This window comes from Myodes glareolus, chromosome 11 (assembly GCF_982192425.1).
Source record: "Myodes glareolus chromosome 11, mMyoGla1.1, whole genome shotgun sequence".
NCBI lineage: Eukaryota > Metazoa > Chordata > Mammalia > Rodentia > Cricetidae > Myodes > Myodes glareolus.
The window spans coordinates 35,084,796-35,351,966 of record NC_142036.1 but is presented as its reverse complement, the minus strand read 5'-3'; the positions used below and the strand labels follow the sequence as shown (position 1 = coordinate 35,351,966).

At 44.2% G+C, this 267,171-nt stretch overlaps 2 protein-coding genes and 2 long non-coding RNA genes across 7 annotated transcripts; 2 read left to right on the top strand and 2 right to left on the bottom strand.

Moving 5' to 3' along the window:
• Window positions 1-40,022: 40,022 nt before the first annotated feature.
• Window positions 40,023-194,925, bottom strand: Ston2 (stonin 2). Of its 4 annotated transcripts, none has more exons than XM_048449362.3 (7): window positions 194,788-194,925; window positions 159,908-160,184; window positions 155,575-155,850; window positions 135,264-135,461; window positions 55,008-56,840; window positions 48,944-49,146; window positions 40,023-46,958 (listed from the first exon to the last, which is right to left on the bottom strand). In XM_048449362.3, exons 2-7 carry the CDS (start codon window positions 159,993-159,995, stop codon window positions 46,875-46,877), a joined length of 2,682 nt encoding a protein of 893 aa, XP_048305319.3. In that variant the 5' UTR covers window positions 159,996-160,184; window positions 194,788-194,925; the 3' UTR covers window positions 40,023-46,874. The 4 variants fall into 4 exon arrangements, with proteins under 4 accessions (XP_048305319.3, XP_048305321.3, XP_085553925.2 ...); XM_048449364.3 differs by lacking the exon at window positions 194,788-194,925 and adding an exon at window positions 162,179-162,201; XM_085697799.2 differs by lacking the exons at window positions 135,264-135,461; window positions 155,575-155,850; window positions 159,908-160,184; window positions 194,788-194,925 and adding an exon at window positions 97,804-98,088.
• LOC146892457 (uncharacterized) lies at window positions 163,488-177,220 on the top strand. Its single transcript, XR_015004502.2, has 3 exons — window positions 163,488-163,530; window positions 172,817-172,981; window positions 176,000-177,220. It is a non-coding gene; the product is annotated as an uncharacterized LOC146892457 (long non-coding RNA).
• A 22,267-nt stretch (window positions 194,926-217,192) lies between the features above and the next one.
• LOC125410054 (uncharacterized) lies at window positions 217,193-220,349 on the top strand. Its single transcript, XR_007234959.3, has 4 exons — window positions 217,193-217,500; window positions 218,209-218,296; window positions 218,860-218,962; window positions 219,196-220,349. It is a non-coding gene; the product is annotated as an uncharacterized LOC125410054 (long non-coding RNA).
• Window positions 219,254-263,286, bottom strand: Sel1l (SEL1L adaptor subunit of SYVN1 ubiquitin ligase). The gene is made up of 21 exons (XM_048449366.3): window positions 263,119-263,286; window positions 257,692-257,729; window positions 256,460-256,691; window positions 246,519-246,686; window positions 244,826-244,931; window positions 244,012-244,174; window positions 240,634-240,687; window positions 240,487-240,546; window positions 238,815-238,896; window positions 238,328-238,482; window positions 236,910-236,966; window positions 233,351-233,419; window positions 231,925-232,002; window positions 230,833-230,895; window positions 229,609-229,696; window positions 229,131-229,279; window positions 228,304-228,469; window positions 227,927-228,001; window positions 227,131-227,303; window positions 225,303-225,431; window positions 219,254-223,258 (listed from the first exon to the last, which is right to left on the bottom strand). The coding sequence occupies exons 1-21, from the start codon at window positions 263,186-263,188 to the stop codon at window positions 223,049-223,051; spliced, it is 2,385 nt and encodes a 794-aa protein (XP_048305323.3). The 5' UTR covers window positions 263,189-263,286; the 3' UTR covers window positions 219,254-223,048.
• Window positions 263,287-267,171: the final 3,885 nt, after the last annotated feature.

Below are 267,171 nucleotides of genomic sequence, written 5' to 3'. Positions count from 1 at the left end.
AAACAACATAATAGGGTCTCTCTCTTGAGAGCTTTCTTTGGGATTTGTTTGTTGTTGGTTTGGGGGTTTTTTGTTTTGTTTTTTGAGACAAGGTTTTTCAAGGCTGTTCTGAACTAACTTTGTAGATCAGGCTAGCCTCAAAACTCAAGGTTTGTCTGCCTCTGCTGGAATTAAAGGCCTGTGCCACCCTACCCGACTCTGGGATTTCTTCAACACCAGTTCTATACTCTGCTTTAATTTTTTGAGTCAGAGTCTACATAGCAGGTTTCAGGACAGCCAGGATTGCTTAGAGAGCTTGTAAACCTTGACCCCACAGAGATCCTCCTCAGGCTGGGCTGCTTCCGTTGTGCTGGGATGAAAGGCATGGATCACTCATCCATCCACTAAATACTTAGTGGCTCAGCAGTTTCCTGCACAAGCACTTTAAAATAATTAACAGGACACAAGTGTTCTTGGTATATGAAACTGCGATCCTGTCAACATTCTGAACATGTTTCACATTTAGGTAACATGTGGAAAACTGAGGAGGCCCATTCCTGATGAGCCTCCATGTTACTACGCATACATAGTAGTAACTTTTTTCACCTAGTTTTTTCCCCTCAACTTGGTTATAACTATGTAACAAGTGTTTTCCCATCAGTTAGGACTGCTGAAGACAGACTATAGAAGAGAGTCTATAAATGGCCTGCTCTACAGAGTTAACCTTCATAAAGGATTGATGAGATCTATGTTGTTGGTCTGCTCTGTGAAATCAATGTTGATTGGATTTTTTTTTTTTAAGGATTCCTTTAAGGTCTTGAGAGATGGCTCAGCAGTTAAGAGTACTTGCTACTCTTCCAGAGAACTGAGTTTGTTTCCCAGCACCCATATCAGGAGACGCACACGCACCGCTGCTGCAGTTCATTTCGTGCCTGCACACAAGGGACACACATGTATATACATAAATAAAAATAGTCCTGTAGAAACAGACCGTGCCGTCAGACTACATGAGGCTCTAAGTTTCCCTAACTGTACAGTCTCGATTGCAGTATGCCTGGCACTTGATTAATGTTTTCCTAACACTTGTTCCCTCTCCAATACCCATGTATCTGACTTCTAAAGTCACCGTGGATTCCATTACAATGTAGTTTCTAATTCTTCGTTTAGCTGTAATACCCCTTCAGTCACAATGTGTGTGTGTGTCAACAAGTTTCAGTTATTTTCTGATCTTATATCAAAATTCTGGAACTTGGGTTGGGCAGTGATGGCCCATACCTTTCATCACAGCACTCAGGAGGCAGAGGCAGGCAGATCTCTTGAGTTCTGAGGCCAGCCTGGTCTACAGAGCAAGTTGAGCAAGTCCAGGACAGCCCAGGTTATCCAAAGAAACCCTGTCTCAAGAAAATCAATAAAATAAAAATTCTGAAACTTAATGTTTGGAACATTCTAGTGCTTTAACTTATAAAACAAAGACTAGCCAGAAAACACTCAAGCAAAACTGCATCATGTTTATTTTTACCTGACCCTCCCTTTTTCGCATAAAGCTTGAAAACTTCTAATTTCAGTAGCTTTGTATGAAACATTCCAGATTTCTAAATTTTGAGTTCATATTTTTAATGTACGCAGACACATAATAGTGCCCTTTTTCTGTAATGGGTATCTTTCTCTAACTTCAAAATGTTTTATGATGTGGGAGGTGATGTATGTTCTGGATATGTTTTATTGCCATCGATTAATGAATAAAGAAACTGCCTTGGCCTGTGATAGGGTAGAAGAGAGCTAGGTGGGGAAAACTAAACTGAATGCTGGGAGAAAGAAAGCAGATCAGGGAGATGCCATGTAGCTGGGAACAGACATGCTGAAACCTTGCTGGTAAGCCACAGCCATGGCAATACCTGGTGATACACAGATTAATAGAAATGGGTTAAATTAAGATGTAAGAGTTAGCCAATAAGAAGCTAGAGCTAATGGGCCAAGCAATGATTTAGTTAATACAGTTTCTGTGTGGAAAGGAGGGATGAATACTAGGGTCAGGTAGAAACCTGGTGCAAGGGAAACTCCCAGAAATCTACAGGGATGACCCCAGCTAAGACTCCTAGCAATGGTGGATGAGTAACCTGTACTGGCCATCTTCTGTGACTGGGCAGGTCTTCCAGTAGAGGGATTGGGACACCTGCCCAGCCGCACAATCTTCACATGCCAAGGGTGGCTCAGAGATGTGGGAGTGACCAACCAATGACTGGTCTAACCTCAGACCCATACTAGGAGAGTGAGCCCACCCCTGACATGGCTTAGAGTGCCAGTACCCAGAGGCTGGATGGCCCAGAGATTTAGGATAGAACCAAACACGATTGGAGGAGGGGGATCTCAATATAATGATGCCTAAGGATATTCTGCTATACCCATAGATTTGTGACTGCCCCAGTTGTCATCAGAGAGCCTTCATCCAGTAACTGATAGAAACAGATGCAGAGACCCACAACCAAGCATTGGACTGAGCTAAGGGAACCCTGCTGAAGAAAGGGAGGAAGGATGGGATGAGCCAGGAGGGTCAAGGACATCACAAGGGAACCCATAGAAACAAGAGTCATGGAATCATAGCAGCTCCCAAAGTCTGAACTGACAACCAGTTAGATTGAATTGCCGCATTGCCTGGATAGTACCTCAATCTAACAAGAACTATCCTTCAAAGAGACACATCGTGGGGCAGGAGAAAAGGCTGAGCAGTTAAGAGCAGTAGCTGCTCTTCCAGACGACCCAAGATCAGATTCCTGCACACATGTCGGACAGCTCACAACCTACAGCTCCAGGGACTCTGACATGCACTTCTTGCCCCATGGTGTCTGTCCATCTCTGTCTCTCTCTCCACACACACACCTACACATAAATAAAAGTAAAAAACAGAGAACAAACAGAAGAGAAGGGGGAAAATATGATCACATGGTAGAATGATATAGCATTGACCATTGTTGAACACAGTTTAAAGTAAATTCAGGGTATAATGGATTTCAGTACACTATTTTATTTATTGTTTATTTTTAGTTTATATTTTGGGGCCTGGAACAGGGTTTTGAGACAGGGTTTCTCTGTGTAGCCCTGGCTGTCCTGGAACTGACACTGTAGACCGGGCTGGCCTGAACTAACAGAGATCCACCTGACTCTGCCTCCCAAGTGCTGGGATAAAAGTCATGTGCCACCACCCGACCTACTGTTTTAAGCATCCCTTTTTTGTGGGGGGGTGAGTTGGGGGTTGTCTCTATTATATAGTCTTGGCTGTCCTGGAACTCGCTATGTAGATCAAACTGGCCTCAGACTTGCAGAGTTTCCTGCCGCTGCCTCTCAAGTGCTGGGATAAAGGCACATACCACCACATATGGCTCTTGTTCTTATTTATTTGAAACATTCCATTAAAGGGTTTTAATAATAAAGGGCTGTCTGAATATCATGGTGCATGCCTTTAATCCCAGAACTTAGGAGGCAGAGACAGGAGGAGCTCTTTGAGTCTGAGGCCAGCCTGGTCTACATAGCAAGTTCCAGGATAGCCAAGGCTACATAAAGAGACCGAATAAATAAATAATAAAGGGCTAGAGAAATGACTCAGTGGGTAAAGTTCTTACTTTGCAAGAACCTGAGTTTGGACTCCCAGATCCACATAAATGCCAGGCACAGTAGAAGGCATAGTGAAACATATCTATAAGCCCAGTGCAAGGAAACAGAGACGGGATCCTCCAGGTCCAGCTGGCCAGCTGGGCTAGCCAAAATAGCTCCGTGTTCAATGCAAGACACTCTTTCAGAGAAGAAGGTGAAGAGCAGTAGATAAAGAAACATACCATTGGCTCTGTGTGGGCAGCCACACAGACAGGCACACTCACACAACATGTGCACAGACATGAAAATTGTAAGTTTAGGGAGCTAGAGAGAGTTCAACAGTTAAGAGCACTTGCCACTTTTGAAGGGGACTGGGGTTCAGTTCTTAGTACCCACATGTCTACTCACAACTGTGTGTAACTCCAGTTCCAAGGGATTCTTCTGGCCTCTGAGGGCACTGCATGAGGTGATACACTCACAAACACTCATTCGCATGAACGAAAAGTAAATCTTTTTTTAAAGTAAAACTTTTACAAATAAGCCCAATGAGACATTATTTTACCATTGATAATAGTCACATATTTTACAAGGTTTATTTTCCAGACATGGTGGAAATTCTCAAGAAAGCCTGGTATTATAGTATAAATGTAACCACCACTAAATACCAGATTTAATTACATTGGTTTCCTCTATATCTGATTCTTGGGTCTCAGCTTTCTAGGCCCACTGGAATCACAAGTGCAGTGGTTTAGGAGAGGTAAAACAGGTAAAAATTAGGGTGCTTGTGCTGCTGCCTTAGAGATTTACTCATTATTACGACTTGAGCATCCCTTATCAAGGATGCTTGGGGCCAGAAGTGTTTCAGATTTTTCCAGTTTATAGAATGAACCATCTTGAGGATGGGACCCAAGTCTAAACACAAAATTCATTAATGCTTCACACAGCCCTGATTCACACAGCCTGCACAGTATTTCTAGTGTGCCTGTACTTTGAGGGTGGTCCTTCAGGGGAGGCCAGGCATGGAGTTCTCCCCCAGCAGCATCATTTCAACACTCAAAAAGTTTTTAATTTTGGATCATTTCCATTTTTAATTCATCAATCACTTGATATATAGTCATGATCTTGCTATGTAGCCCAAGCTGGTATAAAACTCAGACTCTTCCTACTTCATTCAGATTTACGTGTTTCAGTATTACAGATATTTCCCAGTAGGCCCAGAGAGTCTTCAGGTTTGTACATTCGGGGTGCTAAAGCTGTATGAGAGCTGGAGATGGTACATATTAGTTATTTCTCTCACTGCAAAATACCTGACAGATGCAGCAAACATTGTAACGAAGGTGCGGCGGTCTGATAAGGATGGCCCCCATAGGTCCATATATTTAAATGCTTAGGGAGAGGCACTTTTTTAAAGGATTAGAAGGTGTGGCCTTGTTGGAGGAAATGTGTCACTGGGGTTGGGTTTGAGGTTTCAAAATCCCAAGCCAGGCCCAGGGGCTCAAGATCTCATTGAAGACGTTTCCTGCCTGGGACGTTTCCAAGGTGATTCTGAATCTAGTTCAGGTGACTTAGCTATCACATGTAGGTAATTGTTCCCCAAAGCTTTCTTCCCTGTGGAAGTTACAGTTCTAAGTAAAGGTTGTGAAGAGTTTAAAGACAGACAGAAAGACCATTATCATAGACCCCATCTAGAAGAAAGTATTACCTAGGGGGCTGGAGAGACAGCTCAGTAGTTAAGAACACTGACTGCTCTTCCAGACATCCTGAGTTCCATTCCCAGCAATCACATGGTGACTCACAGTCATCTGTAATGAGATCTTGTGCCCTCTTCTGGCCTGTATTCACATATGCAGGCAGAACACTACACATAATAGGTAAATATATATTTAAAAAGAAAAAGGAAATATTACCCCAGCATCTAGGAGGCAGAGACAGGTGGATCTTTTCAAATTAGACACCAGCTTGGTCTACATAGGGAGTCCCAAGACAGACAGGTACATAGTGATGATGTGGGAAGTCCTTCTGTATATGTATTGATTTTATCGGTTAATGAATAAAGAAGCTGTTTTGGCCACTGGCTTAGCAGAATAGAGCTAGGAGGGGAAAACTAAAATGAATGCTGGGAGAAAGAAGGCAGAGTCAGTGAGCTGCCATGAAGCCACCAGAGGAGAAAGATGCAAGTTGTTAGCTGGAACCTTGCTAGTAGGCCACTGTTTTGTGTGTGTGTGTAATTTTATATATTATTATATAAAATATAAAATAATGGAAATGGGTTAATTCTAGATATAAGAGCTAGCTAGCAATATGCTGAAGTGACTGGCTAAGCAGTGATTTAAATGATATAGTTTCTGTGTGGATATTTCACGAGTCAGAGCAGCTGGGAAACGAACAAGCAGCCTCCTACAACATAGTGAGACAACAATTGAAATTAAGACTAAATTATTAAAAAAAATAAAAGTAGGGGCTGGAGAGATGGTTCAGTGGTTAAGAACACTGGCTGCTCTTCCAGGGGTTCAGGGTTCAATTCCCAGCACCTACATGGCAGCTCACAACTGTCTGTGATTCCAGTCCTAAAGGATCCAACACCTTCACACAGCCATGCATGCAAAGAAAACACCAATGCACATAAAATAAATAAAAATAATTAAACAAGTAAAGGAAAGTAATAAATCTGCATAAATACTTAAGACTCATCTTTTTATAACAAAATCAATTAGGGGAACCACACAAAAACTAACAGATGTCATTCAAATGTTTCAAATGTTTTTTTTTTTTTTTTTGAGAACCAAGACCTAATGTGTAAGTAAGGTTGTTTTAGTAGGCCAACAGAATAAATATTTTAACACCAAAAAGGACATTTAAAGTAAGAATGAGTAGTCAACTTGGCAATCAATTTAGTGGGAGTTTATATGACTGTGTTTAGCATTTTAAAAACTTCTTTAAAGACTTTTTTCCTTTTTTAATTTTTTTTATTTTATGTGTGAATGTTTTATCTGAATAGATGTGTATGGCTTGTGTGTTTGGTGTCCCTGATACTTAGAAAAAGGCACTGGATCCCCCTTCAAACTAGAGTTATGGGTGTTTGTAAACCATCATGTGGATGCTGGAGATTGAACCGGAGTCCTCTATAAGAGCAGCAAGTGCTCCTAGCTGCTGAGCCATCTCTCCAGCCCCATTTTAAAAACTTTAATCATATACTATCTACTTTAGATCTATTGCAGTATTGCTGTTGGACATGAAATGGCTCCCCAAGGACCTCTAATGGGTTGAGCACTTGGTCCTCAGGTGGTATGCTATGAAGAGATGAGTGGTTCGTGCATTAGTCCACTCTAGAGCTCATAGCTGAACAGCCTCGCTGGCAGAGGTGGGTCCCTGTCTTCAAAGGGTCTGTTGTCCTGAACCCTAACCACTCCCCTTCTCTGTTTTCTGTACATTATAAGGGATGCAGCCTCCCAACCCTAAGTTACCAACACCATGATGTCCTGTTTCATCTTAGGTCCAAAGTGAAGGAAACAGCCCACCATGGATGAAACATGTAAAAAACTTGAGCCAAAATAAATATTCTCTCTTTTTAAGTTGTTTTTCTCAGGTGCTTTGCCCTAAAAGCAGAAAGGTAAGTCAGGCTATTTCTGTATTGTGGGCAGGAAGCTGAAACTCAGATTAAACAATAACTATCCAAGGTCATATTGTTATTTGTGAAATTTTACAGGTACAAATTCAAGGTTCTTTGCACCTGTCTTAGCAAATGGATTTGCCTAGGAGCACGTGAGAGTTTTGCATTGGAACATCTTGTTCTCCAAAATTGTCAGATTTCTTAATTATATAAAATACTTTTATAAATTATATGTTTGGGATAAGAAAAATTTATGTAGTAAATAAAATAAGACTTCACTCCAATTAAATATAGTTGACCTAGTCATCAAAAAATATTTGCAATTGCCGAGCATGATGATGCACACCTTTGATCTCAGCAGCTGGATCTCTGTGAGTTCAAGGCCAGCCTGGTCTACATAATGAGTTCCAGGTCAACCCAGGCTACATAGTGAGTGAGACGCCATCTCCAAAAACAAACAAAATGTCTTTGTAAAATCATTTGAATAACTGATTTTTCTCAGCTTCTACATCAGGTTGCAAATGTAATTTCTCAGTTACTGAATTTGGCAAAAAATAGTCATGGTCTAGTGAGATTCTTTCTAATGGAAAACATTGCTATCTAGTTCCACTATGAATTGTAAATGCTTCCATAAAACAAGAAAAACGAAGGATGGTAGGATAGTCATATTTAATGGTAGAAAATTGGGAAGGAGAATTCTGTTTATTTTTCTTAATATGCCAATGGCATACCTCCCATTATGGAAACAGAAAAATAAATTGTGCCTGCACCAGTGCCACTCAGTAATCAGATGAGAAAGTGTATGTTGGAAAAGATCCTGCTATCTCAAGTTCCTGGGAGCCTGTGTCCCAGAGTCAAATGGTTTCAAACTCGGACCTCCCTACTGGCAAATTACTTCATCTGTAAAACAGCATCCACCACTACCATCCTTCTCATCCCCCACTCCTCTACCCTTACCCCTCCTGCCTGTGGCAGGTGGGAGAGCTGGCCCTGAGGTTACTAGAGCGGGAGAGCTGTCCTTGACTCTCCCCAGCTGCAGCACTCGGGATAGTGGCCCCTGCACCTCGCCTGGAAAACACGGCAGAGCTGACCCTGAAGGTGCAGGTGTAGGAGAGCCTAACCTGAGGATGTGAAAGCAGAACTGGCCCCACCCCATGTTCGTGGCAGCAAAGGGTGAACTATGGGGGGGGGGGGGACTTGAGTACCAACCTCAGTACCCCCTCAGGGTTCAGAATAGAATGTCTATAGCAGGTGAGGATCTGAGGGAAAAAAAATAACTCAAATACATCACCTCTGCATGTTCTTTTATTTTCTAGCCTTCGGGTATATTGTGCTGTAATATGTGAGGTAAATGACATTCCGTACTGTCAGTTGGCCATGGGATGGCAAAATATGCCTGAGCCCAGAAAAAACCACACCAGGTCCTGAAAGCATAATGTCTGGAAACATTTCACAGTTCCAGGCTCCGTGGTGAGATGTGTTCGTAACAATGGCTTCATTTTTAAAGAGAATTCCGCACATATTTGCTTCTAAATTCTCTCTAATTTCAGGCAAAGACTGGCAGGTCTAAATCCCTCCTTCCTAGCTCTCCTTCTCTCCCCCTCCACTGGCTTTCCCCTTGCCTCACTCTTTTCTCTCCAACCCCCGTGTTCTTGGCTTTAAACATTTGGAAAGTGATGGTATTTGGCATAATTGCTATATGTTTTGCTTAGACACATACATCCAAAAGACAATTATGGTGAATGTGCTCATGGTATTTTTTTAGATCCTTGTGTTTGTTTTCTTCTGTCCCAAGAAGAAAACTAAAGTTGTCCCTACTTCAGAAATATCTGGAAATATTCTAGTCTTTGTATGTATTCCTGTTTTAAAATATATCTTACGACTACATTTTATGTCTGACTGTCATTAACTTATTTTTGTATTCATTCAATAAAACAGAACATGCATTTTGAGGCAGGTCTCATGAACCTCAGGCTGACTTTGAAGTCACCAAGTAGCCATAGGTGACCTTGAACTCTGATCCTTTTGCCTCTGCCTCTTCAGAGTGCCAGGATTCCAGGCACTGTGTCCAGTTTTTCATCCTACAAATGTTTTTGGAGCCTCATAGAGTGTTCTAGGCCACAGCGTATTAAACTGTGGGTGGTGAACCTGTTTGGGGTTGCATGACTGAAGGTGAGTATCATGAAGCATTTAGCAAAAATAAAAAGATTCTGAATGCACATTGACCAACACCTAATTTAAAATCCAATGGGTAAGACTCTGGTATCTCTAGCAGCGCTTGCATTTGTGACATGGTATGATTTTTGCCCCAGGCTTAGTTCTGAGCACACAGTGTGTGCTTTGCACTGTGCATATTGTCACATCATGCATGGTCAGGCAATGCTGCCTGAAATACTTCAGCTCAAGGCTGCCCTTGAATTCCCTATATAATTGAGGATAAACTTCTGAATTTCCTGCCTCCACCTCCAGATTGCCTGGATTATGTACGGGCTGCTAGGCCAGTTTATGTGATACCTGGATGCAAACCCAAGGCTTTGCACAGGCTAGGCAAGCACTCTACCACCTGAGCTACATGCCCAGCCTGCTATACCTATTTTGTATGCGTATATACCTGAGGATACATGAAAAATGCTCAGGTGTGGGACTGGACAGATAGCTCAGCAGTTAAGAGTTGCTACTCTTCCAAAGGACCAGAGTTCAATTTTCAACACCCACATTGGCAGCTTCCAACCATGACTGCTATCCTAGAGGATCGACACTCTCTTCTGCCTTCCCTGGACCCTGCACTCTGTGCATAAACATATACATAATTATAACATTAAAATAAAATACTTTTTTTTAAAAAAAAAATTCTTGCTGAGTGTAGTGGCTTATGTCTTCAATCCCAGCACTTGGGAGGCAGAGGCGGCTGGATCCTTATAAATTGGAGGCCAGCCTGGACTACAGAGCAAGGTCCAGCGAGAGCTACACAATGAGACCTTGTCTCAAAAACAAAACCTCAACAAAATTACACACACACACACACACACACACACACACACCCCGCCCACTCAAATGAAAGGGTCACAGGTAGGAAAGGTTTTGTGCGATTCTGTTTATTCAAGCCTCTATGTGGCCAGAATTTCAGGTGCACTGATCTCTCTGCTGAAAACTAGAAGAAGAAGAACACAGGATGTATTTACAGTTTTGTCTAGAACTGAGGAAGTAAAATTCTCAGCTTCTCTCTGCCTTGCAGCAGTGTTAGAATTCACAGAAAAGACGAGACAAATGCCAGGAAATGTGCATGTATTGACTTCGCTACGAGATAAGTCATCAAAACTGTGAGAGGAACCTTTCTGTGAGCCAGGGTTTAGGCCTATTCTTTCCCCAGGGCAGAACTTCTTGAAGAAATTCTAATTATGGCTCCCATTACTGAAGCAGTACAGAAAGCCAGGGGAATTTTGAAGGTTTGAATAGGAAAAGGATGCCCCTCACTCTGGAATCTGGGTAAAGGCGTTTTCAGTGTGAAGCAAGAACCCCTTTTCTCTTCCCAGCCATAAGCCTGCAGTTTCTAGTAACTGCACCAGAAACCCCTTTCTAAGGAAAGGACATGTACTAACCAACCCCTTGTACAAACAACCCTTGTGGCTTCCAGTACTACCTTGTAATCATAATTCTGTTCAAGGCATCGAGAGAGAGAGAGAGAGAGAGGAGAGAGAGAGAATTTTGAAAACCTTCAAGGACCTGTCTTGAAATCTTTCACTCAGGGCTCAAAAACAGAAGCCACAATAAGCTTAGGAACTAAAGTCTGATGGCTGTAGGAAAAGAATCTTCTCTCACACATTCTTTCTATTCAGGTGTTCTTTGTTTCCCTCTCCTAATTGTTTATAATTCCTTTGCTCTGTTTCTCTGTCTCAATTCTGATTTCAACTCTCTGCTACAATATCTGTTCCAATTCATTCTTGTTCTAATTACACATTACACCTTCCTTCCTTCCTTCCTTTCCTACTCCTCCTCCTCCTCCTCCTCCTCCTCCTCTCCTCCTCCTCCTCCTCCTCCTCCTCCTCCTCCTCCTCCTCCTCCTCTTCTTCTTCTTCTTCTTCTTCTTCTTCTTCTTCTTCTTTCTTCTCTGTCTTTTCTTCTGCTGTAACAAATTCCCAAACACACACACACACACACACACACACACACACACACACACACACACACATATATCCAATCATTAGCAATTTGTTAGTAATTAAAAAAAGCTACAAGGAAAATTCTCAGGGACACAGACATCCTTTGAAGATATGTAGCAAAACTTATCAGCTAGTTTGTAGCTAACCTCAGCTGCAGCTGTGAGGAGGTCCAGCCTTCTTTTAAAAGGGACCACTACTGATTACAAAGGGAGAAAACTAAACCATTGAGAGATCTAAGAAAAGGCAAAGAATATGTGCATTATTTTACATTTCTAAAGTGTGTGGACATGGTTAGTCAGGTGCTTTGGTCTCTTGAAGGGCTGAGATAGAACAAGGACAAACATGTGCAACACCGCCCTAATTTATCATAAATCCTCTGAAGGCTTACGTCTTACAAGTCCAGACACCTGCAATTTCATAAGCAAAATCTGTGAAAGTTGCATTTGTGATCTGTCCAGAAGGACATATGTCTGGCCAATCTGCTCTGTCAGTAAGGCTAATGATAGAGAACAGGCTTCTAAGTGTCTCACCATAACGTGGAGAACATAGTTTAGAGAGAAGTCATCCTTTTGACCCTCCACAAATATGTGTGCCCATAAGATTGAGATGTAATCATGAGATTCCATGTATACATTACATGAAAATGCATGGTAATGGGGAGCTATCATAGCTGCTCCTGCACAAGCGAAATTACAGATGAAAGCAGCAGTTTTCAGAGTTGGTGGCCCTGCCGGCTTTGCCAGGCAGGGTTCCTTCACCTGAGAATAATTTCTCAAGTGGGTTGACATCTGAATTATCAATTGCTATAAGCTGTAATTGCATCATGACCCACAATAGCTTGTGTTAAAGGCTCCCGACAAGAGAGAGAGGATGCTTAGTGACCTTTAGATGCAACCTCAGAGCTGCCATGCTAATGCTAAGAAAATTAATGACTTCCTCTCCCTTGAGGGGCCCATACCCCTAGTTTCACTTGGGAACTGCATGTCCCCACTTGAGTGTGCCTCATCTTCGTCTGATTGCATCTCCTTCTCTTAACCCGTGAGCCCAAGCAAAGTAAAAATATATTTAACACAGTTTCTAAGTTCTGCTTCCCTGCATCAGCTGAAATTCTGGGTATGCTAAATAACTGAATTCTCTGTATTCTAAATAGCTGACATTCTCTCTTCAGCATTGAAGTCTAAATCAAGGTCCCTGAAAACAGAGGGGAACTCTTCAGGCTAGGGAGGGTAGCAGCTAAACAGGTAACTAGCCAACAAAAGGTGTGTGTGCGTGAATGAGCATTCCCCTTCAAAGGGTGGTACTCTGGCTTCCATTGTTATTTCAGCTGTGGTGTCTCCCATGTGAGGTGGTCTGACGTGTTGTCAGAACTGTGTGAAATCCCTTTCCCTGGGGACTGGCTCTTCCTCTGGCTGGTATCTAGGCTCCGACCTTTTCCTTCTCCCAGCAGGAGACTCCCAGAGAAATTCCAATTCCTTGGAAGATTATCTCGCTAATCCGACAGCCAAAGGGAGGGGCCTGAGCATCTTTACAGCCAGATCACTAGAGAAGTTGCAGGGAGAAAGCAGAGGCGGTCTCATACTTAGATGATGAACCCCAGAGGAGAAAAGGCCCCCTCAAACGGAAAGATGGGAAAGTAACTGTGAAGGATGTCAGTCAAGAGGAGGGTGGGAAGCAGGGGGAAGACAACAAAGAAAGAGAAACAGAGAAACGTGTCAGGAAGAGAACCATGAAATGTGTCAAATGCTGCTGAGAGGCATATAAGGTGGCGACAGATAGAACCTTAAATCTGTCACATTAACGGACTATGACAAAAGTGTGTCTTAGCATGATAGTAGAGATGCACCATAAATCGGAGTGAATTCAGAGGGAAGTGAGAACACGGTGAACATTTTGAGAAACTTTACTGTGAGAGCCCCCACCCCCAGATGGGGTTGTATTTGGTAGGGCTAAGGGACATGGTATCAAATGATTTTTCTCTATTTTCATCGTAGTAAGGTACACACAAGGTGAAATTTACTGTCACGTCCACCTTAAATGTAGCGTGTAATCATGTCGAATATATTTATATTGTTGGGCAGTCAGTACCAGCAACTACCTCTAGAACTCTGTGTTTTGCATATCCTGGTGCGGGAGAATTGTCTGTATTCTGTCAGTCATATTTTAAATAAATGCTGATTGGCCAGGCAGGTAGTATAGGTGGGAAAACCAGACAGGAAGTAGAGGTGGAGCAAAGAGAACAGGAGAGTTCTAGGAAGGAGGAAGCCCATTCCTCACAGTTCTGCCCAGACCACCGGAGAGGAAAGGTGTAAGCTGCCCTGCTGAGAAAGGTACTGAGCTGTGTGGCTAACATAGATAAAAATAATGGGCTAATGTAAGTTATATAAGAGCTAATAAGTAGCCTGAGCTAATGGACCAATCAGTTTATAATCTTATGGAGTCCTCTGTGTGATTTTCTTTGGGGCTTGCCAGCTGTGGGGTGCTGGGCGGGAGAGAAACCCCAACAAGCTGGCCCTCATGTTACAATATCCTATACCTAGTAAACAATGAATCACCATTCTTCTCAGTCTACTTTCTGCCTGTATGACTTTGACTAATTACCTTGTATAACAAGAACCATATCGACCAGGCAGTAGTGGCGCATGCCTTTAATCTTAGCTCTCAGGAGGCAGAGGCAGGTGGAGATCTGTGATTTCGAGGCCAGCCTGGTCTACAAGAGCTAGTTTCAGGACAGGCTCCAAAGTGACCGATGAAACCCTGTCTCAAAAAAAGAAAAAAAAGAAAAAGAAAAGGAGGAGGAGGAAAAGGAAGAGGAGGGAGGAGGAGAGAAGGAGGAGGAGGAGGAGAAGGCCATTGGCATCTTGGGGAGAATCTCTTCTCCAGTCTTCTGTTGCTTTTTGAATTGGGTTGTTCTGTTGAAATGTAAAAGTTCTCTCTATGTTATGGATATTAAAGCCTTGTCAAATACATTATTTACAAATTCATTTCCCATTATATGGGTTGCCATTTTCCTCTTTAATTTCCCAACAGTATCTTCTACACACACCTTTTTTGGGGGGTGGGTGTTGGGTGCTAGGGATTGAACCTGGGTTCCCAGGCATGCTAAAATTACATTCAGCTGCACTTAAATTTATTGTTCATTAAATACAATTTGTCTATTTTTTTCTTTTGCTGCCTGTTCCTTTAGAAACATATAAAAATCACTACCAAATCTAACTGCGAAGTTTCTGTTCTGTACTTTCTTCTGAGAGTTTTAGATATTTAGGTATCTGGTTTATTCTGGATTACTTTGAAGTATTTATTTTATGCATATTTGTGTTTGTTTTGCCAGCTTGTGTGCTGTGCATCACTGACATACATGGTACCAGTAGAGGCCAGAAGGGTGCATTGGATGCCCAGTCTCCGGAAACTGAAGTTAGAGATGGTTTTGAGTTTCTGTGTGGGTGCTGGGAATCAATCAAACCTCAGTCTTCTAGAAGAGAAGCCAATTTAAAAAAAAAAAAACTTTATTTAACTTTATTTCATGTGCATTGGTATAATGATGTCAGATTCTCTTGAACTGGAGCTACAGACAGCTGTGAGCTGCCATGTGGTTGCTGGGAATTGAGCCCAGGTCGACTGGAGGAGCAGTCAGTGCTTTTAACCACTGAGCCATCTCACCAGCCCCGAGAAGCCAAATTTTTAAAAACCTCTTTGTCCAAATTAATTCCTTAGCATTTTATTATTTTGTTGCTATTATGAATGGAATTTCTTTGCCAATTTCCTTTTCTGATTGAATGCTGATACGAAGAAGTTCTAACTAGTTTTTGTGTGTTGATGTGATCTCAACTTTACTAAATCTGGATTTTTTTAGATTTTATGTATTTATTTATTCATTTATTCATTCATTTTTGGTCTTTTGAGATGGGGTTTCTCTGTATAACAGCTCAGTCTTATCCTGGAACTCACTCTATAGACCAGGCTGAGACTGTAGACCACCACTGAGATCCTCCTGCCTCTGTCTCCCAAGTGCTGGGATTAAAGGCATGTGCCACCACCACCCAGCTATTTTTAATATTTAACTGTGTGTGTGTGTGTGTGTGTGTGTGTGTGTGTGTGTGTGTGTGTGTGGTCCGTGTGGGGTATGTACCCATGAGTACAGGTGCCCACCCCGGTCAGAGGTGTTTGAAACTTCCACCCATTGGGATGCTGACAGCTGAACTGGGGTCCTCTGCAAAAGCACCATGTACTCTCGACCTCTGGGCAGACTCTCCAGAGCTAAATTTGCTTTTTTAATGTTGACAAGTTTTTACAGGGTTTTATACACACACGATCATACCATCTGGGCAAGAGGTCAATTCCCTTTTTTTTCCTTACCAATTGGGATGCCTTTTATTTCTTTTCCTTCTCTAATTGCTTTTAGTCAAGAAATGTGATGGGCAGGAATCCTGAAAGTGGGCAGTTTTGCTTGTGCATCTCAAAGGAAAAACTTTCAGCCTTTTACTGCTGAACATAATGCTCACGGTTCTCACACTCATGTGGAGAGTCTATGGGACATCTCTGAGAGCCCAAAAGTGTTCTAAAAATACAATCTGTCCGAACTGCAATTGACCACTGGGACACAGATCCAAATACTTCAATGGCAGGGTCTTTTGTACCCACTGTGGCTCTCACAAGCTATACGAGCTGCTTTTAGAATGATGGTCTGGCTCTCTGCCAAAAGGTTGAGTGGTAGTGGGGTAACTGTTAATGGGCCAAGAGCTGGAAATGACCAAAATTAACAGCCATTTGTTCTCTATGGCTTCCCTGTGAAGTAGCAAGCCTTCACTGTGCTTCAAAACTTGAGGTTATTGTCTATCAATGTTATTGCTTAAAGATGGGCGTGAGCAAAAAAGGAGGGGTTTGTTCACCTGTGCTCCTCTTCCCAGTCCCATTGTTGGGGCTCCATGTACTATAAAAGAAGAGAAGAATGAGAAAAACTGTGTTGCCGTAGAGACTATGTAACTAGATTGGTAGATTTGGTGGTGGCTGCTCTCGATTTTTATTTGCTTGTTTGTTTAAAGAAAAAGCAAACAGTTGTAATGGAAAATTCCACTAAAGAGTGGCAAAGGCTCGCTGGAGGTCTGGAAATAGACAAAGCACAGCAATGACTGCTGTGTGCAGACTTGGTCATTGTCTTTAAGGGAATCACCACATCTGCGAGCTTCCCACTGCTTTAGGCTGTTGTGGGATGACTCAGAGTGGGGGAGCATTTGGGCTTAACGAATGCAGGGCACATAACTGACTGTCTTGAAATATTTATATTTCCTTTTAATAATAGCATGCCTTGAGTATGAATTAGCTGTTTTAATCCATTTTTGATTTTTTCGCAAGGCTGGGAAATTTATAAAGAATCTACAATTTTGGAGTTAGAGTGATGGCTCAGAGGTCAAGAGTACTTGTTGCTCTTACAGAGAAGACCTGGTTTGATTCCCAGAACATACATGATGGCTGAAGGAAAAGCCCCCTTCCCCCTCATAGTCTCATATGTGTAGTAAGAGAAGCAGCAGACCCTCTGCCTGGCTCCCGGCTGCCCGGCTAGCTTAGCCCCTGAAACAACCACACAGAAATTGTATTAATTGGATTACTGCCTGGTCCATTATTTCTAGCCTCATATTGGCTAACTCTCACATCTTAATTAACCCATTTCTATTAAATCTGTGTATCACCACGTGACTGTGGCTTACAGGGAAAGATCCTAACCTACGTCAGTCTCTGGCTGGAGATTCATGGCGTCTGCAACACTGCCCTTTTTCCTCCCAGCATCCAGTTCTCTTTTCCCCCACCTATCTAAGTGTTGCCCTATCCAAAGGTCAAGGCAGTTTTCTTTATTCAACCAATGAAAGCAACACATAGAAAGAAGACCCTCCTACACCACCTATGTTTGCATGCTCATTCCTCACTTGAAAAACTGTTTGGGAAGGATCAGGAGGTGTGACCATGGAGGAGGTGTGTTGCTGGGGGTGGGGCTTTGAGGTTCAAAAAGTCCACACCAGGCTCAGTCTCTCTCTCTCTCTCTCTCTCTCTTTCTGTCTCAATCTATCTTCCTCTCTCTCTCTCTCTCTCTCTCTCTCTCTCTCTCTCTCTCTCTCTCTCCTTGCTTCCTATGGATCAGGACATAAAGCTCTCAGCTACTGCTCCAGCACCCAGACATGAGTAGGCCTTCCTGCATGCCATCATGTTCCCTGCCATGATGATAATGGACTAATCCTTTGAAACTATAATCAAGCCCTCGATTAAATGCTTTCTTTTTATAAGAGTTGCCTTGTCATGGTGTCTCTTTACAGCCATAGAAAGTAACTAAGACAGTGGCTCAAACCATCTGCAACTCCAGTTCCTAGGGATCCAGAAGTCACCTGACTTCTGTGAGCACCAGGCATGCATATAGTACACACATATAGATACAGGCAAAACACTCATATACATAAGATAAATGTTTTTTAACAGAATATAAATGTATATCTTACAGCGCTGATGGCTAGGAGTCCAGGAGCAAGGCACCAGCTGGTTTGGCAATGGTGAGAGTCCAGTCTTCACTTCCAAGATAGTACCTTGCTACTTCAGTCTCCAGAGGGGAAGTTGTGTCCTCTTGTGGTACAAGAAACAGATAGGGCTGAAAGAAGTAAACTCTGTTGGTCAGGGGGTCCAGAGATGCTCAAAACAAGACAGATTATTGTCATTGCTCTTGGTTGATTGCCAGGATATGGTAGTGAAAGGTTTCTGTACCCCGATATTAAGTCCCCACCAACACAGTAATCCAAATCAAACTAAATTAAAAAGACCAGGTTTAATGAGCAAAGCACCCCCAGGTGATTCTTGGGGAGAGGGAGGGAGAGAGAGAGAGAGAGAGAGAGAGAGAGAGAGAGAGGGAAAGCAGAGCATCCACCTAAAGAGTAGTAAAAGCACCACCCACTTTGGACACAGGATGTGAGGAATCAAGGTGATACTGGTCAGGCAGCCTCCTCTGCATTGGCTAGCTCTTGAAGTCTGTGTAGGTTGTGCCGAAGTTGAAAAACTAACAGTCATATCCAGCTGTCAATCCTGAGAGCTAAAATCATGTCCAGACTGGCAAGATATGTCCATTGATACAATAGTGACTTACCTAGGAAACCAAACACGTTTTGATTGGATTTAAGGTTCAAGTCACAGGAGGGAACTTAAGCTTGTCAATGTGGCCAGAAACCCATGCTGGGGAGGTATAAGCCTTAGGGGAGAAGTAACTACTGTTATCTTGCTAAAAGGACAATAGGATTAATCTACCTTTTTCTTTTGCTATCCTTATTTTTTTTTTTTACTGATTTTTATTGAGTTCTACATTTTTCTCTGCTCCTGTCCCTGCCTCTCCTTCTAAATGCTTACCTTTTAAACTTAAAAATAATCACAACAGGGAGTTGGGGGTGGGGGCACAGTGCGTGCCCTCTGAGCCCAGCAGAGGCAGGCAGATCTCTGAGTTCAAGGTCAGCCTGGTCTACAGAGTGAGTTCCACGACAGCCAGGGTAGTTACACAGAGAAACCCTATCTCGAAAGAAAGAAAGAAAGAAAGAAAGAAAGAAAGAAAGAAAGAAAGAAAGAAAGAAAGAAAGAGAAAAAGAAAAAGAGGAAGAAAGGAAGGAAGGAAAAACACAATTGTTTATTCTTATGAGAGAGCCTGTGAATGGCAGTTAGAGGACAGGTTGCAGGAGTCCTTTTTGCTTTTGTCCCAGCAGTCACACTGAGGTCACATCAGGCATGGTCCTGACATTTATCCGAAGGGAGCAGGCAAAAGCACCTTGGCCTGAGTACTGCCATGTTGGCTTCAGACTCCAGACTCCATTTTATCTGCAGGGTGAAATAAAGTTCAGGTCCCCAAGCCCTAGCGGAGCTGAGGACTTCCCAATGGCTGACCACCCTCCTCCCTAAACCACAGAAATAGTCATCTCTAGTTCTCTAGAAAAGTTACTGCTGTTCCTAACCACAGCAGGAACAAATGAATCTGATTGGCTGGCCTAAAAGGCTTGCATTGTATGTCAGTTGACATTGATAGAACACAAGGAAAGCCCCTTGTTTGATTTCTGATTGGGGAAAATTGTAACTGTAACCTGGCTCAAATGTTCAATGATTTTTGTGCTTATAAACCCCACTTCTGCCCTGCTGGGGCTGTCAGGAGAAACAAGACTGCTGAGTCCTTGTCCTGAAGCAATGATCGATCAGTGACCTGCTTATGTGGTGGATTATTGAAGTCTGAATTCTTTGGAACCCATGGTGTTGTCTCTCTCCTTCCTCGTGGTGCCAATATCCTTATATCCATAGGGAAGTAAAGTTCTCAGGCCTCATCATTGTGGTTCGTTATTAACACTCAGTTCCCTGGGGAATACTAAGCCTTAAATGAATATCCACGTGACTCACCCCAGACCCACAAGGCCCAGGGAACGTTTTGGAAGAGGTGGAGAAAAGTTTGTAAGAGCCAGAGGCCAGGAGGCTGAAAAAAAAATTACTGTTTTCCGGAAGTGTCAGGATCACGCACCCACAAACTCACAACAGATGTGGGTTCCAGGAAAACACCTGCAAGGTCAAACCAGAGACTTTCTGGCACGGAAGGGGTGGGGGCAGGGACGGGCCATTCCTACTCCTAGCTGAGGGGAGATTGGTAGTTGAGGGCTCCTGCCCCACTGGATGACCTTACCCTTGTAGGTATATGGGCAGCACTAGTTAGATTTAGTAGATTAACAAAACAAAACAAAGCAAAAAACAAAACAAAAAAACCCTGGGAGGTGTTAGGGGTGGGGATTGTGGATATGATCAAATAAATTATGCATACCCATGATATTCTCAAAGAATAAGTTTAAAATAAAATATAAGTATATATATATATATATAGTCCTTTTGTTAATTCCTCATAACTTAAACACCCCAAAGTCTGACTTCCCAGCATTGTTACTATGGTGATTTCTTTCTTTTCCTTCCTTCCTTCCTTCCTTCCTTCCTTCCTTCCTTCCTTCCTTCCTTCCTTCTTTCTTTCTTTGACCAGGATAGCCTCAAGCACACAGAGATTCACCTGCTTCTGGCTCCTTAGAGCTGGGGATTAAAGATGTGCACTACAACTGCCCAGCAGTGATTGAATTTCAACACACAGATTTCAGGAGTCATTTTCAGATCACAGTGCTAGTCTTGCCTAGTAAGAAAGTATTTGGGATTCTTGGTTTTATTTATTTGTTTGTTTGTTTTGAGATGGGGAGGGAGGATCTCATCACGTAGCTTAGATTTGCCTCAAACTTGATCCCCCTGCCTTAGCCTCCTACCTTTTGGGGTTACAGGTGTATAGCGCCACACCCAGTTTAAGAGGCTATGTGTGAACTTCCCATGCCCTTGTGATTAAGCTTCATCCAGTGGGATGTGAGCTGTGAGGCTTGCAATTCCTGAGTCATTCCCTTCAAGAAGACACTTGCCTGACCTCAGGAACTATGATAATGAACAATTTAGCTTCAGGGGAGGGATGGGAAGTTTTAATTCTCCCAGATTGATGGGAAATAAAATAATAGCCTCTTAGAGTTGTGTTGCAGGAGAGCTGCTTGTTTGTCCCGGCCTCCTAGAACCAAAATAGACACACAGAAACTGTATTAATTAAATCACTGCTTGGCCCATTAGCTCTAACTTCTTTTTGGCTAACTCTTCCATATTAATTTAACCAATTTCTATTAATCTAAATACCACCACGTGGCAGTGGCTTACTGGCAAAGATTTTACATGTCTGACTCTGGTGGCGGATCCATAGCATCTCCCTGACTCTGTCTTCTTCCTCTCAGCATTCAGTCCTGTTTTCCTGCTTACCTAAGTTCTGCCCTAGCAACAGGCCAAGGCAGTTTCTTTATTCATCAGTGGTAATCACAGCACACAGAGGGACTCCCACATCACCTCCCCATTTCTGTTTAAATAAAAGGAAGGCTTTAACTCTAGCATAGTAAAATTACATATAATAAAATAGGTAACAAGCAACAAATTGGTGCCCACATGGCCAACTAAATCCACATAAAACCTGAGAGGGCTTGAAAAGGAATTCTAGACAAAATAAATAAATAAATATAGAGTTTAACACAGCTTCTTGCTGTTTGCTTGTGGCTTGCTCTAGTTTCTTTGAGATTTTCCTGACTCAGCTGCAGCAAAAAAGTGGTGGTTTTGAAATGCTGGCTTTCTGGGTTGTGCTGCCTGTGTGACCCCTGGCTCTTCCAGCAGGAGGTCTGGCTACAGAGCATTTTAGTAGGGTTTGTGAGCAGCATGCTGCAACTTGCTTGATGGCAGCATGGACCACGTTTGTGCCTGCAACTGGGGTGGTGTGTGCAGCTCAGAGGCGCAAGGGCTCTGCCATGCTGGACTGTGCAGAGCAAGCAGGAAGTTCTATATATATCATAATAATGGTGCAACTTAAGTTTTAAACTGGGCCAGCAAGCAGAAAGTACCCTATATACCCTATTAATGGCACACCTTAAATTTTAAGAAGTACTTACCACTTTAAAAGTACTTCTGGACAGTAAAGAATTACAGATATGCAATAAAGACAAATCCAGATGAGTTACAGTGTTGGATAAATGTACGTAGGCTTGGAAGAGAGAAGAAAGAGAGTATAGAGTCATAAAGTTAATGCTTTTTTTAAAAAAAAAAGGTAAAGTCTTTAAAGAGACAGAGTACAGATAGTCATAGATTAAAAGGAATAAAGAAAAATAAGCCACATAAAAATGGAAAATTTGCAGAGAGTCTGGATTTGTATATTATTGTATTTTCTTTGAATTTTTTGACTGTGAAGGAGCTAAGTACAGAGAAATATTTCATTGTATGGACTGTTAAACTAAACCAGTATGCATATTATAAAGGTGCCATGACTTTCAAATTTGGGTCTAAGGATATGTTGCTTTGGAAAAGAGGTTCTTCTTTTGTTTTCACAGAAGATGCAAACTTGTGGATTGCTTCCAGACCAATATAGTTTTATGGAACAAGACCCCCTGAAAGGTTGTTATTAACACCCCCACAAAGAAACTACTTTGTCCAACTGCTGACTGAGATGAACCTAGCACACAGGATACACCATGGAAGACCTGATTAACAGTGCCCCCAAAAAGCAGGAAGCAGTATGAACAAAACTATGCTCATATTCCCAAATATTGTTTATAAATGTTCTTTTACATTTAAAGGGGGATATGCTATAGAGATTTGCATTAGTATGGATCTTAGTTGGTTGATACAAACTTACAATCAATTTTGTTATACTGTGTATGTATGTTTCTGCTCTTGATTTGGGTATTGTGATTGTGTAGCTCATTTGAAAATGTATTGTATAATTAGGAAATATAGCTTAATAGATAGTCATCTATAATAATCAAGATTGTAGTCATGTTAGTTAGATTTTCTAGATGTACAGAAAATGTAGTTCAGATTGATAGATGTTCTTCAAATCTTTCAGAGACCTTCAAAATATGGCATTTAAATGATTTAAAAATTTAGGACTTTTCATGACAGTGAGACACATCTGCTCCTGGCACCACCAATCTACTTCAAGAGGATGATGGGCATCAAAGAGGCTCCTTATGGAGTTTGTTAGATGAACTAGATATGCAGGATCCACAGAGAAATGACTGCTGAACTTGCCTAAAGGTAAGACAATCCTTTGGGGTTCCTGCTTCATGAAAGAGTCTGTTAGACATTCTGCAGGATACAGAAGAAAGTGACTGACAAACTGCCAATATAAATAGACTAGACTTGTCTTTAAAATTTTCTGCTTCATGGAAAAGTCTGTTGGTATCTTAAAGGCTATTGGCTGAAGGAGCAGAATGTGCTCCCACAGCAGAGTTGTGAGCTGTAATCAAATAAAAAATATTTTGAAAGGAGATTTTTTTTTGTGTGTGGAAGATAGGGATGCTGATTGCTGAGTGGTGCTTGGATCAAGGACAGTACTTATCCCAAGTCTGATGGCCCACACCTGCACTCTTAGTTCAGGAGGCTGAGACAAGTGCTATCAAATTAAAGCTAAATTTGGGCTATATAGTGGGTTCCTGTCTCAAAAAATTATACACACACACACACACACACACATTTGTCAAGAAGGAGCACCTGAAGTAAAACCTGGCAAGAATGTCAAGGTAACAAACATCCTCTGCAGGAGCTTGACTGATATCACAATAGTGGGTAGGGGCCAGAAAGATGGCTCAGTGGTTAAGAGCACTCATTGTTCTTGCAGAGGGCCAGGGTTTGGTTCCCAGTATCTACAAGATGGTTCACAACCATCCAGTTCTAGGGGGCCCAGTGCCCTCTTCTGGCCCCTGTGGGTACTACAGGCAAATGGTGTCCATTTTTATTGTATATGTAGGCAAAAATACTCATAAATGTAAAATAAAATAATCTAAAGAAATATGGGTGGGTGAAATGGCTCATCAGTAAATTCACACCTTCACCAGCAAGGCTGACAACCTGAGTTTGATCCCTGGAACCTATAAGATAGGAGGGGAGAACTGACTCCCATAAGATGCCCTCCAAACTCCACAGGCACACAGGCAGAAGTGGTGCTGGAAAAGGAGTTGAGAGTTCTACATCTGAACTGGCAGGCAGCAAGGAGAGAGAGAGAGAGAGAGAGAGAGAGAGAGAGAGAGAGAGAGAGAGAGAGAGAGAAACAGGACCTGTCTTGAACATTTGAAATCCCAAAGCCCACTGCCAAAGACATACTTCCTCCAAAAAGGCCACATTTTGGACATTTCCTCCAACTAGGCCACATGCCCTAATCGTTTCGAATAGTACCACTCCCTATGAGCCTGTGAGGACCACCACACTGATAGGCGGTTTTCAAAAGGAGAAATAAAATGATCAGTAAATACTTGGAAAGATGATCAACAACCTTAGCTATCAAGGAAATCCAAACAACAGCAACAAAGTCTAAAATTACTTTATGACTTACCTATACCTGTCCAGGGAAGCAACCCAAAGGACTCTAATGCTATGTACCACAGAGATAACAGCATCTTATTGGGGAGGCTTTACTAGCCAGCAGAAATCATTCAGGGAAGTCGATGCAGTAAGCTACAGTTCCCAGCTGAGCCTTCACCCCACACACCTGGCCTTCTGTTGCCTCTGCCGGCTTTATTATATCATGAGATAAAGAATGGCAACATCTGTTAGAAATGGTTTACATTCTCACTGTCCTCAAGGCCGCGGTGTTTTTAACACCTTATCTCCCTGTGATAGACTTCAGTGGCCAGTCTGCCCCAGGACAGGGAGCTTGGGAGGGCCATTAAGACAAACATGCCTGAATCTGAGATGGAGGTGGAAGGACAGCCCCCCTTCCAGAGCCAGCTTCTCGGTGATCACACACAGTACGTGACAGTTACCTGTGTAGTTTACATTAGTGGGTATGCCTGTACTGAGAGTCAAGCAGAGCAAGGTCAGGGATCAGTTAGGGAGACCGCGTGTTCCAGCATGCCTGTAGTCCACTGTCGGCTGGAAAACCGAAGAATGAACAAAAACATCTTCTTAAAGTTTGGGTTGGTTTCCTAGGTAGTTTTCAGTGAATGCAGGCATGGAAAGTCCCAAGAATGGCGTCATTCATCAGACTGTCCCCAAACTTCAGAAAGCTCATGTTTCCAAGGATACCGAGCCTTGGTTTGTCAGTGAAACGGATGAAATTGGAACAGAGATCCTGACCTGGTGATTATGAAGGGGACGTGCGTGACAGAGCAAACCACTGCCTCCAGTCTGTTCCCTGCCCACAGGAGCATGTTTTATGCCGATAATTTTGTAGTTCACTAAATAGGCGAAGTATGTTTTCTTACTTCTCTAATTTAGGTCTGGCCATATGACTTGATTTGACCTCTAGGAGGTCACAGAAGTAGTGTTGGGTCATTTTTCAGCAGAGCTGTCAAGAAGCCCTATGGGTTTCCAGCCTCATTCTTGTGCTTCTGCTTTCCCCCCAAAATAACATATTCCACACGGACCATTGGGTCCGAAAATCGACATACCAAGTTTGTCTATATTAGTTAACATGCCCAGTCAAACTCAGCTTACAGCAGAATTCCCAGTCAACTTAGGCACATGAGGGAGAACAATGCCTGGAGGACCATGGACATGTGGACTATTAAGAAGGAAGGAAGGAAGGAAGGAAGGAAGGGAGGAAGGAAGGGAGGGAGGGAGGGAGAGAGGGAGGGAGGGAGGGAAGAAAGGAGAAGGGGGGAAAGAGGAAGTGAGAGAGAAAGAAGAAGGAAGGAGGAAAGAAGGAAAGAGAAAGGGAAGCAGGGAGGGAGGAAAGAAGGAGAAGGAAGGAAGGAAAGAAGGAAAGAAAGATTTATTTATTTATTAAGTATACATGGTCTGTCTGGCCTGCAGGCCAGAAGAGGGCACCAGATCTCATTACAGGTGGCTATGGACCACCATGTGGTTGCTGGGAATTGAACTCAGGACTTTTGGAAGAGTAAGCAGTGCTCTTAGCCACTGAGCCATCTCTCCAGCCCAAGAAAGGTCTTTCTAAAGTTTGTCTTAATTGGGGCTACTATTGCTATGATTAAATATGACCAAAGCAACTTGGGGAGGAAAGAGTTCATTTGGCTCACACTCCCACTTTGTAGTCCATTCCTGAAGGAAATCAAGACAGGAATTCAAACAGTGTAGAACCTGGAGGCAGGAGCTAATGCTGAGGCCATGGCAGGGTGCTGCTAACTGGCTTGCTCCTCACGGCTTACTCAGCCTGCTTTTTTATAGAACCTAAGACCATTGGTCCAAGTATGGCACCACTCACAATGGGCTGGGGCCTCATCAATCAATTACTAAATAAGAAAATGCCCTGCAGCCAGATGTTATGGAGAAATTTTTTTAATTGAAGATTTCTCTTTTCAGATAACTAACTTGTATCAAATTGACATAAAACTAGCTTGCATAAAGCCTTTGATATTTAGGGTCAGTTGCTACTCAGAAATAATTTACTGATGGAAAACAAAAGGAATCAAATGATAATATCAATGTTCTGTTTACTACGTGAGTGAAATGAATGAAGTGTGGAAATCATACTTTCTAATTTGAAGACTAACTCCATGATAGTGAGCTGATGACGCTAGTCTGTTGCCCTTTGCCTGAGAGTATAGAAATAAGGAACGGCGGGCTGCGTTCCCGTCCAGATCCTGGCTAGTTTACCCCCGAAATAATTACACGGAAACTGTATTCATTTTAAACTCTGCCTGGCCCATTGTCTTCAGCCCCTTATTAGCTAACTCTCACATATTAATTAACCTATTTCTAATAATCTGTATATCACCACGAGGTCGTGGCTTACCGGGAAGATTCTAACCTGGGTCTGTCTCGGAGAGGAGAGTCATGGCGACTAACTCACTTCCCTTCTTCCCAGCATTCTGTTCTGTCTACTCTGCCTACCTATGTTCTGACCTATCAGGCCAAGCAGTTTCTTTATTAATTAACCAATGAAAGCAACACATAGAAACAAGGCTCACCTACATCATGAGAGCAGTTTGTTTTACTATCATTTCCTAATATACTTAAGTAGGTGAAATATGTTTACTTACCTCTTTGATCTGAGTCTGGCTACAGGACTTGATTTCCCCTCTAGAAGGTGGCACAAAGTGTTGGGGTGGGGTTTGGGTAGAGTTTAATGGGGATGGTTTCCCTTGGTTTTGTGACATCTGGTACCTCAGCCAAGAAGACTCAAAGTCTGAGGCCTGTTACATCTGTAGGTTCGTGTATTCGCCTGTAGAGGTGGGTTCTTCTGTTGGCCAACGCTCTTGCTGGGCTGTCAACTGCAGCAGCTATGTGTGGCCTACCCATGGGCCTTGGGCTCTCTGAGACATGGCAGCAGGGTTCCATAGGGGGATGTCACAGGGAGCGGGAAGATGTATCTTTTCATGGTCCTGTCTTGGAAGTCACATGGCAGTGTTTTCTCTGTTCCCATGGCTGGTGCAGTCATAACCCACCCAGACTGAAGGACTAGAGAAGTCATCGTTTGATGTAGTGTAGGAGGTTGAGGAAGAGCACGACATGGAAATACTGCTGTTTATTGCATGTGTTTTGGGGAAACATAGTTTGTCGTTTACATCTTCTATTCTCCTGAAATGAACAGATTTTCTCTAAATCCATGATGGATACCTAATCCTGCCTGTGTCGCTTACACCACGGTATCCTCGATTTGCAGGACTTAGAGCATGCTCGCTCCCCTCACTCTGTTGTGCTTTACTTTTCGAAGTGTCTTTTCTTTTGCAAGCTGGCTCAAAACAATCTTTTTCTAAATACTTCCTTTCATTATAATAGGTCGTCTGGTTTTCTCCTTGAATCTCTAAAATCCATATCCCAATGTCGTACAAATCACATAAAGTTTGCCTTATCTTCTTTTTTTGTTGTTTTGCTTGTTATTTTTATTTTATGCATATTGATGTTTGCCTATGTCTATATGCCACATGCATACAGTGTGCACCAAGAGAAGATACGAGGTCCCCTTGGAACTGGAGTTACAGATGGGTGTTAGCCACCATGGAGGTGCTGGAAATCGAACCCAGATCCTTTGAAAGAACAGTCAGTGCTCTTAACCACTGAACCATCTCTCCAGCTCAGTCTATACATTACTTCTTAACCATAATCCATTTTGAGAGTGATAAGGATCACATTTTCAAGATTTAGCATTTCTAAAAATTAAGACAAATTATTTTGGCCTGGAAATACAAGTCAGTGGTAGAGCATTTGCCCTATATTGCAAAGCCCTAGGTTTGATTTAAAAAAAAAAAAAAACTCTTTTTCTATTCTTAATATTTGAAAAAAAAGTTTTAAAAGTGAAAATAAAAAGACAGAATCACATAAAAAAAGAAGATTGCAGGGCCAGCCAAGATAGATCCACAGATAAAGGCATTTGCTCTCAAGCCTGAGTTAGAGTCCCCAAACACACATGGCAGAAGGAGAGAGGCAACTTCTGAAACTTGTCCTCCCCATACACAAAAATAAATAAACAAATAAATACATTCAAAAGAGGAGAAGAGCAGGCCCTGGTGGCTCATGCCTTTAATCCCAGCACTCAGAAAGCAGAGGCAGAAGCATCTCTGAGTTCCAGGCCAGCCTGGTCTATAGAGAGTTCCAGGACATCCAGGGCTGTTACACAGAGAACCCTGTCTTGAAAAACAAAAACCAACAAACAAACAAAAAGGAGGAGGGAGGGAGGAGAGAAAGGCCTTAAGTGTTCATGGTTGCTGATGGTGATCTACCAATCGGACAATAGTAGCCCAAGAGTTCATGGCAAATACATGTGAAATGGTCATGATGCGACTATGTAGGACACATGCTTCTCCAAACTATCTTCAGGAACATTTCTGAATGTGTTTGTTTTCTGTATGCCTATCACATTTCTCCAGAGTTTCAAAATTAAAGATATGTTTATTCCTTTGTGAGCTTTCAACCATCCCTCTCCACTGGCTTTATTTTTCATTGACTGCTATTTTCTGCTTTCAAATCCTTCGATGTTTCCAACAAACACATCTTTTTCCTACCTTCATTTATACGGAGATGAAAACAAGGCACTGGTCAGAGAGATGGTGCGGTGGGGTTGCATTTACTGTGGCTCACAGCCATCCCCAGCTCTAGTTCCAGGGGATCTGATGATCTCTTCTGGCTTCCATGGGACTAGACAGGCAGGCAAAATGCTCATATGCATAAAAGGAAACAAATAAGTCTAAGTATTAAGACATTCAGTTGCAATTCTTCTATGTGGATTTATCTTGTCATTGATTCCAAACTTCTGATAATATTGTGCCTATCCTTAAAAAAAATACATTTGGAAGTTGAAGGTGTGGTTCAGATCCCTGCACTACCACATAGCATGCATGCGTGTGCGCGAGCACACACACATACACACACACACACACACCTGTACACCATACACCTGTAGATTCCCACAGGTCATAATTTGGGTACAAGTTATAGGATTGACAGTGTGTTGTGGTCTTCATACTGCAGAGGAAGGCTCATCTGAGGAAGTGGGGTGAAGCCCAGCTCTTTACTTACATGCAGTATTCTGAACCTTCTGGGTAGGGCTGTTACGTCAGAAAGGTCCCTTCAAACATGCTGCTCTGGCTCCTGGGGGTGCTGTAAGTGTGTCTTGTGAACTGGATGTTTCTAGAACCATGTCTATAAATGTCTTACCATTTTCCTCAGCCACTAACACCCAAGGCACTTTCTCCCTGAAAACCTGCTGGCCACAGCAGCCTGGGAGTCATGGAGGTGATTCTTCACTCTCCCTCCCATCCTCCAATTCCAATTCCCCAGTCTCATTCCCAGCCTCAGAGCAGACCACCCGCAGGGGTCCATCTTCCCTCTCTTCCTTTCATTCCTGGGGACTCCATAGATCCCCACGGCAGATCCAACTTTCCTCCCTCCTGTAGACCCTCTCAGCCCCCGACCCTTCTAGCGCATCCCCATTCCTTTGTGTCAGCTCCCATTACCTACAAACAAGTTCTATCCAGGACCCCCAGTGGCCACAGTGGGCAGGGATTTAGAAGCTCTCACTCCTTACCATGCAACCTGCAGCCATTACACCCTCCTAAGACCCAGAGTCAGCAACAGAAATCATGGAAGGGAAAACCCACCCAACAGAGACAAGGCCAGAGCATGCCTTTAATCTCAGCATTCGGGAGGCTGTGGCAGGCAGATCTGTGTGAATCTGAAGCTATCCTGGCCTACGGAGTGAGTTCTAGCATAGCAACAGATACATAGTGAGACCCTGGTTTTTGTTTGTTTGTTTGTTTTGTTTTGTTTTGTTTTTTAAAAGCAAACAGGAAGGAAAGAAGCCAAGGTATATTTATTTGCAGATGAGGTGATCATATACATAAATTGTAATGGTTTAGATAAAATGTTGCAGCTTCCACAAGGGGCAGCTGGGTACCACCATTCGAGGCCTCTGTAGGTGGGTGGGAGGCAGAGGGTAAGAGACCTTGGAAGGTCGTTGGCAGGGCAGCTGGTACCACAAGGAGCTGTGGTGGGTGAGAGACAGAAGACAGATAGCCACACCATGTGGAGAGAGGGTTTGGGTATGGTTTATTCAGTGGGTTATGGGAGGAAATGGAATGAGGGAAAGAGAGAGAAAGAGAGGAGAGAGAGAGAGAGAGAGAGAGAGAGAGAGAGAGAGAGAGAGAGGAGGGGGAGAAGAGAAAAGGGGAGAGAGAGAGAAGAGAGAGAGAGAAAAAGGGGGGAGAAGAGAAGAGGGGAGAGAGAGGAGAGAGAGAGAGAGGAGGGGGAAGAAGGGGGGGGAAGAGAGAGAGTAGGCTGAAGGAGGCAGGATTTTTGCTTCCCTAGGTGGAAGTGGAGGGGTTGGGAGAGGGTGGGGCTTGTCTCTTAAAGGGACAGAGTATGCAGGTGACAGACCAGGCCAGCAAATCATAACATAAGTGACTTTAAATTTTTACCAGGAAACTCCTAGCTGATAAACACTTTCAGTAAAGGAGCAGGATACAAAATTAACACAGAAAACTCAGTAGCCTTCTGATATACAAAAGACCAGTAGTCTGAAAAAGAAATCAAGAAAAGAACACCTCAAAAAAAAAATCTTCCGGTAACTCTAAACAAGCAAGTGAAAGATTTGTATAATAAGATTTAAAGACAACAAAGAAAGAAATTGAAGATATCAAAAGATGGAAAGATTCCCCCATGTTCATGGACTTGTAGGATTAATATAGCAATATAATAATTAATATAGTAAATGGTCATCCTACCAAAAGCAATCTACAGATTTAGTGTAATTCCCATAAAAATTCTAATACAATAACTCACAGAATTGAAAGGGCATTTTTCATCTGCATATGGAAACACAAAAATCCCAGGATGACTAAAACAATCTGTTATACTGAGATCATGGAGTCCCCCAAAAGCCTACAAGGAGACTGAGTCCCATATGTAAAAGCAAAGAGCCTTTTCTCTTACACAAGCTTACAAACTCGGACTCTCTATGTGCCCAACGTTTTGGTGTGATAAGAGAGCCCTGAGCACAGTTGGGGTGGGGTTTTTATAATAGCAGAAGGATTTCTAAGATTCAGGACCCCTGATTGACATTTGTCTAAAGGTGCCCTGGCTAAAAGGGGGTGGGTGTGTACTGGGCAAAGGGACATCAAGTGATTCTATTTACAATAGTTGGAATGTTAGGAATTTCCTTTGGATGGTTTGATGGGTGAAGAATGGGCAGATTTAGTTTGTGGTCTTTCTTGGAACCAGGTATTGCCTTAGGGTAAACTGAGACTCAGGCCAACCTTTCTGTTGGTCTAAAGAGTCTATGGACCAAGCTGTCTGGGTCTTGGTACACAATCCCGTGTAACAGGAGGAGTGGGCTGTTTGTTGTCCTGGCCGCCTAGCTAACTTACACCCAAAATAATCACACATAAACTGTATTAATTAAAACACTGCCTGGCCCATTAGCTCTAGTTTCTTATTGGCTAATTCTTACATCTTAATTTAACCCATTTCTATTAATCTGTGTATCACCACGAGGTTGTGGCTTACTGGGAAAGATTCAGCATGTCTGACCTGGAGGCTCCATGGTGTCTCTCTGTTTGCCCCTCTTCTCAGCATTCAGTTCTGTCTTATCCATGCCTTCCTAAGTTCTGCCCTATCAAAAGGCCAAGGCAGTTTCTTTATTCAACCAATGAAAGCAACACATAAACAGAAGGACCTCCTACACCAATCCTGAATAATAAATGAACCGCTGGAGGATTCTCCATCCCTGACTTCAAATTTTACTACAGAGCAATAAAAAAAACCCCACAAAAACAAGCAATAAACAAACAAACAAAAACATGACATACCTGCAATACCGGAAGGCAGAGGCAGGTGTATGTCAGTGAGTTTGAGGCCAGCTTGATCTACAAAGCAAATTCCAGGACAGCCAGAACTGTTTCACAGAAAAGCTCTATCTAAAACAAATTTTAAAAAAACAAAACAAAACAAAACCCCTTCCCCCAAAACACAAAACAACAATGACAACAAACCAAACAACACCACCAAAAACCTCAAAAAACAAAAATAAAAGCCAGCTTGGCATTGGCATTAAAAACAGACTCATTGAGCTGGGCAGTGGTAGCTCATGCCGTTCATACTAGCACTTGGGAGGCAGAGGCAGGAGAATCTCTAGGAGTTCAAGGCCAGCCTAGTCTACAATTCCAGAACAGGCTTCAAAGCTTCAGCTAGACCCTGTCTCGAAAAACAAAACAAAAAACATTTAATTGGAGTGACTTGCTTACAGTTTCAGGGGTTCAGTCCATTATCATCATGACGGGAAGCGTGGAGCGGGGCAGGTAGATGTGATGCTGGAGTTGAGAGTGCTACATCTTATAGGCAACAGGAAGTCGCTGTGTCAGGGACCAGCCTCTACAAAAGTACCTCTTGCCAGGGTAGAGCCATGGGGATTTAGGAATATAGTAAAGAATATGAAGATGCGAATGAAAATAATAAAACAAAGAAACATAGAATAGTATCGGGAGGGAGTTCCAGTGAGTACTAAAATTAGCCTGCGCTTGATTTCCAATTGCTTAAGGTACCCTGACCACAAAAATTAGGAGTAAGTCAAAAAACTGCATTAACATGATACAAGGAAATGAACAGACCAGTTGAAGGTCGCAGGCTACATCCATCGTTAAACATTCTGTTACTAGAACAAAACAAGTCATGCTCACACCACAGACCAAAACATTCTGTCGGCAAACCACTCCTGGGGTGAAATGCAATGTTACCTCCATAAAGGAACTGGACCCTTAGTTGGATCCTTAAACTTTTGTTTGCGGTAGAAACATATCTGCTTCTGTATTACTGAAATACAAGGTCTGGCTATTAGCACACCTGTTGACAATAACCTTGAGAAAGCAGAACTCTCTGATCTGAATCTAGGTGGACCGTTTGTTTGAGAAACACAATAACCTTGAAAGAATAGAGGTAAATCCCAACTCTCTGACCTTTGGTTAATGTGGAAATAGGCTCACATTTTTGGGCCTCTACATTGCTGGAGCTGAGAGTGCTACATCTTTTTTTTCCCCCCTCATTTTTGTTTTTTCAAGACAGGGTTTACAGTAGCTACGGAGCCTGTCCTAGAATTCATTCTGTAGACCAGGCTGGCCTTGAACTCACAGAGAGCCTCCTGCCTCTGCCTCTGCCTCCTGAGTGCTGGGATTAAAGGCGTGTGCCACTACTGCCCAGCTTTATGTTTTTTAACTTTATAGTAAAACTTTGCATATATATATTATGGTTTCTGGTTTTATGTTTTTATGGGATTTCTGTGTGTGCGAACATGTTTGTCTCTTTATCTATATGTGTTTCTTGAGCTTTTTCTTTGACTTTTTTCTTCTGTTTGTTTTGTCCTATTCTGGTTTGTTTGTTTTATTTTATAGTAATAATAATTAATAATTATCATTATTTTTAATAATTCATGGTGAAGTGCAGAGAATCTGGGAGGAGTTGGGGGGAGAAGAAACTACAACCAGAACATGTTGTAAGAAAAAAAAACTATTTTCAATGAAGAAAAATATTACTTGGGTAAACAGTGTATAGGTTAGCAAATGTTTGGTTTTGTTTTTTGTTTTTCCTGAGAGGTCAGACTGTCCTGTAGGTGGCAGACTAACACAGATGGGAGCCCAACCTCCTCAGATAAGCTCTCTGCCGCTCTACTTTTTACTCTTCCTGGGAAATCAGTTAACCTTCCTCTGGCTCTGGTTTCCTTCTTTTAATCCGTGAAATAAGGGCATCAACAGTGTCTGCTTCCTAGGTTTGTAAGAGGTAAATATTGCATGCAAAGGCAGTAGAGTGCTAAAAACTACAGGACTTTTGAGATTGTTTATTTGTTGGCAGTCTTGTACATGTGTATGATTTATTCCGATTAAATACACATACAACAATTACCGCCTGTTATTTCACTCCACTGACCCCTCTTTTCCTCCCAATAAATCCCCTCTTGCTTCCATGTCTCTTTCTGTGTGTGTGTGTGTGAATGCATATTTGTGTGTGTGTGTGTGTGTGTGTGAGAGTGTATATTGTGTCTGTGTGTGTGAGAGAGTGCATATTTGTGTGTCTGTGTGTGTGTCTGTGGTGAATATGTCTGTGTGTGTGTGTGTGTGTGTGTGTGAGAGAGAGAGAGAGAGAGAGAGAGAGAGAGAGAGAAGAGTATGTCAGTCGTCAGTCAGAGAATAAATTGTGGGAGTCAGTTCTATGTGGGAACCATATGGATCCTGAGAACTGAACTAAGAATTCTCCTTTCCACTGAGCCATCTCTCTTGCTCTGGAGTACCAAATGGTTTATAAAGGTTCTAGAATCTGGTTGAGAGAGAGAGATAAAAGGAACAAAGAATTTCACATTTCACTCCCCATTTAAGCTTGCCCTTTTACACAGAATATTCTTACCCAAAGTAATCCCATCACTAGAATTATGAAAAAGGGGTCAACAACGTTGGGTTGAAACAAGGTCATTTCATTCAGTCAGAAGTTGAGTGTTCACCATTGTGGGAGTTCCTGAGATCCAGTGCTGATTTTCCCTTGGTTATACAACTTTTCATTATCTTTATGTTGTTCTTGGCAAGCATATTTTGTTGGCTCATTTCCAAAGACAGCGAACTGATGCCTTGGATATAGGTTAAGCTAATAATTTCAAAATCTCAGGAAAGAATAAAAGGAAAGAATAGCTTATATTTGGTCAATCATTGAGTTTCTGTTAGACTACTTATAAGGTAAACATAGCCAGGTTCAGTGGAGTCTGGTACTATCTCCAGATAGTGATGGAATTAAATGGAATCAGAGGACATCCCTATGTAGAATCTGCTGAAGTGTTTGAAATATGTGGGTGTCTTAGTTAGGGTTACTATTATTGTTTTAAAACATGATGACTGAAACAACTTGGGGAGGAAAGTGTTTATCTGGCTTACACTTCTATATATTCATCATGGTAGGAAGTCAGGGCAGAAGGTCAAACAGGGGAAGAACCTGGAGACAGGAGCTGAAGCAGAGGCCATGGAGGGATGCTGCTTGCTGGCTTCCTCCTCATCGCTTGCTCAGCCTGGGACACCAGCCCAGAGGTGTTCCACCCACAACGGACTTGGGCTGACTCACATCAATCACTAAATATGAAAATGCCTCACAAGCTTTTCTACAGAATGATTGTATGAAGGTATTTTCTTAATTGAGGTTCCCTCCTCTAAAATGGCCTTAGCCTGTGTCAAGTTGACACAAAGCTATCCAGAACAGTGGGGAAGCCCCCACACAGCTAGTGTCAGAAATACTAAGTGACTGTGTGATGGTTTGAATGATAATGACTCCTGCAGGCTCATCTGTTTGAATGCTTGGTTCCCAGTTAGTGGAACTGTTGGGGAAGGATTAGGAGGTGTGGCTGTGTTGGAGAAGGTGTGGCTTTGTTGGAGGAGGTCTGTCACTGAGGGTGGGCTTGGAGGTTTCAAAAGCCCATAGCAGACCCCATCTCTCTCTCTCTCTCTCTCTCTCTCTCTCTCTCTCTCTCTCTCTCTCTCTCTCTCTCTCTGCCTACAACTTGTGGATCCAGGATCTTCAGAAAGAGCAACCAGTGCTTTAAACTACTGAACCATCTTTCCAGCCCCCAGCAAACAAGTATTAAAAGTAGCAGAGGAAGGGCTGAGTTACTGAGAGTCTTTACTGCTTTTTCAGAGGACCCGGGTTTGGTTCCCAGCACCCTCATATCCTCACAATAGCTCACAATTCCCTGTAACTCTTTTCTGGCCTCTGTGGGATCCTGCATACACAGTGTTCATAAAACTCATGACCACACACACACACACACACACACACACACACACTTTTTAAAAAAAGCAGCTGAGGACATACACAAACAGAAACAGAACAAAACGGAGTCAAAGTAGGCAGCGATAATCAGAGTGTTTTAGATCACTCGAGGTGCCCCATTTCTCTACCACTGCCACTAGATTCTTCAGGATTAACTAGATTCATCATGTTATCTTTACCTGTTTAGTAGAGTATAGAGGAGAGGCGAAGGAGGTGAGAGGAGAGGAGGAGGTGTTGGGGAAGAAGAGGGGGGACGTTGAAATCCCTGGTCCTTGGATTTTGCTCTATTGACCTACACTTGTTGCTCAGAAGGAAAGTAGTATTTTTTTTTAAAGATTGATTAGGAATTGATTTTGTGTGTATACATGCTACGTGCACATATGGAAATCAGAGGACAGCATCTGGCAGCCAGTACTCCTTTCCATCTGGTCTTGGAGGCCGGATCTCTCTTGCTATTTCCGCTGCTCTTCTGCTGTGGAGTTTAGCTTCTCATCTCTGCCTCCCACCTTGCAGTACTGTTGGGGCTGTAAATTCAGATGTGCACCGATGCCTCCATCTTTTCCATGCGGATTCTGGCTTTGAACTCTAGAACTTGGGTCATCAGGATTGCCCAGAAAGCATTTTTGCTTGTCGAGCCAAGTCTCAGCCCCTGGGTCAGGCATTTTGACTTTAACTTTTCCTGATCATTTTATCTGTAATGTTTGAGCAACTTTGTATTTTTTGGCAATGCAAGATGAACTCATTTTGTTTGGAAAGATCCTTCACTGGGTTCAGGGCGGGAAGGGACAGGATGGAACTAAAACCTTTGTATCATAGAGTGAATGAAGTAGAAAGCAAAGTGATTTTTTACTCACCTTCAGGTTGTCTGGCCAGCTATCCTGTTTGCTGTGCAGCAGACAAAAGATGCTGTCAAGTCTGGAAGTTCATTTATGCCAGTAGATTTCATTTTAATGACTTCCTCCCACTGTTCACAATCTTGGCTAGTGATGACTGTTGGGTATCCACATGGGAGAAATCAAAGAGTGAGTTGAGGGTCATAGAGCAACTGTCATTAAAAATTGTCCCTTATCTGCTCTTTGGCCTCCGGTGTGAGCATTTATATGAGGTTTGAGAGCATTCACTTAAGAATATTACCGCCACGGGGACAGGATGTTCAGTTTTTAGTCTTCATTGGCAGAGAATGGCTTGGGAACTTGAGCAGTTGGTCTCCTCAGGTTGGGGCTTAAGAAGATAGTGTTTTATAGGGAACTCCGTCAGTAGGCTGTGGCCAGTGCCATTTCGGAGCAGGAGTGTCTGTTTCTGTGCCATAGCTCTTACAGTTCCTTTTCTATTGCTGTGAAGAGACGCCGCAACCAAGGCAACTTGTCAATGAGAGCATTTAACTGAGGGCTTGCGAACAGTGTCTGAGGGTGAGCCTGTGACCATCACAGTGGGGAGCACGGCAGCAGGCAGACATGGCTCTGGAGCAATGCTGAGAGCATACAGAGAGACAGAGCAAGCTAAGTGGGAATGGTGTGGGCCTTTTAAACCTCAAAGTCCAGGGACGCACCTCCTCCAGAGAGGCCACACCTCTTAGTTCTTCCGGAGCAGTTCACCAACTGCAGAAACGAGCATTCAAGTATAGGAGCCAATGTGAGCCGTTCTCATTCAAACTACCATGCCATCACTTCCTAACTTTTGGTGAAGTTTGTTATAGCCACCAACCAGCCACCAGTCAGAGAAAGGTGATTACTTACATTAAGTGAGAAAACATACTGCAAATCTTTGTACTGGTGGTCACAGAGTATAATCAGTAGATAATTGTGTGAAAATACTGTGTTTTTTTCTTGTTTGTTTTGTTTTGAGACAGGGTCTCACTATGTAGCTCTGGCTGTCCAGGAACTAGGTAGAACTGGCTACCTAGAGATCCACCTGCCTCTGCTTCCTGAGTGCTGGGATTGTGGGATTAAAGACATGCACATGAGGGCTGGAGAGATGGCTCAGAGGTTAAGAGCATTGCCTGCTCTTTCAAAGGTCCTGAGTTCAATTCCCAGCAACCACATGGTGGCTCACAACCATCTGTAATGGGGTCTGGTGCCCTCTTCTGGCCTGCAGCATCCACACAGACAGAATATTGTATACATAATAAATAAATAAATAAAAATATAAAAAAAGACATGCACATGACTCTAATGTTTTTAGAGGATTAAAAAAATGTGTTACGTAGGTATATGTAGGCATGCGTATGTATGAATGTAGGGAGCCACAGAGGCCAGAGTATTGATCTCCCTGGAGCTGGAGTTACAGGATGTTTTTCATGTACGTCCTTTTGGAAGAGCAGCAAGCACTTCTAACTGTTAAGCCATCTCTCTAGCCCCTAACACTACGTTTGGAGAAGAAAACTACCCCAACATGGAGAAACAGAAGAGAGCTGGAGGTGACCAAGTAGCTGAGAAGATACTAGAGCAAATGACAAATGGCACTGAAGATACTTCAGCTGTCATCACTCTCTCCTCCTCAACTCCCCTGCCCAGATTCTGTAGAACAGGGGCAAGCATGTGGGTCTCAGGTACTTTTCTACTGGGAAGTTAGAAAAAGAAGGACCTAGAAGGCTAAACCTAAACCTGTGACAATGTGGAACCTACACAGTTATGTCTCAAATTTATTAAAGGGCTAGAATAGTGGAAAGATTTCTTTCCAGAATCCTCAATTAAAGGAAATGCTATGCTCCCATTTATAACTTAACAGCCCTGGCCATCCTGGAACTCCCTTTGTAGACTAGGTTGGCCTTGAACTCACAGAAATTCACCTGTCTCTGCCTCCTGAGTGCTGGGGTTAAAGACATGCGCCACCACTGCCGAGCTATTAACTCTTTGACACCAGTTCCTAGCCCATTTTGTACTGAATAGACTACGGAATTCTGTGTTCAGTTCAGGACAGACATCCCTTGATAGTAAGAGCCACTGAACTAGTCTGAGCTCTCCCACAGTACATTTGTGTTCTGTAATAAAATGTGAACTAAACAAAACACTATGCTGCCTATTTCTTTATGCTATGTTTACTTCAAAACAAAACAACCAAACCATGACATCATCTTCTTTGCTTTTAATCTTCCCAATAGTCTAAAACACTCAATGAGCTTTTGACACACTAGTCTTTTTTACGAGGAGGCCTCTCCCAAAAGCTCTTTCCTGTGAAAATTTTCTAAATATTGTAGTCCATGCTGATTTTTTTCTAACTGGGTTTATTTATTTTTTTAAAATTATTTATTTGTTATGTACACAGCTTGTTTGCCTGTACACCAGGAAAGGGCATCAGATCTCATTACAGATAGTTGTGAGCCACCATGTGGTTGCTGGGAATTGAACTCAGGACCTCTGGAAAAGCAGTCAGTGCTATTAACCTCTGAGCCATCTCTCCAGCCCTCTAACTGGGTTTATGTTGACATTGGTAACTAGTCCGTCAATTCATTACTGGTTGAGTGCGGGCAACAAGCCAGGACTTGTTCTGGACTTGTATACAAACTCAGTATCTCTGGGCTTTCCATACTCACCTCCAAGACAACCTGGGGACCACACATGCTCCATTTGTTTTCTCATAGCATTCAGCCCCCAGATGGATGTGATGTAATCTCCCCTCCCTCCTATAGCCATCCGCATAAAGGAATGAACCTATAAACCATGGACCATCTTATATCCTATGTGATCACTGTATTTAGAACTGACTTAAATTGTAAATTTATCTAGATTAATTTAAGCAAATTACTCGTCACCTTATGACCAAAAAAACCGTATCGGCTGGGTAATGGCCCTCATAGCAAACATGTACGTACTCTTGTTCTTTTATTAAAGACATGCGCCACCATAGCTGGCAAATGTACTCTTTATCACACCTGCATTCATTAAATGCTGCAATGACACTTTGCTTAAAATTTTTTTATTGATACTTCCTTTTCATTGCTCGAAAAAGATATTACAGATTATTCAGCAAAACATCGAAAACAAAACCTCACCTCTACAGGAATAGCCAGTGTGTAGACTTTGTTACGTAGGCACATTCTTTTAAAAGTTAACTGGTTTTACATAAAATTAGCCACAATAGTGCAAGAAGTTACACTGAGTAAGGATAAGTAACACATTAAGCGAAATACAAGCCTCAGATCAGTGAAGCCATTCACTGGATCTTGGGTCCAACCACCCTGACACACTGAAATTCACACAGACATCACAAGGGGGAAGGTGAGAAGGGATATTCCTGCCTTGCCTTTTCTCAAACACTGATCCCCTTTAGCCTTCTGAACATGGCAAAGGGTTCTCCAGTTTCTGTTGGCAAGAGAACGTAAAAGATAAACTGACGCTGGCAGAAGGGGAAAGAGGCTCACGTCGTCCTTCTCACACGCCATTCTTGAAAACCCTTAGATCCAATAAGGAGTTAAGTGTACATCTGCGTTCATAGAACTTGCTGCTGGGAGTTGCGCTGGGATGGTCCACTGGAAAGCACGTGGAGTGGGCAATGGTGGCCCTTAAGGCGTCAGTCACAGTGTGGCTAGTGTCCACAGTGAGAACTGGGGTTCGGTCTGAGGCAGAACATGGGAACGAAGGAGAGGGACTCCACCTGACCAGTTAGCACTGACTCATTGTCCCTGACTAAGTCTAACCAGAGGAGAAACTAAAGTCATGCTCAAATATACCCCACAGAAAGTTATTTTATAATGATCCGCACTTTTAAAACATTAAATACGTTTTAATGTGTGGTTTTCTCTCTTTGTTGACTTTGTTATAAGTACAGATGGCTCCAGATTAGTTTCTGTTCTCCCTTCCCTTCTATGGCCATCCACATAAAAGGATTTACCTATAAATCCTAGACCATCTTACACCCTAACATCGTCAGTACTTGGAGGGTTAGATCTACTTAAGTTTCGCCTGGTATTCACATCCCAATATCCACTGGGGAAACTGCCCTTTTGACCTTTGTATTGAGCTGGTATTTTGAAGTCAACTGCAACACAGAGAATTGGGGGCTTTTCTGCAGTTCTGTCAGCTAAGCGTAAGGAAGGAAAGGGGTCTGAGCAGAAAAAGATAAAACTAGCTGGCCTCTCCAGCTTACATGTTTTAAACTTCTTGGTTCGTAAGCATGGATAAAGAACCTCGCAGACAAGGGATATCAACAAAACGTGGCAAGAAAGGACATTTTGTGAAACAACCCATAAAACCACAGCTGGAAAAAAAAATAACCCAAGAAGCGAAAGTCCAGCCCTCTCTCTTTTGTCTCTGGAAACTGACATCAAGTTGGGGAAATAACAGGTGAGTTAGCAATAGTGATCGTCCCCATGCTTATGCACAGCCAGAGAGCCCAACTTTCCCTTCCTAAAGCCATCCCTGCATGGCTACCAACAACGATTTTCAGCATCCTATTGTACAGCCTCTCCTCCCTTCGAGTCTCTTAGCCAGGGCACTTGTCCCTTAGCAAGAGCACTTGATGCAAGCTGAGCTGGGCTGAAGAGTTCTGCTGTCTAGTCCTGCTAGGCGCCCCTCTTTCCCATAGCTTCTTACTTTAAGAGACAGCCTCCAGCTCAGGTTACGTTGAATCTTGGTGGCCAATGCTGTAAATGCTTCAACTCTTTTCATTATTGTTTTCTTTAGTCTGTTCTTTAGTAGCTTTTCATTACATCTAGCTTTTATTTGCATTGTCCCAGGTTCTGCAGAACATAGTACTATAGAAACTTTCTTACCTTCGTGGGCTTGGAATTGCAACACACACACACACACATACTTTAAGAACTGAAAGGGTGAAATATATGTACACACATGTATACACACACACACACATAGTCCCCCTTTCAATTCTTAAAGTATAAAACTGAACTTTCATTGGCAAATTGTCTAAGGCACACTAGAAGAAAAATAAAACTTCCATGTTCTTGCTTGGGTGACCATGGGACTATTACTAATACATGCATTTGTTCCTCCTCTTAAGACTGCTTTCTGTATTTCCTTCAGTTATAAATGATAATATCTGAAACCAATCTCATTTACAAAGAGCATAAATAAAACATGGTCATGTATAGGGAACTGGTAAATCGACACTGGTCATGTTTAGAAAACATCAATTAGAATCATAGTGAGAATACACTGACTAACTCTATAGAAAATGCTATCACAGTTTGGTAGAAGTATTAATGCAAGATTCATTTACTAGATGGTATATTTTTAATTTTGTTAGCTCTGTTCATGAATCCTCTATTAAAGTCTAATCTAATCATAGTCTCAACTTCAGACAAGCTAGGATTGATTAATTTAAATCAACCGTTCTTAGAAGAATTAAATTTGTGGTGGTGGCACATATCTTTAATCCCAGCACTCAGGAGGCAGAGGCAGGTGGCACTCTGAGTTCAAGGCCGGCCCGATCTACATAGGGAACTTCAGGACAGCCAGAGCTACACAGGGAAACCCTGTCTTGAAACACTTTAAAAATATATACCAGTTTTTACCAGAAGAAATTATACAAGTGGATTGGATGGTATCACTTCCTACTCATAACAGTTAATTCCTTGAACTTTTAAGAAAAATAGAAAAAGGTCAGCTCAATCTCTCTCTCTCTCTTTCTCAACCCCTAAACTGATTATAAAACAGAAATTTTGAAATCATGATTTCACCTGGTGAGCCTCAGCCTTCCCATCTCAGATCTCCACCCCATGTGGGGACGTGGTGTGCACAGTAGCACTGGCCAGTGGTTACAGTTGGGAAGATGACGACCTGGTAGAGCAGGGCCGGCTGTGGGCTCCATCAGACGCGTGCATCTTCCACTGGTTACTCTTGCGGGCAAGGCCGAGGCTCACAGGTCTGTTTGAACGGCAGCAATAAAACTGGATCAATAGCCTAACTGTGGACAACGCCTGCGCTCCTCCATATCTGAGCGCAGAAATGGGTCTCAATATGAATAAGGTCCACTGTGGGTCAGATTCAGCCACACAGTAAGTGCCTCTGTCCTGACGCTTGGTTCCCACTGGTGGCAGGAATAAAAGCCAAATAAATGTGTTTAAGTCCTCCGGAAAATAAATGCTGCTTGTTAGCTGTAACGTGAGTACTGGGCGCTAACTAAACAAAGGATAAGCGGTCTCAGAGCCAAAGCGCCGATACTTTCCACTCATTTAATGAGTGTATTTGACTTAGCAGTAAGGAGGTAAGGTGGCTGGGCTCACACTCTGTGACAGGCCTTTAAATCACAAGGATAGTGGTTCAGTAATAACCACAATAATCTGTCTTCATGTATCACATTTCTCAGGAGTAGACCTTCTAGGGACCTACATTCCTGATCCCAACCAGGTTTCTACACAGAAATTAGTCTGATTTCAAATAAGGACTCTTTTAAATGAAGGAATACTCTTGAGGACAAGCCTGGACAGCAAATGTGGGAAGGTAGTGAAGTGGGGAAGCAAACAGGAAACAAAACAAAACAACAACGAAAGAAAAAGTCTTCTAGGATCAAAGGGTTGGCTTTTGAAAAGAAATAACTAACCAGCACTATGTCTACAAGAGAGGTGTCCTGGTCTGTCCTCCAACCCCCCCCCCATTCTTTTTGTTGCTTATTTATTTGGTACTGGGGGTTGAACCCGGGGTCTTGTGCATGCTAGGCAAGTTCTCTACCACTGAGCTACACGGCCAGCCCTCTTGTTTGATATAGTAGAATGAGTATCTTTTTTGTCCTATTTGACTGTAAAGTTGAAAAATAAGCTCTTGACTCAAAAATAAAGTTTTTGAAACCATGTGACACCAAGCGTGTTCTAACTGCATTGGTAAAATCCATCCTCTTTTTATATTTTTTTCATTATTGAGAACACTGACTAGGATTTTTTTTTTTTTTTGGTAACCACAGGAAAAATAAAAACTGAGGGCCCATGTGGCAAGCACACATTCTGCATATCAAAAGGGTAATCTGCCCAACTGAGGTTTTTTATATAGGTTATTCAAAAGTCCTCAAATACATTTTATCATACCCCTTAGCTCCCTACATTGTTATCCATAAGGACCCTAAGCACAGGGGAGGCAAAACAAATTTGGTGACCCAGGTAGTAGATTTTTAAAGATAATTTGCTTACTAGATACAAATAGCACAGAGGGGAGTAGTTTTTTTTTTCAACCAATGTTTGATTAATGGTAAAACAACAAAATTCCAACCAGTCCAGGAGAAGCACCAAAGCAAGAAGAATTAACCGAGGGGGTGGGAGAGAGGAGAGCACGGGTGCCGAGCACACTATGCTTCCTCCGAGGCATGGCCCCTAACAGCGCCGGGCTAGGGATGACCTTCTTGCCTACGCTTCAAGCCCTTGGACATCTGAGAACTCTTGAAGGTCTTTAGCTCAACAGCAGAAACGAGATGGGATTCTTTCACCAAGTTCTTTTTGAGGATCCCACTGTCCTCCAACAGGACAAAAACAGAGAAAGGCTGTCACGAGCTAGAGCGTCTCATTCCTATCGAGACTATTTGGAAAAGAGCATTCCTGTCATCTTGCCCCAAACCAACGTGACCGTCCCTTTCACAGCACCTGGGATAGGCGTGGCTCAGTTAACCCATGGACATTTGCTACAGCCGGAAATCTTACTTGACCTTTTTTCTTCTTTAGAACACTCCTTACTAGAAGATGCTTATCTTGAGCAAACATCTGTCATCTGTAAAGTTCTCTTCGGTTTCTATTCTGTTTGCCTTTGAAGTTATGCAAAGCAAATCTAACTCCTCTTCCTTTTTATAGTTTAGTTGAAACTTGGTGGCAGCCATTACATCATTTCCAAACTGTCCTCCGTTCGCAGCTACACCCTCTGTTCTGGAGGACACTCCCACCCCTCCCCGTTCCTTATAGAGTCACGATCTTCGCAACTTTGCTTACCTGCCTGTGGACACGTTCAACTTATTAATGCTTCCCTTAAAATATAGTAGCTATAATGGGGTGCAACCCCTCCATTCAGGCATGTGTGGGCCAATGCACCAAGCAGAGTTGTTTAAACACCTACCACCACAGGTGGAATGCATTAGCTTTGTGAATAGTCATGATATATACCTGGTTCAAAACCAACCTCCCATTTCCTTAAGAAAACATTTCTATATGAACTGCTATAAAACCCAGCCTCCTGGGTTCTACGCACACCCGCACTTCCCAACTGAAAGGGTGGCATTTTAAAAACTCAAAACACAGGTCTATGCCTCTGCAGCTTGTCCTTCACATTTCAATCTAATGCTTAGATAGTTAAAAACATAGTTCAAGCTGGGGAAGGTGCTGGCGCATGCCTTTAATCCCTGCATTCTGGAGACAGGCAGATGAATCTCTGCGTTCAAAGCCAATCTGGTCTACAGAGAAAATTCTAGGACAGCCAAGGCTACACAGAGAAACCCTGTCTTGAAAACAAAACAACTCAGTTTAAAACACTGCAATGATTTCTAATGTCTAAGGCCAGTACATAGATCAATCTCACTAAATATGAGCTCAATAGATAAATCTTGAATCAGTCAGTCCCAAACTGCAGGTATATTTCCTTATATTTCCCAAGTCTGATAAAATATGCATTCTGTCCCCTCACTTTATCCTTCAAGAGAGAAAACACCAAGGTACAAATAAGCAGGGAGTGGGGAGCAGTGGGTGGACTGGGAACATGGGACAGAAAGGGAAGTTCTGGTTCTCAGAATCAGGTTTTCATGTTCCTGACACCGGGAACCCGGCTTTCTCCAGCCCCACCCCGGAGGCTTCTGCCTGTTTGTACTTTCACAACACTGACCACCAACACCAAGCTTGTTATTTGAGGCAGAGCTCATTCCAATTGAGCTTTTACTCCTTAAGTTTTCTCTAAATTTTGAGTTAAAGGGACATGTAACAGTCCTTGCCTATGAGGTATAAAAAGAACTCCCAAGTGCCTTTCTCACAGGCCTCTCCCATAGCCATGCCTGTATTTCAGGAATTAGAAGTGATCGGTGAGAATCTGGCAATCCATCATGACTGAAGCTGTCTTCTGAACTGAATATAATTCCATGTAATGTCCCCTTTCCTTCGAGTTCTTTTCAACAGATCATGAATCCAATCCAGTTCATTGGTAGAATTAAGCTCCAACTCCTGGATTTGAAAAAAAGAAATCTGATTGGCCTCTCCCGCTGGGTATCATGACTTAGGATAGCAAATGGGAAAGTAAGAGTTGAAGAAAAATATTTTGACCTTGAACAATCCAGAATAGAAAGGAAACATCTGGAAAACCTCTGTGGAGTAAAATCAGCATTTAAAGAAAGGAGAGTTCTAGAAAAGGCCTAGTAGACCCAAAGGGAAATGGTTTTGAAAGTCTTCTCACTCTTTTATAGAGGGATCCCTGTAGATAGAGTCTTGATTTAACTTTCCAGACTGCTTTTTCCAGAAACCTACAAGGGACAGATGGAGACCGGGAGCAAACTGTGCCAAGATTGACGTTGGATGTTCTCTTCAGGTCGCTAATCGTCACCATAAACCACACCCCAGTGTCATGATATAAGCAGAAAGGAGACAAGGAGGCTCAATATACAATACACTCCAAAAGCTGGGTGCACCCATGCTTCAGGCATGCTCAGCGTCAAGGAGTCTACTGAAAGTGACCCCCTCAAGATTTCCTGTTGCACACGGGTGACTGCACACAGGGAACTGTGGTAGACTGCTCCCACCGGGAAGCAGCCACAGCAGGTGTTGACTTAAACTTGACGTATTCAGGAAGACACCCGATCGTGAGTCAGCGTTCCTCAGGTCCTTACACAGTAGGCCACTGTCATTGTACCCCACACTCCTTTGGGTTGTCCAACTCCTCTCCCTCAAAGTCTGGCTTCAAACTCTTTTTTTGTTCAATTTCCACCTGAAAAAAAAGAAAAAAGATCAAACCGGATTCTCTGAATGAGGCTGGAGGGGGCTGTCTGAGAAGTCATTGATAATGGCACTGGGACTTGTTTACTCTGTATGTTCTGGATTTTTGGGATCCTAGTCTGTTTGGATGCTCACCTTCCTAGATCTGGAGGGAGGGGGGAGGAGTTTGAACTTCCCACAGGGCAGGAAACACTGACTGCTCTTAGGACTGGAGAGGGAGAAGGAGAGGGAGTTGGGGGAGTGGGAGGGTATTGGGAGGAGGCACGGAAGTGGAAACTTTTATAAATTAATAATAAAAAAACCTCACCAAATAAAAAAAATTGGAATTAAAAAAAAAGCGAAAACATCAGGAACGAGAGGGAGGGAGAGGGAAAGCATGAAAACCAAGGAACCCAAAGAACCTCAGAAGGTTATTTTGTGGCTGTTCTAGGCTGCTGCCCTAATGGAATCACTAGTCCTGCATATACCACGATGCCCTTTAAGGTGTGGAATCCCCTCTTCGTGGCCCTTCTGGGAAATTCTTATTCTTTGTCTTGTAAGATTGCTCCTCATCTAGTGGGGTGACCGACTTCCGTCTGAATAGTTCTGGTGTCCCTGGCTCCACTATTCAGAGGCCCCACGGGACAGGAGCAAGATCTAGCTCGTTTTATCCAAGGTGTAGAAATCCAGTAGGCAACTGCTGAGTTTACAGCCTCTCCTGCTACTTCATTTAAGACGCTAAGCTAATAAGTATTGGAGCATTTTTGAGTCTAGCCTATCTTCTGCTAAATACGGCCAATACTGCTAAATACTGTGCCCTTTGAAAGTAACACAGCTTGCGCTAGAGAGACAGCTCAGTGGTTAACAATACTGGCTGCTCTTCTGGAGGGCCTGGGTTCACTTCTCAGCACCTACATGGTCTCCACTGTCTGTGACTTCAGTCCCAGGTTCTCGTCAGGCGCTACAAGCATGGGGTGCACAGACATGCATGTAGACAAAGTGCCCATACACATCAAATACATACATCTTTTTAAAGTGTAATAGGCCTTAACTAAAGGCTCTGATAAGTCAGGAAGGGACTGTTTGAGCTGAGGAATCTCATCATCCCCACTGCTCCTCAGCCCTGCACTGGATATTAGCCTTCTCCACTTGGAGGCAACAACTGAAGATAGATTACAGTCCATGGTTGGGGGCGGGGAATGCTAGCTTTTTTCCTGGCCATAAGAGGGGGCATTTGTTCTTTTTGGTTGTTAAAAGGCGTAAGTGATACAACTAGGAATATTTAAAGGAATAGCAAATTATATAAATCTGTGATAATTGTTTAATGCCTCTTTCCCTTCCGTCTTTGGAAGTCAATCTTCTACCCAAGTCTACCTCTTTGTGCTAAAAGTCCTTGCTTTTGCAGTCACTGACCTATCATCTGAGCACTCAGAGGCAAGGCAACAGAATTTGAAGCCGACTGGGCTACAGAGGGGACCCTGTCTCCAACTCCACCCCCCACCAGAAAATCAGTTCTCCAGCACTGATCGCAGACTTCTCCCACAGCCTCAATCCTATTATCACAGTAAAGGGTTTGGCTTCTAAGTGTTACACTCTCACTGCCCTGTGAGTGCCTTTGTTTTGTTCTGATACACAGTTCCTACAGATGAAATACTTGCTTCAGCTATTCACGTTCGCAATGCTCCTCCCCAGTTCCAAAACCCAAATTATGTCACAGACGAGTAACAATTATTGCTTGGTCCCGCTGTTCTTTCTGTTATTCTGCATGGTGTCAGACATTATATTCTTCATTTCTGTCATCAGCCCCTTAATTCTTTTTTTTCTCCAATCCTTTCTCTTACCCAGGAGAGATTATTTCATTAAAGTCGGAGCAGATTCACCCACAGCTATGAGTGTAAAGTTCCTTGATATGAGAAGAATTTGCCGAAAGGAAGAGGGGGAGGGGTTGAATGAACAAACGGACTTGGGGAACATTAGCCCAGAGCCCCCTGAGGCTACCTTGTAGCTGTAGTGGGCAGAGTAATTGACCCACTTCCTGACACCAGGCTTGTCTTCCACAGAGATAGATCTCACAGCTGCTTTGGAGGCAGAAGTCGTGGGCATGCTGAACTCGACATTTACATAATTGGCAAATCTGGAAGGCACTTCCCGGTCAGAGCCAAGTTCGAGGTGGCAAAAGAAACAGTGTGGGTGACCAGAAGCTATAACAGAAAAAAAAGAAATCAGAGGTCAAGTACTTTGAGGATGAAATTAAAAAGGACAAGAAGCCAGAGGGCCACTTTGATAATAATGGCAGGCTGCAGGCTGTGTACCTGGCACTTTGGGGGGGTCCAAAGCTGAGCAAGGGGGCTTCCGTACGCAGACTTCAGTGTGCCTGAGAGCCATTGATTCAGTGCCTCTTGATTACATGCTAGAGATAGCTCAGTGGTTAAGAGCACTGGCTGCTCTTCCAGAGGACCTAAGTTCAATCCTCAGTGCCCACATGGCAGTTCACAACTATCTATAACTCCTGTTCCAGGGGATCTGACACCCTCACACAGACATACAGGCAGAGAAAACATCAATGCAAAAAAATAAATATCAAAGTGACCAAACACCATTTGCAAACAAAACCAAAACCCCACAGTCTGAGAAACTGGGGCCCTTGTGCCTGTTTAGGTCAAAGAGCTACGCAGACACAGCACAAACACTAAGGAAGGGGGGCTTAGAAGTGGGAGAACGGAGAGATGAGATTGAGAAATTGAGTAGCACTTGGCACCTAATACAGCAACCGTGATGGCCACCTGGAGCAAACCACTTTCCTTTACAAGATGAATTTTCTTAATAGCATTTTCTATTTTCAGAGATGCCCCAGGCATGTGTCTGTGGGTGGATGATCTATGAAAAGGACAGACTTCTAGAAGCACACATGACATCGGGGAATACAGTGCCACGGACAGACGGTCTGGTCTGTAGTCATAACGCCTCGGTCGACTTGCAGTTCTCCAAGCGGAAAAGTCCTTTGTTCTCTTCTGACCTGAACTCCTCATCTGGAAAGTGAAGTGGTCAGGAGGGTACGAAAAAGCGGGCTGGACAGTAAATGCAGAATTAAAGAGCGGCGGCTGACTCTGTATCTACGGGTTGACTGTACTTACAGGTAAAATTAGGTTCAACTTTTCGCTTGACAAGCTAGATTTGAGGGGGAAAAAGAGTTTAGTTGTGCGACTCTGACATCTGAGCATCACTTTCCTTCATCATTCAGGGGGGATGGCTGGGTGCCCTGTGCTAGATGCTCCACACAGATCTGCTGGCTGAATCTCATCACAAGTCTTCAAAGCAGCAGTTCTCGACCTGTGGGGTCACGACCCCTTGGGGGGGGGGTGTCACATATCAGATATCCTGCATCTCAGATATTTACATTATGATTTATAACAGTACAGTTATGAAGTAGGAATGAAATAATTTTATGGTTGGGGATTACCACAACATGGGAACTGTATTAAAAGATCACAGCATTAGGGAGGTTGAGAACCACCGCCTTAAGGTCACTGAGGTCTCTGGAGGCAAAGTCAGCTGTCACAGGTCATAGCTAGAAATTGGCAGAGCTATCTATGACTGTGGGCTGTCACCCCTTTGTCTGAGTCATAACTCAAGATCCCCAAACATGGAGGTCAGGTTGTGGGACAACAGCATAGAGATGGAGAACAGCGAGCGGCTACAGGCGAACCGTGTGACAGGGCTCTGACTGAATTGTCTAACTCCCCCTTGCTTCTCCAAATAAATAACTCCAATTTTCTTTATTGCTCCGGGCAGGATTTTTCAATCTCGGAAGTCAGGAGAGACACACCCTCTCTCCAAGGAGACCGCTACAGAGTGAATTATTTGTTTTTCTCTGCTTCACAAATGTAAAATACTTGGAGGGTTATTTCTAAACAGTAAGGCTGGGAAATTCAACTGAAAATTTCGCACTGGTTTTTAGGAAATAGACTGAAACAAGATACACATAACAATAAGAAAACACAATGGTATCTGGCAATGAATCTGCTCATTCGATCCCCCTGTGCCACAGCCTAATTATAGAGCCACCATTTTATCAGCATCACTAATATTCGGCGTCACACTTAAAAGCACCATCCAATCTCATTCTGAATGAGCTGGGTATTAATAATCCTACTTTGTAGATGAGAAAAAAATAGATTTCTCTCAAAGGGTTAAGGAAATGGCCTGAGGTCACATCACCATTAAGCAGTGTAGCTGAGAATAAAATTTTCAGACCGCGCTGACTGCAAACCAGGTTCCAAATACTAGGCACGCTGTTATGGATTTGCTCACTACCGAGCAGAAGGCCTCTGATCTCAAACAGCAACTTGAAACAATTGTTTTGCTCTAATTAGCTTTAATGGACATTGCTGGGATACTGAGAAATTACTCCTCAGCTTGTCTCTAAGTGGAAGTGAATACAGGAAAACTCTGCAAGCCACATCTTGTTCTGGTTTCCTCGTCTCAACTATTGAATGTGTAAGGGGAGCCAGGTGGTGGTGCTTGAGGCAGGTGGATCTCTGTGAGTTCAAGGCCAGCCTGGTCTACAACGTTAGTTGCAAGACAGCTAGGGCTGTTACACAGAGAAACCCTGTCTTGAAAAACCAAATATATCCAAATATGTGTGTGTGTGTTAATTTGTCTTTCTTGATGAAATTCAGCATTAAAATTCATATTATTTCCAAAAAAGGGCCTTCACATTGGATGTGTTCTCTTTACCTAGACCAGTAAGAACCAGCTTACAAAAAAAGAGGTTCTTGTGCAGGACTGAATGTTTCATTTATTAGTGTGATCTGTGGGCCATGCACGTCCCCATGTATGACCAGGGGACAGTGTATAAGGAGAGGCTTGGCTCTGTACATTTGCTGGAATCAGACACTTTCACGGTAATGGAGGTTGTAGTTACGAAAAAACAATCTGTAAAAAGCAATTTACCAGCTGGGATATGGTGGTGCACACCTTTAATTCCAGCACTTAGGAGGCAGAGGTTAGCAGATCTCTGTGGGTTCGAGGTCAGCCTGGTCTACAAGGCAAGTTCCAGGATAGTCAAGCCGACAAAGAAACCCTGTCTCAAAAAATCCAAAAACCAGCTCCCCTCAAAAAAAAAGGGGGGGGGTGGACTGGAGAGATGGCTCAGCAGTTAAGAGCACTGACTGCTCTTCCAGAGGTCCTGAGTTCAATTCCCAGCAACTACGTGGTGGCTCACAACCACCTATAATGAGATCGAGTGCCCTCTTCTGGCCTACAGGCAGGATTCTGTATAAAAAAAAAAGGGGGGGGGGGCAATTTGCCAAGATAACTTGTTCGTAAGACAATACTTTACAAACAACTCAGAAAATGGGTTGCAATCAACAGGTCATCACCAGCCTTTGGTTTTGTGACTAGCAAGGCAGAAGCTGGGCAATCCTTGCCAGCTGTACTGGTTAGTTTTATGACAACTTGACACAAGCCGGAGTCATCAGAGAAGAAGGAGCCTCAACTGAGAAAACGCTTCCATAAGACTGGGCTATAGGCAAGCCTACAGGGCATTTTCTTCGTGCTGGATCGGGGAGGGCCCAGCTCATTGTGGGTGGTGCCATCCCTAGGCTGGTGATCCTGGGCTCAGCAAGTCAGTAAGCAGCACTCTGCCGTGGTCTCCGCATCTTGATTGTTCTGGTCACTTGTCAACTTGAGCCAAGTGGCGCAAGGTCCAAAAACGATGATAAAAATTTGTCTCCATGGCTGTACCGAGACAACCCTTAGTTTCTGTGACGAGTGCTGTTCCGGAACTCTCTTTTCTGATGTGTGTGGTTTAACCTTTCCTCAGTTCAGAGACCTACTCACACCCCCCGCCATTCCCATTTAAGGCCAGCCCTTGTTGCCTATAACTATAATCCTTCACACGGCACTTTACAAGTACTTTGAGAAACTACAAAGTTTTGTTCCCATGGTGGACATGATTTGAGGCACACACCGACTAGGCGTCGTCTATAAGGGGACCTGCGGTATTGAGAAGAGAACCCTGTGCGCATTCTCGTGACTTCAGGTGAGTATTGTCATCTCTCAGCTGTTACTCTCTCATCTAAGGCCCCAGCTTGAAGGCCCAGCCCTTTCACAGCTTTCTCTTCCCCAGGGCTTCCCATTGACAGTACACGGGATGCCTTTCCAGCCACACCTCTCTAGGAAAAATTCCTCACACTCATTTCCACTGTGGAGTGTGGTGGGCCCTGATGGCCGACTGAGGCAGCCAGCACAGAAGCAGCAGGAGAATGCAGTGCTGAGCAAGGAGTAAGCAGGCGCGGTGAGGGAGCCTGTTCTCCAAATCCTGTCAGTGTGGTAGCAGAGGGCGGCTGCCCGGGCCCTCAGCACAGAGGTCTGATTGTCTCTGGCTGGCACTGCTAGAGTCAGTGTCAGACACAGAATGCCCGGTGTTTGCCTACTCCCCAGGCAGCCTCGGGACTTGATTAGACTGCGTGGCCTCTTGCTATCTCATCGAATTCCATTTTAGATATGATAATGCGGCCACTCCACACTGGCGGCAGAACACCCTGAATGCAGGGTAACGATTCAAGAGTGGGAATGTGAGCCAGCAGGGGCAAGGCGCTTCGACCAGGATTTCAAGCCAGTATTTTTTTTTCTTTCCACTCTTTTTGCCTTCCACTTTTCCTTAACAGATGGGCATGGTTTCTTACAGACAAGATGAGAAGTGGTTTAAAGGCTTGTGGGATCACAGGCTCTTCACGGGCCACTGAGGTCACTTAGACACACTTCAGAAAATAAAGCCATTAGAGCTGGCTGTTGCTGCCTTGTTCTGTCACTCCCGAAGTCATGCTAGCAGCTGCCTTCTGCATGCACACACAGCACAGCCCCTGGCTGGGAGCAGGGCAGTGAGGCTGGAAAGTTTGTTTAAATCAAACACTCCCTTCTTTATTTTCTGTCTGGTGGAACTCTGGCCCTTTGGACCTTGATATCCTGGATATTTAGTCTCTTTTCCATTAAGAATCCCAAAACCAGACTCTGGGTCTGAGATATTATGACTGACCACAGCTAGTTGCAGAGGCTCGCTTCTCCCACGTACTGTGTATGTGGTTGGATACGAATTGGCTCTTTCACACTCATTAAGGAAAGAGAGATTCCTCTTCAGAACCCACAAGACTTTCAGAATCAGGGAATAAATTGCTTTTAGTACCACACCTAATAATGAGTTCCAGAAGAACAAAACTTCAAGGTGCTGGAGAGAGGGCTCAATAAGTAAAATGCTAATATTAAGGTCCTATAAATATAAAATATAATTCAATCCTAGGAACTAATGTAAAAGAGCCAGGTGTGGTGGTGTTTGTGTATGATTCCAAAGCTGGGGACGGGCTGGAGAGATGGCTCAGAGGTTAAGGGCACCGGCTGTTCTTAAGGAGGACCTGGGTTCTAGTCCTACCATGCACATGCTAAGTCACAATCCACTGGGACTTCAGTTCCATGGGATCTGAAAGCCTCTCTTGACCTCTGCAATGTGTACACATGGCGCACAGACATGTATGCAGCCCAAACACTCACACACACAAAATAGTAAAATAATTAAGCCAACAACAAAACAAACCATAACTGGGGAAATAAAGACAGGTGGATCACTTGGGCTCACTGGTCAGCCAATCTAGCTGACCTGGCAGATTGAGTTCCAGGCCAGTGAGACCCTAGCAATGCCATCTGATGACATTCTCTGGTTTCTATACATATGTGCATACACGCACACACGCACTTGCACACACACATACTCATATGTAGACAATTCAGAAGATGCCCTGGCAAGCTGTTAGCTGCTCAGCTGAGCAGTGTAATACATCTTATGGGAGCTAAAAGAATGGTAAGGTGAGGAATGCAAATACTGGTTCATCGTGGTTGTTACCACACGCAGATTTTTTTTTTTCAGTCTCCTAGTCTCCCCTCCCTGTTACCACCATTTCCACCACACAACGTAATCAGATGCTACAAATATAGGCTATGGCTATAGAAGGTATAGGCTATAGTTTTTAGCTGTCTCAGTGGTTGCCTCCAGAGAATCCCTACCTACCTGAGTTCTTATCTGGCAGTCGGTTTATCCTCCACACAATGGCATTGAAGGCATGCTCATACTTGGCAGTTCCCAGAGTTACTCTCATGACAGGCTCAGAGCCAGAGACACCAGCCGAGCCAAAACTTGCCCCCCGGTTCACTTTGGCTTTCAAAGACTTTTCCCCTAGAACACTTTCCCTGCGGAAGTTTTTCACCCATTCACTGGGCACTGGGTAGCGCACCATCACGTTCTCACAGGGCACCTGAGTGAGGGGGTCACGGTTCCACGAGAAGCCAGGTGACATCCTCAGCCAGCTCTGCACCTCTACCTCTGCCCCGTTGATGCTCGCTGCCGTCCTGAGCGTGAAGGGCAAGGTCTTCTCGGCAAATACTGTCCTAAACCTCATTAGCTCAAACCGGCATGCGTCCAAAGGGTTGAAAAGAATAACCCGAGAACTGGTAAACATGTCCTCGTCCACACACCCGTGGAAGCGGCACTCGTGGAGCTTGATCCACTTTGTGGTGGTGGTGGGCATGATGTCCTGACGGGAAACGATCTCGTTTCCCTTGATAAGGATGTCGTTGAGGCCCAGGCGGCACTCGGCGAGCCCAGACAGGAAACTCAGGACGTGGATCCGTGTCAGGACATGGTGCTGGAGGATCTGGTTGTCTCCCTTGCTTACGGTGCCGGAGAATTCATCTCTCACATCCACCGTAATCTCCTCTTCGAGGTAGTTTAAGCCAACCGTGCTCAAGTCCATGGAGAGCACGGGTAAATCCATGAGACAGTCCTGAACCGCGTGGATGAAGCTCAGGAAGTCATCGTAATTGGTGGTACCCAGTTTAATCACCTGCTCCCTCTCGGCTGTGTGGGCCACAGCGGGTTTGGGCTGGTATTTCTTCTTCTCTTTGTAAGTGACTCGGTCTATCCTCAGGCTGTGAATCCTCCCGCTCTCATCATAGTTTTGGAGCCGGGGTTCGGAAACCTCATGGCAGATCTCCAGCTTGAATTCACGGAACGGTTTCTCCAGGCCCTGCTCGTAATACAGCTGCAGGTAGCCGCTGTCTGTCAGTTTGATGTAGATTGGTCCCCAGTGCCTAGAGGACATGATGTTTTTCTTCTCGGGGATTCTCAGCATCATCGGCCACCCATCCCTGGGTTGAGACAGGGCTGAGGCAGGTGAGTGAGCATTTAGGTCAACCCAGGCTACGGGGTCGTCATCAGGCAGGGCGGCACTGCCGACGTGATCGGGGTCATCGATTTGGAGCTGTTTGAGCTTTTCAATAGCGTCGGGGTGGGACTGGCTTTTGCCCGAATCATCAAAGCTGATGGCATCCTGGTAGATGACAATGAGAGAATCTCTTTGGCTTTTGCCCGTGGAAACAGAACTGCTTTGGGAGCGCCGCTCCTGCTCTTCGAAGAAAGCACTGAACGGGTTGATAGGGGAGGGCTGTACGTCCTGCAGAGTCTCATTCAGAAAAGGATTGGTGGCCCTCCAGGGCGGTGCCTCGATTACCGAAGGCGGACGGTTTAAGGAGGAAATGTCCAGCTTCTGAACTTTGGAGAAGTTCATCAGGGCGCTCTTGGGACGGTCCCTCTTAAATGACCCAGTTGAGTTGTAGGGTGCATCTGGGGCGGCAGCTGCCACCGGCGGCGTATTTGGTTTCATGGGGGAGGTGACCGGTGGCAAAGGGCAGCTAACTTCATTGTCATCAAATGTGACCCAGCTGGGGAAACGGGCAGTGGTCACTGGGGGAACAGCAGGGTGCCCGTTCATGGCTGGACTGCCGGCCCGCCAGCTGACAGCCTCCATCTCTACTTCTTCATCTTCCTGGAGGGAGGAGGAGTTGTCTGAAACGGAAAGGAAAAGGCATGAGGAGCCGACACGCAGGACCTGAAAGGAAACTGAAGCCAGCAGGTGTAACATGAGGGCCGGCTTGTTGGGGTTTCTGTCCCGCCCAGTACCCCACAACTGGCATATCCCAAAGAAAATCACACATAGGACTCTACAAGGTTATAAACTGATTGGCCCTTAGCTCTGACTACTTATTAGCTCTTATAACATATATTACCCCATTATCCTTATCTACGTTAGCCATATGGCTTGGTACCTTTTTCAGCTGTCAGCTCACATGTTGCTTCTTTAGTGACCTGGGCAGGAATGGAGGAATGTGCTTCCTCCTTCCTAGCCTTTTCCTGTTTTTTATCGCCCCGCCTCTACTTCCTGTCTGGCCAACCAGCGTTTTATTAAAATACATGATTGACAGAATACAGACAACTCTGTAAAAGGAATGGCGGGCTGTGTCCCGCCACCTGGCTCCTGGCTAGCTTTATTTGAAATAATTACATGGAAACTGTATTTATTTAAACATCGCTTGGCCCATTATCTGTAGCCTCTTATTGGCTAACTCTTACATATTCATCTAACCCATTTTTAATAATCTGTGTAGCACCACGAGGCAGTGGCTTACCAGGAGGATTTTAACCTGTGGCTGTCTCAGAGAGGAGAGTCATAGCGTCTGTCTGCCTCTGCTTTCTTTTTCCCACAATTTTGTTTTGTTTACTCCGCCTACCTAATCTTCTGTCCTATCAAAGGGCCAAGGCAGTTTCTTTATTAACCAATGAAAGTAACACAATAGACAGATGACCCTCCTCCATCATTTCCCCTTTTTCTGTTTAAACAAAAAAGAAGCAGGGAAAAGATTACTAGGATTATCTAGAACCCAGAGAATGTTCAAGCAGCTTAGTACATGACTCGAGTGTGCACAGTGGATGCTCTGAGCACAAGTCTCATGGTTTCGTGGTGGCATTCCGGAGCTGCCACCACCTTAAATGCAAAAAGAACATGACGACTTTGTCAAAACAGATGCACTAATGTGTGACACAGACCTTTTCTGCACTTAGCTCTAAGGTGAGTGTTCTTAATTAAACATCAAAATGACTCTATGTGAAAAGACACAAACTGACTTTTGAAAAATAAACTATAGTCTATCAGTCATAATGACAGTACATTGCCTTAAAATAATTATGACCCAAATACGATCAATGAGAATGAATGACAAAATGTGAGTACCCTCAACGTGCATGTGACAAATTCAAGCACACGAACAATTCCGTCACGGGCCAGAACACGGTCCAAAAAATGAACTTTGTGAGGAGAATTCTTAGTGCTTGTGAGAAAACCTCAAGAACACAAGACAAGAATCTTGTGAGCTCAGCTTCTCCAACTGTGTTTTTGTGTTCCTTCCAGGTGTGCTGGATAGGCGTGAGCTTATTTCAGCTGTTGTTAATTTATACTGCCTCGATGAAATAAAAACCCACGTGTGGCTCGTTCTTGTGACTGTATTCAACTTGACCTCATGAGAACTCTGCTCACGTGACCTTTCTTAGCCCTCAGAGTGCAAATTGTCTGATGCTCTGAATAAAGTTGGCTATTGCATGAGACGTTAGCCAGCTTCACTTTTAGGCTCCATTCTTCCAGGCCCCACTGTCTTCAGAGCGATAGACAGGCAACTGTGAAGAAATTTACGCCCACAGTGGAGTAACACCTAGCCACCACAGTGTTGATAAGTTTGTAGCAACACAGGAAATGATCATGATATATAGTCTTCTTCCTCTAAAATTCCTATCTCTAGGTTTATATACTTTATAATTTAAAAGGTTATTACAAATAAAATTCTGCCCTAACAGGGTCTTCAAGGAAGGAAATAAGGGATTTGGGTTTTAATAAGAAAATGGTCCAAAGCTGTTGTGTAGCATTAAGTCCCTAAGTGTATGAGGAAGTTGTGAGGAGGGACCACAGGCTTTTAGCAAGGAGGGATGGATTTAGATAAAGATACATAACAGATAAAAAATGTCAGGCATTTAGAAAATACTCAGAGGTTTACTGACTAGATGAGGAGGAAGTTTTGCTATGGCATAGATCAATATTTGTGTGTGTGTGTGTGTGTGCGCGCGCGCACATGTGTGATACCACCCACTATTTCTCTTGCCGGTCATTCGGGGTCAACTGGAAATAGAAATTGAGTTTTATGACTGTCTCACTAATCCTTCATGTATATCACATCCAACTACACTGAATCAGCAATGCTACACACAATGGCACACATAATTACACATGGAAGAGATAGCTGGCTTGTTATCCATTCTTCCAAGAAATTCCTTCAAAGAGATAGCAATTTTCTTCATTAAAAGGGTCATTTTAAAAGCCAGGCATGGTGACATTCACCTGGAGTCACAGTACTCCAGGGACTGAGGCAGGACAAGTGACATAAATTTGAGGTTTGCATGAACTAGACAGAATCAGACCAGTCAGAACACACAGCAAAGTTTTGTCTCAAAGGGGGAAATAAAAAAGCAAGATAAACGGAATGAACGCAAACCCATCCAGAGCAGCCCCAGAACACAACAAGCATAGCGTGCTTTCTGCATGTGTAGCCCTGAAGAGGTCTTACCCTCAGATGTGCTTTTGTAGATGAAGAATTTTACTCACATTTACTTATTTACTGTAGGAAAAGGGAGAGGGGGAAAGAAACAACCCAAGCCTATAGTATTTATACCTTATGTATTTATTAATTATTATTGTGTTTGTAATGAGAGATAAGGGGAACATTGTGGGTCCATGTAAAATACAGTAACTTCTTTGAAGCAGTCATACATCTGACAGACCACAGGAGTCTCAATGTGAGAGCTCCCCGTAAGGCAGTGTCTCCACCCATACAGTCCCTTGGTGCCATCGCTGTCCCGGGGACATCCCTTCTGCCTTGAGCTCATCCTCACTCACTGGCTTGAGACAAGCTGAGCCCTGTTCCTTTGGAGAGTGGCTTTCTGCCAAAGCTGCTTATACTCTTGCCAAGGGATTCCCTTCTGTTGGAAACCTTGTCCACAAAACAGCCCTCTTCATTCTCTTCTGAGACAAAAATTTAAAAAAAAAAATTAAAAAAAAAAGAAAAAGAAGAAAGGGCTTGTGTCTCTACTAAAGATTATTTTCTTATAATAAATTCATTTCAAAACCAAGTTGTTTAAAGTTCTAGACATTAGAGACTGAAGCATTAGACTCAATGTTCAATTCATTAATTTCAGTGTTGAGAATTTAACTCAGGTTGTCATTCATGTTAACTGCTACCACTGGGCTACATCATCAGCCATCAACACACACACACACACACACACATACTTATTCATTTTTCTTTTAAAGGTGACTCAAGAATTCTTACATGAATTTGCCTGAGGAAATAACAAGTTTGTCACAATGTACAGAGGGGATGTTTATCATAACAATGCTTAGATCACTGCAAAGCTATAATCAGCAAACACTTCAACAACAGACAAACATTCTCCAAACTGCTGTGCCGGTAAAATGGGACCCCGTGTCACCTTTTAGATGACGATCTTGCTACAGGTTTGTCGAGGGCCAATCAAGACCTTACAAGCTAAATTCGAATTACTCATGTTTTAATTATGTATCAGGGCCTTACTAAAGCTACTTAACTCTGGGTACATCTTTAACTTCTGTGTCTCAGTTTTCTATCTATGTACTTAAGAAAATTATTAAATCCTACCTGACAGGTCAAGGACATAATGTTTAGTGACTGCGCTTCCCATTACTACTAGAAGAATATATTTCATTTACAACGTAACTATATATTAGGGCATAGTATTTCATAAGCCTTTGAAGACTAATGTCTCATGGAGTAAAAGCAGGATTAGAAAATTTCAAATCCACATTCGTTCTTGTGCAAAACAAAAACAATGTGATATTGCTCACACAAAAAGCATAACTCGGCGGGTCGATGGCTCAGTGGGTAAAGTGTCTGTCACACAAGGGTGGACTTGAGTCCAAATTCTGCAAGTTCAAGGCTCAGTAGCACAGGTCTGTAACCCCAGTGCTCCCAAGGCAAGATGGGAGTGGGAGGCAGAGACAGTTAAAAGCTTTGGACCTCACAGAAAGGAGACAGCTTTGCTACAGTCTGTGTTAAATCTGCCAGTTAGGTTTTTTTTATTTCAATCTGAAATTGGCAAAAGATAATTATCTTGAATATGAATTTAACTATCACCCACAATTCAGTTTACTTAAAAAAATCCAATATTTGGTTTAATTTCTCTCCCTTCCACTAGGTACTCAAAAGCATTTGTTATGGTCTGAGCGACTGCTGACCAAGAGCCACATTTAAAGATCAGGTTCCCAGTCCATACTATAAGAAGATTGCTAAGGCCCAGGAGCTTCCCAGCATCATTATTGATATAAACTAAACATAATATTCACAGTAGTGAATTCTTAAAGATAAGCTTATACAGAATTTAGTGACCACAAAGGTAATCAAGCTGAAGTCTCCACACTTGGGACACAGTAGATCCCGGCCACCCCCGGCTGTTAACCTGCTTTGTTAATGTAATGCCACCATACAGAAAACGTATTTGCAAAAGGCAGATTTCTCACCATGAGAAAAAGAGTGTAGTTACATAAGAAGATACACTTCGGCTTGTAGTTAGCCTCTGATAAATGGCAGTGGTCTGTTCTGTGAGAAGAGGTGCACAGTACTTCTTCAGAGACAGTAAAACTTAACCCCTCATTCTGCTGAGAAGACCATGGTTTGGGGGTCTTAAGAAGACTGCCCAGGGGCTAAAGAGATGGCACAGTGGTTAAAGGTTTGTTTCCGGCCAGCCACATGGCAGCTCACAACCATATGTAATTCCAGGTTCAGGGGTTCTAACACCCTCTGCTGGCTGTAAGTATTGCACTCGTGGGGTGCATATATCTGTGCTGGCAAAACATGTATATATGTAAAATAAAAATAAATAAATCTTAAAAAAAAAGAAAGAAAAAGAAAACTGCTTCTCCAATGAGATCAGGAGCCCTCTCACTTTAAATTTCATTAACCATTATTCCCTTATTGTATGTTCACCACTGTAAAATCTGATCAATATTTTCCATTTGAGACTGGCAGAGTCACGCCGATATAAACTTCTTAGAGGTTTCAACCAATTTGGGGGGAAAGATGGAAATTATTCAAAGGCTGACATCTTTGCGTACACATAAGCTTCTGGGCAAAAAGTCACACTCTGTTACCCTGAATGTGTGTATGTGGAAGGGCATCTAACTTTATACAGTAACAGTGAGATGATTCAACTCCATGATAAAAACACAGCCAGAGATGAGGCTCTACCTGTCCTAAGCTCTGTCCGGGACTGAGGATACTTCCATGCTGGTAAAGTTACCTGGCCAGAAGTTTCTGGGAAGCAGGAAGCAAATTCATCAAACTGTCACTCAATACATTCAACAGACTGGGCATCAGGATGCTCCTCAGTATCTATACAAATAGTGGGCACAGGTTTCCTGCCGATTCGCCTCTCTGCTTATCTAGACTGGCCGACCCGCCATGCAGGAAAAAGTCGGTGTCAAATGGTTCAGGAAAATTCCATTTCCTTGAAAGTTGCCAGTGTGTATCCTTCCGTATGGTCAGGGATCCGTCTTCTGTCTGGAGCTGCAGACTTTGGCCCCTGTTTGATCACGGACCTCTTTTCCATAACTACCCAATACTCAGTTTCTGTATCTTTCATTCTGTCCTGTCCTCTAAGTAACCTCCATCAATCTGGGCATCCTAGTTCCCCAGCTCAAGATGTATTTTCTTTATCTACGTTTCTCTTAATGTCTTAAGACAAAAGCTCTGTTCTCCAGCTCAGAGACATGCCATAACTTCTCACCATGGTTGGGAGGAAGAACTTCAGTTGCAGGAGGTCGCCAGAGGGACTCAAAGACAGATCCTGAAGAAGTGGGAAGGGTTCTGTGGCTTGAGAACTTCAGAGAAGTCACTGTAAGGGGTAATGCAGGTAGCAGGGGAGGGAAGGAGCTTCCTCCATCTTGGCTGACTGAATACAGTTCTTCTGCCCAGAAGCAGCTACCAGGTCTGGGATCCAGGAAAACCACTTCCTGGCAGAGCATTGGCAAATCCCCAGAAACAGCTGCCTGCTATGGTGCCAATGCTCTGACTAGAGCAGGTGACTCATCAGAGCTGCATGTGCCACCTCCACACAAGCCTCACTCGTGTGCTTCCATGTCCCCATGTCCCCTCCCCTTCACCATGTGGAGCTCTATGCCAGTAACAGCCCAGGGCATCTATAGGAATCTCTAGCTACCTGAGGCAAGCTTCAGGAGGCTAGTGACGGCCTAGGGTGAATCAGAACACTGAAAACTGTGGCTAAGGGAACTGGGCCCTGATCTTACGTTGTTCAGTGACATCAGTTCCTAACAGCATCTTCTCTCGAGTGAGCAGGTAAAATCAAGTTCGATGCAATCATAAGACAATCTCAGATCCTGGGATTGCTCAGGAAGTTAAAGACACCACACTATCACCTTCACAACCCTTTAATTGCACTAGTTAGGTTAAAAAAAAGGACAAATCTATAGAGGATCAGAGCATCCAACAGTGAGGGCTTCATTAGTCTCCTGGTTATGTTAATAAGTAATAAAAACCAAGCTAAGCTGCAGGGAGGATGTCACAGTGACCAAAAGTCAGTAGGAACATGAGCTTGAATTGAAGGCAGACTGGGTTATGAGTGAGATCCTGTTCCCCAAAACCCAAATGAAATGAAGATTTCAAGTCTCATCAGGGCCTCGTCCATAACACTCACAGTACTCTACCCTTAGCTCATTAATGTTCTATCACCAGTTTATGCCCTGCGCCAAGCTGGTACTTAACTTCTTTCTCACAGATAGTACTTCTTGTGTGTATGCACATACACGCCCATGATTGAGTGTGGGCACGTGAAGGGCAGAGGTCAATCTCAGGTGTCACCCCATAAGTGCCACCCACTTTGTTTTCTGAAATAGTGTCTCACTGGCCCGGAGTCCACCAAGTGGACAAGGCTGGCTGGCCAGCAAGCCCCAGGGATCTGCCTTTCTCCAGCTCCCCAGCACTGGGATTACAAGTATGCATCACCATGCCTGGCTTGCATTTACTTACTCATTTACCTGTTTGTCTATTTATTATTTATTTATAAAGTGTGAGCTTTGGGAATTGAACTCAGGTCCTCGTGCTTGCATGACAAGCACCTCACCACTTGAGCTATCTCCCCAGCCCTCACATGTAGTACTTCTGTGTGTATTTTTATTGTGTAAGCCTGAGTGATGGGAATGTCCGATTCATCAAAGTGAATTCTGTTCATTTGTTTGGGGCTGTGGTGGGGAGGACAATAAGCAAGGCTGGGAGTTCTTGCACAGTGTCAAATATGCATGTGCACACATGTACAGGGATGCTAGGAACGGACATTCTGCGTCTCTGTACTAGTCTGGATAACTACTACCTATTGACCTTGTTAAACTATAATATAGTTTCTTGAAGAAATTCCAGAAATTTTTCTGGGAGAAACAACATCCCCAATGAGAATGTGAGCTGCACATCTTACAAGCTGCAAGGACCTCTACTGATCCAGCCTCCTGTGCTACCCCAAATTCACTTCTCTTCATGTTGGTTTTCTAACACCGACAACAATAAAATGAGCAAGCATCATGTACGCAATGGGCCATTGCTTTTCAAATGGGTTTGAACTGCACAATTTATTTTTATTTATTATTTTCGTAGATCAAAGGAGACAATCTTATAGACCGCGATGAGTAACAGTAACAGAGGCTTGAGAGATGATTCCGTGATAAAGGAGCACTTGCCCCTCCAGTAGAAAACCTGGGTCTATTTCTTAGCACCCACGTGGCAGCTCACAATGGACATAACTCCAGTTCCAGGGTGTCTGCTGCCCACTTCTGACCTCTGCAGGCATCAGCACACATGTGGCTCACATACACACGTGCAGGCAAAACACTCACACAGAAAATAATAAATCAATCTTTAAAAACATTTTAAGAAACTATGCACATATCAAGACAGTATCTTAGACAAATAAGAAAAAAAAACTAATTTCTAATAATTCAGAGGATTCATTTAGCAGGTAGAGATTTAGGTGTGCTTCTGAATCTCTTAAAACTTCTGAGCAACTGCGTTAAGATAATCCATGGGAGAACAGTTATAAACTATCTCTAGATGGTTCCTTTGCTCAATGCTTTTCCTGACTTGTTAGCAAACTATAGACAAGTGTTTCCTGGGTGTACAAGGTTACACAAGGCTCCTGAGTAAAAGGCTGCCTTAAAGGGGGTTGTACTAATGCCCGACTGACTTCCTGAGCCCATGCCTGGCTTGACTGCCAATTCAGAGTCATCAGGAGGCAGAAAAGGACAAAAGTTAGATTCTTGAGTCAAACTGACCTTGTCTAAACCTTTCCCTACTACACACTGAGTTCCTGGGAAGGCTCCTTGGTCCCCCATAATTTTCATTTTTATTAAGGACAGTGAATTTAAGAATGTCTGGCCCAGCTGGATGTGGTGGTGCATGCAAGAGACAGATACAGGTGGATCTCTGTGAGTTTGAGGCCAGCCTGGTCTACAAGAGTGAGTCCCAGAGCTACACAGAAACCCCGTCTTAGAAAAACAAAAACAAACAAACAAACAAGGATGCGTGGCCTATGGGGCTGAGGAGATGGTGTAGCTGGTAAAACACTTGCCATGCATGCATGAGGATCTGAGATTGGATGTCCAGTACCCACAGAAAATGTGAGGTTCAGAAGCATGTGCCTGCAATTTCAGTATTGAAGAGGCAGAGACAAGAGGATTCTGGAGCTCAGTCGACTGCCAGTCTGGTCGAATCAGTGAGCTCCAGCGTCATGTGACCTTGTCTCCAAACAAGAAAGTAGATGGGGACTGTAGAGATGATGGTTCACTGAGGACCCAAGGTAAGTTCCCAGCATCCATGTGCCTGTAAAATCAGTTTGCGGGGAAGGAGGGAGGCAAAGTGGGGGAGAGGGAGAGGAAAAAGAAGAGGGAGGAGCAAGTACCTGGCCCATAGTCAATAAATGTTATTGTAATAGGAAATCTGTGTATAATTACTTCAGAATTGCTAAAGAAGGGCTGAAAGTTATCTTTTCAATTATATTGCTATTAATCTAAGAGAAAAAAAAGTGAGAAGAATGGAAGGAAGGGAAAGAGAAATAGGTAAAGATTTCACATGCCTAATGATTGGAAACCCCAGGCCTGGGAGTTGTCCCGGTCCAGACTCCAACTCCCAGTCTTCCAAGAGCTGACCTCTCCCCCAGGGAGGGTCAGGACCACTCCCCCAGGCTATGTAAGCTTGCACCAGAAAAAAGAAACGTGTGGTTTTGGGTTTGCGGGGGCTCCACTTCCCGCCATGTTGTCTTGGTCCACCCAAGGGTGCCACATTTATTAAACATGGGCATTTTAATTTGGTCTAATCTGGTTTGATTGGAGTTCATTTGCCTCTGCAGAGAGGCTTTTATTAAGATTAAACCAAACAGATGGAGGTTCCCACCGAAAAGGGTCTGTTTTTTCCCGTGGGCCCCATTCATTTCTCATGCACTCCTGTTTTGGACTCAAGAGCACTGTTCAGTGGATGCATTGCAACAGGCTTCAGTCACACAGACATGCACTTAAAATGGGTTTCTTGCGATTCCAAGCCCATTCCAAATTGCCCTTAGACGGCCTTTTACAAAAATCCTTTTAAATTGGGGTTATCTAACCTAAATTAACAACGCTCCAAAAGCCTGCGGTTTCTAAATGCGTGCTCTCATCTCGCTCCAACTTCTCTCTCTGTTTATTCGTGGACAGCGGAGGCCATCACCCATCCCTTCAGAACGATGTTTGCCCATCAGCTGTTTCCCTGGCCTCTGCCCCCGCCCCCTCCCTGCTGTTTGCTGCTTGGGCAGACTTTTACAAAAAAATCCTTTTAAATTGGCACCAACACCTAACTTAAACAAGGCTCTAAAAGCCCCCGGTTTATGCCACACACTCTGCCCTTCCTCCCTCCCCCTCTAGCTGGTTGCTGTGCTTCACAGGCAGGACTAACTATGCTGGGATTTTTAAGTTGGTCAGCTAACATAGGTTTCTAAAAATGTTTTGTCTGTCTGTCAGAATGATGTGGCCACACCATGTCTGTGTAAATGTGTTTTTGTGATGTGCTCAAAATATTCCTTTTAATCTTCTTGCACCTACTAGCATTGGTAAACTGTAACTAACTGGATAAAAGGCATGCCTAAATTTATCTTATATGCCCAGTTTAAATTACAGGTAATGGTACCTAGTTCTCAAGTGTCTTTACAGATCTGAGGACATGGCATTTTAACAAGAGCTTCTAACACAGATAGCACCCTTCTAACCTTCTGCAGTACCCTTTATCTCCTGCAGCACCCTTTAGCTCCTCCAAAAACCCAGAAGACTGGGGGGCTGGAGAGATGGCTCAGAGGTTAAGAGCACTGACTGCTCTTCCAGAAGTCCTGAGTTCAATTCCCAGCAACCACATGGTGGCTCACAGCAATCTAAAGTGAGATCTGGTGCCCTCTTCTGGCATGTAAGAATACATGGAAGGAATGTTGTATACATAATAAATAAATCTAAAGACAGAAGACCTTTTGCCCCCAGGTCTTGCCTCTGGTTTGTTAAAGCAAGCCACACAGCAGGATCGATCTCATCCTGCCACGACAGTTAGACTAATCTTTCCCAGTACAGGAAAAATCTTTGGGCCTCTTGTACTCAGCAGCTAACAGCAAACACTGCTTCTAAGACTGGTGCTCTCCAAGGACTAAGGTAGCTAAAAAGGCTGTCTCATTTTTTGCTCATTTATCCCTCCCAGATCTGTCTAATGGCATTTGACAACTTAAGGTACTGTTAACGTATTACTTCATCCATGACATTTAATGAAGTTTCCTACTAAAATACAGACAGGTATGCCTCTTTAACAGGCTTCATCGTCCAGGATTAACAGGTTGCAGGTGTGTCTTCAGAGGTTCAGAGTTTCCAATTTTCTTTAACTGTCTTCTAAAATCTGTTCCAGTTCTCTTAAAGCTCTGCTACACTAACTCTAGCCAGCATATTTTACAGGTCACTCCCACTGCCTGGGCCAAGACCAACTCACAAAGTAATTCCAAACATCTACAATAGCTCCTGGGACTTCACCTTTGGTACCAACTCTCCTGGATCAAGGACACCTGTCAACTAAACTCTGGTTCTATCTGCTATTGTGTCCCATCCCATGGCTAGCCCTATTTCATAGGGCCAATAACAACAATAACAATATTTTTTTTATCCTAGCCACCTGTCTTCTCATCTCCCTCAAAAAGCAACTGCCTAAGGACTCCAGGACGACAGCAAACCAGATGCCATTCTAGCCACTCCATTCGCTGAGCATGCACGCACTAACTCTCAACTCTCCCCTCTCCCACATTGCCCCATGTCCACAGGAAGTAGCCAGACTTGAGCCAACGCCCCTTTATCCAAAGAGAGCCTAAAATATTGGTCATAAATATCACCTCAGCTCATTGTCAGACCCCTATATCCAAAGAGTCTGGAATGTAATATTAAGTTGGGGGCATCACCCCAGCCCTCTAACACCCCTAGATCCAAGAAGTCTGGGATGACTGGAAGCCCCTGGCCTGGGAGTTGCCTTGGTCCAGACTCCAACTCCAAGCCTGCCAAGCGCTGACCCTTCCCCCAGGGAGGGTCAGGACCACTCCCACAGGCTATTTAGGCTTGTGATGGAAAAAGGAACACAGTTGTTTCGGGTTTGCATGGGCTCCTCTTCCTGCCATGCTGTTTTAGTCCACCCAACAGTGCCACATTTATTAAACATGGGCATCTTAATCCAGCCTAATGTGGTTTGATTGGAGTTCATTTGCCTCGGCAGAGAGGCTTTTATTAAGATTAAACCAAACACCTACATCTTTCTATAATTGTTAAAGATGAACCCTTAAAAAATGATGCGCATTATGAGGTGCGTAAGTGCCTGTGTTTTATATGTGCAGACAGTGGCATTCACAAAGCCACTGGTAACATAACAAGGAATGACAAGAATTCAGTCACAAACACACCTCGGACATGACAACGCCCCTGATTGCCCATTATCTCTGAGGTATGAGGAGGCTGCAAAGGAGTATGGGTAAGTGGTCCAGATGAGAAGTCCCTAAACTAGAAGTACAGAGAGGAAGGATACCGCCTGACTCACTGTGGTGTGCCAGGAAGGTATTTTAAAACCTTCATTTTGTTCCCTTTCTTTTAAAAATTGTTTTTTTTATGTAATAAAAAATAAAATAAAACATCTATAAGCTTGACATTTATAGGCAAAATACAGCCTATTTGTTAATAAATATATAAGCATATTAGAAGCACATAATTAAGCCTTTAAAGAAACATGATCAAACACTTGGAGAAAGCTAACTTGGAGCACTAGGCATGCGTGGTTCACATACTTGGCATGGGTTCACACAGACACACACAGACAGCACCTCCTCCTCCTGTCCTTTTGTAAGAAATGGCCATTATAGTCAGAAAAATGGGCTTGGCTGTCGGTCCAAAAGAAGAAGCATTCACCACAAATAAGATCTATTATTCCCTTAAACGCTTCAATTTATTTGGGCATTAATTCAATCAAACAACTTCATTCCCTGGTGACAATGCTAACACCCCGTTCAGGCTTTCTCTGGTGCCCGGAATCTAACAAAGCTGTCTCCACCACTCCCCTTCTCTGCTTCCTATGAAGTTTCCCAGCTAGCCTTCCAGTTCTGTGGAAACTAGGAAAGTGACCCAAATAAGTAATTGCTGCAGTTGCTGCCAGGGTCGTGGGTTATGTAACCTCACAGAATGGTTTTTTTTCTTGGCTAGTTACCTGCTGCCTAATGAATATACAGCAATGTCAGGAAGGGGAAGCCTATGGGATTACAGCCCATGCTGGGACATCGCTAGCTTTACAGCAAGTGTGTTTTGAGTTAAATGTTTAAATCGGATGCTCAAGGGGCAGGTTTTTACTGTTGATTTCAGTAAAGGCCCACAGTGCCTGCAAGGTCCAGAGAAAGGCCACACGAGCATAATGAGCAAGGCAGATGTGGGTCCTCTCCACCTTGACCTTTAGGCCAGAGAGTTTGAGCCAACTCTTGCTCTTTCAAAGTCATTGGCAACAATCATGACAAGCTCTCATGACCTTGGGTGTCAGTACTAGGTGTTTAGAGTATTAAGACGGCACAGGTGAATCCACTCCACCTTGTGCAAAGATCAGAGAATTCAAGCCTATTCCCGCTCCTTTCAAGGAGATCCTAGGAGGTTTGGCCCAGGGAGTGGTTGCCTACAGGATGCTTTGTCTAAGGTGTGGTCTTTATCTGTCCTGTCTAAACAACAGAGTACTTAATTAAGGATATAGTTGTTTGATGCTTCAAGTATTTAAACAGGTAGTTGCTGTTTATTCCCTGTATCATGCTAAAGCAGTCCTGGCGCGCGCGCACACACACACACACACACACACACACACACACACACACACCGCCACCCCTTTCGGATTAGGGTCCGGAAAATAAACATAGGCGATTTTCACTACTCACTGAATTTCCCTCCCAATGCTATCCCATGTTTCTGTCTTTTCTTTTGTACTTCTGATTTTTCTACCTGCCATTTCTTAATCCTCAGCTTCCCTCCCAGCACGGACAAATAAGTCAGGTGAGAAACCAGGCTGATGCTGTTGTCTGGACACAGATGACAGCAGATGTGTGTGTTGGGAGCGTTGCTTTGTGTGCTCTGCACCCTCCCATACTCCTCTGGATTACAGCTTCATAACTGTTCATCCCTGTTAGGGAACTTTTCTCCTTCCAGATAAGTCTTTACAGATTGCGAAACAAGGGCCTCCATCCACAATATGGATGACTCCAATAAAGATTCCTTTTGGAAATCTTGAATGGCTTTGCTCAAAGATGTGCAAATGCTAGGGGCTAAGTTAGTCAGATGGAGGGTCCCTAAAAAGCTGGTAGCACTTGGGGTAACATTGTCTTGAAAGGGAGTTTGGTGTCACACATGTTTGTAATGCTAGCGCTTAGAACATGTGGTAGGTTCAGTTGAGGTAAACTGTCAGAACCTGCCTCATAGAGCCAGGGGCAGGGGGATATATAGTTCAGTGGTGGAGTGCTTGCTAACTCACTTGCACAGGGGCCAAGGTTTAATGCCCAGCACCACAAATAAATAAATAAATAAATAAATAAATAAATAAATAAAATAATAAAGTAACAAAACTGACAAAATTCGTGACCATATCTGGGGGACACCAAAAAGGGCCAGGTATTTTTCCCATCTCTATCCTTGCTCTGGGTCTATCCTGTCCCCCAATGACTGTGAGTATGGTCCTGCGTGTGCTTCATTAAGAATTCAATTATGTACTACAAGTAGAAATTCATGGGTTCTGCAAGGTTGCGCAGTAGATCAGCTGACATTTGGAAGGCCAACCCGCCAGAGATTTACACAACTGATGTAGGCTCAATTCACGTAGGCACAGACTGTGAAAAACGCTGCTGTTTGAAAGGCTGGCTGGCTCTAAGAGCAGATTCTCTCGTATGACAGCATGCTCCGCTGCGGTGTAGCAGGGGGTTCCTCGTATGTTGGGCACAGTTTCCCTGTGTTCTATTAGTAGGACGATGTTTTTCCAGAAACTGTGTATTCCGGCATATAAAAAAAAAAGACAATTAAACCTTCTGTCCCACACTGCAATAGGAAAAAAAAAAAAAAAAAAAAAACCTTAGATGATGTGGCCAGACGGAAGTGCTTGGGGAGAGATCTCTTTGATCACTTGAGGAGGAACTTTCACAGAGCGGAATAGCAGGTATTTGGCCTTGCTAAGATCTAAGTCCTTCAAAGAGTTATGATGAATTAGGGCAATACGGCAGGTGTCTGTCCTTGTTATATCTTAGTCCTTCAAGAGACCAGTAGCACCTAGCTGACTAACGATGTCAGATATTATCAATCACACTTAAGAAGTACAAAATAATGCACGCATTCTTTGCCTTTTCCTTAGATCTCTCAATGGTTTAGTTTTCTCCCTTTGTAATCTGTAGCGGCTCCTTTAAAAGCAGGCCAGGACCTCCTCACAGCTGCAGCTGTGGCTAGCTACAAACTAGCTGAAAAGTTTGTTGCACATCTTCAAAGAATGCCTGTGTTCCTGAGAATTTTCCCTGTAGTTGTTTTAATTACTAACAAGTTGCTAATGGATGGATATGGATAAGTACACTTGGGAATTTGTAACAGCAGGAGAAGTAAGATGGAGGAGAAATAAGATTGAACTAGTAAAAACTATAGAAGCATAAAGAATGTAGGAAAAGGAAGAAGAAGAAGACGGAGGAGAAGGAGAAGAAGGAAAAGAAGAAGAAGAAATATAGAGTAATTAGAACAAGAATGAATTGGAACAGAGATTTGTAACAGAGAATTGCAATTAGAATTGAGACAGAGAATTAGAGCTAAGAAATTATCAAAAATTAGGGCAAGAAAATTAGAATTACAGCAAAACAATAAAGAGACTTGGCCAGAACTGCAAGCAGATGTGAGTCTTATCTCTCAGATCAGAGCTATCCTAAGACCCCCTTCACTACACTGAGGCAACTGACCTGAACCCTGGCGGGAAGTCAGTAGAGCTGGACTCTTCTGGCTCCTGAAAAGAAATCAGAAAAATGCTTTTCCAATTTACTTTTATCCAGCTCTTGAGACCCTGAGACCATCGAGTGAGTGACCTTCCAGGGGACGGGTAACCATACGGAAGAGAACTGTACTGTGCTTAGCTAGTCAACTGACTGCACACTCCGTGAGCAAGTAAGTCTCCAGGGAGACCAGCAGAGCCTCACACAATCTGGGATGTTCAAGCCCTGCCCAGACGGCTGAGTTACAAGAAATATGAGTGAAACAAAGGATGGTTCTGAGCCACTAAATTTGAAGATGTTTTGTGACGAAGCAGAAGTCGACACGACAATTTCCTAAAGCCCGAGCGTCTGGCTTTTCTGTTCTTCTACACACCATTAAGTCCTTAGAACAAATAATTTTTGCTTAGTTGTGTTGGCTTCTGTTAGTTGCCATGTGAGCTTTTTAGCGACCAAGTAACACAGATGGAGGAAAAGATCCTTGTGGGGTCTGTAGGTAGACAGATATTCCTAGCCAGGGTCCTTCAGACTTCTATGGCTACTGGGCAAAAAATATTTCACCTTCATTATTCTCCTCTATGAGTGCTTACATTTTCTACAAGGCGATACAACAGTTAGTTCTATTTTATTGTTTGAGCAATATAAAAGACATACCTGAAATTCTTAAGTTTGAAAGCAATGAGTTTTGCTATTTGTACAAGAGATTTGTACAAATATTTGTTCTGGGGTAATAAAAAAAAATCAACCTTTGGCCTGGCTGAACCTGTGAACCTAGCCCGATGTGTGTCAAGTGGTGAAGAAGATGTGATTGGTGCTCACTCACCTCCTGGCTCCTTTCTTAAACACAAGAGGCCTTAACTCCCTAAATGCAGAATGGAGATTCTTTTACGCTGATGTGAGGACGGAGTTGGTGTAAATGTTATAGAAATATTTGGTATTATATTTTTTTTCTTTGAGGCTGTGAGCTCTTGGGGGAAGATCTTGAAGAGTTTTAGCATTGTGGGGCCTTTGATAAAGCTATGCAACAGGAGGAGGCTTTGTTTCTACTCTCAGCTCTACTGAGAGCTGTTGTGCCAAACTGCTCACTATAACACGGAACAGTCATCTCTGGTCTAGTCCACGGGGTTGTTTGGAAATAAACAGGAAATAACACGCATGAACTTGCTTCTCATTGTTCACAGTAAGCAAGCATTGCCTGGCTATGATTCAGATTACGATTTGGTTATCAAAGTATTTTTGGGTTACTAGCGAGTTTTCTTCTATCTTGTTTGAATAGGTCAGTTCCAGGTGGGCAGTCATTGCAACCTAACAGAAAACCAGAAAATTTAGAAAGTACACCTGTTGAAAAGAATGGTAATTTGAAAGCATTGTTGGCATAAGGATTCATTTGAAAATATATTATTACACTTGTCTACAGCTATGGATCTGGGGTAATAAGCTGTGTTATATATCAAATCAATGGCACTATAGCCTTTTCAAGACTCTTCGAGACTGTGACTATTTCAGGGGAAGGAAGTGCAGTCGGGTAGCTGGGGACCAGAGGAGAGCAGGGAAGGTAAGATCACTTCCGTGTGCCTTAGACATCCTGAACCAACAGGGTCTGGCCCTCTTGTACAACACAAAGGTTTTTTTTTTTATTTTTTGTTTTTTTAAATATTTATTTTATTTATTATGACAATATCCTGTCTGTATGTCTTCAGGCCAGAAGAGGGCACCAAACCTCATTACAGATGGTTGTGAGCCACCATGTGGTGGCCGGGAATTGAACTCAGGACCTTTGGAAGAGCAGGCAATGCTCTTAATCAACCACTGAGCCATCTCTCCAGCCCAACACAAAGGTTTTTAGGAAGCCACTAGTGAGCACCAAGGAAATTGGGGTGCTGTGTCGGCAGCAGAGACCAGGATCCTCTTGGATACTGAACCTGCTGGCACCTTCATTATGGACTTCTCAGCCTCCAGAACTATGAAAAGTAAATTTTGACCCTTAATATTAAAAGCAACCATTCAACGAACTCCGGACTAATGCTAACTCAACATCTGTCCCTAGAGCCATAGGGTGAGTGCCCTTGTGCCTCTGTTGAGAATGGTTCAGGATTCCAGGGTATTGAGTCTAGTGTAACTCACATTTGAAATCAGTCCAAAGCAGATTCGTTGCATACATGTTCTAAGTCATTATGTTCTAAATCAACAATATTTTGTTCCTATAAATATAAAAAAATATTACATTCCTTGGCTTTTAAGGAACAAACTACATGTCTTTTGTTTGTTTGTTTTTGTTTTTTTGAGACAGGGTTTCTCTGTGTAGCTTTGGAGTCTGTCCTGGAATTTGCTCTGTAGACCAGATTGGCCTCGAACCTGAGTCCTACCTCCCCAGTACAGGAATGAAAGGTGTACGTCAATGCCGCCCAGCTTCAAACTGTATGACTTAGTTGGGCTTCCTGTTGCTGTGATGAAATACCATGACCAAAAAGCAAGTTGAGGAGGAAAGAGTTTACTTAATTTCCGTATCAATATTCATCATCAAAGGAAGTCAAGACGGGAACTCAAACAGGAAAGGAACCAGGAAGCAGAAGTTGATGCATACTGGCACTACATGTCTTTTGTTTGTTTGTTTTTGTTTTTTTGAGACAGGGTTTCTCTGTGTAGCTTTGGAGTCTGTCCTGGAATTTGCTCTGTAGACCAGATTGGCCTCGAACCTGAGTCCTACCTCCCCAGTACTGGAATGAAAGGTGTACGTCATCGCCGCCCAGCTTCAAACTGTATGACTTAGTTGGGCTTCCTGTTGCTGTGATGAAATACCATGACCAAAAAGCAAGTTGAGGAGAAAAGAGTTTACTTAATTTCCGTATCAATATTCATCATCAAAGGAAGTCAAGACGGGAACTCAAACAGGAAAGGAACCAGGAAGCAGGAGTTGATGCATACTGGCTTGCTCTCATGGCTTGCTCTATCTGCTTTCGCTTTCTCTCTCTCTTCTTTCTTTCTCTCTCCCTTGTTTGTTTCCTTCCTTCCTTTTGTTTTTTTTCAAGATAGGGTTTCTCTGGGTAGCCCTAGCTATCCTGGAACTCACTCTGTTATAGATCAGTCTGGCCTCAAACTCAGAGATCCACCTGCCTTTACCTCCAGACTGCTTAGATCACAGGCATGTGCCACCACTGCCCGATTAGGCTGCTTTCTTATAGAATCCAGGACCACCAGACCAGGAATGGAAACACTCACAATTGGCTGGGCCCCCTCCTATTGATAATTAATTAAGAAATTGTCTTAGGGCTGGATCTTATGGGGACATTTTTCTCAGTTAAGTTTCCCTCTTTCAGATAACGTTAGTTTGTGTGTCAAGTAGGCATAAGACCAATCAGCACACCATAAAGTATTTGGAAGGCACAGAGAAACATTCAGATAATGACGAATACCCAAATCTTGCTGCTGCCCGTGATGCTCAACATCAATACTGGAGCGTGCTATATTCAAGCTGTGTATTTTGTGCACGAACATCCATAGGCACACGTATGGATGTTATTCTGCAAGTGCAATTTTATAGCCTGTTTTCCAGGCATGGTGGCAGCATACCTATTACCCCACTATTTAGGAAACAAGAGGCAGCAGTTTAAGGCCAGCTTTGGCTCCAGGTCGAGTTCAGGGCCAGCCTGGGTTACATGAGATCCCGTCTCAAAATTCAAGATGAAATAAACATTGGCTGAGAATTTTCATGGAGTAACAGAAAAACAGAAACAAGAAAGAAGAAGAAGAAGAAGAAGAAGAAGAGGAGGAGGAGGAGGAGGAGGAGGAGGAGGAGGAGGAGGAGGAGGAGGAGAAGAAGAAGAAGAAGAAGAAGAAGAAGAAGAAGAAGAAGAAGAAGAAGAAGAAGAAGAAGAAGAAAAACCAAGCAGTGCAAAGATAAAGAAAGAAAAGGAGCTGTTGGAAGTACCTGCTTAGGCTATTAACAGACACATCTGGTACACCGACTGAGGACAGAGGGCAGATCATTAAAATCCCAATTCTGGTATGTAAATGCAGTATTTGGCCACCTCTGTGATAATACAGGTTATATGAAAAGTCATAAAGGATGATACTGGAGAAAGGATGAGTGATACTGCTGGGTTGATTTAATAGAGTAAATCTGATCCCAGCTGACATTTAGAGAGCAGGACTTGAATCGCCCCAGATTAGGTAATGTGATCAGGCTAAAGCTTCTTGCTCAGCTGGGACACACTGTGACAGTTTGGCCAGCAGTAGCCCTGTGCCCCATACTTAGGGCATTTCTTAGTGATCAGCTGGAATCTCCTTTGCAGTTAAACACGTAGCAGAGTGGTATGTGGGTACCTGCCACCCCATCTTTGCATATATGACAGAAGAGATCAAGCTAACTCCCCTACTGCACGCTAGGCATTCCTCGCAGGCGAGGAACCAAATGGTTTTGTTTAACCCTAAGATACCCATTTACCTACCCAGGACAGGCCCTACTGTAACCATATTTTAGGGATGGGGGACAGTAAGACATAGAGTTACAGTGATCAGTGAAAGCCACATAAGTGGAGAAGCTAAGATCCAAGTCACAGAAGTGAATTTACAGGCAGCCTAAGACCAGAGTAACCTCTATACACAGCATTGGGGCCACAGCTTAGTGTCGCCAGGGCTAGTCAATCTCAAGCAATTTCCTCATTTTGGGGGGGGAGGGTAAAGGGGATGAGACAGGCTCTCAGGCAGCCCAGGATAGCCTTAAGCTCCCTTGGTAGGTGAACCTGTAAACTCCTGATTTTCCTATCGCTACTTGCTGAGTGCTGGGACTACAGGTGTGCACGGCCACAGCTGGCGTCTTCCTTGATTTCTGAGTCTCAGTCTCCTCCTTTTAAAGATAACATACCTTACACACTGAAGCGTGGATGTGAGGCCCATGGGGGACACATGGATACATTTGAATGTCATTTTTAAATTTTCATGTTATATAATTTTGGTGTTTTTTAATTAAAGATTTATTTTATATGTAGTAGTGTGTGGGTGGTACATGTGTATTAGACACTGCATACATGCCTGGTACCCACAGAGGCAAGGTGTGGGCAATTGCAAGCAGCAGGCAGTGCTCTTAAGTGTTGAACCATCTCTCCAGTGTCCTCTGGCCCCCCGGGACGAGATCTCATTATGTAGGCTAGATTTAAACTGGAGAATCTCCCGTCTTAGTCTCCAAAGTGCCGGGAGAGCAGGCGTGCATCCACACAGGAAGCTGGATGGCCTTTCAGCTCAAGAATATGTTCTAAGCAAGGTAGTGGTGGCACACGCCTTTAATCCCAGCGCTTATGAGACAGAGGCAGGTAGGTGGATGTCTATGAGTTCGAGGCCAACCTGGTCTTCAAAGCAAGTGCCAGGACAGCCAGGGCTACACCGATAAACCCTGTCTTGAAACACCAAAAGTTTCTAACCTTAGTAATTAGTACAAGATGATAAAAATAGCAACATTCATTGACATGTATATTCAATATTGAGACCATCTCCATATATGCAGAAAGTGATCCTTCTATCCAGGAACCTGTCATTAGAAAGGAAAACGTAATAACGTTTATTTGGACAAGACAGTGACTTTGAATGGGCCCATAGTGGGAATACTGGAGCCATGGAACAGCTAGCAAGCAAGAGACACGTCCTTCTGGGGAAGAGGAAATGAACAATAAAGGATTTGCGGCTCTCTAGAGAATGACTTCCTAGCCTACAAAAACAAAGCACGCAGCTGGAAATAAGAGCTTAACCCCTGTCTCCATTCCTCATGCCGCCCAAAGCCCAGCATGAGACAGGTGTCCGCTCTTGAGCACAAGTGTCTCAACTGCATCAGATGGCTTAAACTGCCGGATCTGAAAGGTAGCCTTAGAAAGTCCTCACTGGGAAAGTCACTGTGAATGCCCCAGTCCGCTTGTTAGAGGTTGCTATCCCTGCAAGCAGAGCTAAGCTGTGACCTACGCTTGGTCCCACTACACACTGGCATACTCTGCCATGCTCTTCTTTTCCCCCTCTGGCTAGTGAGTAGCCAGAGAGGAGAAGTTAGAGAAAAGACCATTGTATGTCACAGTTATGGGAGTATCGTCCAGGAAACCAAGAGCGATTTGCTAGCTTTGAGATGCCCTGCTCACTTGAGTATGGCTTGAGCCCTCACCTATGGCATGACCCTGCGGACCCAACAGCAGCTGTCTCAGTCTGAATGCTTTATGAGAAAGCTAGAGAGCAGAACAGAATAAGAGAGAGAGAGAGAGAGAGAGAGAGAGAGAGAGAGAGAGAGAGAGAGAGAGAACAGCAGGTGCCTCCGTAAGTATCCATTAAGATCATTTATCTATGAGCTGCCAGCTTTGTGCCCATCTCACAGCAATACGCGTCTTAACCAGCATGGGATGCCTGTCTGCAAGTGTCGAGAACAGAAGCTGGCAATAGGTAATACGTCTTTCAGATAGAGCCAGCCTAGTGAGGTTGGACCAAGATAGCAGAGCTTTCTCAATACAGGAGGGGCTCTTCCTGCAGAGACTAGAAGGCTCAGGTGCATCTAAGATTTTAATACAGATAACAGCATAGGTGTGGTGGCCCTATGATGGCAGAGCAGGCTATGTGTTTCTAAAATAGGAGCTCAGAATCTGTATGCAAGGCTCACCTGGCTCCTACTGACATCCCAGTCAAACTAGTACCAGGAAAGGAAGAACATATTCATGATGCCAAAGACCACAGTGCCAACCTCTGCCAACCACGTAACTTTGCATGCGTGTAACCGGCAAACTGGAGGGAGATGGGAGTTAGCATGATTGAATCAGAAGAGCAAACACCTCACGCACTTCTACATTGACATGAGACACCCAAGAGGATGGGGGATGGTACTCTACCATGAATCGGTTGTGGGTGGGGAAAGTTGGTGCCACTTCTACCAAATCTTAGACCTTTGCTTATAAAACAACACCCCGTAGCCATGCGGTAACAGCCAAAGATAACGAGAACCAGTGCCGGGTAAGCGCCTTGTACAGAACAGCTAGCTCTTTCCGAAATTATCATTAACATAATGCACTGCCAGCAAGGTCTAGGAGCAGTGGGAGCAGGAAGATATGGGCTAAGAATGGATGGCTTCTGTTGGAGAGAGATCGGGTCAAATGGCTTTTAGCCTGCTTATATGGAACGTTACTCTGAGGAAATGTAAATGGGCCAAGAATGTGAAAAAATGTACCTACTAGAGGCTGAGAAAGAAGGAAAAGGAACTGCCGTTTTCAGGAGAAGCACATGCTATTTCATTGCCGGCCCATAAAACAATTGGAAGGTAAAGGCTCCAGCATTTCATTTTATCTTTTGCGCTGCTTTTATTCATTATTAAATGCTCTATTAGAATCTGAGATACTGTGTGGTACCCAGCAGGTGTGTCTGTGAGTAAACACAGGAAAAGGAAGCCAATGGCATGGTGTGGGAACAAGCAGCAAGCCATAGTCCTGATAAGCAGGGATGCCCTTTGCCCCAGTGGGTGAGTCATCGCACCACCAAACTAACACACCGTGACAGGTCCATTCACAATGACACGAGGTCATTCCACGAACAAAACAAAGCTCCGGGAGAGGCCTCAAATCTCAACACAGGAAGAATCTGTCCCGATTTGTTACTGTCCCCAGTGAGCTGATGAGGTAACATGAAACACTATAGTACTCTGACTTAACTCATACTCAAGACAAGGAGAGGTTTCACAGTCTACAGTAAGAAAAAATTAGCTTAGGTAATTCATCTTTGAGCCAAAAAACTTCCAGCTTCAAAACCATCCTCTTCCTCAGGCCGAAGTAGAACACACAGAGAGGAAGGGATACACAGATAGTCACGACTGTACGAATTCATGTCTCTAGAACCTTCACAAGAAACAAGAGCCCTTGTATGTCCTTCAGCCAGCCCCTGAAGGGTGAACACTAACCTACTTCTTTCTACAACCACTCCATGCGTTTCACTCAGGGCAGTGTAACCTGTAGTAATCATTCCTTGTGTTTTCTTTCTTTCTCACTGTGTCCCTGTCTCCACTCCCTCTTTTTCATTTCTGTTTTCTTAGACGCATTCTCACCGTTTAGCTCAGGTAGGCCTGGAACTCACCACCCAGTCCTGGCTCGTCCCGTATTGACAGAGTTCTTCCTGCCTTCACCTCCCAAGTGCTGGGATTATGGACCTACAGCACCAGGCTCACTTTCTCCTTTGCTGTTTGCGAACAGTTTATTAGAACGTCAAGCACAGGGGAAAAGAACATAAATTCTAACTATGTTTACAGCTTAATGCGGTTTGTGAAGACATTAATGGACCCAAAGCCAGAACACAGCCAGCACTCGGGAAGACATCACTTCGCCCCATCCCTTCCACCAGCTGTCCCGTCTCATCATGCCTATTGTGAGTGTTCATATCGTATAGTTGCTTGCATGATTCTGAATTTTACACAGGTAAGACCAGACAGTATAGTGTCCTTATGTTCATGAGATTCATTCACAGTGTTGCATGTGCTAGATGAACATTTCCGTACTGTATCCCAGTGCATGAATACGGTTTATCCCGTGGTGTGTTTATAGATATTTGTAGTTTCCATACATGGGCGATTATAGGTGGTGCCTCAGTGCATGGTCTTGTACATACTCCGGTACAGTTTACGAAGGGATATAGACCGTCTCAGTGGGAAAGGTACCACGACCGAGCGTGAGGTCACATTGCCCTGGGAGTCAGGAAACAGACAGCTGACAGACAGGAAGCAGGATGAGAGTTACAAAACCTGAAAGCTTGTGCCTCGCCCTCAGCGACCCATCTCCTCCTGCAAGGCTCCCCAGCCTTCTCAGACAGGTGAGGGAGGGATCCAATACACGAACCTGTAAGAGGAATTTTGCACTCCAACCACAATGATAGCAAACACAGCCTGCATGATCGCACTATATGAACGGAAAGTTCACCTTCAAGGAACTCAGTCTTCATCCATCCATGATTACTGCAGGGTGACTTTAAAGAACAGGCTTCGTTCGAGTATGCCCAGGAGAAGCGATAGCACGCTCCTCTCACTAGCCTTTAGGGCAAGGATGAGAGGGAAAACCTAGCTAACATTGGGCATCAATGGAGTACAATATGAAAACTCGCCCTCTAATGAGTAGCAGCAAAGACACCCAGCCCCGTAGCTGCCTGAGTATCAGAGTTATTACTATCTTTTCAGCTGGTGGCTTCACAACAAACACTGATTTACTGAACGAAAGGGCAAACAGTAATCGGGTAGTTTAAGGAAGCCATGCTGATACCAGCTAGCAGGCATGGGGAAGACACGCTGATGAAACACCATTTCTCCTGGAAAGGTGTTTAGGAGTGACTCTTTCCAGTCCTCTAGGGCCAATGCTAACATGACTGACAAGCAGCACAAGCCGCACCTCCAAATGCATCTAAGCTAGCGAACCATGCAAACACTGACAGGGGCAGCTAGGATAGGAGGCATGCCTTGACTGCATCTCTCTGCAAGTACTTTCAGAACACCTATGTGGTCTTCAGCCTGCCTAAGCGGTGGCAAAACTTCATCTCTTGGCATTGACTGGGTGTAGTATTTGAAAACAGAATTAAAGCTAAAGAGTAAACATCTGTTTTTAAAGGGGCACCAGAGTGCAGTTTAGAAATCTGGATCTGACCGTCTTTGGCCCGTGTCTGACAGCGAAGCGTGGCTTCAATTTCCTAAAGCATCACAAAGGATTAATACCTCATGGCCTGGGTGCGGCTGATAAATTGGATAATATATCTAGAGCTATTATAGCTTTTATTTTATTATTGTAAGGAAGAAGAATGACCTTTGCCTGCTGAATATAAATTGGTTTGGAAAAGATTTCCCGAGCAGAATTTTATGAGTTTTAACCATTATTATGGTCATTAGTCACCGTCAAGACAAATTTTCTCTGGATTTGTGCAATCCAGCTCAGACCCAGCATTATTTTCAGTGCTCTGAGCTGAGAAAGCATAACCACAGGGACCATGTGCTAACAGCAGGGCACTCAGTCATGGTTCTTCTTGGTGCCAAACATCTTCTGAGCCTAGTGTCTCACGGACTGTAGGGGGAGCCAGAAAAAGGGCAGTTTTTCAGACCAGGAAATATACAAGAATGAATGGCGGAAACAGACATTCTCAAGGAATAGAATGTGCCCAGAAGAGACGGGGTTGTTAGGGAGAGTACAGACAGGCGCCTTTTTTAACCTAGGAAGCTTTATATGTGCCATGTCTTCAAAACTCCAGACAGCGGGCTGCTGTGCAGTGCTGGCCAGGTAGAACCGGCTGACTTAATAAGAGAACCAGCTGTACAGCCTATCCATGGCATCTGCCTGCCCTGATTTCATGGACCTAGAAATAAACTGTCAAATGCTTACCCCCCACCCCATCAAGTAATTTTGACTCTGGGCCTCAGTATCTGTATCAGTAAAATGAGAAAAATCATATTTACTTCCCAGTACTATGAAAATTAAATGAGATCTCAGGAGAAATATTTATCATGCTGTCTGGCACATACCGCTGCCTGACTAAGATGTTGTTACAGTAATTATTATCGGTTTTACACAAAGAATTAAATACCAAATATCGGGTCTAAATTACAAATTGAGAACCATTTAGTCTAGTCTGGGATAGCCTAGGATGTGCTGAGTCTCGATCAATTGCTATATCTGGAAAGGGTGTGCCTCTCCCGATGCTTCTTCATGCCTTTTTATCTTAAACGTTTATGTGTACGGGTGTTTAGCCTGTATGTATGTCTGTGTCCCCTGTGCTTATTGATGCCCATAGAGGCCAGGCTGTGCTGGGGCCCCTGGAACTGCAGTTACAGTCCGCTGTGAGCCATCACGTGGATGCTGGCACTGAACCTAGGTCCTCTAGAAGAGCAGCCTGTGCTCTTAAGAGCTGAACCATCTCTCCAGCCCGTTACTTTCTCTTTAAAGTCTGTATAAAATTTGGAACTTGATTTAGTTAAGAGAATTTTTTGAAGTTGCTTAGTAGATTGCCTAGGGTTTGTGCTCGCAGAGTTGATAGCTCCTTGGAGAGACCGGGCTGAAGGTCTATCTGTAGCAATGTCACAATGCCAATCTCTGGGCCATAAAGGAGAGCAGAAATTGTACCACTGTAACCATGGCTGTGCAGGCAGGAGCGCACAATCTTGGGAATCAGCGGGGAAAACAGGAACTATTAATTTTCTCATCACTGTTCTTTTTGAAAACAGAGGGATGGGTTTTCTGATGGATAGGCAGAGGTAAGTGCCAAAGACAGGAAGAGACTCAGCCAGAGGTGGTGGTAGCTGAAAGTCCTTCACACAGGTCATCTTCCTTACATTTCGAACAATGGCTCCAGAATTGTTTTATGACCTGTTAATGATGGGGAAGGAATAGGCCAAGAGACTCTGTCTGTCTGTGGGTCCCTAAAGTTCTGCCCTTTGGCTACAGAATTCATTTAATACCCTAAACCCTCAACTCTCCTTTTGAAAGTAAGGAAGATGATCTTGTATTAATGCGAGAAAGAATTCATATTCATATTTCCTATTCACTCTTCTTTTTATTATGAAACGCAACCATGCAAGCCACCTAATTTTTTATCAGAAAGCATTTTTAAAAATTCACAGCTTTGGGCTGGAGAGATGGCTCAGTGGTTAAGAGCACTGGCTGCTCTTCCAGAGGTCCTGAGTTCAATTCCCAGCAACCACATGGTGGCTCACAACCATCTGTAATGAGATCTGGCGCCCTCTTCTGGCGTGCGGTCATACATGGAGGAAGAATGCTATACACATAATAAATGAATCTTTAAAAAAAATTCACAGCTTTGGTGAAGCACAAATGATGAACAAATAAGAATAAAACAAGAGTTCATATTAGTGTGTATATATGGCGCTATCCTGCCGTCACTATGAAGACACTGACTGGCCTACCCATCATTACATCAGCCTGCTTATAACATTCCATCTCTTTTACCATCTGTGGCAATGAGAGACACAATATCCAAGGGTCATTTAATTCTAACCTATGAACAGCTAAGACTCCGTGGAGCGGCAGATAGATTGGCCAGCGTGAACAGCTTCTACCATCTCCTTGTGGCCAACACAGGAGCAGTGGCAACAGCAGCAACAGCAAGAAAGTTTGAGCTACACAGAGCCAAGAAGTCTTGTTGGCCTCCGGGAGTTAGGCATGCGTTAATCATGGCTAACATCTATTGTGAACTTATTACACGCCAGGCCCTCAGGTCATGGGCTTTATAAATGTTAAGATCAGTAAAACTTCTATCTCCAGACGATGGCAGCTCTGGAAAAATACAAACACGTGGGTAGCTGCCATTTTAACCTCACTGCCATCTTTGGTAAGGGTAACCATGTGTGCTAGTCCGCCATCTTTGGTAAAAGTACCCACATATGCTAGTATTTTTTTGACTTATTAAAATATTTCTTTTAATCTTACATCTACTAGCATTGATAAACTGTAACTAATTGGATACAATACGTGCCTAAATTTAGCTTATATGCCCAGTCTAAATAACAGGTAACGGTACCTAGTTCTCAAGTGCCTTTCCAGAGCTGAGATTATGGCATTTATCAAAAGAGCTTCTAACACAGAGGCATGCGGCTCCCGCAGCACCCTAAGAAGATGCGTGGTTACAGAAGGACCTTCTGCCTCCAGGCTTGACCTTGGCCTTGGCAAAGCCACTCACACAGCAAAAAGCGGCTTTTCTTAAGATTAAGCCAAACAATATACAGCCCTGTAGTGATGCTCAGTTGGTGCTCCTGTTCTGGGGGTTAGAAAACGAGTGATGGAGCAGGTCCCTGAGCATCTGCAGTGTGTTGTCACCTCTACCACAGCAGAGACGACAGGAAAGCTCCGGCTTCCTCTTCCCGTGTTCTCTTTCCAGGGCCTTTGCAGAGATGGTTCCCATCCCTTTCGCACAAGCCTGAACGTCCTTTGAGGTTAGATGCCTGCGAAAGTTCCATCCTGGGTCTGTCTGCTCTTTGACTTTTTTAAAAAAGCATTTCCTCTAAGTGGTTGTAGGACTGCCGATCTGTGGCTAGCACGACATCCTCTGGCAACAGTGATCCGCCTTGCTTCTTCACCTGAGCTAGACATTTGTTCCATGTGGCAGGTTTGGGACATAATCTGAGCTAAAGAGCAAGCACAGGAGGACTTAGAGAAGGGAGGTTAGACTAGAACCTAAATTCACTTCCTGGAAGACGGAGTAGAATTCCTATTCCTTTTGCACCTCGTATTTAGAAGGCCACCACGGATATTCAAGCTGTATAGCACAATGCAAGAGTAGCGATACATAGGGATTAGAGAGCTGGCTCAGAGGTTAAGAGCACGGACTGCTCTTCCAGAGGTCCTGAGTTCAATTCCCAGCAACCACGCTGTGGCTCACAACCATCTGTAATGAGATCTGGTGCCGTCTCGGGCAAGTGAATATATAATAAATAAATAAATTTTAAAAAATGTTTAAAAAAAAGAGTAACAGCACAGGAGGGAGAATATGGGGCTTAGGTTTCCAACACCCCATTCCTGCCTGGACAGCACAGGAGGGAGAATACGGGGCTTAGGTTTCCAACACCCCATTCCTGCCTGGACAGCCTCGGTTCTGCTCAGCTCCTTCTTCTTCTTGCCGCATTCCAATACAATCTGTATATAAAGAATGTCAAATATTAAGAGATGTTTCCAACTGGAAATGGCCAGAAGAGAAGAGGCTGTCGCTCACAAATATCTATTAAAAGAAATTAACTGCCAGGCTGGGCAGTGGTGGTGCACACCTTTAATCCCAGTGTTCGGGAGGCATACGCAGGTAGATCTCAGTGAGTTCGAGGCCAGCCTGGTCTGCAAAAAGCAAGTTCCAGGACAGCCAGAAATGTTACACACAGAAACCCTGTCTCAACAAAACAAGACAAAACACAAAAAAGCATGTAAAAAAAAATCAACAGCCGGGCATGGAGGCACACACCTTTACTCCCAGCACTCCAGAGGCAGAGGCAGGTAATCTCTGAGTTCGAGGCCAGCCTAGTCTATGGAGTGAGTTTCAGGACAGCCGGGGCCACACAGAGAAAGCCTGTCTTGAAAAACCAAAACTAACCAAACAGAAAATGAACACAATGGGCCAGTTATTGTAGAGGGGAAAAAAAGTTGTTAGATAGTTGCGTCTCCTAAGAATTCTAGGAGATATATTGCCATGCGTTCAAAGTAAGATAGATATGATGAGGTGAAGAAGTCAAGCGACACAGCTGCTGGCTGGACAGTTAGAAAGCGGCACAGCCGCGATGTAAAGGGAAGGAACTGGATTTGCCTTATTACATGTTCTCCTGAATAAGTCCACCACCGGGCCGATTGCTAGGAGAGCCGGAGTGTTTGTAGCAGACCTTCTCTGGAACACTTGCCAAGGGGCATCAGATGGGAAGGCACCATGACCTCCCGTGTTACTTGGTGTGCTTTTGTACAAGGAAGGAGCAGCCAGCCATACTACTTGGGAAGACATATGTGCCTTCAGACTTGGCTGCTTATCAACTCAATTATTTCCTGGTCTCTGGCCAACATGACACACCATACTGCCTGTACCCAAGTAAATAAGCCATGTGCATGTGCGTAGCAGCTGTGCAGCTGGGGATAAAGGCCACCAGGCACACCTTGCATTCTTGGCTTAAATCCTTCCTGTCTATGAGGAAGAGGGATTGTGTGTTTGTTTTTGTCATTCTTCTCCTCCTGACGTGGCTCAGGGAAGACCAGAACCTGGCTAGGGTTCAATCTGTTTGGTGTGGGTGGGACCAAGCTTAGAGGCAGGCAGGCTACGGACATTTCTGTGCCAGGAGAAATGCTGGTGTGCCAGCAGGTGCTGGTCCAAGGGACACTAGCACCATCCATTCAGACAGCCAACTAACTCTGTCCTTAGACCCCCTTTAAGGAGAGGACCACTGAAAAATAACCAGTTTTACCTGCCCTAACTCTTATTGAGGCTTGTTCTGAAGATAAATAGAGGGTGCCTGGGTTTCCTGAGCCTGGAGATTCCAGCCTTTTGACTGAAACCTAATTTGCTTAGGCAACACCCCCACCCCAGGCTACTTCCTCTGAAATGACAGACTCTCTGAGAAACAAAGGACTTGCATCTTCCAAAGCCATCAAATCCCCTCCCCAAGCTTCCTCTCCCAGGTGATAACAGTCCATCACACCTTAAACTTGAGAAATTCTCACCCTTCAGGCATCTAGATAAGCCTTGGGGGCTTAGAATCAAATGATCTCTTGTTTTTTTGCCAATCCTTTCAAAACCGGAAATCCCTCTCTGGTTGTTTGTACATTTTTTTTTTTTTGGTTTGCTCGTTTTGTTTTAAATATAATCATCCTTTCGGAAACTCCTGTGTGATCTTCCAAGTCCTCACCTCATCTCGTAGATTCTGCCCCCAAAGGCCTCGCAGTCCAGCCAGGGAAAGTGAAAACCTGCCTAACAAGCGGATCAGTGATGAGAATTCAGGCTTTAGGTCCGAGGGAAGGCCAGGGGGTAAAAGACGAGGAAAGCAGAGAAAGCAAATCGGAAGACCCTTAAGGCTGTGGCTGACAGATTCTGGACTTCCATAAAGCCTGGTGCACCCAGCGATTCACCTTGCTTCCACTGCCCAGCCTAGACATCACTTTCAAGTCTCTCATGTTTATACATAAGATGTGACTATGTTAAATCCCCACATCAACAGCCAGGGTCACTACTGATTAGGCTAAGCACAGTGCCCTTATAATCACATGACTTATTTGAGGGAATTTGAGGTTGCAATGATGAGATCTGGAAACCTACAAAAGATGAAGAGTTTGGACTGTGTGGTTTAAGTATAAAAAACAACTCAACTGATATTTCAGGTGGTGAGGGGTTCTGAGAATTAAACCCAGGGCCTTGCTCATGCTATGTAAGTGATCCATCACTAAGCTCCTCCCCTACCCTAAAAGTACATTTTAAATAAAACTCGGCGCTCTTTCTGAATAAAGGCTCAAAAAAAGAAAAAAGTCAGCACACAGCACACATTTGCAAGCCAGATACAGATAATGAACCAAGTAGATTTCTCTGTAGAATAGCACTGTGTAAGAAGATCAGTGAATTCAAATGACTGCTAAAGTTCATACTTGGCTGCTCTTCAGAAGACCTGGGTTCGATTCCCAGCTCATAACCATCTGGAACTCCAGTCCAACGGAATCTGATGCCCACCTCTGGCCTGCACGGGCCCCAGGCACACACGTGGTATACAGACATATATAAAGGCAAATCACAAACACACGGAACAATTTTTTTTTTAGATTAAGCTTTACTAATTTCATTCATTATCCCAGAAGGAACTACGATTAGCTCCAAACTCTGATTATTCCCACACCTCAGGTTTCCTTGCCCCAGTAGAGACCCTACGCTGCAGTCTAGAGTAACAGGTTGGGCATTTTTGTTTGTGAAACCTCTGAAGTCAAAACTAATCACTGACTTTCCTCCCCAACGTTCCCATCACAACACCCCCCCATCCAGAAAAAAAGAACTCCTCCATTTCTCATTCTCAGTTAGCTCTTGTCAATAAACAAGAAAGGCAGCATACCAGTCAGAAGGCCTGATAGCTGTGGAGGGACACCCCACACCCTGGCACACCCTGGCATCTCCAAACTCCACAGTCCTTCAGGAGCTTTGCCTATCTATACCTGTGTGCTGACAGAGAGAATAAAAGAAAGTGTCCTGAATGTGGCCACGAGGTGTCTCTCCAAAGAAATGCCTCACTGAAAATGGAGGAGAGGGTCTGCTGGCTACAAATTAAACCTCCACTCTTCCCCCGCCTCACACCTCTTCAAGAGACAAAGGATTGGAAAAGACCCTCCAATCAAAATAAGATCTCCTTCTGCCTGTCCATGATTCTTAGCTCTAGACTTGCATTGATGGTTTGGCTTCTTCCAAGAGTTGTTTCATTGAAACGTCACAGAGAGAGTGCAGCTGTCCCCAGACAATGAAGTGGCCCCGCCACTCAGGCATTTTCAGTGGGCAGGCAGGCGACAATGCTGGCAGAATTTCTCAACCTGTTGCTATAGTAGCAGGGAGAATGTGATTCAGGCAGCTCTGCTGAGATCCAGATCCAAATCCCTCCCGCTCTGGGAGAGAACATTAACCCTTCCCAGCCCTTGCCAGGGGCAGAAATACCCGGGAAGAACCCTCTTTTCCTTGGTGCTGGAGGCAGTTCTCTTGGCATATAACCATTCTGCCACCCACTGAATGCCCGCTGATTTACATATCATTATGTGAATCCTGAGTTTTCATGGAAAACAAGCCAGGCATGGTATTAACCATGAAGGAGGAGGTGGATGTTAAGTTATTGTGAAAACCACAGCACACAGTGTAGTATCAGCCTATTTGAGAGGCATGAAGTTTCAGCAAAGACATCACCAGAAAACCATCTCTCCAAGATAATCAGAGTATTCTGTAGTTACAGTACATTCTGCGTGTTCTGGGCCAGGGCAATGATCCGATAATTTGGGGGTGCTAATTTAAGAAACCACATCACTAGAAGAGCCTGCCCTAATGCCCTCAATGCCTCCCACAAATTGGTTTAAATAAGTTGTTTAATTAAATCAAGTCCCTCCCCCCAACATAAAATAGAAATAGGATATTCTGTTAGAGAAGCATGGTACATGAATGTTGAACATGAGGCCACGGGCCCTCATTCACAGTCACTTGGCAACAGAAAAGCCAGGTCCTACTTAGAAAATACACAAAGAAACAGTGTTCAGGCGCTCTAAAACAGCTCCCACTTCCTATTCATATCTGTGATTAAGATGTCAATGAAATGTTTTGGGAAATACACTGTAGAAATGACCTATGTTTAATCCAGACGTCTTTCCTTACACTGTGGAGTGGAAATCTCATGGTGTCAAACACAACTCCTTGCTCAACTTCCTTATTTCCCACGGAGCACAGACAGAAGGAAGGAGGAGCTTCTTAGGAGCTAATAGCAGTAAGTAGGTAATATCATCCCATAAGCTTTCTGTGAAACAAGGCCGCAGCAGATTGCCAGGCAAGAGCCAAAAGGGCGGGGAGAGGGTGCACTGTGGGTAAGGCTGCTTTCTGGACAAGCAAAAGGACCTGGGTTTGAACCCCCAGCAACCACACACACACACACACACACACACACACACACGCCAGGCACTGTCACACATTCCTGCAATACGTGCATGGGGTAAGGGAACGTTCTGATTTCTGGAGCTCCCTGGCTGGTCAGCCCAGTCAAAATGAAGGGTTTTTGTTTCAATGAGAGACTTCGTCTCAAAATAAGATAGAGCGTGGGTCGAGTGATGCAAACTAGCACTTGGGAGGCAGAGGCAGGCAGATGTCTGTGAGTTCAATACCAGCTAGGCCTACACAGTGAGACCCTGTCTCTAAACAAATGCTCCTCTGAGCTGGTCACTAGGTGTGATCCTTTGCACCTCAGTTGTGCTGAGCTATGAGGTGGCTCTGATGCAACACATGGATGCAAAGCCTGTGTTTTGTTTTTTAGGCCATCAACTAGTGGCCTGAAAGAAAAACGCTATCAGGGTTCTTAGTAACAGTGTACAATGTGGTCTCCACCCTGGACAATATTTGTGGACCACAATCCTATATTAAAACACTGATTTCCTATCTCAACAGGAGGCTCAGGCCACAGTTAAAGAAGGAAAGATGAACTCTCAGAAATAGACATTCACCCCAACATCTGAACCACAGCAACGCTGTGTAATAATTAATTAATTACAAGGTGTAATAAGAGCCCAACAACAGGACCAGATAGAAACTGGTTACTTCTGCCCACCTCCCCCCCCCCGCCCCACCCCTCACACATTCTGACCAGTTTCCCCTCCCCCTACTCCTCCTAGCCCCGCCCCAGCCACTCCTCTCCCCCAGATCCACTCCTCCTCTGCTTCCCTTCAGAAAAGAGCAGGCCTCCCAAGGATATCAAGCAAACACAGCATAACAAATTACAATAAGACTGGGCACAAACCCTCTTCTCAGAGCTGGGTGAGGCAACCCCAGTAGGAGGAAAGGGGTCTCAAGGGTAGGTAAAAAAGTCAGAGACACCCCTACTCCCATTGTTAGGTGTCCCACTGAAATACCAAGCTAACAACCATAATATATTTGCAGAGGACCTAGCTCAGACCCATGACATCTCTGTGACCGCTGTTTCAGTCTCTGTGAGCCCCTATGAGCCCTGCTTAGTTGATTCTGTGGGCCACGCTCTCCTTAAACTGGGTGGTAGCGGTGTACACCTTTAATTCCAGCATTTGGGAGGCAGAGGCAGGGGTATTTCTGAGTTCAAAGCCAGCCTGGTCTACAGAGTGAACTGGTTATTTTTCACCAGAGAACATAAATGATAACTAAGGGATGTAATAGGACCTGGAGTAACGATGTCACCTGATGTCTCCAGCAGTTGGAGAGGAGACAGGTCACCGAGTGACCTGCATGGTTTACAGGCCAAGGTGGAAATAAAGACATGCCATAGAGATTTCAGTCAATTCTCTGCAACATTCCTTTCTTTTGAAATCTCACTCAATAGATCCTAACGAGGTCGGATGCTACTTCCACATTACTAGGAGCAAACAGATTGGCTCCAAAGGTGGACACTTCCCTGCCTCTTGGCCACTCGGGGACCCAACTATAACTCCATGATCCTTTCCAAAGGAAATGGTATGATTCCTTCACACACCCTACTACCTACTTAGTAGGTAGTAATCCTACTACCATTTCCCACACTAAGAAAGCAGATCTATTTCCCTGACCTTTGACACTAGACTTGGTCATGTGAGATGCTTTGAGTACTAGAATGGTATGAGATTGAGGACACAATTAGAAGCTGGAAATAGAACACAATAGATGGCTTATGTGCTTGTCTTTGCCATCACCATAAGTGAGCGCACGCGCGCGCGCGCGCACACACACACACACACACACACACACACACACACACGCATGCTATCACTAGCAGTGAGAATAGACTGAGGGGCATGGGTGGTAAAGCTACTCCCATCTGAGCTCAGCCTAGAATTAGCTGGTTCCCTGGTCCAGCCTGCAGAGGGGTGAGGAAACGGACAGTATTGTATGCCACAGGGATGCTGTAGTTGTATTGATTTTTTTTTTTTTTTGAGATAGGGTTCCTCCTCTATGTAGCCATGGCTGGCTTATAACTCATTATGTAGACCAGACTCACAGATATCTGCCAGCCCCAGGACTGGGATTAAAGGATGCCCAGCCTGTACATGTTTGTGGCAACAACCGAATTACCCAACACAATACTAGTTTACCTGTAGTCTAAGAGTTAAAATAGTTTTTTGCATTTCCTTAACATGTAATAAAAAAAGAGACATCTCTGATAGTTTCCTTTATTACCCCATAAATTTGGAGTCCCATTGCCTTCCTAATGTCCAAGCCTCTTGAGTTCACGTCATGTTCTAAGCCCCAGAGAACACGAAGTCAAGATTACATAATTGTAATTATCAACTGCACCTGTGATTTTTTTCCAGCTAGCATCAGGGCCAATGTGCTTTTTTCTAAAGATAATAATAAAATGTATTTCTGCAGCTAAAAGTAGAGACGGTAACAAATTCTGAAAGACCAAATGTTACGTGCTTAAGTACTAGAAAAACTGCAATCATTGCATTTGCAGTAATGACAATTCTGTGGATTGGCAAAACCCACCAGTTACTAGCCTTTTTTTTCAGTTACTAGCTTTTAATCTTGGCCAGAGCTTTGCACATTACAGATTCTAAATCTCCATCAATACTTATATATCAGATCAAAACAAATATCAAACAATATTTGATGGAATACTGGCACACGACACAAGCCTGTTGTTAAAAACCATCCCGGCGGTGGTAACAATCCTAAGAATTGAGGACGTCTCACCCAACATCAATTTAACAGAACTCCATGTGCTGACCAAATCAAGTCTGTGATGACATTAGTTGATTCAAAAATGTGCTCAGGAACCAAGTCCAGGTAGACGAAATGTATCAGTTAGTTGTGGGTGGCATAATAAACCCATCTGCACTCTAGCTGAAATCAACAAGCATTTGTCATCAGTCTGTGGCTTGACTGATCTTGGCTGGGCCATACAAGTGTCTGGACAGCTGGCTGGTACAATCGTTATCCGCTGGTGGATGTGGGTCTCTGGGCCACTAAAAGCCATCCAAGGAGCATCTATTTCAAGAGAGCAAGCACAGGTATACGAGGTCTCCCAGGATCTGGAGTAAGGGCCACACACCTTTACTTCTGTATGTTACTGGCCAGCGCAAGCAAGGAAGGCAAGCCTAGGTGGGAAGTCCGGGAAAAGAAACAGCACCACTTGGTAAAAGGAGTCCCAAATCATGCTGCAATGGAAGAGATTCAAAGAGAACGACAGAACCCATTTTTTGGGTTTTTTTTTTTTTTTGCAATCAATTTATTACACAGAATGGGGTGGGGTGGGGGGAATGTCAGCTGCAGCCATGTGTGAATCTAAGCAAGGGCTGTATCATTATGACTTTTATCTAGAAAAGATACAAGGTTCTCACATTAAAGCTTCATTCCTATTTCTACTTCTGCCCATGCTTGCACACATATGCATGTACCGCTTAAAATCCTTCTGACCTCCGCTTTGCTTGCACCAGAGCAGAAGCAATCTGGCTGCTTCCAGCACCATGTGTAACATGGTTTGGGGCATCTGAAGATGTGGATGACATGAGTGTCTGGTCAGGGCAAACCTGTCTTTCCTTGGCTCGGGATGTGACATTGCTACATCCTCGGAGAACATGCACAACCTTCCAACCTTCACATGAGGAGCACCCAAGCATGAGAAGAAACGTTACATGGCAAAGGTAACACGTAAGAATTGCAAAGAGCCCAGAGAAGCAGGAACCCGGAACTTGCTAGAGATTACAGGCTGATGGCTACTCTACTTGAGCTAAGGGCTCAGCTAGTTCTCTGTCTCCCTAGGTCACTCACCCTTGCCCTTTGTCACCACTTAGGAAGCATGCAAAAACTATGTCGACTACATCTACAACTGTTTTTCCAGATCTGGGTTCCAACACGTATGCATGCTGCCTGAGACTTAGAAGCAGTTCTTAGACAGTAAGGGATGGCTTCTGTTTTGTTTTTTAGAAAAATCACCACGACCTTTTGGAGAGTGCCATTCACCACTGCCACTTGAATGCCTTAAACACCTACTTGTGAGGTCTGGTCAGCATGAGGTGGAAGAAGAAAGAATTCCAGCAAGCAGAACAAAGCTTAACGGGTGAGTAGGATCAACTAGGAAGTTCCTAAGGGCTCTTTGGAGGGAATTCTTCAAGCGGGAAGGGGAAAGTATACCTTTCTCAAAAGCAAAACTGTCTAGAGGAGTACATACATAGCTTAGCTCTGGCTTATTAATGTAAATTTAAAAAAAAAAACAAAGAAAGAAAGGAAAGGAAAGGCTATGAGTTCTTTTAGGTATGGTAGAGGAGAAAGTTTGTTGAAGGCCAAAAGGAAAGCATAGCCAGAGGCAGGGACATCAGGGAAAGTTCAGAGTGCACAGGACTCTGAGCTGGGCCACGTGGGGTGAGGGGGAGGAGAAGAGAGAGGTGAGAGAGGAGAACCAGGTGCAGTAACCAAGAGAGCAAAGGTATAAAAAGGGCTGGTAACCAAAATGGCTGGATTATATAAGGAAGAACCTCTCTCTCAGGAAAGACAGTCCAGCCCCTAGGCTGGAGAGTTGGGGTAGAGGGGGTCGAGGGTAGGTATGCCAGTCATACCTGTAATAGGTAGGGGCTGAGGGATGCTGGAAAAACCTGGTGGCTGTGGGGGCGAGCCATGATAAGCTAAGTATGGACAGGTCACCCAAAGGAAGTTCTTTATTTCCAACCATTATCATCTGCCAGAGTAGAACTCGGGCCCTGATAAGTTTAATAAGAGGCCTGAGTCTCAGTAGTCTACCCTGAGGCAATACTTGGTTGCAGGACCAGACCACTGCCCAAGAACAGACCATTCAAAGGAAATGCCTAACATTCCAACCGCTGTAGATAGGATCACCTGCCAGCATAATTTCACCAGGACACCCCTAGACAAATGTCAGCCAATCATGGGTCCTGAACCTCAGAAACCCCTCACCCCCGCCTTTACTACTATAAAAACCCAATTCTAATTGAGCTCAGGGCTCTCCGGTTATTCCAATACGTTGGGCATGTGGAGAGACCGAGTTTGCAAACTTGATTGAAACAAAGGCTCTTTGCTTTTACATACCAGACTGGTCTCCTTGTTGGCTTTTGCGGGGACTTTGAATATTTGGCTAGGTTGGGTTTGATATGTTAAATAGGCACCTCAACTATTTATCTAGGGTTTGTAAGTCTAGTTTTCAACCTGCTGGGTAGGACCGCTGCTTACAATACCAAGCACCAAGAGGACCAAACCCAAGAGAATAAGAGATGCTCTAAGTTTGCCATGAAGATGCCTCAGAAAAGCCCAATTAAGCAAGCACTGCATTCAATTTGTTTCAAGACAAAAGCCTAGGATGTTCGGGCACCAATGGGAGAAATAATCAACCACTCTCTTCCCGAGGTATTCTGTCCCAGAGTTCCAGATCTGGGAGTGTGATAGGTTTGGTAGGGAGAGTAATATCATCTTATCATGCAAAACACTCAGTGTGCAAACGCCTGCAAAGTCAGAACAGAACAGTTCTCGGTGTTCTGCATGGCACGGGACGGCTCGGTACGTCCACTTGCTCTCTGTCACAAATGAACAGTCATAGATTTAAACTAGGAATTGCCAGGTAAAGCCACCCCAGCACAATGTTTCTCCCTTCCACTTCTCAAGAGCTGACTGGTTGGGAGGCCTTCAGTTAGTTTCAGCTTTTAATTAGCCAAGGGAAGCCACTTGGATAAGGAAGCAAACATCTGGCATTATCACCCCGGGAACACCGATAATGACGCTGAAGACAAGCCAACGACTCTCTTCAGCAGGAGGCTCGCGGGGATTCCTACAGACTGGAGCAGGAGCGCGAACCCTCTCAAGAGGCTTTTCATCCAGCGCCCCACCCCCTCTGCTCTCACAAACCAACTTTATGCTCAAGTGCTCTCCTGCCTTCATATTTCTTTTTCCAAAGCTATTCATGGCTGCTTGAAAACCCAGGTTTGCTCGGTATAGGCAGCTCCTTACACAGAATCCTGGTGCTGTCCGCTCTAAGGTGCCAAAGAAGCATGCATGTAAGAGGGCCCTGGGCATGAGCCAGCTATCCACGTGCATCATGCGGGGAAACTCTGCTTAGGGCAGTTTCTATCACAGTTTCTATTCTGCCTGCCTCTTAGCTCCGCAGCTTCCCACTCTAATGTAATCATGAGATAATTCCTCGGGGCTGTGAAGAGAATAGCGCATCTCAAATACACAGTACTAGTGTGATTGAATTAACTTTACCCGTCGCTCTTTATCATGCCTGTCATTCATTTTTTTGGTTTTTTGTTTCTTTTTCCCTCTCCCATGTATTCAGGTTTAGGTGGGGCTGGGAAACAGAGGCAGTGGTTGTATGCAGCCACACGCCAGTGCGCTCTGTGGCTTGTTTTCAGGAGATCTGAAGTACAGCAGATGCTAACAATGCGCAACTTGCTTGCTCTAAATGACTCTCTCACCCACAGCATTGAGAGAGAAGCTCTTGGCCCGAATTCCGCACAAGAAACCTGCTTCCCAGCTTCCTCCATCTGTCTGGCGACCCTCCTTTCTCAGAGTCCTCAGCACATGGTACAAAGATCTCAGTTTTCTCCCTTACACGAGGTTCACATCAAACGCCAGCCCTTTCTCTTCTTGGACTGCTGCCACCTTAATACTTCCGTGCTCACATAAATTTAATTAAACTCACTTATCTCTTAAGACCTTTTCCACTCCCGAACACTACCTCAGGTCACCTCTCTGCAATAAAACCTTTTAAAATAGATTTTTCTCTTTGCTTTTCGGACAAAATGTCATACTGGTTTTCTTTAAAGCTATAGTAATAATCAGGTGTACACTTCAATCAGCCAGAAGGGCCCACACATTAAAATGACCACAAGCCCTTAGCACAGTTTCTCAAAACCTATTTGGTTACTTGGTGAGCAATTTGGAAGCGGAGGTGGGAGGATGAGGGGGTGAGGTGTAGGGGAGTGGGTAGGTTGGGGGGGGGGTGAGGTTTGGCATGGATAGTCTCTACAAGGCCAAAAGGCTAAGTTATACTAATCAGAAGTCCTGAGTATGTTAAGTTTTGCTTTAAGCCAGGCTATCAGGTTACAAGTTCTAATAAACTAGGCCAGAGAAAGACATTTCTTTGTCTCAGGACCACTGAAAACTAACCAAACAGAACACCTCTCAAAAACATGCCCACCTCATCACAATTGAACGGGAAAGCCAACACGATGGAAAACAAGGTCCGCGGAGAGATCCGGTTGCAGGTAGCCCTTACCACTGTGAGCAGAATCCCTCTGGGAACCCTGGCCCGGGCTCTGGGTCCTCCCGGTTCAAGGAGGTGGTGGTGACGAGGGGTCCTGGGAAGGGGTGCGGGTAGAAGTGTACTCCGTGCATGCTTCAACAGGACTCCGGCTGTCTGCCGGCCCGTCTGCCTGTCTGCCCCTCAGTCCTCTTGTCTGGGTGGGAAGGGCCAAGACAAGGGGGAACAAAGTGCAGGTTACTCACTGCCTTCCCAGGCAGACACACCCAGGAGGAGGGAGAGGCAAGGCCGACTGGGAGATTCTTCTGAGGCGCTGCCTGAGAGCTCAGTCGGATTCCTTTTGTTATTACTTCCTGAACTCTGAGTTAAGTCGGCTTGAGCCTGGGTGCTGAAGGGAGGTAAATAACACTTGGTGGCTGGATTGCAAGAATGTAATGCAAAGGTTGCTTTGAAAGGAAGATACCTAAGCATACACCTTCAGACGGAACCCCCCCACATTTGATTCTGCTGGATTTAGGTCATCAACATTGAATCAACAGACAGGTGAACGGTTACCTGGGACAGAAGCTGGGAGAGCCTGGAGACTCCATTCTAGGAAAATGGGATGCTCGGCTGCCTCCTACAGCAGCCTATGGGCTGCATTTTGTATAAGATGCACATTATTGAGACAGAACTCTGTAAATGGAGATGGAAACGGAGCCATAGCAATAGCAAGAACTATCACCTGATAGCCTGGTGGCGGGCAGATACGGAAAGGATCTTCGTCTGATAAAGGGACCATATTGTGACTTGTCTGTCAGGGTATTTGTGGGTGTGCAGAAACAAAAACAGCTTTGGTAACTCATTGAAGATCACGGTGCAAACAAGGGAACCGGCCTTGGTACTTTCTACGCCCAGACGCCTATCTCATTTAACCCTAAAACATGCTTAGGAGGGGGCTGTGCTTCTATCTTCAGATTTGAGCACACTGAGAGTTTGCGCTCAGCCAGCTGAGAAGAAAGCCCAGATTTTGGACCCAGCTTTGTCAGAATTCAAGACCTCATACTGTCCCAGTACATCAGCAGGCACGTCTGCAATACATTAAGTAAAGTATTCCTTCAGTTTACCAAAGACCAAGACAACTTTTCTCAAATTGGCATAAGCTCTCCCCAAAACCGGTATTTCATAAGACAGAAGTCTACGGAATACAAGAAAAAAAATTCTTTATTGTAGCATCTCACAGCCTTTAATAAGCTTGTAGCACCATAAGGTAAAGTCTAATGGGAGTAACTCAACTCACAGCACTCTCTGAGGCAGGAGGATGGCCACCAAATTGATGCTTACCTAGTGAGATCCTGTCTTAACAAATAAATAGACCAGATTGGTGTGGTGATACAAACCTTTAATCCCTAGCAGAGGCAGGAGAATCACAAGGCCAGTCTGGTCTACATATGGAGATCCAGATGAGCCAGGGCTACAGAGTGAGACCAGGACTCAAAAAAGGGAGAAGAAAGTTTAAAGAACGTGCGAAGGTAGGGCTGGGTGGATGACTCAGCAGTTCACAGAGTGCTGCTCTCAGGAGGAGTTAGCTCCCAGCACCCCTGACACCAGAACTCCAGCTCAAGGGACCTAACAACTTCAGTCGTTCAAGGATCCCTGCACACATAGGTGTCTATTCACACTGACACACATGGAACTAAAAATAAACCTTGAAATGTTATTTCTAAAAGCAGTAGCAGCCTGGCAGTGGTGGCGCGTATCTCTGTGAGTTCAAGGCCAGCCTGGTCATCAGAGTGAGTTCCAGGACACCAAGACTACAGAGAGAGAGGGAGAGGGAGAGGGAGAGGGAGAGGGAGAGAGAGAGAGAGAGAGAGAGAGAGAGAGAGAGAGAGAAGTCTATTTTGAAACACTCCTCTCTTCCCTCCCACAAAAAAATTACAAAGCTAAAACAAATTGTGAATCTACAAGCCTGGGGGCCCATGCTTACCTTTCTCAAAGAGATTTGGGTTTTGTTTTGCTTGATGAGAGGGGAATGGTTTGAATTCAGCCAACACTAGTATGGAAACAGCCATTGCATTTTTCTCTTCCTCTCATAAATTATTTTTAAACTTATAAAAAAAATCCATTGTGAAAACTTTCAAGGGGTGCATGAATATAAAATAAAAAGTAACCTCCCCATTACCCCCCGTCCAGCCCTAGTCGTCAGAGGAAAGACAGTACCACTAACATTCCTTATGCTTCTGGCCACGATGAGTGCACTTTTTAAAATAACACACCCAGGCTAAAGTATAAGCCTGGTGTGCTATTCGGCACATTTTAAAACTTAATGATATAGGAGAGTATTTTCCATATCAGCATATTGAACTGCTATTAGCACGTCAGAGTCAAGAAAAGTAAAGGTGGGTGAAGGCTAGGGAGGCTGTTCTGCAGAAGAGCTCTTGCCTGGTATATGCGCCAGCCCGGAGTTTGATCCCCAGCACTGGGAAGAAGGAAGTAAAAGTATAAGGGGGAGTGTAAAATATGAGGTTACTCCATTACAAAACTGTTCTCTTGGGCAGGGCAGTAGTGGCACATGCTTTTAATCTCAGCACTCCGTAAGACGTGGCAGGCAGGAACTCTGAGTTCGAGGTTCACTCTGATCTACAGAAGGAGTTCCGGGACAGTCAGAGCTATACCCAGAGAGAAACCCTGTCTCAGAAAAAGAAACAACAAGACAAACAAATAAAGAAACAAAAAACTGTCCTCTAGGGGCCGGAGAGATGGCTCAGTGGTTAACAGTGCCCAGCACCCACTTGTAGGCTCACAACTGTATGTACCTCTGGTTCCAGGAGATCAGACACAGTCTTCTGGCTTCTGAGGGCACCAGGCATGCAAGTGGTATATAGACACACATGCAGGTCAAACAGCCATATACATACATGTCTTTTTAATTAATTTAATTTAATACATACATACTTTTTAATTAAAAATATCTTCTATGTGTGTCATGGTAAGCTTCCTGTCTGGCTTCCCACTCCAGCCCTGGTTTAACCTGCAGCTGGGGCTCAGGTGTAGAATGGGGAGACTCTAGCACCTACCTCACCATAAAGACCTAGCAATGGTGGCAACAAAACTGATAAATAGGGGCTGAAGAGATGGCTCAGCAGTTAAGAGCACTGTCTGCTCTTCCAGAGGACCTGGGTTCAATTCTCAGCACCCACATAGCAGCTCACAACTGTCAGGGGATCTGACACCTTCACACCAAGGCACATAAAATAATTTAAATTATTTTTAAAGAAATGATAAATAAATAAATAGTGCCCAATGAGCACTTAGCATGTCCTCAGTGCTTTTAAAAATTCCTATCGTGCACTGACTCCACCCTTTCTCTCCAGAAGCCTGTAATGCGAAGGCTGTTGGCAGGAAGAAGCCCATCACTGTGCAGTGAGCGCGTGGGAAGAGCACAGAATGCTTAAAGCTGCTGCACTAACACGGCAGACAGTCACGCTTGGCGTCCCTGATTTTGCCGCCAGGCAGTCTTCTCGCAGGCTGATGGTGCTATTTGCCTGGAGGAACACTGTTGTAAAAGCTCTGTTCAAGGATCTCAGCCTGGCATCCTATAAATTCCAGATGTGATCAATAAACTCCGTTTTGGCCTTTAAAATTTTTTTTTTGATTTTTTTTTTTGAGACTAGGTTTCTCTGTGTAACAGTCCTAGCTGTTCTGGAACTCACTCTGTAGACCAGACCAGGCTCACCTTGAACTCACAGAGATCCACCTGTCTCTGTCTCTCAAGTGCTGGAATTAAAGGCATGTGCTACCATGCCCCCTCCCTCTTGGCTCTGTTTTGGCATCATCATCATCATCATCATTATATTTGGGGGCTAGAGAGATGGCTCAGCGGTTAAGAGTGAATCCTGCTCTTCCAAATACCCCTAGTTCAGTTCCCAGAATTTGTTATCAGGCAGCTCACAGCTGATGACAGGCCACAGCTCTGTCCCCAGGAACACCTGACATCTCTTTAGGCCCCGGCACTCATGTGCACACACCCTATATCCACTCCCAGTACACAATTAAAAATAAAGTAAATCCTTTAAGTTATATTTTATTTAGTGTGTGTGTGTGTGTGTGTGTGTGTGTGTGTGTGTGTGTGTGTGTGGTGGGGCTGTATGCACATGCATGTCGTAGCTCATGTGGAGAAGTCAAAGGACAATTTATGGCAGCCAGTGGGTCCCAGGAATCCAATTCAGATCAAGCAGCAAGTGCCTTTACCTGCTGAGCCATCTTGATAAATGATATCCTATGACAGAAATTGAGAGCACCTCAAATAGTCTCGCCTTTTTAAAAATTATTTTTGATTCTTTTCTTTCACACTTTTTGTATGTATTCACTTGCATGGCCATCCCTTATCTCTCTCCCACCAAACTTTTCTTATTCCCAGCAAGTCTCCTTTCCTTTCATGCTTTGTGTGAATGTGTATATGTGTGTGAGTGTGTTTATGTGTATGTGAGTATGTATGTATGTGTGCATGAGTGCGTATATGTGTGTGTGTATATGTGTTATATGTGTGTGCGTTTGAGTGTGTGTATGTATGTGTGTGTGTCCCGCTGAATATAATTATATTCACTTGCATGAGCATTGGCAGGGGTTATTTATTGGAGCAAGGGTGACTACACTTCTGAGAAGGATGACTTCCTTTTCCCATTGACCATTAACTGTCTATAGTGGCTCAGGGAGGGGCCACATTTCATCTGCCATGTTGGTTGGCCGGCCCAGCTTGAGCAGGTAACCACCGCTGCTGTGAGTTCCTGCGGGCATGGTGGACGCAACGGCCAAGTCACATCCAGAAGACAGCATCTGATGGCACTCCTTCCCGTTTGCTGCCTCTCACATTCTTTCCACCCTCTCTTTGGGGATTTTCCAGAGCCTTGGAGAAATGATATAGACGCCATCTTTAGACAGCCCCTCCTTTATTACTGGAAGAAATAATGTTTAATAGGTTGTATAAGTCTTCTCTCGGCATACATACTTTCTTACACTGAGCAATGAAGCAATTTTTAATGCCTATCTATCTATCTATCTATCTATCTATCTATCTATCTATCTATTTATATTTTCGAGACAGGGTTTCTTCGTGTTAACAGTACTAGCTGTTCTGAAACTCACTCTGTAGACTAGGCTGGCCTTGAACTCATAGAGATTCCCCTGCCCCCACTCCTGAGTCCTGGGACTGAAGGTGTGGGCTACTGTGCTCCGTTTACCTATTACAATTTTAAAATCATTTGAGGAATGATTTTACTGACTCATTCGTAGAATAAAAAAATTGTCCAGGAATAATATGAATCAACATCTTATCTTCTCAACAGATACTTCAGTTCAAAACATAACAAAACAGAGCCCTTCAAAAATAGCTCATTGGGTTTTAATCCTCTCGATGCGACTCTGGAAACTCAGTTTTCAGCTCTTGCCTTGTTGCATTTCCCTACAGATCTTCCCAAGCAAGGGAAGCCTTGAGATGAAGTGACAGATGTCAGACTGGCAGCAGTGACTCACAATCCTGTAAGGTGGCTACAACTCAGTGAATGACACACAGGTCACTTGAAGATGGAAAGAAGACCGAGAAATTGACCCCTTGTCCACCCTCCCTTTGGCTCCCACTATAATAGACTGTAACTTTCAGTAGAGCTAGAACGCACAGGAGTTTAGCAGCTGTCGAAGTATTTGTTCCCTCCTTCGACACCCTCTCCTCTAATTTAGAGGACTCCTCGTGTCCAATGGGATCACTGTTAACAAGTGTATTTGTTCTCATTCTCAATTATACTGAACAGTCACTGCCCATCTGGAAAGACAGCGACATTAGGAATAGGCAATACATATGTCAGGATGGCCGAGCAGTCTAAGGCGCTGCCTTCAGGAATAGGCAATACAGTTGTTCCCTGAAACAGGCACCGTCAAAAAGATAGAAATGTGGGCTGGAGAGATGGCTCAGCGGTGAAGAGCATTGCCTGTTCTTCCAAAGGTCCTGAGTTCAATTCCCAGCAACCACATGATGGCTCACAATTTGTAATGAGGTCTGGTGCCCTCTTCTGGCCTTCAGGCATACACGCAGACAGAATATAGTATACATAATAAATAAATATTTTTTTTAAAAAAAATTAGAAATGTTTGCTTATATCTTTAGCTGCTCTAGACTCAACGGGAAGGAAGAAACAGCCCCTGTACTTTGGTGTTGAAGACTACATTTGCTCCCTGCTACCTATGTCTGATGAGTCATCGCTGGGAGTTCCAGACGAGGTGCTTGATGGGCTATGATGGAAGATTAGCTAAAAGACATTTGTACCCTGCAGAACACCATGCAAATGCTGAACACCAGCAATCACTGCTGCCAGGGGTCCGAACAGTGATGATGGAGTATTGTCTATTGTCACTACTGCCAGAGAGGAACTGAGTGACTTCTACTGTTCTCGACCCTTCTCCTCCTAACATGGTCTGCTTTGCTGATGTTTAGAACAGGGGGTTCCATCAAACCACTAGGAGTTGAGAAGACGTCAAGAGAAAAATGGGACCAGATTATTTCCATGTGGACACAGACCTTTTCCCCCATTCCTCTTCCGTTATCAGACCTTCAAATCACTTTTTAAAAGCGTACACCTTTAATACTAGCACTCTGGAGGCAGAGGCAGGCGGATCTCTGTGAGTTCGAGGACAGCCTGGTCTACAAGAGTTAGTTCCAGGACAGGCTCCAAAGCTTCAGAGAAACCCTGTCTGAAGAAAAAAAAAGAAAAAGAAAAGAAAGAAAGAATATTTGCCAAGTAATTTTTTTCATTTTGATTATGGAAAATTTCAAACATACATGAAAGTGGAGAGAAAGGTGTAGCAAAGATTTAAACATCAAGGTACATTAGGGCTCACCTAGTGCTATGGTTTGGCAAAGTGTCCTTATGTTCATGAATTGAAGGCTCAGTCCTAGGGACTGAGCTGGGACATAGTAGAGTCTTTAGTGGGTGGGACCTACTAGAAGGTCATAAGTTCACTTGAGGAAGACTGTGGGACCCTTACTCCTTACCCCCTTTCTTTTCCTTTTGTACTTCGCAGCCATGCGGTTATAAAATGTTACTCTGCCATGACCTCTTACTAGGGGTACGGATGGAGGGGAGTAGTAGGCGATTTCAAGAAATGCACCCTATAGGCTCATGTGTTTGAAAACTTGGTCCCTACATGGTAGTGCTGCTTTGGGAAGTTCTAGAACTTTTGGCACCCACATTCTTGCTGGAGGAAGGATGTCACTGGGTGGGGGTGGCAGGTGCTTTTAGAGTTTAGAGCTTTGCTCCATTTCCAGTTGGCTCTCTGTTTCCTCTGTGTGGTTGAGACATGATTTCTCAGCTTCTTGTTCCTGCCATCTGTTGCCAGAATTCGCCTGTCATGAATTCTTCCCCCATCACAGCGAAAAGTAAGACAAACAAGGACTTCTAAAGCTGAGTAAACGTTTTCTCATTAGAAGCTGATTATCACAGGAATTTCACTATCGTAACTGAACGCTTACTAGCCCACCTTCCACAGTGGGTTGAGCTGTGCCCGCTAAACCACAGGCTGACATCTTGGCCTTCCAGAACCTGCGAATGTGATCTTAGTTGGGAATGGGAATGTTACCGAGGTGACTCAAGATGAGTCACGATGGATTAGGGTGGGTCCCCTAAATTTAATCAGTGTTTTCCTTGTAAGAAATGCAATGCTATGTGGACAGGAAGGGGGCATAAAATGGAGGAAGAGACGCGTTATGTTTCTACAAGCCAAGGAATGTTGGGGATCGCTGGAAGTTACTCGATACCCTAAAAACATGCGGAGTTTGGACTTCTTATCTCTAGAGCTGCAGAAGGATACAGTTCTACTGTGTCAGGACACCCAGTTTGTGTTCATTCGCTGCAGCACCTCTGAGAAACAAAGCAGCCAGAGAACTCGGATCCCAAGTGTAGCTCAGTCAGTCTACCGTGGATTTAAACTGCTCAGCGAGATCGGTGGCGTGCGGGGTGTGGGGTGTGGGATGTGGGGTGCGGGGTGTGGGATGTGGGGTGTGGGATGCGGGGTGTGGGATGTGGGGTGCGGGGTGTGGGGTGCGGGGTGTGGGATGTGGGGTGTGGGTGGAGATCCCAGATGGGAGAACGTGAATCAGCGAATCAGCTCGAACGGGCCTCGCATCAGCAAGGCGCACAGCCGACTCTTCAAAGCTACACAAGTACCAACAGGTGAGGCCGCCTTTCCTGGCAGGCAAGTGGGCAGAAGCTACACAACCTGCTGGCACAGGCACGTCCTGATGAGAATGCTTTCTGCCGGTTAGGCAGCTTTCATCTTCTCAGGTGGGGAAGGGGAAATGCGAATAGGACTCAGGCATGGTGGGAGGGAGGGCCTATCCCAGGCATCCTTCACTCTGCCCTAAAACAATGTCCATCTGCAGTTTGCTTCGACTGCCAAGCGCTGACTACTGGGAAAAACTGCCTTTCATCTAAACTGAAGATCTCCAGACAGAGGACAGAATCGCTGGAATTGACAGCCTGCTGCTCAGGTCAGGGTAGGCTTGTCTTCCTACATCTTGCTTCCTCTGTGTCTGAATGATGACAACAGACTCAGCCTTTTCTCTTCCCAGAATTCTCCTGTTCTGGTCGCTCCGTCTATACTTCCTGCCTGGCTACTGGCCAATCAGCATTTTATTAAACCAGTACAACTTACAAAACTTTACAGGGTATAGGAGCATTGTTCCACAGCATGTATGGGTGTTCGTGCTTGTGTGTGTATGCATGTGTATGTACATGCTTGTGTGTATATACATATGTATGTACATGCTTGTGTGTGTATGCATGTGTATGTACATGCTTGTGTGTGTATGAATGTGTGTGTACATGCTTGTGTGTGTATGCATGTGCGTGCCAGGCTAAAACAGTATCTTGTTCTACAGATATTAAAAGCTAGCCTTTCTCAGTGACTTCTGGAACCGACTTGCTCTGGGACTGCCACTGATACTTCGGGTTCTTGTCAGTAGCAGCTGCTAGTCCTGTGTATCTTTGGAAATGTGGACAAGGCTGTCATGTGTTACACTGTGCTGAGGGATGTGTGTATGTGTGTGTGTGTGTGTGTGTATGTTATTCCATTTTTTTTTTCCTGCTTTTTAAAGCCGAAGTTCCATTATGTAACCAAGGCTGGTTTGGAACTTGCTGTACAGGCAAAGCTGGCTTCAAACTTGGAATTCTCCTCCCTGGCCTCGTGAATTCGGAGTCTCAGGAGAAAGCCACCACGCCAAGCCAGTGCTAACATCTTTACTCTCTGCTCTCTTAATTTTGTCTACTTAGCCTCTCACAGCAGTCTTAAGCCTGTGCCACTGGCTGGGGAACTGCCTCAAAAAGGCAGAGCCAGGGCCGATGCCATGTTTGAGTGCCAGGTTTGATGCCATTTAGCTCCACGGGACCACAGAACTATTAGGAGGGAGGGGAGAGAGCCACAGACAGTGACAAGCATAAGTGAGGTTCCTAGCCATTCTTCTCCCGTACCCTCACGCACACTGCCTACAATGTAAGCACTGAACTCTGATCTACAAACCTCAAAGTCAGAGCTGGAAAGATGGCTCAGTGGTAAGAGCACTGGCTGTTCTTCCAGGCAACCCGGGGTTAATTCCCAGCACCCACATGGCAGCTCACAATTGTCTGTAACTCCAGTTCCAGGGGATTTCATACCTTTACATCAATGCACATAAAATAACGTTAGAAAACAAACAAACAAAAAAACCCAAAGCCACACCACAAGGGTAGTCGCTGTACTTAAATCCAACCATGGGGCAGAGGGAACGAAGGGAGCCATTAGGAAACTACTCGACCAGAGTTACCAGCCATTTTCCTTCCTCTTCACACAGAACAGCTCGTTGAAGTCAGAACCATAGAAACAAAACAAAAGGCTACCAGAATCCCACACATTGTAGCCTACCTTCTGCCAGCCAGGGAGGGCAAGTGCCCCAACCCCACAAGTGTTCAATAGTTTAATGAAGACCTGGCCTGATGTCTTTGCAGGGAACCAAGCCCACGGAGAGACACTAGATTTTCTTCTCTAACAAAATAGTAGAATTTCCTTTCAGGCCAGTAGTCAGCATGAAACAGAGCAGACATGGTTTTAACTCCTCATTGTGGGCAACTGGATTTGTCCCAAGCCCCTGATCTGGCAAAGCAAAGATTCTCAGGATGCTGAGAATCATCAGTGGGAGGCATGTGGAGGGCATGGCCTGCAGCCGGCTGCTGATACAGGCTTGAGGCACATTTTAGGACAAGTTTCTCTCCCCAGGCATTGCGAAGGATGGGCCTTCTCACCCAGTACCACTCAGAAGCAAACAGGGGCATCCAGCTAGCTTTGCTGGTTTGGGTCGATCCACATTCACCCTCAAAAATAACCACGAATCTATAAGTAAATAACACTAAAAACTCTGTGGCTTTATATACATCAAAAGCGAATTCTATCTTTGAATATAGAAATGAAAAATTGTCATTTTTGCTTGGTTAACACTCTAAGATCTCTCTTTTGAGGATAAAAATCTCAAGGGAAAGTCACTGTTACTAAAATATTAAACACATTTTACTGTTGAGTTCTCTAGATCGCAGGGCATCATATAAAACCTAAGGCACACAGGTCCTTTACTCTTTTGTCTTTATAGTTTGCAAGTAGACTGTGGGCCTGAAGACTTTTAGCTATTTTCAAATACAGTGTAAGCTGACATATTGGAAAAAGACAGGATGTATTCTTCAGTGATTTCAGACAGAGTGATAATGATGCTGATGGCAAAGAGGCGAGTATTATTTTACTGGATGAGATTTCCTCTAAGCACATTTATTCTATCAATCATTATCTAATCTGAGAGTTTTAAACACACTTTTCTGTCAGTCTCCATGTGATGGATAGCCTTTACTATCATGTTGATGGGATTTAGAATCACCATGGAAACATGCATCTGGACTTTTCTAGGAAGTATTAAAAGGAGGTTGGGCGGTGGTGGCACACACCTTTAATCCCAGCACTTGGGAGGCAGAGGCAGGCGGATCTCTGTGAGTTCGAGACCAGCCTGGTCTATAAAAGCTAGTTCCAGGACAGGCCTCAAAGCTACAGAGAAACCCTGTCTTAAAAAAACAAAAAACAAAACAAATAAAAATAAAATAAAAGGGCAAGGAGTGCCCATCTGGCATGTAGGTAGTGCCATCCCTCCCTCTGGGGTCCAATACTGAATACGGAAATGGCAACAATCCAAGCCCCAGCATTCATTGCTCTCCTGACTACAGAGACTGTAGATACAATGCGACCAGTTCCTTCATGCTTCCCCAGTGTGACTTCTCCACTAGGACTAGGTCCTCAAACTGAGTCAAAATAAGCCCTCCTCCTCTTCCTCCTTCCCCTCTTTGTTTTTTGAGACAGATTTCTCTAATGGTCCTGGCTATCCTGGCACTCATTCTGAAGACCAGGCTGGCCTCGAACTAAGAAATCTCCCTGCCTCTGCTTCCTGAGTATTGGGAAGGCATGCGCTATGCCCCCCCCCACTGGCCCCAGTAGCCTTTTTACTGTTTTTTTTTCCAGTTATTTTATCAATGAAACAAGAAAAGCGACACACTTCACAGCAACTTCTTGCCATTTTTATTTTTCCTGTTTTAATTTTGCAGATGAAAGAAACTCTAAACCTCAGAGATGTATGTTTCATGAGGTCAAACAACACCAGAAAAGCAAAGGAAGTATTCCAGTTGATGGCTGTAGGACACGTAGCTCACCACAGTGTTGTGTGAACTTGGAATGTGGTACTCCTCAGAGAGTAAGTCTTACAGGCATGGACCACTGAAGTGAGAACTCGGGGTACACTTGTAATATTGGCCGGTCACCCCTTCCTGTCTCGGTGATGACTTCATATTTTATGACATGGAGCCACTTAGCATAGCCATGGTTGTCTAAGTTTTAACAGGTTCTACAGTTATATTTTCATTTATGTCGGGAAGTGATATGTCATTCAAAAATCTGAAGGAGAAATAACTGTCATTATAGTGACATTCAGATTTCTGTCTGAAGACAAAGCTTGGTTCTGAATATCTGTTCTGAAACTCCTTTCTGCCTTCTTGGGAGTGGGTGGTTAGAGGTGTCTTCCCCAGTGTTTCTGTTCCAAACCGAAGAAGTTCTTCAGTCAGGCTGTTGCTACACGGCACCTATGTCTCTTACGATCCTTAGTTAGAAAGCGAGTCAAGACTCCAGTGTGTCAGTGGGACCAGAGGGGACCATGACCCTGCAAATCCTAGTGAGACGCTATATGTTCCTGAGCCACCTCAGGGGCCTCAGCAATGTGCCTCTCCAATACCCTATTCCTCTGTGCTGGAGTCCAGAGGCTCTGAAGTGTGTGTTAAGAAGTGATATTAGGTTCTTTGAAAGACTGTTCATTTGTTCTTTCTTGATTATTTTCCTTCATTTACTTAAATATGAGGACACAATTTGAGCCCCACCACACAAGATAAACCTTCCAAACAGAGAAGGAGATAATGTACTAAGTTCACTCGCCAGCTTTGAACTGTTGAAATGGGACCCTTGACCAAGTTTCTAGACATTCTCGAATAATGGCTGCAACTTCCCCTTCTAGTATGCTGGGGGAGGCAACATCAGAACGCTCGGCCTCAGAGATGCCTTCAATTGTCGCTCTCTCTCCCTTTCTACTTCCATATCTTAGTTCTCAGACAAGCGTTCATCATGACCCAATCACACCGCCCAAATCTCACACATCCCAGTCTGTGGTTTCCACTTCATGAGACGTGCAGGGTGAGCTGGACCTGGAGGGATGCACATAACAGAACAGTTTCTTCTTCCCAAGAAGACAGAGGTTCTAGGGGTACAAGGGATCTGCCGGCTAACACAGTCAGATGGGGAATGTATATATATCTAGCAGGATGACGGAGAAGGGGCCTAAAGGAAAAGAACACCAGATTGTGACTATGGACCCCAGGAATGTCAAAATATTTTAAACGATTTATTTTTAATTGTATGCATCTGTGTGCGGGGATGTGCAAGAGTGCTGGTATGCAAGAGCAAAGGCAAGGATGGGTGAGTGCAATGGAGGAAAGGGAGAGCAAAGAGGTCAAGATTAAGTACAGCAAGGAGACCCTGCCTAAATGGACCGGTCTGGGAAGACTATCTTCAGGAACAAATTGGGTAAGCAGTGATCTGATGGAAGTCGCCAGGTGTAGGCCTCAGACAAAGAACAGCAAGGATGGCAGGCATGAACAGGAGAACACAGAGCATTCTAAGCAACACGGTGGGGATGCGGTGGTTGGCTGTGACAGAACTGAGTCCCGCCTTGGGGCACTAGCGTGCGTGTGTGTGAAAGGAGGCTGTTATGGCATACATTTATATACAGCCTTTGCCCCGCTTCCCCAGGCAGAACTCCTAGAACCCTTGGAGGGAAAAATCTTTTTGTTCTAAGGATTGGTCCTTGAGCCCACTTCTTGACACTGCACTTCTAAATTCCTTGGATTCCTCGGAGTGAGTAAAATTTTTGTTTTAGTGACTTGACTCTGGGTAGACTCCTGGAGAGCCTCAGGATGGGGAACTGACCACGTGATCAGAGTCAGCCTCTTTAGCTCCCTCTCCCGGAACTCTGGAAAGGTAAGGACTGAAGCCAGGGTTGATCACCAATAGCCACCGGTGTTATCAACACATCCACTTAATGAAGCCTCCACAAATCCCCCAAAGGTGATTTCACATGAAGAAGTTTCTGGGAGGTGGCATGCCCAGAGAGGGCGCAAAGGCTCTGTGCCACTTTCCGTGTTAGCCTATCATTTCTTCCACCTGGTTTTTAACCTTTATACTGAACTAGCCAGGGTCACAGAGTGTTTCCCTAAGTTCCATGACAGGATGGAGCTAATTAATCAAACTCAAAGTAGAAGGTCACGGGAATCCCCAATTTCTGCCCAGCCACACAGACATCCAGCTGGCACCCTAGTGACTGGCATCTGATGGGAGCGTGATCATGGGTCTTAGTAACACCTTTGGGTCATTATACTATTTCCCGAGCCAGAATGGAGTTAAATCATAGACCGTTCAGGCATCTGGTGGACATCTGGGTGCTGGTAGCCAGACATCCACATAGCTCAACTCTCAGAGGTGAAGTATTCCATGCTGAGAATAAAATTGGGTTATCTATCACTTACGAGAGCACTTAATAAATCTAGGCAGACGTCCCGGGGGTGCTTGTCAGGGGTGGTATTTGGGCCCATTGTAAAGGGAAACCACAAGCCAAGTTCAACAGCAGTTGCAAGAGGTGTGGATGCAGGAATAAAGAAGGAACAAAGAAACGCAAAGCAGAGGCAAAACCAACCCACAAAGCAAAAAACCTGAAGTTTTAAATATGTAAAAAAGACCTCAATTTTTTTATTCAATAAAGTCATTCCACTGAAGCTAATTCACAAACGAAAGCATCACCCAGATTGAGGACACCGCTCAAGCACACATTTGCCCAGTCCCAAACCCCGTACACCACAGGTTAGAACGGCTGTTCTGAAGTTACGCAGCTTCACTTCAGGGTGTTTTTTGTTTGTTGTTTGTTATTTTGTCTTGTTTTCCTGTCTTTTCTTTTCTGAGACAGGGTTTCACTGGGTAGCCCTGGCTGTCCTGGAACTCACTATGTAGGCCAGGCTGGCCTCGAACTCACAGAGATCCTCCTGCCTCTGCCTTCCAGAGCGTAGGAACTAAAGGTGTGCGCCACTACTGCCGGCGTACTTCAGGTTTTCTACTTTGACTGTCAATTACATTTTTATATACTTACGCACCAACAAAATAAGGAAACCATGAGAGTTGAAACTAGAAAACAAAAACAAAACAAACAAAAAACAAAACAAACAAACAACAAAAAAACCAAAGGTTTGTGTCCTCTTCCATGGTTCACGTGTCCCTTTCCCGGCGTTCTGTCTTTGGTCATCACCTAACGTTACCTTTTCTTGGTCTCTGAATGTTACCCTTACCCGTGTAGCTCTTTACATATACGGCTGCACACACTATAGGCTGGCACCCACCTATGAGAGGCAGAACGTGCAGTTTGTTTTGAGTTTGGATCACTCACTCTATAGACTTGCCCAGCTCACCCATTTCTCCTATAGATGTCATCTTTCTCTACAGACGAGTAACGTTCCATTTTGTGAATATGCAGGGCATTTTTGTTCCCCATTAATTTGTTGGTGGACATCTGGGTTGGTCCCATCTCTTTGCCACGATGAATGGAATGGTGATAAGCGTGGATCTATAAAAGTCATTATGATAGAATATGGGGTTGTCTAGATATATGCCCAGTAGTGGAACCGCTGTGTTCTATGGCAGTTTGATTTTTTTTTAAGCTAAACATTTATTACTTAAAGAAGAGGCAGAGAGACAGAGAGACAGAGATAGAGAGACATAGAGACATAAAAACATAGAGACAGAGAGAGACACATGTGCACACGTGGAGAGACAGGGACAGAAGAAGTCGGCAGTTTGATTTTGAATTCCTTTGAGGAACCTTCAAAGTGATGCCCACAATGGCTCTATTAGTTTGGACTCCCACGAAGAATCAAGGTTCCTCTTTCCTCACATCTTTTCCAGCACATTTTTAATTAGATTTCTGGATGATAACCATTCTCAATGGGGTAAGGTTGTATGTCAAAGTAGCTATAATTTGCATTTCTCTTATAATTTAGGGGTGCTGAACACTTTTCAAAACAGTTACTGACCATTTGTGTTTCTTCTTTTGAAAACTGTCTGTTCATTCTATTAGCCCACTTGGAATTTTGATAGGTATTGCATTAAATCTAAAAACTAAAAACCAGGCAGGAAAAATAAAGGGAAAGAGAGGGTGAAGAAAGAAAGTGATGGAGGAGGGTCATCTGTCTATGTGACATTGGGTCATTGGTTAATAAAGAGACTGCCTTGGCCTTTTTGATAGGCCAGCCCTTAGGTGGGTGAAGTAGACAGAACAGAATTCTGGGAGGAAGAGGGCAGTGAGGCAGTCGCCATGACTCTCCTCTCCGAGACAGATGCAGGTTAGGATCTTTCCAGGTAAGCCACGAGCTTGTGGTGCTACACAGATTCTTAGAAATGGGTTAGATCAATATGTAAGAGTTAGCCAATAAGAGTCTACAGATAACAAGCCAGGCAGTGTTTAAATGAATACAATTTCTGTGTAATTAATTCGGGTAAAGCTAGCCAGGAGCCGGGTGGCGGGATACAGCCCACCGTTCCTTTTAACAAGAAAGGAAATCTTAGTTGAGTACTGTGGTTTGTGCCCGTTAACCCAATACCTGGAAAGCTGAGACAGGAAGATTGCCTTAAGTTTGAGGTCAGCCTGGGTTACACAGCTTGGTTACATAGTTACAGGCCAACCTGGGCTACAGTGTGACAGAGTGACATTCCAGGCTAAAGAGTCAGAGCTTAGGCCTGGGGAATCATGGAAGGCTTATGAGCTCAGGTGGAACAGAGTCAGGTTGTGCTGCTCTGAGTTAGTCAGGCATGTAACACGCACCAGCAAATGACAGTGAAGATCTCTGGGTCTCCAGGGAAGATCCCAGATGAGCTGTTTCATTTCCTTTGAATTCTGAAGGCCCTGGGATATGACGCCAGGCCAACGTCAGATAGAAGCACTTGACAGCCTATCTAGTTTCAACTTCGGAGCCAAAGAAAATGCAGCATCTGCCCACCTCAGTCATTTTCCTATTGTTGTTTGTGGGTTGGGTTTGGGATTATTATTATTATTATTATTATTATTATTATTATTATTATTGAGACAGGGTCTTACTATAGCCCTGGCTGGCCTGGAATTTAACTGTGTAGCCTAGGCTGGACTCTGACTTACAGAGATCTGCCTGCCTTTGCCTCCCAAGCACTGGGACTATGGAGTGCATGGCCACACCTGGCTTAGCCCTTTTCTTGTAACTATGGTTATACACCAGATGTTCAGGGCTGCTCATTTTGGCCTGTCCAGTGGTGAGGATTTTGTTCTTAGCTGTCATAAGCCAAGAGAAAAATATCAAAAGCAATGACTTGGGTCCTTAAGCATCATAAATTTACTTTCGTGTACAAGGAAGATACCAACAGACACGCTAACATGGAAAGGGGAAAGTTCACCAACCCTCAACGATAGACAAAGAACTACAGGTAACTAAGGATTACTGAAATCAGAGAGAAATTGTTCTCTCTAGGGAAGAACACGGCCATCGGCTATGCAACACGAAATAGTCAGCCCTGAAAATACACACATGCAAGTAACAACATTATATGGACTGAACAGGTTGTATTTATGTATTTAAAAGTATGTATGACTGTAGGTATGTATGAACCAAACAAAGAAAACAAGGCTATGATGTGGGATTCCCCTTTGTATGCTCTGAGTATGTTTTATTACCACTGGTTAATAAAGAAGCTGCTTTGGCTCATAGCAGGGCAGAATATAGTCGGGCTGGTAGAGATACATAGAGAGAGTAGGCAGAGTTGGAGAGACACCATGTAGTTTCTGAAGGAGGCAGATGCCAGATCCTTACCAGTAAGCCACGGCCTCGTGCTGATAAACAGATTAATAGAAATGGGTTAATTTAAGATGTAAGAGTTAGTTCGAAGCCTGAGGTAATAGACCAAACGGTGTTGTAATTAATATAGTTTCTATGTGATTATTCATGCCTGTGCAGTCAGGAAACAAGCAAGCAGTCTCCAACTACAAGGTCATGAATTTGAAAGACAGCATCGGGTGGGGGGTGCATGGGAGGCTCTGGAGGGAGAGAAGGAAGGAGGAAATCAAATACTTGTATTAAAATCTCAAAAAAATAATTTAAAACATCTTAACTTTGTTTTTGTCTATCAATAAAATGAAACATTATAACAATACAGAATACTACTCATTAGCCGGGCAGTGGTAATGCATGTGCATGCCTTTTGTCCCAGCACTCAGGAGGCAGAGACAGGCAGATCTCTGAGTTCAAGGCCAGTCTGGCTTACAGAGCTAGTTCCAGGACAGCCAAGCTACACAGAGAAACTCTGTTTCAAAAAACTAGTGGGGTGGGGGCATGGTGGAGAATACTACGAACACAAAGGACGAGAACATTGACATGCTCAAAATGATTATGCTAAGTGAAGTGTTAGAGCCCATGTGGCTCCAACGCAGATAATTATTTTCCCTAACTGGACTCATACGGAGGCGCAAGGAGTAACCAGATGTAGCTTACACCATTATTACCGAAAAGGGCATCTCAGGCTTCTTCCTCCTGAAGATCTCCCGTTGGAGACACATGGGCTCTAACAGTGAAGGAACCAGGCACAGTGGAAAACCTATTTACGAGTGTGTTCATACAAGAGCCACACAGTGTGAATTCGTAGTGAGAGCCAGCAAAGCAGTGGGTCTCAGAGAAAGGGACTGGGGACAAAGAGTAGGGAAAGGATCACAAGGGAAAGGATCACCGTGACAACGCTCACGACTGTGGGGGTCCACAGGGGATGCTCATTATCCTCATTATGAAAATGACTTCAACGGCTGCACATGTGTCAAAATGCATCAGATTGCACTTTGAGCCTGGGGGAAGACCATAAATAGCCAAAGTCCTTAAAGAAAGTCCCTTTAAGCAGGGAGGTGTGGAACACAAACTTCAATAATATCTGAGACACAGATGTCTCATGACTATCTGTAGCTTCTATTTGAGCACAGCGTTAGATACCGCCTTGTAGACTTTCTGGTAGTAAGGAGTGACTCTGCTCAGAGTTCCACCTTTACTTTCCAGCCACCACTGGATGCAGAAACCCTGAAGAGTTAGAGCAGCTCCCTGCATTCTGGAGCTCAACCCTGCTTCCAACTGCACTAATGGTCCTGTGAAGGCAAGGTGGCCTTGAACTATATTGAGTCCTCATGGGGAAAGTCCTAGTTACTGGTATCAGGGCCCCGTCCACATGTCCACTGGGACAATCTAGTCCTATCCTCCAAAGTCTAAAGGTAACACATGGCAGTATGGGTAAACAGATCCTGCAAGAGGCCCTGGGGCTGTTGGCAAAGAGGATTCTGAAAGGCCCTCCCTATACACAAGCCAGGGTCTACAGTAGGTGTGGGCACATGTGAAGGCAGGGAATAGAACAGAGCCACAAGCCCTTCTGAAGAAAGGAATTATATACAGAGAAACCCTGTCTTAAAAAACAAAAAAGGAAAGAAATTATATGTTATTTATATATTATTAAAACTCAGCATATAATTCATAGCATATTATAGGTTCATCAGTAATGAATGACATGTATTAATATATCAATTGATATGATAATATTCTGAATATCAATATTAATTTTGATAGTACAGATCAATGAAATTAGTAACCCTTAGTTGCTTCATTGGTTTAAAAAAGGAGAGAGAGAGAGAGAGAGATTTTTTGATTTTTCTGCTTTTCTCACAGGCTACAACAAAGAATAAATACAATCATCATGCATTTGAAAGCTTTTAAGAAACGAAACCCTCACAACACACAGTGATGACCATAATCACAGTCTTGTGACGCCTGATCTGAGTCCTAAGCTAAATTCCTGGTTTCACTTTGAACGAGGTGTGGACAACTTGTTCCCTGACAGAAAAGTCATGTCCCACCAGCATTCTCCACAGTCATGATCTGAAAACTGAAAACCCTTCCTTATAAAATTCTGTTTAACACAAGGTGAGAATATAGAACTGTGTGTTCATTCGAAATAAGAATATAGATAAGGGATAGATTTGGAAGATTAAAAAATACTAAGTGCTATTCATATTTAAGGCTTCTATCCTGCTTCAAAAGTCTGGCCCTGAGTCCTATTCTCAGAAAATCAAATATTGCTCATCTCAAAGTGAATTTGAGTTCTTGCAATTGAGATGCAGCAAATACAGCAACTGAGTGGGTTTGCTGTTGACTTCCAGAGCTCCAGAAAGCCCTTGAGATTTCTTCTAGACTCTTCTAGGTAATATAATTATGCATACATGACAAAAGTTCTGCTAAAATCATATAGTAACATTATGTAAAGCCAAGACACCTTTCTTTTCCTTTTTTTGCATGTGTGTGAACATCTTCGTGTATGTTCACATATGTGCAGATGCATGTGCATACACACATGTGTGCATGAATACGGAATGCTAAAGATCTTATTTGCTTGTATGTGGCCCCCCTCTACATCTCTGCTGTGTAACAGTTACCTCTGACACTGAAACATTCCATTCTGCAGGGAAGCTCCTTAGGCAGGACGGCAAATAACTCAAAATAACTTCAGGAAGTCCCTGAAACAGACCAAATTCACTAGGCCCTTCCCTGGCAGAATAAACAATAAAGGTGAGAGTCCCTCTCAGATGAAGTGAAGCTGACTCAGAGGAGAAAAGCTGCAAGGAAGACTTGAAACCAGACCAGCTGCCTGGAAGAGGTTTAGACCAACCGAGGCACCTGGAAAGAACACCCTTTAACCTCTTGAGCTGCCTGTAGGCTATGTTTCAGGTCCCCAGCCTTGTGAGCTGTCACCCAAGCTGGGGTGGGTGTTGGTGATGCTGCTGTTATCTTTGAGTCATTTCTGTTCCTGTAAGAAACCCCTAACCCATACTCCTGTAAAAAAAACCCAGTAAACCTGAGGCTCACCAAGCTAGAATCTGATATCTGTACTCCTGTCTGTCATGGGCTCCCTACCTAGGGTAAGTAAACGTGTGTGTTGCGACTCCCCAGGAAAAGTTTTGTCATACAACATTGTCCATGGTGTGGTCCTCGCCTTCAAAGTCTGACCACTAACACTGTGGTCTATACGTAGATTCACAGATCCTGGAAGAGGGGAGAGGCTGTCTACAAGGAGGATTCTGGAGGCTGGCATACAGGAGACACTATCTAACGTAGGCACAAGTACATGTAAAGGTAGGGGTGGAACAGAAGCCAAGCCAGGGTGTGAGAGTGGCGGGTATGGAGGGCAGGAATGCTTGGCTCTGACAGGACAAAGAGAGCACATGGCTCTTGCTGCTGGCAGCAACCCATACAGCTGTTCTTCTGTAGCCCCAAAGCAAGTCACATGGTAAAGCCTGGCACTCACAGGGTGAGAACAATATCCTGTTGCATGGGCAGTGGGTGGTGGTGTTGCGGGGGATGGTGGGGATACAATTATTAGGTCACTGGGAGGCAAAGTGAATGTGTTCACCAGAAATGATATCTTTCTTAGTCACCAGGACTGAAGGATTAAAAAAAGAAAGCAAAGTCCAATAGTTGAAAGTAAAGATTAACTAGTTGTGTTGGAAAGAGCAGAGACATGAAACAGCCTTTCCCACAGTAGATACCCGGCGCCAAGAGGAGTCCAGGACTGTGGCCTACCAAAGTGGGAAAGGTCCCTTCCCTCCCACTTCTGCAGCGAAGGATAGAAGCGAAGTATTAAGTCTCCAGGGAGACACACACACACACACACGTGCAAACTAAGGTAATGCTTGAGTCAACCCATCCTGTGGAGGGGACCTGGTTCCTCTCTGAAGGGACTCTCATAACTCGAGTGTAGTAAGCATGGTTCTGGCAGGTCTTGCCCCTCTCCCCCATTCCTGTTGCCTTGGTAAAAACCATTAGATTACATTCCTAAAGCTAGTCCCCAAGGTCTAATCCCTTATTCATCCACTTCTTCCTCCTGATGCTGACTACCAAGGTTCAGCTATTAAAGTATTGAAGTCTGGCAATCAAAAGTCCCCTTTGGCTCACTTAGCTCACATGCCCAATTAAAATTAAATACCTCATCCTAACACAGGGTTTCCCCTTGTACCTGTACAAACTGGCATTTGTCTATGGGCCACATCTGTCTCCTCTCCATCCAGATGGAGTCCTTCGTCCTCCAGGACCAATATCCCTTCCCCACTCCCTTGCTCCCTTCCCCTTCTCCCTCTTCCTCTATCTCCTGTATTTGTCTCATATTCCCTGCCCTTTGTCCTTCTGGGGAAATAAGTCTCCTTCATGCTGAGAACTTGGTCATGGGGGTCCTGAGTGAATACAAATCCCTTTCCTTTCATTCTTTCTCCCAGCTCTCTCAGGAGAGCTTCTGATCCCAGTCCTGTAGTGTAATGCCAGTCACCAATTGGGTGAGTCCTCCCCTTAGTTATGTTAACTGAAAGAATAAGAGAGACCACCCGTCTATGTGACCTGGGGCTTATTATTTATCATGGGGTGGCCTGAACCTGCTATATAGTCCAGGCTGCCTTCAAACTAATGACCTGCCCGCCTTAAACACCCCAACTAGAATTACAAGAGTGTAACAATACTGGACAGTAACCTTCCTTTTCTGTAAACAATGTAATTAGGATACTTGTCATGCCTACACAGCATTTCATTTGATACTTGGCATCTGGACTGTAATTGTTTGCTTTTGTTAATATAAACAGCACTGCTTGCCAGGCAGCCTGGTTCACACACTTAATCACAGCACTTGGGAGGCAGAGGTAGGTAGATCTCTGTGAGTTTAAGACCAGCCTGGTCTACATAGTGAGTTCCAGGAGAGCTAGAGCTATACAGTGGTACTATGTTTTGAAAAACAAAACAAAACAAACAACAACAACAACAAAATGCCATGTTTTAATCCTAGCACTTGGGAGGCAGAGGCAAGCTGATGTCTGTGAGTTCAAGGCCAGCCTGGTCTACAAGAGCTAGTTCCAGGACAGTTAGGACTGTCACACAGAGAAACCCTGTCTTTTTTTGTTCGTTTTGTTTTTGTTTTTCGAGACAGGGCTTTTCTGTAGGTTTCGAGCCTGGGATTAAAGGCATGCACCACCACCGCACAGCTGAGAAACCCTGTGTGAGCGTAACTTGTTTCGATCTAGCAACAGAATGTTTAACTATGACTGTAGCCCGCAACCTCCAACTAGTCTGTTCATTTCCTTGTATCATGTTAATGCAATTTTTAAAAATCTGGGTATTTTAAGCAAACCGGAAATTAAACGTGGGCAATTTCAGTATTCACTGGAACTCCCTCCCAGTACTATTCTACATTTTTCTGTCTTACTATTTTCATGTCTTTGTATTTTTTATTACTATGTCTAAATTCCAATGCCTCTTCCCTGGCAAGAGGTATATTTGTCTAGGTTGGTCTCCAACATACACCAATAAAGTCACACCTATACCAACAAGATCACACCCACTCCAGCAAGACCATACCTCCTAATGCCACTCCTTAAGCAATAAAATATATGAACCCTTTTATTCATATTATGGGGCTATTCCTCTATTCAAACCACCACAGGGACCAAGTTTTAAAAAACTCAAACCTTTAGGGAACATTGCTCACCCAAGCCATCAGAGGGGCACACACAAGGAGAACAATATACATACACAGGGGAGGATGGGTACCTGCAAGTCAAGAAGTTGGACCTCAGGAAAAATGAAAAAAAAAAACAACTTTACTGGCACCTTGATTTTGGAGAACTGTGAGAAAATACTTTTCTGTTGCTTAAGCCAGCCAGCTGGTAGTATTTTGTTACAGCAACCCTGCTCAACAAATACACACTGTATTCCACAAATGACTAAGAAAAAGTCAACTATCAAGTTCACAGAAAAGACAAGAGGAATAATGATCACTTTAGGTGCTGCTACCAGAGAGGGAAAATATGTTAACGCCCACTATTCTGTCTGTGGTGGTTATCTGTGTTGCCAGATGTGCCACAAGGCGACAGCATCAATTTGTCTTTTAGTCTCATGACAACTCAAGTCAAGAGCAATGAATTCTAACTCTTCTGGAATCTTTGTCTCCTGGGCTGCTTGCCATGTTTGTCACTTGACCAAGGTTAAGCTATGAACTCATGCATTCCCTTGAAGGAAAATGAAAACCAACTGTCATTTTATTGTTGTGCATGTGTGGGGGATCTGTGTTCATATATAATTCACAAGGAGCTTTTTGAAAATGTGAGTCATTTGAGAATGGAAGAGAGGGCTGAAAGTTGTAGCCAGGAGGCTGAGAAAGGTTCTCCCGTGTAGAGTTTCAACTCACCTCCAACAGGAAGAGGGACTGCAGGTCTCCACACAAGAGGCCCCAGAGACAGTTAGAAAAACCAAGACTCACCCCCACAGTGCATCAGTATCAGCAGAAGTGGTGCAGAATCTACCATACATTAACTTGGAAGTCAAAAAACTTCCTATGACCAAATATTCATGATGTCAAACTTGCTATTAAGGGCAAATAATGTATTCTTGGAGGGTTTTCACAGTCATTGGCCCACCTTTTGTCTTTTGTATGAGTGAATTAAAACCTCAAGAAAGGTAATCTAGGGGGCTGGAGAGATGGGTCAGCAGTTAAGAGCAGGGGGACCCTGGTTCAGTTCCCAGTACCCACATGGCAGCTCACAAATGTCTATTCTGCCAGTTCCAGGGGATCTGGAACCTTCATACCAACACACATAAAATAATAAAGTTAAGTAAATTATTTTAACAAAAGAAAGGTAATCGATTTTTCTGAGGGGTTTGGAGGGCAACTTTTAGAGAGTAATGAAATGAAGGGCAGCTATGGTGGATTGAAGGAAAATGGCCTCCAAAGGGAGTGGTACTATTAGGAGGCATGGCCTTTTTTTTGAGGAAGTGTGACACTGCTGGGGCAGGCTTTGAGGTTTCTTTTGTTCAAGCTAGTGTGACAGTCAGCTAACTTCCTGTTGCCTTTGAGTAAAGATGTAGGACTCTCAGCTCCAGCACTGTGTCTGCTTGCAAGCTACCAAGCGCCCTACAATGATGATAATGGATTGAACCTTTGAAACTGTAAGCAAGCCTCCCTCAGTTAAATGTTCTCATTTATAAGAGTTGCTGTGGTCTTCGTGACTTTCCACAGCAATAGAAACCATAAGACAGCAGCTTACCCATGTTCCCTTGACCAGTCTCTCAGGTTGTAACATGATTCACCAAATGGATGAGTTATAAAGTGGGGTTCTGCTCATGATACATCCTAGGCATTGGTGCTTTTGTTTGTGAAATGCAGAAATTCTACTAGATAATCACTTTTAAGTTCTTGGCTACCTTGGATCTAGCCATGTAGACCAGGCTGGTTTTTTAAAAATTATTTATTTATATTTTATGTACATTAGTGTTTTGCCATGGGTGTTAGATCCCTAAAACTGGAGTATAGATAGTTGTGAGCTGCCATGTGGGTGCTAGGAATTGATCCCAGGTCCTCTGGAAGAGCAGTCAGTGCTCTTAACCACTGAGTCATCTCTCTAGGCCTGATCAGGCTGGCTTTTAACTCATGGTGAACCTCCTGCCTCTGCCTCTGGAATGTTGGAAGTAAAGTCATGCACCATTGTACTTGGCCAAACTTTTAAGTCTGTTTTTACTTTAAAGGGATATGATACCCAAAGAGTCCAAATGGGAGACAGAAATGATAGCATACACCTATATCCCAGCCTCTGGGAGAACCGCCTTGAGGTTGAAGTCAGCCTGGGCTATACACAAAGACGCTGTTTCAAATAACTTTTTAAAAAGAAACTAAATGGGTTGGGGTATAATACAGCATGTGTTTAGCATATGTGAACTCCTGGATTAAATTCCAGCATCAAATAAAACAAAACAAAACACTACCAATCACTATGATTCCGTGTCCAAATAAAAAGACGCTTATTTAGAAAAGCTTTGATGCTATTTAAATAAGATAATAATAAAAATTTGGTAAAAGAATTATGGCTTCAGAACTTTATATCTATGACTATTTTATTAAATATAACACTTTGTTATTTAAGAATAGCATAGCTTATAATTCTTTCTGATGTCTGAATTTTCTGGATGTTGAATGGTTTATATGAAAATTTTAGTAAGCAAATTGTAATTTCATTTAAATCAATTTTCTTATTGTTTGTCGGAAAAACTATTTAACAAGCCAAACACTATCCTTCTCAGGTATATTTGGTCACTTATTTAAAAGGTATCTACATTTAAAACTCCCAATAAAATAATTCAGAATTGTTGGGCTGTGGTGGCTCATGCCTTTAATCACAGCACTTGAGAGGCAGAAGCAGGTAGGCAGATATCTGTGAGTTCAAGGTCAGCGTGGTCTACACAGTGACTTCCAGGATAACTACGGCTACACAGAGAAACCCTGTCTCGAAAAGCAATAATAGTAATGATAATGATAATAATAATTGTTGTGGGAACTCCTTCAGCTAATAGCCTTTAAGATACCGGTCCAGTTGGGGCATGGTCTCATACACTATAAGTGCAGACAAAAAGCAGTCGCAGCCCCTTTTTCTGCTGGATTTGGTTCCAGTTCCCAGCGCATGAAGAGAACTATGGATCATTACCCTTACTGTGAGTTTATTCCCAAATAAACAAACCTTTGTTATACTCCATTCTGGGCTATTGTGGAGGAACTCATTGATACTACCACAAATAATAATAATAGTAGTAATTTTTTTTAAGAATTACCTCTCCTTTAGTTTCTCAGGCTGGAGGCAGGAGTATAATGCTGTCAGTATAACAGAAAGGAAGTAAGGAAGTGTCTCCGCAAAAACATCTGAGGGACAGCTTCTTAGATCCTGGAATATGACAGGAAGATGATGTCCAAGTAAAGAGCCCTCTTTGTCCCAAGGTAGGAACCGGTACAGCACCCATGACATGGGACAAAACACAGAGATCTGGGGCCAACTAGATGCTGTCTCTGACCTGAGACATGTTCTGTGCCAAGCACGTCCTTCTCACATCTCTCTCTCTCTCACACACACAGACACACACACACACACACACACAGACACACACACACACATACACACACACACACACACGTAAAATAAAGAATGAAAGGAACTGCAGTCTGTAGGACCATGCTTCTCACAGAGAATGAACTATATGGGAGGAAACAGCTCTTGAATTCCATCTTAATACAACACAGTCATGTGTGTATTGGGAGGGAAGATTATTCAGGATAAGAACAAGAGCAGACACACAGAAATGGACATTTCTGTTCCTCTAAAGTGCTTTTGATTCCAGTTTTCTTTAACCTTGTCAGTCTCTGGTCCAGACCACCATCTATTGTTGTGAGGAGGCTGCTCATTTGTTTCCTGGCTGCCCAGACTCCCAAAATAACCACACAGAAACTTTATTAATTAAATCACTGCTTGGCCTATTAGCTTTTTTTTATTGGCTAGCTCTTATATCTTAATTTAATCCATTTTTATTAATCTGTGTATTGCCACGTAGCTGTGGCTTACCAGCAAGGTTTCGGCTCATCTATCCCCAGTGGCGGCTACATGGCATCTCCCTGACTCCGCCTTCTTTCTCCTAGCACTTAGTTTAGTTTTCCCCACCAATCTCTATTCTGTCCTGCTGGGCTTAAGACAGCTCCTTTATTAACCAACGGTATTCACAGCATATGGAGGGGAATCCCACATCACCTGCATCCTGTCCTGGTGGCTAATATAATCCTAGCTCTGCACACATCATTCATTCACAGTTTTCAAACCTTTAATGGACGCCGCTCTTAGACACATTTCACTCTTTCCCCCACCCCAGACAGGTTTCTTTATATAGCTCTGGTTGTCCTGGAACTCACTCTGTAGCCCAGACTGGTCTCAAACTCAGAGATCTGCTGGCCTCTGCCTCCTAAGTGCTAGGTTTAAAGGTGTGTGCCATTTAATCAGAGGAACCGAGTTCCTGAACTCACTATGCTTTCTCTGATTTTAAGGTCTTCCTTCAAGCTCAGTAAGCTGTCCGCATTGAAATGGCTCTCTGGAGAACCTTCCCGTCTCACAGCTTTGGAGGCAGCCCCCTTTGCTACTTCCTTGTGATTCTCCTAACCTTTCCTAATGAGAAGCTCTCTCATTATAGTTATCTCGACTTACTTCCAGATACATCCACGGCTGTTTGGACACCAAAGCTACTGTTTATGTTGTTCATCCTTATAGAGCCAGGTCCTAGGCCAGTGGCTAGCACATGGATAGCCCCATTTGTGGGGTGATTGAATCGGCTAATGTAAAATTACACCTGGGTTTCACTGAAAAGTACCAGAGTATCAACAGAACAGGATTTATAATTATTTTTTTGTTCCATAGACCCTCTGTCAGTCTGGTAAGACCCACTGGGGGCCAGGTGTAGTAGCGCACACCTTTAATCCCAGAATTCTGAAGGCAGAGGCAAACAGATCTCTGGGAGGTGCAGGCCAGCCAGGGCTACACAATCAGACCCTGTCTAAAATAAACAAACAAACAAATAATAAATAAGACCTACTGACTCCTTTTCAGGGCAATGCACTGATTTTAAGAATATAAGACTTAAAAAAACTATACTGAAATAATAAACATTAAAAATAGATTTCAAAAACTTCTGAAGTAGCATGAACATAACTGTGATAATGTGTTAATACTATCAACAATACAATCGTATTGATGAAGTCTGTAACCATCCTTGGTTAAATATCAATGACACATGGTATTTTGAGGTACCCATTGCTACTAAGAAGTGCTATGGAAACAAACATCTTGTTCTGTTGGTGTGAGATTTAGTATTGTCTACTTGGCAGGATCTGTAGTCACCTTGGAGACAAACCTCTGGGCATGCTTGTAAGGGAGTTAATAGATTAGGTTATCTGAGGTGAGAAAACCTACCTTTAGTGTGGGTAACATCAATCCATGGCTGGGGTTTGGGGTAGTTTGAATGAACTGACTTCCATAATCTCACTGGGAGTGGCATTATATAGAAGGTGAGACTTTGCTGGAGTGGATATGGCCTTGTTGGAGGAAGTGTGTCACTGTGTGGACATGTTTTGAGGTTTCCTATGCTCAGGATACTCCCCAGTGTCTTAGTCAATTTCCTGTTGCCTGCAAGGTATAAGACTCTCAGCTACTACTCCAGCACCATGTCTGCCTGAATACTTTCCATTTTTCCTGCCAATATGATAATGGACTGAACCTCTGAAACTGTAAGCAAGCCACCTCAATTAAATGTTTTCTTTATAAGAGTTGATGTGGTCATGGCATTTCTTCACAGTAATGGAGACCCTAACCAAGACAGCGTTCTAGACTGAGGACAAAGAGAAAAGCAAGCTGAACAGTGGCAATCACTGTTCTCTGCATCCTCAGTGCACGTGCAGCATCCTCACCACACATGCAACATCCTCACTGCACATGCAACATCCTCACCACACATGCAACATTCACACTACACGTGCAACATTCTCACTGCATGTGCAGCATCCTCAGTGCATGTGTAGCATCCTTACTGCATCTTCACTGTGCATACAACATCCTCACTGCACATGCAGCATTCTTACTACATGTAGCATGACCAAATGCCTCACATGCCTACTCCCAAGACTTCCTTATCATGATGTACCACACCCACAAACTGTGAGCCAAAAGAAATCCTTTCTTCCCCAAGCTGCCCTTGTTGGTGGGTTCGTCACAGCAATGAGAAAGGACTAATACAGGTGGTGACTATACAAGATGCACTGTCAATAATAATTTGGTTTGTTGACCACATCCATTATCAAGGGAACTGCTCCTTTTACCTCCCTAGAGATGAGGGGCAATGCAGATTACAGGCACCCAAGTTCATGAACTGTCTGGATGCTCAGTGATTCCAGATAGCTATGTCTGATGACCACCTGAGGAAGGAGGAAACACAGCATCTTCAAATGCTGCCTTGTAGGGTGGGGACAGAGGCGATCTCCTTCCAGAAGACCAGTCTTCAGACAGGCAGAGCCACATGGTACTGACAGGCCTAGATGGAAATCCTAATTTTGTTTCTTAACTAACACATGACTGTGGACACTGGTGTCTTCATTTACACTAAGAGCAAGTACCACAGAAGGTAATCACTGCAAAGTATTGCAGGCACCCCATCTCTCTCTCTCTCTCTCTCTCTCTCTCTCTCTCTCTCTCTCTCTCTCTCACTTTCTCTCTCTCTCCAGGATCAGTACCTAAACTATTTTAGAACAGAATTTAAAAAAAAGAATCTTGATTGGGGAACCACAGGTACTTTATTCAGATGTTCCAGATGCCATTTTGATAATATTGGAAATCCCATACCTTAGCTTTGGTATTCTTAGATTTTGCCCAAGACAGATGACTCCTCAATCCTAAGAACAAAATGTAATATCATCAATAAGCTTTCTCCCACCCAGCTTCTTCACAGTCTAAAGTGAATAAATGAGGGTGGGGTGAAATGTGGCTGCTTTGGCCAAAGACTGTGTAGGGCAGTCAGATTTGGAGACATCCGACCTCAGGGCATACCCTCCCTGCATACCCTCTAACTGTTTTTTCCTTTCTTTCTTTCTTTCTTTCTTTCTTTCTTTCTTTCTTTTTTTTTATTTTGGCAGTGGAGAGAAGTGGGGTTGGTAGAGACAGGGTTTCTCTGTATAATAGTCTTGGTTGTCCTAGAACTAGCTCTGTAGACTAGGCTGGCCTCGAACTCACTGAGATCTGCCTGCCTCTGCCTCCCCAGTGCTGGGATTAAAGGTGTGTACCACCACCACGTGGCTAACTTTTCTTTTTAATTAAAAGAGTATGGTCAAAGCAAACTAGATAATCTCAGGTCCAAAAGAGATTTCAATTTCCCAAACTCCAAAAGTCAGTACAAATATCCAGAATGAGTTCAACCTGGACTTTAGGAGGATTTTTATTGGTTTAATTAAAAATCAGCATTCCTCAGGAACTTGTGAAACTTGTCCCCAAAAGGAGTTTTTCCCTTACCTCTGGCAGAAGGGACATATTAACATATACTTGTGGCACCTATCAGTATATCAAGGTCCATGCTAGCCTCCAGGCTCCTTCAGTCCCTGGTGTTACACATTTCAAAGCCCCCACCAGTGGCCCTTCCTTCCTCTCAGCTGATCACCCTCCTTATAACCCTTGCTATTCTCCCTATGCTTGCTCTAGTCTCTGCTCTTGCTATTCTATGTTATTTCTAGTCCCTACCCTCTGCTATGCTCTCCTCTCTCGCAGATAGCCCTGACCATGCCTAGTCTGCTGGTCATGTTCAATCTACTTTCTCTGCCCTGGACTCTTCTAGGCACCTCTGGATAGGTTCTCTCTCTTATCTACAATAAAAGCCTTCCTTCCCCTTAACCATTCCACAGACCATTGGTGTTGGCGTTCTCTCTCTCTCTCTCTCTCTCTCTCTCTCTCTCTCAGAAGGGTTTCTCTAGCTTTTGTAGCTTTGGAACCTGTCCTGAAACTTGCTCTGTAGACCAGGCTGGCCTCCAACTCACAGCTCAAAACAACTCGCCTGTCTCTGCCTCCAAGTGCTGGGATTAAAGGCGTGCGTCACCACCGCCCAGCGGAAGTTTCTTTGGAACCCCACCATCACACACAGGTAACAACTCAATGTTTGAAAACATGGAAAGAGACTCTTCTTATCCCACTAGTCCCAACTATGCATCCTTTTAATTCTCCCTAGTCCTGTAATTGTGCTTCAATGAGCAAAGACACTTAAAGTTACATACCTGGAAAAATACGCTTGCAAATGAGGGCCTTTCAGCCCTGTATTAAAATAATTACTTTATTCCACAAAATTCCGCTGTGGAATGTCAACGTGCCAGACATAGTGCTGGAGAAGTAAGCACAGTTCTTTCTTCCAAGATGGCCCCTGTGTGGCGGGGGACTCCTAAGTCTCTCTCCTCCACTGAATTAGCTGCATGAGAGAGGTTTACACGAGGCTCCTGGGAGATGCAGAGAAGGCAGCGTCAAGGCCGTGGAAGGCTCTGTCAGGGCTCCTTCCCACAGCTCACGGTATTCCCGAAAGCTGGCTTTAACAGCATGCCAGGCACAGGGCCGGTGAGCAGCGGAGAGGGAGGGGTTGAATCGCAGGGCTCCCCTCTGTGAGACTAGGGGCAAACCCCTATAGGCATTATGTCTGTATTGATAACATGGGATAGTACCGAGGACTTTTAAGATTGTGAAGGCTGGATAATGTGTGTATAAAGTGTGCAGCACATTCCTGCCTGGGACATAACAGGTGTTCTATAAAGAGGAGTATTCTTAAATTATATGTAAAACTCTCCTTAATGACAAGAACGAAGATCTGTTTTCAGACCACCGGTTCTCTGTGGGAAAATATCACCTAATTCTCTCCTTTGTTCTCTATGACTGGTAAATGTAAGGACTGTGTTAATACCTGTGCTCTAGGGAACTCGAGCTTCTCCAGAGAGCCTTTCAGACAAAGCAGACACGGGAGCAGGAGCATTTCCTTAACACTCATGAGAAAATAAAACACATAATGTGTCAGGTGGTGGTGGCACATAGCCTTTAATCCCAGCATCCGGGAGGCACAGGCAGGTGGATCTCTGTGAGTAGGACCAGCCAGCCTGTTCTACAGACTGAGTTCCAGGACAGCCAAGGCTATGCACAGAGAAACCCTGTCTTGACAAACCAAAAAAAAAAAAAAAAAAAAAAAAAAAAAAAAACCTAAAACAAAGACAGAAACAAAAAACCACCACAAAATGTACAACTAACGAACACACAGAAACAAATGTCAGGTTAAATTTGTGTCTTTTCATGAATGAGAAAACATATGTAATTTTCTCAAAAAACTACTCTGCTACTCCTGAATTTGGAGGAAGGAAACTATCATCCACAAGATTATAATCTCAGGTAGGAACTGGCTCAGCAGGTAAAAGTGCTGGCTGCCAAACCTAATAGCCTGGATTGACCTGAGTTCAATCCTTACTGCTTATGCACATACACAGAGACACACACAGACAGCTACAATATAAATAAATAAATAAATAAATAAATAAATAAATGTCATTAATTTTTTTAACAATTACAATTGTCTCTGAAATACAAAGGGAGAAGTTTGAAAAGAAAACAGTGAAGTTTTATTTTTCACACAAGTATAGTATATACTGCGATGCGTATTACATGAAAGAATTTAGAAGCTATATACTTGTGCCTTGTGAATAACAAAAACTGCTGCAGGCCCCTCATGCACGCAGCAATCACCGTTTATCTGGGACTCTGGTCCCCATTCTGATGTATGCTGTACTGGCTGCAGTAGTTTTAGGACAAGACAGAGAAGCAAGTTCTACCATGTAAAGAGACATGCACCTAAGGGTGAGTAAGACTGCCACACAAGAGAATCTTCTGATTCACTAAAACATTGTCACAAAATGTGGGGCTTCTGTGGCCTGGGGGGGATGGTACAGTAGGAAAAAGCACTTGCCAGGCAAGCATGAGGCAATTTGGGTGCCCAGAGCCGTGGTATGTGTCAGGCAAGTGTGGTGGCTATCTGTAATGCCAGCCGAAGCAGAGGATCCTCTGGGCACTGCTTAGCTAGACCAGCTGGGATTCACAGGCTCCATATCCAGCGAGACACTCTGCTTCCATAAATAGACAGCAACTGAGGAAGACACCTACCTGAACTTCTCAGCCCTACACACCCATGAACCTGCATACGTAACACACACAAGCATATGCCAAGATGAGGAGGAGGAGGAAGAGGGGGAAAAGGAAGATGAGGCAAACAAACAAAAAACTTCAAAGACCTCCATCCATAACTCTTTATAAAACATAAACATTTGTTTCTGAGCAAGGCGAAAGAATCCACGTCTGGGGATAGCCTCTGGCAAAACTCCACTGCAGTCAGATGCAAATGAGTCACGATCATCTGGGCTACATCTGCTTTACAGTCCGTGACTTTACGTACAAAAGTATGGATTTAGTTTACATACAAAGGTATGCATAGCTTACATACAAAGGAAGCATAGCAAAGTATACTTTTTGCGGGGGAGGTTTCAAGACAGGGTGTCTCTGAGTAGCCCCGGCTGTCCTGGAGCTAGCTCTGTAGTCCAGACTGGCCTCGAACTCAGAGATCCACCTGCCTCTGCTCCCGAGTACTGGGATTAAAGGCGTGCGCCACCACCGCCTGGCGAAAAGTGCACTTTTCCACCTACCGGGTCTAGAACTTAAAGCAGCAACAGCTCTTTTTAAAAAGGCCAAGAGGTTTAGCAGTGCACGGGACTATAAAGTAGGGCTAACTTCATAAAGTTAACTCATCTGGGAGTTTATCATATACATTTTTCCGAGTTCTATTCTTTGCCAATATGCTATTCCAAATAAAACTTGCTAACTGATGTGTTTTGGGTTTCCAAAGATTGACATCTGACCCAGACAGGTAGGATAATTCAACGGAAAACTGAATGTGTGTGTATAAGCACACGTATGCTCACGTATGTATATTTACACATTACATACATATGTTTCAGAACTTTGCACATCACGGATCTACAGCAGAGGTACCACAGCATGTCCTAACCCAAGAGCTCCCAGCATCCTGGGAGTTATATTCCTGTTGCTGTATGGAATACGGATTGGGAAATGCTGGATTATTAAATATGAACGACACACAGGCATCTAGGATGGTGATAACTCTCACCTCCATTTGACAGACCTTCCAGTCCGACATTCTTAGTTTGTCTAGAGCTGTACATTCTAATCTCACACTGAAATCTATACCTTCCCTATGCACACGCAAATACCAGAGCCTAAGCGTACCACTGCAAACATAAATACATGCTTTTTCTTCCCTGCTTAGAATAGAGTTCAAAGGAAGAGGCTTGCTCCCATTCCCTTGATCCTCTGGCTCTTTAAGAACTAGTGTAAACGTGGTGGCATTATCTGCCTGGTGAAGGTGACGGGTGTGCCATTCTTGTCTAGGCAAAGGAGACCTTGGGGACACAGGGGTGCCAGAGAAGGGAGAGATCTCGAGGTGGTGCTTCCTCCTAATTTTCCTGTCATTTGCCCAGCAATGGGGTCTCTAGAGGATTTGTCATCTCCACTCCCCAGCACCCCATTCCTGTAATCTACCAACTCCAGGACATTTGTTTGCTTTCCTCCTCTAATTATCCCCTTGGTGAGAAACTGAGAAGACAGTGTGGGCAGGTGACAGAATCCTTTCCTCCACAACTACACGGCAATCCCCACAGAACTCCTGAACAGACGTCAGGGAGGAGACCGACTCACTCCCTGCAGTCTACAGTCCCGCAGGCTGACCTGAGCGCCACCATCCATCTTCACCCAAAGGTGACGACACACAGAGCGCCTGTCCTGGCTGCTGTCATCACACTTGCTCAGGGAGAACCTGAACGAGCTCTCCTATGATTTCAGCTTTTGCTTCCTCAAGGAATTCTCTCCAAATAAGCCAGCCCTTTCTCGTGTACCACCTGCTTCCTTCCAGGACCCAACAAAGAAGGAAGAAGGAAGTCTCCCCCCCCCACTCTTGGTACTTTTTTGAGATAGGGTTTCTCTGTGTAACAGTCCTGGCTGTTCTGGCACCTCTCTGTTGACTACACTGGCTTCGAATTCACAGAGATATGCTTACCTCTACATTCCAAGTGCTGAGAGAAGGAGTTTTTCTTGATGATGAACTGTAACAATATTACTGAGAAAAGTAAGATGCTAAAAATTATAATTGCTGCGTGTGGTGGTGCCGCACACCTTTGATCCGAGCACTCAGGAGGCAGAGGCAGGTGGATCTCTGTGATTTTGAGGCCAGCCTGGTCTACAGAGTGAGTTCCAAGACAGCCAGGGCTACACAGTGAAACATTCCCCAAAAAAGAAAATATATATATATAATTATAAACTTTGGGGTCAGATGTGGCTCAGTGGTAGAGCATTTGCCTAGCATATACAAGGCTCTGGGTTTGACCTTCACATCTTCTTTAGTAAAGGGCCAGATTTGCACCTCTCTAGAGTCATGAGACCTATTTGGCAGTTTATCCCTGGTATCAGTTCTTCCAAGGCAGAAATCGTGTAAGTTGTTCTATATAAACTGTCTCGCCTGGTAAGGTACACACTGCTATTATTTCTATTTGTCAGATGATGAAATTGGGTCATAAAGATAGCAAGGGTCCTGGGGCTGGAGATGTGCCAGGTGTAGCTCAGGGCAGAACATTTGGTCTGTCATGCCTGTGACCCTCCGTCTGATCCTGAGAGTCGCAGACACACAGTCTCTCTTCTTCTCTCTCCCCTCCTGCCCCCACTCAGGGCTGTAGTGTTTTAATAAATGTTCCCCATGGTCCCATGTGATTATCCCCTAGGTTCTCAGCAGGTGGACAGCATGAAGTCACCCACTACTACTATGCCGGGCCTACTGGGACGGACTGCGTCCTCTCAAACCACGAGCCCTAAAAACTTCTTCCCCCTTAAGTTGTTTCGTGTCAGGTATTTGGTCAAAACGATGTGAAAAAATAAGAACACATTTATACACACATGTCGTTATACATATATGCATGTATACAGTGTAAGGATTGCTGAAGGCATGTGGCTGGTATTTGGCAGAATCAGGATTTGCATGGATGACTGTGGAATCTGAGCATCCATAAACAGTACAAAGAGTGTGTGCTTCCTCCCTGTGAAGGCTTGGGGAGGAAGTGGAAGGCAATGAGAGATGAAGGGACACTCAGCCTCTCTCCCTAACAGGTCCAGCTGCTACAGGTACCTCCTTCCCACGAGATTGTCCCATGGTGGACACGGAATTGTGGGGCACATACCAGCCACATGAGCCACAGAGACTAACGCATGCTGAAGGAATGGTTATGAAACAAAATGCCATAAGGAAGAACGGTTGGTAAAGATGAAGTCTTTGGTGAACTATGCTGGTGGGCAATTTTATCAAATCCCAAAGCAAATCCTGCCTGAACCTTTGACATTCCATGCAGGATCACAGAAAAAAAAATGTATCTAAACTTTAAAAATGACCTAGAGACAATCTTCACAATATTTTTGAGAAGGAAAACAAAACACTATTGACACCGTGGGGTGTGTATGAGAATCATTTCCCCCATAGACCAACTAGCAGTGAACACCAAGAACATACATCTTTCCAATACCATCCCAAAGAGCCTGTGATAGTGCTTGTTGGCAGACCCATCTTCTACCTGGGGTGAAGACCAGACTTGCACCCTATGCCTACTGCGAAGTTTGACAAATGAGACCATGGGACATTACAGGCTGTCACATAGCTCAGTGAAGGCACAATGCTTCAGGCACTTGGCTGCAAAATCCTTAGCAGTCTGGACGCCACGGCTGAACCCAGATTCTCATTCTGTTTCGCTTAACAATTAATTTCTCCCTGTTGAGATTCACCTTCCTCCTGTTGAGGAGGAAAGGTGCGTGGGCGGTAGGATGAGAGATTCAGCCTTGTGAATATTAGACACAGCTCAGCAGCAACTGGAAGAGGATGCATTGATGGGGAAACGGTACTTGTGCTAAACAGTCAGAGAGCAAGGCTATGAGACACACCATCAAATGGTTTCCCAAAGTGAAGCCTTGGTCAAGTAGCCAGTCAGTCTGTTTATCCATTTTCCCGATGCCATTACAAACCACTGAGGATGCTAGCTTTTGAACCGGACAACCACATATGTATTTGTTTTGCAGACAAAGCTGGCTGTGGAGGAAAGAGGAGCTCAAGGAGGACCTGCGTACACCAAAAGTGATCTGCAGAGAGCTCTAGCTTGGAACTCTGACTTACCCGTGGAGTCGGTCCTGGAAGCCCGGCTGCTTGCCTGCTCCTCAGCACTGAGGAGCTGCAGGTCCGTGCATGAAGGAGCAACACTAGGACTGCTGGTATCCTCAGAATGGGTCGTCCAGCTGCTCTCGGAGGTCAAAGGGCACCTTCTTAAAGAGTCGAAGGAAGGGCAGGTCCAGCAAGGCATGGTCAACGTGAGGGCTGAGAACAGATGGAAATCCAAGAGGATATGATGTAAATAGTTATCTTTTGCTTACATCTAGCACACTCATCTTACGTTGATGTCACTCAGATCCTATGCAACGGCAGCCATCATAGAAAGCAAGGAGACACTTGGGATGAGGAGAGAGGAAACAGATTGATCGAAGTCTCATGGAGAGTCACTCTCAAAAGCATATCAAGGAGCTGGAGAGATGGCTTAGTTGGTATGGAGGTTTGACTAAAAGTGGCCCCTGTAGTTTCATATGTTTGAATGCTTGGTCCTGAGTTAGAGGAAAGAACTATTTAGGAAGGGTTGGGAGGCATGGCTTGTTGGAGTGGGTGTGACCTTGTTGAAGGAGGTGTGTCAGTGGGGGTGGGCTTTGAGATTTGAAAAGGCCAAGCCAGGCCCAGAATCAATCTCTTTCTCTCTCTCCTTTCTTTACCCTTGCAACTTGCAGGTAAGATGTGAGCTCTCATCTATTGCTCCCGTGTCATGTCTGCCTCCTTCCCACCATGATGATCATGTATCTCTGAAACTGTAAGCGATCCCCAATTGCATGTTTTCTTTTATAAGTATTGTCTTTGCCTGGTGTCTCTTCACAGCAATAGAACAGTAACTAAGACAGTAAGGTGCTTGCTGCTTAAGAACAAGAACCAGAGTTGGATCCTAGCACCCACATAAGGAAGCAGGTGTGTGTGTGGGGTGCTTGCAATCCCAGCATATGGAGGCAGAGATGGGATCTCTAGGGCTTGCCAGCCAGAATGCCTACACTAATTAGAATGCTGGGTCCCAGTGAGAGGTCCTGTAGCTTCATAAAAGCAAGAGGCTCTGTTAACCCATGGCTTCCTCACATGGAAAAATACACATGTGTACATACTGTATACATATATACTCACATGAACACACACATATATGTGTATATACACACATATGCATATATATGATATATATATATCATATGTGTGATATATATGCATATGAACACACACACACAGAAACTGCCTGAAACTTGGGTCTCAGGACCCGCAAATTAAAAAAAAAATCTAATTAAGGGAGTACAAATAACTTTAAGGCCCAATATAATTTCTAAATTTAGATTTTAGTTTCTTTCGGGCCCAAACTACAGAATCCTTGCAGCTTCACTCTGATCCAGGCTTCTCCTCCATTTTCAGTAGCACATCAACAAACTCGAAAGAAACTTACCAATTTCCCTTACAAAACCAGAGGCAGAGCAAGTTCGGAGCACGCACGCACACGTGCACACACACATACACACACGTGCGTGCACACACACACATACACGTACACACACACGTACACACACACACACACACACACACACACGAAGCCTCTAATTAGCTCAGGTCTGACAAAAACTGAAAGTTCTGCACACTGCTACATACACAGTGGAGACTTCCTGGAGTGTTGGCTTGCACAGAACACAAGAAAATATCTTCTGAAGGGAAATGCACAGGGCGTGGTTTTATCTCCTTGGCTTAGAGCAACAATCAGCTTTGTGTGCTTGCGTGTATATGTGTGTGTGTGTGTTTCTTTTTTCTTTTTAACTACAACTTCTTATAACTGCCCACCACACGTGTTCTCCACAGTGTTGCAAGATGATTGTACCATTGCACTTTTACCATCAAGACACTAGAAAGAGAGTGAACAGAGAATGAGGGACAAATAAACAGCATTTATTGAGTAGCCACTCAAAGGCCAGGCACCTTTACAAATGTTTTTGCATTTGATATTAGGAGGGCAAACCAGCACAGAGATTAAGGAATCTACAAGATCATGCAGGTCAGTTATCCCAGCTGAAGCACCAAAGCTATAGTTGGGGTAAGAGGCAGAAAGGGAAAATCAAGATTTCAGAGGGAATGCTTGTGGCAGTATAAAAATGAAACAAAAGAGAATCTGCATTCCTTATTGTCTTGGGCATGTATGAAACTCCTGGATCTTTGCACTGAGGGCTCATAGCTTCTTTTCCTTGAAACTATCATCCCTTGGCAAATCACCTGTGAGCTATTCTCTCCACAAATGCAAGGCTCCCTTCTACTTATTTATTTAATTTATAGCATCATTGCCATGTGACCTATGGCAACCTATATCCCTGTCTTCAGCCAGAATTCAAGATCGCCAGGGAGGAAGACTTTTTGTCTGTTTTTCTCACTTCCTACAATGCTGCCTGACATAAGGCAGACCCTCATCTCTTGCTGGTTATGTCAGATGAACTACCACTAACCATTCCCTAACAGTCTATATTAAACATAGACTGTCAAAACCAGACTATTACCTGGAAGGCCCCTAGAAAGCGAAAGGACACATGTACAATTAAGACAACTAGAGAGTAAAGATGAGCTTGTAATAGGTTTGTTGTAGAACTGCCGTTCCCTGCCGTAGGATCAGGGACTTTGAACTACTACGGAAAAGAGCTCTTAGGTAAAGAATATTAACGTTGACATATATACACAACATAGAGCTATCACGTGGCCAAGTGAAATCTCAAAACTAGAAATGTAAGCGAAGCTTAGCTGACTTCCATATCCTGAGGACCACTGAACAAATCAGAGACCCCCTGCTGAGTCTGAGTACGTATGGTCCATGTGATGATAAAGGAGAATGAACGTTCAGTCAACCCAAGATGGACAAACTAACAAAAAAATCAGATGCCTAAATGAGAATTCTCCAGAGGGATACCTTTATCTTCAGATGGAGACACAAAAAAAAACCAATGTCTGCCTTAGATTTGGGTCCAAGGGACAGGGAAAAAGAAAAGGCTCCTGATATAAGGTCCCATATAGGGATTTGTGTGTTGTGTGATATTTTGATTGCATGGTAACAGTAAAGTTTGTTTTGAATCAGAGGGTGGAGATAGCCACTACTTGACCAAAATTAACCATAGAGGTTTTGGAGGACTGAGGAAGTAGTAAGGCAGGGCTTAGAGAGGATCTTGGCCCTTTTGGAGGAAGGAATGGAAGAGGTAGGAAGTCATTGGTGGCTAATCCGTTGCTTCTCTGATCTCTCAGGTCCTTACCCCAATATCTGACTCCTGATTTTTTTATTGATAAAGAATAATTGGATAAATGCATCATTTGTGTGTATTGGAAAAACTTTCAGTCTAAATTTCAGTTGAAATATTTCCACAGAGCCTCATAAAATACTAGCCCTTTCTGGAAGAAAGTGCCTGCAAACTAGCCATCTCAGGCAGAATGTCCCAAGAAGGTGGTAAAAACATAACAGTAGTAAACCACAAAGTACATAGAAAATCAAGTTACCATGAACAAGAGCAAGGAAGATATTGGAAGGCTGAGCAAATAGAGTCAGCTGGGCAAAGAATTCAGACAGCGGGTTTAGAAAGCAGGATATGCAACTAGGTACAGTATATGTAAGGAAATAAGAAACTGAAAATATGAGAAATGAACACGCAGTCATGAGAAACAGCTAAATGGATTTCTTAAGAAGAGAAAAATAAACTACCTCAAATACAAAAGTGAGTGGACAGTGTGAAGGGCAAAGAAATAAGGTGAAAGACACTGAGAAAGAACGCCCACGGTGGACAAGGAGACACTGAGAAGGAACACCCACGATGGACAAGGAGACACTAAGGAGAAGGAACGCCCACAGTGGACAGGGAGACACTGAGAAGAAGCAATGCCCACGGTGGACAAGGAGACGCTCTCATCCATATTTCTGGATATATTCTGGATATATATCCGGATATATGGATATCCATATATTCTCCTAAGAATGTGAGAACGGGAGGAAGGCAGTATCTGAAAAAATGCCACTGGCTGAGAACTTCCAAGGATTTGTGAAAGACTTTTTTTTTTTTCCAGATTAGAAATCCCCAGGAATGTCAATCAGAGTAACTAAAAGTAGACCTCAGAATCGTGTAAGACTAAAGACAAAGGGAAACTCTTAACAGCTATCGGAAAAACTACATATTTCTTCCAAAAATGGGTCTACCACTGTCTCAACAGGAAGAGATGGACACCAATGAACATGTCAGCATGCGGATACAGGCTGAGATCAGGATAGGATCTTACCCAGGGTGCTCTGCTTTCCTTCCTATTGCTATGATAAAACACAATAATCCAAAGCAAGTAGGGGGTAAAAAGGCTTTATGTCAGCTTCCAGTGTACCACTCAAGGGAGTCACGTGGTTTCTGGGACCTGTAGCTATGTTTCTAATAACCGTGAGAGGAAGTGATCCAGTACCTACGGAGTTTCCATGAGCAATGTTTCTGGCCAGATATATTTGCTGAAAAGGTCAAACCTTCCAGTAATTATTCCAGAGAGTAGAAAGAGTCCCACTCATCAGTTTTATGAGGTTAGAATTTTCTTGTACTAACCTGACAATACAGACCCAACACATAGCCAATTAAATGACAATTACAGGCTAATTTTTATGGATAAAACATGGATTTAAGACTCCCAAACATTATTTTAGAGACTCTTAAGATTTATTGAAGGGAGTATTACGTCAGTACTAAATTGGACTCACTCCCCTTATACAAGGTTGGCTGATTCCAGTGTTTCTCAACCCCTTTCCATCACTGTTTCTAAGAAGTTTTGTCATTTCTTTTCTACAGGCTCTCCTTCCCTCCCTCCCCCCTCCCATCCCTTCTCTTTTAAGTTTTACTTATTTTTATGTGTTTGTTTTGCCTGCATGTATATTTGTGTACCCAATGGGTGCCTAGTGCCCACCCAGGCCAGAACGGGCATCGGATCCCCTGGGACTGGAGTTACTGACAGTTGTGAACTTCCATGAAGGTACTGGGAATATCACCTGGAAACTCACGGAGAATAGCCAGTGCTCTTAACCACTGAGCCGTTTCTCCAGCCCTTCTCTGTCTCCTTTTTTAGAAAAGATTAATTTATCTGTGTGCATATGTTCACGTATGTGTGCAGGTTCCCACACAGGCCAGAAGAGGGTGGCAGCTCCCTTGGAACTGGAGTTGTGGGTGTGTATGAGCCACCTGATGTGGTGCTGGGAACTGAACTCCAGTCCTCTGATAGAGTTGTGACTGCTCTTAACCTCTGAGCCAACTCTCCAGCCCCGACATAATCACTCTCTTTCCTGGAGTGTAGTAAACCACAACAAAGAAATGCAACTATACAATTTTAGTCAGATTTTCTTAGTCTTACATATTCATTTAGTTTTAACGTGAAGATTTAATTTCCATAACCACAGTTAAAGTAAACAATAATTCCATTACTAGAAAGATCTGCCATGTTATCCTTGAGACAGGGTTTCTCTGTGTAGCCCTGGCTGTCCTGAAACTCACTCTGTAGACAATGACCTCACACTTACACACATCCACTTGCCTCTGCTGGGAATAAAGACGTGAACCTCCCAGCTTGCTATGTTATCCGTTAACAGTTATGCCTTGATGACACCAACTCTCTGCAGCCTCTATCTGTTCCTAACACCTAGCAAATACTAATTTGGTTTTGATGTCCATAGTTTTGCTCCGTCAAGAATGATATGTAAGGGGCGGGAGAGATGGCTCAGCAGTTAAGAGCACTGACTGCTCTTCCAGAGGACCTGGGTTCAGTTCCTAGCATCTACATAGCAGCTCATGACTGTCTGTAAATCCAGTTCCAGGGGATCTGACACCTTCACACCAATGTACATAAAATAAAATTTAAAAAAATCATAAAAATATCTTTAAAAAAAGAATGATATGTAAACGGGTTCATGCAATCTGGAATTTTTAGAATTGGCTTTCATTAGTCCACATGAGGTCTTTGAGATATAACCAAATTGTTTCAGATATTAATAAGACATTCCTTTTCATTGATGAGTAGTATTCTGTGTCATGGACAATACCATAGTTATTTTAACTGTCCATCATCAAATATATCCATCCACCAAAGAATATCCAAGTTACTTCCAATTATGAGTATGATATCAAAGCTGTTAGGTTTGTATGGAGGTAACCTTCCATTTGCTTGGAGTAGTTTTTGTGGGATATGGTAATTGCATGTCTAGTTTTATATGATATTATCAAACTGTTTTCAAGGTGATTATCACATTTTATTCCACTAGTAATATATATGATGCATATGAACGCTCCAATTTCTAAGCATTAATACTGCCATTACTTCTTAATTTAGTCTTTTAAAAAATATGGGTGTGTGTGTGTATGAGTACACACACATTTATGTGTGGGATTGTGGGTGCACACATGCTATTGGCATTTGATGGCTGCTTGGAGGAGAGTTGGTTTTCTTTAACGGTGTGACCCCAGTAGTAGTTGGGGTGGCACAAATTGTATCACACTGGTTTTGTTTGCTTCTATAGAGAGAAGGAGGAAGAGAACACTCAAAATTGGGTGGGTAGGAATTGAGGGTAGAAAGGTTGAGTCTAAGAAGGGGTGGGGGAAGGAGGATGAATTTGACCAAAATTCATTGCATGAAATTCTCAAAGAACTCATAAAAATATTATTTTTTAAAAGTCCAGTGACATCTTTGGTCACATAAGGAATCTGAGGCTTACCTTTACAAGAGCATGTCCCAGTGCAAAGATTAAAAACCAGGAGGGAAAAAAAAACAAAGAAAGAAAAGGCATTAAAAGAATGTTCACAGAAGCACTTTGTTAACTGCCTGATAAATGACCTCATGTATAATACTCTAATCATGACGGAAAACACAGCATAGAAACAACAGGGATTGCAGTCACAGGGAAGAAGATGGGCAAGTCTCACAAACCACAAAGTCACAAAATACTAGCTAGAACACTGCTCCATTTTTGCAAAGTTCAGAACCAGACTAATTTAAAGCACATCCTCCTTGACAAATGTGTAGGTTGTAAAGCTGTCAAAAAGAAAAGGTACAAAGACAAGTTATTGCCATGAGCCTAGGGGGTGGGGTGAGGAGCAGCTGAGGGAGGGGCTGTGATGGAGGAGGTTGTGATTGGGAGGAAATCAAAGCCCCTCCAGATGGACGACGGCAATACTCCATTTATTAACGGGGCAATGGTTTGTATGTTGTTCTTCTGACTTTAATATATTTTAAAGAACAATCCGTTTGTATTTACTCAATTACAAATAAAACTTATTAAACCCACATATCAAAAAAGCTGATTTCAATACTGATCTTTACCTTTATGGGTGAAAACACCCATATTTCCTTTGAAAGATAAATTAAGGCTAGCCAGTGGAGGGTGGGGAGGTTAATAAGGCCTTGTAGCTAACACACTGTTCTCATTTGGTCCCTACCCACTTATTCATTTACCAGCTTCAGATTCTGGAATGAGCTATTTTACGCAGGCTTGACTGAATGAATGTCCTGAGGCCACAGGCTTCTCTGAAATGAGAGAAGGTCCCGTGCTGGGCTAGATGGCTCTTCTCCCAGGGCCGGACCTTTGATGCCTGAGCCAGTCCGAAGTGGGCTGCCATGATGATGTTTCTCAGACACAGCCATCCAGCAAAGAATAAAAGGAAGGACCCAACTCTGCCCCTGCTCTACCCCAAGTTCGAGAACAAGGGCTCTGAACCCAGATGCCTCATTCATAGGCTGGGAGATATGAATTAATGCATCCATGACTCCACTTTCTCCCTGGAAAATGGAACCAGAGAGAGTAAAACCCTCACTAGGGTATGGAGTCGATGGCAAACCACTGTGTACCTGAAACAGATCACCCAGTGGCAGCTGTCATACGAATCCTTAGGCTCCAAACCAACTTGACACCGCCACCAGATCTCTCACTTTACATATCCTATACTAAATCACTGCTATCCCTTTCAAACAGCCCCTTCATCCTTTCGGCTACCCAGGATAAAATTCATGTCACCCTACAGTCTCCTCCTATTTGGTCCATCATGAGTTCTGTTCAAGACCTACTTTCAAAAACTGTGGGATCTGGTTATTTCTGGCTACCATGCTGATGTCCTCGATCCAGCCACCACACGCTTGTCTGGATAAATTTGGGGGCCACTTGGTGGGTCTCTCTAGCATGTCCAACCACACCCTTCTCAGCAGTCACACTATGGCAAGCCACAGAGGGTTTGTTTTAATCAGCATATATTAATTACACATTATAATGGGCTTCATTATAACATTTCAAGCATATACATAATGTATTTAGATCATATTCACCCTCCCTACTCTCTCTTGCTCCCCTCCCACACAGGCTCATTCCCTTCTTCTTTTCTACTAGTCCCTCATCTGTTCTACTCATATGACTCTCCCCACCCCCTGTATATGCAAACGTGGATCAATGAGTTTCATTAGTGCTTCACAGGAGTATGGATGAGGGCTTGTTTGCAGGAGCACGGGCACCTTACCAGTGGCTACACCACTGGAAAACACACACACACACACACACATTCACACACACAGTTAACTGTGTACATCCTCAGCAAAGGTGGGGCCTCCCCTCCCGCCATGCCAGGGTGTTGAGGGGCCCAAGGTTATGCAGATCTTATATGGGTAATTATAGCTACCGAAGCCTCAGCATTTTAATAGTAATTTTTTGAATCGTGCCTCTTTGGATAGCTGCTATCGCACCCATAATAAAAGTCAAAATCCTCATCACCCTGTCCACGGATCTACATGCCGGAAGCTCCAGGACTCCCCTGCCGCACCGCTGGCTCTTCTCTCGTCCATTCTGCTCCTGTCAGAGCGCAGCTGCCCTTCTGAGCTGTCGCTCCTGCTAGGTCAGTCTTCCACCACTTCAGCAGCGCTCAATCCTTCACTTCCCTAGGTCATATCTTCCTCTCAAAAAGTAACTCCTTGGCCTCATGAGAACTGCACAGCCTGCCTACCACATGGCCTTCTTCGGCCTCATTCTTCCCTCCTTCCAACTTCAACATTGCTTACTACACTTTCTATCTCCTCCTCTGTCCTGGTTTTGGTGTGGCTCCTTAGCAGACTGTGTGGTCCATGGGGGCAGGAACACCAGTACCAGAATCTACAGAGGAAGCTGAAAGCAACACTGGTTAGATATTAATAAATGTATACGTTGTCAGATAATACACTTGATATAATATTTGTTTTTCCCTCCTTTGGGGTCCTGGGTGGATTAAAAGGTTAAATATTTGCATATGCTTTGATATTGTGTTATTTATTTCTTATATCTAATGACAAGGGCTACATGTAATTTTTTTCAATGCTGAGAATTCAGCTATGGATATAAAACAGCTATTAATGCATTGTGACTCCCCTGTTACTTCAGAGTGGCCATATGAAGCATCTGTTCCCAACACTGACTCAGGGGAGCCCTTCTTCATTTTCAGAAGGCCCATTAGGAACAGATCGCCCAATTGTTAGTTAGCACAACTGAGGAAACAGGGACTCCTGTGTCCAGCTGTCTCATAACGGTATTCCCAACACCTAAATACGTTTGTGCATGAACGCACTAGTTAATTAATGCATGTTCAGGTAGTTTATTATGTTTTGTGTTCCACAGAAGGTAAGAGAGGCCACAAATTCTGCTGCATGTTCTCTGAAACAGAATATTGGAATTGAAATTTTAATGTTTAAAGATAGAGAAAAAAATCACTTTTAAAACCTTTTTCCTTTTCCCACGGCATGACAGTAGTACCTTTCAGTACAATAAATAAAACTTACAGAGGATAATTTTAAATATACTTCCTTTTAAAGGCAATCCCCAGGAAAATAATATGTTCATGTATATCCATGGATATATCTGTATATATGTACACACATGTGTGTTATGTTGTTATGTGCACATGTTAAGTATGTGTGTACGTGTGTTACATATATACATGCCTAAGTATATAATATATACATATATATACATACACATACACATATATATATAGAGAGAGAGAATATGATGATGGAAAATTATGAACCAATGATAGTAGTTAATCAAGGCATGATGACAACAGGTTGGCATAATTTCCTATCTATTTTGTTGAAGAAGAAGGAGAGGAGGAGGAGAAGGAAGAAGAGCAGGAGGTGGGGAGGAAGGGGGGAAGATTGACAACTATGACGATGATGGTGGTGGTAACGATAACAGTGATTAACAATAACAACAATAATGACTGACTTCACCAAGGATGCTATCTCTTTGATCTAACTAAGGGTAGACCCGCTATATGCCTATCACTAGCGTCATTCAGGTAGTCCATGGTGGGTTTCATACCCACCTCTCCTATCTTCATTTACTAATCAAATAGACACTCAGTAAGCACCTAAATCCACATACCACATTCTAGGACAGAGGATGGATTAGAGAGATGAAGTTCTTTGTTCAAGTGGATAGAGAGACAATAACTAAGACAATGAAACCAGTCTTATTCTTGTGAAACCTGCTACCCATGTCTTGGGTTGTATACTGTCTCTTACCTAAGCGCCACCTCCTCCCAAAACGGGATTTCTTTGTGTAGCCTTGGCTATCCTGGAACTAGGGCCTAGAACTCAGAGATCCACCTGCTTCTATCTCTTGAGAGCTGGGATTAAAGGGGTGTGCTACTACCACCTGCCTCAGCACCGCTCTCTCGCTATCTTTGCTTAAAGCTATATCAAAGCTATTTATCAGGCTGGGGTATATCTCTATTGGTAGGGTACTTGCCTAACATGTACAAAGTTCTGGGTTCAATCCCCAGTGCCACATACACCATGTAATCCCAGCACTGGGGAAGTAGAGGCAGGGCTACATGTGACCTGTCACAAAACAAAACAAAACAAGGCACACACCCTGTTTCTTAATAGCTATACTTCATCAAGAAACTGACTAAAGAAAAAGAAAGTAAAGGAATAAATATAGGACCGCATTCAGCTGGTAAATTTCCAAGGGAAAGCTAGCCTGAGGGTGGGGTGTGGAATGCTCTCAGCCTCCCTAAGGAGGCCACATGTATGTAGGGTTTTGAGTGAGAAACAGGAGGGAGAGCCTCTAGGCAGAGGAAACAGTACTAGCATCAGTCAATGTGGCTGAGCGCTGAGGGGGGCGGGACCCACTCTGTTAGAAATTTATTCCTGGGTATGTCCTCCGGAAAGGTCATCAATTATATCTAGAAGCAAAGAACAATTCAAGGTACTAAGAAAATAAGACTGCCTCTATTGAGGAGGGAAATACATATGCATGTCTCCATATTCACCCTACCCACCACCCACCCCCAGCAGCCAGAATGAACCACTGGGCGAGCTTAGAAGATGAAATCTCTCTTGCCTCTTTCTACATGGCTGACATCATTTCTGATCCTCCTCCCAAACAAATGGCTCTTTCTCTGGCCCCAAATAATTAGCTTCCCCCAGACACAATGGGAAGGCCTCAGTCCAAGCTCATAGGGAGGACATATGAAGGATAAGGGAATATTAGTGTTTCGCTTGGGATGTGGGACAAATGTTCCGGAAATGAAAAGGTTTTGGAAAATGTTTTTTAAATATTCATATCCTGCAGTATCTGCATAATAGGTTCAATTCAGCCCCGGTTCCAGCAGAAATTGTCATGTCCGTGGAGGAAGGTCAGCACACAGGATAATGAGGGACAGGAAGTCGCTGCTGATAACAGTGACTTCATATCCGTCTTCTAAAACTTTGTGGGTGAACTTTCTTCTCTTCGTCAATCTGTCAGCGTTTTTAAACACAGTCAGTAACGTGCAATGCACTTTGCGCATGGGTGAGATTGGTTTTGGTCGGAAAGAATCTTTGTGAAGATTGTAGGGGATAGGTTAAGTTGACTGCTTCGCTCTTTGCATGGAACTTTAAAGCCAAATGTCAGTCACATTTGTGGCTACAGAAGGCTGGGAACACTAGAGCCCATTAGGGCTCAACATGAACAAAACAGCAGCTGAGTTTTGCTTAGTTCTCAAAATTTTTCTCCTAAAAAAAAAATACGAAGACTCGATTTTAGTTTGGACGAACTTTCTAGAAGTTTATTTATTTATTGCATCCCTTGGTTCTACTCATAACTCAGTAGATAGTCTGAGCAGCAAGCATAGGGCTTAGCAAACACGTTTTCAGTTAAACGCTTTTAATTTTTTAAATTTTACTTTATGTGTATATGCCTGTATGTAATATGTACTCCACAAGTGTGCCCAGTGCCCACGTCAGAAGATGGCATTAGACACCCTGGAACTGGAGCTACAGGTGGTTGTAAGCCTCCATGCAGTTGCTGGGACTTGAACCCGGGTCCTCTGGAAGAGAAGCCAGTGCTTTTAACTGCTGAGCCATCTCTCCAGCCCCATATAATGTTGTACCATGGCACGCACACAAACTGAGATGTGGACAGTGTTCTGTGACAATACGGTCTTAAGTCTTTGGCAGTCTAAAGTTCTGACACCAAACATTTATTAAGATGGCCCAACCGAAAATAGTCTCATTAAGTCAGAGATGTATCCTATATCTGACTTCCATCACATTTCAGGGGTTTTCACGGGGTAAAATCAAGGGGAATCGTCTGATTGGTCCTCTCCCTGCCAGTATCTTCAGATCAGATCTCACATCCAAAGAATTGAACACTAGCTCGCTTACTTTCTTCAACACATGGTAATAAAAGGGCTTTTTTCATTTGTATTCATTTATTGCAGTGTTGGGAATGGAGCCTAGGGCCACTAGGCTAGGCAAGCTCCATCATGTTTTTCTAGAGGAAATCATGTGCCTCTTTTTCCTAGGCCAGCCACGACAGGATTTTATTCACTTCAATTCCTGCCCTAGTTAAAAGTCCAAGAGCCGGTTGTGCTGCTGATGTATCTTAGCATTTCTGGAACTGTTTCCGGATCAGGTGCCGGTCCTGGCTCTCCAGTCACCCGCGGGACACTTCAGTGCGCAATAAAATAAGTGACCAGGTCATCAAGGTGAGCTAACAATTCCCTGGCTTCTCTAAACTCCCCAGGGCAAGGCTCTGGCCATGTCAACGTCCTAAAAATAAAAGATCTATCATTAAGGGCAACATCTTTGTCCCTAACTCCACTGTGCCTACAGGCTCCTTGCATTTTAATTAGGGCAATCATTCATTCCCTTTCCAGGCTGGAGTCCAAAGCCTCCTGGCTTCACTCTTAGGTGAAGAGATCTTTTGTTTTTGCCTCTCTTTTGCCAGAAGGACTTCAAAGAATGGAGGGAAGGAAAGGAATCGTCCAGATAGCATTTCTCCTTGCTGTGTCTGCTCCCATTGCTTTCCCAGTTCCTCTTGGCAAGCCAGCATCTTCAGATACTGAGCAGCTGGCTAGAATAGGCTTCACTTCTCTTGTAGAAATGACTGCTAGGAATGACTCTATCAGGACAACTTCTTTTCCTCATTCTCCCACCCAATTCTCTTAGGCCAAGACCACAGAATTCAGTGACCACAGGGAAGCAATGTGGCGTAGGCACTAATATGAACATTTTTCTCTTAGCTCAAAGACATCTTATTCTACAGTCATAGGGATTTAATACCAACACCAGAAATGGTGAATAAATTAACTACACATTACTGATCTGACTGGAAAGAAGGTTAAATCAATCAAAAATTCCTTTCCCTAGTCCTTCTCTATGGCTGGACTTGACCACATACCTGAATGATGAGACAGACCTACATATTCATCTCATCAGAAATCCAAATTTATTTCCATGTTTAACATACACATCATACACTGCCCTTTTCTCAGTTCCTGTATGCGTTTTTCCTGCATGTATATCTGTATGTTACTTGCATGCAGTGTTCATGGGGAGCAGAAGTGGGCACTGGATTGCCCTGGAACTGGAGTTACGAACAGCTGTGAGTCCCCCTGTGGGTACTGGGAATTGAACCTGGGTCCTCAGGAAGAGCAGCCTGGGCTTTTGATCACTGAGCCATCTCTATTACTCCTCCACTTCATTTATACATCACCTAGTCTGAGAGAAGGGGACAGCAAGACAGCTCAGTAGGTAAAAGCAGTTGCCATGCAAGTCTCATAACCAGAGTTCAACACCCATAAGCCATAGAAGGACAGAATGCATGCTACTCCGGAAAGATGCTCCTAAAGTACACATGGGTGTGGTGCTTACGTGTCCACCCATACACACACACACAAACCACTACCACTAACAATAATCTTGATCATGAATAAACTTTCTAAAAAGTTTTCTTGGAATCTACAGTTGAATGAAAACATTCGGAATTTGAATAAATAGACTTAAGGAAAACATTTTTTAAAAAAGTAGATAAGTGAGAAATAGGTAAAGAAACTTTTTTATGTTGTCAGATGCCCCCGAGAATCATAAGCTAACCACTGATTTTCTGGAAGCTGAAAACCTACCTACCTGTGAACTCTCTAAGTAGTCACCAGTGGTCCAGGGCAAATTGAGTAAGAACTTCGAAGAAGGCACGTGGTGGTGGCGCATGTGTTTAATCCCAGTACTCGGGAGGCAGAGGCAGGCGGATCTCTGTGAGTTCAAGTCCTGCTTAGTCTACTGAGAAAGTTCCAGGACAGGTTTCAAAGCCACAGAAAAACTCTGTCTCGGAAAAAAAACAAAAAAACTTCAAAGATGTCCTGGAAGTAACTGATAACTGACAAGGGAGAGTGCTTTGAATTTTAGTTTTTATTCTTCACAAGAGATAATAGCTGGACCTGGCTATAAAATGAAGCTCTTGAATAGAACAACAACAACAAAAAAGCATAACAAAAACAAAACAAATAAAAAACTTCTCCCGATATCTACTTTTTCTACTTCTTCCTTTACTTCATCAGAGACAAGTCCAAGTTTTCAGCTACCATGAAATGTAAAACATTAACGACAATAACAAAAAGGCACGAAGTTGCTGAAAGACATGCATGGAAAAACAGGTGGTTGATTATCAACAGGAAATGGACAGGAGAAATCACACGGCACAGGCTGGCTCTGGGTTCCTACTAGAAGGCTTGCGAAGAAGCTGAGTGGGTGTCTGTTAAATTCTGAGCACCACACTCTGTCTTTGGATGTCCACACCTGGCAGAACTGCAGAAAGGAAGTGCTTGCCCGGGTCTTATCTCCAAATAAAGAAACATTGGCAGGTTCAAGGATGTAGAAGCTGCTGCCTTTGGGTGCCATTATTCATCCTACTGAATAGTGAATTTCAGTATTACCAAAAGAATGGAGCGGGCTGCAGCGAGTGGGAGCATCGAGCCATGAGCAGTTTCAAGTGCGCCCAGCATGATGAAGGAGGATGCTGTACAGATCCGGGCTGCTTCTGTGTGGTGCTTACAGGTCCAGCCATAGTCTTGATAACACAACACATGATCCACACATTTTCCACTTAAGTTAAAATCTGAGCTATCCACCAACGTCCAAAGTGATCAAAGTTCTAACCTGCGGACTGTCTATGTTGGCCACACTGAGTGGACTGACAGCCAGTTTCTCTTCCTTTTCCTTTGCTGTGAACTCTACCAGCCATCCTTCTTGTGGTTAAATACAGCCCAAGAGAGGAAGCCCAGGGGGAGCAGGCCCACAAGGAAAAGGATGGTTTCGATGGTAAGAATGCATTCTGTAGCCTTTTATTTAGCCTGCTTTCTCAAAGGTCAAGTGGTACACTGGCAGGTTTAGAATCTGGCTCTTGAATTTCTTAATCCTCTGTTCTTAAACCAGTCCAATGCTCTGTATGGAGCCTTAGAGGACCAGACAGCCCTATGCATAGTTCAGTCTAGCTTCTTCCTAGGCTCCTCTTGAGGCATTAGTTCCATCTTCACAGAGCTAGTGAGTTCATCAGACACAGAAATGCATGGGATTATTGACATATAATCAATTTTCAAGACAAAATTAGTCTTTCATAGTTGTAACTCTTTGCTTTGTCTTCTACGGACACTGAGACACTTTCAGTTCAATCAAAGGCTAGGGTTAGGGTACAGCAGATGATTATAATTGTCTTGGGTGCACAATTTACGATGTACCAAAAAATCTCAGCTGTCAAAATAATACTTTGCAACATGTTATAAATGTGATACCTTAAAAATATCAAACCAAACCAACAAACTAAGGCCCAGACATTAGCCTTTTGCTGCTGTCAATAAAGCTTTATTGCCAGGACTAAGGTGAGCTGTAGTCTTACATGTCTGAGCTGGATTTTGTCTTTAAAGTGCAATATTTTGTTCACCAAGGATATTTTTATATTATTAAATTTTTAGAGATGGTGTCTCAAGTATCCCAGAATGACCTTGATCTTGCTACAAAGCTGACACTGACCTTGAATCTCTGGTCCCACCTCCCGACTGCTGGGATTAGAGGTGTGAATTAGCACAGCCATTTTATACAGTGCTGGTGACCAAACCCATCTACCATGCATGCTAGACACTCATTCTACCAATTGAGCTATTATCGTTGCTTCAGGTAATAAAGTCTTAACTCTATATCAAAATTATTGTCAATAACCATTCAGGATCTTTAGCTGGATGGAAACATCATAATTAAGACTAACTCCGAAATCAGCTTCACCAAAGGAAGTGGTAACAAGTTGAGGCAAGTTGCCCCATCTCTCACCCTAATTGTTTTGAGCAATTAGAGGCTAAACGTAAAGTCTGAACAAGAAGCGAAAGGATCTGGATACTTTGAATATTATCAAGGCTCTGAAGTCATGGACACTCAGAAGAGAGTTCTTTCTGCCCTCCCATCACCTCCCACCCCTTACTCCCCTCGCCTCTGGTGTATTTCAGGAGAAGAGGGCCCTAGAGCACTGGCAGTGAGAGGAAGTGCGAGGCATGAGGCAAATACCATAGCACAGCTCTGGCTGTTCCAAGGCCTTGAGGCCGGGTGTTAAAGCTCCTTTCTGTCCCTTCTTAGCCTCTAACCTGGAGCAAATTCTCAAACCACGACCTGCCTCGGTGTCCTCACAGAGAAAGGGAAAGTGCTGAGAGTCGGCATTCCACAGAGGTAACTGACCAAAAGTAAAGACCAGCCAGGCTTGTGGTGCCTGTCTGTAATCTCACTATAATGGAGGTGGAGGCAGGAGGATCAGAAGTTCAAGGCTAGCCAGTCTGTGCTAGAGAGTCAAAGGCTAGCCTGGGCTATATGAAATCCTTTCTACAAAATAAATAGTAATAACAATATCCACACTTTTGTACTGATTCATATGATTAGCTTTTCTGTTGTTGTTGTCGTACTATGATACCGTGGATTAAGTAATTTATAAACAATATAAATTTAATCCTCACAGATCAGGAGCCTGGGAAGGTCAAAATAAAGATACCAGATTAAGATCCTGGTGAGGGTCCATTCTTTACAGACAGCAGCCGGTGTTCTCACATGGCAGAAAGACAAACATTGCCATGGGGGAGGGGTGCAGAGCCCCTTCACAAAGGGTCCGCCCTCAAGATGACCTAGTCACCTCCCAAAGGACCCCATAATACCAAAACATTGGTGATTCGATTTCAACATAAATCCTGGAGAGACAAAACATTCAAACCACAGCCCCCGTGTTCCATAATTTTCCTGTATGTAGAGCTGGAAAGCCAGAGTCAGAGGTTCACTAAGAGTGGCTCCCTCACTCCCCAGCCAGACAGAACCAGTCTGGATCTGTCACAGCATGGCTCAGTCACCAGCAAGTCGCTGAAAGCCTGGTGATTAAAAATGAAAAATGACACCCAAATGCTTGAGGTATCCTGTCAAAATGGAAACACCTGTTATATGGCAGAATCATACTTTATATTTTCTTCTATAACTCAACTTAATTCCATTTTATATGTATAGGTGTTTTGCTTGCATTTATGTCTGTGTACCACATGCATGCAGTGCCCAAGGAAGCCAGAAAAGGACATTAGATCCCCTGGAACTGAAGCTACAGATGTGAGTCACCAACATAGGTGCTAGGATTGAAAGCCAGGTCCTCTGGAAGAGCAGCAAGAGCTCGTAACCCCTGAACCGCCTAGCTCTCCAGACCGGAATATTTTCTTGAAATTATTTTTAATGATAAGGAAGCATGTTAGAAAAAAGGAATCTCTTTTGAAAGATGTCTTCATTAGTTAGTTTTCTGTTGCTGTAATTAAAAAAAAAAAACAACTAGGATCAAGGGCAACTCAGGGAGGAAAGCTTGTTTGGCTTACAGTTCCAGGGGGTTAGGATCCATCCTGGTGGTGATGGCAAGCTAGCAGAGCCAGAGTCAGAGCTAGAAGCCAAGAGAGTCCACTCCCATCCACATGAAGGAAGCAGAGAGAACAAGCTGGAAGCTGGGTGAGGCAATGAGCTCTCAAAGCCTGCTCTCACTGGTGTGCTTCCTTCCTTTGGTAAGGCTCCACCTCCTAAAGGTTCCTCCCCAAACTGTGTCACCCAACTGGGACCAAGTTTTCAAATACTTGAGCCTATCAGGGACAGCTTTAACTCAAACCACTGCAGGTTCTTCCCATGCTGCCTAAACTGGTCTCAAACTCCTGCGCTCAAGTGACGACCCGTCTCAAGCAAGACTGCAAACATGCTCAGACCACTGCTTCCTTTGAATCCCCCTCCCCAGCAACAGGGACCGCATGCAGACCTCTAGGTATGCAAGGCAATGCTCTACCAGCCTTTTACATCTTTTTTTTTTTTTTTTTTTTTTTTTTTTTTTTTTTTTTTTTTTGGACAGGGTCTTTCTAAACTTCCCCAAGCTTTACAACTAGGCCTGACTTCAGATCATATTTTTAGAAGTAAAACTAGCAAAATAGTTAACACGTCAACAGAAACACATACCAATTCTGCTTTTTATTAATATGACTCTGTAGTAGATAGGATGATGTCCTCCACCCGCTGCATGTCTTTCTAACCCCCAAGACCTGTGAATGGATTACCTTACATGGCAAAGGGATTTAGCAGATACAAGGAACATGAACATGGTGATTTGAACAAGAATGGTTCCTATAGGCTCATGGATTTGGGTGTTTGGGCATTAGGGAGTGGTGCTACTTTACAGGGATTGGGAGGTGTGGCCTTGTTGGAGGAAGTATATCAGTGTGGGTGGGATTTGGGGTTTCAAATGCTCAAGCCAAGCCCAGTCTCTCCCTCTCCCTCTCCTTCCTGCTGCCTGCCAATCCAGATGTAGAACTCTCAGCTACCTCTCCAGCACCATGTCTGCCTGTGTACCACGACAATAGCTGTAAGCCAACTGCAATTAAATGTTTTCCTTTATAGGAGTTTCCATGGTCATGGTGGCTCTTCACAGCAACAGAACATCGACTGAGACAGTGAGATAGGGAAATTATTCATATGAGCCCAACATAACCATAACAGTCCTTAAAAATGGAAGAGGGAGCTCTGGAGAGATACTACTTCAGAATAAAGGCACAGAATAATACTACCGCTCTGGTTTTTGAGACAGAGGAAGGGGTCTATGAAACCCACGAAGGACCAGGAAACCGATACTTCCCTAGAATCTACAAAAAAAGAACACCATGTCAGACTATTGAAAGGCAGAATTACAGGTGATAAGCTCACGCTGTTTATGTCACCAAGTCTGTGGTCATTTGTTACAGCAGTAAGTTAAGGACTAATACAATCACAGGACTATCAAACCATCCTTGGCATGCTGGAGCACATAGTGCAGTAAATGGCTAGGTCACTAGGTGGGCATGGGGAGTCAGGGTGGGCAGTGGGGTGTGGGTTGGGGGATATGTAGGGATGAGATCAATTCCCTGTGTTCTCTGAGGTTCACAGTGCAGCTTCTGATCATTTAAGTGCAACAAGATAGGAGCTCTGCCACTTAAGGCCGTCTCCTACCCCGAGGACTCTGATGCCAGAGGTCCCTGTTTAGGGATGGTGAGTGAGTTATGCGGGAGAAACACTCATTTCCATGTGTCTGCAGCTTACAGTACAGGAGCTGAGTAAATGCAATTCCAATTTCTGATAATAGATAAAAATATAGGTACTCATGCTGGGCAGTGGTGGTGCACACCTTTCATCTCAGCACTCGGGAGGCAGAGACAGGCGGATCTTGGTGAGTTTGAGGTCAGCCTGGTCTACAGAGCGAGGTCCAGGACTGTCAGGGCTACACAACACAGTGAAACTCTGTCTCAAAAACAAAACAAAAATGAAAATGACCCAGAATCCAATCCCTTTGTGTACATATTTCAACCAAAGCCTTGTCATGGAGCAGAGAAGAGATGAGGGTCTTTGCTCTCTCCTATACGTTTCCAGGATCTGGAGCTCAAAAATCTGGAGCCCCAGAAGCCTTACAGACCTCTCACAGGAAAGCCCTTCAAGAGCCTGTACAAAGCCAGAACCCTCCTTGACGTCCTCCCCAGCTCACCGGTTTCCTTGTGAGGTGGTGAGGTGTTGCTCCAAGGTGCATCATCTTCAAACTGCACCCAGTTGCTGATGGCCGAGGCCAAGTCAGGCGTGGGCTGCACTGGGCTCCCGGGAGGGGTGGCCGCTTCAGAGATGAGACCCATCTTCTCAGAGGCGTCATCCTGCTCGGAGTGGGAAAGGTCCTGGCAGCCTCCATCCACGGCAGGATTCTCCCCGGAGGAGCTCTCAGACGGGTCTGAGGAAGACGATGATCCTGGGAAGTGTTCCTCTGTGGCCCCTACAGAGGGGACCAAACACTACCATCATGCAAGGAAGGATGCTCATCAGAAGTGACTAGCCAAGGGATGGGGTGGCACACCACTCACTGGAAGATGAAACGGGCCATGCCGATCCATCTCCATGTTAAAGGGCTGTGTCCCTAATAACTTTTAAAGCCTGTAATCTCCTTTGTTCCCAGCTACTATCCCAGAGAACTGAGAAAAACATTCCCCATTATTGTATTTATTTATGTGTGTTTGAGTGTATAGAATGTGTGTGAGTGTGTGTGTGTGCCAGAGATTGATGTCAGGCATCTTCCTTGATTGCTTTTTACTTTTTGGGGTGACACATTTGATGTACACATGTGAGGGGGTGCACTGCCCAGTGCACAGTGTATGCACCTATGGAGGCTGGAGGTCAATACCAGGATGATTTTCTCAATTGCTCTCCACCTTACTTTCTGAGACAGGGTCTTTCCTAGATCTATCTATTTGGCTAGACTGGCTGATCCGTGAGCCCAGGGCTCTGCCTGTCTGTACCTCCCCACTCTCAATGCTGGGGCTGTACTCACACACTGCTGGCAATTTTCCATGGGCACTGGAGGTTAAATCCAGGTCCTAATGCTTGCACAGCTGGCACTTTATCTGCTAAGCCATCTCTCCAGCCCTTGTTCATTATTTTTACTCTTAGTATCTGTGCCCAGTTTTGAGAGCAAACAAATTCAAATGGCAATAGAGGTCAAGCAAGAAATATTCCTGAGCTGATGGGGACAAATGAGAAGCAGTCAGGTGCTGGGGACTACAGCCCAATAGTGGAGCTTCCGTCTGCACTAAAGAAATTCCAGTTCACATTTGGAACTCTGTTCTGGACCAGCTACTCTGCAGGCCACGCGTGCAAACCCCACATGAATCACTGGCAGCTTTGACACGGGGGTTCTTCCTTTTCTTTATGTTGTCCCATTGGCCCTGAAATGCTTAATGCCCTTCAAAACTTGTTCCTTAATCTGTTCTCCTTCCCAAACTCTTCCTAGATCTTCCCAAGGTCCCTACCCACTTAAGTTCATGTACTTCCTCCTTCTGTCTCAAAGCAAACAAAACAGAAACAGGAAAAAACAAAGCAAACAAAAAATGTGCATGTGCACATCCATCCCCGCAGAGTCTGTTTTCTGTAGGCCAGCTACACGTGGGCATGGAGTGGTATTGATAGCCCTAGTGACGCTCATTGAGAAAATGGATTTTTTTTTCCCCAGCAGGTAGCAGTTGCAAGTGGTTTCTTGGTTAAGGGTGGGACTTTGTGTCCAGGAAGACAGAGAAAAAAAAAAAACAACTTGTTTTTTACAGTAAAGCATAGGCACTGATTATGGTGGTTGAATACACAGATCTATGCATGTGTTAAAATCCATCAACTACATAGCAAACAATGTCCTTTTACTGTATGGGACTCTTTGAACATGAGCTCTTGGTAACATGAGCATTTACCTACTTTTCTATCTCACAGCCTATATATGAAAGATTCTAAAAAGTCAAAGAAATAATATGAAAATCCTTTTCCTATCATAGGATAATCCTAGTGTTTTTTTATACAATCAAAGACGCCAGCGCTATCTAAGTAAAATAAAATAAAAGGTGAGACACGTGGATAAGCTTAAGTTTTCTAGTTTCTACATTTAAAAGGTAAAAGGAGCAGGTGGTGCTGGTGCATGCCTTTAATTCCAGCACTTGGGAGGCAGAGGCAGGAAGATTTCTGTGACTAAGAGGCCAGCCTGGTCTACAGAGTGAGTTCTAGGATAACCAGGGGCTGTTACACAGAGAAACTTGTCTCCATGAGCCAAAAAAAAAAAAAAAAAAGCCAACCAACCAAACTGTTAATGAGATACTGAAGCACAATCAATTAAAAACTCAGAGACAGAAATTGGAGTTCAACCTGAAGGTCAGAAAAGCAAAACAGCCAGCCACTGGCTCTTATCTATACTTTAGTCCAAAACGGTGATCCTGCCTCCAGGAATCTCATGAGACTGAGACTGAGAGCTGTCTCCTCCCATTTTATATTCCTCTCTAGTTCTGTGGTTAAGGGTGTGCATGACTACCGCGTGGTTTCTATGGCAAGCTAGTGTGGCAACTGGGATTAAAGGTGTATGTCATTGCTGCCTGGTCTGTAAGGCTGACCAGTGTGGCTGCTTTACTTTTCTGAGCCTCAGACAAGCTTGATTTATTAAAATACAAATGAAATACCACTACAAGATACAATTGTGTGTACTGTGTGAGTGTCTGAGTGTGTGTCTCTGTGCTTAATGCACATATGTGGAGGTAGGTGCATACATGTGCCTATGCATGTGTGGCAGCCAGAAGAGATCGCCTAGTATTTTTTCCTGTCACACTTTGCTTTATTCCCTTGAGACAGGTCTCTCACTGGATCCAGAGTTAGGCTGGTGGCCATCCAGTCCCAGCAAGCCTACTTCATGTCCTCCCCAGGACTGGGGTTAGAGGTGTGTGCAGCTATGCCGGACTTACAGCATGGCTCCTGGCCACTTGAAATTAGGGCCCCCATGCTTGCAGAGCCAGCACTTTCACTGAGTGAGTTGTCTTCCCAACCCCCCAAACATGTGATCTTTACTAGGTCTTTGAAATTCAGAGAATGCACATCTCCATGCAGGACACTTTGGCCACGTTTCCATTCAGATTTGCCACATTTTTAGGCTTCACCATCCACATGGTGACCACACTGGGCTGTAGACCTGTGGACTGCCACTTCCCATCTGTGCAGGTGTCAGCAGGTATAGGGGAAGCAGAGCAGGACCAACTGGCCTGGTGCTGCAAATATCCCTGGGTCTGCCTTGACCTTCACCCTGGGTCTACCTTGACCTTCACCCTGGAGCGCTAGTGTCCTACAGGGCAATGTGGTCACTTCTACCATGACGATGCTGAGCTCCTTTTGTGAGCCAGGCACTCCACTAGGCATTTTACATCTGCTGACTAAATGCTCACAGAAGCTCCCCAGGCAGGGCCCTGTGATTACTCCTCTTATATATAGACAAGGCGGCGGTGGTAATTGCAGCACTCTGGAGGGAGAGGTAGGAGGGTTGCTGGGGAGTCATGGCCAGCTTAGTCTACATAGTAACTTCCAGAACAGCCAAGATTATAGTGTAAAAACCTGTCCTAAACATTAAACACAAAACCAGCTAGGTGTGGTGGGGCATGCTGTTAGTCCCAGCACTTGGCGGGGAGGGGCAGAGGCAGGTGGATCTCTGAGTTTGAGGCCAGCCTGGTCTACAGATTGAGTTTCAGGACAGTCAGAAATACACAGGAAAACCCTGTCTCAAAAAGAATCAAAACAAAACAACAACAAAAAACCAAATCACCAAGCAACAAAATAAAACGTTTCAGAAAGATGTGGGCAAGAGGGTTTGCTGTGCAAGCGTGAGGACCTGAGTTCAAGTCCTCAGTACCCACATGTAGACCAGGCCTGGCAGCACACACCTACAACGTTGGGTAGAGACAAGCAGATCGTGGTCAGCCAGCCTAGCTAACACACAGGCTTCTGTTTTGTTGGTAGATCCTGACTCAAGACAATAGGGCAGAGAATGATGACTCCTGAGTCCTGCTCGAGCCTCCGCATAGATGGGCATGGCATGTGCGCATGCCACGCACCCGCCATCTCACCCCCACACACACATCGTTCACCCAAGAACATACCATCCATCTGTGGTCATGCCAAGGTTAGAGATTTGCAATCTGGCTCAGAACCTGTCTGTCACTTCGAGCAATTACACTTTAAAAATTGAGAAAAATCCAAAGGGTTGGTGGGAGTACCCACCAAAATGGCCAACAGGAAAGCAGTATGTAATTACAAGTTTTGTCTCCTGGAAAAAAATAAGGCCCCGCCTTTGGTGCTCCAGGGTTGTAGTGCAGTCTCATGTGAACAAAACACCTCCTCTTGCTACTGAATGAAAGAAACCATGCATATCCCTGGTAAGGGACCAAATGGCTTTTTTTTCTTTTTTCCTTTATTAGAATCCCACCCATGAATGATCAAGAACCAGACACAAATCTTGTCACTTGAAGAAATCTTGTCCTTACCCTCTGAAGGGGCGGGGAAAAGGGGCTCTTCACTGAAGGAGACCCACTCTGACTGGTGGGTAGCGACGACATGGTCCAAGGTCGTCATGCTAAGAGAATGTTGCTCATCTTCACCCTGCTGACCTCAAGTAGACCCCAGAAAGATGTCTGGGGCGAGCAGGGCAGCAGCACCGTGAGCTTGGGCCTCCAGTCTATCACAGAGGTGGGTGAATGCCAGCAATCAGAACAGCCACAAGACTGGTCCTCCTTGGCTTTGGTTAATCTGCCAGGCAGAGATCTGTTTAAATGAGAAAGGAAATTGAAATCGGTAAACATTACATTAAACTGAATCCACAAAGGCCCTAGGGCTTTGAACACCACAATGAGGTTTCAGGTAGTTTCCAACACGCCATGTTTCTCTCTCCTCGTCTTTTTCTACTAAACCCTCTGTATTAACACAAGATCCCTGTATAAGGAGTCAGATCAGACCACTCATTTAATAACCACTCAAAGTTTAGCATTTTCAGATTAGCTTCCCTGATTTCCCCAACCATTCTCTTTCGGAAACACTGTTATCTATAATGGAAGGCTATTGGTTATTATTGAGCATTGAAACTTGTTCAGATGCTTGAATGGTTTTTACCCAGATAGAGAAATAAAAGCATGCTCCTTCCCATTTAACAGAAGCCCTTTCTTGCCTCAGGCATGTTACTTTTTGTGAGTCTAATCTGAATCTCTGGCAGAAACCCAGCTGTAACCAGATAGCATCTCCAAGCATGATTAACCAATCAGGAAAAAAACAAAACAACACAAAACAATAACAGAGTCATCGCTTGTTCATTTGAAGTAAGAGGTTGGGGAATATTTGATTTCTCAATCTCAGTCAATTTGAATTAATGTATAAATGTCAAATCCTTCCTTGTAAGGCAATTATGTTCTGTGAATGTTCAAGATTATTTAATTGGCTTATAATTTTCTTTGTGTTATTAATGTCTTTTTACAACTGGAACCTAGCTCTTGATCTTATGATGAATGAATAAAATGAGAATTAGTGCAAAATTAATGTGCTTTCACAAATGAGCTACTGTCTGTCTCGGGCCCCATTGTTCTTGCTAAGCAAATACACTGTTCTGATGGTTTCTAGAGGGACGTAACTCAGCCTCCACAATAGCAGTACAAGTTAAACTTTGCTCTAAATTTTCATCTACAGTGAACAATTTATACTGAGAGAAGGTTTTGGGTTTTTTTTTGTTTTGTTTTGTTTTGTTTTGGTTTGGTTTGGTTTGGTTTTCGAGACAGGATTTCTCTGTAGCTGTGGAGCCTGTCCTCGAATGAGCTCTGTAGACCAGGCTGGTCTCAAACTCACAGAGATCCACCTGCCTCTGCCTCCCGAGCGCTGGGATTAAAGGCGTGTGCCACCACTGCCCAGTTTGTTTTATAGTTCTTAAAGCAACTGTTTCTATAAAATTTATAATTCTCAGAAACCTATTTTTATACTACCTGTCACTTAGGTTGTCAGTATACTGGTCAGCTGTTGTTTGTTTGAGACAGTCTTCTCACGTATCTGAGGCCATCCTGGCTACATGGACAAAGATGACCTTGAACCTCTCATCCCCTTGCCTCCACCCCCGAATGCTGAGATTACGGTTACACAGCAGCACAAGCAGTTAAGGGAACTTCCTGCACAGCAAACAAGCATCCTACCAACTGAGTTGCTTTCACAGCCCCCACCATCCATTTTAGATGACTAGGCAGGTGACAATATAGTCCTTTTATAGATTTAAAAAAAAAAATCTGAGTAGAGAGAAATGAGGTGACTTATTCACTAAAATGGGCCCTAACATTCCCAACAAGCTTCTTCTAGGCTTTTTAAGTCAAAGAAATTCACAGCTTCAGGGCAACTGACTCTCAGTTTCCATGGTAGCCTCCTATATAAAGAAAGATCAAATAGAGGCCACAACAAACAGGTAGACTGGAAAATGGAAGTTGCTGGGTGACAGATCCAGTCCCCGAGCCCAGGTCCCCTAATGTCAAAAACCGCTATAATCTTTGAGTCACAGCCACAAAAAAAGCACAACTAAAGTAGCTTCCAAACATCAACTACAAGGGAATTGCATTGACATTTCCGGACAAACTCCCTTTATGGAGATCTGCCAGGACACCCAATGCGCATGAAGGATGGAATGTCCAGAAGTCTCTACTACAAGGCCCTCCCCTGAGATCCTTACCAGCCACAGGACTGGACATGTACGAACAGCCTGGAGAATACTGTTGTCCTAACCCAGGTCTTACCTCAAGTAACACACACTCAAAGGACTGGTCCTCATGAGTGGCAGCCTGTAAACTTTTTTCTCTCTAGCCCCAACAACGTCAAGGCCGATGTCACTCAGTGTGGTAATGGCTGTGAGCCAGGAAAAGACAGCAAAACTGAAGAGTCAGATTCATCTTCTCAGGAACAGTAGCTGAATGTCAAGCCACACCCCCCACTACGCCTCTCAGACAGAAAACCACAATGCAAGGCATGTGCTGACACACGCCGCGTCACGGCTCCATGGGAGTTTATCCCACAAGAGTGAGTCCAGCAAAAACTGTGGATAGTGGGCTTGGAGGGATGGATAGGGAGAAGGAAAGAAAAGGTAAAGGGAACAGAGAATCCTAAGAATAGGTAGGCTCTTCAGAATCAATAGCATAGCTCCTAAGTGTGTGTGTGTGTGTTTAAATCACATTTATTTATGTATGTGTGTGCATGCAAACCATGTGGAGGTCAGAGGATAATTTGCAGAAATCAGTTCTCTCCTTTCACTATGTAAGTTCTGGGTATCAAACACAGGTCAACAGATTGGAGGCAGGAGCTGATGCAGAGACCATGGAGGGGTGCCGCTTACTGGCTTGCTCTCCATGGCTGGCTTAGCTTGCTTCTTATAGACCCCAGGGCAACGTGCCCAGAGGTGGACCTGCCCACAATGGGCTGGGCCCTCCCCATCAACCTCTAATTTAAAAAGTGCTCCTTAGGCTTGATGGAGACATTTTCTTAATTGGCGTTCCCATCTCTCAGATGACTCTAGCCTTTGTCAAGCTGAGATAAAACTAGTGCTTGAACTTGTAACTCAAGCTGCTTTAGTCCCAGGTTACCTCTGTACACTAGAAATAACAAAACTCACTTCATCATTCAGAGCACTCAGTGGGATCATGAACACTGTTGTTTAGGAGTGGGCATACTAAGCCCTCTGTACTGACGACAAGGGTAGGCTGGAGTTATTGAGCCTCTGGTGGACTGCTGGCCTAGCATTCACGAGGCCCTGAACTCAACCCCACCACTGGATAAACTGAGCATGGTGGCACACACCTGCAATCCCAGTCTTTGGAAGGTGGAGGCAGGAGGATTAGAAGTTCGAGAATATCCTTAGCTATACATACAGTTTAAGACCAGCCTGGGCTTGTGAGACTCTGTCTCAGAAAGAAACAAAACAGTGACAACGACAATATCAGGTGACCTGCTGTAGGAAGTCTTACAGCCAGTGGTTACCCGCCCACTGGGGCGTGGTCTCTTATACCATATAAGCCGATGTAGGGCATTGTGTCTGGTCTTTTTCCAGCTGCAGGATTGGGTTTCTGATCACCGTTCAAGCAGAGGATTCTAATTTGTGAGTCTACCCCCAAATAAATAACCATCTATTTCTCAATTCTAAGCTAGTGTGGGATTTCTTTTAAGGGTCCATCTTCAGTGACCTTACAGAGGGTTTACTCTGGGCCAGGCACCGCTCCAAACCCTACGCAAGAGTTCGCTATTGTCACCACTGCTGTTCCGCATCTCATTCGAGGTGGCACAGCTCTTTGGGAGAAGTGTTTGGATTAGAGTACAGACTTATTGAGCTGCCCTATTTCTGTCACTTAGGCATCCTCTTCCCAGTGATTTCCCCTTTCCCTCATTGTGTTTGCTGAGAGAACAGGTCCCTCAGATGCTAAGTAGAGCTAAGTGCTTGGTTCCGGGGCCCAGAAGGTCAGCTTCCTCTTTTCAGATAGAAGCACATTCTGCGTGAGAAACTAAAACCATCACTCAGCAAGAATAAATGGAAGACGGGGCCCCTGGGAACTCTCTGCTCTTCCTTAGCTCATTCATCCCAGGTCAGGCATGAGCCAGATGTCAATACTGAACAGTCCAAGGAAAGGCTGACAGAATGCTTATTACAGGGAATGTCCCAGCATGCCCTGTGAAATGCCTTCTAGGTTCTTGTCGTGAGAAGCGCTGTGCTAGTTACTCAAAACCCACAGAGGAACCCAGTAATTGTGAGGCTAGGCTCAGACTGGAATCAATTCCTCAGTCAAAACCTCACCCCACTTTTAGAGCGTGAATCATAAAGTGAGGCTGGCAGCCACCACAGAGGAGTGGTGACTCACAATCAGCAGCAAGAGTGCTTGGAGATACCAGAGCTTCCACTGAAGTCTTGGGGCTGCTATGGTCCGCACCATTTAGGTTCTAAGACATGGAGCTGGAGAGTGTGCTTGGCTGACGGGATAGGAGTCATAAATAGATCGTCTCAGGTCGGTCCTCTGATACTCATAAGCTCTGTAAAAATATGCCAACTGTCCCTCGAGATAGCAATCCTCAGGCAGCCATAACTTAGCTGGGGGAGACAAGACAGAATAGCCAACACAAGTCTGGGAATAACTGCCCGCTGAAGGACATATGGGGATGGTGTGACTGCCAGCGATGGAGAGATCTCTGAGAGAGGGAAACGCAAGGGCCAGATGCAGGCTGCATGGGTATGAAGGATGCCCTGGGTTCTGGAACACTAGAAGGCAAGAGTAAGGCTTTCCTGGAGACAGATGGATCAGGGTGAGTGGAGACTAACAGTAAGTGCTTGGTAAGGGTTATCTCTGGGCAGCCGATGAGAATGGAGGTATGCACTGGGAAGATGTGGAAAAGAAGGACCACAGGACCTTAGACAGTAAGGGAAGATCCCACGGGAAATGGAAGCCTGCTGAAGGTTTAGGAGTAGGCAGTGACTCCAGGGCATGCTGAGGGGACAGTGACGTTGCTCACTGTGTTCAGCAGCATGAAGATGAGCGATCAGTCACAACAATATTTCTGGGGTGCCCTGCAGTCAAGGGGCTGACACTGTCGGGAACTGGTACTAGGCAAATTGTGTTGGACACGAAGAGTTTTGCACTTTTAGAGTACATGGGCACACAAGAGACCAACACTGTCTCTGCGCTCAACTTCGGAGATCTAGACAGCCACTTCTGTTCCCTAACTTACGCTGATGACCTTTCCTGCAGAACTGCAGGAGTAGAGTAAGGGTCCAGACTACCCAGGGCTCATCTGTGCCTTCATCTGGAAAGGGGGAGCTCTGAGCATGAGAGAAAGGCAAAGTCATTTAGGAATGGAACACGGTAATGGCACTCCTGGCCTGCAGTGACTTACATGCTGCTGTTGTTGGTTGCCTTTTACTCTTTAGCTTTAGTTCTTTTGGGGGGCCCACCACCCCGCTCCAAATAAATCACACATGGAGACTTATTCTTAATTATAAATGTCTGGCCTTAGTTTGGCTTGTTTCTAGCCAGTTTTTCTTAAATTCTTCCTTCTACCTTTTGCCTCTGTGTTTTTTTCTCTTCTTACTTCTGTAATCTTACTTTCACTCTGACTCCATGGCAGGCTGGGTGGCCCCTTCTTTTCTCACCCCTTGATCTCTCTTCCTCCTCCCAGATTTCTCCTATTTATTCTCTCTCCCTGCCAGCCCCGCCTATCTTTTCTCCTGCCTCGCTATTGGCTGTTCAGAGCTTTATTAGCCCATCAGGTGTTGTAGGTAGGCAAAGAATCACAGCTTCACAGAGTCAAACACATGCAACATAAAAGAATGCAACACATCTTTGCATCATTAGAACAAATGTTCCACAGCATAAACAAATATAACTCATCTTAAAATAAATATTCCACAACATGTTGCTTATCTGAAAGGGGCAGGAGTGGTGTCGGGCGCAGTGAACGAGTCTGATGAACACAATGGACCGGCTCTCTCCACTTGCACTGCTGAAGCGTGATTCAGCCTCCATTTCTCTCATCTTCTACTTACTAGTCTCTTACTGTCTCCCTGCTTTTGGCCCCATTCTGTGGCTTCTTAGACATCCTATTATGCTGGATTCCAACACCCTGCAAATGGCTATGCTACAATTCTCCTTAAAAGCTCCTCAACTGCTCCTCACAAAATAAAGCAAGAATGAGAAATGCACAAAGGCTTCCTGAGAGCAGGGGCTGTAGAGCCTGCCTGCTGTGAGCTCTTAGCACTGAGTGCAGAACTTTGTACCTGCCAGGAGCTCGATAAATACTGCAGCTCCAGGACAGGCTCTCCTCTGCTGTTGTCTCCCCGTGTGAGCCCCTTCTTCCAGACCAACTGAATTGTTTTCTACGAAAGACTGTTTCTATGCATTCTACTTTGTTCTGTTTGGTCATCTGGTCATATACATATGTCTATTTAATAAACCCGAAATCTTCCCCTTGGGTTACATTTTTCCTACATTGTTATTTAATAGGCTCCTACTCATCTTAAAGAATTAGCTCATTCTTTACCGGAGGTTTAATTCAACCAGCATTTACTCTAAGCAGTAGTCACTCAATTCAAAGAAAGAGAAGGTAGTAGACTCTTGCTTTGAAACTTTCATAATGGGCATGTTTGTTGTGCTGTTATTGTTGCTCTCTTATTTTGGTTTCCTCACCAAATATCCAAAATCTCCCTCATTTTTTGAAAGAAAAAATACTCTCTGTCCCTCATGTCATCATGTCCCTCATGACATGTCCATCATGTCAGGTGATCCAGTGATTTGACAGAAGACACTGGGATCTTAAGAGAGTCCTGAATGGTACAGACTCTGAGCGAAGCACAAGTAACATAGCAAGCAATGGAAATCTGGTACAGCCCGGTGGTAGTAGTATCAGAATTCAGTAGTGACAGTACCAAATACGGCAAACCTAATCAGAACTTCAGCGTTAGCCTGACTCTGTTCACTATTGGCTAGGTCTTGTCATTCTTAACCAAGAATCCCAAGCTGTTGGGCAGTTATCTGCCAATCAATCCAATGACTCCTCCAATACCTTCCATAGACTCATTTTGCTGTGGAATATTATTTTAACTATGCAAAGATGTGTTACATTTGTTTATCCTACAGAATATTACTTTAATATGCAAAGATGTGTTACTGTTGTTTATGCTGTATTTGTTTAATTATGTAGAGATGTGTTGCATTTTTTCCATCCTGCATGCCTAAGACATCTGATTGGTCTAATAAAGAGCTGAAGGCCAATAGCTGGGCAGAGAAAGGATAGGTGGGGCTGGCAGGCAGAGAGAGTAAATAGGAGAAGGAATCTAAACTTGAGAGAAGAGGAGAAAAGGAGGAGAGAGAGGGAGACACCAGGGGCCAGCTACCCAGCCACCTGGGGAGTAAGAAGGAAAGAAAGACATATAAAGAAAGGTTAAACACCCAGAGGCAGAACACAGAAGAGGAGAAACAGAATAATTTAAGTAACAAAAGCTGGCTAGAAATAAGCTAAATCAAGGCCAAGCATTCAAAACTAACAATAAGTCTTTGTGTCACGACTTAGGAGCTGGTTGGTAGCACAAAAGATTGGTACATCATTCCTTTCTTACATTAGCCAAACTCAGTTTTGGAATTCAAGAATTTAGAGTACCCATCCCCAACTCCCATGAATTTCATTGGACTCCAATCCAATGAACTCCCATTCCTATTCTGTGTGATGCTCCCACTGGAGTCTATATTCATATCCAGTGATAATGAAAATGTCTGCTGCTGTGGTCAGCTGCCAACAAGCTCGAGCGTGTCCAAAGGAAAGGGAAGACACCTTTCCTGTTGTCTCCAACTCTCTGTTTTTAATAGTTATTTCCCCTTTCATTAAAAATAGTTTTTTATCTCACATAATATATCCTGATTATGGGTTCTCCTCCATCTACCCTTCTCAGCTCCTTCCCAACTCCCCTCCCATCCAGATCTACCGCCTGTCTGTCTCTCATTAGAAAATCAACAGGCTTTTATGGGATAATAATATAATAAACTATAATAAGATAAAACAAAAACTAACACATCAGACTATGACAGAACAAACAAAAGGAAGAAGCCCAAGAAAAGGCACAAGAAACAGAGACCTGCTTATTTGTGCATTCAGGAATTCCGTGACAGTACTAAACTGAAAGTTTTAATATATACTCAAAGGACCTGTAGGGTTAAGGGGAGCAGATATATATATATATATACATATATATATGTGTGTGTGTGTGTGTGTGTGTGTGTGTGTGTGTGTGAAATTTAAATTTTTAAAAAAGGAAAAGCCGTGATATGCCATCGAGACAAGAAACTTCCAAAGACACCACTGAGTCCATTTTCTGTTAGCCATCTACTGCAAGGCACACAGCTTATACTTAGGAGTAGTTTGTTTTGCCGGGCAGTGGTAGCACACACCTTTAATCCCAGCACTCAGGAGGCAGAGGCAAATCTCTGAGTCCAAGGCCAGCCTGGTCTACAGAGTGAATTCCAGGACAGCCAGGGCTACATAGAGAAACCTTGTCTTGAAAAACCAAACGGAGTTTGTTCCCCCAGTGTGACTGACTCCCTTGCAGGAAACTAAATTTTCCTTTGCACGTGGTTATCAATTGGAGATTGCTCCTGGGTTAGGAATGGGACCATGTGTCTACTTCTCCTCTCAGCTCTAGGACCCCATCTGGTGCAGACCCACGCAGACTGTGCATGCTGCCACAGTCTCTGAGTTCATGTGGGTCTCAATCCTCTTCATTTAGATGACCTTGTTTCCCTGGCATCCTCCAGAGGTCTCCAACTCTTAGAGTAGGCCCTGCTATGTATTGAGCAGATGCTTGAATGAGTAAATGTGTATGTTTAATCGCATAGTAGGTGTGCTCTTGAAAACTTGAGATAGCAACTATTTTGAGAAGGCTCATTAAAACGCGGGTGTGTGTTAGTTGGGGAGAGGATCTAGATATGGGGCAAGATTCAGCAGCTTCTTTCATTCATCTAAAATTGTTCAATTCGAAGGTGACAGCCACTAAATACTGGCACTACTGAAATGGACCTGGCACAAACTGAGTTACTCTTCAAGGACAAAATGCACACCAGGTCTCAAAAATAATATTTTTAAAGGTGTAAAATGTTTAATTAATAAGTTTATATCGTTAACTATTGTAGAAATGAGATCTTGGGTCAAAATATGTTGCCAAAATGAACTTCTGGTGAGGAGCTGATTTTAATTACCTATGCATGAATGTGTTTTTAAAAATACACTTCAAGATTTTCTTCTTAATCTTCGGTTTTCAGCAACTGACTCTGAGGTTTCTCAGAACTCGTGAAGTTTATGGAGCATTTCTAGACTTGCATGTCAGTTTGCCCAGTAAATATGGAGAAATTCAATCACAAGGTATTCCGCCTGGGAAGAACCGCCCTTTTGTTCCATCTTCTCCATTGTCTTCTAGGTGTATCCTGGTCCCTTCCTTAAGGCTTCCTGCATCTTGGCTGGATGCTTGGAAGAGTAACAATGGTTAGCCAGGTTCTTTGCCAAGATCAAGATGGACCACCAAGGCCCCTCAGGATTGACTGATTCCCAGTAGTCTTTGGGACCTTCTTGGTTCTGGAGCAGCATCTTAGGAAGCTTTATCTGGTTGCAGTTGTGGATATGCACTCCAGTCCTACCGAAGATCCTCTGAGTTTCCTCCGACAGACTTCTGCTCCCCATAGCCCTTCCCCGAACAGCTCCTTGTCTCCACCAGGCTTTGCTACTTCCAAAGGTTTGGGCGCTGGAATCTTATGCCCTTAGGGCAGTGCTGGGGAGGTGGAATCTTTAAAAGGTGGAGCCTTGAGGTAGATAAATTAGGTCACAGAGGCTCTGCCTCACACACAGAGTAATGCCATTTCACAAGGGCAGGTTGTTATGAACTCCAGCTGCCTCGTGCCTTGATTCTCCTATACACATGGCTGTCTCTCAGTCAGTTTTTCTATTATGCTGGGGCACAGCCATAAGCTCCTTACAAGGACGTTGACACCATGCTGTGTGAACCTTCCAACCACTGGAATCCCAAGTCAGATAAACCTCTTCTTTCCACATCCATTACCTGGCATCGGTTATTTTGTTATAACAACAGCAAACGTGACAGGACATGCTTCATCCTGAAGAGTCCAGGGGCTGACACTGCTCCAAAGCCTGATCTCTATTTCCTTAGCCCACAGTGCTGCCATCAGCTTAAGGCCTGGCAATCAGGAAACTCTGCACTGGAAGAGAGCCAAGGTCATCACTGGTGGAGTTCACCTCCTGAGTTTCCTTGACCCCTGGAAGCAAATCTAGCACTTTGCCTTGAGCAATGCCTAAAAATGCTTTTTGTTTTGCGACTAATTACTGCTGACAGGCCATTCTGCTGCCAGTTACAGACAGAACTGGGAATCCTCCCCTACATTCTTTCCGGGCTGTGTTCATGATTTTTTTTTTTTTTAAATCAGAGACTGGCTCCGATTATCTAAAGGTAATCTGGCAATACCTCCTATCTGGAAAAATACACCTTATACCTGGAAATTAATTCGAAGTCTTCCTGAGCTTTTATAAGTCAGGAGAAGTAAAGAAGGGTCTCAGGCAGGGATACAGTAAGTTCCTCCAGAGATGAGGCAATGTTTTCTCCTCAAGTCATAATTTCAAATTACCTAACTATATGATTTTTTTTCCTTCGAAATAATCTCTGTGACTGCGCTATTGAACAATACTATGGCCCCACATCCAGAGTCAAAAGTCAAAGCTACACTTGGCTTGAAAATCAGGTTAGGCATTGCCTCAGGTCTCTGCTTCGCTCCTGAGTCAGTGACTTCGAGTGATAGACATCCCAGGCACCAACCACATGTCACAGAGCTACATGGCCTACTAAAGTCTTCTAGTCTCAGGTGACAGTTTACTCAGCCTTGGCAAGTTCTCCTTGGTTTAACTGACTTCATATTCTTTAAACAAAGATACTAGTATTTTGTTGTGTAAAGGTAGGTGGATGGCGTGGATAATCAGGGGTCAGCTATGATCTAGTGCCGTGGCCATCACTATGGATGTCTATAGAAAGTTTCTGGGTCCCTTCTGGTGGCCATCTTTCTTGCATATAACTCTAAGTCTTTCCAAGAAGCCTAACAAAATGCTACTGCTAATTTCAATGAAGTTAAGATGTCACAGTTTGTTAAATGTAACTAATTTGAGAAATAAAAAAAAAACACCTTTTTTAAAAAATTTTTCAAGACAGGGTTTTTCTGTGTAGCCCTGGCTGTCCTGGAACTCACTCTGTAGACCACCAGGCTGGCCTCGAACTCACAGAGATTTGCCTGTCTCTGCCTCCCAAGGATTAAAGGTGTCCACCACCACTGTCTGGCAAGAAATAAAATAAAACACACACACATACACACACACGCACGCACACATGTGTGCAGCTTTCTGAGAGTCAGCAAAATATATTCTGATTTCAGAGCTATCCTAAACTACAGTTAACATAAAGTTCCATAATGTAAATATCTTCATGGGTTGCTTCAATTTCTTAAGGCTGTTTGGAGGTCTCCTTTTGTTGAGGCTCAAACCCAAGGCCTTGTGTATCTATCAATGGGACAATGCTTTAGATCTCAATATTTGTACAGTAACCCTGAGATAACTAAAACAGGTGTTTCTTTCAGTTGATATACAAAGGAACTGGCTCAGAGACATCATAGGTGAGTTCAAGGTCACAGCAGAACTAGAACAGGACAAGTCTTTAAGCTCTGTACTCTGTATTATCTAAGTCTCCTTGGATCTTAGGGTAGGCACCTCACCAAGTTCTGACCCATCAATCAGACTTAGATGGATAGACGGTGAGTTACATAGTTTTGGGAGATATTTTCTTATCTTTGTCTCATTCTCCCAGGGAAGAAGACAGAGGTAGTCGGATAACTATATTCCTTCCCATTTGACTGCTCCTTTTGGGAAAATGGCAATGGTTGCTGGGGGTAAGGTGAGCATATGAAAGAGAGGCTAGAAGGATCAGAACGATTGGCTCTAATGTCACCAAGCCTCTGCACCAGTATCCATAACCACTCGCCTATTTATTGTTATATAGAAAAACATTTATTTTTGTTTATGCTATGATAACTAGATCTTCTGATATACGCAGACAGGCGACTGTGACGCTAACTGATTTTTAAAGGGCAGGGAAATAAATGGTGGAGACCAGAGTGTTGAGATGATCCCAGGACCCCCCACACCCTGTCATTAGTCCCATGGTTCTGTTTCTCCTGTGGTCACTACCTGGCAAAATGGATTTGATGAATACAATTATGTTTGCTATTCAGTGGACCTTAGGAAGTGGAGATTATGCAAGTGAGCCTCTCCTAGCTCCTAGTCAGTGCTACAAGCAGACAGCCACAGAACTGAATTCTGCCAGAGGAGCCTGAGTTCCAGGGAGCTCACAACCAGAGAATCCACCCAGCTATGTGGAGGTGGGGCCTCAGAACTGTGGAAGAGCAAGCAGAGGCGCTTCACATCTCTGAGTGACTGGATGTGTCTTATAAACAAGATTATATAAATTGGCCAAAACTTCTGGTTTTCAGATAGTAAAAGAAAAAAAATTACAAAGGTTTTAAAAGAAATGGGAAATGAAGTGAGTCTGGAGTTCAAGAACTTGAAGCCATAATCTCTCTTTAGTAACATCCCAGTAGAGATATAACCTCTCTTTAGTAACGTCCCAGTAGAGAGAAGGTACAGAACCACAACTAAAATCAGCCATTGTTGTAGCCACAGGATGTAGTAAATCAAAGAAAAGTCAAAACAAAATACACGGAGTTATGCATGCAGCATTTGGAACACATTACAAGGATATTCTCTGTACAGGAGGTTCAATTTCTCTTATCCCTGCCTTGTTTTTTGAGCTCACGGGAACATTAGCTCTCCGCTTCGGAGACATGGTGCCAGCGAACAGTGCATGGTTTCCTGGAGCTGAAATGATCAACTCCTGCCAAGGGTTCCTCCTACCAATGAGGGATACCGAAGAGCCTTTGGCGCAGGTTGAAGTGGGACGACGGGAGAATGAACAGGTAGGAAAAGTAGAATCACTGATGGCAGCATGCCACATGCTCCTGGGGTTCTCCTTAAGGACTGCGTGTGTGACAGAGTCATTGACTGGAGTTGGAAGAAAAGTCAAGATTTGTTAGTGAAATGAGCTTGTCTCCTTCCCTCCATACCTTCCCTTCCTTTGCCTCCCTCTCTTTTTTTCTGTTTTTATGAAGAAATTATCTTCTAGAATTACCCCCATCTTCCTACCTGGGTCAACCAAGTGCTGGGAGTTTGGGTGTGCCTCACCATATCCAGGGAAGCATTTCTTCTAAAAGGTGACACACTTACATATGTTACAGATTGTTATATATTCAAGAGAAGGGTCTACTAGGTGCTTAGAGCTCAGGGCTCAAGAACCAAATCCAGAAGTCCCCACCATACACAGAAGATAGGGTCATCTAGAGGGAGGCTGTGGCAAAAGAAGAGAAACGGCCCATGCTTTTACGTGCCCAGGGCAGTTGGGACGTTGTGCTCTGGGTCGCACCCGAGGCACAGGAGGCAGATTACACATGACCTGAAACACTGAAGGTGCTCTAGTTATGGGTTGTCCTAATGTTCTGTCCTTTAACAAAAGGGTGGCCAGGAGCCAAACGGCCTTGGGCACGCGATAGCTGGTGAACAAGTCTTAATTTAAAATAGAGCTTTTCTCAAAGAAATTCCTTGACTAAAATACAGGAACATGCTGCCAAGGAATTCAGTAAACAGAGGAGGAAGGAGCCTCAGTGGTGGCTGCCACTGGGAGAGGAGCAGATGCCAGGCAAGTCATAACAAGAGCAGGGACATCCTGAAAACACAGGTACTTTCAAAATTTGGAGTAGTTATTAAATCAGTTAATGTGGGAGGGTTCCGGTGGACGGCTTTCTATAAAAAGCCGAAGTCTACATATTCTTTTTCTTGACTGGCTTTGTCTCTGGCAAGAATTTAGGTGCTGCTGAGTCTTCCTGGGGCCATGAATTCTTCTCTATGGCTGCCAGAGGCAGAGAGGACCAGGGAAGGGAAGCTTTGCTGATAATGATGCTAATGCCTGTCTCCCATTCCTCAAGTCTGACCCAACCATCAATTTTGGGAGCTGGGAATACAGGAAAGGCTCGTGGAAGACTCTATTTGACCTATGTCTCAGGAGGAGATTCACAGTGGACTCAGAGCACAGGCCCTTCAGGCTAGCCAGCCAAGTTCCTCATTGTTGGCTGCATCAGGGACTGTCTCCCAGGACCTCTAAGCCTGCTTCCGCTGACAGTGATAGGAATCTCTTCCCAAAGGTTCCTGTGAGTTGAAAATAGACTCTGCAGCTCTTAAGACCTTTAGTAAAGAACAAGTGCTCAGTGGATGGCATCCGTCACCGTCCATGTTTCCATTAACCAAGGGTGACGCTTGGCCAAGAGAGAGAGTGTAATACAAACCCAATGACCTGACTCTTGTGGCAATGGCATTTCAGGAAGTGAAAGTGGAAGAAAAGGGGAGACCTTAGAAATCTGGGGTGAAAGGAAGTCACGGTTAAAGTTTCAGCTTCATACAGGAAACAGCCGGCCAGCATGAGCTGGGGCTCTGGAAATGAGTGTTGGGTGAGAAGCAGAGCTGTCAGCAGCCGCACAGGGAGACACAAGGCCACATAGCACCAGCAGCTTGGAATTCCCTTGTCCCTCAGGGACCTTCACTCAGGTAAACCAGACTCCTGACTAAATTCCAGACCAAAGAGAAACAAATAGGAGAGGAATACACCACCCCAAGACTTGTGTGCTGGCTCTTAAGGTGGTCAGTCTTCCTTCCGTCCTTCCTTCCCTCCCTTTCTCCTTCCTTCCTTTCTTCTTCTTTCCTCCCTCCCTCCCTTCCTTCCTCCCGCCCTTATTTTCGTTCTTTTTATTTTTAAATACAAGATTTTATTATGTCGTCCTGAAACTCACTATGTGGACTAGGCAGTCCTTGAACTCACATAGATCAACCTGCCTCTGCCTCGTGAATTCTGAGATTGAAGGCATGTGCCACCACACCCAGCAAGACAGTCAATCTTAAATGTCTTCATAATAGTAGCTTTCTAAATTACAGGTCCCAAAGGATATAATTTATAAAAAGGCTTAATGATAAGCAGAGTTTAAAATATAAGATAAGGTTTAAAAGTCTAAAATGCATAACTTTATTTTTCTTACGGGGTAACTTCTGCAAATGGAAGTGTAAGGTGTTTTCTGAGTATGACATTTGCACATTTCATTTACGGATGTGAGGAGTTTTGATGTGGTAATACTCAAGATCACAAACATTTTGACTCTGAGTAATCATAGCTGCTATTTTTAACTTTCTTGTTTGAGAGGACTTTGGAAAAAATACACTATCTTTGTAGGTAATTTTGGTTGCACAGGTTGAAGGTTTCTGGTCCTCTGTCAGCATAAAAGACAAGCTAGATCTCGGGGTCAGGACCTTCTTCCCCTTCCCACGTCCCTCAGTATGCCCTGTCTGTCTAACCAGCCTCAGGTCACCTGCCTCAAGTCATCACACTGGACAATTTTGAGGCCCTAGCCCCACGGCCACCTGTGTGTGCGGTGACCATACAGTGTGAAGTATCCAGCCTGTGCAGCTGAGGGGACAACTTGCCATAGATTCATCCCAGGTGTGCCACAGCTGCTGTGTGCCTCTCGCCCACTTCAGGCAGTAGAGAGCATCAATGTGACCACAAGTCTCTCGAACCTCTATGCAGCATGCTAACCGTATCCAAAGGCATGTCGTTCTGACACGAGCGTGTGGTGTTCTCCTAATTGAAACTGTACTTCTGCCAAAACATGGGTTTTGCAATTTAGATGCACCCTCCCACATTCTCTAGCCCAAGATAAACAAGGACTAGAAGACAACAACTCCAGGCAACACATCTTAAGCTTGTCTCAAGATTGTCCAGATCTACAGAGAAGTTAGTCCAACACAGCCTTGTCTTGAAAAACACACAATTTCTCTCTCTCTTGAGCACAGGACAGATTGAAAACCTGTTTCTCCATCCTCTCCTTTCTTTTTAGAAAAAGAACTTCCGCCTAGGTTGGTGTAAACCCCCATACCTCTCTCCCTGACATCTGCCTTCAGAACCACCGAACGCATCACCAGCACGTCACCTCTTATTGTGCAACCATGGGCAGTGACATCCACATCACAGCAGGAAAACCCGACCCTCTATCTGAGTGCTCTCTTGGAGATGGGTGGCCAAGAAAACCCTGCATGGCATACACCCCTTCCCACACAAACCTCCACGTGTTAGAAAAAGCAGGAGCCTGCTGATTATTAGGAGAAAATCCTTGACCCATCAAGAAGATAAAAGCAGAGGAAACACTTAGAGCCAAGAGGAATCCTTGGGTCATTCTTCACTCAACAGAATAAAAGTAACAGTGATAAGGGAAAGCAATTAAGCTTGGTGATGAGGGGACTGCTAATGCCATTAGCAGCTGAATAGAGGAGAGAGAAAACCCAGAATATATCTTAAAGGCAGCCAGGGGTGGCTCAGTACAAGTGCAGCTAATTAGAGGTGGAGGTGGGAAATGAGTTTTATCTGGCATATGCTGAGATTCAAGGGTTTAAAAGTAGAGTGGTTACAGAAAATGTGGGAAAAAGAGGGGGTTGGATTTTCCAGTTATCCAGGACAGACAGTGTGTGAAGCAGAAGCAGCAGGCTATCACTTAGAGGAAGTACAGAGCTAGGAGCTGCCTGACCTTAGGAGCAGCTCTGCTCATGGGACAGGGGAGACTCAGAAAGGAAAAGGGGGCCTGGAGTGACAGATCTGAGAACCCAGAAAAAAAAAAAAACAGAATCCTTCAAGAGGTCATGGACGCAAGAGAGAATTTTCCAGAACATGTAGACTTTTCCAGTGAGCATCACAGAAAAACAAAATGGGGCCAGATGATCACTAGCAACTCTGGAGAGGTTGGCTGGAGTGTCCACTCCATGAGGAACGGGGATGGCTTTGCCACCCAGTTCGGGTCACACTGGAGGAAAGCAGCCGGGGCTGGGAGAGCAGAAGACCTGAGCTTGAAGCCTAATTAAAAATAACTATAGTTTGGAGCTCTTTAAAAAGAAATTTATTGGGGGCTGGAGAGATGGCTCAGAGGTTAAGAGCACTGACTGCTTTTCCAGAGGTCCTGAGTTCAAGTCCCAGCAACCACATGGTGGCTCACAACCATCTATAATGAGATCTGGTGCTCTCTTCTGGCCTGCAAGCATACATGGAGGCAGAATGTTGTATACATAATAAATAAATAAATCTAAAAAAAAAAGAAATTTATTTATGTGTTCATTGATTGATTTGCTGTAGTGCACATCTGGAGATTCGAGGACAACTTGTAGGTGTCAGAACTCTCCGTCCATCACAAGGGAGCCAGGGATGAAGCTCAGGCCATCAAGCCTGGTAACAAGCACCTTTACCCGCTGAGCCATCTTGCCGGCCCTAAAGTTCTTATATCGCCTCTCGATATAGTTCTGTAAAAGAAATGGAATCACCAGGGTACATTGTCAATCCTGATTACATATTTCCAAAGAGGAAGCAGTTTCCCATCCCTGGCAGGAAGAAACTGGAACCTGCCGGAGGACCAAGAGGCTACTTCCTGGGATCTTCTCTCAGCCAGAGCAAAACTCAAAAACCTTTCTGCCCCACCCCTCAAAATGTGTTAATTTAAGGTTGATATCAACCTTTTTATAAAGACTATGAAAACACTCTAGAAAGGGAAATAGGCTTTGAAAACGTAGTAGGCCAATACAGCTTGCATGTAATTCTGTGTCGCACCCCCCCACACACACACACAAATCTACTCTTATAGCAAGATTAAAACCAGGCCTGTGGTTTTCTTTCCCTAGGAAAAAAATTCCAGATCAAGAATATTCCTGCTGAAATCCCAATAAAGTTTTCAGTGACTCCAAAATCTCACCGTAAATTTGTATTTCACAGGCACAGAGTTAATACTACCATTCACAAATTATACTTAAAAAATAAGGGGCTCAGCAGTTAAAAGCACACTGAATACTCTTCCAGAGGTCCTGAGTTCAATTCCCAGCAACCACATGGTAGCTCACAACCACCTGCAATGAGATCTTCTGGCCTGCAGGGACACATGCAGGCCGAACACTGTATACATAATAGATAAATAAAGCTTAGAAAATAAATAAAAGGAAAGTGACAACTAAAGCTATGAGTTGTAAGTATGCTTTGTATTATAATGTAATCTTCCCATGAACTCTACGAGGTAAAGGACAATTACGGGCATTTATTTTCTAGTTAAAGAAACAGAGGCTTGGATGGGCCAAGTTTCACAAGTTCACACAAGTAAATGGGTAAGCTAAGACATAAACCATTTCATCACAAAGCCATAATTATCTGCTCGGTGGCTATGTAATATTCCATTGGATTATTGGCCTTTAAAGTTACATATTTGATCTTTTTAATCAGAAAGATTTTTTTAAGTAGGAAGTCCCGGGACCAACATTAGTATGAACAACGACCAGTTCACAGGCTCCAAATTTGATCTACCTTTTTCTGCTAGTAAGTCCATGTGCCAGTTCCCTGAAACAAGAGTGACCAGTGCCCCCCATGGCTGCACAGCCAAGGGGGAACAGGAAACTCATGGCTGAAGTCTAAGATCTGTAGGATCTTCCATCTAGAGGCCTGGATTACTGTTCTGTTCTCGCCTCTTCTCCCTTCCCTGGCCTGGGTCTCTCAGGGAAGAGTGGCAAGTTTGAACCTGGTAGGCTAGAGCTCAAGGTCAAGCTTCTCTGTCAGAGCTTGATGGCCACTCCGGAGAAGTCCACACAAAGGATCAAGAGCCAAGAGGCAGGGAGATACCAGATGTGGTGGGACTGAGTTGGTCCTGGCTTCAGAGGAATCACAGCTTGCTGCCCGGTGGTCTCAGAGGATAGTAGGGACTTTGCACTGGACAAGGTGGTGCTTGGAGGCAGAGTATATCTGGCTGCTGCTGCCTGGTTTTGTTCTCTTTGGGTCAGAGTTCACTATATGGTGGTGGCTCAACTTCCCCATGTATAGCGTGCATTTTTGGCTCCTGTGGCAACATATGGGGAATGTAAGAGTCTATGCCTCCAGTGTGGTACTTCATCTGAATCCAGAAGTAGCTGGGAGACCCCCATCATCAATTCTGGACAGCAGAATGGCTTACCCCAGTAGACTTGGCCACCACAGCAGCCTGGAGAAAGGTGAGGCTGAGGGCTTCCAAGGTGCCTAAGAGGTAGCCTACATAGGAACCGTAATGTAGATAAGAGCCCATGTTAGTAGTTAGTATACAATCTCACAGACACAGGAGGCTGGGGATGACCCAGCAGGTGCCTTGGGGCCTTTGGTTATCTGTGCTTATGGGGCTTCTTCAGGGTATTAGAATTCTGTCACAGAACACTACCCATTTGTTCCTTCACCACCCCAATCACTGAAGAAGCACTCGTTTTTGACATCCCCTGTTACTTGGCACATCTAGTGAAATTCTGTAGTTAGAGATGACTAAAATCTATCCTCTTCAAAGAGATAGGCAGATGGACAGACATGACATAATATGATTAGTGCTATCTGAGAATTCAGACGTGCCATGGCCATGCAGAAGTTGACTCAGTTCCATCTGGGGCCAGCTAAGAACAAATAGGGGGAAAAGCCACAGGTTTGAAATAGAAGTGGAAATTAGCTGGGTTCCGGGGACACAGGTGAGAGAAAAGGACTTTCTCAGACTGCAGCCTTGTCTTTTTAAGAACAGACCATGAGAATACAATGTACCTTTTGAGGGGCTTTGTTTGTTTCTTTTGCTTTTTGAGACAGGATTTCTCTGTGTAGCTTTGGAGCCTGTTCTGGAACTTGCTTTGTAGAACAGGCTAGCCTTGAACTGACAGAGATCCTCCTGCCTCTGCCTCCCCAGTGCTGGGATTAAAGGTGGGCACCATCACCGTCTGGCTTAAAATGTACCATTTTACTGAACTTTGGCCACACAGTCATGACAACATGTAAAACTACTGTTTACCACCCTAAAGTATATGTAACAGGAATCCCTAATTCTTATGTCCACATACGAACCTTGTCTTGTCTAATTCCATACTTGGACATGCTGATCATGAGAGAGAGAGAGAGAGGGAGAGAGAGAGAGAGAGAGAGAGAGAGAGAGAGAGAGAGAGAGAGAGCAGGATTTGGAGATATAGACAAGCCATAAGATGAGGGACGGATGAGGTAAACAGCAGGAGTGGTGAATACACGGACAGCTTCAGGATGTCTGTTTTGTACATGGCTTGGAAATTCAAATTCCAAGAGTTCTTTGGTAAGATCCCCCTCAAAACAACAGCATTGAAATGCCAAGTGCTCATAAAAAGTCTAGTGAATGAAAGCCTTCTGTCTTCTGACCTACAGATAATTCAGTTTGGAAGAACAAAGAGCTGGGAGGAATGCAGAACAAGAAGAGGTTGGAAAGACCAAGAATAAGACTGTGTGCTGCAGGTGGGGCCCAGAGGCCGGGTCCTGAAATGAAAGGATGCCAACTAAGCAAGTGAGATGAAACAACACAGCTTAATTTATGTTTTAGAAAGATCCCCCTGGAAGCAATGAGGAGGGAAGACGGGAGGGGCAAAGATAAGCAAGAAATACAGTCAAGAGACTAGCAGGACTGAGGGGGAGAATGTTTTTTACGGGGTATAGCATCAAGGCACAGGGACAAAGTCTGTTAGGGTTCATTTAGAATGAAGAAGTCATTATATAGTAGACAGATGAAAAAGAGCCTGGGAAGGGACCAAGTTGTATTATTTGCCAAGACAAGGACTTTAGGAGGAAGGGTGGCTGAGGGAGAGAGGGACATGGTGCGCTTAGGGGTGGATGCGTGGGTTTGATGGGGCTGTGTGACTGGGCTGTTCCCGGGGTCTGTTAAACCAGTCAGTCTAGAGCTAGAATACCGATGAGCGCTGCGAAAAGATGCTGAGGGGCCACGGGGAGCAAGAGTTTTGGATTGGGAGACGCAGAGTGACTAATATTTGGAGAAGTAGGAATTAAGTTTGGGATCTGGGGAAGGTTACTAATCATGGTTGGAGATGATAAGCAGCCGCTGGGGGAGTTTGCTTTGTCACCATCCTGAAGAAGTGGAGAAGCAAGAGCCCAGAGGAAACGCGGGCAAAAGAGATATGTATGTTGACTCCACTAGTGTCGATCATTCTGTAACACGGAGACAAGGAAGTTCTACCAGGCGCAGGCACAAGGGAGGAGAGGGAGCCAGAAGGAGGCTGAGGGGAGCACCGTAGAGGTGTCAGTGTGGGGTGTCCATCTTACCGGTCCTAAAGAAACCAACCCTTTGCACCTGTCCATAGTATGGCCTGTTGGTGCACCAATGGGTTTCACACGCAGCTACGTTCCTACGGACGCATCAGGAAGACTTCTCCAGGGTGGGCCACAGGCCAAATGTAGGGCCTGAAGCCTCCCCTGGAACCAGTTCTTGCTCTTTCCTCACACGAGAGGGTGAGCTGAATCTCTTAATTCAGGAAAAAGCACACATGCCTGCGACACCATTTCCAGTTTAAGGTGCTTTATGGCCTGCAACTGAGAAAACCCTTGGGACCTCTGATTCCCTGTAAAAGACTCAGCCCCAGAACAACCTGTGCAGTTCAAATCAAACCAGACGGAATCATTCCAGAGTGGCAGAGATGCGGTGGTTTCCACATTGACCCCGAGCTGACGATTCCTTCCATTTTCAGCAATGGGGGGGGGGGGTGTCTGCTTCCCTTTTCTGAGAATCCTGACCCCAGGCAAACAACCAAAAAACCAAAACAAGACAGCTACACACACACACACACACACACACACACACACACACAAGAACCACTGCAGGGGGCCTCAAAGCTGCAGCTGCAGAGGGGCCCCAGCCTGATTGTGACCTTATCCTTGTACACCAGGCTGTGTACACTCACACACACAAGACATCCCAAGTCCACATGTCTGCTGAAGGCAGGGGTGTCTCCAACTGCCGGGATAGATGAACTCAAACACCCGGGTCATGTCAACAGGGGCTGGCCAGGCTTCAGTAAAACAGGCTCTGGGTTTTTGATATGTGAAATGCACCAACATCCCTTCCTTTCTGGAAGCTGTTATGTACAGGGTGTGTATGGTATATGTGTCCCAACTACGGGACAAGAGAATTCTCATCATAAAGTGTGAGCGACTGACTACTTTCAAATGGTCACAGCTCACCTATTCCGATACGTCAAGCACATTTCCCTCTTTCACATTCATTTTTGAATTTGTCTATTTTTTATTAAAAAAAAAGGAATATATTCCTGCTAAAGATAATCTGGGCAATGTCTACAAACACACCCGTGGCATACTTACAAAGAGGCTGTTCTCAACCTGTGGGCCACGACCCCTTTGGGGGTTAAATGACCCTTTCTCAGGGCTTGCCTAAAATCATTATTGGAAAGCACAAATATTTACATTATTTTTCATAACAGGAAAACTTACAGTTATGAGGTAGCAATAAAAATAACTTTATGGTTGGGGGGGTCACCATGACATAAGGAACTGTATTATAAGGTCACAGCATTAGGAAGGTTGAGAACCACTGTTCCAAAGTGATGTGATTTATATTTATATAACTGTTTGCATGCATTTCAACTTCCCGGAGACTTGACTATTGTTCAAGGGAGGCGTTCCCTGTGGGGGCAGGATAGCCTGTCATCGCAGACAAATGAGACAGGATCCTCTGACCTTGTGCCTCTCTGTGCTAGCACCTTAGTGGCTGAGAATTATTTAGTCTATTGTTTTTTCCCCCAAGTTGGTGGAAATTTCCCACCATTCATGCCTATTCTTTTTACTTCCTCAAACTGGAAGACCAGAAAGAAAAAGTTTCAGCCCTGAAGGGTCTTTCCTATTAAATTCCTTACTTCGATATTTCTAATGTTTTCCTTTTCCAGCCCTCACATCACCCACGGCCATCTGGAAGCCGTTTCTCAGAATGCTCCAGTATCGATTTAGAAACAAACCGCGCCGTGGCATGTTCTTGGTCCCGCCACCGCTAATAGTAGTATTTCTTTGGGTAGACAGCTTCACTGACAGTAACTCTTGCAAAACAGAAAAACCACAGATTCAAAGCACAGAAACCATAAATGCAAACACAGCAGACATACTACTTAGAGCAGGAGGGGCAAGACGAGAGAGCTTGCATGCATCTCCAGCATCTGCAGAGAGTGAACATCTCAAGTGCTGGAGAGATGGCTCAGCGGGTAGCGAGCTCGCTGTGCAAGGAGGAGGACTACAGTTCAGATCCCCAGCGCCTGTATGAGTGCCAGAGAGACATAGTAGCACACCTGCAATACCAACAGAGGAGGCGGAGTCAGTGGGCTGGGGGTCAGGCAGGGGCAGTGAGGAACAAGCTAGCTAGACTAGCCAAATCGGTAATCTCTGGGCTCAAATAAGAGACTATAAGGGAAGGGGTGATTGAGGAGGATTCCCAAGGTGTTCGGATGCACGTGTCTATGTGCACCCACACACACAAGTGCCTTCACACATTGAGCATGTGTACACATACATACACACACAAAATAAATAGTAAAAGAAAAGACTAAGACTTAACTAGATTCAGAATAATATTTACAGATCAAAATGAAGTGGTTTCAAGCAACTACAACATCTGAATTTACAAAAGACGAGGAGCTCGTCTGTGACAAAACAAGGAGCATCTTCCTTCTTGGCCCAGAGTGGCAGAGAAAGCAAGCATAAGCTTAGTATCACAGACAGAAATGACCCCCCCCCACACACACACACTCCTTTTAATGCCTGTATTTTCTCTGAATGCCTCTGCACCTGTGATTCATGTAGCAATTGCCACAACACAGGCCAGACTTGATCTCTAGATGAAGTGTTTCAATTACAGAGAAACCTAAGCAACTGGCAAGTGTGTGAAATTTATTGCACTATCTCCCTGCTCTCCGCCTTTATGTTTAATTTAGGAAGCGGGGGCAGGGAGGAGGCAAAGAGTAGCAGTGAGGAGAACGGAGATTCTCCGTCCGGGGAGAATCGAAAGGGCTTTAAGGACGCGTGAACGGCCGCTGTTCCTCTAATGTGACCGCATGAGTGCTCACGGTGACAGCTGGAGGGACCACTTCAGAGCATTAGTGCGACAATCACTGAGCCCTCCCACCTTCCACAGGCTGCTACCACCAGTTACCAGCTGACAGGGATGGGGACTCGGTCTCAGAGGCTGGAGACTGAGGTCCCCAAGGACACACGGCTGCTGAGAGATCAGGTTGTAGCTGATGCTAGTTTATTGATTTTTAGGTCTATGGATGAACCCCCTCACCAGACACCGCAAACGACACCAACAGCCCAATAAAACGTCAACCCCCAAGTAGTCCATTTCTTACACTGGAAAGGGGAAGGAAAGCAAACTAGAGATTGAGAGCCAGATTGGCATTTCTGAAAGCCAGAACTCAAATGACCCTGGTTCACACCCAGAACTCCCTCCGTGACTCCTTTCACTTTTCCCAGCATTCCGTCCCTGTCCTAGTGACTGTTCCAGTGCTCTGAGGAGACACCATGACCACAGCAACTTGTAGAAGAGGCCATTTAACTGGGGGCTTGTGGATAGTTTCAGAAGGTTAGGTCATTCTCCTCACAGCAGGCAGGCATGGCAGGCAGGAAGGCAGGCAGGAGGCAGGCAGGAAGCAGGCAGGCAGGAGGCAGAAAACAGGCAGGAGGCAGGCAGGCATGGCAGGTAGGCAGGCAGAAGGCAGGAGGCAGGCAGGAGGCAGGAAGCAGGCAGGCAGGCATAGTGCTGAAGCAGTAGGTGAGAGCTACTGATCCACAGCCAGCAAGCAAAGTGGGGAAGACTGAGACTTGTGTGGACTTCTGAAACCTCAATACCCATTCCCAGTGACACACCTTCTCCAGCGAGGCCACATCTCCTCCAACAGGGCACACTTCCTAATACTTCCCAGACAGTTCCACTCCCTGGTGACTAAGCATTCAAATCTAAGAGCCTGGGGCGGGGGTGATATTCTCAATCAAACCATCACAGGTCCCATCAAGAAGCCCAAGACCATCATGTACCCATCTTCCAGCTTCAAATTCTTAACTGCTTCCATTCAAAGACCAGTTCGTGTCAATGTCTAGCAGCCTGTCAAACTTAACATCCAAACCTGGCCAATGACTTGCTCTCCTGAAAACTCCTGCAGCCCGCAGAAGGGTTCCCATCCAGGATGAAGGCAATAGGGACCTAAAGAGATGGCTTTGTGGCCAAAGTAAGTACCTGTTGAACAAGAATACAGATGTGAATCTGCATCCCCAACGCCCATGTGAAAAATCAAGGGCAAAACAGCACACACTTCTAACCCCAGTGCTGAGGGTCAGAGACAGCGGGACCCAGAGGGTCTCTGGTCAGCTACTCTACCTAAGATAGCAAGCTCCAGATTCAAAGCAAGACTCCACCTCACAAAATGAGGTAGTAAGACCAGTCAGACAGCAAAGACTAGACTCCTTGGGGGCAAGAAGGAGGAAGAGGAAGAGTCCTTATGGTTGGGTGGAAAGGGATGGGAGGGTAGAGATGGTAAAAGGAGAAGGAGGTGGATATGCTCAAAATAAATCGTATAAAATTCTCAAAGAATTAATAAAAAATAGTTTAAAGAATGAGGTAAAGTAATCTGATGTTCATTTCTGGTCTCGACACATGCCCTCTTGGGTGAGCACACATATGCACATATGAGTGAGTTCATGGAGGGGGGACCAACACTCTTCCAGGTTATCCAATCTTGGCTTCTCTTTTCCTCTTATCCTGTGTCTCTTATGTTCCTTTCCTGAAGGGGCAGTTTAGGAGGATGCCTCCTGGGATTGTTTACCGTGGCCAGCATCTCAGTGCACTTGGTAAGACGGCTGGTGCCTGGGACTCACCAGGAGACCTTTACAACAGGCGCGACTGTGAGAGCCATGCCTGCCATGGTACTGTCCAGCCCACGCCCAGAAGCAGTCACCTTCCACTTTATTTTCTGTGCTATTCGATGAGTCTTTCTTATCTCCCAAACATCAATCTCAAAGTGCTTTATGACTCTAAATTAAATAACTCATGTAATCCTCATAACTCTAGGAAGTTCCATAATTATCCCTTTATAGAGGTAAGGAAAATGAGGCCCACAGAGGTTAAATAACTTATTAGAAAATGCAAACCTGAATAGTCTATCTAGAAGCTTTTACCCGTCTCACCATATTCCAACCATGCAACATTGCAACGTTACCCCACACACACACTATAAATGTTCTTCCTGTAAGTAGAAACCAGAAACGCATATGTAATAAACTAGCCAGCACTCTTACTTGGCTTTCTTACAGCAAGGACCCACCTCTGCAAAGGACTTAGGCTTGATGGGTGCACAGGACAAAATGCAACCAAATGACAGAGGATCAAAACCCCTGGCTTTGTGTCCTGTGGCCACTGGTGAGACCACCCAAGCCACCCAGATTAGAGGCTAACATGTGACATTAAATGACTCTGATTCTTTGGAACTGTACTTCTAAGGCCTGCTCAGGCAGGAGGAACTTAAAACCCACCAATGGCAAAGCATGTGAACACTAGGGCCCTGAGAATGATGGGGGGCACTGATAGGGGAGTCCCTAAACTCTCTGATGGGGGCTGGCAAGCTGCTACAGCCAGCACTGCCCACTCGTGTCAAAGGGACTGAAGAGTGAGTGGCTGTCAGACGTGCAGAACAGATTGCCCCCTTCTTAAATGGCCTCTTTTATAAAGGTTAGTTTGTAACAGAAGGATTAAGGTAAGTGGAAATAGGAAAATAGATTGCCCCTTTCTCAAATAGCCTCTTTTCTAAAGGTTAGTTTGTAACAAACATTCGGGGGGGGGGGGGAGTGGAGAGAGGGAAAAAGAGAGAGAGAACTGTGCTTCGACCACACCGGGAAAATAAGGGCGATTTTCTCCCACGGGGCTCTCTGTGGGTGTGCCGGCAGTGGACATCCAGTCCACCGATGCTGTGGAGGGCTTTCCCTTATGTTCCCAGAAACCACAGTGGTGATTAAGTGTACAGTTTCCAAACCTAAGGGATTAGAGGAGGGGGATTCAAAGCCCAGCTCCTCTCTAACCTCAGACCCTGTCTCAGCTGCAGAAGGAGACATGCACAGACTCCAGGGGCAGAAAAGATAAAACACGGCAGTGTGGAGACCTGGCACATAGAAAACCTCAGTGAGTGAGGGTTATTGGCAGGGATTTCGATCATTTCAATAACAATGTAAATTTTCTGCACTCTTCAGCTGTTTTTCATGTGAACAGGGAAACGCAGACCCGAGTTAAAAATGAGTGTTTTATGTTTGGCAAGAGTGGAGAGATAAGAACTTGAGCTTCGGTTCTGACACCTCTGGGTTCATAAAAACAGTTACTATGTAAACCGTGCACCACCTAACCCTGGGTCTGGCTAGCCTCAGCCCACCCACTTAATCAAAGCATCATAATAGGTCTCCCCTCCCAAAGTGCCAATCAAGAAAGATAGACAGACAGACTCAGTTCTTAAGCAAACGATGAAATCAAATCTGTTTCTAAATAAAGCGTCTCACTTTTTTTTTTTAAAGCAGTTACAGGCCTGGGGAAATGACTCAGTGGATAACAGTAGCTGTCATGCAAGCGTGAAGACCCGAGTTCAAGTCCCCAGAACCCATGTAAAGGCCTGATGCAAAGTCCAAGTGTCTATTATAAACTCAGCATGGGGAGATGGGGGGGCGCGGGTGGCGAATCCTTGAAACCTTGAAGGGTATCTAGTCTGGCATATGCCAGAGCAAAGCAACTAAGAGACCCGGTATCTAAAACCATGTTAAGGTGAGGACTGGCACGTGAGGCTGCCCTTTGACCTTCACACTCATGCTATGGCACACATGTACCCACATTTACACACAGTGACACATCAAGAAGAGAGGGAGGAGGGAGAAGAGGAGGAAGTAGGAGAGGAGGAGGAGGGGAGGGAATTGCAACTGGCACCCTCTCCCACGTGCCAATTCCCAAATAACCACTCTGAGGCTAAATATTAATGACAAACTGTTTAGTCAATGGCTCAGGCTTCTTACTGGCTAGCGCTACATATAAATGAACCCATTTCTAATGATCTGTGTATCACCACGTGCCCTGTGGCTTACCAGTAATGCTCTGGCATCTTATCCCTCCAGCAGCTGCTGGCATCTCTCTCGACGTTGCCTTCTTTCCCCCTGTATTCAGTTTGGCTTTCCCGCCTAGCTATATTCCGCCGCAAAGCAGCTTTATTCACCAACCAATAAAAGCAACCCATATTCACAGCATACAGAAGGACGTCCCACGTCACGGAGGAGCAGCAGCAAGAGCAATTCCATACCTTGCAAAGGCAGGCAATAGAGGGCTGTATCAAGTTGGTAATGGCTTGGTGTCTCCCTCCCAAGTACAAGCAGATTGAAAGAAACTGACAGACCCACAACCTGCTGACATTTGGTGACCTGTCACCAGACCCTGGCTGACATTTGGTAGAAAGAACTCAATGCCATTTTATTCAGACAGCATATTTGCACAGGCCCAAAGCACAAAAAAAAAAAAAAGGTACTTTCTTTCAATAAAAGCCATGGTGAAGCCTGAGAGAAAAGGGTGCAATTATTTAAATTTAAAACTAATGAGGAGTTTTAGACATTGACAGTCGAAGACCTCTGTGGTGTATAATGCTAGCTGGAAAATCCCCGCTAGATGGCAAGGCCCAAAGTCCTTAGTGTCACAGTCCTTGTGATGATCTGGGAAGCCACTTAAGCTGGGCACCAGCTATAATGTGGGAGAGGTGAGGGTCGGCTGACATGGAAGTGCCAAGGGATTCCTGAATGACTGTGAACCTCCCACTTGACCTTTAAGTCATTTCAGAAGTAGAGAGGCTGACAATCGGCCTGATGACAGCATGTATGGTAGGGTTAGGCTTTATTTATAAAGAGGTTAGCCAGCCTCAGCTCCCAAGTGCTTTCCTATTAATAAAACGAGCATGTTAAGAAGGTCACATCAGAGTTCCGCGCTATTCATCTACTAATGAATAATACTCAGTGGTTAGGAGGCTATGCAAATTTTTAGGTGCATGAGCATTTATATGAGATGGGCAGAGGGCAGCTAAGCAAGGAAGAGAAGCCATCAGCTTCAGCCTCTCTGCTTTCTGTGGACTCTCATCCCAACGAAGCATATTGTCAGGGAGCCTGACGTGAGTCACCAAGGCTGAACCACAGTTCACAGAGGTTCGTTACCTACGAAACCAGTGCTTTGGCCCCATGAAATCTTACTGCTACAGCTTTCCCAGGGCACCTGCTCCTTTGCAGACCTACACAGCCAGGGCTCTGAATTCCTAGCATTCGGGACCCTCTTAGATATTTGCCCACTGACTGTTGGCGGTCTCACCATTGACTGGTATTAATTTATGCAAATATTATGCCCCCTCTCTCCTAGAACAGAGGCTGTCGGATGACACAGATTCCCCACAAGTTCCTCTAGAGTTTTATACCCAGAAGGATGGTCAATATCATCATGTGAGCCACCTTCCAAAGGCTATGCTGGACCATCACCAACATCTGAATCATTGAGCATCATCTTCTGATCAAACACATACCTGCTAAGTGTGGTAATCTATCAAATCTCAGGTCTTTTCAAGGGCCACTCTATGTTTTAGTTTTGGCTCACTATATTTCCTATTTTATATAAACAATATACACTGCTTCTAAAATTCTCTACGCATATCCCATTAAGATATTTTATGCTCCTCGCCTTGAAGCACATCTTCTAGGTTGCTAGTCAGTACTCAGAACTTTGGGCCCAAAATGATTTCATGTGCTCACATGCTGCTATTAGGGTGTTGTGGAATATTAGTTGAAGATGAGTTACATCTGTTTATGCTGTGGGACGTTTGTTTAATGATGCAAAGATGTGCTGCATTCTTTTATGTTGTGTTTGTTTAACTCTGTGGAGCTGTGTTACTTTTTCTGTCTAAAACACCTGATTGGGCTAATAATGATCTGAACGGCTAATAGCTAGGCAGGAGAGGGATAGGCGGGGCTGCCAGGCAGAGAGAATAAATAGGAGAAGAATGTGGGAGGGGAAATGAAAACAAAAGAAGAGGAGGACTCCAGGGACCAGTCACCCAGTTATACAGCAAGCCCAGAGTAAGAAGTAAAGTAAGGTATACAAAAAGACAAAAGCCCAGAGGCAAAAGGTAAAGGGATAATTTATATTAAGAAAAACTGGATAGAAACAAGCCAAGCTAAGGCTAAGAATTCATAAGAAAGAATAATTCTCCATGTGTTTAGTTGGGAGCTGGGTGGCAGGCCCCCCAAGACAAAAGAATAAAAACAAACAAACAAAAAAATCAAACATTAGGGTGGGCACACAACAGCTATCTGGCTCCTAGATAGAGGTCACCCTTTTGTTATGTCTGAAATTGAGAAAAAGAAAGAAAAGGAACTCTTGTTTCATTTCCTGTACAAACCAACATGTTTTCTCTTTAACAACCATTTTTCAAACACTCTGTCATTGCAAGAGTGATGAGTCAGCGTTGAGGGAATTGCTGGGACTTGTTCCTCCTATTACAACAAGCCAAAGAGTTTGGGGTTGGTTGTTCTTGGATTCTCAGAGGATTATTTATCTTGGGGTAAAGATGGGCTGCAATTTGCAATGACCACACCATACAGATGTTTAGTCATGAAGGTGACCTCAAATGATACAAGCAATTTCTTGGTCTGACTCTCGTAAAATTCAGCCAAAAGTCCACCCAGTGGGCAAGCTTCAGGAGAAGTCAGACTGGAATGACAAAGGAGTGAGAGGGGCTAAGATTGGAACATGTGGACAGGCCAGGAAGAGAGGTCTGGAGCCGGATGAGAGGGTGTGTGCTCAATGGCAGGATGGAGAGGCTGGGCAGAATTACAAAGGGGTGGGACAAAGCAACCCTTGTATGCTTTTAGACTCTCCAACTCTGAGCTGCTTTGCATTTTCTCACTAAGAGAATTGCATGTGACATTTAATCTAAACCTAGCTGGGCAGGGTAGTACACACCTGCACCCTTGGTACTTAAGAGGTTGAGGCAGGAGGATTACCGAGAGTTCTAGGCCAACCAGGGCTACATAATAAGGCTCTGTTAAAAAAAAAAAATCAAGCAAGCAAGTAAGCTGTTTATAAGAACTGGAGGGTCAAGGACTCCTACACACCCTGATGCTCGTGGCCTGGGGCAGCCTACTGCAGAACAAATGCCTCAAGAATGCTAGAATTTTCCATAGTCCCTCCCTTTCAGGTCTTTCTCGCAACTACATCTTAATTTCCGCCTTTAGCAGTTTTCAATGTGAGACCTCTGGGCCAGCAGCATCAGCATCTTCAGAACACTAGGTACAAAAGTTTACTCTCAGGCCTGACCCTGGACTGACCGACTCAGAAACTCTGGGGTGGAGCTGGGGGAGCAAGTTGTTGACTGGAGTCTTCCAAGCGGGTGTTGATGCCCTTAAAGTTTGAGAACCATGTTTTTAGACGATATTAGAAGATAATGTGAACATAGACGAGCATGAGCATTGTAGGAAGACTCATGAAAAAGACAAGCCCCTCAAATATCAGATGAAGAATTTTCTAGACTTGCTATTTTCAGACATATGAAGGGGATTTGAGGCTATTGGATGAGCTCAGGACCTCACCATCTCCTGCTTTTAATCTCACCAATTTCGAACTTCTCTCCACAATGCTACTGGAGATTTGTGTTTGACCTGAAGAACTCTGACCTTGTTAAACCCCAACTTAAAGCCCTCCATTGGGAGCTGGGGAGACAGACCATGAGGGAATAGTCTTGCTTGCTCCACAAGCATGAGGACCAGAGTTCAAATGTCCAGCACCCATGTAAAAAGACTCATGAACCTGTAATCCTCAGCGATGTGCGGAACAGAGACCGGGGAATTGTAGGGGCCTGCAGACCACCAGCCTCACTCCAGGTACAATGAGAGACCCTGTCTCAAGAGAATGAGGAAGAGAGTAGATCCATACCCCAAATCCTCCTTTGGCTTCTGGGTGCACAAACAGGTGCACACACACACACACACACACACATATTCGCACACACACATAGTCACACACACACACACACACCTGCCTTCAGTGATTGTATTCTGCCTATAAGATACAGTCTCAAGTGCCTGGTCTACAACCCCAAATCCTTTATTATCTACCTCTGGTAACCTCCCTGACCTTGTTTTCTCCCACCACTTCCAATCTCCACAGCCAGGTCTCCCCATCGGCAGGAAGCTTATACTGTCTCTGACATCATGTTTGACCATGTCACTGACCTTGGCCAACAGCATGGAGCTGTAGGGACAGCCCAGTCACTGCTCACATCCCTAGCAAACTTTAAATGTTTAAATCATCCTACGTCTTTCCCCTGCCATAAATGAAGTCAGTATTGTCTTTGGGCAAGGCTGGTTTGTTTTTAAGGTATGGAGGACTCTAAAACAAGACACATGAGGATTCACCTAGATCCACAGTATCGACGAGCAAGGTGTTGGAGCGACCACAGAGCAATGTGATTTGGGATGATTTGTCATTTAGCCCAAGCTGACTCCGGCAACACTAGTCATCTTTCCATCCTGTTTGCAGTGGCTTCTCTCCTCTCTTCTGCCTTGCTGTCAATGACTCCGGCTGCTCATTCTATCCTGAGCTCAAGCGGTGAACTCTCAACCTGGCCTTTATCTCTAAAGGGTCACTCTCACTTTTAGAACCTCCTGCAGAGGCCACAGACCTGTAACTCTGTCCTGGGAGCTGTGTCATGGGCTCCCCACCTGACAGCATCGTTATTATTCTTTTATCATACCATCTCTTCACTATTTAACAAAATCATTATCACTCGTGAGGAGACCGGCTCAGAGAACCAAAGCAGGGTGGCCAAGTTTCCCAGCCACAGTTAGAGCCAGGGCTCTCACCGGGTGGGAGTCGGGCTTTGAATGAAGCAATCTGCCCTGTGCCACATACCTCTGTCCCTCCCCAGCTGCAAGCTTTCCAATCCTCCCACTCTGCTGGGAAGGAAAAGCTACGACAACAGACGAAATCCACACTAATCTCACACTTGCACGATTTGCAGCCAAGAAGACACCCTGGGCCTGAGAAGACACACTTTTCCTAGATGGTGTATTCATCCTAAGGTAGACAAGGCACTGGGAACCTCAGGAAAATGGCTAGTTTGCCTGACCTTTCCCCTCCCGGGTCCAGGCTGCAGGGGTGGGGTGGGATGCCGAGATAGGCAGATGGCCTGTGAGAACACAGAGGTCTTTAGGGTTTGTTCCAGAGGAGGAGGCAGGAGAAGGTTCACGACTCCAGCAAGAGATACATGTGATATCTTAGGTTTAGTAACACAAATAAGCATGTAGTCAAGTGTCTATTTGTGTCTCAGACTAAACAGCAAAGGGGCGAGGATCCGACGGCAAAGGTCTGAACTAGAGCACCTGAGTCAGGCATCCCATCAGTTACATAGAGTCAGAAACACAAATTTCGGTTTTCTGTCGGCTGCTGGCATTCTGTCATACGGTTGAGAATTTCCTTTGTGTCTCTGTTTTTCTCTCTCACCTTTAAGAAGAATAAAAATCATAAAACACTAAAAATAATTCCTCCATTACTCCGATCAACCATACAAATAGGGAAAGACAGAGAATTCAACAAAGTACCATGATATTCTTTCTGAAAAACATTCACAGGGTTACAAAGCATTGATTACTAATTCAGATTCATTTACCACTGCCATCCTTTCCCATAGGATATATTTATTACCTTTAAACGAGACCATCAGTAATACTGACATTTTTCTCCTCAGAGAGTAGAAAGCTGCTAAATGCTCCAAATGACTGTTGGGCCTGTTTGGACAGGTCTGATTTACTCTTAAAACAACCATCCACTTCACAATAAATAGTAAGAGCCAGCGTCTACCGAATGCTTGGTGCTATGCTTGATATTTTTCAGATCCTGGCTCGTACAATCTTTCAAACACCGAGTGCAATCAGTGTCATCACTTTATAGATAAGGAGAGCAAAATAGGCGCAGAAAGTCTGGAGGAGACAGGGTGGAAGGCAAGCAGCCGCAGTAGCTGCACAGAACCAGAGTTAATGATTCACTTACAGCCCTCAGGCAGCTCCTTTCCACAGAGTCTGTGTGGGAACACACACACACACACACACACACACACACACACACACACACGCCAACTCTTCATCTCATGGAGAGGTCAGTGTCCAGCAAATATCTCCCCCTTCCTCTGCCCCGGCCCTCTTCAATCTTCAACTCTCCATCCCAACGAGAGGCGGTGACCTGCAAATTGCTTGGCAACGCGCGCAGGAAACTCCATCCAAAGCCCGGGGTCCAGGCGGCCCCTGGGCGCTGTCCAGCGGGCAGAGCGCCTGAGAGGCCAGGCTGGGGTCCTGTCTCAGAACACCCCGAAGCTGGGGCGCAACGCCAGGGCCGGGATTTCGAGCGGGGGTGGGGCAAGGCACTGTCTCCAAGGACACCTGTTGTCGCCTCCCCACTCAGGACAGCGAAGCTGCCCTGGCCGACTTGGATCTCAGGGGAAGGCATTGGCTGGCAAGAAGTGCTGGGGTGAGTATGGGGGTCACGGGAGACTCCCCACGAACACCCCGCGGAGGCCGCCTCCCTTCGTCCCTCCTCACCGGCCCCCTGAGACTGGTGGCACGGGGTGGCGTTCGCCGTTGGCTCCGTGCGCGGTGCTCGGAGCCGCACGGCGCTAGGACCTCGCGGCCGGCGCCCCCCCCCTCCGTCCACCTGCGGCGCCTAGGTCGCTCCCCGCCGCGGGTTGTACTCACCAGTGTCGGGGTGAGCAGAGTCCCGGCGTCGGCGCTGAGGTCCGCGCCACCACCAGCTCCCCAGCCCAGCCTCCGTCCCGCCGCCGCTCTAGCAGTGCTGCCTCCGGGTCGCCGCGCCACCACTGCCCGCTCGCGACTCTGGGCTCGCTGGGCGCCCGCCGGCTCTGGGCGCAGCTCCCGCCGCTCCTGATTGGTCATAGCGTGTGCGAGAGCCGCGCTCTGATTGGACAGAAGGAGTGGAATGGGCGGGGTCACTCCTGGAGCTTTGCTGCCCTGGTCTTGGTCCCCACCTCACCTGGGGCCAGCAGGACTTTGAAACAGGCTCAGATCCCCTCTGCCCCCAATGGGATCGGCCGAGCTAGCAGCTGCGGGTAGGAACAGTGTCGCAGGAGTGGCAGGAACTTGGGATCGTTATGGAATCCAGCTACTGTCACTGAGTGCGGATGGTTGTAAACCTCCACCATGCTGGGAAAGGTGCTCCCCTGGATTCTCTCATGCAAGCCACTTTGACTTTACATTTATTTTTCTGTACTTTTTACTGTAGGGTGTAGGGCTTAGGACTGACGTCTGTAAACAGTAGGTGCCAAACAGCGTTTGTGAACTCAAATTGTTTGTGAACGCCACACACAATCTGTGTATGGTCCCTACCTACCAGAACTAACAAAAAGGAAGCGATTTGTGGGAGAGCCCAATACCGTCAATATATTAAGAACTCTGTGCTAGGTACTGTCCAAGAAAGGAGAAAGATGGGTTGAGGTCACCGACAAAGAACTTAATACCTAGTTGGAGAGATGAGGCTGATTCATAACATAATAATTACCCTAATACTAACAAGGTGCATATTACTTGGCAGGCATTATTCCAAGAACTTTATACACACTTTTATAATCCAGAAATTCAGGAAAAGTCTGCCATAAAGACATTTATATGTGCGTGAGCCTCAGGGATAGAGCACAGACGTTCTGAAGAGGCCACAATGTCATTGGAAAGACAGGAGCAGGGCCCTAATCTCTGGGGAGAAGAGGGGACCATAACTGTTCCCATCATGCATCTCTTTCCTCGTAGCTCTTTAACCCTCTCAACCTACCTCTTCTGGATCTTCCTAAAAAAAATAAAAGCAGGCTGTGTAAATCCACATACCACTCTTACAAACGCTCTGCCACCCAGACAGGCAGTGGGATAAAAGCAGCTCCATGTTCTGCCGTTTATATTAATGAACAAGTAAACAACACACCATATGTGACCATTTTTTCTACAATCTTTTCTCTCTTTCTGTGCTTTTGGGCTCACAGAATCCTTGAGAAGTGTGGCTGGTAGAAAAGTGCTTGAAAGATACCAGTTGGGGGACTGGAGAGATGGCTCAGTGGTTAAGAGCATTGCATACATAACAAATAAATAAATATTTTAAAAAAATACCAGTTGGGATCCAAGTGGACCTATACTAAACAGTGATTGCATCTATTCCAGGTCAAAGTTAGGAATGCCCGTGGGAGAAAAACCATCTCCATTTTCTGTCGCTTATATTAATGAACCTTTATACTGGAAAAGCAGACTGGACGTGGGTTGAGCCTCACTTGGGTGGAAAATGGAGTAAAACAGGACAGAGGCAAGGTGAAGAAATCCTATCAGGGGCACTCCTCTTCAAGCCTTGGAGACACACACACGCATGTGTGTATACACACACACCCTTACACACGTACATGCTTGTGACTCCTGGCCGATCACTTTTCTTGGCTGTGGCCTTTGCCAAAACAGAAGTCCAGTTTAACTGCGCCTACGCTCACTTCAAAGGAGAGACGCTTGCTTCTTCCAGAGTTGGAGGCTGACCCAAGATGACGTGTCAAATTGCTCACTTCTGGCTGCAGTGAGCAAACTTCAGCCCACAAATACGAGGAAAGAATGAAGACCACGAAGTCTACTTGTCGTGTGGGCGAGGTCACTTACACATAGTTCTATACCCTGCCTCATCTAGGAAAAATGCTTTGCTTGGCTTTCACATTTCTTCTTTCCTGAATGGCACATAGCACTCAAGAGTGAACTGAAATATCCTTCCAGTGTGAGGCCTTCACCAAGTCTCTCAGGCACACAGGAACAGTGCTCCATCCATCTGTCACGAGTCTTTTTCCACTAGATTTCATTGGTGCACAGTCCCATTGTCTAGCTTACGATCAGAACACGGTAGGCACTCCGTAAACTGAATGAGACTAAAATTTCCAACAGGTTAATAAAATGCTAACCACATACTTATCCTAAATTTCAACAGGGTACCCTCCAGTTCCTGAATGAGTGGATATTGCCTTAAATGTCACATCCATTCAACCCAACTGTAAACGAGTAGTTCCTGTATGCTGGATGTTGTTAAGTAAAGAAAAAAAATGATAGCCTTATTGTATGGACACAAGGTGAAGTGGGATTAAATACCCGATTTACAGAACAATGTTTCTTTGAAAAACTAAGTTAAGAATTGCAGCACAATATAGTAATTCCACTTAAATTGTCAAGAAGACTGGCGTGGCATGGTGGTGCATGTTTTTGCATCCCACTACTTTGGAGACAGAGGCAGTTGGACCTCTGAGTTTGAGGCCAGCTTGCCTAGCAAGTTCCAAGCCAGCCAGAAGTACATTTGGACTCTGGGTCAAAAAAGAAAAAAAATAAATAAAAAAGAAAAGAAAACGGAAAACATACATCTGCATAAAAATTTATTCAAGAGTATCATAGTATTGTTATAGATCATGGCTGAAAAGTACAAAACCAAGAAGCTCATCAATTGCTCATAAAGAACATTGCAAATACCCAGTGTGATGGACTGTTTTTCAGCTACAAATGTTACGCAAGGTGAAAGAAGTCAGAAGCCAAAGGCCACATAGCGTATAATTCCATTTCTATACAATATCTACAATAGGCGAATCTGTAGAGACATTGCAGAGAGCTGGTTACTGGGAGACAGGGAAGTGAGGAGTAATTACTTCATGGTGGCCAGGTCTCCTTTAAAGTAAAATAAAACAAAACAAAACAAAAACTTGGAAATAGAGAACAAATGTCTGCTGATTTGGGAGAGCAAATCTATTACTATTGTACAGTGTGCATTCTGAGAGGGCAGAAAGCGCTCTGGGGAAAGCACTCATTCCATCCTATATGAAGGACCTCAGCCTATGCAAGTGGAGACTGTGCTTTTGTTTCCCAGCCACCCTGACCCAAATCATCACATAAAGACTATATTAATTCCAACACTGTTTGACCTGCTACTCAGGCGCATTCCAAGCTAGCTCTTACATCTTAAATCAACCCATTTCCATTATTTTCTATTTTACCACAGAGCTAGTGGGTTGTTACCTCATATCTTGCTTCTTGGGTGCCTACAGGACATCTGCCTGACTCCACCTTCTTTCTCCCTACATTTGGTTTAGTTTTCCTGCCTACCTATATTCTGCCCTGCCATGGGCCAAAGCAGCTTCTTTATTAACCAATGCTAATAAATCATATTCATAGCACACAGAGAAGAATTCCACACCACGTATGCTTCTCTAAGTATAAAAGGAAGCTAAATATAACTCATTTAGGCCTCATGCCCCCACCTCATCAGTCCAGAGAAACTTTACTTGTTAGATCTGTGCTGTCTAAGAGAATGGCCTATTAAAATGCAAATATTGTCTTTTCATCTTTTTCTGGTGTTATTGTGAGATAGATTATCACACAGCTTAGACTGACCTTGAACTCACTATGTAGACAAGGATGGCTTTGAAGTCCTGATCCTTCTGTCTCCACCTCCCAAGTGTTGGAATTATACAGACACATACCACCACAGCCAGCAAAGTGTTGTTTTATGTTTTTTTTTTATTTGAGACAGTCAATAAAGTAGTCCTTGGACTTGAAATGTGGTTCATTGTGACTTGAAATATTGAATTTTAAGTTGTACTGAAATATGAATAGCTGCATGGAGCTAATGACCACCAGTACAGCAGTGTAACCTGAGCTGGCTTAAAGAATTAGAACCACGTGTGGTGGTGCCGACCTTTAACCCCAGCCCTAGGGTGGCAGATGCAGGTGAATATCCATGAGTTTGAGGTCAGTGTGATCTACATAGCGAGTTCCAAAACAGCCAGAGCAACATAGTGAGACTGTCAACAAAACAACAACAATAACAACAACAAAACACATTAGAATGTCTTAGCTGGTAAGGTTGTGGGAGAGTCTGTGTCTTTGCCTGTAGCCTGCCTCAAGCCTGCACCCACTCGATACCCTTCAGCAGCATTTCACTGTCTCCCTCTCCCTTTGCAGGGTCACCATGCACACCAGTCCACCAGGAGTTAGCTGCTCCTTTATGCAAAGCGCTTCCATTCACAAGTGCTTATGGATTAGTCAGTTCATGGGACATACTGACATCGGAAAGAGTAACTATTTCGGGCAACTTTCAAGTGCTGGCTTAGACTGGAGAGATGACTTGGTAGTTAAGCGAGGGTATCGTTCGTAGAGGACTTGTGTTTCACGCCCAGCATCCTATCAGGCAGCTCCCACCTGTCTGCAACCGGAGCTCTAGAAGATTTGACAGCCCTTGATCCCCTTGGGTACATACACACAGATAAGTCGTAAGAATTATTTTTAAAGAGCTGGTCTTGAAAGTTAAGAGGAAGGGAAGACAGAAGAAATCCCTCTGAAGGGCATGACCCTTCCCTCCAAGGCCCCCATTCACTGCTTTTCTAAGTGGGAAATTTTGCTGCCACGATGCCAATGTTGGAGAACCTTACAGTTTGTAACATTATATTGATTTTGGCTTACTATAGCATGTACTTGTGGTGGTCAGAGGGTCATTGGCAGAAGTTGGTTCTCCCTTGCCACCACTTGGCCTCTGGAGATTGAACTCAGGTTGTCAGGCTTGTGATTTTACACCGAGCCATGTCATTGCCCCGAAGAATCTTTTAGATCATTTTCTCCAGCCCAGGCCTCAAGACATTCTTAACTTCCTCAATACATCTCTAACTATACTTTCCTTGAAATTGAAATCAATAGTATAGCATGAAATCATTTTCTAAGTTTTCCAAGTCTATAATTTAGTATCATCCATGGCAAGATTGATTTGTTGCGTAAATATTTACGGAACTCTTGTGGACTTTGCGTATGAACATCGCTAGGTGCCATGGGAAGAAAGAAGGACTCGTTGTCACCTAGACCCTGACAGGGAGGCAAACAAACAGCATCAAGTTAACAAACATCAAGTGTTTAGGATGATACCCACTGCGTAGCAATCGAAGGTATTAGATATCGTGGATATTGTTATTGAAAGATCATTTAAAGCTTGCAATCAAGTTTGAGAGTTAAGGATCCAGGCCCACAGTAGAATTCTTGGCCAAGTGTTAGTGAACTCCTGAGTTCCAGACCATGTGGTGAAAAGAAATAAATTGATTAATGAGAAAATCAACTTCGTTCTTTAAAATCTCATATGGCTTTTATTTTAAGAAAGCTGCAGATCAGAGATCATAAACAAAAAAGAACAGAGCAGACTCAGGGTGTGGCTCAGAGACAGAGCATTCGACTAGGGTTTAATCTCTAGCACTGCAAAAAGAAAGTAATAAATCAGTGTCTCCTTAAGAAAAGCCCTGCTTGTACTGCTGTCATGGCCCGATGTTCCTCCTTTTTTGATCCATAAAAACATGAAGTGTTTTTCTTCTCCCTCAGCACCCAGGATTCCTTTCCTCATAATCCCATCCCTCCAAACAAAAGCCATCTCTCCTTTTTGTTCTCCTGTGCATTTCCTGACATCTTCGATAAATGTTTCCTTGGGTAAAAGAGAGTCAGGGAGATGAGTTTTCAATCACCTAGAAGTTATAACTGTAAAACTGCAGTCCTTACTGGACTAACATTCTCCATCGTAGAAGAAAGGGCTGACAGAGTAAAGTGAAGAGATGGTGTCTCCTTCATCACTAGTAGGGAAAAAAAAGAAAGAAAGAAAGAACAGATAGGCTAATCTTTAACTAGAAAGAGCTTCGGCTATCAATGCCAGGTCCTGAAATGGAGAGAGGTCAATAATAGGATGACCCCCAATTAAACACTGAACCCAGGACCACTTCAGTGTGAATCTCCATTCTGTGACTCCTAATCTGTTTATACCCAGATCCAAACATCTCTGAGCCTGCTCTCACCTAAAAATAAATGTTGCATCAGTATCAAAGAATAATTCTGTTGATTTAATGGGACAGTTGTACAAATGCTTAGCACTTAGAAAATGCTTAACTGCTTGCTAAATAAGTAAAGAGGGCTTTTGTTTATTTATTTATTTGGGTTTTAGGGGGTTGTTTTAATCTTTGATCTTTGGGTTTTTGAGATGGGGCCTCTCTGTATAGTTCTGGCTATCTTGGAACTTACTATATAGACCAGGCTGGTCTCAGACTTACAAAGATCCATTTGCTTCTACTTCCTGAGTGTTGGGTTTAAAGGTGTGTACCACCACTGCCCGGCTTGAGGGATTATTTTTTTAAGTCTCCTTGTTGGAAGAGGCTTCACTGTCGTTAAAGGAATGGTGCGGCTTACTGTCCCCTGCTACTCACCATTATCAGTGGGTCAGTCCCCAAATCAGCGCAGGGCTGCGGCCACACAGCTCCTCCAATTCTCCATGCAGAACGGAACTGCCAGCAGAAGCCTGGGAGGCAGGGATTTGGCAAACCCCAAGCCCAAACCCTTCGTCTCTCCAGCTGGCAGAGAACCACTCCACATTTGCAGCTTCCACAGCAATTATCGGAACTTACACCCTTTTATTGCTTTTTTTTTTCTCTTTTCTCAAAGATGGAGCAATCACACAGTTTGTACAGGAAAATCAAACCTGGGATCAGAGAGTGTGCTGACAGAGCCATGAACTGTCCGATCCTCAACTCTGAGAGGCCGCGAGAAAAGACATTTGATGCTGGCAGAATGGGGACTGAGCTGGACAAGAAACACGCTCATACAGGCTGGCCAACTAACCAGGTTGTGTTTCAGGATTATAAACAGTGACCACGCTGACAAAATAGGCGCCCAGGTCCACTAAGTCCCATGCAGGTGCCACTGACTAAGACCATCCCAGCTGTACAAGAGGAAAATTGCGCTGACTATATTGCATCCACAAGGTCAAAGCATCTCAGAGAAGGCCGGTGTTTACCTGCCTTGCACCCCTTCTGTGATTCCCCAAGAATCTTTGTTTACCAATTATGCCAATCAGGGTACATGGAAGCCAAGCTTCTAAATCCTAAAGAGCACCAGACCCTTCAGAGACTCTTGTTGGGGGTGCGTATTCTGACTATCTAGTGAGTCTGGTTACGAGGCCAGAAGTTCTGCATTTCCAGCAAGCTTCCAAAGAACGCTATTTGTCCAGGGACTTCAGTTGCAAGGTCAGCCGGAGGTGTCAACCTAGGCTTACAATGACCTGAGAGCTTTCACACTGTGCGTGGCTCCCCTGGTCCTCTCCAGAGAAAAACGGTTTTCTTGGTCTGAGGGTGTGGCTCCGGCGGAACAGTTTCGAAGCTGTTCTGGTGAAAGATCAACTAGCCGGCGCTGAGAGCCCGGTTGTGGAGAGACAAAACATCCGCAGGCTTCCGAGGACACCCCGTGACCCTGCACTCCCTTTTCCCAGCAGCCTGGGCGCCTGTGGCTGGCCTCCCAGGGAGGATGCCCTTGAAGGAGGCCTCTCTCCCAGCAAAACTCCAAGCCTGAAAGAGTCTCCCGCCACCACCTGTTTCCTTGAAATAGTTCGCAGCTGTGCTGGATGACCTCACTACTCTGGCTCTGCCATGGGCCAAGATGATTTGGAAAGCCCTCTTCCCAAGTCTGGGCTCTCCCTGTTAAGCACCAAGGAGCCGAGGGAGAAGGGCCTCTAGCAGCAGGGTGAGACCGAGCTTGGCTGGGACCCTCAGAAGGAGCACAGCCTTACCTTGAGTCCCCATGAGGGGCGTGTCCCCGGTCGGCAAGGGGTCCCTCCTCCTCCTCCTCTTCCTCCTACTCCAATATATAAACAAACATCCAAGTACACAAATAAAAACAGAGTCCATTTCTTCATCCCCTTCCCAGACGCAGGCACCAGGACCATGTGGGCTCAGGTCCTTCCCTGTGATTGTGTGTGGTTCCATCCTCCCCTACACATTTGCAGGGTTACAAACGGTGCACAAACAACCCCGTGCATCGTACCATATTATTCTGAAGGTTGTCTTGCTGGCTTGGTCATTTTTCTCATGTAATGACATACTACATGAGAAAACTACATGAGTTTAGCATCTTTCAAGCTTGCCTGGAAATCGGAATCTCCTGGGGGACATTATTTAAACGACAGAGGTAGATGTGTCTCAACTCAGACCTGCCGAATGAGACTTTCTCCTGGGGGAGCCTGGGTAGTCTTTCCTTTTCGATTCTCTTTCTAAGTATCTCAGGTGATTTTTAATGTTCTCCGTATTTACAAGGGTGGCATACACTCCATAGATGGATGTACTGTTTGCCCCCAACCTCCTCCCAGCGCTAGATATGGAGGCAGGGTCTTGAATATGCCACATGGGTGTCCCACAAATGAGCATCCCCTCCCCTTGGCTTTTTATGCCATCACTTATCAATTTGTTCGAGGTTGTTGGACATTTAGGCCGTCCTAACGATTTCTTATTGCGCTAAAAGTGCATGCCATCCCGCAGGAGCCCATAGACAGGTGTTTCTGTGGGTCAGTCCTCACTGCACGGAGCTGCTGAATACAGACCTTGAGGAACTGCTTTTCCACTCTGAAACACTTCTTGCATCACGGAACCCCACAAAGTGATAAGGGCTTTTTCTGTGGTGGTTGTGAACCCAGAGCCTGCTCAAACCCTGCTGTCTGGCTGTGCTATATGCTAAGCCGCAGGACGAAAATTTGTAAACTGTGTGGTCAAGACTAGTTCCTCTATTTGACACATGTGAGTCACATGAATCATTAGACATTTTCAGGAGCCACCTTCATCTTAATATATGTACTTCATCTCGTATTTATTCAATCTTAAAGAGAACATCTCAGTATACATTCAAATACAAAGTATTAAAAAATTTGCTAAGTATTAATATTTACACATACCCCTATCCCTAGGGTGAAACCTGATACATTAGGGTTGTCTAAAGGAAACGAACCCAAAGGCTGAATATATACATTAAAAGGGAATGTATTTGGCTCACAGCATGTGGTTCGGGTAATTCAATGGTACTTAGCTGTCCCACACTGGAGAGGTTGAGAATCTGGAGGCTGTTCAGCCCATCAGGCGGGACGTCTCAGCTGTCCCAGTCTGGCACCGAGGGCCTGGCATTCCTGGAGAGATGTTGGTCTTCAGTCTACACTGTGGCCCAGGAAAGCTGGCTCTAAGGTCGGCAGAGGACCGCAGCCGTCTCAGGAAGGATGGGCTTGCTAGCTAGCAGGAGGGATGGCAAGCAGGCCCCAAACAAAAGCTTCCGTCTTCCGTGTCTGTTTATCTGGCTGGCCATCAGGAGGTGCTGGCCACATTTAGCGCGGGTCTTCCTGTTTCAGACAAACCTGATCAAGGACATCCCTCAGAGGAATGCCCAGTGACTTGAGTTTTCGTTGACAACTGAGAATACCCATCACACCTTATCACCGACATAGGGTTGGTTGGTATCAGAGGGGAGGTCTGGGGAGGTTTGATGCCTCTGAGCAGGATTAGTGCTTATTAAAGGAAACCCACGAGCGATCATCTCCTCACCTAACCGCGAGAAGATGCAGCATCTATAAACCAGAAAGCAGGGTCTCACTGGACACAAAGTCTGCCAGGGCCTCCCTCAGTCTCAAACTTCCTAGTTTCCAAAACTGCGTAAGAAACAGATCTGTTTTATTTATGAGCTTCTAGGCTCGAGGTCTTCTCCCTACAGCAGCCGGGATGGACTCAAACAATATTCGGTGTCTGTGTCTTCATGCTACGTCTTTGAGAATGGGTGTGGACTCCACACTTAGCACACCCTCCCCTCAGAGCAGCCTGTGGCCAGGCCATCTGCGGCTCCGCCTTTTATTGTATGTGAGAGATATTTACAAGGAACAAGCTGTCTCGGGACTTCTGCCACCCACTTGTTGGCCACGAAATGATGAGTACTCGATATTCGTTATAAACCACCACCAGGAATCCTCTTTCTCCAACCACGGCCCTTGGTCCCACTGCTGAGGATTTCTCCATTTCCTGCCAACTGAGCTCAGTACTGCGGAGCCTGGGAGCCTGGGCAGTGACAGGGAGGAGAGTTCCGGAGTGAGTTGGGGGCAACAACTTAGGAAAGGTGATAAAGGTGAAGGTGCTTAGAAGTCATGGGATGGGCTGGTTCTGTGTCTGTTAGAGCAATGTGGGGTTCATAATTGCTCCCACTCCTCAGGCAAGAAACTCAGAAGCAGAACTGGAGTCTGGTCTTCAGATTTTAGAGCCTTAGATTTCAGAGACTTTGCCTGTCTTTCTGAGCCTGCTTACGGCTCCAAGGTAGTTATTCAAAGGCTCAATCATCTGATGTGAAGAGAGCGGGCATCCAGTGAATTGTGAAAAGTCCATTTTCATGGCTGGTGAGACCTCCTTGTAGGTAGGGAGGTGCTTTTGCCATCAAGTCTGGTGATATGAGTTCAAAGTCTCTGGTCCTACATGAAGGAAGGTGGGAACTGACGGCTACAAATTGTCTTTTAAACTTCTAACCTCCCTGTTCAAGTTGTGATGCAGAAAAATACTCTAGTGGGCCTGGACTCTTGGTTGGTTAAAAACACGTGCACTGACGCCCTCTAGTGTAAGCCAGCGTCATTGCAAGGGCCTGGCAAATGGATTTGTGGCCCTAGACTGTCAACTGAACATATTAAAATTCTATAACTCTCTAGGAAGGTCCTTGGAGTTACAAACGTATCCTCCCACTGGAAATGTTTGGTTTCCTTCCGTCTTACAGGTTCTGGACAGTCTTGATGAGATTATAACTGCAGGTTGGTTTGTTGATGTATCACGTTTTTCTAAACAGTGTGTTCCATTGCACATGGCGACTGAAGATGTTAGTTTCTGTGTTGAGAGGTGGGGGTGTGAGTGCCTCTGAGCTTCATCTTGATTTTCAGGTCCTCAAAAAAAAAAAAAAAAAAGACTCAAATCCCCTTAAGTTAAACCTCTGGACTTGCAGATGCTTACTAGGTTTGGGGTTAAGGTTAGAGTTAGGACTAGGGTTAGGTGCCCATTGAATAAAATTCTCTAGAAGCATGTGATAGCTAGTCTTGATTGTCAGTTCAGTTGGTTCTGAAATCAACTAAGAGGCACACCCCTGATGAGGGAGGAAGACCTCTCCAAGTGGGAGGCTCTGTGGACTGGATATGAGGAGGTCTGAGGAAGACTATGGCTTTTGAATTGGTTGTGAATGCATCTACCTTACTGCTGGCATTGATGCCATCCCCCACTGACATCAGAACCCAGCCTCTTCGGCCTCCCAACATGTACTGAAGGACCAGTGGTTCTCCTTTAGCACCAGACTGGAACTTCAGAGGCATCCGGCCTCGTGGACCGAGCAGCTCCCCAGTTCTCAGCCTCTCCAGCATGCAGAGAGCCACTGCTGGATTGCCCAGCACACAGTGTGTAAACCAACCTAATACACATTCCATTTGTGATGCGTATTCATGTCATCGGTTCTGTTTCTTTACGGAACTCTGACTAACTCAAAGCATAGAGTACACTCTGGATTTGTAAAGAAATCTATGCGTGTTGTCTGATCAGAATTCCTCTCTCTGTTTGTGGGGCCTGTAGCCAGCAACTCTCTCCCACCCCTACCCCGCAATCCACAGAGTTTGGCTGACACTGTCAATCAGGTACATGGGTGGGCCTAGAATCCAATTCTACATGACAAGGGATGCACTGTTTCCTGTCCGCCATCTTGCTCATGGAGTCAGTCAGCTACGTCTTTGGCACCATCGGCTTCTTTGGTGCCTCTTTGTGTAATTCTGATATTTGCTCTACGCCCTAATAATGAATTATGTTTTCATTACATCCAGAATGGATCTAGAAGATTGCATTTCACTTAATTCAGTTTCTGTTTGGAATACGAGCACATTTCGATAAGCCTCAGAGGAATAGGGGAATTTCAAGTGCTAAGTCTGCAATGACTCTTTTCTCCGGAGGGGGTATATTAGACTGATTTACGTACTATGTGCTCCAAAGTCCAACCCACAACTACAGTCATGTGATACATGTTGACTCAGTCAAAGGACAGTACGGTGGATGATGGTGATTCCATAAGATTTCCATAGAACTTTGGGGAGGGAGACAGCTCAGCAGTTAATAGCACTTGGTGCTTTCGCCTAGAACCAGGGTTTGGTTTCCAGTACCTACATTGAATTTATCACAACTGCTTATACCTCTAGCTTCAGGGGATCTGATGCCCTCTTCTGCCCTCCACAGGGATGCTCACAAACACATTGCACACACAAACAAGCAAGCACACACACACACACACACACACACATACATACATATAAATAAAAATAATTTTTAAAAGATTATTCTACCCTGCCCTCTCTCAAGCAGGGTGGGAGAGGGAGGAGAAGGTGTGGGGGAGCGGGAGGGGATTGGGAAGAGGGAAGGAAGTGTAAATAATTGAATGGAAAAATAAAAATCAAAAAAACAAAAAAGAGATTATTCTAGCCGTAAATAATCTCTGTCACATAGAGTTATTCAGATGCTGTGACATCATAGGCCCAGGTATTACTTACATACACAAGGAGCAAGGTGGGCTCCCCAGAACCGAAACAAAATAAAGCCCTAGACTACACGTCCGCCATCTTTAATAAGCGTTAGGACACTAGCATGAGAAAAGAAGAGGGCAAAGCAGCTTAAAATCCCTTGTTGGATTTTAAAAGGTCCTTGTTGGACCCTTGTTGAAGCGGGAACACTGGGACTCCAGGTTCCTGGTGTGAGGTCCTGCATCTCTCAGTCATTAACAGTATCTGCAGCAAGCTCACTTTACAGGACCGGAAGCCATCCTCCGTCAGGACACTCTCTTACAGAGTCAGCTGTGCGTTCATTTCCTGCTCTCTGTCCCTAGTGACCCTCTCTGCTTACTCTCCCCATGCTCCTATTCTATCTCAAAGTCCCACAAACCCGCACACCTCACAGGAGAGGCCACACCCTCTTCCTGACCCACAGATCCTCCTCACATTGTGTTTCTGTTCTGGCCTGCATCCCACAGCCCTTCAGGAAGCTTGGGTCCAGCTCTCGAAACCCAACCAAAGCTTTCACCAAAACCTTTAGGTTAAGCCTTAAATTGCCATCATCCCTTCCAGAAAGGAGTCACAAGACCATAGCTAGCATTCAGTAATAAACTATTTGACAGGAGCCTGGGGCCTAACTGAAGTCAAACAAGGGCTTACCTGAAGTGTTGGGAGACTGATACAGGGTGACTGACAACCTCAGTGGCAGAAAAGGGAGAGAGGACCCAACAAGCTGAGTGCAGAGGGGGCCTCGGTGGCTTTGACTCTGCACATGGAGAACGTGAGTCATTAAAGGCCGGGATAGTTGGGGAAATCGGGTAGTGACCCTGTCCAAGGATACAGTTACCGTGACAGGAGTGAAGCCATTGCACAAGCCTCACTGTGGACAATCAGGTAGTGACATGGGAATTAACCAGGTGTGCTACCACAGGGCTGAAAATGGAGTCAGGGAAGTCCCACTTCTAAACCCAGCAGAGTTATTTTCTTTGGTTGCAGAGATGCTGTGGGAAACCCCGAGGGGATAAAATTTACCCCCAAGATTACAGAACTGACAATGGAGGCGAGCACACCTTCGCTGGCCAGGTCCTTAGCTCCATCATATGAGAGAATCCTGCAGTTAGTGTTTCCAGTCTGAGGGTGTACGGGGTTTGTACAAATGTTGCCTTGCTAATGTTTTCCTAAGACGGTATCGTGAAGCATCAACACTGACTTTAAATCCAGAGTTTCAGCTTTTAACACAATCCCGAGGACCAGGTGCACAGTGACAGGTTTATCTTTCATCCCTTCCCTGTTCCATTTGTGCCGAGTGCATATTTTCTACCATAATTTATGTGTTTGCAAAAATACGCATGACCATCCCCTTTCGCTATTTTACATGCATTATCACCATGTAGCCTGTGGTTCTCAACCTGTGGGTTGTGACCCTCTGGAGTCAGATGTCGCTTTCACAGGGGTTGCCTGAGGTCATCCGAAAGCACAGATGTTTACATTTCAATGCATAAACATCAAAATTACAACCATGAAGTAGAAACGAAAATAGTTTTATGAATGGGGGTCACCGCAGCCTGAGGAACTGAATTAAAAGGTCACAGGATTAGGGTCACTGACATAAGAGAAGCCGCATTCTTTTCTGTGGTCATTTAGTACCTTATTTCTTGAGTGTAGAATCTTCCAGGTCCCCGGTTCTTTTAATGGGTATTTATTTCTAGTATGGTGTCCTCCCGAGTAGTTCTGTGATATTCTTACATCTGGTACAACAGCGGCCTGCACGGGATAGTTTTTATTTCAACTCCGCACAAGCGAGGACCCCATGGGAAGTAGACCCATGTAACTGAGAAATTGCCTCTACGGGACTGTCTTGCAGGCTAGTCCATAGGGCATTCTCTTGATCGATGTGGGAGGACCCAACTCACTGGGTGCTGCCTCTGGTCAGGTGGTCCTGGGTGGTAGAAGGAAGCTGAGTAAACAATGAGCATCCTCCCATGGCTTCCCATTCAGTCCCTGCCTCCAGGTTCCTGCCCCGCTTGAGTTCCTGCCTTGATGTCCTTGGAGGATGGACTCCGGAGTGTAACTGCAAACTGAAATAAGCCCTTTTCTCCCCCAGGTTGTTCTTGGTCTTTTTTCTTTTCTTTTTTCTTTTTTCTTTTTAATCACAGCAATAGAAAACCTAGCTAAGACAGGGTCATATTGGCAAAACAGGTAGAAACAGATTAAAGGGAGAAGAAGTTTGATATAACACACAGATATGCACACAGTAAGAAACAGATATGCAGAATATCTGGTCTGGAGAGATAGCTCACTTGGGGCTCTTACAGAGGACCTGGGCTTGGTTCCCCGCATGCCCATGGCAGCTGACAACAGACTGTAGTTACAGCGTTCAGGGATCTGACACCCACTTCTAGCTTCCAGGCAAATGAGGTGCATACCCACTCATACCCTCTCTCTCTCTCTCTCTCTCTCTCTCTCTCTCTCTCTCTCACACACACACACACACACACACACACACACACACCCCACACACACTGAAATAAATAGTCATTAAAAGGAATTCCGGGGCAGATAATAATTTGGGGAACCATATAAATGTTTCCTCAGATTCTACCAATGAAGAAATGGGAAACATATCCTCGGTCCAGCCCTTAACATCAGAAGCGGTTTAAGGACCGCTGGCTCAGACCCACTTAGATCCAGGTGATGCATCCCCCAGAAGTGTGCACATGGGTAAGGGAGCAAATCTGGGACGCTGGCGACAAAGAGACACTGGTGTAACCGCTGGAGATCTTCCCGGAGTCCTCAGGTCTTGAGTTGCTGTCCATCCATGTGAGGGAGGGCCACCTTCCCAGAGGCAAGGGACCACAAAGGCTGCCCTGAGACTCCGCAGTAGATATGCGGAGCGGGCTGTGGCTTGAACAAGAGAACACGATCTCCAAGGATAGCCACGCTTTCCTTCTTAACTCGCTCAGAAACGTCTCAACCATCATCATGGTTTTTCCTTTTTTTTTTCAGTTTCCCATCTTTAAAAGATTCTCACCAATGATGCCATTGCACGGAAGTCTACGCCTTTCTCACCATTCAGGGACTCTACAGCATCAACAATGGTTTAAAATAGCTCCTCTCTCAGGAACTGCATTCCCTAGCATTGGAGAGAAATGGAGGGATATGGAACGGTGAAGGCATGTCCCTTGAAAGTTAATGTAGGCAGGACTGGAAAGGTAGTTCAGTGGTTAAGGGCACTGGCTGCTTCTCCAAAGGAACCAGGTTCGAGTCCTAGCACCCACATGGTCTCACAATCATTTGTTATTCCAGTCTTGGGGGCTCTGGTGCCTTCCTCTGGCCTCCGAGGGCACCAGGCATGCAAATGGGGCACAGACATGCATCCGGACAAAATACCCAATTAAAATAAGTTATTCCAGGTCATCGGGCTGGTGGAATGACTCCGTCAGTAAAGGTGTTTGCTGCCAAGCTTGATGACAGGACAGCCCTCACAGTGGGAGGAGAGTACCAACTCCTGCGAGTTGTCCTGTGACCCGCACACATGAGTGAGTACCCGCATAACCTCATTCCCCCCAGTATAAATTTTTAAAGAAGATAAACCAAATTATAGTAGGGTTCTGCTCTGGGGATAGCTAGTGGACACTGAGCATTTTGTCCACTGAATAGATGTGAAGGTCACGCGTGGTTCTGTGTCTCCTGGAGTAGCTTTGAGCTCCAACAGGGAGGGAAGGCTTTCCCCACCACACCCAGCTCCTTCCCTTTGCCATCTATCAAGTCTGTATTCTTCCTCCCAAGCCTCTGCCAACCCCTGCCCAGTCTTCCGGGAGCTGAACCAGCTTCCTTCCTCTGAGAGGAGAGGACAGTTTCTATTTGTGCCCTTCATCAGGAGGGGGGTTGGTCCAGTGAGAACTCGTGTCAGGAGAGGTAGGAGGATGTCAGCCAAAGGCTACTCTGGAGCTTGGCTGTACAACCCAACATGTGTCAGACCCTAAGTTTGATCACCAACAATGGCAAAACACAAAAGCAAACAAAAAACAAGACTCGTCACTATAGCAGGGTGGAAAAGCCACATTAGCAAGAAATTTTCTGTTCATTTCTGGCATAGACTGGAAGATGTGTTTGTGAGAGGTGGGGTGGGGAGTGGTCTCTTTTCACATCCGAGGGGTTTGTGTCTTCCCCAGAAGCCCTGACTGATTGCCAGCGACTTTAAGGAAGTTGAAGTCTGGGGTGCTCTCAGAATCCTCCTGGGGATTTTCTCCTTATGTTCTAAATTTGTGTGTGTGTACAGGTGTGTGCAGGTGTGGAAGCAATGTGGACACCATAGGTCTATATCAACTGTCCTCTATTCCCCTCTGTCTTACTTTCAGAAAGAGGGTCTCTCAATGAACCCATGGTAGTTGGCCAATTCCACAAGATTATCTGACCAGCCAGCGTTCCTCCTGTCTCGGCCTCCACAGAGCTGGATTATGCCACCATGAACTTTATATGAGTTCTGAGGATCTAAACTCCGGTTTTTGTGCTTGCATAGCGAGCACTCTACCCAAAAGACCATCTCCCCAGTCCCTCCTCCTCCCTAATTGCTAGCTGGGTCATGCTGACGCACACCTTTAATCTCAGTTCTGGAGGCAGAGGCAGGTCGCTCTCTGTGAGTTCGAGGCTAGCCTGGTCTGCGAAGTCCTTTCCAGGACAGGTAGAGCTATCACACAAAGAGACCCTGTCTTGAAAAGTGCTCCCCGCCACGCACTTGGGATGACTCTCTTGTTAGCCTATTTGCAGTGCTGTGACTAACCCTAATTAGTTTCCTGATTTCTAAGGTGTTCTATCTCTTTTAGAAGCATGAATTTAAAAAGTCAAAAGTCGTTGGAAACCATAAAGAGTCATTTATTAGAGCATTGGGACATTTGATATAACAAAGAAGCAAGGATAACACAACTCACTAGGACCACGGAGACAAAGCCCTGAAGTGCATGACGTGTCTAGAAACTCACAGAAATCAACAAGGATCAGTAACCCGAGAAGAAAGCAGAGCAGGCGCGATTAGGTTAGCAGAGAGAGGTGTGTGACTTCTAGGACAACATCACATCAGATGTGAAAATGGAGGCAGAGCGCTTCGGAGAGTCTCACTAGGGAAATGGAGCCACCTTCTCCAGCAGTCACTCTTCCTCCACCTGGGCCCCATCTCTGAACTGTCTACAACTGGAGACCCCTTTCCTATTCCAAAGGCTTCCTAATCTTTTCTCCCGGCTTCACATGGTGGTGGAAGGAACAACTTGGCAGACGCCAAAGGAGGGCAGCTGTGGAAGCTGCCTGTGGAGACCCAAGGGAAAGGGTGAAAAGCCCCGTGGTCTTTGCGTCTTACAGCATTGCACCCCGGAATTGGGTAGGTCAGGAGACATTTTCTCAGCGCACAGAGTAAATGAGGACCGAAGCGTAGCGATGCGTAAAACAAAGCAACACCGATGATGCCAAGTAGAGGCTCTGGTGGAGCTTCTGGGAGTTGTAGCTGTATTCTTGGGAGGAGCACTTGACCTCTGACGTCAGACTTCAACTTTTCTCAGAAAAGGCTTCTGAACAAATTTTGTAAACTTTTTTTTTTTAAACGACTTTTTTTGACATACATGGATTTAATCTACATGGGAAGTAGAAAAAGACAAGATCTCTTGAGTAAATTGGAAGCATGGGGACCCTGGGAGAGGGTTGAAAGGGAGGGGAGAGGCAGGGAGGGGAGCAGAGAAAAATGTAGAGCTCAAAAACAAAACAAAACTCTATTTTTTTTCAGATGTGGCGCATTGGTGCCCTCTAGGGGATATTTTGGAAACTACAGCCATGTTTTTCAGGCGTACTTTGGTTTACAAAGTAATCTGTTTCATTGTGATATCTTCATATACACGTGCCATTATATTTTGTTCTCATTCATTCCCTTCCCCATTGTTCTCATCTATGTCCCTTGACTCCATCCCCTCCCTGGGTGGTTTTAGTCTTCTGCCAAGAAAACCAATGACTTTGTTTCCTTGAGCTAGAGAGGAACTGATATGTCCAGATTTAAAACAATGTGGGATACGTGATTGACAAAGATGGAACGCACAAGAGCTTAGGGTCCGAGCCGGCACATTCGATCTTTTGACGCAGATGGTAACATGGCATTACCATCTACACAGTTCACATTTGAGAACTGCACAATCAAGTAAGAAGATACTCTCACAGCACTTAAGTGAGTCTATGATTGATTTTGTGTTGGGTTGCCTTCGTTGCTATCCTTGGGTATATGTGGCCATGGGTACATGTTGGCCTTGCCTGGTAGAGACACGTATACAGTAGCTTAGCATTGCTGTTTAGCTTGGAGAGAAGCAATTCCGTACAGGGCAAGAGGAGTCTGCCTGTATTATAGACTCCATTTTCTGCATTGCCCTTCTTTCTACACGAGCAGGTCACACAGAATGAAGGTGGTCATGCAATTGCTGCTGCCACAGAACCCTAAAAAGAAAGCAGACATTCCCAGTGATGAGTAGACACTGAAAACTTCCTGGTTTTTAATGGTATTTTACCTACCTGATAAAGCTTTTGAGAAAACAAAGGGCTCCACTATACCCCAGGCAAGATTTCATCTTCCTGCTATGCAGAGCTCCCAAGTGAAGGAAGAGGTGTGCGGAAGGGCCCGTGTTCTGTGGGAAGCAGTGCACACCGCACAGCGCCAAGGCAGCATCTCCTGGTAGGACTCATGGTCCCACCAACCCTAGCTAAGCTGGCTTTTTCCTCCTTTCTGGTACAGGCTTGGATGCAACAAGCACCCAGGTAGCGATGCATGGGGCTTGGCGCACCAGAGCTAAAGTGGGCAGAGGTTGTCCTGGTTTCCTTCTAGAGACACTCGAAGTACTCAATGCTCCCCCTTTTTGGAAAGAGCTTTGCTACTTCGGTGGGCTGAATTCAGAAAAGCTTTCTGTTCCCATTTCTGTAACACAGTCTCTCTCTCTCTCTCTCTCTCTCTCTCTCTCTCTCTTTCTCTCTCTCTCTCTCTCTCTGTGTGTGTGTGTGTGTGTGTGATTGCCAAGCATGCTGTCCTTCCAGATAATGAGGGCTACTTGTCCCTTTCCTAAGATGGTTTCCCAGAAGGGATTAATCTCCATCTTTCTTAGGAGATGAGAAAGTTCAGGGAAGGCTCAATCAACGTGGATAAGGTACTGGGCACCACACTTTTCCCCAAGAGCAGACCCAGGATGTCAACCAGCCTTTTCCGTGTTCTTTCTACTGGAAAGTCCACCTGCTAATTTAAACATGAAACCAATTAATTTGTATGTCAGGCCTCGTGCCAAGCTCTGGACACCTGCTGGTGAAGAAGACAGACGGGGGCCTTACTTGGGAGAGTAAGGCAGGCAAATGCTGTGATCAATGATAAGGAGACACACAGGGGTGCACAACAGATGGGCCTGGCTTCCTGTGGACCCAGTGGAGTCTGAGTGAGGACTGGAGAAGGGTGAGCCTGGCCAGAGGGCAGAGAGGTACCGTGAAGCTGTAGGAAAAGAGAAGCCAGAAGAACTGAGGTAGCCCCAGCTGGCACACACACACACACACACACACACACACACACGAGCACACACACACACACACGCACGGACACATTCTTTGGCTCCACTAATCTTTTGCAGTAGCTCGGATAGTTCACCTTGGATGGAGAGATCCAAAATCTATGGGCAAACTGGGCAGGTGACAGTCACATCAGAGACACCTGAAAGTTGGTACCAGAGAAACAACTTGGATGTGAGAAGTTGCTTAAAGCCACCATTGAGGAGGTCCTCAGGATGGGCTGCTGTGTGATGTATGGTAATAGCATACCATACATACCTTGAAGAGCACAAGTTCCTTATAGAGAAGTTATCTAGAAGGCAAACACTGCTTATTCCCATGCTAATTTATGATGTAAGTATGTGGCTGCCTTCTATAGTGGCTTGCAGCTCTGCTTAACCTCTTGGGACATTTACTTCGACACTATTCTTTCTCCCCATGTAGAGAGATGCTGCCTGGTCCCCAGATGTTTTGGTCAGATTAGCCCAGGAGTCAAATACATGAGTGTTGGAGGTACCTTGGTTATTCTGGTCCCGGGCAGATGTTAGTCACAGGGGAAAAGGTTTAGATCCTGGCCACAAGGTTCCTTCAGCCGTTTAAGACATTTCACCTAGTGTTAGATGTGGTGGAGTAGAGATGGGCACCTCACATGATCCAGATGTTTGTCATGCTTAAAGTCACAGCAAGACACCTGTAAACACCACGTCAGTGGCACACACTAAGGCCAGCACAGCATGGCAGTGTGGACAGGTTGGCACAGGAGGGAACCGATGTTGCCCCTTTTCCCATTCCTCTTTCCTGTTCCCCATGGGACTGGCCACATCTCCATCACAGATCTTACCATGCGGCATCAAAATGTCTTTCATTTGCATTTGGGTTTTAGGAATAGCACTAGCTGAGCGATCTCAAGTTGCTCAGCTGCTTTATCCGTTTGCTTCTTCAGCTGTTAGAAGGGTGGGGACGGAACCGGCATCATGGAGTATTGACGATCCAGTTCAGTAATGCAGACAAAGCACTGTTCCTGTGTGCTCAGTCCGCGGTGAAGACGTCTCTTAAAGGACAATGGCGACTCTCAGTGCATTCTTCCACACACTTATCTTCCAATCGACTTCAGTGCCTTGGACACAATAAAGGCTGCTGAATGAAGGATAGAACTGGAAGCATATAAGCCTTAAGACTGACTTGTTTTAGTGTAAGGGGAACTTTGCGTATTATTGGGGATAACCATTTAGCACAATGGTGTGTCATTTCCCATGAAGTCACTTCTGGCATTTTAGATCCACACAGTTGGGTAGGAAATCAACAGCATCCCCCATCACCCCAGTTCAACCAGTTGCATGATGCTTGTGAAATCCATGTGGAGTGGCTTGCCCAAGACCCTCTAGTCACTCACCCCAAACTCTTCGTCCTTCCCATGGCCTCTTTCCTTCTCTTTGCATCTGAGGGCCGTTTGGTGGGACTAAGGCATTAAGCCATTCAAGAGGGCTGGTGGAAGTAGCTGGGACTACAACTGCAGGCCACGGGGGTTATGTGTGAGCTCTCCCTTACCTGTCTGTCTCACTGGTCCAGAATGGTAACAATGAAAAGGCCAACAGGCTAAAGGGAGGCAAACATTTTTTTGCAGTCTATGTTGGGGTCCATCGTGTTCCTTTTATCTCAGTATTTTGAGGCTGTATCTGGTGACCCCAAATGTACAAAGTGTCAGTCTTGTTATAATAGTTTTATTAGTTTTAACTCTCCAACAAATGATGAAACAGATACTTCTTGGCCTCTTCAAGTGAACTGAGGCAGCTGTTGTTTGTGGCTCTGCCGTGGACAGTTCTATGTATTTCAGTTCATGTCAAAACAGGGTTCTGGGGAAAGAGTGTGTTATTTTCAATCCCCTGAAAGAAGCAAATTAGAATGTGTTGTGCAAGATGTTACCAGACAACACTGTTCAAACAGCAAGCGAAAGAAAACAGCGTGTGTGTGGGATGCCAGAGCAACTGTTCTCCGAGACGAAGGATAAGAGTCAGCTAGAGGCTCCCCCTGTCCCCTCTCCCCCATGGCTGGGTGTATACACAGAGCCAGGATTACATTCATCTAGAATAAAAATGTCCAATGCCAAACTGTTTCTAACATCTATTTTTTGTTAGGAAAAGCAGAGAATGGGTAAGGCCACAGGACCAGAGGGGAAACCCAGGTGGGTAACGTCTGAAACTCACAGCTGCCCCCGCACAGCTCAAAATAAGTCTGCTTCCAAGAATGCTTTCTAGTCAGACTGAAATCTTGAATCACGAGGAAGAGTGGCATCTTCGTTCTCTAAGTTCAGAGTCCTTGTGTGGACTATGTGGCTCTCCTAGTACTTAGAAGACTTAGGAGAAATCTTTCTCAATGCTGAGAGGCTGGTTCTATTGGGAGACAGAGAGAAGGCAAAAGGAAACCAGGTTGAGCCACGATGACTGTTTCCAGGGCAACATGGATTTCCAAGGGTGGGTAACTGACTGACTGTGACACTCAATTCCTCTAAGAAACTGATTCATGCTCTTTTTCTTTGCTTTTAAAATAAAATTTTGGCATCAATGCCATGCTATTTTTAATTTCTCTCTCTCTCTCTCTCTCTCTCTCTCTCTCTCTCTCTCTCTCTCTCTCTTTCTTTCTTTCTTCCCCCCCCCTCCTTCCTTCCTTATTTCTTTTCTTTCTTTCTTTTTTTGACAGGGTCTCTCTGTGTAGCTCTGGCTGCCCTGGAGCTTGGGCTGTAGATCCGGATGGCCTTGAACTCCCCACCTCTGAGGACAGGGATTAAAGTGTGCACCAACCACACCCAGCCTTTGTCTCTCTGTCTGTCTTTCTGAGACAGGATTTCTCTGGTTTAATAGCTCTGGCTGTTCTGGAACTTTGTAGATCAGTCTGGCCTTGAACTCACAGAGATCCACCTGCTTCTGCCTCCCAAGTGCTGGAATTAAAGGTGTATGGTTTTGTCCAAAATGGAACATTAACAAAATATTGCTAGTTTGGTAGAATTTTCAGGACCCACTTGTACTCATGTTCAATCTGCTGACTTTCTAAGTTGTAGCAGAGGTGGCCCAGGAACATCCTCTTCAGTTACCAGGGTCTAAAGTTTTTTTTTTTTTTTAAATATATATATTTCTGAAAAATAGTAAGTAAAAATGTTTCCTTTTGCATTTTCTTTAAAATAGTTTCTACTTTCTAAGATTGTTCATGCATGGCTAAGAAAAGGATACAGTGGGCAAGGCCATGGCAGAAGAATCTGGGAAATGCAGATGGGTAAGTTGTCAACTCCACAGCTTAGCAGCAGTAAATTTCCAATTTAGTGCAGCCATTGTTAGTGCTCTCCAGGAAGTTAGAGGGGAGGGGCTGTGAGAGCCAACAGAGACTGAGAGTTTCGCTGTAATGCTGTTCGTGGCACACAGCTCCCCTCCTCATGTCTGGCTGAGCTGGCAGACTGCAGAGGCTGTCATTCTGATGTCTCTATCTCCACTTTTATGTTGGCCAAGGCCACCTTGGGTGGCTGTGTTCCTTGGAGTAGCAACTGTGATCCATTTTGTAGCAGTCTGTATTGTACAGACCTCTTACCCAAAGATCTAATATTGTTTTTTGCTGGACCAGTCGCCTGCCAGGGTGTGGAGGGGCAAACCTATAGCTCTCTTCCGGCTTGCTTGCTTTCCACCCCCTACCCCCGAGGATGGAACTCAGGGTTTCTTATACTGTACTGGTCTGCCCTTTCCCACTGCCACACCCTCGACCCCTGGCTAGGATTGTGTGTACACAGCTTACTCTCAGCTACTGCTGCTTGTGTTTCCCCTTTATTTAGATCTTATTTTAAACAGGTTTCATTGTACTGTATCTGAGTTTCTGCAAGACCGCTTGAAAACCAGGGATGAGCATGCAGTCATATGCTGGCAAACGACACTATAATCAGCTTACAAAGAGGTAAGTCCTGCTTACTATATACATCTCAGGCAGATTAAGGCCAAACACCAGCGAGTCCACAAATAGTTATCAGTTCCTGGCAAATTCATGTCCTTCATAGGACAATGTTCAATTCAGGAGAATCTGAAGGGCAGATGTTAGAAAAGAGAGATTCCAATTTCCCCAGACGAGTGCATTCTAGAATGATGTTCCTGAATTTCAAGGAGGGTTCACTGAAATGTTGACTCTCCCAGGTTAAAGCAGAAGTCTGGATGGGAAGACCTTTGGGCAGGGCACACAACCACAGACGGATAACCAGAGGTGGGATCTTTATTTCACAAGTTTCAAGATACAGTACAAAACGAATCTGTACATCTCTCTATTAACAGGATTTGTTTACACAATTATAATACACTTCACCAGCCTTTATACTGCATTCCATTAAATACAAAATAAATTTACAAACGTCTACTATGGTGTTCCTTCACAATGCCAGCTTATGCTCTTTAAAACCTCCCTCAAAATTTATTGTGGTCATGCTTTGATCATGTCAACATTGTTCTTTTAAATAAAAGGGAAATAGTGTCAGGTTGCTCGTCAATAAATAGTAAAGATAGCGCATCTGAACGGCTCCCTGCACATAACCAAAGGACCCTTCTTATGTATACAAAATCAGTTTTCTAAATGTGTAAACAGTCTCGTTAAGATACAAATCATTGGTATATGGGGTTATTTCAAATTTTCTTGAAATCCCTAGTGGGTAGAGACACTTGGCTTCTTCTCAAAGAACATTACCCATTTAAAAACCAGACAACACAGCATCCAGGAACATTTCTTTCTCAGTAACTGAGGAGAATATATTTTTTTGCATAAAATAGTTTTCTTTTGCTCTGATTATTTCCTGCACAACTCTGGCCATAATATTTAGACTTTAGAGTCCCTGCCAAACATCAGCTGTCTTGACAGGGAGTGGGCCACCAGAAGAGTCCTGCCAGTCCAAATCCCTGCAGAGGAAGGTTGCGCACATGGAATTAGACAATGGTGCACATGCCACACACACGAAGAGCTGAGGTCCGTTTTTGGAAGCCTACATGCCTGCTCCCAAGCACTAAAGAGCAAACATGAGGAGCAGAGAAGGGAGGAAAAAAACCCAACCAACCAGTCGAACAAAACCAGAATTCTATGTCTAGAACAGCCAGTCATGGGCTCATTACCAGATTCCTGAAGGAGGTCTCCAGTGCCTCTCAGGGTAGAGACAAGACAGGGGAGTGGAAAGATGGCCAGAAATTAATCTTATATTTAGAAGAATAACAAACCTTCAAGAATATCAAGATTTAGGACTTGTATTTTTACATTAATCTGGTTTAAGTGTTAATAAATTTTTGAAAAAAAAACAGCCTTTGATTTACCTTATTTTTTGTGCTATCAGTTAGTAACTAAAAAAATCCCAGAAATCAGAAACAAAAACTTCAAACACAAAAAGAAAAACTTTACCTTTGTAAAACACCACTGAAGTAAAACTTGTGGTGTCGAGACTCCGAAACAGCTGGCTACCCAAAGGGGCAGGCACACAGGGGAATAGGGAATGAGCAGAGAACAGGACAGACACCACAAAAGGGGGCAGGAGGGGTGGGCTACAGGGAGCAAGGAAGCCACGCTCTATCTGGAAATCTAAACCCTAATGCTAAAACTCCTGAATCCTGGAGTTGGCTTAATGTCACTGACATTAACTAGCTTTACTGCCACTTGATTCAAATGGATGCCATTAGTAAGAACTGTGCATTATTTTAAAGAGAAACACCAAACCCAATTCCTATTTGCTTAGGTATCATGTGCCTTGAGCAGAAAGAGAGCAGGAGCAAAGCGTTTTGAGATCGTCTTTGAAATAAGCCGTAAGAATTGAATTATTTTACACATGGTATCCAGATTTCTGGGTGCAAATGACCCAGGCTGGAAAGAGAAGGTGTTAACAAGCCAAGGGAAAACATGTGCAATCTTAACAACAGAGGGCAGCAAGGGGTAAGTCCGCTGCATGAGGGACAAGACCACACTGACCCATCCAGCCTTAGGTAGTGTATGCTAGCTTAAGAAGTATTTTCTCCAGGTTCTCTCTGAGGGAAAATTGCTGTTGTCCAAGGAGCTGTTAGGTGGGTGGCACAGGACAACCATAGCAGTCACAGTCACTTTAGAGAGTTTCCCAACTATTTAATTTTAGAGACTGGGTCTTGTTTTGTTGCCTTGAACTCCTGGCCTAAAGTGATTTCCCTCCCTTAGCCCCACAAGGAACTGGGACTACTGGTCCACCACTGTACCCAGTTCCCCTAAATAACTCCAAACAGGGCCTTCTAAGTTCTGTCACCATGGGTTACGCTGGGCTTGGGGTGGGGCTGGGAGGAGGAGGCAGCAGCGCCAGCCCCAGTGACAGCCCATTTACTGTACCACTCACCACCTAATCTTTAAGTGCAGGACACCAAATAAGCCCTAGTATTTATAGGCGCTGCCCAAAGCAACATTACATATTTGAGAGAAACACTTGATGCTTCTCAAAAGATCTTCTTTTATGCATATGGCTTCTCTGTCGCCACCTCCTCAAATTTGGAGGCAAGTATCTTGGAGAAGAGTTTGCTTACCAGGTATCCCATAATACCGTCAGCACACACGAAAGTACACAACTTCACATGAAAGCCTTCATGTCCATTAGAGATGAACTAAACCAAGTTCTGATGAGGATCCCAACCCAAAGCATTACACACTCCACAGGTCTCATGGTGGACAGGGATGGCAGAAAAGTGGAAAGGTGACATCAGCAGGCTAGTGTCAGCTCCCTTTGGGGTGCTGGCTGCTGCCATCTGAGCTTACTCAGACCCCAAAGTCAGCCTCAGCTTTAATTCCTTCATATGGGTGACTACGTGACGTTCTCAAGGCTCACTGTTTGTACATCAACCATAGCAGGAAATGCTCAAGTGTGACAGCCTCGATTTCCTCACGTTTATAACAGCAGGGCGGTACCATGACAGCCACACAAGACTGTCAGAAACAAGAAGCTACCGGAGCACACAGAACGGCACACCTAGGCCTTGGTTTTCGCCATGTACTGGGTCTAACTCATCCTTAATGATCTGAGTTTTAGTATTACAAGGGAAGTGACTGCCCAACAGATCTTGAAACTAGAATTTCACATCTGAAGATTTTCAGAGAGTTCTCTGTTCTCTGTACAGTAAGAAATGAAAAGTAAAACGAAACCTGGGAAGCAGGGTGTCAGCTTGTGGGAGGGTGTGTCTCATCCCCCCCCGAAGTCGGTTAAGGCTGTTTTCCGATTCCTCCACTGAGTCCGTCCTCTGGCTTCTGGACCACTCTGCACACTCACCCAATAAGCAAATCACACTGAGGAGCAGGGGCAAATTCCTATGTGAGTGCAAGGAGTCAATTCACTGAGTTTTACTTCTATTCCATTACAAGAAGTGACGTTCACAAAGAATGCTTTAGCAAAGCCTTTCAGTCTTCAAGGAAGTCTGTTCTGAAGTGTTGCAGCTGCCAGGACATGAAACCGCTCAATAATCCCTTTTAATACAGAAAGTGCCATATATGTGTACTTGCATGTAGGCTGGTAAACTTTCCCAAACACCCTGAAGACGCCTTGTTTGGCTTGTTCTGTTTTTGACTTAAAGGCAAGTTCTATTCTCAGACTTAAGCATGTTTTTATGGTTAAACTTGCAACTAACTGAGTTTTCCCAGGTTGTCAAGGCTTGGGACCCGAGAAGACACTGATGTGATAACTCACGCGCGCACAGGGTGACAAAAGGACGCTTTCAGGAGAGACAGGTGGGCACAGGAGACATGACTTGAGTGTCTTATGATTCCAGAACAAGGAGAGGAAAAGAAGGAGGAAGGAAAGCCACTGAGAGTTGTCATTCCATATGGCACTGAAGCAAACATTCAGTGTAGCTCCAGCGGGAGCTACTCGTCCCTGAAAAGGAAGGCAGCGGGCTCTAAGCAGCTTCTGGGACCCCATGCTTCTTCGAGCCTCTTCCAGAGCCCTACATCAAATGCAAGTGTTCTCAGCAAGCAGTTCCCTCGTGGTCATGGACCCAGGAGGGCGTGTGGCTGCTACTGTGGCGGCTGCTGCTCTGGCGGTCCTTCCTGCTGGGGAGGAGCTGGTCGCGGACCTGGGGGCCTGGGTACTGGTATATCCTGGTGCTGTCTCTGCCTGTAAGCTATGACTGTACCCAACAGCAGCGCGATGATGGTCATGAGGTAAAGGTCCCACTCGGGTCCCAAAAGCTGGTCCATATCCAGATGGGTAAATATATCTCGAATCTTAATGAGAACAACACAGAAAGCATTATCACTTCAATGTGGCAAAAAACTCCAAAAGTTGCTACATGAGAGCTAGTGGTGAGCAGCAATCTCTGAAGACTTGGATTCTAGGACATTGTCATGGTTCCTACAAGGGTTTAAAGCTCTTAAGAAGAAACCCACAATGGTGTGTCTCAAGAACCGAGCTGCTATGTCCTAACGATTGACAACATCAGATGTCTAAGTGAATTCTTCCATCAGAAATCTCATGCAGCAACTTCAAGCTATTTCTTACAGAAGATATCTGAAAGGATCACCAAGGTGGCAAAAGAACTCCAAAACTCCTGCATGCTGGCATAGGTAACCCGCCCACAGTGACAGCTGAACACTCACTTTCCCAACAGTCAGCCATGCTTCTCCGGCCTAACTGAAGACTACAAGACCAGTGTCCACTGGCTAAGCAAACACCTCCCCCCGTCCCTCCAGGCATTGCTTTTCTGTGTTGTAGCCTTGGCTGTCCTCCTTTCTGTGTTGTAGCCTTGGCTGTCCTCCTTGAATTCATATTGTAGTCTATGCTGGTTTCAAACACACAGAGAACCACCTGCCTCTGCCTTCTGAGTGTTGGGACTAAAGGTGTGCACCACCACCGCCCGGCTTTGGTTACATTTTACTGAAATGCACACTATTTCACACGTTAATTTGAACTGACAAATTATATCCTTAGTCTAGAGGTTTTGTAAAACTGTGCCCCAAACTCTTGCAATACATATTTGTAAACACAGGCACTAAATTTTCTAGAGAAAAGAAAAAAAAGGAAAACTACGGTGCTCTCTACGGGATTCGGAGCCTTTTAACCTGGTCTGGCTGTCTTAGCATCATTACTTAGTACTGTGTTGTTTTTTTTTTTTCCCTGTAGGCTGGGACTGCTTTGGTCTTTTTTTTTGTTTCAGTTGGAGAATCTTACTGTCCTCTTTGTAGATCTGTATAAACAAATCAACAAAAGTATCTTCTCCGTGGCATGCCACCATCCTGCAAGCACTGAAGAACAGTGCAGGAGACAACGGCCTAGGACAGCCCTGGCAGCCAGAGAACAGCCTCACGCTGGCTGTGTATAAGCCAGGCAACTGCTCTGTCCCGAGTCCAAGCCCAGCCCTCACTGCCAGCTGCAGAAATTACAGTGCACTGGCTCATGCTACCAAGGAACTCCAATGAGTGACATTATACATATATAAGAAACCAGGTGGACAGGGTATAAGGGGTCCTGGGTTCTGCGAATCGTGTGGAGGACCTCAGTGGTGTGGGTTCAAGTGGCAGAAGGAGAGAAGCCCATTTCCTGTGTGAGTGGGGAAGGAGCACTGCTCACTTTTAAATCTGTAATGTGGAAGGGTGTCTAACAGAGCAGCACGTCACCTGTTCTCAAAGCCACTGAAGAGTTAAACATCACCCTTCAGTCTGGAATGAACTAAAGGTGAATGGCTCTTAACAAGGGCTCAGCACATGGAGTGTTTATGGAGCAAACGGAGTACCGGAGAAACCTAAGTGCAGAGCCCAGGGCACCTACACCTATCCCTGTTACTACAGCGGAGCTTGGAGGGGAACAGGCGGCCACCGCCTAGGTGGCTCTATCAGCCATAAGCAGTCAGGTTATTTCAGAGAAGAAGGCTGTGGCCTTTTTAACTTCTGTCTCACTGTTGGAAGAATCAGAAGAACAGAGACTCAGCTCTCAGACTTCCCTCCATCTTTTTCTTCTCATGGTATTGATGTCTGCCTGCCAGGCATGGGCCTGACGTAATTTTTATTACTGTTTCAAAGTGTCGAGTTAGCGCTCAGCTGTCCCTGGACAAGAAAACATGGGCACCAAGGACAAGCGCTTATGCTAAGGACACCGGGAAGTGCTACTTGAAAACTCTGCTGGCTGCCTGGTCTACAGCTCACCCCACCGGGCAAATTATTTGCACTTTACCTGGGACTCTTTTGTTTTTTTGTTTTTTTTTTTTTTAGCCTCAAGGCCCGAAAAAGTGACATAATCTGTACTTTTTAAAAAAAAGAGACGCAGCTCACTTACATTTGCTTCCCGTATGTACTGTAAGAAATAGACGACACCCAATTTGCAGAGTGCAAGGAAGACAGGAACTTGTGCATCTGGGCTAGCCTCGGCTGCCATGTCATAAAAGCGTTTTGCAAGGTGAATATCCTACAGTGCAAAAAACAAAGGAAAACTCATTCTTGCCAAAATATACAAAAAGCATTTATTTTATTTCAGAAAAGTTGTCCTACCTTTCAAGATTCTATTTAAAATTAATGCCCACTATCTAAGGAAAACCCAAAGCTTTACCTGGGTAAAATTTCAGTAATTAAATAATTTTGAAAATTTAAAATCAGGAATTGGAAAATACAACCCATTTCTTCCAATGTAACATCAGATTTTACGTGTAGACACACTGGATTCAGGCAAACACCTGACACAAAATATTGCTGACCTCGACATTTCCAGGGAAAGCCTCTAAGTTTCAAGCTAATATTTCACATAACACTTTAGCCAGTGTAAGAATCTCTGGTTTAGTTCATAGGGGTAGGATCTTTGAGAATCTCCAGCCGATCCTTTCTAGAGAAGTATGGGAATCTATTTGAGGATCTCTCAACTTCTGCTATGTGTTTTTCTAAGACAGAAATGTCTGGGGTCAACATGTAACCTGTCTCTGGAAAGGATGGCTCAGCCTGACAGACCCAGTCCTTCCTCAGAGATCACTACGTCTAGGCAGGCACCTTGCTATGCTGCTGCTGCCGTAGAAGGAGGCTCTCCTGCTGACTGATATAAACCACCACAGGGAGTCTTGCTACAATGTTTCTGGAAACGGTGACCCCAGGATGGAGGGTTCAGGATTCAGAACGCAGGACAGGGATGATGGGAGCTCTGAAGAATGTTAAACTTACAGGACAGAATGCTATTACACATGGGAAAGGAAGGAGAACACCAGAAACTACACCCTCCACACACAGATTTAAACAGAAGCAGTGACTTTCAGTTAGTCCTTATTCTCAGCCCTCAAATGTGTCATTAAAAAGAAAAGCCCTTTCAATTAATAATAAGAATATAGTTAGTATCCAATTAAAAATAAGCAATTTAAACATTTTTTGACAACTGAATCTTTCAAGACCTTGGATCCAACTTTATGATATAGATGATTTAACAGGGTATTTCAATCATATCAAACCACATCCTGAATTTTATTTTCCAATCATCATCAATCTTCATACTTTAGTAGCAATTTACTTGGTATTGGACTGACTTTTGGGATTGCTGCTGTTTTGAGGCAGGGTCTCATGTAGCCCAGACTGGAAAGAAGTAGGTGTGTTCTTGAGGAAGACCTTGACCTGACCTCTTGTCTCCCCCTGCAGGAATTACAGCATGTACCACCATGGTCAGCTGCACCAATTAGTTTTCAGTAGTATAAATGTCTCCTTCATTCTCAAAGTAGGAGGGAAATGGAAATGGTGACTAGGACCTTAAAAAGTCATGCCACATAGGAGTTACTGCGAACTTTGTATTTGATTACTTGTTCTCAAAAGCTCAACCCGTTCCTTTCCTGAATACTTGGACTTTTATTGTAGTGTTTATCTAAAGTGTACAAGTAGTAATATTCTCAGAATTCTTTTGGGATAGAGAGGCAAGGACTTAGAGTCATTCTAAAGAAAATGAAGGTATCAGAAAAAAAGTTCATCAGTACAAAAGATTTTAATCCATTTCAAAATGATTCAAAAGCAATGGCACTGACTGAGGGTGGATATAGTTCCTGAAACAAGAGGCTACCAACAGGCAGCGCTGTCCGGAACACAGCAGTGCAAACATCTCCCCTTGTCTTAGCAACACTAAGTTTTGATGCCACACTCACCTGTTTAATGCCTAGGCCCTTCTCATGCATGTAGCCCAGGTTAAACATAGCTTGGGCACTGTGCTGCTGCTCAGAAGCCAAGCGGTAATGAATAAATGCAGTCTCGTAATCCACATCAGTGCCAAATCCATAGAAATGGTAGTCTCCAAGTTTAATTCGGGCCACAGTATAACCTGAAACAAAATTAAATGCTAAGTTGCTGTTTTAAGTGTGCTTAAAACAAATCAAACTTATTTTTTAAACGGGCTTATATACACCAGAGTTTTCATCTGTAGTAGGAAAGCTTTAAATTATCCCCCAGCCAAGTCCTAAAGCCAGTAAGCATGTAGACTAGACATTATCTCTTCACAGAGAAGTCAACCAGGTGGGTGGTAGTGTCTCACTGATGGCACCTTTAAATGACCATGCTCCATTTATCAAGTCATTTAAGTCTAAATTGACTGTTCAACTTGAGCGCTGTGTAGGGCTGGAGAAGGAGACGCCTAATGTGGAGAGAAGTATGTGAGGAAAATAAGTTAAAGAAAAAGTAGGAAAGGTTAAGAGTTCTTTTCCAGTTCAGGTCGGTATTCTATTACATATTCTTCAGTTCTCCATTTATACAATTAGCTGGCCTGAAGCTAAAAACCAAATGGTGATGGAAATGTCCAGTCAAGGACTGGCACCTCAACTACTCATTTAAGAATGAAGACTTGTCACAAGCAAGGAAAGCAACGGTATCTTTGAGGGTTCATGAGATGAAAATCAACAGAGGGAGGGGTCCTGGGTAAGACTCTCTTGATGATGATCAGTTACTCACCTTGTGAGGCGGCCCTGTTCCAATGCAGCAACGCTCTGGGGTAAGTTTCATTCTCACCTACAATGGTTGCTTCCCCTGCAGGAAAGACAGGAAACAAAAGTGAAGGGTTTTCATTTGCAATCTAGAATGACTACATGGAGCACAGCAAATATGAAATTAAGCTAGTCTGAAGAGTAAATAAATATTAGAAGATACTGGGTTTAAAGGAATTACTGATTCAGGAAGATGCTACTTCCTGGAGCCAGTTTTGGCCATAGCCAGACACTGAGACGAGTCTGGGGATTTGGATGAGGAAAAGGCAGTTCTGTATTCCTTTCATTTTGAAAATACATTGCTGAGTGCAGTTAAACCTGCTATTGGACCAAAGTGGACCTTACTCTGGTCAAGGATGAAGGCTGCGTTGCTTTGTGCCACCTCATAGCCCTGTTCGGCCAGCAGGAGGTACTGGATCACTGCGGCATTGTAGTCCCCGTCTTTATAGCTGTTGTAGGCAGTCATGAGCCTCTCTGACCAGCGGCCTCGCTCACACACATTCTTAAACAACTGTGAACAGAGGAAGAGCAAATGACATGTATGTCTAGAAAATAAACTTGCATCTGGGCATAGGTGACTAACTCTGCTCCATGACTTTCTGGCAGCGTACCCTTTAGAAGCAAACACACTGCAAAAAATAACAGCAACCAACACATTGTTTACTGTGGTCAGGAGCTATTCTAGTGATTTCTGTGTAGCACAGGTTTCAGCACATTCTTCTACCTGAGTTGTTTGTGAGGTGAGCCCTATCACACCTCCATTTTACAAGTGAGGACACCAAATAAAGCAAAGGAAGATTTCCAAAACCGTGCTAAACGTTATCAGCATCCCTCCAATGATAGGTGTGAGTGCTGAAGAGAAGCTGGAGATTAGGAGATGCTGCTTTGCCCTTTGTATATCTCCTTCCTGTACTCTTTAGTTTGATACTAGGTATCTCATACTCCACTGCTGGTACCAACACTCAGCTTCACAAACACTGCTTATTACAGGAACCAAAAAGTAAGGAGGACAGAATGCATACATCTCTAGTTTCCTTCAGAATATCAATTCCAGTGAGCAGAGTCAGCGTCTACTGTGGACGGAATCAGGTCAAGAGAACCAGAATGGAAAAGGCAGGCCTTCCCAGTGGGCAAAGCCATTTCCTACAGCCAGGCTGCAGAAAAGCCCTCACCTCCACCGCAGTGTGACAGGATCTCATCACCCCTGTGCCGCTGGCATGCATCTGTGCTAGGTTATAGAAAGCCAAGATATGGCCTCCTTGAGAAGCTAAATTAAAATACTTCAAGGCCTGTTTATAATCTCTCTTGACTCCAATGCCATCTGCAAGACAAAGGAAACAAAAGCCAATGAAAGGCGAGCAGAGTCTTACACAGGATTTAGTGACACAGCAGAGAAACTTTCTCCAAGAGGAATAAACCTGGTGAAAGTCGGGATTCTTACAGAGTGATACATTTCAATCTCACCACTGCAGATTAATATATTAATGTCGATTAATATAAATTGTAATGAGAAATGATATGTATAAATCATCGAACTGGTAAAATATTAATTCACCAAAATCGAGTATCCCATTCTATATATATAGTGCCATCTGGTGGAACACAAGCTTAGACTGTTATATTCATCATTAATTCTACAAAGATACCTACTATAGTACATAGAGCCAAGCTGCAGCTGCCCATCCACCCAGCCTTGTTCAGCAGCTTTCTGGAAATACTTGAGTGCCAGGTCATAATTCTGCAGAACAAGATGTCAAATGGTAAGAAAGCACAAAAGACTGATAAACTTGGAAGTACTCATTCTTTGTAAGAATAAGTATACATATTCTTAAAAGACCATTTCATGATTTAAAAAATAGCCATTAATGCTTCAGGTTACAGGGGAGTCACGGTCTCATATTTAGAAGAAAAGCAAGTAAGAGTTTTGTGAACCAATTTATGTTTGCTCTCAGAAAGCATAAACACAAATAGAATACTAGAGTAGGAATTAAGGAAAACTTTTTACTAATCACCTTATCCCTTCAAAACTTAATTTTTCTAATATTAGGTAAGGAATATTATTTTCTCCTTGTTTGTTCCCTTCCCGTGTACATTACAAGATGCTATGTTCTTAAAGCCCACAGATCATATGTAACCATAGGACAAATTAAAATACATTACTCTGAATTTTAATATCCTAATGATCAGGGGTCAAAGGTATCACTATCTTTTATGTTTGGGAATACATATAGGTAAGTTTAAAAAACCCAGCTCTTAGTTTCAAACACAAAAAGCATGTTGGTTAGAATAACATCATGATTCAGGGGCATCTAGCATGAGGCAATGGCCAAGGACAAACAAGTGCTTGCAGACATAACACTGACATTTAGGAGGTTACTTGTGACCTGGATATGAGACAGAAACCTGACAACTAGGAACTAAAGTGGCTTACTAAGGTTCATTCTTTGGAGACACTTGGCTTTCAGCGAAGGACTGGAGAGAAGAGAGGCGGAAGCTAGAAGGAACAAAGGGCAGAAGGGAAAGCCTCTCTCTTCTAAATAGAGGAGACTTGAGTGCCTTCTTAGCCTTGAGTAAGGAAGCGGGCAAGGAAGGAAGTCCTGGAGAATGGGAAGAGTGCAGAGTGTAGAAAGCAGACACGGAGAATGGGAAACAACGCTAGCCCTCAGATGGTCCCAGGGATGGAGCTGGCCTAAGAAGACAGTTAAGTGAGTTGTGAGGCACGGCATGGGAACAAGCCAACTTGGAGACAGCAGGAGAGGAAAGGGCTTGCTGCAATGATGCTCTGCCGGACTGAACGGGGCGCTATTCAAGGAATACCTCCAGCCCGCACTGGCTGCCTGTTTCCTAAACTCAGCATGCCACACACACACTTACAACTTGAACTCCTCGTCCATAGAGGTAGGCCATTCCAAGCCCGCTCTGTCCCACAGGGTTGCCCTGTAAAACAGAGAAATCAGACAACAGGGGAAAGAGCTCATTACAACACAGGGAGGATAAATGACTGCAGAGGAAATAATCTGAAGCATATTGAAATAGGTTTTAATTAATTTCCAATAAAAACAATCTTCTTCTTTCCATTTAGAGTAAACTTAACTGGACTTTTAGACACAGAGGTTTATCAAAGACTAAAACATTAAATGACTCCAGGATCAAATTTGTGACCTGACTTATGACCATCATTACCATGGATTTAGGACACAAATATGACTAATATATTTCACCAAAATTAAAAGCAGGTCACATCTGGGTTATTGAGTCACTGGCCACTTCCTGTCCTAACAGAAAAGGAAGGACAGCGCTATGGAGCAGAGCAGACAGTCATGCACTAACAGCAGCAATGATACTTAAGACTAGCTCAGTGACAGTATTTTGAGATGCAAAACAGAAAATTCTAGAATTCACCCAAACTTGGAGGGATAGATGACATTTTAAAAAAAATGTGTCATAGCATCCCATAGGAAAACACTCAACTGAAGCTGTGATGCGCAGCAATACACAGTAATACACAGATGGACAGAGGTCAGTGCACACACAGGAAGCAGACAGTCTTATCTTAAGTATCTCTCTGTGTGTGTGTGTGTGTGTGTGTGTGTGTGTGTGTGTGTTTTCTGGGTCAAAGAAAGTCTAAACTGTATCATGGTTGTCGGTGGAACTAGATTTTGCAGTTTTCAAACTGCAGTACAACTGAGGTAGGGTATGCAACTCCCAATTTCATTGCAAAAAACCGGTACTCTCCTGATTAGGAAATACTTTAAAGAAACTTAAGCAGACTTAACATCCATCCACCTAGTTCCTAAAACAGAAACTACTTTTACTGGGAAAGTTTTTCCAGTCAGCTCATCGGGTATATGTGAGCACTTCCAATAACTAGGGGTATGGGTCGGCCAGGACTAACCCTTTGACACAGTCCTCTCACTAACCACTGGTCACACACAGGGGTCAACACACTGAGTTGGGAAGACTCACCATGTCAGCGGCTTTCTTGAAGTAGTGAAGTGCTGTCTCATTGCTCTGAGGTACGACATCACTTCCTTCAGAATACATCTGGAAAACAGACCCCAATTTCAGGTGAACTTGTTACCCTCTGTCCATTTTTGTTTCCATTTCTCATCTCATTTTTATTAGCTCTCATGGAATTATTCCACAAAGTTTAGAATTCTCTACAGAAAAGTGTAGAATTTAAAGCAAACATTTATTGGTAAATACTTACATATTTCTAAGTATTTGGTATTCTATTAAATATATGATTTAGGTATAGACTTGAATATAGAAAACAGGTTAATGATTGCCTCAAGAACTCTTAAAACATTTTTAAAAATTACATTTGCTTGTGTCTGTATGCTGGGCAGCTAATCCAGCCTACTTATTAAGTTCCAGGCCAGTGGGAGAGCCTGTTTCAAAAATAAGGTGGATGATACCCAAGACTATTTTCTGGTTTCTATATACAAGCACACACCTGTGCATGCACACCTACACACACGTATTCCATGTGTGCACAGACACAAACAACATGTAACTAAAAAGTTATTTAACAAGGTATAAACACTTAACTAATTACAGGATCAGATAAGACTTTCAAAGAAAGGAAAACAAATGCCAGCATTGCTTCTCATTCATAGAAGACATTAAGGAAACAACACTAAGGTTGCCTTTAGATCTAGGGTTAATTAGTAACAAAGAAAAAGTAAAACTGTTGGAAATAAAGAGATTTTAAATTCTTAACAAAAACAGATGAAGAAAAAAAGATTCCTGTGTTCTGGTGCTGGAAGGCTGGGATCCTCACCACCATAACACCTACACGGTTCATACTATACAACACTGGAACGCTTGCTCACAATGTTCCAGCTCCCAGGGAGCTGGCTGTGATCGTGTGGTAAGTCTGGATGAGATTTTCTTATCTGTAAAATCCTTAGACTCCACCTGAACTTCCTTACCTTAGGATTTGGTTATACATGAACAACTGTCAGTTTACCCTGTATTAATGTTAAAATGATGAAAAGGGAATCCTTCCCAGACACAGAATCTATTCATTAGTTTTTAGATGTAACTGTTTTCTTGCTCCACAAAAAACTACATGGAAAGATGCTCACAGCTGTTGTATTTTAAGGCAATGAAAAGATCTGCAGACAAATGCCAAAAATATTCTTTCATGCAAGCATGAAAAGAAGCAGACAACTATGAGTCTTAGCAAAACCCCGTATATAACACAGTCTGGAGCCCTCATCATTACATATACTTGATACAGTAGTAGGAGCTCAGACAGTGAATCACTTAGAAGTAAGCACTACACTGCATCTACGCAGTCTGAGAGTGCTCACACGGCACTGCATGGAGACAGGATGCAATACACGTGCACAGCTGTTACACGACAGAACTGCAGGGTACACAGTACCTTTCCCAGGAAGGCCATCGCATGGGAATTACCAGCATTTGCTGCTAAGTTGAAGTAGTCAAATGCTCTCTGTGAAAGAAAAATTCATAAAAATAATTAGTTTCTAACCAAAACACTTATTTCAGGAAAATCAGGAAAAAAAAAGATCTTGTCAAGCTTAAAAAACAAGAATATCCAGTTAACAGAATTTCAGGCAGAAATGCATGTACCTAGAAGTTTTTATGACCACAAGTAAATGTCTTGTGTTCCCTACAGTTCCCAGGTAAGAGGACGTTTTTATTACAGGCAATGTAAATAAGCTTTAGGCAGCTCAGCTTCAACTGTCTACTTTACTAGCCATACCTGGGAGAAAAGAAACAAAATACAACAAAACAAAAAAACCCAAACAACAACAACAAAAATACTCTAACAGACATTCCCAAGATATTGGGCATATTCTGGAAAACAATTCCCTTTTGTATTACTTAGAAAAAGTTTTTTGGCTGTATTTAAAGTCACTTAACTAAACCCACTGGTGCTGAAAGATCTTCATTACCATTCCTCACAACTCAATGCTACCACAGCTCACTTTTGTTAAGATCTTATATCACTGGTTATTTCTCACTCCTGTAGATGATTTAATCTCTTCCTTTTCTAATCTCTTTATTAAAGTAAAGTCTCCTAATCTATTAATAAAAAAATTACCAAAACCATACAAGATGCATTTTTTTCTCCTGAGTTTCAGTTCCTCTTCAGTGGGATGGATACCCATTCGCGACTTCACTCACAGCGCAGCTTCCCAGTGGGTCCTCTCGGGACTCCACTCCACTCTACACGCTTGAGTGCCTTCCACCAACTACTTCAGAAAGGAGCTCCTGAAGCTACCAATAACCTCTCGGTGAGCAGAAGCCTCTTCTCTCAGTTCATCTCTCTGCGGTATCTGATGGAGCCTACCTCACTCTCTGGAAACACTACTTAGCTCGGCTTCACATGCATCCTTTCCTGCCTTCCTTAATCTCATCTGTACCTGCGCCATCCGCAGCCACCTTTGCTAGTTCTTACTCTATCATCTGCTCTCTATACTTAATTTCTTCAAGGGGCAACCGATGACACCATTCTCACTTATGCTCTCTAAGCAGCCTTATCTACGCCATGGTTTCACATACCATCTAGATGCTGGCAACTTAGAAATTTGTTTCTGGCGCCAAACTAGTCTAATCACGGAACTGACAAAGTATATGTCAAATCCCTCTACTAACTGCCCGTACCATGGCTCTACTACACATTATATTTTCTTTCACATGAACCTCTGGAATAGTCTCCTCTTTGGTTTCCCTGACTGACTGTATTTTGGGATTCTACTAACTCATTCTGCACATGGCAGCAAAAGTCAACGTTTTCAAATCTGAGCATACCGGCTGTAAGAGTCCCTTAGTACAGAGGTTAAGCCGGTAACAAGCGCCACCTGTCTCAGAACTACATTATGTTTTATGATGTCAACACCACGGCCATACCAGCCCTGTTCCCTTCTGCTCCAGGGCCAGGGCACACAGTGTTCCTTTCACCCTGGAATGGCTCTACCTCTAGTGTCAACATGCCAACTCCTTCTCCCTTGGGAAGTCTTCCCTGACAGCTGGATCTCCCTCCCTTACTTATTACAGCCCTTGATTCTACTTGGAAACAGCTACGACAACTTTGAATGCTTGCTATTTGTTGGTGCAGTCACTTAGAAAGGAACCAATATCCCACTGGATTTGAAACTCCAGTAAGGACAATGACCAAAGCTTTCCGTTCAGTACTGTATTTAGAAAACCTGGCAGCGACTGGCATGTGGTAGGAACTGAAATGTTTGTTGAATTAATGTAAACATGTGCTGGAAAATACTTCTCTTTCTCTTGTGAGGCTGGTGAAATATCCTCCCATTGTGGAGTTGCTTTAAGGGAAGCAGTACACAGCATAAGAACACTCCCAGCTCTCACTACGTAAGAGCTCTGGGGCAAACTACCTCAGAATCCTACACTCTCATTATTTTGTTAAATAGCAGCATACAGCATACATTTTAGTGACCAAGAGACAAGCAGTTGCCCGATTAAAACCCACAGGCACTTGGCACGGTGAGTGACAAGTGTTTTTGTGACAATTTCATTCTTAAAGGTGAAATAACTTTACTTGGCATGGTTAACTGGTATGGCAGCAAAATAAGAGTTTTGTAGATTTGACACATACTTTTAGAGAACTTCCTATGAGCTAGGCTCTGCTGGGGGTTGAAATAAAGGGGTAGCAAGGCAGACTGTGCTCTCTTGAACTTACACTGTAGCACAGAAAAAGGTTAGGTAACCAACCAATTTGCTTTGGACAAGGATCACAGAGAGCACTATTTTTCAGGCATCCTTTGTCATATGTGACCTTTCTCTGGAGTGGGGATGGGGCTAAGGGAGTAGGAATTACTACCTAATGGGTAGGAATTACTGTATGAGCAAAGCAGCTGGGGTGACAGTCACCACAGAGAGGGTTGACATCACTGAAGTCATGAGAAAGAGGCTCTCAATAGGTTCAAAGACCTTAGAAAATTCTGTGTGCTGTGACTTAGCAAGGGACTGGAGAGGTAGGGGCAGGAATGAGGTCTTGGAGGTCATGTTAAACGGCAAATCTTTAAGCTGCTGGAACCCGCAGAGCACTGGGAAGTTCTAGGTGAACAAAGGATCAGATGCTGGGTTTACAGAAACTGCAGGTGACAGGTGACTCACTCGAGTGACAGGTATAATGGAGAGAGGGGAAGAGATGAGTCATTTAGGACAGAAAGCAGGTAAAACTCAGTAAGTAGCTCTATCAGTCTGGATAGTTGTATGCTTCTGATTTTTAATAAATAACATCTTCCTCAGCCCTATAGTTTTTAAAAGTTGTCTTTTTTAATGGCTTCCTTTTGCTCTTTGAAAAAAATTAATTTTTAATTTCGAGTATGTGTATGTGTGCGTGTCTTGAGTGTGGTACGTGTACCTAAGTGTGGGTAACTGCAGGGCCCTGAAGACTGTCAGATCCTCTGGAACCGGAGTTATAGGCAGCTCTAAACTGTGGACATAGGTGCTGGGAACAGAGCCCAGGTTATCTGTAAGAGCAGCAAGCACTCTTAACTGCTGGCCATCTCTCCAGACCCAAAAGGTGTCCAAGATTTACTCTACTATATACTTAACAACAACAAAGAAATCGAGAAGTGTCTATGTGTTTGGGCAGTACTAAGCTAAGTTTAAAAGTAGTACAATCTGAGATAGCTCAGCAGTTGAGGGCACATGCTGCGTTCTTCCACAGGACCTGCGTACACTCTCCAGCACTCACGCCTGTAATCCAGCTTCAGAGTATCTGACACCCTTTTCAGGCCTCTGCACTGGTATCTGCACACACATGACACAGACAGACAGACAGACACTGGTCTTTCTGACGTCTTTTCATGTGTCTCTCAGTCATCAGGCAGGTGTTGAGAGCTCACGAGTGACAGATGTCTAATAAGCCTGACTTACAAAGAATATCCACACCGCACCATTTCCGCTACGTTGTGAGCAGAGCCTTACTACTGGGCGATTACCTGGTGATTCTGTTCTACTCCACGCCCTCCATGTAGATGCAGCTGTCCCAGACCAACCTGAAACGCAACAAAACGACATAAATGTGAAAGTGAGCATCTGCCATACAATTAAAATCAGGCCCAGAGTTGGCTGTAAAAAGGCTCTGTTTAGTAATCAAAAGACTAGAAACCTAGTCTATAATCCTGAGTATCTATTCTGTTTCAATTATCCTAAAATTATCAAGAACTAAAAAGGCATGTTTGAAAATAAACAGCATTCTTTTGAAGCAAACAGCATTCTTTTGTACACACATGCAGTGTTTGTGAGTGTGTGTATGTTCACATGTATGTAAGAGCACATGTATGCAGGTGGAGGCCTGAAGGATTCTTCCTCAATTGCTCTCTATCTTATTCACGGAGGCAAGTCCTCTCAATTGAACCCACAGATCACCAACAAGATCACCCTAGCCAGCCAGCTTGCTCTGGGGGTCTTGTCACTGCCTTTTGAGAGCTAGAACTGCAGGCAGGAACCACACCCACCTGGCATTTGTGTGGGTTCTGGGCACATGAACTCTGGTCCTCACACTTGTACAACAAGTGTTATATCTATCGAGGCATCACCCTCCTTGGTTCCTAAAAGGTTTTTAGATGAATTATACTTAACTCAGTGAACATGCTCTAAAGGAAATACTAAAGGATGTTCTTAAGTGAATGAAGACAATTATCCAAGAAGCTTAGACATGAAGAAATAAAAACAAGAAAAGACAAATCCACGAGTAAATTTAAACTAGTATGTGCTGTATAAAAGAGAAATGTGAGGTTCACAAAACCATGCAGAAGTCAACATGCTCAGCACAGTCTACAGTCTCGGTGTTGTCCCGGGGATGGTAACGTGTCTATCCATTAGACTAAAGGCAGAGCTGTGTGGGCATCTCTAAGTAACACAAAGAAGGCCCATTTGTCCGGGTCATGGAGGAGGAGAGGCAACAGCAGTAACCACCAAAAACAAGGCCAAGAAAGCAGAGGAAAGAGAATGTAGAAAAGCAAGATAAAGGAAGCAAGTAGCAGAAAACATTTAAAATAAAGTATACCCCAGTGCGAAAGGAAGACTTTTAAAATGGACAGGACAGTTGTATTCTAACTTCCACGAGTAACACTCAGATCTGCTATTCACTACAGTTTTAACTTAAGACTTCCTTCTCTGAGCTTTAAAACTATTCTTAGTACTTATTTGCATGTATCTCAAACAGCTGTGATTTTAATAGGAAAAAAGTGTTGAGTGTGTGGGACGTTCTTTTTCTAAAAGATCCACTGGTGATCTAGGATAAAGCTAATAATTACTCAGAGCAAAGACAACATTACTTACAGATGGGGGTCTTGCCCCCCCCCCCCCATGAAGCAGACAATGCAGCAAGAGATGGCCTGATGCTAACACACACCTGTGCTTGGACATCCCCCTTCTCAGCTAGGAACTGGTAATACTGGATCAAATCTTCTTCCAGCATCCCACTGTTCATCCCTGGGTTTTCCACTTCATCAGGCAGTCGTATCCTCTGGACCACAGAGCCTCCAGTTAGGGAGATATCGCTGGCAACTGTCAGAGGAGGACAAACAGGAATGTGGGGTGAAGACAGAGGAGCAGGTCCACAACTGCAGCAAGCAGATGTGGACAGACATGGCGCTAATGGTACCATTTCTGTAGCAGTCTACATAACAACCCATTAATAAACCAGACTTCTACTACAAATGTTTAAGAACAAAGTGGTGAAAGGAATGTCTTTCTTGATAATTAAAGTAGTTAAAAGGTAAGTTCAATTCAAAGAGTCATTTACAATATTTGAACTACTACAACCAAAACATATATATACTCAAAATTAATTATATTATTTTTTTCTAGAGCGTGAAAGATAAAAACAAGATAGGTACCATGATTGGCAACAAGGCGATAATGGGTCAGTGCCGACTCACAACTCTGGAGGACTCCAATGCCGGCCCAGTAGCGGTAACCCTGTAAGACACCCTTGTGTGAGCAGACAACAGCACCACGGTGTTCTTGTGACACATACAGTCAACCATACTCAGACTATAATTCTGCTCTCCTTCAATCCACACACTCCAACAAGCAGGTTATAGCTAAGCACGAGACAAGAACATTCCTAGAGCAATCACGTGACTGCCATGAACTTCATGAACGAAGCGTGGTCACAGTCCTCATCGAGTTTTCACTCAGAACCACTGTCAGTCTTATTTTAGACATCACCATAACAAGAACACGGTGTTCTCACCATTAACAAATGACTACAGATTGACGGGGCGGGGTGGAATGGGGGAGCAGGAAGGAGTTGTCTGAAATTTGAATGGACTCAAAACTTCATAAGCTTTAGCAGTCCTTGCTGCATTACTATAGAGCCATATGCATAACATGGTCTGATTCTACAGCCATTGTTTAAAAAAGTTGGTAATTTAAAGCATTTCGTATATATTTGCCACACAAAATTGTTTCATGTTTCTTAAAAATTTATCAGAGCTAGATATGGTGGCAAAGGAAGGTGGATCTCTCTGAGTTTATGACTAGCCTAGTCTCTAAGGAGTTCCAGGCCAGCTGGGGCTACTTATGGAGACCCCTGTCTCAAAAACTGCAACACCACCACCAAAACAAGCAAACAAGAAACCCACAAAACCACCCCCCCCCAAAAAAAAACTACCTAAAAAATTTATCTGAAGGTGGTTTTCAGCCATTCTCTGAGATGCGGTACCCTAGCTTAAACAAAGACAACAATGAAATCAGAGAGGAGAGACGTTTAGGAAGCCCAGCATCTCTGCTCTCCATTCCCTTCCATTCCTTCAGCGGCTGAGCCCAGGACAGAGAGGGCCCAAGTTCCTGGGCACAACTTGGCTGTTATCTGCCCTGCTTATCAACTCCCAGCACTCTACTCTTCAGGTTGTCTGTCTACTAGACATCTAATTTGATCCTGACAATCACTCAGTGATGACTATGGAAATTATCTATGATTTCCCGGATGGCTGGAAAACTATACCATTCTTGTCTGTCTCGTCAGTAACCGAATCTGGAGCCTTTCTCGGTGCTGAACTGGTTTTCTGCTTTGAGTCTCATGTTCACTCAGTTCAGCCTTTACATTCTTGCAACAAGGAACTTATACTCATTTAAACCATAATATCTATCATGTATCACAGGTCATGTGACCTATCCCAAATTGAACATATAAGATACTTAAGGCCCTTAACACAAAAAGAAATTGGTGGACAGATTCCGCATCACTAAGTGATGTACGTGATTAATGTTATCAGTTTATATACAGATACTTGCAAGGGTCCTTTATAGGACAGTTTTGCATAGTAGGTCCTTCATTAATTTAAATGCAAAATCTCTGATAATCCAATCAAAAAATCATTCTGATAAACAATTCTAATTTATATAAACTTTTATTCATGTTATAGCCATTGACAAAAATTTGTTGGCTGTCCACCTGAGGATTTGATTGTAACCAAATCTCAGTCAGAAAGACTGGGAAACTTATGGCTACTGCAAACACAGATTTTAACTTTTAATGTACGTTGTCTTAAAGTTCACACTTACCAAAACCATGTGGGCTATGAGATTGCCTCCAAGAGCTCCAAAAGTATAATATACAAGAGCCTATGAAATAGCAGATATGTAAGTTAACACAGGCCAGGGCTTATTCAATTCCAAATTTAATATATAGTAAAACTTCAATAACGTTACCTTTGCCTGACTTGAATTAACACCAAGTCCAGAGGCATAGAGAAAGCCAAGAGCCTAAGGTAAAATGAGGAAAGGTAAATATTCTTATTTTGGTGAAGACATACACAGTTTTACACAGAGAAGAGTCAAGAATCTTTAAATATGAAAAGGTATGACTACAACTATGCTGACATTCAGTAAAATAGCTGGAGCAATACATTCAGCCTTTTACAAACCACATAGCTGAGTACAACTTTAATCAAGTCATTAAGTTTAGTTAGAAGGTCAACAGAAAGTTAAGAAGATATTACTAGTAAAACAAAGCTGAGCACACTTAAATGTGGTTCTTACTTCATTCTTTTTAGCTTTTATGAAGATAAAATATCTTCTGTGCTATTATATCAACATATTTCTTTCTCTGCAAGAGGGATGAAAAAGGACAAGTGTCCCAAGAGAAGTAATCTCAGGTATGAAGAGACACCAAGTGGTCAAGGGAGATGGTTGCTTTGCAAAACATGAATTCTAGAGGAAGCCACCACCAAACGATGTACTGATGAGGGTCCACCTTCTCTTCTGTGCACCATCCTGATGACACACAGTGGTAAGGAAGGCATGGCAGAGTCTGTGAGCTAAAGCACATTTCAGCCTCTCTGGCAGCTAAGTAGGGCTATGATCCTAGATATGTCTGCAGAGGAGGTCGACTGACACCCAGGAGTCACCGTTTGCAAGAAAGCCACCCAGGCAGAAAAAAGAGCTCAATCTAATCTGGCGAGCATGAAGTACTGATGTGGGGCTCTGCTCGCTGCATCAGCTAAACTTGATGAGCACAGCAAGAGTGCTGGGGGGGGGCGGTACAAGAGTGCTGGGGGGGTACAAGAGTGCTGGGGGGGTACAAGAGTGCTGGGGGGCGGTACAAGAGTGCTGGGGGGCGGTACAAGAGTGCTGGGGGGCGGTACAAGAGTGCTGGGGGGCGGTACAAGAGTGCTGGGGGGGCGGTACAAGAGTGCTGGGGGGGTACAAGAGTGCTGGGGGGCGGTACAAGAGTGCTGGGGGGGGGCGGTACAAGAGTGCTGGGGGGGAACGGTACAAGAGTGCTGGGGGGGCGGTACAAGAGTGCTGGGGGGGGAGCGGTACAAGAGTGCTGGGGCGGGGTACCAATGCAGAGGTGGGTGATTCTACAAAAGGCTGCCAAAAGACATCAGTGCCTCTGAAGATGATGTACGTATGTCTACAGCTAACGTAAGCAGATTTAATCAAGAAAGGAACAAGCTTCAGACACATAAGGAAAATAGTTAAGACCACATCTGTTTATAACTAAAAGTGAGACCAAGAAATTGTCACAGACAATAATGGGTATGATCCTGCTGCCGTAAAGCCTCAAGACAACTGTCTCTCACATGCTTTATTCTATTATGGTCAGGGGAAAACAGGCATTTTTCTAGGTTGCATAAATGATAATTTAGAAGAAAATGTACCTTTAAAAATAATTTCGCAAATATCCATGCATTCCAACAATGTATTTTTAAATATAGCTCATATTTTGTTAAACCTGAATTACCAAGTACAGTGTAAATAAATAGGATGGACAACTTAAAAATTTATTTATTTATGTTATGTTATATGTATAGGTGTTTTGCCCGAATATATGTCTATGTACTATGGGAGTGCAATACTCTTACAGGCCAAGAGAAAATGCTGGCTCTTCTAGAATAGGAGATAGGCTGTGAGCCACCCGGTAAGTGCCTGGTTCTCTGGATGAGCAGCCAGTGCTGCTCTTGACACTGGAGCTATCTCTCCATTCCCCTATCACATGGCCCCTTAAGCCTAGGCATCAATCTTTGCATTCTTTATACTTCTATTGATAATGTAACGAAGATGTGTTAGCAGTGCCTGTAGTGCAATGTGGTACTGAAATTCACCTATAATGTAGCCTAGCTAAAAACAGTTACTTCAATTTATTAGCCTTTAGCTGTGATATCTGGCCTAGAGAAAATACAGGTAATAGAAAAATTAATGAATAGATGCTGAAATGAGGACAAATGCAGGAATATGTTACAGAAAAACTGTATTTACCTCTAACACAGAAACAAACCAATCAGACAAAGGCTACATTAGAAATAACAACTAAAATGTAATGCTGTGGTAGACACTTGCTTTGACAAAATCAGAATAAAGAAATTTTTGAGCTCAGTGCTCTAACAATACATTATGGACATTTATAGGCTGGAAGGATGGAGAGAGGGAGAGAGAAAGACACACACACACACACACACACACACACACACACACAATACACATAATACACATGTATGTAGTGTAGGACTAGGAGACTGGACCCAGGGCTTTGTACACGCCAGGCAAATGCTCTTCCTGGTTATATTCCCAGTCCTAAAACCGTTTATATTACTTTTTTTTTTAAAGTATCAACACTGGGCTGGAGAGATGGATGGCTTAGTTGATAGGCATGCTTGCTGCTCTGTCACAAGGACCAGAGCTCAGATCTGAGCACCCATGGGTATCAGACACACCTGCATGTATCTGATACCATCTCCTGGTCTCCTAGAACACCCTAGAATCAATCACTCTCTCTATCTCTCTCTCTCTCACACACACACACACACACACACACACACACACACACTCATTCACACACCCCCTCCCCGCAACACACCCATTAAAAAGTCAAGGTTAACTTTGGGAGAAAATCCTATGGGGAATAATTTCAGATAAACAGAACTGCTGCTCTATCGAGCTGCTCTTCATGTCACTGTCTATAGATTTAATACTGTAAAACTACAAAAGAATCTGCGGTAAGATGTAGCTATAAAATTATCTTCATTGAACATAAAAGTTCATAGATGAAGGAAAATAAGTATCCAAGAAAACAAGTAAAATGGTCTGTCAAAAAATTAGTAATTAAAGATATGTTGTCATCCAGTCTTCTATTGTTGAAAAAAGTCAGGGCACAGAGAACAAATGGCTATTAGAATTCAGTGCTGAGTGTTGGAGAGAGAGTGGAGGGATGGCTTAGCAATTAAGAGCACATTTTGCTCCTTCAGAGACCTGAGTTCAATTTTCAGCATCCATGTCCCTTTGCTCCTGCACTCACATGTATATAGATAAACACACATCCACATTTTATTAGAATAAATTAAAAAGAGGTAAGAGCTAGAGAGAGCACCGGCTACACTTCCAGAAGACCTGGGATTGATTCTTGAACCCACATGGTGGCTCACAACTACCCGTGACTCTAGTTCCAGGGGATTGGACGTCCTCTTCTGACCGCCTTGAGCACCAGGCACACAAACGGTGCAGGCAAAAACACCCCCGCACATAAACAAACAACCCCACAAAAACTAAGTGCTATGTGCAGAGGTTCTCTATTGGAGCCGCACTTACAGTTTGTCCTTTAGGAGAACCTTCCTCAGTCAGTTTCTCAAACATCTCTTTAGCTGCTGGGATATTCTGTGTGAGGTAATCACCAAACAGAAGAGCATAGGACACTCTCTCCAGGGCTTTGGTGTGATTCATGCCTGCTGCCTTTTGAAGATACCGATACGCTCTTTAAACAGAAACAATCAAACAAAAAGTCAGCTGTGTTTTCATAACAGTCATTTAAAGATTTTTCCTTACTAAAATGGACTGCAATTTTCTTATTTTATAGTAAGAAATCCCAACCCATTACTCCTACTATATCATGGTATTATATATAAAGAAAATATCCTGGAGAGTTTGATTTAGCTTATGTCTAGTATTGTGAAATTATCTAATTACACTAACAATGACTGAAAAGCTAATAAGCAGGTTAACAAGATTTGTAATAAAAAATTGTAATGATGCCTGGTAAATACACAAATAACTCAAAATTTTCTCACTCTGCATAGACTAACAAAACCAGCAGGAATCAAACAGACAGGAAACGCTATAATTCTTTCAGAGAATAACGTACTAGGTGAAAATATCAAAGTAGAACAAAAAAATTCAACACATCTAGTGACAGTTCCTTTTGTTTATGTCATTTTTGAATTCCGAACAGCGTGTTCACTCTTAGTTCTTAGAACCAACTACAATATACTATTGCCATTTTTCTCACTGATCAGCGTTATGGTCAATATGTATAGTCTCATCCAAACGAGTTAAAGTCTGCCCAAAACACATTAAGGTTTCCTGCAATAGGGCCTGTGCTTAGAACGGGCCGGACAGTGCAACCTACTCTCTCTTCTGGCTCTTCCGATTGCTCCCATTCAGAATCTTCATCCCAGCCTGATAAACCATCTCTGCTTCCTGCATCTGCCGTCTTCTCGCAGCATCTTCTTCAGCTGACAATAAAATGACACACGCATTACATGAATTCATTTACCTAGTACCAAGCTTACTCATTGTTTCAGGTAGGAACACATACAGGAAGAACGATCTTTTGCTATTTCCAAACATGACTAAAAACGGCTGAAGTGTGTCCTGTACTGACAAAGGGTTTTAAATAACAGTTTCTTTTAGCAACAGCAAGACCAAGCTGCTTTTGAGCATATTTCTGCATTAGAGATAATGACTTTTAGAAATACAATTAAACTAAAACTTCATATTAAATGCTAAGTTCAGCTGAAATAGTAACAAAAAAGCTACTGGAGAAGAACAACCAGAAAATTGTTATAATATCCAAAGGTCACATATTGTATATTTATATAATCATTTAATTATATAACTAAAATCTTAAAACTTGGTTAGAAGTAATTTAGTGTACAATGTTTAAGTTCAGTCATTTCTCTCTTCTTTTTCTGAATGGGGTTTCTTAGAGCCCAGGCTGGCTTCAAACTCCCAATGTAACCAAGGATGTCCTTGAACTTTTGATCCGGCTGTTCAGAGTGCTAGGATTAAGGTGCGTGCCACCACAACCAAGGTAAGTGGTGCATGTGGTGCTGGGGACCAATCCCAGGGCTTTGTGTGTGGCAAGCAGGCACTCTATCAACCAAGCTACATCTCCAGCCCAGTTCATTATTTTTCATGCTCATTAATATAACACTGAAAAAAAACATAGAACAGTTGTGGGTTTAAAAAAACTATTTTGCTACTTGAATGCAACTTTTGAAACAGAATACAGAACTCATCATAAGACAGTGAGAAATGAATTCTTTTTGTAATAAAGAAAAACCTGTGCCGGGCGGCAGTGGTGCACACCTTTAATCCCAGCACTCGGGAGGCAGAGGCAGGCGGATCTCTGTGAGTTCGAGGCCAGTCTGGTCTACAAGAGCTAGTTCCAGGACAGACTTCAGAGCCACAGAGAAATCCTGTCTCGGAAAAAAAAAAAAAAAAAAGAAGAAGAAAAAAAAAGGGAAAAGCCTGACATATCAAACTAGTCATAGTGGCCTGCATCTGAAGATGACCTATGTTTCATGCTGTCTTCTAGGGATGCTTAGGAGGCTACATTCACCATGTTAGAAATGGTATCTGGTACCACACTGCTATGTTTTTTAAACAGTTTTCCAGCAGAGGGCAGCATTTACACACAGGGTGGTTAAACACACTACATATGTCAAGTGTTACATAAGCATAGTATAGTCCACTCAAAGCCTTTTAAAGATGGTATTTTTTTAGTGTTCTTCTAACTACTATTAACCTTTGCCATGATAGTCAGCTTCCATTATTGATGAATTATTTTGTATTAATTAGTTCAATAACCTGCCTCAAAGATTTATAGAACTACTTGTGAATCAATGAGACTTAAGTGTGAAAGGCTGAGTGACAGTTTGAAATAAGTGCATTACATGCTCACAGCTCTTAAGTTGTTCTTCAAGGCTGTGAGCATTTCACCAGCACTGATCCACGTGGAAAAGGACAGCTAGAAAATGCCTTCCGAATGCTGCCCTAGACATAAAACACAGGACACTGCCGACTTCAGCGGTACGCACTTTCGCAGAAGCCCCACTTCTCATCTGTCTTGTAGTCGTAGGTGGTGGCGCACCACAGTCTGCCGTCCTCCCTCCCATCCGACGTGCACTCATCATACTCCTTCTCCAGAAAAAGGAAAGGGAAGTGGCAGGGCTCCCCATGCGCCGTACCTTCAATGGCAGTCAAAACTGGAAAAAACAAAAAACCAAAAGAACAAGAGTCTAAATGAACACCTTTGTGATGTAGGGACTCAACAACGTCAAACTTCAGCTATATTAAATCTGAAGGCAAAGAGACTCTCTGCAGCATCTGTGACGGGAGCCAGAGGAGAGCCAGAGCTGGTCTGACTGGAGAAGACTTGAGGCCACGTCCACCTAGTGAGCCGGGCTGACTACTCACATGCGTCTAGCTTAGACTTTGAGTTCTTAAGATAAAACAGCATGGTTTCAAAGTCTACCAGGAAACTGCCTAAAGGCTGTCCTGAGTCAGAGACTAGAGTCTCAAAAAGCAAAGCAAAGCAAAGCAAAACTAAACAAAACAACAGACCCAACCAAAGAGCTCCCCAAACTCCTGTTTAAGGAGTGAACAAAAACCAAGCAGACATAATTGTCTCTACTGCTAGGACAATTTTCTTTTTCCATGAATGGAGTCCAACAATTTCAATTAGCTAAAGTTATACCTGGATAATGCTTCCCCAGGCAAAAATTCACCATTCACATATTCCTCTGTGAAGCCCTTTGTTAGAGTACTTATCATGGTTACTGAGGGTTTTGTTATTAGCTCCCCGCCCCCCGCACTGTAGTTCCTACAAGACTATTTAATATGGCTCCTGTCATGTCAAATAATAAGTTCAAGAACTGACATCTGTTGTTTATTCCTGACACCTTCCTCTGAAAGGCTAGAGGCATTTCTCCTTTGTTTTCAGTTTAAACAAGAGACACATCTGAGGATACCGATTTTAGAAACACTTTCAGTAAGCTGGGAGAAAAAATTTTCAATCAGTGGCATCAGGAAGATGCCACTCACCCTGTAGTGCAAGACCTGCTGCTCAGCCAGCAGCTCCAAGTGTGCTCTGGGCTGTGTGACGAAAGGGGAATCTGGCAAGGACAGCTGCCATGCATGATTTGCAGGTAAAGGGGCATGTACCTACCCAGACTTATTTTTCATATGACTCTAAACCACTGGTTCTCAACCTGTGGATCACAACCCCTTTGGGGAATCAAATGACCCTTCTACAGTGGTCACATTATGAGACAGTCTACATATCGGATATTTACATTATGATTTATAACAGAAGATTAGTTATGAAGTAGCAACAAAAATAATATTACGGTTGGGGGTCATTTCATGGGTCAGCATGAGGAAATGCACTAAAAGGTCACAGCATGAGGAAGGCTGAGAACCACTGTTCTAACCTGTTTTCCACATTCTTTTTTCTATCAAGTATATGAATAATGTAAGTCACACTTGCTTCTAAAATAAAGGAATTCTACGATCACGGAGACGTGGAATATTTCAGGTCCAATGTCAAGGCTTTCTTTCCTCCCCTGGAGTGCCCTTTATCATAACATCCTTTCAACCGTCAGATAACATCTCTGACACACATAAACTTAGCAGACCATTAGCTTGCACCAGCTCAAAAGCTACAAATGCTATCCGATAACATCTGAACCTGTAACAAATTTCTTCATTGTTTTCTTTCACCTAACCAGATAGCCCCATATTACCACCACGTGGTTAAAACAATGCATTGATTTGTGGTTTCCTTTTGTGACTATAAAACTCGATGAGGCCACTTCTACAGGGGAACAACAAGTGTTTCCAGGCCCTGGCCACTCACACCTGGCTTAGAATAAGCCTTCTCCCTCCCTTTGGAGGGACAGTAATGCTTATGGTCAACAGCAACATAATCCTTTCCATCAAAGTTGGGTGTGTTGGAAGCCACTGCCTATGATTCACCCCAATTAGGTGATGGGTCCTTCTCTGTCTTTCCCAGAGCAAAGTAGAAACACCTTTGTAACAGTCAGCAATTTACTTTCTCTGAACTTGTATTAGCTGAACAGATCAAGATGTTGGTTATTCTACTGAATTATTATTTTTGTATTTTTATTTTACCATAAGGAAAAATGTGTTTTTTTATGACATAAAATGACTAGACAGTATGCAAATGTAAAGGAAAAAAACCCAATCATCTTTGCCTACCACTTCAAACTCTTTTTTCAGCTAATGAAGCTTTGTGGAAAATTTGAACTCTTCCTTTATATTTCCAAACACGCACACACACACAAAAATGGCTCCCCTACCCCATACACATTCATGTGACTCACGTGTTTATATAAATGTGGTTTATCCTCTACATCTGTTTTGCTCTTGGGAGTCTACAGTTTTGGCACATGCGAGGCCAAGGTGAATAAATGGCTAGTTCCCAGACAAAACACCAAATACTAGGTTTCTCATGAGCTTCCCTGCTAGCAGCGCCTCATGCGCTATCCCCACGGTGCTCTGCGTATGGGCACTGGGAGGTGTCAAGTGAATCCGATATGAAAATGGGGCCCTGAGAATTTAGGCCCAAAGTGTTCTTCAGCTCCAACTCCCTACAGCAAATGCCATATGGAGTATAAATGACTGGTCCTCCCTAACTCTGGCCCAGCTGCCAGGAGAAAAGACTTACCTGCCAGTTCAAATAACCGAGACACATCACCCAAATCTACCTGTGCACACTGGCTGGCTTTGGTTTTACCTTTCCTATAACTTGCTACATTGTTTAGGTGTTGACAGATTGAGAATTTCTCTTCCCAATTTTGACCAAAACTGCAAGTAGATAACATTTTGTGTTTATACATTATGTCTGTCCATCTGTCTCTCCAGTTCATTTTTAGATGTGTGTGTGTGTGTGTGTGTGTGTGTGTGTGTGTGTGTGTGTGTGTGTGTGTATGGGCCATGTGCACATGAGTGCAGTGCCTAAGCAGAAAAGAGAAAGCTGGAATTACAAGCAGTTGTGAGCTGCTTGACAAAGATGCTGGTCAGGTTGGCTGCAAGAGCAGTATCTGTTCTAAACTGCAGACTAGGCGCATACTGGGGCTCTGGTGATGCTGACAACCAGGGAGAGGACCTCAGGCATTCATGTCTAGTTTCCTCTACTTGGCCACAATGCACCCTTTCCCTTCACTGACTCTGCTTTGAATCCCTTTGCTGTATAAGTGCTGGCCAAGTGTTTTGATTCCTTCTAGCAAATCACCAAACAGTCTTGGGTATCTAGACGCCTTGACCTCTCATGTGGGATTTACTAGAATGGCCAATTCTCCCTGAAACATGCTGCTGCACTGCGAGGGAAGAGGAGGGAAGGGGCAGGGTGCACAGGCACGTGGGCTATGGAGTCATACGAGGTAGCCACTGAGGTTCTGTGTGCATGAGAGGAAAAGCGACCTGTGGGAGCTTAAAACAAGGGGTTTAACTCTAGGAGAGTTGGCTTGGATCTCCTGACTGCTGCTGGTTTTACTGGCTACAGAAAGGGAAAATATAAGAGTAGCTCAGTTGATATGAATAGTTCTGATTATGATCTGTCCTCTGATGGGCCTTAAATTCTCCAGGCTGGATAAAGATGTTAAAGTTGACCTTGTTCTCTCCTCTAAAAGAGAGCATGCATGTGTGTATAGGGTGGGGATAGGATTAAATCAGGTCCCAGGGCTGAAGAAAAATGGCAACTAAGCCAGAGGACAAAAGGACTACAGGCAGTTTTTAGTTAGGGATGGTCATTGCTGCAGCAGCCTTCCTTTCTATACTCAGGCCAGCTGGGTGCTCTCTGGCTGCTCTGAACTAGTGGGGGAATAACTAAACAGCAGTGAGGAGAGAAATGGAAAAGGATGTTTAGTGGAGCGTCGTTTAGTGGCTAGACATCTTGGATATATGCTAAAAGTTCACACAAAATATAAAGTACTTACGACTTTATAAATGCTAGAGGTATCACCGTGGTCAAAAGAAACTGAAGAAAAAAATATGTTACTGAGACAAAACTTGGTTTTTCCCAGCAGCAAGGGCTGGAATTTAAACTCTGAGACTAGTAACAACACAGACAGAGATATTATGTAGAGTTCAAAAATCAGGTTGTGTTTGCTAATTCATTCTTGTGAAAGCTGAAGTCTGACTTTTCCCTCCCTTCCTCCTCCCTCCTTTCTTTTTCAGTGACTAGGGTCTTACTGCATAGCCATAGCAGGCCTGGAGCTTACCATGTAGACCAGGTTTGCCTCTTTCTCAAGAGTGCTGGGATTGAAAGCATGTCACCAGAGTTGGTGAAAGTCTGATCTCTTAGAGGCAGATGATTTTTCAACTTGAATATATTTTGAGTAGGTCAGTTAGGATTCTGAAGATTGACTAGATAAAAAGGGCTTAGGAAAGCCTGGATTATTCAACTCCTTGGTCCTGAAGCACCTTGCTTCTGATGCTGCTAACATCTGGCCTTTTTTGAGCCCTGAGTTTACAGGCCTTAACTGCCTGAACTTAATTCTGAGCCAAAAGTCAATACTGCCTGGGACAGGCTCGCAGCCCCAGTGGGAGTTGTGCTGCATTCAGAGCAGGAATGAACTCAATGCACAGCACTGAGGCTCCTGCAGACTCACACATTTAGGACACTGCTCAGGGGCCCCATGGCTGTGAAAGACCCTCTGAAATCCAGCTCCCAACTGGCTTGTCCACTTCTGGTACAGACAGCACTGTGAACTTGTGATTATTGGTCCAAGTTACAAGTTTGGAGAAGGTTCATAGCAGAGACCATGATCCTCTGCTCACTCTAGGCAGGCTGGCCTGATTCCTGCTGAGCAAGTCTCACGCTGCTGACCCTTGGGCTTCTTCCCTGCAGTGTGACGCAATGGACTGATGACCCACTTCCCGCTGCACAAAGCTCAGGGAGTCTCTGAATGGGCTGATAGACGAAGAACGATCAAGGTGAACATGTAAGAGACGACACCAGAGTGTTTGAAAATTGAGGATTTTGTTGTGTTCAGTTTCTGGGCACTGTCTTCCTGGCGAAGTTATACAAATGTTTTTCTGTGGTGCTGTTCTGTACCTCTTCCCTAGAACCCTCTAGCCACATGCTACAGATGAAACTAGGGAATGGCTGAAAAAAAGGTATACTTAGGGTTTCTGAATGAAATTACTGATTTTCTAACAACTGAGCCAAATAACCTGAAACTCCTGCATGTAGGAGGCAGAGAGAGCAGAGGGCATTCATGATCTCCGGAAACTGTTTCTAGAAGCTGCTACTCCGTCCTAAAGACAGGCTAGCTATGAGAAGGCGGTAGGCGACCCAAGCTTTCACTACCCACACAGAAATCCTCCAGATCCTTCTCTGACTCATGGGCAGATGGAATGGGTTATGGACAGTACAGACAAACCTCCTAGCAAGTCCTCTGAAACCAAGGGCCAGACTAGGAAGGCGAAGGCAAGCCACCATGGTGGAAGGTCACACTGTGCCACTTAATGCGCATCACGCTTAACAGTCCACCTTCAGTTCTGCTTCCATGGCTGTCATGTGGACCATACAGGACGGGACGTCCCACAACACTGCCTCAACCCTGAAAGGTTGCTGGGTCTACTTCAACCTACTAGACATAGTAAAACTGTGTCTGAACTGATGCTTTGGGCCAGGTTAAAAAGCAAAAACGTTAATACAGAAACTTAAGGAGGAAGCTACCTGGTTTTCCAACAGATCTATTACAACTAATAGGATTTGCTGTAATTCACTAAGAACAGGACTCCTGGGGGCAAAGCAGTAGTCTGGCCTCACCATTCCTGGGTCTTACTAATAACACCTCAGATCTACAGATGCTGTTGGCCAGTGACCACAGAGGTGAAGACTGAGCTGAGAAGAATTAGCATATCAGCCTAAATTCTGTCCTTGAAAGGGTCTGCTGACAAAGGCTGCCTTTAGCTGGCATGTATGAAATTACTGATTTCTGATGAGATCCCACCATCCCGCCTGTTCAGAGTGGCTCACTCAAACTATACAAAGAGTAGGATTCATAATGAACACGCTTATCCACTGCATGCCCGCAATTTTGGTATGTGCCAGGTATGCGATTGCCACCTTGCCCAGCTCCGAATAAAAAACTTCAGGTACTGTGTCAGCCCCAGCCTAAGCTACTCCGAGGGCCGCTAATGCTTGCTATGTTACTACAACTGACTGCTGGAGGGTTAGGTGCACTTGGTGTGACATCCCTGAGAGAGGACCCTTAGAAGCTCCCTGAGATTACTCCACTTCATGCACTTCTTCCTTTGCTGACTTTGATTTGCATTTTAAAATTAAAATTAATTAATTGGGGAAGAGGCATATGCATGCCACAGTGTGTGTGTGTATAAAATTAGTTTATTAGAGTATACCAATGAATACATCTACATGCTTAAGTCCTTAGATTCTTCCTAGTGAATTACTAACCCGAGGACTGTGGTCTTGCTAACACAGTAGGAAACATTCAAGGAGAGGTACGAAGGCAAGTGTGGCTGGGGTCATGTGGGAGACGGGAACAGCAGAAGAGGAAGCTGGAGGGAGGCAAGACCTAATCAGTAAAGGTGAGAAATTTAGATTCTAAGATGACAGGAACCCAAGAGCACGAGCAGAAAGTTGACTCTGCCTGCTGGCAGAAGAGGGAAGAGTGAAGCCTGGGCCACAAGGGAGGCTCTTACCCTTGGGCAGTGCAGAAGCTGCTGCACAAAGAGAAGTTGAAGGGGAACAGAAATTTGGTGTTGGGTTTGTTCAAGGGGGCGGAGAGGACATTTTAAGCTGTGAGGGTAACCTGTGGAAAGGCCCAGGACACAGACTGCACCCCGAGCAAACTTGGGGAACGTTCAGAAAAGGGTGTTCTAGCGAGAGCTGCAGGTGAGAGCACAGAAGAGGTGCTGCCATGCCAGATTCTTGAATCATGCCAACACGTGTGTGCTTCACTGCAGAAGGCATGGGAGGCAGTGCTGTGCATAAGGAAGCAGGGTCAAGTCTGAAAGTTAGGATGATTAACACAGCAGGAACATGAACCAGAAGCTGACAAAAGGAACAATTTAGAGGGACGGTAACAGAATCTAATTCTAATAGAGTTGAATGGAACACACAAAGCCATGCAAACTTATGCAATATATATTACATATTAAATATGCATAAGTGAATATGATTTTGTGTATTATGAATAAATTAAAAATCAATCGAAATCATTACTGAAACAAGTTGAATAGGTAAATATGTTTATAAAGTTGCTGTTAAAGCCACCCACAGAAAATTGCATAAGAGATAGTAATAATACTATTGCAAATCCCTAGTATACATCCTGGAACCAAAAAGAATCAGAAATCCCTATCTGTTATGTCTTTTCACTGGCCTAAAAGAGAGACGTGGTCAGAATCCTTTATAAACACGATAGTGACAGACTGGCCATCAAGTATGTTAAAGGTCCAGAAAATATCACAGTACTGACTTCTGGCACATTTTAGCAGGATGGACTTGGTCTGTCCAGACTGCTCACTTACACAAGCCTCACATGTATGCAGGCACAATGTACAGTTCCTCAGGTTGTGGTGATACCCAACCATAAAATGATTTTCACTGCTACTTCAATATTTTGCTATCGTAATGCTAATAATATCTGACATGCAGGATATCTGATATGTGACCCCTGTGAAGGGGTCATTTAACTCCTCCCCCATAGGCTGAGAACTGCTATTCTAGAGGATATCTCAAATTTTATGATTATTGGAGAATGAGCTGGAGATAGCTAATCAACACAGCTCTCTTCTGTGAAATTGATAATTCAGTGTCCCTTAGAGTCTAGTGCGGTAAGAACTGGCTAGAGCCCGTTCTGGATGGGGCACAGAAGGAGCTGCGAGGAGCCCTGATGGTCATGGACTTGTCTTCGTTTTCTGTGTCTTGTGGCAGCTGATTCTTTGAAAATATGCACCACGTCTGGCACTGGATAAGAACCCTGATTCTTTTTTTTTTTTCATTTAAATACTGCCTGGCCCATTATCTCTAGGGAGTTAGTTACTGGCTAACTAAGAACCCTGATTCTTGGAAGTTCAATTTGTCAATCAAACCCTTTTCATTATCTCACCTGTAATACTTAATTTGCACTAAGTTTCCTAAACTTATCTATTGAAAAGGCTCACACATTCAAGCAGTGTGAATTCTTGGTGTCTAGGCAGGGTCTAACTTATGGAAATGAATCTAGGTTTTCTGGAGAAAATGACTGAGGTTTTCCTTTAGGTTAGGAAATACCCTGAGTTTGAGACATACTATTCTGCCTGAAAAGAGTTATGAAAGATCACCAGAATCCAGTCAAAAGGACAAAGGCATAAACTAAAGGTATTCTCAATGGACAAGAGTAAGATACTCTTAGCCATAAGAATGGCTGTATAGCGTGAACTGGGAATAACTAAAGGTTTGTCATGAGGTGGTTGTATCTAAAAAGCTTACTTGTTCTTCCTCTAAGTTTCTTCACATGAAGTTCCTAGAATCTTAGATTCCCTTAGGGACAGAGAATTCTCTTCTATATACCAAAGTCAGTGGGAGCCAGGGCTCCTGAGTTACCAAACTAGGGAGCTAACCATGAATCAAAGGGTTGAAGCTTCTTCCACTACATCAGAGGAGCAGACAATAATGAAGATTCCATAGGAATCCAAAGGACTGAGTTCCAAGTGGGTCTCAACAGCTGCGAGGATGGAGATTCCCAGAGAGTGGTGGATCCAGAGGGGCAAGGAAACTCTGCTTCCCCTCTACCTCTTCCCCACTTCCTATCCGACTCTTCAGTGCCGTCTTTAACACAGTTTGTAACACACTTCATAACAGATGGGTAAACACGTTCTATTTCTGAGTTTTCTGAGCTGCTCTAACACATGAAGTGAACCTATGGATGATATCGTGGGAACTCTGGCTTGCAGACTGTCAGAAGCACAGGCAACTGGCACGTGAGCGGGGCAGGGTCCGTGCTGTGGGGCTGAGTCCTCGATCTGGGGGATCCGATGCTATCTCCAGGTAGGATGACAGAACTGAGATAAAAGAGAGGACACCAGGTGGCATCAAGCGCGACACCCACTGCAAAATTGCTTGCTTGCTGTGTGGGGAAATAATGACCAACTGGGGAGCATATGAAAATTACCTGCATTGGTTTCTTTTCTCTGTATTCTTACTAATGCTCGAAAACAAAGAACTTCAAATTGCATATATATACCTGGTGAAAGTTTGTCAGAATATTCTAGGATAATGTCAACATCATTTTTAGTTGATGGAATAAGGCGCTTTTAATTTTTGAGAAATGATTTTTCTATTAATGAGTACGACAGAGTTTCACCTGGGATCAATTCCTGACTGTGGCTGGAATTGAAGCAAGTGCTGCTGTGGTTAACCGTGAAGTAAGAAAGTAAATGGCAGAGTGGATATGTTACCAAATTTTAAAAGGACGGACACTTACCCCACACACTGTTTTAAGGTCAGTTTTGAACATAAAGCTGTGAAGCTGGGTCAGGTTAGAAGAAGATTAGGGTTCAGTTTCAATGGGAGAAGGTAAGACCTAATCAGATTACCTAGGATGACTGAAAAGTTACAGGATGGTGAAAATGGCAGTAAAAACTCTTAAGAAAATTTTGTAACCACCCTGGAAACTCTGCTTCTTTTTTTTTTCCCCACCTTGGCATTTAATTTCAATTTTTTTCCAAAGAAATTTACATGCTAGTATACAAAAATGCTAATATATTAATAGAAAATACTTGCAATTTTATCAATGAATTTAGGTCATGTAATATCAAACCCGCACAGTGAATATCTGATTGGCTAAAACTTTGAAAACCCTGTAAACCACACTCTGCTCTTTCTACGTGGTTAATAATCAGCAAGATCAGCTCTCGCTAGCATTTGTCTAGGTTCCCTAGCTTTAAAGTTCCAGGTGTCTCTTTCCGACATCAGGTGAAATCAAAGTGCCAAGGTTACCTGGCTTCCGGGCTCTCTTTGCTTCCTCATAGATCTTGCTGCTTAGACTTGGAGAGTCTACAAAGCTGATTTCTTCGGTGGCAGTGACTTCCTCCTCTGTCTTGGGGCCCTCTTCCTCATCCTGAAGAGGGGACTCCACCTCTGGTTCCTCAGAATCAACAAATATCTGCCCAGCAACCACTCTCCCTGTGGTGGTGTGGTCCTTCACTGACTCATCTGCTGGCAAAGAACTCTGAGAAGAGAAAATGTTTTTGTTACTCATCATCTGTAGCATGACTTCCCCAAGCCAATCTGACCACTGCTGACAGGAGCCAACAGGCGTCTCCTTCAGTTCTGAGGCATGCCAAGCTCCATCCACCTATAGGCTCTGATGCGCTTATCCGAGCTGGGGCTGCGACTAGCTTTGAATTCCAATTCAGATGTTACTTTCCCATCATCAGTCTTTTTCAATCCCGGAAGACAGGGCTATGCCCTTCCTTACATGTACTCCTCCTTTATCCTTGCCCTTGGCAACTCTGTATTATGACTTCCTGTTTGGATCTCTATTCTGTCTAATCTAGAGATCTGTGTTCAAAACCAGCAGTCCTCCCCGGGTATGTGAGAACCGGCTATACTTATGCAACCCGTGAGGACATGCATTTCCTAATCTGCTTAGGTGGAACAGATGGCATGGTGATATGGTGATGCATACTCTCAATCCCAGCACTCAGGAGGCAGAGACATGGACCTCTGTGAGTTCAAAGTCAGCCTGGTCTACATAGTCAGTTCCAGGTCAGCCGTGACTATAGAGTAAGACCTTATCTAACCAACTAACCAACCAACCAGAAAAAATACACATCTGCAATGCCAAGACTTGGGAGTGCAAAAACAGGAGGATGGGAAATTGTAGGTCACCTTCAGTTACATAGTGAGTTTGAGGTCAGCGTGAACTACATGAGACTTTAGGAGAAAAAAAGGTATAAAATCCATCTTTCTTTGGGCACTAAAAATGCTGTCTTTGTGTGAGTGTCCACCATCCACACAGAATATTCAAATTTAAGTTGAAAGTGATCCTAACAGCCAGCACCCCTTAGGGAAATTCTCATTATTCTTATACAGTTTTTTTTTTTAAACCAAAAGAGTTAGAATACTGGTATCATCTTCTTTAATTGAATTTTGTTACTCAGAATTAGTAGGTCCTTTCTAAGTTGTATAACTCCTTTAGTTTGTTCAGTGCAAACCTTAGTACCTACCTTGGAATCTATGGATTCATCCTGGTTATTTTCGTCATCTGCAAAGAAATTTTAAGACAAATTATCTTTTTTGCTGGGAACTATAAATTTTAGAAAGTACACAGAAGATCCCATGTGCCCCTATCTAAGAGTCCAAGAATTTCAGGAATTCTATGCAAAAAGCTTGGAGGGGAAACAAATACACAACAGATAACTAATCACCGGATAAATGAACCCACTTTACTTATTTATTTATTTAGCCTCTTTGAGACAGGGTTTATCTGTAGCCATAGCTGTCCTGGAACTCACTCTGTAGACCAGGCTGGCCTCAAACCTACAGAGATCCGCTTACCTCTGCTTTCTAAGTGCTGGGATTAAAGGCCTGCACCCCTCCCGTCTGGTTAACCTAGATTATTTAAAAACTGACTGTACTCAAAGATTTCACAAAAGATTAAGGGGAAAAGTCCCTCTTCATCTTCCACATAGGAAAACCAGAAGGCTCCCTTCCTACTCCCCCAAACCAGCCTCTTGCTCAGATTCCGTCTCAATTTATAAAAATGAAGCTCTAGTTTCATATTCCAGGTTTTTAGCTATTTTGTTTCTCTGCTGACGATCTGGAGTTACTGTAGGTTATTTTAATTCAGAGTAGGATTTTGTTGTTTCACTAATTTTTTCAGCCCCAAGATAACAACAGCTTCTTAGTGTGTGTGAGAGAGGGAGGGAAGGAGGGAGGGAGGGAAGGAGAGAGAGAGAGAACTTGAGTGCATATGTGTGGAGATGGCTCAGTGGTTAAGAGCACTGGCTGCTCTTGTAAAGGACTCAGGTTTGGTTCCCAGAGTCACATACTGGCTCACAGCCGACTGTGACTGCAGTTCCTGGTGAATCTGACACTCTTTTCTGGTCTCCATGGGCACTGCACAGACATGTTGCACAGATACATATGCAAGCAAAACACTCATACACATAAAAAGAAAAGCAATAGCTTATGGTTATGAAAAAACAATCAATGACTCCAGCCATTATTTACAGCTTGCTTTTGAATGCACAGAGGTGGTTTAGCTTTCTCAGAAATCATATTTCCTACTATCCTTTCCATGGTTTTTGGCTGTTTTCATTAGTCTTAGTGCCTGTTTATAGTGCTCTCTAGAGAAACAGGCAATAACTCAATGCCAGGTGCAAGTGCTTGACCTTCATAATCACTGCCAATGTAAAGACAAACAGCGACATGATCTTCTGTTTCCTTCTTTTTAAAAAATGGCCTGATTTTACCCTGAACGGGGCATTACTATTCCTGTGTCCATAAACTATGAGAAATCCACAGTGGGATTTTATAAAACCACTTTCTACTGGAGAATGTGGCAATACTTTGTTTCTGATGGCTATACCATAAGAGTTTCAACTTTAGCCAACTTAGTTTGCAGTATTTGTTTTGCATATCTGAGAAAAATAAGTCTTCCAGTGAAGTTATGCCACATGTATATTCCCAATTCAAAAGAAAAAAGTAGAGTAGAGTCACTATATAGATTCACCTGCTTTAAGAGGACCTTCAAAATGTGTTATCTGCAAGTCTGAGGTAATGGTGGCAGGGATGGCATGTCTTAGACCCATAGTGCCCATGGCGTTTTGGTAGTTGTCCATGAATTAACAATCATTCTCCCTTCTAGCTTTTTGAAGATCTAAATGGCTCAAATACTATCCTTAGTATTATCTCTTGCTAAGGGAAGGAAACCCATATTTATTATGTTGTCAGTGTTGTATGTATTAATGTCATTTGCTAATCACAAATGCCAACTATTTAGTACACAGCCTGAAGAGCAGGCACCGCCTGTGCAAATCTGTCCATGATATGTCCCTATCCACTAGGCCTTTGGACCGGCTGCAAGTGCAAATCAGTCATATACCTAGAAATGAACACAAATGACACACATCTGAAACAGAGATAACAGTGAGGTGCTGGAGGAGCAAAGTGTGCTGTTCAGCTCCAGGAGAAAGGATCTGTGACATCAGGGTGGTTTCATGTGGATTGCATCATTCTTTCTTTCACTAAGATGACTTGGTCAACAAAACAGTTCTTTCTCAGCTACTAAACAGGAAAACATACTCCAAACAGTAGCTTTAAGGATAAGCTAAAGCTGTTTTCTCTTACCAGCTGATATTTATACGTACAATATTTGAAAAGGTTGCTGGTAATATAAGTGACTCTTAGGTACTCAAGTAAAATCCAAGACACTGACATTGTGCAGCAGTAGGAAGAGCACAGCAATGCTTGAATCAGGCATTGCATTTTATCAGCAACAGATGCAAAGCAAGAAGAGAAAAAAATGCAAAAGGATTCAATGATGGAGTTCTAAATGTCTCATTTACCTGTATCACATCTAAAATGGAACTGCCAAACTGCTCTAACTAACTGTACAACTTCCCCTGAAAAACAATCCACGTTCATTTTTGTTATACTAGTTTACGGAACTGCACACAACCAGGGTTCTTCTGCAGGAAAGGGGATCACTACATTTTCATCTTCCTATGTGTCATGTATATTAAACAGATTAGTTCACCTCCAAACATAAAGAGCAGTGAGTTCGGTGAAAAGGGAACCGCCATCCTGCTTCCGCTTTGCTCGACACAGGTACAGATCCTAGCAAATGCCTGATCCTAAGTCTCCCCAAACTTGAGGCTTGGAAAGCTGGGACCGGGCTTCCCGAATATTTGTGTGGACACAGATAGCTCAATATGAAAAGTCTGCTCAGCCTCTATTTTCTTAGTCTGCCAAAAGAGAACACCACAATGTGCCTGTTGATTCACACTGATGGTGGGGGGAGCAACTAGAACATTGAAATTAAACACCCCCAGCCATCTTGAAGCCGCTCTCTGAACTTCTGTATTAGTACAACTTACCTCAAATACCTGGCAGTGTTACTAATGGGAAGGCAGAAGGCAGTCCTTCTCCTAATCTCTCAGTCTCTCCTCACCCTGTCTGGGATTGAACCCAGGCCACCCCACTGACACTACCAATAAGGTACACTCCCAGCTCCACCAAGGCTGTATTTCTAAGTGAGAAAAATGAATCACTATTATCTTGAGAAAATTAAGGAGAAATATCTTTTTAAAAATCTCTCAATTTATTCATTTACAAGAAAAAGAAAGCATTTCTAATACGAGAACCATGCTTTTACATGTCTCTAAGCCAACATGTTAGATGGTGTTTACTAACAGTGATGGAATCAGGGCCAGCTTTATTGGTTAATCAGAGCCTATGTAGTGTGGTTGTAAGTTCAACCTGCCCTGGGTAACATTAATATTAAACAAAACATGACCATAAAAATCTGATTTTTATGAAGAGCTAGGCTTTACATTACAATCTCAAAAGTGAGGCAAAAATCCTATGTAAATAAACAACCAAATGCATAGTATGGAGAACTGAAAAACCCAAGTCTTTAATTTATAAAGCTTCATATTAAATATGTTTGAACTTCATATGAGCAGAGTAGAGCTATCTTTTGATATACACAGATACCTCAGTCCACGACAGGATGTCCTAATCCTAGAAATCCCTCACATAAAACAGAATTTGCAGGTAACTTTCATCCCTTCTTACAAGGTAAATGTTAAACAATTAGTTATTATATTGTTTAGGAAATAAGGATTGGGATAGAGTCCACATGTACACTATACAACAATCTAACCTAGAAAGCAGGCTAAACCTGACAGTGTGGAACTTGTGGATCAGCAGGGTCCACTGGCCTTTTTCCAGTGTTCCTCATGCACTTTTAGACTGTACCACAGAAATGCATGGCTGTTGTCACTGTGACGAAAATCAGAGCAGACATTTTCTAAACTCTGAACTCCACTTCTATCAACCCAAGCCGAAGATTTAACACTTGAGTGCTAAGTACTTCAGCCTAGCTCTCAACTGGTTGTCGCCGCCAATGCCAAGAGCTCAAAGTACACACAGCACAGTTGACGGAAGATGTAGGAAAAGCTGTTATGTTTGAGTGTTCTTTAAACTCTGCAAAGTGAATTTCTGAGGGATATATGCTATGTTGTTGAATTACCGGAATCTTCAAACTTCAGGGTGAAGAATCACAGAGTTCGTTCATATACAGGTATGTGGTATATTGTAGAGCTAAAACTGTATTATTAAGAAAACCTGAGGAGGAATTCAGTTGCAGGAGGTCCACGGTCCATCAGGGTCTTTACCCAAAACATGCAACAGCTCCGCTTCATACTTCTGTTGAACAGCAACTGCTAAAATTTCTGCCGGAGTTAAGTACTGTACAGTCTTTAAGGATCTGATTAATCAACAGAAATGTCACCTCAAATGGAGCAGACTTGACCTCCAGCGTGATGCTGGCAGTAAAGTGATTACCATATGCTTGCCACTTTCGAAGTGGGATCTAGAACTCACCACCCAAGGGATTCTGGTTCAACTCTCTAATTTTAGAAGTAGGGTGGTGTTATGGCTTTCATTTACAACCAAGACAGAGAATTTAGGGATTCAAATAACCATCTGGGAAAATGTCTGCTGTTAAAAAAAAAGTTGACATTTATATTTTCAGTGTTCCAGAAAAAAAAATGTAAAGCCATCCAACAGCTGTCCTGTTAAATGAAACTGATTAAAATCTCAAAGTCTTTCTGTAGTCAATGTTTATCAACACCTAAAATATTCTTAGTATGTTTAAAATAAACATATCTAAGATAGTAACTGTTCTGATATAGGCAGATCAAAACATTCAATAAGAATCCTTTGCAAAGAGGTAATATAAAGTCAGTCGGGTGAAAAAATCAATTAATCACACGGATTTTTGTACCTACAGAAAAGGGCTAAACTATTTTCTATTCATTTTGAAAGAACCAAGTCTCTCTCAAAAATCAAAAAATCACTATCTACAAATTTAGAAACACCATGGCAGAGGTCACATTTTCCCAGGAAAGTTTATTTAAGGAGGGGGACGAGAATGACTACAATTATATCAGAGGTTTTTCTTGTAAAAGACCAAACTAACAGACCAGGTGTTGAGCAATCCCTCCACGCCACTGTCAACATCCTAGTCCCAATGAACCCTGCTTTGCACAAAGTGACAGCTCCAGGTGTGTCAACTGCAACCCCCAGAGCGTCCCTGAGCCTGGGCACACATCACCTCCGTGAGAACCGAGGAATCCCGGTGGGTCTAAGCCAGCTGTCTGGAATCCCTCCCCATCAGTTAATTCCTCATTCGTCAGAAGTCACCTAAAGTTTGCTGCGTGGGAGACGTGTGGGCAGGGTGATCAGCCTTTCTTTATGTCTAGCTTCCTAAGCACCCTCTTTGGCCCAGGATAACCGAAGCCCAAAGCAAGAGCGAGTGACAGACAGAGTGAGGTGTGACCAGAGACCACCGAGCCCCTCGGCCCTGCCTCCACCGCGGTTGGGGGCGGTGGTTCGGGGCCTGCTGCCCGAGGCCCGATACTGACCCGTGGACGCGGCCGCCGAGCTCAGGAGCACCGTGCAGAGCAGCAGCGTCAGCCCGAAGCGGACCTGCATTCTGTTCTCCGAGGTCGAGAGCCGTCGCGGTCGCCGCGACCAACTAAGCCGCTGCCACCGCCTCACCGCCGCCTCGCAGCCGCTCTTCCTGCTCAGGTTCCTTCTTCGCCCCTTCCCAGGCCACCCTGGCCCGACGCGCAGCCAATCTCCAGCCGCCGCTCCGGCCTCCTTGTCCAATGACCGTGCTCGCCCCGCCCTGTTCACGAGCACGCCCCCTATGTCATCCCTTAGCCAATCATTGTGCACTATTCTCACATCAGCTTTCCCGGTTGGACCACGGCCTCACCGACATGGCCCCAGCTAATTGGTGGCGCCTGAATCAGCGCGTTAGGCAAGGGCTCGGATGAAAATGTCCTCACCTAGGACTACAACTCCCACAATGCACTTCATTGGAGTCTCTCGGCTGATGCTCTTGGGAGATGTAGTTCAGAATAATGCAAGCGTACAGCCTGCAGGTGACTGAGAAAGTAAGCAGGAGGAATTGTGTTTAGATACTCAAGGCTTGGCTTCACGGCACTCTTTGCGTTTGAACCAGAGCAAATATCAAGGAACAGATATCACGTAGTTAAGAACTTATAAAGGCAGCTAAGGATTTCTTCGTAATTATTTTGAGAATTTGAATTGGACGTGACGTGAGTATTGAGAAATATGCAACAGCTACGTTAAAATATTTATTCTGTAGTACAAAAAAGTGCCATTCAGCTTTTCCCTAATAAAACAAAAGGAAAGAAATTTCCCCCAGTGAAAATGGGTTCAACTCCTGTGTTATTTTTGCTAGTCACCCGGTAGAAGTGCCAACAGCGCTCCGAAACCTCTTCCAACACTTGTCCTCATTGTTCTCTCGGGAAATACAGCAATGTTCTCTTCTTCCTTGACCAGAGATGGGATTAGATGATTGTGTGGGGACAGAGGTGAGAGCCAAGGCTCTCAGACATGGAGATGGTTAGATAGGAAGTACGGAGACCGTGCATGATCCCTTTGAGCAGCAGGGCAGCTACTTGGTGCTTTTGTAATCTTAATCCAAGTGGGTTGTTCTGCTAAGACTTATTTCTCAGTACTGGCCCAAGTGGCCAGGAACTCACCTGGGGTTTGGAGAAAGTTTCAGTGCCTTGACGAGCGTCTTTATTTTTAGGAAGATGGTAACAATTAACTGTTGCTCATTCGCTCATCAGAGAGGATGAGGAAAAGAAATCTTACGAATTCTCCTTTGTGTGTGTGTGTGTGTGTGTGTGTGTGTGTGTGTGTGTGTGTGTATACACATGTATTTGGAGGACAGAGGTTGATGTCAGGTATCTTTCTCAATTGACCTCCACTTTGGGTTTTGAGAAAGGGTCTCTTGTAGGTTCAGCTAGTTTGGTCCCAAGGACTTTCTGTTTTCTCCTCCATAGTAATGCCGTTACAGGTTTTTGCTGCTGAGCCTGCTTTTTAAAAGCATGGGTTCTGTATGGAGCTAAGGTTCTCACTAGTAGGCTCAGGGTGTCCATACATTCGGAAATGAGCTCAAGCTGAACTATAAGAGGACTTCTGGCAGTTTGATAAAAACCAGCATTCTTCTGGACATGCATGAAGGCAAAACCCCAATGTACACAAAATAAAAATAAATAGTTAAAAAAATTCTTCAGGAACTTATGAAAATGGTTTCCATCTGCCAAAAAGAGTCATTTTGCTTATCTCTGGCAGAAGAGACCCATGACTCTTCAGTGACATGAACCTGTGGATGCATATCAAAGCCCACATCAGCCTCCAGGCTCCCTTAGTCACTGTTCACAAGGGCTTGTTATGCTTTTCAGAGCCCCCATGCCAGTCTCCTGGCCCCGCCCATCTACTCACCCTCCCTATAACCTGTTGCTACTCTCTACGATTCCTGGATTCCTGCCATGACTCTTCTCTTCTCTCACTCTTGTTATCTCCGCTGTGCTTTCTCTCCCTTCCCTAGTTTGGCCATGTCAGCTTTCCTTTTTCTCTTCCCTGGACTCTTCCAGAAGCCTCTGACTGCTTTCCCTCTCATATATACAATAAAAAGCTATCATGGAGTGGTCCTGTTGGCAGTTTCTTTACTAATGATCACCCATGCTTTTACAGCAAGCCCTTTACCAACTGTCCTGGCTAGATTTCTTCCTTCTTTCCTTCCTTCCTTCCTTCCTTCCTTCCTTCCTTCCTTCCTTCCTTCCCTCCCTCCCTCCCTCCCTACTTCCTTCCTTCCTTCCTTTTTTTGTCAACTCAACACAAGTAAAGATAATGTGGCAAGTGAGAACTTCAGTTGAGAAAATGCCCATTAGATTGGACCCTAGGAAAGTCTGTGGGGCATTTTCTTCATTAATGACTGATGTGAGAGGGTTCAGGCCACTGTGGGTAGTGCCTTCCCTGAGCAGGAGGCCCTGGTTTGTATGAAAAAGCGGGCTAAACAAGCCATGGAGAGCAAGCTAGTAAGCAGCATTCCTCCAAGGTCTCTGCTGCAGTTCCTATCTCCAGGTTCCTGCCTTGGCCTTCTTCATATAGACTGTAACTAGTAAGCCAAATAAACCCTTCCCTTCCCAAGTTGCTTTTGGTTATGGGCTTTTATCACAGTAATAGAAAGCAAATGAAGACACAGGCTGAGTCATCTCCCCAGGTTGTTTATACCCCTTGCCAATAGGGTTTCATACCCTAGCCCAGGCTGGCCTGGAATTCACTATGTAGCCTAGGTTGGCCTTGAACTTAGGTCAGTCCTCTTGCCTTGCTGTGATTATGAGCATTGGCTGGCTTGTTCAGCTTCAACAAATTCTTTTTTCCTTTTTCTAGACAGGGTTTCTCTGGGTAATAATCATGGCTGGCCTGGAACTCACTTTTGTAGACCAGGCTGGCCTCAAACCCACTGAGATCCACCTGCCTCTGCTTCCCAAGTGCTGGGATTAAAGGCATGTGCCACCACTACCTGCCCCAAGTTATTATTTTTATTGCCTCCTTGGCTCTTATCTTCATTTCTGTCATCAACAACATTTCCTCAGACTTCCACTGTGTGGGATAGCTTTATGCCAACTTGACACAAGCTAAAGTCATTTGAAAGAATGGAACCTCAAGAAAGTGCCTCCATAAGACCAGGCTGAGGGCGAGCCTGTAAGGCATTTTCTTAATTGATGAGTGATGAGGAAGGGTCCAGCCCATTGTGGGTGGTGTCACCCCTAGACTGGTGATTCTGGGTTTTATAAGAAAGCAGGCTGAACAAACCAGTAAGCTGCACCCTTTTATGTCCTCTGTAATAGCTCCTGCCTCTAGGTTCCCGTCTTGACTTCCTTCATTGATGAACATTGATACGGAAGGGTAAGCCAGATAAACCCTTTCCTCCCCATTTTCTTTTTGGTCACCGTGTTTCATTCCAGCAATAGAAACCCTAACTAAGACATCCACTGCTTTGAAATCAAAGAGTAGAATATGGTTTATTTTCCTGCCTTTCCTCTTACCTATTATCAAGTCTTATCCTTTTGGACCATGTAATTATTTTTTTTAATTTACTTTTATTTTTAATTAACTTATCAAGCAGCAGGTTCCCTTATGGCATTTCGTTATTTTATATTATACTGTATTAATACTTGATATTACTTTATATTATGTATTACTCACAGTATGGCAGAACTCACCTTTCTCAGTAGACACTCCCTTATTGGCCCTCATCTTCTCTTCCCTGGAGATGCACCTGTATCTAGTAGCTCTGCCGGCCAATGCCAGTCTCCCTTCGCTCTAACCTAAGCCACATACAGTGAGGGCTTGAAATTCTTTACCAGTCCCTATTTTAGTAGAATCAAAACTATTTGGGATTCTCTTTACTTACAAAATCGGAATCTGTGTTCAAAGTTTCTTTCTGAGGGAAAACTGCTGTGCACACAGGAAACAGTGGTTATCTGACGACAAGACTGGGGAGGGCTCACTGTTGAGCGAGAGCCCAGCCTTTTCTCATTTCTTGTTTTTACTGAGTGTTTCGTGCAGTGAGAGTCCTGGCTGGGTTT

Bases quoted from the DNA above. Each gene is read 5' to 3' on its own strand.
- Ston2 (XM_048449362.3), bottom strand. From the start codon at position 159,995: ATGACGACCTTGGACCATGTCGTCGCTACCCACCAGTCAGAGTGGGTC. The intron at 135,462-155,574 runs GTGAGCTGGGGA...ATCTGTTCTCAG, and splicing joins ACCACCTCACAAGGAAACCG to CCCTCACGTTGACCATGCCT. The intron at 46,959-48,943 runs GTAGCCTCAGGG...CTTTTTTTTCAG, and splicing joins CTGCCCACTACAGCTACAAG to GTGGAAATTGAACAAAAAAA.
- Sel1l (XM_048449366.3), bottom strand. From the start codon at position 263,188: ATGCAGGTCCGCTTCGGGCTGACGCTGCTGCTCTGCACGGTGCTCCTG. The intron at 238,897-240,486 runs GTAAGTGTGAAC...GGTGTCTTACAG, and splicing joins TCATAGCCCACATGGTTTTG to GGTTACCGCTACTGGGCCGG. The intron at 229,697-230,832 runs GTAAGTGTGTGT...CTTGTTCTGCAG, and splicing joins ATGGACGAGGAGTTCAAGTT to AATTATGACCTGGCACTCAA.